The sequence below is a fragment of the Parambassis ranga genome, chromosome 3, assembly GCF_900634625.1.
Source record: "Parambassis ranga chromosome 3, fParRan2.1, whole genome shotgun sequence".
Taxonomy (NCBI): domain Eukaryota; kingdom Metazoa; phylum Chordata; class Actinopteri; family Ambassidae; genus Parambassis; species Parambassis ranga.
This window is the reverse complement of record NC_041024.1, coordinates 12004627-12268294: the sequence shown is the minus strand read 5'-3', so window position 1 is coordinate 12268294 and position 263668 is coordinate 12004627. Positions and strand designations below refer to the sequence as shown.

Sequence of the window (263668 nt, the reverse complement as noted above, 5' to 3'; positions counted from 1 at the left end):
CTATCAAAAGCGTGGAACGTATTATCATTTTAATCATATTTTTTTAGCACTAAAGATATAAAACATATGGCAACAAATTATTTTCTGGTGTTGGATAAATACAGCTATTTTATAATGTAGAGACCAACATTATACATTATACAAATAACCCATAGGTTTGATGGTCCAAAACTTTATGGTGTATCCTGTCTTTAATACCTGACTGCCTCTTTGTCTCCACTGCAAATAAAACAGAAAACATTACTGCAACATTAAGACCTGTGCAAATTACTGCTAAACCTGAAAAAAGTTATAAAAGTTGGCAGGTCTCTGTCATCATGCTGTAAGACAGTAAAGTTACAAATTAACTTCCTTAAAAATAAAAAAACTCAAAAAAAGTTCATTTGCTTTCAGTTTCTTTGATAAGTTACAAAAAGTGAGGTTGTACAAATATGTATGTAATACATGGCCTTGGCCATTTCTTCACAGGCTAATTAAATGTTACATTCTGGCTCAGAATTGTGGGAGAGAGGTTAAGTATCTTAAAGTATGAGCAGACTGAATGAGTGGTATGAAGTCAAACCAGGTGAGGAGAAGTTTATACTACTGCAACAAGGTATATGTCAAATTAAACTGCTTAAAATACACACAATTCAATTCAATTTTATGTATTTTACCGCACATTTTATGATCATAATTGTCACACTACACACACAATATGTAATAAACTGAAGCTCTAAAATGAGCCCTCAATCACCATAAAATATAAATATTCACATTTGTCTTGGTTAGGAAACCTACTAAACAAAGCATACTTAATGAAGAATGTAGTGTGTGGAAGTCAGATGGGAAAAAACAGGAGAAACCCTATAGCTTTGGGTTGAATCCAGACCTCTTCCACCACATACAAGTGTGTGCCCAAAGGTCAGGCAGGAGAGGAGAGAAACACACAGTTTGCAGCATAGGAAGAAAGGCTACATCCAAACAGAAAATAACACAACACACATAAGAACTGGACATGTCTCTGCTCTTCTTAATACTGTTGTATGACCAGTTCACAGCTCAGTACACAAAACCGATAACAGCACTAGGCAGCTTTCATCAAAGTCTCCTTTATGTCCTCACTGAAAGCATAGCTGGACACACTGTCTCTTTTATCAGTTGGTTCCTGTTGATTGTGCAGAGAAATGTTTATTACGTGACGTCATCCATGTGTGCGTCAGACCTTTGATTCTGAGTAACACACAGTGAATAACAATGAGCCCACTGAGTGAAAATTCTGCCTGAAAATCCTGTCTGATAATGGGTTTCTCTTCCTGCAGCTGTACTTCCCTCCTGAAAATGCAGACTTTATTAGAACACAACATTCAACATGTATACGACATCGTGCTTTTAACAGCCCTCACACAGCTATCTGCATGCTGCATGTGTTCGAAATGACATATAATTCTGGTGCAGTGATGTTTAAATTCCAGCTTATGGAAAAATCACACAGTTAAGCAGTTACTAAATGGCAGATAACATCAAGGTTAACATCACATTTGGTATTTGAATGGGCTGAATATCACTATACATTTATATCATAAAAATATGATTACAAAACTTCTGGTAAACTAGCTTTTGTGTTGCGTCTCACCCTTAACTCTCCTGTCAGCCACAGCCTTTCATTGATTACATTTTCTTTTTTTAAGACAGAGGGCAACCAAAACCAAGGTACCCTCCTCTCACCTAGGACCACCACATAACATCAGCTATTTCATGTTGGTGTGCACAAAACAAAGGGTTACACTACATGGCTATTTCTCATAACAGGATGAAACTGTGCTCCTATGACAGATGTTAGAATACCACACAGACTGCTAGCAAGTGTGTCCAGATGGACAGCATAAAGCTGTTCATCTGGCCAAGCTGTTAGTACATTAGAAAGCCAGACTAGTTCTATGATATATGATATGATATATGAATATATATATATATATATATATATATATATATATATATATATACCGTGCTAACAGAAAGTCAGATTGTAGCTACAGCCACAGAGGGAAAACAAGAAGACGTTTAAATGACCACTGAGTGGACAGAAAAGTCCTTGTCACAACAAGCCTTCAGTGGCAGACTGAGATGAGAATCATCATCTGCAGGCTCAGATGTCATTTGCTTTATTACCTTATGTCTTATGGTCATGCTTGATGTCAAAACTCAATAACAGTGTTTGTCTGACAATGCAGTTTTTATTGCACATAAAATAAAACGTCGTTGTCCATGCTGCAATCAGAGATAATATACTGTCAGTAGAGCAGGATGATGGATGGTGGAAGATTTCATTGCTACATCTATGAAACAGATTTGCAGAAAATTACAGTCTAGAGTTAACTGAGACTACAGTCAACTCATATGTTCTCGATTACAGCCAATCTGACCACATTCAAAATATTCAGGGATGTCACATTAAACTCTTTTACTGGCCCTTTTACAACAGACATCTACAAACTGTAATTTCTCAAATAATAATGCAGCACTACACTTGGAGGGCACACATCTCTTCCTATTCCTGCTACCCTCCCCCTCAGTCTACATCCCCTCCTGTTCTGAATTCACTGCTGTTTATCTAAGTAGGGGCAGCTGCTTGAAGAAGAATCCCCCAGGATTTCATCTTCATATGAAGCCTGTTTACCATTCACATATTGGTGTCCTGTTCACTATCAGTGTGTAACTAACTGGAGACGGATTTCCTCTATACTAACATTAAAGAACATGGCATATTCTACCGCTGAGAATAAAAGGAAAGCTGACACAACACATACTGTATATTCTATAAAACGTCTTGTCAGGGCCACAGCTCTTGCTGCCCTTTATTTATTGTGTTACTTGATAAATGACACTGGGTTCTCCACCATCCCTTTATAAACACTATTGTTTATACAGGTACAAGATGTCTGTGTCTGACCTGTTCAGAGAACAGACTGCCCTGAGTGTGTTAAAGAACTCGGGTGAGTCATAAAACATGTTCCATCCAAAAGCCATAACAAGATCATTTTTCATGCACAAAGGTGACATTAATTCCTATAGGTTGTTGCATGAGTATTCGCTGTATGAGTATGCTGTTGCTGCAACTATTTGAGCTGTCCTTGTATCTATTCTACAGAAGAATACAATGGAGAACACAGACAAGAGAAGCATTCAGAACCAATGATTGTTGATGTGGTAAATGTGATTCTTTTTTAAACCTCAGAGCGACAGAAAGTTTTTATCCAACAGTATGGCTGCATGGGGAGTTTATTTTGTGTTAGAAAATTAACATTACCTCATTTGATTTAAAACCCATGTAACACATACAATGTGTTTTAGAAGGCGAGAAAGTTGTTTAATATTAAACAGCCAATGTGTCAGAAGTAGAGTCTCATTAATTTGAAGATGGGGAAAAAACATGAATGCATGTCCTTTCAAGCATTTCTATGATTTCATTTTCTTGGAAATTACTGAGTAATAATTCAGAAGTCAAGGACCGAGGCGGGCCAAGAGTGTTACCCCTGTGACGGGTGGATCATGAATAAACTGACAGGTCCAGCATACACATTACTTATACTGGCATGTTGACAGAGGGGTAGTAGTGTACACCAGTTCAGACAAAATTACACCAGAACCTCAGCTGTAGACAATGATCCACTGTAGTTTTATGTATTACATTGAAAATTATATCATAAACAATGCATCATTGATGCAGGCTGTTGTCAGATTCCATATTTCTACACATGACCTGAGGAGCTCCGTCACTGAGTTATTGTATAGACTTTACTATGTTGCATCACTGTGATCTCAACTCTAAAGTGACAAACATAAAGGTGACAAATGACCCTCAATACACAAACATATTAGTCCTGACTGAACTAAAGTGTTGGTACAGCTAATGTTAACAAATTACAGACAAAAACAATGATCCATGTTTGTATGCTGTTTTAAATTGATGTCTGACAGGCAATGAAAGACTGAACTGTCTACAAATTTATGCAAATTCATTCATTTCTCTATTTACTTTTATTTTTAGCCACATATGATTTTGTGTTGTTTTGTTGCTGTAGTCATTTAGTATGTATATGTAGTATATTTATTTTATTATGTCCATCCATCCATCTTCTGAACCCACTTTTGTCCTGTAGTGCAGGGTCACCGGGGGGCTGGAGCCTATCCCAGCTCTCTACGGGTGAGAGTTGGAGTACACCAGGTCACCAGTCCATCACAGGGCTTATTTTATTATGTTAAATAAATATAGAGGGACTTAAAATAGGAGGATCTATGTGAGGACTAAGATGAAGCTCACACTGAATTTGTTTGTGGTATATAAAATGTATGAAGCCACTGAATAAATACAGGCTAGTTTGAGGTGTGTGTAAGCAAGTAAGTAAAATTTTGTGCTTGGTTGAGTGAAAACAGGATCTTTGCAGCCCAGATAAACATCATTTCACACCTGCAGAACCAACATGAGAATGGACTGATGGTCTTCTGTTTCTGCTGCAGCTCTCTGATTCTTTTGTACATCTTTATAATGTGTACTAGTAACTCTATACTGCTCTTATATGGGCTGATAACCTGACAGTGAGTTCATCAATGAATCATTAACATGGCAGCAATATTGAAAATGAAAATGAATATGGATGTTGGCAGCACTGCTTGTTTTAAATGAGGCTTCAGTATGGGCACACTGACACACAGGGAGAGAAAGAAATGTGTTTTTTGGCTGCTGTCGATGCATCCCGTGTGTCATAGATGTGACAACTCTCTTTCATCCCCTCCATTTACTGTCATCTCCTCTCTTAAAAGCACCTGGGCTTTATCAGAGCTGCAATCCAATTCAAAAAAGAATATGAGATTAAAAAATGTTTCCTTTTCTTGGATATATGAAGACTAAGATGTTTCTTCAAGCAAAATAGCCACTTGAGCTGATTACTGTTTCAACAGCCAACAAATCAAATTAGATGTCCCCACTTACAGCAGCACTCACTGCAAATATTTTGCTCATCTAACAAATTGTTTTGGTATCTTTGTGTTTGTCTTGCTAAAAGAAATGATTTACCCAACCTTCCATCTGATCAACATGTGGACACACTGATGTATTTTCCATCATTGTAATTAGTCATGATGCAACTTCAACTAGCTTCAGAAAGATTCCACATGTCCAGCTGTCTAAAGAGAGACAACGAGCAAAGCAAGTGATTGCATTTCTTCTTCTCTGCATGGAACAACAAAAAGATTAAGTGTTCTAAATGAATGATCACTGCACCAAAATGGAAAATAAATCATGTTCTATTAAACGCTGAAATAAATCTACCTAAAATAAATATAATAAATGACTCTGAGGGTGAACACTGAAGGAGACTTGAATAGGAATGAGAGAGAAACATGAGCGACGGAGCTGTCTGCCTGTCTGACCAATGACTGCACAGTGATGTAGTAACCCTAATTATCAGACAACTCATTTAGCCTGACAGAATGATTCACAGCTATGGAAAAAATATCTGCTGTATCCATGGTGAAACACAATATCTCTGTCTCACACACACACACACACACACACACACACAAACAGTCAGACACTGCAACTATGCCTCTATATTGATCGATGTTGTGCTGGTGTATAAAAAGTGGAAAGGTAAAAACAATTGACTCAAGACTGGAAGCCAGGTCTGATTTTTATGAAATAAACTGAAACTGAATTTTAATCCTTGTAAAACTGCACACACACACAAACACACACTTTTATTTAATACAAATAAATAATACAATAACTCAATAATGCAGCAGTGTCTACTGTTAATGAAGCCATAACACTCAGGAGTCCATCACTGCTCCATTGATGTTTACATTATACATATTCCTCTTTTAATCAATACTTCAATGTGCATTTTTGGCTCATGATACAATTTTACATGTCCCTGGGTCCATTAAAATGTGCATGTCTTCAATACTTTAAATAAGGAAAGTCAAGTATACAAAGAAATTTGGCCTTAAGAGAGTTTATGTAAAATGTATATTCAAGATCCTGCCAAGTTCCAATCACTGCCAAGATGGCTGTGCTGTCATCCTTCAGATGTCTGACCTGGACAGGGATGCTGTCCTCGCTGCTGTCAGCATTGGCCATCTGAAGCATGAGTGCCTGTACTTTCTGAGAGGTCATAACCTCTGACAAAAAAGGCACATAATAATTAATAATGCCTGTGAGTATGTATTTTTTTTATTTATTTTTTGTTGTTGATGCCTTTACAAAGTCATCTATCAATCAAAAGCTTTCATTTCTGTATCACTCTTTGGGGGATTTTTCTCCTTTTTTATATGCATACATCTACAAAAATACATTTTAAACACATATTTCTGCGTAAAGATGATAAGGTATCGTATTATTCTTCTGCAGTAAATTAATGTAGTTTTTTTTAATCAGTATTTATTCAGCCTCCCAGTCAGTGTCCTCCTATCTCAGCGTCCTGAAACAATATGGGAAATTGGAACAATTTTGACGTGATCCCTTCAGATAAAATCTGTGGCAACGATAAAGCATCAGTCAAACATTGCAAAATGTCAGGCACATTGATATGAGGCAGAGCGTAGGTGGAGGTCTGTTTGTGCCAGAAGGAGTATAATAGACAGAACTTCAGGGATAGATTTTTCAACTGCTGAAGACACATCACTGCCTTTTAACACCACGCCTTGACAAAAATATCTAAAGAGGAAGAAAAGCAAAGGAACAGATAGAGACCTTGGTTACTTTAGGTCTTCTCACTTCATCTGTTACTGCCCAGGCTGTTAGTAAGTATGCATGCAATCGTACAGATGATTTATGATAAATTACAAAAGCACCTCATGTGTATTCTGTCATGTACTGAATGATTCAAAATCTATCAAATCCCTGCTTTTAATTTGAAAAGAAAAACACCAACCAGTGCATAAAATGTATGCATATAATCATAAATCAAGAAGTGTATATATGTTTTTAATTAAAAAACACTGCATGCAGTGATTAAAAATGGTAACAGCACCGGTGCAGACAGGATAAAACGCCTATACTGGTGTAAACATGTGGCACTATAAGGTCACTGAGATTAAATTCATATCAGACCCATCATCTAAGATACTCATTTCCCAAAATGTCACAGTGACACTTATAAGCTTTACAGTGGGTAAACTGTCATCTAATCATATAAACAACTGATGCTATGATACTGTGTACCTAGTTTTTCTTCCATTCAACAAGGTCCATTCATTTTTCTGCATTAGATTAAACAGATAATCACTACTGTGGATTGAAATGTTTCTTTCCACTGACACATCCATGACTTAAATCATTTTTTGATGGCAGGATAGTAAAGATAGTAAAGTTCCCTGCAAGCCACACAAGACGATAAAGATTCATTTCAAGGCATCGCTTTATCACTGACAGAAATGACATTTTTTCGGATTTAGACATCTCTGTTTTGATGATTGAGAAGGAGGATTTTATAAGAAGAATATTCTCCAGGAAACTAAAAGGATATATATTAAAAATAAATCCATATATGGACTCTAAAAGTTTAATTTAGAATAAGAAAACACAGAGCTCACTCTGATGCTTCTTAGTAATGAATGCATATCAACAGACATCAACTTTGGTCTTACAGGAAAACTTTGCACAGGGAAGCTTTATTATTCACAGCAGGCTGCAGAGCGTTGATGCTGGTGATCTTTCTGACTGAGGGTCACCCTTGTCCCAGCTGGCTCCTGCATAGTCACTGTGACTCTCTGACCTATGCAACCTGCCTGTCAAATAATATTAAATTATATATATTAAATAAATAAAAGCATCACAGGAGAGTTGAAACACATTCACTGACGGCTCTCTAGTAAACTTTGTTTAGGAAGCATGTCTACTAGATAGACATTATAATACAATATAAGGAATAGTTTTTTTCAAAATAGTTTTCTTCATCCATCTACCAAATACTAATAACAAATGTACGCTGGGAAGTTTCATAAATTGTTAAAATGACATAGAGACTAAAATGAAGTCTTTATATTTTGATTAACCAAAAATGGACAAAACTTTTTTATCCAACATGGAAAATACTCACATTTTTGTGGTCAGAATTAAATATATTTTATTTTTAATTGTGTGATACTTACAGTACATAGAGATTTCTATGTATTTTTACACAATCCCGGTCCAGCCAATCAACAAAAAGACACACATCACAATATCACTGTATATTGGCTAAAGTGGGTTCTTTCAAGGCAGCTAAAACTCAGCTAGTTTCTAAGCTGAACACACATATCTGTGTTTGCATTTTATTTATACTTGTTATGTTTTTGGCAGGACCCAGACGCACACAGGAACACACATTTTATGCACATAAAGCCAGAAGTCCAAAGTCTAAAAATCCAAAACTCTAACAAACTTAACATACAAAGGCTGACTGAACAAATTACAATCAAAAGTAACTGAAAAACTCAGGAAAGACACTCGAGTGGCAACACAGTATGATGAAGGCAAAGCCAAGCACATGACCAAAATACATGAGGGGGAACAAGACACAGGTGACAACAGAGCGGGCCGGTAATTAAAATGGAGGGAACACAAGACTTTCAGAATATACCAGGAACCTTATAGAGAGTCCAAGAAACAAATCTCAAAGAGGAAGAAACAAAAAGCAGCAGAGGAACCATACAGTACAGAACACCAACAACACAACAAAATCAGACCAGGCATGTTGACAGTATGTGTGTTGTGTATTTTATTTTGAAGATATTGTAAAAACAGAAGTCATTGACAGCTTAGACTCATAAATACATCTGCTCTGCATGAGTGTGTAAAACTCTTTCACATTGTGAAGGTTGATATTGACAAAGTCTGGCACATTTTAGTGTGTCTTCAGTGTAGCTGTTACATCACTGTTCAGATGTAGTGCGGCTCTGTCAGTCACAGTCCGTGTTTTATCCCGGTTTTTAGGTCGGACTTCAGCTGTTTACTCACACTCAGTGTGCTTGTGTCCTGGCAAACAGCTCAATACAAACAACAAGAACAAATATGTGTAGTTGTATCAGGCAGTCTGTTCTGACAGCATGGCATAAATGTGGCGTCACACCCTCAGAGTTGCAAAGAATTGCCTGTCTGTCCACTCAAAGTGACACTTAATCTGCTAAGCCGTCAATGACAGGAAAAGGCTTATTGAACTCACCCACATCTGATCTTCACCATGCAGAAGACCTTTTGGTGAATCAATGTCATTGATCACAGCATTGCTGTACAGACTGGGAAGTAAAGAACAAACAACTGGACGCACACACACAGCTTGACGCCCCAGCAGCAGACGGAATATTTACTTGTAAAAATGTTTTTTAAAGAGTGAGTGTGGAGGAGGCAGCTTCTCGTTAATCAAGTGCTCTGCAGACAAAGTGGAGCATTTACTTGTAAGAATATTAAGTGCGTCATGTGCTCTTTTACATTTTTATTCCCACCGTTAAGTATTTTGTGCCTGATGTACAATTACCTTGAAAAAAAACTCTTTTTGATGCTGTCTGTTATACGGGATAGTGTTTCATCACTTTAGATAAGTAGGCTGAGTCCGTGAAAGAGAGTGTGAGCGCTTAGAAAATTAAAATCAAATAACAGGGGGGGTGATGGGGGGGGTGAAGGTAGTCATCATTCACCCATGCAGTGGGTCAGGGGGCGCACACCACAGGCACACAGCTTAATCCAGGAGGTGTTCAACTGCAGAAATCTCACACCTACTCCATCAGCAGTTCAGCGGTCTGACTGGTTTATTATTTCTTCTCTCCATTCCTGTCTCTATTCTCTATTCCTTCCCTTTTACTGAGATAAGAAGGAATCTCTATGGCCAAGTGCTACAGACTGCTTGTTCAGAGTAAGCAGAAATTTGATCTGTAAGAGGTCCCAGATGAAACAGCCCAGTGGCAGTCGAGGCTGATAAAATGGTGTAGCCTACCAAGCACAACCCACAAGGGAAACTCTGTTTACACACCATGCTGCAATAGTGAGAATAAAGGGCATGGATGGTGCAGGACTTGTCGCCATGGTAGCCAATTTGGCGTAAAGGCTCAGGCTATTTTAACCCATGATTTGCCAAGAAGTTAGAACTTAGCCAAACAATGGCTGAAAATCATCCAAAAAGGGAAGCATTTGTCAACAACTTCTTATCCCGGGTCTGCTTTCCTCTAGCTTAGTCCCATCTGGACTTTGTTGTTCTTTGTGCTACCTCATGGGGAATCATTGGCAGTCAGTGTAGTTTGATGTGTATTAATTAGGAGTGTTCAAAGATCAATGAAACTGCTGTGATGTCACTCAGTGAGACCTTGAGTGAATGTTTAGTGTTGTTGGTCCAGCTGTCACTATCTTGGCCCTGCCATGACTGATCTAAAAAATATTTACTGTCTATACAGTTGTCATGAGTGTGAACATGTATTATTATCTATTAACAGAGGAGATATTGGGCCTTGAGCCAGCTTCAAGTAGCCATTCAAGGATCTGCAGTCTTGGCACTTTCATGCTGTCAGACGTTTTCAGCCATCCTTACCATCCATGCAGAAAGGCTAAGTGAAAAGTTTGGCTTAAAAAGTTTAGTTAAATCCTGTTAGCTGGCACATTTAAATGGCTGTAGGCGGAAAAGTCAGCTGAGTATACGATGTGCTGATGACTGGTGAAAAGAAATCTCTTGTGGAGACTGATTAACTAAACCAATATCAGCACCGTCCAGGTGTATATAAACAGAATTACAGAGAATGACCACTGCCAGGAGCACTGGGCAGCCGTCCTTTGTCTTGCACCTCTTTTACACCTAAATATTATTATGTGTCATTTTGTGTGCAGGGAATCTTGCATAGCCAATAACATATTGTGTATTATCCCTCTTGTATGGTGTATTTAAAACAGTAGGAGCATATTAACATCTACATCATTCAATGCATCATTGAGTAAAGAGAAATTAAGCCTTGTTTGTTGACAGGAAGCATTTTTGTTGTCTTACTGGCCTTCGGATTAATCTATAATTAAAACAGGGGCTTGACTGGATCTTTTCACACAGGCTGTCTTAACAATAAAGTGGAAATGAGTGCTAATGTTGGACAGTAGGAACAGAGGCATTGGATATCTCTTGGTCTCAGATGGAGCTTTTACTTTGTACGTACATACACATTTAATGGACCAATAGAGACATTATCAGGCTCACAGGTTCTATGTATCATCCACAGTCTCCCCTGATAGCTGTTAGCACTGTTAATCTATATTAGCGCTCATGCTACAAAGATGGGGGTTTAATTAAAGGGACGCTGTGAGGATTATTTGAACAAATGGTAATACCAGAAATCTCATCTCTATACAGCATCTTACAGCTCATTTACATTGCCAACATGAGATTTATAGAGATACATGAAAAGTAAAACTCGTCCGCTATCCTGCCTCCACTTCACCTCATATAAAATAAACATTAATACATAATTAGCACGTTTCACTTCAGACAAATCTATTCGTCTGCATTTCCTGCACTTGGCTGGTCTCCTTCAAAAAAATCGAAAGGACATGAGTCACATAGTACACGTTGCATGCTGGAAGACGTTGCCTCTATAGTTTCAGTCAATGATACCACAAGATACTGTCTGCAGTTGTAGATGCCAGGCTCACATACAACTGAAACTCAACCCCGGTCACACATATGCACAGGATGTGGTGGTGGGTCTGAGTAAGGAGCTTTACTTGAGTCCATCTCAGTTTTCATGAACACTCACAATAGAAATGATAAAACACAACATTTTAATAGCAAGTGTCAATATCAATCATGTTGCCAAGGATTTATGTCATTTGATCAATAGGTGTGATACTGGTCTAACAAATGGAAGTATGGTAATATAATGATATCTTATTTGTTTTATAATTTCCATGATTTGCAGACCATTGTGCATTTCTTAGACCTAAAACTTAGACACAGCATTGTTATCAAAAGTGAGAAGTCGATGCATGATATGGTGGGCAGATTACAAAGAAGTAAGTCATGAACATAAAGCTGAGAAAAATTCAAAATATGTTGCACAATGAAACAAAGGAAACAATGTGACAACAAAGAATTGAAATATGAAACAAGTCTTGTGGCTAGAGAGCAATAAATAAAACAGGAAATAAAAATAATAATTAAGTGAAACTGGATAATTTCCCACGGCACACCTGATTATCTCTAACGGCACCCTATTGCTGCAGCACACTGGTTTGGAAACACTTGTGTAGTGTTTGTAATATGTTTGCTTCAGTCCAATGACGTTGCTGCTCATGTGAATGAGTTTGTGCAGAGGATTAAGGTGGATATTACTTAAAGCATCAAACCTGGCTGAGCACATGTAGGACAGCAGAACCACTGGAGGAGGTCGAGTTCAATAGTGCACCACAGCATTCTGGTTTTCAGCCACTGTCCACTATCAATGTCTGGACTCCATCAGGTGCATATTCCTGAGGAGATTATGGAATATCTACCCATCTTAAAATGACCACATCACAGTGAGGTCTTTTCTTTTTTTATCAGCCTTTTTGTTCTCACCATGTCAAATTAATTTAATGACCCTTTCAGCCATCCTCTCGTGAGTCTGTCCTGATTATAATGAGGACGATTTCAGGCTTCCGTTTTTTCAAATGTCCTTTTGCAGTAGCAATAAAACTGTGTTGTAGTGAAGTGGAGGAAATGTGATTAATGGAGACACTTTCATGACAAATAGCCACAGATGTGTTTATCCTTTTCCTCCACAGTCAGTGGCCATTAAAACAAAATGTCCTGCATTGAAGTTTCTTCACACATTGCTCAGAGACATTAACAGGAAACCTCCATGGTGAATGTGCTTGTTGAGGACAGACTGCTCTGTCTTAAGCACAGCACCAGCTGTTACTAGCTGATCTGGATTGGACCATTTGTTATCACAAATGTTCCACTGATGTCCTTCTGATTGTTTGCAATGACAGCACCTGTCCACCACTCATTAATAACAGACAGAAAGAAAGGGACCTCAGGAAACATTATACATGTAAATGCATACAAATTATGTATTTTATTTACACATTTAAGTGTTCATGTTACAACCTGGTGTGGGTCCGAAACATACCTTATATTGAGCACATTAACTATGCTTTAAAAAGGACTGTATAATGTAGCAGGAAGACAAAGTAATCTCTATGGCACTCTTTGACCTTATGTCACAGCTTATACAGCAGCTTGCTTAGGAGAACTACACTCACATTACACACATTACACATTACACATTCTGACATTGCTGTACTTTGTATTGAACACAATGTTTAGCCTCTGACACCACAGGACAAAAGGTTGATTACACCTATACAAAAGCTGCCAGTAAAAGAGAATTGCAGGATCATTTTAATCAAAAGAAGGTCAGCAGAACAATGAGGAGCCTCTACCTGCACTCATAATAATGTTCAATTACAATTTCATCATTACCACCAAGAGCAGGTGCCTGTCTTTAATGGACCCTTTATGTACTTAGCTGCTCAGTTTTAACAAGATCTTTAAAAAGTAATTTCAATCTTGTCAATGTCAATCCATGTACCCGATTCAATGATCAAATTAGGAAATTACAACTTGCTTTATGTAGGCTGTGATCATTTAACCAGTAGGACATGTTCATGAACAATAGAGGTCTGAGTGCAGGTCACATGATGACTCCCTGGCTATTTGACTGTGAAATGTGTGTGAAGCCTGTTTCTGACAGAAAAATCACTTAATCGTCTAAGTGCAGTTTCACCAAACCAACCGTTTCTGTTCCTGAGTGAGAAAAGCAGCTTTTTCTGTTTCCTGTAATTCAATCTGTGTAATAATGAAAGTCCTTTTCTGTCTAATAAGCTTTCTTGGATTAAGTGTGGCTCGATAATAATGAATGGTGTATAAATAATAATGATAAAGATTTGTTTTGAAGTTGGACATCAGTGATTTCTAACAAAGTTAATAATAAAGGATGTTTAAGTATTTATGGCTGGATTATTCACAGTGCTCATTACTCATCTGAAGCTACCCTGAAGCTCTGTATGTTGATACACTTTGAGTCAACACAGCATTCCTTCCTGTTCCTTTAATCAGAGAATGAAACTACAAGTAGGCCCTCTTTGCTGTACACTGGAGTTAACATGAAGCTCTTAGCGCAAGTTCAATCAGGAAGACTCTGATCTCTTCATCATTGATTAAAGCACGCCATTCACCAATCTTCTCTCTATCTGCATCACCGATGTCTCACTCTCCACCTTTCTCTCTCTCTCTCGCCCCCTTGCTCTCCCAGTCCTTAACCTCCCACTCTGACCAGGTGATAAACAGTCAATCAGCTGCCGGTCTGTCCCTCACCTACCCAATCACAGCTTAGCAAAGAATTTTAAAGTCTTTCGCCTCTCCTCCAACTGCCTTTCAGATCGACTCTGGCAACCTTCCTCCACCCCAGGCACCACCAGATTCATGCTAGTTCAAGACCTCCTCCCTCCTGCTCTCCAGCCTTCTCCACCGGCACCAGGTCTAGACCCACTCAGACATCAGATTCAAAGAGCATCTCCTCCTGCTCTTTCCCCCTTTTGATGTGGTCATTGTGTCGGGGTCTAAAACGCCAAAGCATATTCTAGTTCTTCCAAGTTACACATGGTAACACCAAATATCAATCTGTAGTGCTCAGGCATTATTAGAAATAGAGTTATCAGTGCTTTTATCCTTCATCATCATCATCCATGTTTTTCTTTATTGGAGCCTGCATTAGAGCCATGCAGGCTGAGCACTGGGCAAAATGAAGCTCATTTATCTCCTACAGTAACCAGTGAGCCACTGGAGGCTGTACACTGTTCCCTTAGGCAGAAGCAGAGAGAATGGTTACATATAAGGATTTTTAGATATATGTTAATTTCCCTCACTGTTGTGCAACAGTAGAATGAAGCCCACACACACACACACACTCATTACTAAATCGTCGAGTCGAGTGCAACCATTCAAATGTAAATAGCAGGGCTAGAAACAAGTGTTTAATTATGCAATTTTGAATTTGCCTAATATATTGAGCAGGATAATTGGCCAGCTATAGGGAGGTGTCTACAGAACATCTATTAAAAGCACTTGTTAAAAAAATAATATTCCATTTATTCATTCCATATTGTACTTCAGATTCGATGAATTAAATCTATGTAGCTAAAGCCCTGTGTCTCAAGTTGTGAAACTGTTTGATTGGCAGGATGAAGCAGCTATACGTGTAAGTGCCAACTCATCAGCAGCCTATGGCTGTGCCCTTTTGATGATTTATTTACTCTGACCCACAGTCAGACCTCATACCAAAGAACTTTCAAAACATATTCATTCACCTGATCACGTATATTTCTGTAGACACAGTGATATCCTGCTGGATTGTTATTGACCTTTGGAGTACACACATTCTTAAAGTTTAGACTTGTGTGATTTTCTAAACTCACATTTTTTGTCATTATTTTTTTAAGGAAGCAAATGTTGACTGAAAAAAACTAAATTATAATTTATACATCCATGTCATGACTACTGATTGTAACATCCAACATAGTTGAAATATAAACTATAAAACCTTACCAGCAAGGCAATGAGGTCATCTCCAATCAATAGGGATCAACTAAGTGGAAGAGGCTTTAGTAACTAAAAGGACACTCATCAGCCACCACATGTGGAGACTAGCTTGAGATTACAATCAAAAGATTTTAATTAAGATTACAATCAAGGATCATGAAAGGGGGTTAAGGGTATTTAAAGATATCGACAATGAATGGAAAACAAACTAAGAGGTTAGAAGTCTTCTTCTGATGCAACATCAGGGTAGAGACCAGTCTTAAATGACATCATTAATCAATACAAAGTGTCTCCTGTGTCCGCCGAGATAACCAGCAATCAACCACAACATTCAGCAAACCTGATAACACACTCGTAAATGTAAAATCCTAATGAATCCAATTTAAACTAGTGTTGTTTCCCCTCATTACAATTCACTGTCATGAATAGAACTTACAATGTGAACTCAGGGTCAGTGCTTCACGAGAAGGAAGGGAAGAAATCACATAGTGCAGGATGAAACTGACAAATAAATTGTGCATAAAATATATCGAATGAGTAACTCGTGTAACCTTCAAATATTTTTTAAGGTTAGCTCGTCTGGCACTGGTTGGTGCTGAATCACAGACACACTCTGCCCTGTGCTGCAGGCATTTTGGAGTTGACTGATTACTGTTGAGGCAGACACGAATCTTTATCGCTCCTCAAAAAATAGATGCACAAGACAGACAAACATGTTATTATTTACTCAGGTTGTAACTGCCTAATATGACCGTCTGTATATTGCGCTGCATTGTCATCATTGTCATCAGTAAAATGTGCGTTTTTCTTTTGCTTTTCTACAGCAGATCTTTCCCTGAGACTTTTAGGTGGCACAGCAAGATAGTGAATGTAGCTAAAATGAATTATCTCTTCTTCACAGGACTGACACTGGTGGCATTTTATGTGGCCGAAAGATTTCCTAATCTTTTAGCTGGAAATGGCATTACAGCTTCTGTCCTTATCTGGGAAAATGAGACAAATTAATAACCAGAGAAGAGATAAAATAATAACACCACTGTTTTGTTTTGTTTTTTTTTTTACAAATGTGCTAAATATGTTATTACAACACAACTGAACCAAATTTCCAAGCCTATCGGGCCAAATTTAGTCCAATATGAGGTCATACACAAATATACATGTCAGATCGCCTGTGGCAGTTCACTCCATGAAGGCCAAACCCTTCCCTTCACCTTTTTCATTTCATGCATCATAATTACTGTGAAACTGTGTGCACATGTGCAGCCCATCACCGACTCCCACTATTAGCACAATCACGTGTACACAAGCTCATTTAACCTGGTTAACACATAATTGGCAATCATCATCAGGGAGCAGAAAATCAGCAAGGACTCTAAAGACTCATTGTTGCCTTCACAATGTCCTCACGCAACCCTGAAGCAGCTGTTATTACTCACCGATATTGCAGCATGCCTTACAGTTTTTATTTAGTGTCTAAATTATTTTGCCGGGGGGGGGGGGGGGGGGGGGGGTCTCATGAGAAGATTCAGAGGGGGAAACACTTGCCCACTCTGCTCCTCATGGTTTATGTCATACATGTGTTGTTTTGCTTCACCGACTCACACACTACATCCTTACAGCTCCTGTGTGGCTGCCTATATGTTGTGGATGACCTCATTATCTGTAAAAAAAAAAAAAATTTGTTTCATCATGTCCATGTTCCTTTTCCTGATTATCACATTAAACTAATAACTTAATCCCAGGGTTTGAGAAAGCGGGTGAATATTGGATCCACATTGACAGGTGACTACAAAGACCACTGCAATTAGGCAGCTTGGCTCCTTTAATCTTAATAATAGAATAAGATGTGTGCTGTAAGTGTAAAACTGAAAACTCCTTGAGTCCACTCACCTCGATCCAATTACACCACTATACTGCAGTGTTGGTACAGCAAAAGTTAAGTGTCTCCACTGTTTAATTTAGTATTAGCAAAGAGGAACAAGGTGAGTGAGAGAAAGGTGAGAGGTTGTGTCAGTGGGGACTGTCACAGTTGAAGATGTATAGTTATGGGGTAGGGTTCATGAAGCAGCAACTGAGCACAGCTGAGTCAAGCCAAGATTCGTTCAGCTGGTCAATAAGGCGCTCTGGAGCCTAATTAAATTATATCTGTGGGTGTCAGAAGTGTAGACAGAGGAGCGTGGGGCTGAGGCACAGAGTCAGTGAGACATTTCTACAAGTTAACCAAGAAAAGTACAAACCTCCTCATCTAGTAACAGCTTAATTTGAAATTTAAAAATTAATGTAGAAAGTTGATGCTAAAAGCTGCTGCCTCCAGGTTCAGCCGTACTTCTTGTTCAGTGAAAATTAACATTTAGTTTACTAGTAACTAAGAAGTGAAATAAACATTTGTCTCTAAGATATTGGTATTGTCATTGGGACCATGTTGGCATTCCAGCATTTATCTCAAGCCCACAGCCTCACCTTTTGCTAAGGACTCGTACTTAAGTACTCATGTTATGAGAAAACTTATACTGAATGGTAATAATGGAGTTTTATTGTTTCCTTATGACAATGGCTGTTCATGCAAAATAAATGTAAGAACTGAAATGAAAAGAGAGAGTGAATGGAAGCAGGAGAGTGAGACAGCAAGTGAGACACAATACAATATGATGATACAATGTTTGACTGCATAACGTTTTCCTCGGGGTTACTTTATCTTTATAAGTAGCTGATTCCTTCTGTGTGTCTTCCTCTTCCTTATTTACGAGTGTGAATCTTGATTCCAGATGACTCATCTACCGACACATTTCAAGACCCGCTTCAATCAAGCTTTCTGCAGGCACAATCTACCAAGAATGCTGAGAAAGCTGTTGGTGACTGGGAACACTGCAGCACTAGAAATAATATCATTTCCACTGACCTGCCTAGATGTTTGTCACAAAAAAAGCAGCATGATTTATGCGAGATGCTTTCTACTCAAGTTCATTCTTCAAAGTGTGTTTGTGTGTGAATACACAAAGTACATGTATGTGACGTACATTGTGCACAATATAAAAGGGGAATGGAAAACATGTGAGAGACAACATCAGAGGAGCAAGCTGGAAGCATTTCAAAGGTGTGTACTGTTCCCTCGGGGGAGGGAGGAGATGGCTAATTACTGCTGAGATTTCCCATTCTCCATCTCTTATTAGTCATTTCCTTATTACTGGCAGGCGGCAACCAGCCACTGAGACAAAAACCAATGAGTCTTCTGTCCTTTCTGTTTACTTCAGAACCTGAAGCTACACCCCTGAGCTATACCAGTGCTATAGGGAACCCCAGCAGGAGTTTAAAGGCATTAAAAGTAATCTGATAACATGGGGGCAATGAGCGGCTTCCACTTAACAGCAGCACCTCATCCCAGGGTGCAAACCTTCCCTTTGATTTTATTGCTAGTGAATGTTAAGCGGTGGTGAGCAACCTTTAATTGCGGGCATAAATCAGCCGACCAGACACAAAAAGAGTTCAGGAGGGAGAGAGAGAGAGAGAGAGAGAGAGAAAGACAAACTGTCTTTATTATAAGGAAAGCTCACCTGCAGGCTCACAGCCCTGCTGGACACTCAACAGCTTTGCTAAAGACAGCAGTCATCACATTCAAAACCTCCTCTGTTCAAAGTAGTGTGCAGATGACCTCCTCCCTGAGTCGTCACCACATCCTTCATCTTTGTCCCTGAATCTAACAAAAAAAGGAAGGTCTACGTCTCCCCACAAGTAGGTGTCACCATGGAAACAACCGTTATTCAGTGCTCTCAACAATAGCCGTTAAATGAAAGAAGCTGTCTGATGGAATTAAAGAGTAGACTCAGTCCCCCCTTTCCATGAAAAGTACTCGCAACATCAGCAAAGTAACCATGGCAAAAATGTGACATGATAACATAACCTACATTTCATCAAGCACGTCAGTATGACAACAACATCTTTCTTTCTTCTTCCTGTGTGCGGCGAGGGAGCCCGATCAGAAGCAACATGAACATCCAAAACTTGATCATAATAAACAATCACAGAGACAGTTTCCATTAAATGATGAGATTTATTTACTGCAAGACAGAGAGCGTAAACTACGGGAACAGAGGTTTGTGCAAATGCAGGCTTGCATATTAGCATATCATAAAATCCAAAGGAATGACTGCACAGCACAGCTTAACAATAAAATTAAGCATGCAATAAATCCCTTTTTGAAGAAGTTTGAAGAATTTAAATATTTACTAATGATGAATGGGTTACTCTTTACCCACACAGCCTGCAGTTACACCAGTTGCATATTAGGGACTGTAAACTTTATTCTGGGTGAAGAATGGAGAAAGAGAGAGAGGGAGAGGCTGTGAGAGAGTCCAAATGCACGCATATGGTGAGAAACTTATGACTTGTTAATTTTGTCTGCAGAACAGATAAGGGTGAATAAGTAGCTCAGTGGCTTTTTTTAATCTGCAGTGAAAGCCAGACACATGAACTCTGGTCTTACTGTCTCCAGTGTTTCAGCTCACTGTGCACAAAAAAAAATCTCTAGGTTTATATTACAACATGAATGTAGCATTTTTAGATGACAGCACATAGCTGCAGTCCTGCACATACCATATTCATCGAACACATTAGCTTGATTGTACAGTCACTTAATGAGATAATTTACACGTTAAATGATTTTCAAAACAGCTTTGAAACTGTATTTGTTTGGGATAAATCTGGCAAGGCTTTAAACACCCATGCATCACTATTTCATACACCATAAGACATAAAATACATTTTGTAATTCAAATTGAAAACAACACTGTTGTGAGGATCAATATTTGGGAGGTTCTGTGGTCGATAATCTGCCAATTGTAAAAACGTTAAGAGTACAGGGTAATGAACCATCTGAGCTGGTGCAGCTCGTAACCTGAGGCAATGAATTGAGGTGGTACAGACAACAAGGGACCGAATGTGTATTGCCATGTAAGGCACAAATCACAGAAGGAGTGCTGATACCTTTTAGATAATAATAATACAGGCCAGTTTGCCCTCAAGGAAGAGAGATATTGGTTAATATTGGCACGTCCTGCCCTTTATTTAATCAGAATAAGAGGCCATTAAGATTTCTGGGAAAGCAACAAAGCTGGTTTCTTATGAAGGTGGTTTCTTTGTGCTTGTAATTGTCTAATTTTTGTGCATGACAATAAATTATCAAGACACACAGAACACACAGAATAAAACAATAAAAAATCCATAATGCTAAGTGTTTTATTTGCATTTTTTCCTACCCAAATGTAAACTAGTCATATGGAACTGAGCTTCAGTTGAACAAACTCCCTCCAGGATTATTTATACATTCTCGTGTGGTTCCCAATCTAGGCCTGCTGAATCGATAGGTCTCATCCTATGATCCACGGTGACAGAAGAATCCTCAATAGTTGATCTTCAATGAGTTTAGAGAGCAGCCGACAGCAGAGGTAGCTGTGTTTATGTGCATTCAGGGCAAGTCAATACTGAGCATCAGGGGAGGGCTGGTTAGCCTCTAGAGGTAAAATCAAAGTCAGATTAACATGTGTGGTTTGGGGTGGATATACTGTAGGTATCTACGGAGGCAATGTGTTCATCCTTTGCATTTAAAGGGACAGTTGTGTGATTAGTCCTCAATAAAACTACACATGGGTCCTAGTTTAAGCAGATTTTTGACTTATAGACTTTGAATGTAAAACATTTTGAACAGTTTTAAATGTACATTGTGCGGGAGAAGCGAGAAATAACAGCAAAGTATACTACTGCGTATTTAGTACAGGGTTTTTGTATTTTATTTAAACTGTTTTAATTTAATTAATAAAAAGAATCAATTTGTATTTTAGATATATTTTCTTGCTGAATCATTTGCTGTTGAGGTGTCAAGGCTCCTCACATAAATTCCAAGAAGATATCTTTTAATATTTTTTAAAATTGAAGGTTAAAGATTTGTGAATAAGATGAATATTGTAAAACTCTATAGAACATATATTTAATTTAAATAAATAGTTACTTTTAGGAAGCTGTCCTTTAGTTCGATTGATGCTGAGGAAACTCTGTAAAATGATTTTATAGAATGTGTTATGGAGCTGTAAACATAATGGGTATGACTGTGGTTAGCACTAACCATGATAGGCTTTGTGATTTAATTTAATCAAAAATTCTCACTAGTAAAATTTCATATAAAAGATCGAGTAGATTTATAGTGCATATAAAAGGCAGCAAAAAGAAAATGACAAAATGAGATTTTACTGCAAAAACACGAAGAGCACGACCTGCATGATGACCAGGATGACAACAATACGATTCAGAGAGAAACGATTCGCCTGACATGAAGTGTGATTTTTCCACAGCGTACACCATAGCCACTTGACAAAAGACCAAAAATAGGAAGCAATCAGTGCTCATCACTTTTGAGAAAGTGTTATCCCAGCTTTGTTCATATTTGCCCTTAAAAAGGTAGCCCTTTTCTTAGAGCAACCAAAACACATCTTCCACTTTAACCTGTTCGCCGTCTGTTGGCCTGACCATATTGTCTGACTTGCTGCTACGTTTTAGCTCTCTGCTATAAATGAAAAAGCACACAAAGAGCTGAAGCTACAGCAAATATCGCAAACTGTTGAAGTTAGTATGTCACTCAGCATTTCACAAACATATTTCCAGTGCTGTCCTGATTTGCAGTGCCTGGAAATTGGTTAAATAGTGTTATTAAGACATTTTGTTTCACACAGTATACACAAATCAGGCAACCTGCCAACCACACGCCGCACTGTGCTGAAATTTACTCATGAAGAGCGGTGTCCTTCGCATTCTTGCAATCAGGGCAACGTTTGATCTGTTGACAACAGCTGGTGCACTTTTACCAATAGATCAGATAACATCAAAGTATATACTACAATAAAAATTGGACATGGGGTGTTGATTAAATTTAAAATAAAGCCAATTTTGCCACCAGATGGACTTTAATTTACAAGGGAAGGTCATAGAAATGCAGAATCCCTGTGACTCCTTTGATCTAATTTAGTATTGGCTAATTAAAGCAACTGCTTTTGTCTGTACAGTAACAAAATGATTAGAACATACAAAAAGGTGGTAGAGCTGAGAAGCTGAATTTTATGGGCAATAAGGACTAAAAGGCCTGCATCCGATCAATGGTTCAGCACTGAGGGATTGGCCTGCATGCATAAAAGAGAGAGAACATAAAACCTCCATGATCGCTCCAGGACCCATGATGCTGTAACAGCTGGATGGCAAATTTGCACAGCCAGGCTGAAGTGCTCAATCCACACTGAGCAAAGAAAAGTAACCCACTGATCCCTGTAGTACTGTCCTTATGTAAACACTTTGTTTAGTGATAGAATGAAATAAATGAGTAACAACACGTTTAGAAGGTTTTTCTCTTCAGTTCTTTTCCATAGCAGTGAGGCATGCATCCTCATTCCCTCTCTCAGTCTGTCGCAGCGCTCATAGCTCGGTCACAGGAACACAGGATGGGTGGTTATTCTGTCGGGGTGGTAGCGACTGGGCTGAGGATGGGGGTGTGTAAGTCCCGCATAGGACACATAGGGCAGATGGCCTTATGGCTGTAGTACTCTACTACTTGCTTGGGCACCTCTGCCAGAACACATTTGGCCAGGGCTGCAGGTGAAGCCTGCAAACAGAGACAGAGAACAGGGCTGTCAAGAAAATGTTTAAATATTGTTTTTTTTAAGCAAAACTTTTCATGTTCAGGGTGAATACTTTACGTCTTTTAGGCAAATTAAAAAAGGTATGTCAGTGTCGGACATCTATGCCTTAATCCCAAGAGATCCATGAAAATTAATAACACGTCTCACAGTGAATGCATTACAGAATCGGAATTATGTTTATTGCCATGTAAGCGAAGAGGTTTCACATTACGGAATTTGTCTTAGTGATTTAGTGTATGCATAAAACAAGTAACAGAAGCATGCATGGGGTACGTTGTTCACAGACGTTCCTAACTGCTCAGTAAATATCAGAGACTGGATGGATAAATTGACTTTAAGAGTCTGATCCAAATTTATGAAAATGAACATGAACATTTTGAAACTATGTAAAAGTATTAAGGCAGTAAATCAAGTGACTCATATACGTGAGTGTGCAACATCAATATGTCTCGGTTCGCTGTCATTTATGAGCAGTGTGGACACGCTGCTTTGCTTTTCAATCTTGTTTCTCAAAAATGCAGGTGACTGTTTCAGTTGATAGTCAGGTTAACTGTAGTAAATTTGGGACAAATTAAAGATCAAAAAGTGTATGAGGCCTCCTTGTTCTGTCCTCGGAGGAATGTGCATTTTTTACGTTTCTCTACTCCTGCATCTGTATAAATATTTACACACTGGAGAATGTCATTCTGTAGCATATGGGACCTATAATCCACACCAGATTGTGTAATTGTACAACCAAAATGTAGCTGACTGCATGTGGAAACATTAAAAGTCCAATCTTGTGTGAGCAAATTTCTGGATCTCCTCCAGTCCATGGTGCCCATCTGCAGCACTGGCAAAACCAGCGAAAGCTGCCTGTTTACTCTTTCAAATGAAAAGAGTCAGGCACATTATAGAGAAAGAACGCCTTAATGTTCATGAGCATCCTTGACACAGCAGTCAGATGCAGTGGGGTTGAAAGGCAAGCTTAAAGTCAACAAGTGAAGATTGACAGATGGAGAGAAAATAACTGACCGTTTTGAAGTCTCTGAAGGGCACAAATTGCACAATGTCTCTGAGGACCGGCTCGCCCTTTGGTGAGCGGAGGACTCCATCATCTCCATCCAAAATCTGCATGTCTGTGAAGTCTGCGTTGCCCACACCGACAATAATAATGGAGAGAGGCTGATAAGAGGCTCTCACAATGGCTTCACGCGTGTCCGCCATGTCTGTCACCACACCATCCGTCAGGATGAGCAGGATGTGGTACCGCTGCAACAAGACCAGGGCTTTCAGTGTGAATTCCTATGTAAATAACACATTTCAACACCAATATGTAGCTATAGCAAGCAACACCTGTTAGTGTAAGTGCTGTCATCTGGAGGATTACCTTTATACTTTTTGGATGATTTAACAGCCTTGACTGAGCAGACAAAAGCCAATAAACCATATGGCAGCAGCACAGAGCTCATTTGTATCCATGCGTGACATTCATTTCAAATGTGATTATGTAAGTAGAAAGTAACACAAATATAAACATGGCACAATATGAGCATTTTAATTTGGCCCCATGAGTGGGTTGTTTGTAGTACCCTGACTCTGCTACGGATCAAAAGATGGCCAGCTACTATCGAGAAAAATAAAATGAAGGTCAGTGCAATTACAGTGATGTAATACCTTAGTGCAGAATGCCAGTGATATCAGATAACACAGATAAAAACGTGTATCCAGAAAGAATAAGCAAAACTCTACTACTAACTTACTTTCAAGTACAGTATATGAAGTTATTCCTGACACACAATGTCTGTGATACAAAAATATGTTGAAAATCTGTGGCATCAATGCAGCCGTCAATCCATAAATTAAAATGTTGGTAATTCACTGTATAACAAGGCGCTCCTATTTTTTGCCGTAGGGCATCATTACTATAAGGAGTGAGGTGAAGCAGAGGCTGTTCACTCAGGGAACACGTGGGAGGCAACAATGAAGGCTATATTACGTCCATACATTTCCTAAAGAGAATAAAGGAGAACTCACAGATGCATCCTTAATGTTGCCATCGCCTGCTGCCAGTTTGGCTATTCTGTTAATGATGGGAGAAACATTGGTGGGACCGTACAACTGGATCTTAGGAAGGCAATTCTGGTACGCCTCAACGACTCCTTGGATCCCTGATCAAACAGAGCACAAGTTAAAATGAATCAAACATGAACAGAGTTATCAACACTTGTCAGCAAGTGACAGCGAAGTAAAAGGTACACTCAGATCATTTGATCACTACAGTCTAGCAAAGAATTGTATGTAGTCTGATCATGTTGTTTCACACAATTAAAAGACTCACTACTTCAAATACAGTTAAACTAAATCAAGTACACACTATGAATCTTGAGTTGAAAACCAGTGAGACAGTTACACATGTTTAAACTCACTCAGAGGAGAGCATTTCCTATCTTTGTGCTGGATTTTATAAAGACAATCTGAGATAATCTGAGATTTTAGATGTTAATTGTGGCATCATCAGCATAGAGATACACCCCTCTGGTAATCTTATGTCCAAAACCTGCTCGTACCTTCACATTCATCATCTTCAGGGTTGAAATTAATGGCAAAGTCATGGGACACCTGTGAATGAAGGTAGAGGAAATTATAAAACACTGTTGATGTGGGGTTTTCAAGATAAACCTTCCCCACCAACAAACGTCTTTATGCATCCTTTTTCATAACTTCCATGTTGTATTAAAATGGCATGTTTAGAATTGCTAACCTTTTTTTTTTAAAATGTTCACCGTTTCTACATTCTTGAAGGGAGATTGTTCATTTCATTGCAAAAGGAAGAAAGACTTATTTATGAGGACATGGTGACAACTCTAATGGAAGATGTTCCTCCTACAGCATAGTGAAATAATGATCAGCTGAACGAGAAGCTTATGGGGTGTCAAAACCTCTTTGGCTTGATGAGAAGAAAATTCAACAGCGCATGTCAGGGGTATATCTTTCCCGCTTTTTTTGCTGAATAATAAGATACCTAAAAACAGATAGAGTTTGAGTTCAACTCTTTCAAAGAAACACCCAGAGCACCTGGAACAGAGGGACATAATATGCTAATCTCTGGAGACAGCTACTAAAGAAAATCAACAAGATTTTACTGGGCAGTGCTTCAGGCTACAAGTCCACAGTGGTGATGGCTGTCAACCAGAAATCCAGATGGGAACTACTGAGGATTAGGAAACTACAGTAAAAAATACACTTTTCAAACATCAGATAAAACTGTCTTATTTATCTCATCTGTTCTTTACTTCACAGTAAAGAAACACCGGCTAAATGCTCCAACCCCTCTCCTTTTATCCGGTCCATTCTGGCCACCCAAATGTCAGATAGATTTCTTTTTCTCAAAGCTGTTTCATTGGCATAAATAAAATCCCCTTCTTCATTCCTCCTCCCATACAAAACATGTATTTTTTTCTTGCGAGCACCAACTGTCAGCCAGATCACTGACAACTGACTCTTCTCCAGCTGGCAATTATTTTTTTAAGTCATAATTTTTGTTAATGTGATTAACAACCTGCATTCTGTCTTCTCATAGGAAGATGTAATAAGCTGTATAAAATTTGAAAACATGGATAACCACAGCAAAAGATCTGCAGGCTTGTTCTACAGCAAACCTTTTGACATAATGAAGCAGGAAACACACAGGTGTAACTGATAATATTAATAATGGCACATCCGCCACTTAGATGATGCAGATGTCTTACTCCGGTACTGTACAAGCTGGTTCACAGAGACACATCAAGCATTGGTAATGTTATTAGACTCACCCATGCTTTTCCTGCTGCTGTATTCAATTTTGTATTCTAATCTACTCAGCATAAACAACATAGGAAACAAACACCACACAATGACAGAGGCTGAGCATTATTGCCTTAAAAAAACATTTTTAAAACTTAGCCTTGGATCCCAGAAATCATAACTCTGTTCCAAGAAAACCTACAGAGCTTAAAGTGACCACTTTTGCTTTTCAAATGTAGTTTGGGGGAAAATAGTTCCTCATTAAATTGTTCTTTCCTAAAGCACCATGAATCTGAGCAGTCATTATAGTGGAGAGAAGCCACAATATCTACAGCCAGTACATGCAAACCAGAGCACTGCAGATGGATAAATAGCACTGCAGGTCAAAGACAAAATTTGATGTGAGCTTAATACAACCTGTCCTTTTCAATTACACACTTTGAATGATCACATTAGAATACTGCATAATTAAGGATACAAGAGCCATGAGGCATCAAACTTGTACACCTTGTGCAATAAAGCCCATGACCTGTGAGTTCACAGGTGTAATGACTACATTAACATTCGTCTGCACCTCCTACCACTACAGTATAGAAACAGCACACAGCAAAGTAAATGTGACTCCTGCATGGCAGCCATTGTCATGGTAAATTCAAAAATTACTAGTTTGTATTTAGTAAGTCACATATACTTGCGTGATTGAAATGCTAATTATTAGAGTTTCACACTGACACATTATGTGGTGTGTGTTGTGTCTCGTCACATGTCATATGTCTCCCCAGGGCGCTATTCAGACTCACTGAAGGCTTTTGGTTCTCAAAGTCCAATTTGCTTAAACAAATGCTCTAACACTCACAAATCCCTATGTAAATTCAGCATCAACACTCTGGGGCTTCTGAACATGATATTTTCTCAAGACAAGTTGATATTTTAGGACAAGGGGCTTATGAATAAAAATACACCCAGTAATTAGTTTTAAATGTGAAATTTTGACAGAATGACAAATTGTGTTATAAAATAGGTCATGGAAGCCGGATGGCTTAACGCAAAGGGTAGTGGATAATACCAGGCTTCAGTAATATACAGCATGCGTTACACTGTCCACAAGAGGGAAAGGTTAGTGTCTGGAATAGTAAAAAGAGCAGTTCAGGCTAAAAAACAAAACATGGAGAGCAGAGCAGAACACTTACCTCATAATTTGGAGGGATTCTGGCACCAAACCCCAAAGCTGAAAAACGTTTGTCACTGAAATGACAAGCAAATGAATCAGAGGTAAATTAGAGTGACTGCAGTTTAATCTGGGGTAGCTTCTGACAGCGATCTAAAAAATATTGATGGCTTGTTTGCATTTCATAACGTGTTAAAAGCTTGAATTACAGTTTGATATCTGTCCCTGCAGCCAGTGGCTGCACCTGTTCAAAGAGCCCCTCTCAGTCTTTAATCTTTCCAGTTTTCATTGTACCATTGAGGTAAGGGCAGATATTACACTGGGAGACTCTAAAATGCTGGGTTGTGTGCTCAGACAGTCAAAGGCCACAGTGCTCAGTTTGGTATAAATTACAAAATGAATTTTGTGTCTGAAATCCCATTTTATTTGCCAGATACTACTGATTTAGGCACAAAACAAGTACCCTTACAAATTCCTATAACAAAAACGGGCTGCCCTTTTGTTCACTGCTTTCTGACACGAGTCCCACAATAAAACACTTCATAGAGCTCAAAACTCACGCATTATTTGTCCTCTTGAGAGAAGCTGCTGTTTGTCTCTGGCATCAAAATAATACCTAACCCTGTACTCCACACCTTCTCGGCTGCTGACAACAACACATGTTGGAGTGCTCGCAGTACTGTATGAGTAAATACACTGGGCAGCGATGTTCAAACGTAGCCCACGTGATTATTTCGATGAAACACGGTGTGGAACATTTACCTCTAGCATTCAATCAATAAAATGCAACACAAAATGTAGCCTACTGAAAGTCAAACAGTTTTACCTTTGTTTTTATATCCTTGGTACCCATTTCACCCATTGTTCCAGGCAGTATCAAAGGACGCAGCAGGTTACACTGTGGAATGTGGATTGTTTTGACTTTAACCTGCAAGTTTACGTTTTTTTTGTTTTTTTTACAGTAAATCCCTACATGCTGTATAAACAGATAACCCAATGTGTTTGCTGTAATATATTAGAATTTACTGCATTCGGGATAATCAGCAGAGCTGTCTTGTTTTCAGTCGCATCAGTGATTGTTTTTTCTACAGTTAGCTTTCTCTAATTGCTACTTCTGTTATCTGGACTTTTCATGCCTTTGTGACGAAATGGCTCCAAATTCTGCAGCACGGGTGTCGATCAGAATCTTTTTTTGGGCACAAATATGTTCAGATGATTATCTTTAATCAATTTATTCTGCACTTACATGGTGTGGGTGACTCAAAGGGTACACACACAGAGCATCATTTCCAGTCTCAGGGAGTGTTGAATTATTTGGTGTGAAGACAAGCGTTGATTGGAGAGCCACTTGTGGTGAATAATTTGGCTTTGAGGCACAGTTATCAGAAATGTTTATTAATTCTGATGGCTGTGGACGAGATGATGTAACTCTCCACTGTGGATTTTTGACCAAAGCAACTTGAGTTTGTCAAGAAGTAGTTGTTTTATAAATTAATTATCCCAATTCATTTTTAGTTTGGTTGATTGAGAAAGATTTAAGTGCACCTCCGACAAAATATATCTCATATTTTTTTAGGTTTCTATTATGAAACTATTACATTTGTAGCTGTGGCAAACATAGCTATAGCACATTTTTCTGTGAGACTGCTCCTCAAGGACTTTGAAGGAGGAAAAAAAAGAGTATGTCTCTCTTTTCTCAGAAGCTTTCAGCGCAACACATTCAGCTCCTTCAAACAGCGCAGTTAGAAAGACTGAATATGGTACATGGAACATTTTGAGCACATTTGGTTGCCACCATTATTCAATGTTCCAGGCACACAATAATAAATAAATAAAACATATGAATGAGTCCAACCTCTCCACATGCTCTAGCTAATGTGCTGTACTCCGTCCAGATATGAACACGCTCCAGTAACAATGTTCCACTAAAATGAATGGCTTTTCCTTTTTTCAATATGTGTTGCAACTGATACAACAGGATGAAAAGCTCAAAACTCACCTTCAACATTTGCATATTTTCAACAGAAGTTTTATCCATTTTTATCAAAATAACGCCAATGCACTGAATACAGGCCTTTACTCCCACCATTGTGACCTTTCAACACACCGAGGCGTGCTGTATCAATGCAAAATAATAGGGAAAAAAAACAAATTATGTTTTTGGTATTATATTGGTTTCACATCAAGCGATGTGCAGAAATGAAAATATTTTAATACGAAGGGAGTTATTCAAGCTTTGCCAATTTTAATATGTATGATATTATATTCTTGTTATTGTTAACAACACGAACATGCAGAACTCATTATCATGACCCCTAGAGCAATGCTTTTGTAAATTTGCCCTTGGTGCCTTAATGAATAGATATCTATAGTGCAATTTGCAAACATTAACAAAAGAGATCAAACATAATAGATGCATGAGATATGGCATGGCACCAGCCAAGACAGGAGGACATTGAAGACTACTGACAAATCATTTTCATCACATGAATTATGCTGTGAAGCGCATGGTGGTCCTTGTTTTCTCACTCTGTCAGCACATGTAAGGAGCCACAGGGAAATGTGCCCAGTGTAACAGCCCTCTCAGCGAGGTAAACGAGCCTCAACCCACACAGACAAAAGCTAGTCACTCCATCTCCTGCAATGCACTCCTCTGCAAGGACTCTAAAATCCCACATCACCTATATTCACTAAAGGCTAAAAGGTTTGCTTGCCCACATTTTACACCTCAAAAACAATTCCAGCTTGAGAGGGAAGGACCGCCCACACTCGCAGTCAGTGTTCGCCCTGAGGTATGTTTCCATGTATGATGCTGTTGTGTGTATGTCAACATGAAAATGATGAAGCCATAAGGATGAACTGAACTAGCGTTCAGGCAGTGTTTTCAGTTTCTCCACTGCTATCTCTAGGATACTATAATTAGCCACAGACAGTGCTCCCCTGATATTCAATAGGAGGATCAGCATAAATCAGGAGTCAGAGTGTTAATCCTCATCTGGCTTAGTTTCGACAGATGAGAGGGTCTCCGAAACAGATCATATTATAAATAGTGTTCATTAATTAGAAAGTTCTGTACCTGCATAACTTCCTACAATATGTTTTTAGACGCCATTTGTTTTTTAAGCAGATTAAACATTTATTTTAAAAACATGAAAATCAATTCAACCATTATGTACTTTTACAGTAACACGATTTCTCACAGGAAACATCTACAGGCTCTTCTGTCGATTCCAAACAGCACTGTTATTTCTCCAGCCATAATGCCTCCCACTTCTTTTTGAAGTGTCTGCTATCCTGGTGTCAGCCCCTATCTCTGCATGTGTTCGAGTGTAGTTCAGGGTAATGAGCCTCTGCAAGCTAAGAAGGAGGACCGGTAGCTGCAACAGATGCAGAGAGGAAACTGTATCATTGAGTTATCCACGGGAGGAAGCACATGCAGCCGCCACTGTGAACGAGGAAAATGATCACATATACATGCTGCACACAGCACAGCAGCAGATTCCTTGCTGTGCATGCTCGTCCTCTACCTGTAGTCTCACCAGACCAAATTTTAACCAAATGCCCTCATTCATTGGTGTATTGTGACATAAATAAAATAACAGGCACTCTTCCTGGCCACACCCATGACCATGGACACGTTTACCCTTTAAACTCTCTCCTTCTCAACGCCAGAAGTCCTCCACTTCCACTTGAAATCTGTTTTTCATCTGTTTGCTTAGATATAACGTGAACAGCCACATATAGAGTCACAAGAATGTACAATAACATGATTGACTTGAAAGTGTTGGAGCTTGTGTAGGTAAGCCACTGTAGATCAATAAAATCCATGCATTTTTAAAAGAAATAAATCCTTATTACATGCGGTGCAGTTCTTAATATTAATGCACTGGAGTATTTATTATTTCCCAAATGTGCTATGCTACAATAGTTTGGAGATAAACTACCATGTTTCTAAGAAATCAGTCACTGATGAGTTATCCTGATTTAATGTCTGTGGCTGATAATTTAGACAGATAGAAGCATGGATAGAACTAAAACATAAAGACATGCACACATTTTTCATGTCAGTGTCCGTGGCAGCTGTAACCAAGTTCCAGCTTCAGCCCCAGATTAGTCTCATGCATTAATAATGCCAGTAGAGGCCAAATTTGCTTGCTCTAATTTTACCAGGTACAAACAGTTTTCTCATCCATTACTGAAGAGGAGGTTTAACACAGATCAGAGTGGATTACCAGCTGCAAATGAGGCCTGTAACTGAACTATTACCGGGAGCTGGAAACTCAAAGTATTTGTCAATGTGAAGAAAAAAGAGCTTAGGGTCAGCTGGTGGTCAGAAACTTAATAACCAGCAGGGTTCCCCTCCACTCAGTGCCATTACAGTCTTTTCACTGTGGTTCAGATGGAGTTGCTTGTTTCCATGTGAAAGCTTCCACTCAAATGACATGCATGCAGCTCTAGTTCACAACAGGAGACTTTGACAATCCCTGTAGGCAGAAAACTGCCTTGTTGCAAGGAGCAAAAAAAAATTGACAAACCTATCATAGTCTTGACAGATCTCCCCCACTGCTATCAGAGCCTTCAGGTATTCGTTGGGCTGGTATGGGTTGATGTAGTGCAATGAGCAGCTGTTTCTCGGGTCTCCATTGGAGGCCGTGAAGTCAATGGCAACCTGGCAGAAGAGTGTGCAACATGAACAATATATTAGAATCAATCTTTTTGCACAAGACTTTTTAAACCATTATCAGTGCAGGAGCCTAAAATATGCCTCATAGTGGTTGAAAATGTAGGATCGGAGGTAAGAGCTTGCATATTATTACACCCACATAGACTGAAGCTGCTGCAGCTCCTTATCACTGTAGATCTAAGCAGCTAGCTGTTATAACAAAGATGAACTGAATCTACCACAGCCGTGCTCATGATTAATATTCATTGCTTCAGTAATTCAGCCAGAGAGTGAGAATGAGCCCTGCAGAGGGCAGACCAACGGGCAATGATGGAATAAGTTTGGATGTTATTCTATGAAGATACCCATAACAAGAAAACAAAGTGTGAACACAGACAGAAAACACCATCAAGGTATCAAGAAAACATAACGAAATGGTTTGATCACTGTGTTGCTTGGAATATGTAGATTATGTGGGAGGTAATTCAATAAATTAGGTGTAGTAATTAAGGCTCAATGATAGTGAAGCATCACTAAACAAAGACTGCTCAATTTACCGTGAAGTGAATTTGGCATCCACCCATGATGTAATCTAAGAAGGAGTACACTCTGTGGAGCTGCAAGAAAAAAAAGAACATTCAGGCAAAACCTCAGAAGTGATGTCTGGGTGGGATGTTCAGTGCTGGGCTATGCTGACAGAAGCATCTGGTCATTAAAACAGAATTAAGTCAAACAAATCTGTTGACTGTAAAGGATGAAAAAATGCTGTGATGTACCATGTTAAGCAGCAGAAGATAAAAATGTCATTAGTATAAACAGATCTCAGTTTGTCTGTTCTGATAAATGCGACGTGTTTCTGCAGTACAATCTTTACCTTAAGGTCAGAGAGAATGACAACTCCTGAATTTTTATAGTTTCTCTTCTTCTGTTTGTACTTGGGGTTCACACAATCCCACGACACCTTAAACAAAAGCAAGTTACAGACACAAAAAAACAGAAGCAACAAGTTATTGCATTTTGGAGATTATAAAAGCGCCCTGACGTTTGTTTCATCTGTGATGGATTTCAGCAGAGTCAAATGAGAAGCACATTGGAAACAGATGAAACAGTCTGTCTCTCCCCCGCTCTGCTCCACCTCTCCATTTACTGACCTTATTTCCACTGGAAATTTTCTGCATTTCCCTGAAAGTGGCGTAGAACTCGCCGATAAAGTCGTGCTTTCCCCTGGAGTCATAATCCCACACGAGGCACTGTGACACACACAAAAAAAACGCTGTTTATACGTGTGCCTGCATGTGTATAGTATAGTGATATTTACCTCTCAAATTTTCAGTTCACATGTTTGATTCTGAGTCATCGCCTCTTACCTTAAGCTTCCGGTCTTCATCACAGCTGCACAGGGAAATGAGTGACACTTTGAAGGGCTCCCACACTGGATTCAGGTTGTTTTTAATCACCTGTTGGAGTAGGAACGCATTACATGTGAAGCAAAGTGCTACTAATGCACTAACAGCTTCTGGTGAAACTGGAGAGGGAACATGGCGAGGTCACCTCAGTTCTGTGCACAAGCTGTTCGGTTTCATCATCATTGATTCGGTATATTTCCAAAAAGGGGTCTGACTTGCTGAAGAGATCCTGCAGAAAGAGAGAAAATGAAACCACTACCTGCTGTCTCTGAAAGAGAATGGTCCCTCAAAGAAAGCTGTGAATATGACATGTTTCTTCTAACTCCTGTAAGCTACAAAATACTGTGATGAAATGTGGACATACGCACAATACATCTTATGTCCAATAGTTTAAGTCGAGTCAAGTGGACTCATTGCTTCTTCTGAGGATGTTTCCCCCCTGAGTGGCTTCATCATTTCTGCCGATGAACATCTTCAGAGAGTCCAGTTGGAGATATATTGTGTGTGTATATATATATATATATATATATATATATACATATATATACACGCACAATATATCTCAATATTTGATTTATTTCAGTACATGCAAGCTTGTCTGACTGACTCATATGAGGAAACAAAGATTTGACCAAATAGGTAAAGACGCAGATTTACCATTGCTGATTGCAGGAGGAGGTAATTATCTCTGTGATTAAAGGTCAAGGAGACACGCACTGTTACAGCACGACTTGGGGGAATTTTGGGACAAGATTTAAGAATATTTTACAAGCTTTGAACTCCATTCCTTCGTTATTAGTGTGCAGAGCAATCACACTCTAGATATTTAAATTTTTTTCACTTAATTACTGACCTTATTCTGAACAAATAGCCATATTGACTCACTATTTCCTTCCATACAGACTTGTGTGCAGCTCTGAAATATCTTTATTGGTTTTTTTCAAACAATATTTAAAGTTCACTGGCAGAGAATTTAAGCTTTTATTCGCACTCCGTGACTTTCACTGTGCAAAATGCATCTGAAATCCTTCCAGCAATGGGTTTTTATTAACATCATCCATTCAACAAATGTACATCATCACTGTCAGTAAATACCATAATGCCTCCTTTATGATTATTTGTGGTAGCCTCAAATTATCTGCTGAGTCTCAAGTATAGGTGTCTGGGAGCACAAGCAACATTGATTACTTGGGTCAATTGATTCTTCAGGGAGAAAAACAAATAATTACTGTGTGCATGTTGTGTGTGCCTGGCTCTGTGTCGTGGGTGACTGTGTCAGTTGGGTGGGTGAGAAGGATGTGGTGGGGGAAGTGTGTGTACACTGAAAGAGACAGTTAAGGATGCATTTCCCGCCACATTAGCCAGATACATCTCCTGAGGGATAGGAGCAAAAGGGAGCTGTTAGCATCCTATCTTTGTTGCCATGGCAACCACTAGCCAGCACCATGGACTGGTGAGACACGCATGTCAAAATTCAATCTGAGGCCAACAATAACAGTAATGTTAATCATTAGGACTTACTGCAATCCATCACATCTAATGATTAATCTTTCCGTTCGCCAATGTCTGTGTTCTGATGACCTTTCAATGTTTCGGCAGGTTGAGGGAGATCTGGCTGACAAGCAGCTAATTAGAAACAGTTTGCTGCTTCAGTCATCATCTGTTGCTCTCATTATATAAATTGGTACATGCAAAGGGGGTCTGTCATAGCGAATTTGCATGGTTAAAATATGTATTCAACTTCACGAAACATTCAATCAGAATCTGATTTCTTAGTTATTTTAGAAACATTAAACCCTCTCATTCTCCTCTGTATCCTACTGTAATATGCATTAATAAGAATTACTATATGTCTAACCAGACTTAAAGTGCATGTAATCAAATTCACTATCCTCTACATGAGTGTAAAATACAGTGTGTGGTATTCATAAATTCACATAAATATTTGGAATGGCCCAGATTTTTTGATGCATAGACATCTTAAGTACCAATTAAACATAGCTAGTAGGTGGATCCACCAAAATTTAACAGAAACTCAGTACTCCCTGCTGGATATACAGACCACGTATCAGGAGCAAAATATGTACTCTATAACAAGGATTTTTCCCTATAGATGCTCCTGTGTACTTAATAGCCTGGTTCAATTTTACTGTCTGAGCAGCTGTAAAATTTCAAACTGCCGTTTCAAAAATAAATATTGGACATATGGGTTTTTTTCCTTGGAATTTAACTCAGAAATCAAGAACAACCTATGAGTTTCCAATCAAAGATTTGTTCCTGAGAGCATGGTATGACGTCTGAGTTGTAACTGGATGTAAGCTCCCGCTGTCTTTTTGATTGAAATATGCCTTCAGCAGAGTCTGACAGTGAGAGACCAGGAGCTGCTAAGGTCAGTAATATCCAGCCTCCAAGTGGAACTATACAAATTCGACACACATCTCACGTTCAGCCCATATGCTGTATATGCATACAGCATCCAGGATCATGACCTCAGGAGATCCACATCAAATACAACATCTATATTGGTGTTTCCATGGAAAGCGTCTGCTCCTCTCACCTTATCATCGAGCTTCTTGGCACAGAATGAAAGCTCCACATATCCATTGTTGCCAGAAATTTCCTCAGCATGCACCTGAAAGAAAATTGGATTTATCTGTAACACTTTGGTGTTGGGTTTTCTGTGATTAATGTTAAGAAGTATTGGCTTTTAATATGTATATTTAACTGGTGTTGTGCCTTTGAACTAAATGGTTGTTAGGACAAAGGCAACACAGAAAGGAAATGAGGAGATTGGAGGGTTTAGTCACACAGGGTTTCCTTTTCAGAGCACAACTACCTGGTTAGGTGCAAGAAAAGATCAGAATTTGGACTAAAGCCCTGATTGAAAAGCTGAATTTTTGTAAGGTTGCCCTGCTCGAAGATGGTAATCATTTAAATCACAAACCTGACTCTAAGTCCTCTCTAAATAAACACATTTTGTAATATTTCAGTTTTCCTACACACTACACAGAGAGTGGAGAGACCCATTAGCCGTTAACTGGTGGTCCCCACTGTCAAAGGCTATTGTCTCAACTTGTGAAGTTAACCTTTTATGGGTATAAAGATACCACATGCAGGATTAAAGTTTCAGAACAGCTGTTTATCTGACTGGCTGCTGTTTTCTTTCTTTCAACTTGTGTGTTACTTGAAATGAAAAAAGTTTAAAATGCTGTTTTTTAAGAATTGCAGAGGAACCTCTGCAGCTCCCTCTGTGCCATTTGGCCCACTCACAGAGCACCAGAACAGAGAGGTTCGCTATCTGCTCTGCAGAAACCTTACATCAAACTCCCAGCACAGCAGATGTACAGCAAGGATGGCCAGAGCTAGACAGCGCTCCACAGTGATGACCGGCACTGCAGGTAATCAGACAGCCTGTCCTGACAAGTACCGAGAGCTTGTAAGGAATCTTTGTAAAAAGGTGCAGACAGAAGGCGTCTCTGTGTGTGCTCTTACATTTCTATCCTTATTACAGCTGAGGTTTACTTCCTAAAACTCGGGGCATTTACGGTTGGAGGATCACAGTTAGAATAAAGATTTTTAATGATTAGGACAAGGATCAGGCATTGTCATGGTTAAATGTATGTTTTCCCCGTGAGGCACAGAAGCCTCGTGTATAACTGTCATCGCTTCTCGCAATTAAGTAGAAAGTTTGAAATGAATAACTTTTTTTTTGGTATTTCTCTTTCAGGTAAAAATTACAAGTCTAAGAAAATAAATCCACTGTCTCCATCTCAAGGGCCCACAAGAACATGGGGCCAGCAGAAGAGGAGGGAGAGTTAAAACATGACCTGCCTGGAAGAAGATCCCCACCCTGGATGGCTGGTCACCATCACAGGAGACCATTGAGCGCCATGACATGACCTATATAGAACAACGAATAACAGATCTGGGTATCTCCAATGAATGTAAATTATCTTGTGTGAAGTGTTGCCATTATCTCAAAGACCTTGGAAAGGTCTTCACTGTTAGCCCTGGTCTATATAAATTCTGGCAAGAGATTAAACAATATAGATTTATAATGGATGAGTTTGTCTTTAGCTTTTCTAGCTCCATGCAGGGAGCCTGGGTTCAAATATCGCAGCAGGTCATTTCTGTATGCAGAGTGAGGAGAAATGAAGAACTTTATGCTCTTTGTGCACATAAAGGGAGGTGCAGATACAACAATAACAGTGCTGACAGTCAACAAGAGGCCATGCAGCATTGTGTTTGCCATAAATTCATTAGAGGAGGAGGCGGCTTTCCAAAACACTAAAGAGTGCATGATTAAGCTTGTCTTTAATATGCTACGAGCACTGGCTTGTTAACTGTAAGATGGTGGTTAATGAACCAACAGCCCTTCACTTGCTCATCAGAAATGATTTCTTATCCATGCATCATTTCTTATAGGTTCCTTGTTATTGTTTCTTTGTGTGTCTATTAGTGTGCTTAGCAAGTGTCACTCCCAAACAAGGTTTAACTTTTACGATTTCTATTCCATTCTATTCTATTCTATTCTATTCAGTCTATATAGTCAGGCTGGTCAAAACAAAGAGCAAAACAAAAAAAACCTGAAAATATTTAGAATAGCACAGAATAACAGAATGTAAGTCTATTATAGCTGCACAACTGCTATGCTTAATGCAACTACCCATTGAGTTGCCCTCCATTATTTCTCTCAGCTCTTCCATTTTCTTGATGTCCAGCAATCCAGACAATTTCATTCAGCAAAGGCAGTAAGGTCATGAGCATAAAGTAAAAAAAAACCTACTGTAATGGTGGATTTGCCAGCATATTTCCCGTACTTCAGCAACAAAGGCTTCACCATCTTCTTCTGGGCCACAATCTGAACAAAGAGCAAGATAAACACAAAGATGGCCTTCAGCACTACAGCAGTAAAGGCTAGCATGCAGGGCTCTGAGTCATACACTCCACTCCACCACTGAACACAGCAAACATACAGCACCTGGTATATTTACTACCAATATCATATTTGTTTCAGTTCTTTTATGCTGATTAATCTGTTTTTAGGGCACAAATATGTGAGTACAGTATATTTTGACAGTAGCATCTGCCTACCTGGCCAAGAGTGCACTCCACCCCTCCCAGAAAATCATCGTCACGGGTTCCAATGCTGTGAGTGCCATGGATGTCATAGACTTCAAATCGCAGCTTCTGGACCTCCTCAAAGTAATAATCTAGCGAGAAGACCTTTCCAAATACTGGGTGCAGGTTGCTCTTGATGACTTCTGTCCTGTCCAGCTAAAAATAGACACAACAAGACATGTTATTAAAAACATATTTGTTTTCATCTATCATAATATTCTATGTCATTTTACAGGGAATATAAGTTGCAGCATATTTGAGAAACACCAGCATATATGTATATATAGAGAAGGTCAAATGTCATTATGACCCATCAAGAGGATAATTTAATCTCAGTGTTGAGAAAACATCCATGCTACATGTTACATGAAAGAAACACTTTATTTTTAGGTGATGCCTGAGATCCCAGAGGGAGTCACACAGGAGTGTTTTCCTGGTGGAAGAGCATTCCTTTCGTCAGCTTCCACCTCTTCCACATCCAAAGAGGCACCTTCCAGTGTGTCTCTCCCACATTTGATTTCTTTTCCACCATGCTGTGAGGAGGTGTGGACTTGTCTATTGTTTCCACCACGTCTCCGTGGACCTTCTAGGGTGTTAAGCCATTGATTCTAAACTAGTGGATAACTGCAGGAACTGGATGTGCATGTAACAAGAGCTGTATAATGAATCTCCTTAGTCCACACTTTTCAATCACTCTGTGCTGAACAATGATACTGTCAAGATATCTGTAGGAGTAATATCTTATATAAGGCTTCCTTTAAATACTGCGATTGTAAATCATAATGTTGGACACAATGAATGATGAGTTAACTTTATCACAGTTAGGTGCAGGCAAGAAGATGTGCCCTCCTACAATGCGAGTATGATGAGAAGTCATTATTAAAATTCAATCCATTACAGCATTTCAGCTTTTTACAAAGACGTTTTTACTCGTACACTTTGTCAAAGTTTATGGCCATTCTTCCTCTAGCTAGCACATCTCTTTTTCACACACAGTGACCTTTCTGACTTATAAAACATAACTGATTATTTTTAATACCATTCACTGGCTCCTTTTTCCCTACAAATGGGGACATTACTATGCTAGAAGCAACACTGGAATAGAAATGTGATGACTCAGAATACTGTAACAGTGTGCTTGTTTGCACTGATTGCTCCCTCTAAAGCAACCAAAACACACACAAAAAACCACCTGCATGGAAGCATCTGCATTTTCAGTAAAACAGTCTGTGCACTGTAAAACCACAAAGAGCCAAATTTGCAGCCTTGTATTTTCTTCCCATTGTTTTGTAATTCAGCTTTGTATGTAATGTTCAATTTGCTTGAGCAAAAAGACGAGATCACACTTGGAAAAAACAAACTTTGGTCTTTGTCACGTCTCTTGATAAATAACTAGACTTATCTGGCTAGCAGTATCAATAATCACAATAATCCATAGAGCCTGTTGCTCTATTGTTTCCATTATAGGCAGGCAAACATTGACACAAGGGAAAAGAACTACCAGCTTACTGTCCTTCTCAGCCTCATTTACCCCTGTTTCTCTTTACTCTTCTGTCTTTCCTCCTCTTTCTCTCTTCATGCCATCTGGATGGACAGATTTGGGATGAGTCTGTTTGTTGATGAAAGCTAATTTACGTAGGATACGTTGTGCTGAAGTCTGTGACGCCTGTTTGTTGTTGATCTTGGGCCAGGGCTATAAAGAGAACTCATGGGAGATTAATTCCTGTAATTAGGTAGGTCGACCATGTAGCTTTATTATAACAAGCCCATGTAGCTCCGTTTAGATAACAAACAACAGAAGGATCGTGTTGGGAAATTAGTTCACTGTCACAAAAGCATGTAGAGTCCAGTTTACCTGATAAAGGAGACAAATCTGAAAATGGACTTGTCATCTCAACCCTGCTTCTGAACAGCTGGTGAAATAAGGTAATAATGAAACAAGAGCAGTTCAACTAGTCACTGGGACCACACAGCATGAGCTCAACAAAAAGAGACAGGGGACTGTGAGTGGGCTCTGCTTCTTACTCAGATGTTGACGTAAGTAAACAATTTGCAAAAGCAATGGCTCCTCCTAGAACTGAAGGGTTTGACAGTAGAGGATGTACACTGTCATGCCTGTCAAGACTCAGATAGACAGACAATCAGACAGATAGATAGATAGATAGATAGATAGATAGATAGATAGATAGATAGATAGATAGATAGATAGATAGATAGATAGATAGATAGATAGATAGATAGATATACTGTAGTGTGTGCCAGTTAACATGTGGTGCTAAAAATAGCCCTTCATACATTCATGCTTTGTTGAACCCAGGTCAGTCGTTTCATATAATAAAAAAAAACAAGAAAGCTGTCAGCCAAGGAATGTTAATCATTCCTGACTAAAAATAGTTTCCAGAGGTTCCACGTGCATACAACTCAAACATTACAGTGAGCATCTTCAACAAATGGCTCCCATGTGGCAGGAGTCTGGCAGAGTTACAGTTAATTATGATCTCCCTGAAACAAGAGCTTTTTCATAGACGAGTTGCAGGGGGGAAAAAATCTATATAATTAGTTATCCACAACCACACTTTAACACGTCCTCTACTTAATGGAGACCTGTGTTTTGGCTTTACCTCGTGAGCTAAATGACTTAATTAACAGGGAAATGAGAGACATGCTGTCTCCATTCCAAATCAGCTCTGGGAACAATCCAAGAAAGTAAACATTTTTCAGCTGGAACACAATTCAACACAGATTATTACCAACCTTCAGGGCAATTTGTTCATAAATTTGTGAATTGTGGGCGACAGACAGAGCTGACGGCAAATGTACACTCTATTTGACATGTTTAATTTTGAACCAGACAGCTGTTGTGTAAGCCATGATCCAAAATGGTCAAAAAATGTGTGTTGCAAGCCTGATTTCTCACATATCACACATCGCTGGTGTTATATTTGAAACCTCGGCCACAGACACTTGAAACCTTTCTGTGCAATCATTTAACAACATCACCTCAGGGTCCTTTTTGAACAACTCTTCTTCATGTGTGAGTCAAGGCACGATTCTTTTCCATATTAAATAATGTGGTTAATGACATGGAATTTCAAAAGTAACACACCGCTGTCTGTAACAGTGCTGACTGGGGAGATGTTGCAAAAGACTCAAATGCACATGTCAGGTTGTAACAAAAAAAAAGAAAAAAGATGGCCTCACCTCTGTCCACTGTCCATTGGTCTGTACCATAAGTATGACACAGGGGTCCGACTTATTCAGCGTGTCTCGGTCCAGCAGAGCTTTGCAGGACACGCGCAGCTCTACTTTGGAGACACAGGTAGCAGGACCGCTGAGGCTGGTCGCAGGGGAGGTGGCTTCCTGCACATCATTCATCCTGGCTCAGTGTGAGAGGAGCTGCCAATCAGCGAAGCAATATGTGGTGGTGGTGTAAAAACCTCAGTTGATGGATCTCAGTAAAGCCTCAGCACACTCAGGAGACAGGCCCTTTGGACTTGGTGCAGATGTCACAGAAACAGAGATTCTTGTTGAGTCCCACGAGGGGCCAAAGGGAACCTGAGCTGTTATGGCTGCCTGTCAGAGCTATCCCCTTGTAAAGAATATCATCTCACCTCGGTAATGACAAGAGACAGGACATGAAGGTGGCAGCAAGGCTGTGCTTTTAGGGAGTCTAGATTCCTGCAAAGATTAATTTAAGATGATCACATTCACTTAAACTCCAATGTTAAGGACAAAATTCTATGTAAAATCACACATAAATGTGTACGTTTGCAATGTAAGAAAGCAAACAGGCTAAGGTTTGGCATATATTCCTCCTTTTCTTTTAATCAGTAATGGTTAACCATCAGCAATAAAAAAGGGGATCCTTGCTGAGCTCATTTATTGGCCAGATTAAGGACATAAAGCCAAGTAAGGACTTTGATTTGTCAGAGCATCCGCCCTGCTGAAGTGTCCTTGAGCAATGTGAATTTGCATAATTGTTGTCCCTGCTTTAAATAAAAGAAGAGGTGAAAGTATACAGGGCGGAGGCTGAATTTCTTCCACAGCAATCATTTACTGTCACATCACAGGGAGACAAACGAACAAGCGCATCCGCTGCGCCTTTGGCTTTCAGCACCAGGGACAGCGCCCGCCGCTTGTCTGTTTGTTTTGTTGAAGCACATGTCAGCTTAAAAAGCCTCAAACTTAACTCCACACAGCTGCTAAAGCTGTCAAATACCAGGCAGTGCAGCTTATGAATCAAAACTTCTATGTACAAAAGCAACACGTACGCCCAGGCTGTCAATTTAACCCAACAACTTGCATGAAGGCGATGTAAGAAACGTTGCTAAACGGGTAGTTAATAATTCATCACAGTAAATGAACTGAAATCTGTAATCTGTGCAAACCCAGCGCTATAGTTCCGGTGGCAAAATGAGCTCTGGCTGTTCTAATTATAAGACACAAAGCATCGTAATTAAAATGAATAGTTGATAACATCGTTATTTTACATTACAGGCTCATCTTAACTCTGCAGCTGATTTTAAAAAGAACAGAAACATCCAAAAACAATCCACTCACAGCCAAGACAAGAAACAACAAGAGAAGCAACTCACTTCCTACCTGTCCTTGTTCTTTACTCTCACTTGTTTAATCCGCTCCCATAAACGCGCTGCTTGATTTTTTTTTCTCAGCCGAAACTCATTGGTTGCCTGAAGAGGAGGGAGTGGGCTCGGCTTGTACAGAGGAAGAGGAGGGAGGGGGGAGTCCAGCTGCTGGTGTGTGAGGATGGGCTTTGCGCTGGGATTTAGAATTCAAAACCGAGTCTATAAAACGGTGGAAACCGAGAAAACGCAGAAACAGAGAGCTCATGAAAAACCTGCAACACTGTGATCCAAGAATAAATCAATTAACTAAAACTTCAACCCTCACACTTCATTTGAGCTGAAGTGAATCTCTGCTGCTGGACAGCTTGGAAATAAAGCAGGTTTTCTTCTTTATCTTTAACATTTATGCCTGAATGTGAATGAGGATTGCCACTGATATAAATCTTAATGTGAAGCAACAGTACACACACATAGATCTGCATTTGATAGATAAACACTATTGATTTAGGAGTTGTTGTTCAGATTACTCCTGTTGTCTTTCAGCTGTATCCACATGTGGGAACACAAAGTGGAGGATAATCCTCCATATTGTCTGTTTGCACAAATCTTGTGAGACGTTTCACTGACGCTCAAAAAGGACAGCTCTTCCAACATTAAATCACCATCATGTGGGAGTTCCAGGCCACTGAGGGACCTGTGACTCTCTCTCTCTCACTTCTATTAAACACACTTATGTTCACTGCACACATGCAATGACTTTAACCAAGTCAGAAACCATCTGATTCATGGACTAGATTCTCAGTCACTTGACAGCTATGTATGTTACATAATGTATTGTTTCTACCATTTCGCAGTCCTCCCACAAATGTATTATTTTCATGAATGTATTTCCAGTCGTTGCATAACGTTTATAGATTGCAGTGACAAAACAGCAGCTTCTGAGATTGCCAAAAAAGAGATGTAAAAGCAGGAAAAGACAAAGAATCACAAAAAACAAAGCAACACAACTGAAAGAACATAAAGTAAAAACTGTATAAATGAGTCTTGTTTGGTTGGTCTGTGGTTACAGCATGCTTTATATTGATAAAAAAAAATCAGTAGGCGTGAGCTGCTGTAACATTTTGTAAGGTTTTTACATGTCATAATTCTAAAATGTCCTTCAGACACACTGAACATTTTTCGTTTCTTTAGAGTTCTGCAGCATTACGGCTTTGGTTCCTGTCTATGGGAGGCTTTCAATACACACAGATGGGCAGGTCATTGAAATCGAATCAAACCATTAAACAGTATGCGAAATAAAACATTTGGCCTGCTGCTCTGCTGAGCTGATAAACATAAGACCACATGAACATCTCTCAAAGGCTTAGTGTTCTTGTCCAAAGACCCATGCCTGAGTCTGCACACACTGTGTTTTAAGTTGCTGCTTTCTGACATCACCTAAGGCCAGCGTTTCACCCTCACTGCCTCTTCTTCCATGGATATTCAGAGTTGGTAGGAAGCTCTTGGGCACACACCTGAGCCCTGTTATGCCACGGATCCAAACAACAGCCATCTGCTGCGGCATCCACTGTGTGTCAGTCCAGCACCTCACAGGACGTTCCCTGCGTTTACACATGGATTATCTATTCAGAGTCCACCCCCCCCCCTTCTCCCTAGTCACACTTAGTGCTGTTCACCTTGCTGCTGCTGACCTCACTGCATGTAGAATAACCCAAATAAAGAGAATCTCTTAACATGGACTGATGCACTCCCATTTTTAGCCAGTCCCTGGTGCATTTCATCGACTGTTTGGATCCCATGAGTAGAGGTATTTCTGTGTGTTTTTTGGAAACGATCGGTCCTAAAGTCTTTCTTGGTGATGCTGTAGTTAATCAATGACTAAGCTTGGGTTTCAGCAAGCTCTGGTTTAAGTATCTCCAGCATTATCCTCTGTCATCATTACACCTGCCTTACTGACCTACAAATATTGTGGCCAGAGAGGTCTCAGAGTGAACATAATACACACAGTGCATCACAGGTGCTGACAACGCAAGAAGCTCACGAGCATTGATTGCATTGGGATAGTAAAATACAGTGAAGCGACGTGTTTAAGACATTTTAGTAATTGCAGCAAAAAGAGCAAAGGAAAAAAAAACAGCAGGTCAAAAAAAATCCACAGACCTTGTTGTAAGGCATTTCATGTGCCAGAACACAGTCTGCAGATTTTCTTGAGTAATCGGGTCACTATTTCTGGAAGGAGACTTTTGGCACGTTGAGCTCTACGAAGTAAGTGCTTTCAGTTCTGGTATGAGAGAGACTAGGGAGTGTGTTTCTCCCAATCACTAAAAATCTAAAATAATTATAAAAAACAATATTACATTACATACAAGCTAAACCTTTGGTCCACAAGCCAGCATCTCCAGCAGTGATACATATGTTAGGAGTTGTTTTTGACTCTGTACTTTCATAAGTTATGTGGCGACCATCCAAAACTTGGTTTAAGAGAAAGCTGGAACTGTTCTGTCCCATTAAATTTGTATTTCTGGGATTTTTTTTGTTTTTGCTTTTTTTGCAACACCCTATCTCCCCATCTTAAGGATAAGGAGTCCATTTGCTTTCCTGATCCAGCCATATCAATCACACACTTGTCCAAAACAACTGTCCACTCAGCTTCATTAACTGAATTATTTATGGATATTCAGACTGCTGAAGCACAGAGAGACACTCAAGGAGACAAACACAAGGACATTCAAGTCCCACCTCGTAAACACATTGACATGCTGTAGTCGGGATCATTCTTGAAATTGGCCATCCAACACAGCCATGCATTTAAAATGGGCCATCACCCTCCACAGAGGAGTTCCTCTGCTCCTGTCTTGTTTATTTACAGTTTGTTTTATTCATTCCTATCAGAACACCCCCTAACACGGTTTATAAATGTCTCCGAACCTCTGCTGTTTTAGCAATGCTTCATATTTGCAGTCAGCTTTGGTTCATGTCTGCCGGCACATTACCATCTGTATGAAAATTAAAATTCAGCTTTGCCTCCCACCAGGGGCTGAGTAAGACCGTCCCACTGGGATGGTATTTTTTTTCTGCTCACCTCTCCTGACCTTCCTCTGCCTTGGGGGTTATTGTTGACCTCCACTTCACACTTCACTACCTGAAGCATGAAGTCAACCATGGGTATTTTGTTAAAATTGTGTCAAGTTCATTCAAAGTTTAGACTTTTTCTGGGTTTGTTATTGCTGACTAGACTAAAAAATATATTTAAAGTTTTCCCCTAAAAGATGCTGAGTAACTGACATCATTAAGTACAGTTGAATAGTATGCCAATTAGGCTGCAATGTCAAGCTTAAGGCCTTGACATTGCAGCCTAATAAACGATTTGTGTCTTCATTACTGAGCTAATCTTTGTGCCGCAAGTGACACCTAGTGGTGTCTACATGAGGTTACAAAGAAAAATGCACAGGTGAAAAATATTACTCCAGCTGCCACTTTAAGGTTCAGCTTTTTGGTTACTATTTTATATATATATATTTCAGTAGCTGTGATTTCACCTCTATGATTGCATAAATACAGCCCTACCAAGGGGCTGGGATCTGATTGTGCAGCAGTGGCTCAGTGGTAGAGCAGGGTTGTTGTGTGTCCTTGGGCAAGGCACTTTACCCACATTGCCTCCAGTGCACTCACTAGTGTATGAATGTGTATGAATGGATCGGCGGTGGTCGGAGAGGCCGTAGGCGCACCTTGGCAACCACGTCTCCGTCAGTCCCCCCCTGGGGAGCTGCGGCTACCACTGGTAGCTTACCACTGCCACTGTGTGAATGTGGTGTGAAAGAATAATGCATCTCAATGTAAGCGCTTTGAGTGCCTGCCCAACAGAGCAGAAAAGCACATAAGACCAATGCATTATTATTATTATTATCTGAACCCAGAAGTCATTCTGGCACATGCAAACTTTCTCTAAAAAAACACTACCTCTCTACTTCCCTAAGCAGCCTTCTAGCCTCACAGGACATAGCCTGCATTTACACATGGATCATCTATCCAAGTCCCCCTGCTGCGTCTTTCCAGTTACTGTGCTCACCTTGCTCACATTTGTGTCAAATAGACTGTACTCCACCAGCAGCTTCCTAGAATAAAAGTTTTTTGTGAACTTTTCAGTCACTTTTGAACCCAAGTATTTCCTATTGATGATTAATCACTGAGCTTAGGTTTCAGTGGGCTCTACTATGGTCATCATATTTACCTTTTTGACCTAAACAAGGCTGTAATCATGACATTCTCACGCTACTCTTTTTAAACACTTTATTTTGCAGAGTTCCATAGTGACTACTTTCACTTTTTCTTTTCCACGTCCTGCTCGGCAGCCTCCTTGGCTCTCTTGGCACGAATGCCGAAAAGACGAGCATTGGCGCGGGCCATGCGCAGGCTGGCGAAAGCCTTGAAGTTCTTCTCATCCTCAGAGATAACACGGGCCTTCTCCTTCTTGTGCACCTGAAGAAACAAATGTGACCCTATGAGACACTTAATATATAACTTAACAAATACAAACATGTGTCCAGTTTTGGTGGTTTTAGGTATTATTGATTTTAAAGAGCAGTCATCAGAAAAAGGGTTCAAAGATTTCATCAAAGAAGTACAGAGATTCCGGAGATTTGTCATCAACTGACTGCTTCAATACCAAATGATCAGATAGTTGTTATATTTTGGCCTTACACTGGGCATCACTGACAACATTTTAACTTAAGATTTCACCGTTTCTATTTGATGACATGACAGCAAGTAAACAACTCCAAAGCAATTTGTTTTTTTTTCGTTTTTTTTTTTTCCAATAACATAAGATACTGACGGAGGAATAACACTTACAGTTTTGATGGGCATGACTGGACCACTGAGCTGTGTGGCCATCTTCAGTTCCTCCTCCTGAAACAAACAGTTCATATTTATCAATAACTGACACCAGCAGATATTAATACACATTTTTTTTTTTCAAAGAATCAGAAATTGTGCGAGTTAAATATGTTGGGCTGCACAGTGCAAGAATCCACAACAATCTCAGAATAACAAAAAAAATCCACAGAACACGAGTGAATTTTAGCATTTGATTACATTCAAAAAGTTTACTTGGATAACATATGGTTCATTAGATAAAGATCAATACCCAGGCACTCCAATATAGAAATTGTGATGTGAACAAATCTTGACTGAATATGTGAAGGTGTCAGACCAATGTAAGAAATCAGCCCAATCCCCCAAATCTGGAGTCCTGAACTCCAGATCTCTCCCTGATTTTTGAATGCTTATGGAGCCAATACTTGTTTTGAAGTTTGATGATCTAAAATGGTTTTCATGCAAAGAAACTTACAGTGCTGTCTCCCTTCTTGGGGCAGAAGCCTTCCTGGGGAACAGGATGAGCTTGGAGCGGTATTCCTTCAGGCGCTGCACATTGGCCTGAAGAGACTCTGTGGATCTGTTGCGACGACGGGGATCAACTGCGATGCCAATAGTGCGGGCTGTCTTTTTGTGGATGCCAGCCGCCTGCAGGAGAAGAACAATAGGAGTTAATCAGTAAAACTTATCATTTAGATGACAGGTCATCTACATAGTAAAATACTGAAGTCCCAAATACAACAGTAAAATTGGTTTATGCTTTTGACAACACACAGCAGTCATCAGATAAAGGGTTCAAAGTATTCATCAAGTAAATACAGAGATTCCGGAGATTTGTCATCATCTGACTGCTATGATGTATACACACATTAAGATAGTCCTTGTACCCGTTATCACAGGTCAGCGTTTATTTGCCAAAAGGGGATATAATTCTATTTACATACACAGGTACTTAAAATCTGTCTAAAGTGTACATGTATGAATGGTAATTTCTGCCTGTTATAGTCTGACAGTCTCATATCGATGGCCAAAATGTGAACTCCAAGCTGTGCTTTGTGTTCATCTTACATTCTTCCTTCTTGAAGGAAGCAATTTTAATTTTGTAATGAGATGTAGCATTTACATTAATGGCAAGGCCTAAAGAAATTGGAATAGAAATGCAATTAACAGTACATGGCCTAAAAACCACCAACGAACCCACATTCTGTGAGGTGATGCACATCATTTAGTTGTCTCCCAAAAAAGGGGGAAAAGTAAGGTACACACTGGCAAGAACATCAAGTCTTCACATAGTGTTCTTCTACAGTGCTAAAGTTTTTTTTGGCTATGATTCCTTACTTTAGTGGAGCCTGTTATGCTTTCCAGTCAGTAATACTTGATGTTGTACTGTGGACATCGTGAGACAATGTTTTCAAAACACAGACTTAAAGCAAATATCCAGCCTCAAAACATTTACAGACACCTAGGAAATATTACCTTGAGCTCCTCCAGGGTGAAACCACGTCCACCACGAACCTTGGTATGGTACCTGACAGTGGGACACCTAACCTGTGGCCTCAGTGGTCCAGCAACAGGGCGAGGAGCAATGCGCCGGGCCTTGGCTTGACGAGCCTTTCGCCTTGGGAAATAGCAAAAGGTTAGATATCAAACAACAGTAACCAAGTGCTTCAGTCAAATTAAAAAGGCATGAGAACAACAGTTCTGTATCAATTTTAAGTGCCATTGACCAAATTAAGTGAATAGACAGACAGAAAATGCCCATGTCTATATATATAATAAAGTATATTCTATGTCTCTACAATCATGTCAAAGACATCATATAACAAATAGTTAAGACTTGATATTTACACAGCATAAAGTGTAAATATCTAAAAAAAATCTAGTGCATGTTAATCCTGGCCATAATCAATATCAGGTCTCTAACATATTTCCACTCTCAATACACCAAAGGATACATGGATCTGCCTACACCACATTTTGGCAGATCCAAGAATCACTAGGGCAGACACCTTAAAGTATTTACTTTATATACACAGACATCACCTGAATGAAAATAGTACACACAAGCTCTTACACTCATTGCTTCTACTACACATTTAAACTTGCTCAAGAATGGCTTTCTGTTGCCAGAAGCCCATGTTAACAAAATATTATTCCAGTTCCACAGCAGAAAAACCTAAACTGAACTTGTTCTCAGTGTAGATTTCAAAATGTCCTTTCGTGTATGCTCTAATCTAAACATTTATCTGTAGATCATAAATGTTGGCTCTGCTACTCCTTCATTAGCATCTGGCAGATACGCTAGCCAAACTTAGCGTCTCTCGCTAGCATTCTAGGCATGCCTTACCTGCGGATCTTCCTGGCTGGCTGGTTGAACCAGGTACGCACTCTTTTCTGCCAGTCTTTGTGGAAGTGAGGGTTCAGGATCATTCCATTCCGGCTGGGGGCCATGGCTGCCTGCTTCCCTGCAACACAGCGTGGCAAACAGACATGAGTCGACTGTCATGCCGGCACACTATCCACAGCTACATATGTGATGCTAAGCTAGCCTTTTAACAAGACTAACTGCTAATTAAACACGCCATTCGTGCTACAGACATGTACACAATAGGACTAGTGTTTGTGACAACATACAAATACTTCTTTCTTATTTTATTTTAAATTAACCTGTTAAAACACTGAGCTGCAAAGGCTAATTTGTAACAGCGATGCTAACAGTCACCACTTGACCGGGCATCACCACTAAAACATACGCTAGTAAGCAATTTAACGAGGAAATTTTTGGCAATAATCACATAGTTTAAAAGATGACAAAACGTACTTTTTCTGGATATATATAAAACTGTTCAGTGCCACTAAATTACACAGGATTGATGCAGATAAGTTTGGATTTTTTAGAGATTAATTTCTCATACCTACTAGGGAGGAAAATGGCCGAAAGGAAAAAGGAAGTTGTGAAGTGGTGGATTGTGGGATATGAAACAGCCAGCCAATAGTCGATCAGACACACATTATGAAAGAGTACTGTATACAAGGAAGCATTCCCTCCCACAAAAACGAGTCAATAAATCTTAAATTTAGATAAAATAACCGCGATCATTCAGTTTACGAATTATTTTTACTTTTATAAACTTGGCTATATTTGTATGCAGACGTAGGAAAATCATGAACTCTAGTACACCGAGCAAAGACGGAAATGTAACCAAACCGGAAGTGTCTGGATTATGATTTTTCATCTCTGTCTGGCTAGAACCAAACACGTTTCCTTTTATTTTATTTCATTATATTGTCATATCTTTACAATGTCGTTTATAATGATTGATGATCTTTTCAGCAGCTTTTAGTGTGTAGAAATGAGGTTTGTCCCTTAGAAAATGGAAAGATTTATTAGTATTTTCAATGAATGGTTTCAGTGATTTGTGAACATAGGATACTTTGAACTGTCAAAGTGTCCATGCAATAAAACCGTAGTGCCTCACTATCGTACTTAATTGGATATTATGTTAGTTTCAGAAGTTATTTGCTATTCTTAAAATGGATTTTGCATGGTGGTCCTAATAATGCGAATCATTTCATGTTTATGGGTTCACAAACCTGATCCTTTAAAAACAGCAATGAAATTTGTGCATTGACCACTAGATGTAGATCTACCACTTCTCAGTACCAGTAGGACTCTAGCATTGTAAAGTGTCTGTGGGTGTATTGACAGGAGCTCATTTATTTCAGCCGCTACAAAGGAAAACAAGGTTGAGTGTACTGTACACAGGACTTGACACAACACCATATTGTAATCAGAGATGTGCTGCTCAGTATATTAATGTATTTTATTCACTCAGTGCATGTTGAAAACAAGCCTGTGTTGTTGTTCATGTGTTTAGAGAATAAATGTGATTGAATACAAACATTAGTCTCCCTGAATCATCAATAACCTTATTACAAACTCTGTATCATCTGTTCACACATGGATAAAATTCATGTGCACCTTTACACCTCTCAATCTCAATCTTGATCTCAATCCTGCCTGAACTTGTCTTCTCCCCTGAGTAACTATGTCTCATACAAACACACTGCTCATTCTGAAATACTAGAAATCTAAGTACACACCTCTCATAAAGCTTTCAAGGGGGGTTAACAGCATCATGTTTTATCTTGGAGCAGGACACTTGTAAAGAATATGTACAATAACCCAACAATATATATATACTATACATGTGTTTAAATTAATAGAATGGTTGTTTTAGCCAGAATTACAAGTTATAGCTTCTCAGCCCAGGAGTGCAGTTTTTTTGTTCACTGAGTTTCCAAGCACTGCTGCATTAATCATTGATCAGCTCACTTCTGCTATCTCAGCCTATCATCACCTGAGGGCAAAGGTCAAGGTGCGCAGAACAAGCAAAAAGAAGCAGCATGCCCTGTCAGCACATGTACACCAACATGATATGAACATATCTGTCCAATCATAAACCTTTTGAAGTACAATACACTGCTCTATATTTACTAGAGAGAATGTGAGATTACTTCTAAAAATGGCATTGTAAAATAAGGATCAAAAAAGAATCATCACAAGTGTTTCAACTTAGACCAGATTTTATTAAAAGAATTTCCAGTCTTGTAGCACATCTGTGCACATTTAAAAAGTGGAGCAAAGCACCAGAAACAAGACCCAATAAAACCAAAAGATCTTGAGATTAACAGCCCTTTAGATTTGCTAGAGGCTAAACACACCCTAACCTTCTAAGTGGAAGTTGTTACAGAACATTTAAAAAATTATTTTGATAGCACAATTCCAGTATCAAAATAAATACCACAGATAAAGATTGCTCAAGTTGTTAGTACTGCCTACTAATCTTTGATTCCAGTTACATGACAGAGCAGCACAGTGAGTTCATTCTTCAAGTGACTTAATAAATTTATCATATGCAGCCTGGTCCATGAGGCCATCAAGTTCTTCAGGCTTTTCGATGGTCATCTTGAGTATCCATCCTGAAAGAATGCGTTTTATATGAACCGGTTGCAACATTATTCTGGTTTGGCAACTTTTACATCATCTGCCTTGGCAACAAATCTATGGGAGAATTTCCAAGTAATGGTTGGGAAGGACTCTGTGACGCCTACCTGCTGCATAGCAATCTTTATTTACCAATCCAGGATTTTCTGCCAGCTCTGTGTTGATTTCAGTCACTTCTCCTGTTAATGGTGAGTACAGCTCACTGGCAGCCTTCACACTTTCCAAGGCACCAAACTCCTCTACAACACACAAACACAACATTGTTTTCTTCACACTGATTGAACCTATTATTTATTAAGTGTGCATTGCCTTTCAGGCTCTTACCCATTTGTTCCAGTCTTTGGCCAACTTCAGGAAGTCCACAGTAAACCACATCACCTAGGGCTTCCTGAAACGATGCATCAACACATTAGTCTTCAAAAATCATTCTGTGGAATGCTGGTTATTAAATAGCTGTACTTTTTATAGTAGTTTTAATTAAAGGTCATACGAACAGGAAACATAAGAAGTGATACATATTCCCCTACAACTTTCACAGTCCTGCAGGGGTGGTAGGTTTAAATCCCAGAACGTAATTGATCTTCTTTCATATAAGGCCACAGACTTATCAATCACAATTTACTGTGCATAAGTGGAGCCTTATGTCACATTTAGTACTGTAGTGGAAATATGCAGCAGCAACATGGTGTAAAAAAGAGCCCCAATCGTTACAACCACTAACATTAACCAAATATCACATCTGAGATTTTTATTTTTAAAAGATAGTACACGTCCTGTTCTGTAGGTGCCACCAAGTTATTGCTAATTCCTAAAATATCTAGCTGATACTAATCAGTTAAAGTAATTGACAATAGATAAAAAGAAATATAATTATCAAATACATTTAAAATCACGTTCTTAGTCACACACAACACCTTAGTGAGCAAGAAGAACACAATGTTATGGTTGTTTTAAAACAAAGAGCTATCAGTCAGAAGAAAATGTACTAATTAAAGCAATCATCCCTCAGGATCATGAGCCTACTTTACAATGCTGTTGAATCGGGCAGGTGAAGCTACAGGAATAACAAAGCCACATGGAGTACTGACATTACTAAACCACGATGCACTGCATATCTCATTGACACACTCCTACAACGATCTGTTACCTCCTAAAGAAACAGTTACAAGATGTTTTACTACTTTTTTTCTGGCTTTAATGAGAAGCTGTCCAAGATAACAAAACTATTTTTAGATGCCTGTTACACAGTAGGCAGCTGGTGACCTGGTCTATGACGATTATTTGCAACATTATTTAAACAAATGTACACTAAAACACAGACATGGGGTTGTACTACCACCCATTTAATAAAGTCTAAACGAACATAAAGTATGTTAAAATATAATGCTCTGAGATAACCTAATGGCAGTAAAAGACGGTTGCTAAAAGCTTATTTAGTTTACAGCATAAGCTTCCTCTGCAGAGAAACAAATGCAGCACATAAAAAGGCTAAGTTCACAATCTGGCATGACAAAACACAATTCTATTGGTAGCACAAGAAAACAAAACTTTGAATTTCACTACGGAGGCAAATCTCAGCTATCATTCAAAGCTTTCTATGGTGCAGCTTCGGTCGTGGAAATTTCCTGCAAACCTCTGCAGTGTGCCAGTGATCAATTGTCTCAAACAATAGCCATAAAGCAGTAAATTAGTCTGTTTTTATAGTGGATCCGCTGAGGGCAAAGAGCAGAGCTGAACTGTACAGACATTAGCATATCACTATTTTTTGTTTTGCCATCTGTAAACCTCTGAACCAAGTGTGTCATAATTCATTGATTAGTACAAAGACAAAAACCTGCAACCTACCTGAGCATAACTGCTGATACCGACGGTGCCAATTCCACCTTCCACCTGCACCCATTCATGCTTATCTGTGAACTTCAGGGCTACAGGGGGGACAAGGGAAGGAGTTCAAAAATATGAATCAGAACAAAACTTTAACAGCAACATTAGTGTGATGGTAGAATGCTGCACTATAGACCAGGGTAAAGTGTGTTATTACTGACGGTTTGCCAATCAAAATTCAGGTGGAGAACCATCATTGTGTAAAAAGGTGCAAATAGATTTTAAAAAGCAGAGTCACAGCTTTCTGATCGCTCAGCTCCCGCTGTCATCTTTGAAATACCCTGAAAGAAGCACTGTAATGCCTCAACAATCTCCACTGCTGGCATCAGACCATGCAGAAAAATACAGGTTTGAACCAGATTGTGAACTGTGCAAGATGCTGATGCATGAGCCATGTCAGTGCTGACAGCCGAATGTTAAAGGCTGTTGTAGACATTATATTTTTTATGCATTTTATTTCAACAGGCATATTTGTTCTTCACAAAAAATAAACTATATTTTGTACAAAAGAATTCATTTTTGTTAACACATGACAGTCACAGCCCCTCAGCTATTTAATGACAAATGTCCACCAGTATGATCTGGTTCAATAAGCTGCTGCTTCCTTTGCACGAGACCTAATTATCATCTCAATTTGGAGCTCGTGCTCTGACTGCCGGTCACTCACATGAAAATGCCCACTTTAGCCAAGGTAACATGTGGCAGCTAATTATCTGGAGGCTCCTTAAGTTTCTGAGCGCAGTCACCCAACTTAAAAACAATCTGTGAGGTGCCCCCTCTCTGCATTCCTCTGAGGGCAAAGTGACACAAACTGAGTTTTTTTTCTGCCATTACAGTCACACAGGAATGTGTGACCACTAGTCCGCATGTACCACTTACACCACCAGCCAGCCAGCCAGCCATTATTATTATTATGGTATGTTTTTAATTTTACCTGTGGACAAGGCCGAGGTCGAGCTCAGTGTTCGCGGTGAGCCGCTCCTCCACAGCAGCCGAGTGGCGGAAACCTGCGCTGCTGACGGGAGCTGAGGCAGCCTCGGCGAAAAGTTTGCAGAGAGGCACCGCAGCGCTGCTCTCATCGCCATCTTCACTCACTGTGGACCGACTGTCTAATCGAGTGCACATACACTTGACCGCGGGAGCGCGCACCATCCCACTGGTTGCGAGTTCCCGTAGGGGTGGAGGAGGAGGAAGGGGGGTTGACCCAAGTTCAAAAGCAAACACAGAAAAAAATCGAAACTATTTATAATAGTTGGCTGAAATTAACTTGATAACAACAACTATTATTATTATTATCATTATCAACAGGCTACGGATATTTAAACACATAATATTCCCAGAAATAAAGGGACGATCAGAATTCACCCGCATCAGAGGTGTGTTTTTTTTCCTTTAGTGCTGTTGTGTCTCCTTCCTGTGCTGATTTCTTGTATCTTGTCCTTGGCAGACAGAACAGATGGGTGATGCAGGAAGTAAAATAAATTGGAGTGAATTTTTTTTATTGCAGGATTATAAAGCTAAAGTCCTACACCACATGCTCTTCCAAGTGGAAGAATCTAGTTTCTTTACTTCAAATACCCTAAAAACAGCTCCAGATATTTGATCAAATTGTGTCACAGTATTTGGTTTGAGTTTTCAGAATTGTTTTTTCTGCTTGTTGAAGTTTCATTTTCATATCTTTATCTGCTCCTAACAAACCTTAAAATAATGCACTCTTCACAGTTCAGTTTTAAAAACAACTCTTCTGATGACCCACTTAACTTTGTAAGGTTTGTAAACAGACCACAGACAGAACACACATAGATTCTTATGTACTTTATTCAGACACAGCCATGTTTAGACTTCTTGGCAGAGGAACATTGAAATTGTGGAGTTCACCTTGAAAAGAGGCATAGAAAACAAACAGACCAGGTAAAAACATGAATATACTCAGACCACTTAAAACATTACAGGGGCTTGAGCTTTGTCATTACATGGTGTGTATATGGCTGTCAGTATCACACACACCCCCTCCTGTGGATCAAAGTGTATTCAGAAGCATTACATCCAAGTCATAAAGCAGCAGAACAAATGACTTCCTGATCGAGTACCATCCAAAGAGGATTAAAATGTCTCCTTACAGCCAAAGCAAGTATAAGAAATACAAAAGAAGAAAAGAGTATTCATCACTGTTCATCAGTAAATCAGGAATTTGAGACAAGATGACTTTCCTTAATGATCTGACATGTCAACATTGATAAAACACAAAACCAGCAGATTCCTCTGAAGCCCACAGTGAGGTAAATGCTCCTGCAGAGATGTGACAGCAGGAGGTCCTGTCATTAAACAGAGGTTCCCTCTGAGGGCTCTGAAGTCTTATTGTCATCAGGCTTCATGGCTGGGAACAGCAGCACCTCCTGTTGAAGAGCAAAACTATTAGACCAGGTCATTCTCTCTTACATAAACATAAATGGAGAGAGCTTGTTGTAACTGACTGACTTTGCACAAGATTTAGCTTTTCAGAATTGCACACACAGGTTTCAACCACACCTCTTCCAAAGTCAAATGTAAAGCATGTTAAAGGACTATTTTTCTAGCATTTCAAGCACCAAACAGTAATGGACACAAAATTATTTTTCATTAAGAGATGGTATAATGCCATTGTTTGTTTTTATTGTGTTGGTACTTTTGAGTAAAAGTATAGATATTCTACCAGAAATGACTAGTACGCAATTTAATGCCACAAATCCCACCATGAATAAAGAGGATAGAGGGATGGATTCTCAGTCTCTTTACTTATGCAGATAGAGGGAGTGGTGTAGAACAACAGAACAAACATTAGTTTAACTTGAAGTAATAACCATAACTACAGTCGAATGGCCACCAGGCTCTGTGTATTCAAAATAAGTAATTCTCCTTTTAGCACAAAGCTCAAACATTTATAAAAGAACAAAAAACATATATGTAACAAACTGTTTCCTGTCCATACTGGAAATGTGTAACAACATTCACCATTATGTACAGCGCATAGAGCGCTCAGGGAGGGTGATGATGCTTCCGGGTATTAGTCAAATTCCCCAAATACAAATAGTGAAGAATTGAGAAGGGTTGTGGATTGCAAAAAAAAAATGTGACAACTTTGCTATTGTAAAGTCAATACTTAACCACACACTGCCTTGTTATTCATTGGGCTATCATTTGGTGAATGTTTTATTCATGGTTCTATGATATAGATAGCATGTTGTTATGAAACTAATACCATTGCTCTTTCAAGCATTTTCAAGCACTTGGTGCAAAATTTAAGCATTTCTAAGGATTTTAAGCATTTTCAAACCCTGTGTTCTATTTTATTCTATGCCATCTGTAACATCAGGTTTAAAATGAATAACTTTTCCAGCACAAGCCCTATTTACTGGTTGCGACACCCTCAAAGTAGTACCTTTTTTCCAGACACGCTAAAATGTGCTCATACGTTAAGACTTTACCTTGATGTTGTTGGAGTCGGTGAGGAACATGGTGAGGCGGTCGATACCCATTCCCCAGCCAGCAGTTGGTGGCAGACCGTATTCCAGTGCTTTGCAGAAGGTGTCATCAATGAACATGGCTTCATCATCACCCTCAGCTTTGGCCTAAAAAAGATCCAGATCAGATGATTAACTTGCAGTATACACTTGGTATAATGTACTGATAATGTACAGCATCCAGGTAGGAGTGAGCCGTTTTTATACACACCTTAGCTTGCTGCTCAAAAAGCTCCCTCTGTCTAATGGGATCATTTAACTCAGTGTAAGCATTGCAGATTTCTTTCTTCATCACAAACAGCTCAAAACGCTCCGTCAGGCCTTTCTGTGATCTGTGCCTGTAACAATCGCTGGATTGTCAGTATGAACTTCAAAACTACAATTTTAAAAAATTATGACAAAACAAAGCTTCTCTCACCATTTCGCAAGGGGGCTCATGATTTGAGGGTGATCACAGATAAACGTTGGGTTGATACATGTGACCTCCAGGAAATCTCCAACCAACTACAGGAACATAAAAGCCAGAGTTAACAGCAACAACAACTAAATGTAAAGAGGGGCAGACTGATGTCCATCAATAAGGCACCTTGTCGAGGAGGCGAGCTGTGGTCCTGGGAGGAGGACATTCAACTCCTCTCTGTGCACACAAGTCATCGAAGAATTTACGTGTCTCTGGAAACAAAAATGTGGAAGACAAACAGTTCATTTAATGTAACTCATGGAAGCAGTAACGGCAGTTCCTAAAGAAAGAGTTAACATAAAAAAAATATTTTTCCTGTATCTTTGCAAATCTTACCATCAGTGTCATAGCTGTCAGTGGGAGGGAATTTGACACCCATAATTTTCTCCAGATCGTGCGTCATGCTCACTCTTTTGAAAGGCGGAGTGAAGTCAATCTCGTAGGCCTGTCCCTCTGGACCATCAGGATGATAAGTCACCTTGTAGCCTCCAGTGACATGCTTCACCATTCCTGATAGAACAGGGAACTAGTGAGCTCAGGGAAATTAGACTGTACTCGATAAGGGAAAGTTATATTTTAATATATACAATATGTTTTCTACCGACACCTTTTTTGCAGCAAGATTTAGTTGTATTGTGAGGTGAGGTTGTGTTTTTACATACCTGAGAGCAGTTTCTCTGTGATGTCCATCAAGTCATGGTAATCAGCATATGCCATATAGAATTCACAGGTTGTGAACTCTGGATTATGAGTAAGATCAATGCCTTCATTTCTGAACTGACGGCCAACTTCATACACTCTGTCTATTCCACCAACCACAAGCATCTGTGAGAGAGACATTAGGTATAACAAACTGTTTTTTTTAACAATATTTATAGTCAATAATTTAGAAGGGGCTCAGCAGTAAAATACTCTCCTACAGAAAAGCATCACATTTACCTTGTGGTAGAGCTCAGGGGCGATCCTCATGTACAGGTTCATATCCAGCTCATTGTGGTAAGTAACAAATGGGCGGGCTACTGCTCCACCAGGAATAATATTCATCATTGGTGTTTCAATCTAAAGCAATCAAACATGAGTCAGCAAAGATGCACGTCCTGACTAACTTTAACTGTCTCAAGAGGAACCAGCAATTACCGGGAGGTCAATTTTAATCTCTCAATACATTACACCACATCTTACCTCCAAAAAGCCCATCTGGTCAAGGAAGCTGCGGAGGTATGAGATGATTTTCGAGCGATTTATGAACTTCTGTCGCACATAGTCATTGAGAATCAGATCCAAGTAGCGCTGACGGAATCGTGTTTCCTTTAAGAGAGAAAATTACTAGGTGTGAAAAAAATGCTCATGGTAAGCTTGGTTTGTAACACAATTTAAGACCAGTAATAATGTAACATGATGCATCTGACATCTGTGAGTAGCAGACTGCAGGTCAACTCTCTAGCTGTAAAAACTAAAAATTGTATGGATGAATGCTCTAGCTGTCTGTCTGCCATTAATGTTCTATAAGTGGTGCTTTCAGATGCAAGTCATTCATCACAAAAACGAGCTGCCACCTTATCTTTGAGGCCAAAGTGGAGGTGGGGCAACATGTGCAGACATGGTGACAGAAGAGTCATCTCAATTGGAATGATGCTCAGTTCTCCCTTTTTTGTTTTCCCTGGGTTACCACGGACACCAATGATGTCACCACGGCGCAGTTTGTTGTTGATGGCCACAAAGTCCTCCTCTGACTTGTAGTTCCTGACAGAGAAACACATAAATCACTGCTGTATGAAGTGCCCACAGTAACAGATTACAGTACAAGTGCTACTTCAATCAAACATATAACTAAAGTCTGACTGCTTTGCAGTAATCAAACTAATTATATTGATAATCTAGCTCACTGTAGCAGTGATGAGTGCTTATGGCCATGTACTGCCATACTGCCCCTGATACAGTGTACACAAAACAGTCAGTTATGACTTCATACCTTGAGTTTGCCATAACTTGCAACTTGACACCTTCACCTCGCAAGTCATAGAAAAGCAACTTGGCACCAGATTCCCTCTTGGCGTGGATGCGGCCTGCAAAAATATTTTACATTTCACAGAGGAACCACAGCTGGACTACATGGGCAGCAAACAAAAATGATAAAGAACTATTTCTGGTACCTGCAATACTGAGAACAACATCTGTCAGCTGGTCTCCAGGCTGTAGATGATTGTACGTCTCAATGAACTCTGTGAGTGACAGGTCCACATGATACTTGTGGGGGTATGGGTCCTCTTTGGTGCCTTTCAGGTCCTGGATGGCCTGAGAGCGGATCTTGAAGTATTGCTAGGTTAAAAACGACAGTGATTGTTTTAATACAAAAATAAGGGTTAGTTAGTAAACATGTATAATGATCATTAAAGAAATCTCACATTTGGGTCAAGAGTCTCCTCATCCAACCCACAAGCATTTTGTACTTCCTGGTTGTTGGACTCTTTCTTTTGCTGAACCTGCTCTTTGGACTTTGCTTCTTTCTCAGCTGCCTTCTTCTCAGCTTTCATTCGCCTCTTCTGCTCACTGATATAAACAAAGGAGGGATCAAACATGAGTTAGATTTGGCTGTTTATGACTTCCCAGAATATATACCCTGAAAGGTGCACAAGGAAATTAGTGCATTTTTCTGTGTTCTGGTCTCTCGATTCTACACAATAACACACCACAATCTACAAATAACAGATGAACAACAAACTCTCATGCATAAAGAGGAAGGAGGACAAAACGATGACAAAAGGTTGGTTGTTTTTCTCGCTGGAATGGAAAAGCCACCAACCTTTTGTCACCTCTCCAACGGTTCCCGTAAATTTGAGCAGGGCCTGTGGCAGCACATGGGGGTGCATATCTTAACCACTGTCCCCTGACCGCAAAGGCTTGGCAAAGCTGCTGCCTGGCTGCCCTGACCAGACACAGCATACTGCACTACCAGTCAGCAGACAGACCTAAGAAAAAGACATATTTACAAAGGTAGGGTACAGCAGGTACACTTCCCTACATTTACTCTGAGCACTGCTGGGAAGGGTAAGTAAACCAATTAAACATGAACTGCCCTTAACAATAATAATCAGCAAACAGATTAAACAACTGTTTGTGTTTCCAGTGGTTAGCAAGGCGGATGTGACAACTTTCCACCATGGTTTCCACAGTGTCTCTGTTAGCTTGCAAAGAAAGTCCGGACGTGAGAACAAAAACGCAGTTAGCCTTGTTTGGGATTTTTATCCACACTTTTGTACGCTTAAAGCACATAATGACTTTACGGTCTACACCTAAAATGCCACAGTAGCGTTTGAACCAGCTGCTTTAAAACCATAACTTGATGATTGAAATGAAGCCGGGGAATTGCATGAGCTAAACGTAAAGGATGTTGGAACTTGTAGTTTATTGTGATTTGCAACACACGCAAACGTAAGTGATTTCATTATGTTTAGGACTACAACTACCAGCGTCACAAACGAACTGAATTCTGGGATAGGTAGGTCTATAACGTGCCTCCATATGGGACCTTCACTATGCTTTAATTTAACGACCTGGTCATCACAGTAAAAATACTAGTAACTGTCAAACAAACAGCATATTTATGAAAAGCACAGCACAAGAGGACCAGAATGGTTAAAATGCGACTGAAGAAATTAATATCCTCACTTTTTGCTGAGTTTCCCTTCGTCCGCCGCTGTCACGTCGGCCATGTTCTTGATGTTGCGTTCGGAAAGAAATTGCTGGTGCGTTTGGGGACCGTGGGAAATAATTTGATCCCACAAGACTCCGCCGACGACGTTTGTCAGTCGGTTGTACTGCAGCGTCTACAAAATCAAGATCAGATAGGGACATTTAAATCAACATCTACCTTATTAAGGCACATTCCTTTTAGTTTGTGTTAGGTGAAATGTTAGAAACTGTCAGAGTAGTTGCTATAGCTGCACTACAACTGCGCATGCTCCGCAGTTGCGCCATTCATCTATACATCTAACAGTCATGAACAACTATTACAGTACAGACACATAACACGGTACCTTAAACTTCCCACACTCACATCAGGAAATAAAGTTTTGTACTGCAAAATCATACACCTCCCACTTGGCTTACTGATCCTGAGATCCAAGTAGGCCACCATTGCATGTCCGCTGGATGAAATACCCACGTCCAATCAGTTCCTGTGGCTGCTGCCTTCTGAATCTGATCCCTGTTAACGTCCGTTAGAAACTCATACAGTTCCTGTAACATCGGTCTGGCACCCACAAAGTTGGTGCCTTGATCTGACCAGGGCTTCCGTGGGTGGCCCCTGAGGACTGTGAAGCGCTGATACGTTTTTAGGAATCCTTCTGTGGACAGATCTTCCACTATGTCCGCATGCATAGCCCTGGAAGCCATACAGCTGAACACCACCCCCCCACACTTTCATCTTTGTTCTCCATTTTACAGCACCTCTGATGACATATGGGCCGACAGTGTCGTGAACTCGAAAGGTGCAGCAGGCTTAGTCCGTTCGAGTAGAAGCTCACTCATTACCTGTTTGCACATCTTTGCTTTGGTTTTCTGACAGTGCATGCAAGAGTCAATGATGTTCCTTGGCCCCTGTACCACCCATGCTTTAGATCTTACCCGAAGAACTGTACCCGCGACGCCTTCGTGGTTAGTTTCATGGGCTTCCCGTGTGAGAAGGGTGCTGACCCAGGCAATGTAGGAAAGCAGGGGTACTCCAACCCCCTCATGGGTAAAGGCTTGAAACCTGCCATAGCATCTAAGGAGCCCTGAAGCTTCATCCCTGCTAACAACGAGCCTATCCAGTGTCATCACAGGAAATGTTACTTCCTAGGCTGCCAGGCACAATTCTTGGAACGCAGACTCGAGATCTTCCACTGTCGGTACTACCTCCCACTTTGACAGTATGGAGGCTCTCCCAATACAAGCCAACCACTTCTTCACAGCTCTGTGGACATAACTTGATCTTGATCTACAAGACCAGCTCCTGCGCAATGCATCCCGCCGGTTTGTCACCCATGTTCACCCTCACAATAGCATAGACCTCAGTCTCATCCTCTGGTGAGTCCCTCCACAAGAATCGATGCACATGGGCCTTTTGCTACTGGTGTAGTCACTGAGTGTGGATTAGGTGCAATTAGATGGCTCACCCACCACACAGGTCCTTTCCAACTATCCATCATGTCCTTGGTGAGCTTAATGGCAGCTCCTCTTGCCACCATCTCGTGGACTTGTCTCTTGTAGGCCTCTTTCCACAGGGGGTCTTTCGTCAGCCATTTCTCTGTCCTCAGAAACGTTGCTTCTACAGCCTTCCGGTTGTTGGGAAGAGAAGCTGGGTCTTCCTTCCAAGGATACTTAGCATCTCAGTGAGGCTGGTTGCTGTGGGTGTCACTCTCTTTGAAGGTCAGGGCCGTCCTTATTATCTCCAACTCCATCTCGACGGCTAGGGACATCTCCTTTCCTCCTGGTGGGCATTTTCCACAACGACATCCTCCGCAGATGGGAACACAGGCAGCTCCGATGGTGTCCCATTTTAACCACTCAAGGACCTCCTTATTGCACGTCGCTGTTCTACCGACCACCACCTATTTTCCTTGCTCCAAGCGGTTTCCCATTTTTTCCACACAGTGTTCCTCCACTTTAACAGCGACTGCCCTCATGGAGTGTGCGAAGTGCATCTTCGAGTGTTGTGTGGTCACCTCCACTCCTTCCTTGCACTGATTAGTAGATCAATCTTCTCTGGGCGAGCCAGTTCTCCTGGCTTAACTTCAGAGAAAAACTGCTCCAGTTGTCCAGAGGTCACCACGTGATCCACTTTAGCAATGTCTTCCAACCCGTAGCAGGTCGTCTCGTGGAACTTTAAGGTTCTTCGTGGGGTCCACACCTTTATTGTCACAAGATACCTTTTTGTTTTAACCCGCACCTTCATTTTGCCCACACCATACATAACAAGTGAGATTGTCTCGCCAACCAGTCCGAGCCTTTCTGCAGCATGATGTGCAATATAATTGGTATCAGAGGCAAGATTAACCAAGGCTCCAAGGCTGTCCCCTCTCTTTGCCGTGACAGGTACGAGCATCATAAGGACTGGATGCTCCCTTAAACCACTCCGTTCTATCCGGCCTTTGCCAGAACATGTCTTTGACGTTTCCTTGTTTGTACAGGCTCTTCGGACAGCTTGTCCTTCTTTGGATTGGTCACTCTCAGACCTGGTCCCGCCTTCACGGACATCAGTTTTTCCCTTCAGTAGAATTTCCGGTCACAGACCGAAAGATTAAAGCAGGCCGATACCATTGTGTAATATTTTCTTGTAAGTTGTTATAATTGTACACTTCGTTGGAATAATGTATTGCAATCATTGTGCAAATTATTCAGCTTCCTGAATAATTCCTGAATTCAGCTTCATTTAATCTAATACAGTAACACTGACTATATGGAGTTATTGGATTGAATTATATATTTTAATAATTAATCACACAAGTACAGCTTTGAAAACAACCTAACTACAGTCATCGGTTATCATCTGTCTCCAACTCTTACAGACTTGCTTCTATCTATCTTGTGCAATTTCCCCATTGTGGGACTAATAAAGGTATGCTTAATCTTAATCACAGCTTCCTTAATACAAGCTGAACTTTATAGCTAACTGTAGTTTCAGCAGGCAGTTTAATACCGTTTATATCTATATTTGATATAACAGACACGATGACCATCCTTTAATGCTTTTGTCGCTTTGATGACAGCTCCTATTTCTTCACACTTTAGATTTTCCTAAAACTACAGACTGCTGCATCACACACTGTCCAGTATTTATCAAGTATTATTGTTCCTCCAGTGCACCATTTCTTCTGTATAATTATTATTAGCAGTTATTACTGAAGATGCCCCCTACAAATATTCAAACTTAGCTTACTGTAAATTCAGTTGTAGGCTGATTCATCACTCTTTCATATCTCCAGTGTTGTTGATGGATAACCAACTTTATATATATTATTTAGTTTTTTAATGAACAATAAATGCCCTGAAGCTCTGAAGTGTATTGTTTTTACACTGCACATCTGGTTTGAATCTTCATCAACTGTAACCTAAACATCACAGGGACTATACAAGAACAACCTCATGGAGGCTTCAGTGGTGTTTGTAATAATAATATTACTTCAGTTCTGCTGAAGAAGCCAGTTCAACAGAATTGAAGAAGCCACTTGGGGGAGTGGCGAAACGTCTTCAAAAACAATCCTTGAGTCCAGTTGCCTCGATTTAAACTCTTGGAAATTACTATGACCTGGATGAATGAGAGCATCCACAGATATAACTATTAAAGTCAAACACATAACATAGTACTTTAAACTTCCCACACCCACATTAGGAAATAAAGTTTTCTACTGGAAAATCCTACACTGAACTCTATGTACACCTGAACGCTGCATCCTCACTATAGCTGTTGGATGTGTGTTTGTGCTTTAGGACAACATACAACAAACATGCACAGGGAAGCCTAAATATGTGAACTACCACCACAATTGCAGGTAGCAACTGCAACTAATATGTTAGAACCATGGTGTATCATTATACCATAAACGAAAATAAAACATGACATAAAACTCAAATGTAAAGTATAGGTTTAATACAGATAGCAGCAAGTTGACAGAAACTTAGTTGCAAGATAAAAAGAATATCCCAACAAAAGCCAAATATATAGAAGGTTATTTTTCTTTTCTTGGATGATTATTATTTGACAGTTGTTCACATGGTTAGAAACAAAAAAGAAACAAATTTTCTCCCTTCAGCTCTTTCCAAGTAAAGTGGTTCATTTGTTAGCAGATGTTAAATAAAATAAAATAAAATAATATTAAAGAATTTCCCCTAGGGGATAAATAAAGGAATTCTGATTTTGATTCTGATAAACATTTGTGATTTGCCATGCCATCCCAAATTAAAGGCTGTGAAACCTATTATAATTACTTTTAATAACCTGAATAGAGGGAGTAAGATGAGGAATCACTGTAACATTAAACAGTAACCATAGATCTATTGCAAGTCTCCACATAAAGACTAAAGACAAAATGAGTGAACCAAATAAAATAAATAATCTCAAATCCATGTCTTCAATGATTGTTGGAAAATAATTTGCTTTTTGAACTATTCATTTAAATTTAAGGAGGCACTTAAAGCATCTGAAAGTATTTTAACAAGCGACATAAATAATAAAAAGAACATCTATTTTGGTTTCTCCGTTTATAAATGGGACAGGCTAAATAGAAAAAATATATATGTTCAAAAACTAATCTACATTTAAGGTATATTAGCTGCATAGCAGTTTCAGAGAAAATCTGTTTGCATCTACGTTTGATAACATAAATGCAATGGACACTTCGGTACAGACAAGGCAGGACAGACATTGCACAACACATTTATCCACCACAGCCACAATAATCTGGTCACTGTTGTTGAGTACTTAAAGCACACTTTGAAAAGTGTTATGGCTTAAAAATTTCTACGACTAATAAATCACTGGCAGGGCCAGTGGGGTTAAACAGGCAACAATGATAAAACATTAAAATAGTTGCTACTTCAATGATATCTCCTCTAGGCACATGTACTTATCTCCCTAAGAGTCTTTTAGAAAAATATTGATGTAGATGTTAATGTTCAAAAGAAAAATGCATCTTGTTCTAATGCAAGAAACAAAAGAAGAAGAAGAAGTGAGAACTTTTATACACAATCTCTCTCTTTTCCATACAGGAAACTCACAGTTATATACACTCTGTGATTGATAAGTGTGTGGCCTGAAGCAGAAAGCTCTTGTTGTGTGCATGTACAGGTTAAAAAAACTGTTAGCATTGTTGGGAGTCAAGATGTTAACAGTAGCAATGGCTACCAAGCCATCCATCCACATTTGGACCCCTCAGATTACTTCTTCTTCTCCAAGGTGAGAGGCCACACATTTACCAATCACCCCTCTGATATTAGGATACATTGTAGATACACAAATGAGGAAACTGTAATTTCAAAAAAGTAATTACTTCCCCAAGTATGTGTATCCTAAAACATTCTGAGCGGGACATGTACACCTACACAGTATAATGACATTCAGTACTACATTCACTATGAAAATACTGAAATTTGTTGGTCCGATAGTTCGGTGCTATTCTGATAGGCCAGCAGTCCAACTACGAGACATGTCTAATATGTGATATGTACATAAAGGTGTGTATTTGTATCTGTAGTCATGGGAGGAACTGCGCACAGAATCTAAAATTTAAAGGCATCACCACCAAGATGACAAGGGGGCCAAATCGCATTAATGTCATCGAAACAGTTAGAAACACAACCATGATTATGGGAATCAATCTCGATAACAACCGACACAAATAAATTAGTGATGCTTCTCTGAAAAGAGGCACAGGCACTACACTATTACAAAACAAAAAAAAAGATAAAAGTATTTCTACAAATCATAAATACTCAACAATGGAAACATTAGTTCTTCTATTTCACAAGTCAAAGAAAGCCAATCTCAAATAGCTCTTTTCTCCAAAGTCAGGTTTCCTTCAAGAGTAGGGTCCCTTTAAAAACACCACTCTGCGCAACTGACACATTGTGCTGTATCCTCACAGACACATCATCCCCATCATAAAACGACAGCTGATTTTAAAGAGTATAAAATGTAACAGTGTCATTGTACAAACTGTACACTGAAAAAGGGACAACAATGAGGCATAAAACGGAGTTAATTCCATCATCATCATCATCATCAGAGACCAGCCCCTTGTTCGTGCATACACATACACTTACACTACATGACACAAACGCATTTTTTTTGTTTTTGTTTTTTTGCCAGAACAAAACAAACACAAAGAAATGGTGTGGCAGCAAGACCCCATTCATAAAGATACAATCTGTATAATCAGGAGGAAAAAAAAATCCCTCGATTCTTATTTCAAAGACAGTGAAAAGAAAAGCCATAAAACTGGCCTGCCATCAGGATTTCATGCAAAGCAAGATTTGAGTCAAACTTTGGTCCTGAGGCCATTGGTCAACTGCAGACGACAACAGTCACTGCATTTACAGGAAGGGTGTAAAATGAGATCTAAAGCTGCATGTTAATACAAAGACCTGGATGAGATGTAACTTTTTTTCTCCTCCTGAACATTCACTAAATCCATCACATTTATAAAACAGATGAAAAAACTCTTATTTAGCTGGTTTCAGAATACTATTCCAGTTCATGCGTGCCTGACGCAGAATGATGCCATCAAAGTGACACACAAGAACACACAACAATAATGCACTGTGTCACACTCTACTCTACTAGGTGCATATTTTTAAATAGAAGTATCTGAATATGTTGGAAATTAAATGATTTGAATATATCTTTATCCACATTTATTCTCCATTGTCCTGCTATCAGGAATAAATAGAATTTGGGGGAAGAGTAGCAACAACAGGCTTGCATGTAGTGTTATTTGATAGAATATAAACCACATGATTTGTACACAAAACTGACTGTAATAAAATTAGTTGCACTTGCTTGAAGTGGATATATTTGCTATTGATCCATGTTCATATATTGTCTTCACTGTAAACAAAGCAGCTGCAAAAAAAGCACTGCTGCCTATTGTGAGATCGTGAGGAGGAAGTGGTCACCACATAGCACAATCATACATTAAAGCAACTCTCAGCCAGTATTTGTTACATCTATCTACTACACTCCTGCCTTTCACAGCTGGAGGTGACCATCTACTGCAGCTGTTGGCCAAACTACATATTATATATTTATTTATTATAAGTGCTTCTGTACCAAAAACAACAACTTTAGCCAGGCTTACTGAGACAGCAAAACAATACTAGTCATGTAAATGACTAAACCAATGTACAATACCCCTTTTTTAGCATCAATGTTTCCAGATTATACAATTACTAAATCACTGTAGTCTATCACAGCCAGCTTATTTTAGTTATATTAGCAGATTAAAACTGGCTGCTGCAACACTGAAACAATGAGCACCTAGATACTTGTTGTGTGATAGAGAACCTTTCCTTTCTACAGCTCTCCTCCTTCTGAATTCACTTTCTGCACTGCCGGATCATGGTGTAACAGTAATTCAAACAACATCACAAGCAGTTACCTTCGAAGTCTTTGACCATACATACCACATTCTGCCATGCCACACACTGCCCTACATTCAAAAAATACAAAAAGTATTGAAAACTATTCAAACTATTCATGGAAACCACCAAACATTTTAGAGAACACTTAAAAAAACACCACAAGAACAAAAAGATAATACAAATAACTTCACTGACAATGTACATACAGATGGAAACAAAACTTCAAAAGTTAAATGATATCCATGTCTGGTAACTTTCAAGAGGTGAAGAAAAGAAACATTTTCTTTCATCGTAGAGTAATTCTTCCTCACAGTGTTCACATCTGAAGTCCACCTCTTTTTTAACAATGGGGAATCAGTATCAGTAAGAGACAGTCACTGTTCCTGGCCATCCCGCTCAGCCAAGAAATTCCAAACATATCTTTTGCTTGATGTAACTTTGCTGTCTGTTCTTCTTCTTTTTTTTGGAGAATGGCAACTTTAAAATGTTCTCTTTCATAGTAACAAAAGCTACCGGTAGTTCACAAATGTTTACCTGTATTATTTGGACTTTTTTAGTTTATAATTTACAATAATTTCAGATATAAACATAGGTATTCACGATTTTAGACATCTATTAACCTGTAAATTGTTAGTATGTACGAGTTAAGTTGTTGCCTGACTCCTGCATGGTAACCAGCAGGTCATCAAGCTTCTCCATGTTCTGAGGGGCAGACATGCTGTTCTGCACAGTTCCAGGCTGAGAGAGAGACTGGTTGAGCAAAGACTGGATGCGTGCTTCACTCTCTCTTTGGTTCTGACCAGACTGACTGATTGCTATTATCTGATCTGACACAGTGTTTCCAGGACTGTTCATCAACTGGCCACAATCTGCAAGGAAGCAACAGAACAGGTCAAAGTGAGGGAACAAGCAAGAGACATGGCCTGACCAGTTAGTTAATAACCTTATTTTGTTGAAAAAAAAACATTTGCATCTGGAAACAGGTGAGTGAACCAAAACAGTACAACTTTGTATATGTGAGTAGCTTTAAACGCTTGTTGCTTTTGCTGGCATTTCATTATTTCATGGGTGGCACTAATTACTTACCATTCTGGATACCAAAAAGGAACAGACTGGGTTGTTGAGGCTGACTGGGCTGGTTGATGTTCCCACTCACTGCTGTCTGAAATAGAGTTCCTGGCTGCTGAACAGGGGAGGAGGTGGTTGTCTGAAGGTTAGTCACGCCATTCTGCGAGGCAAACATGGCTGACTGCGCAAGCTCTTGAGGTGTTAGCCCCCCCATGTTAGAGCCCATGTTAGACTGTGGCATGAAGAGTCCCACGGGCTGCTCCTGCCTGTTGTTGTTGCTGCTGCCCAGCTGCATCAGTTGTTGCTCCTGAAACATGACCTGCTGCCGTGGATCAGTAGGATTTCCTAAGGCCATAGGCTCTGAACGATCCTGCTGGTTTACTGTCACCATACTGGCTTGGGAAAAGAGTAGAGAGGGGTTTGGGGGCTCTTGGGAACCTAGACTGCTGCTGGTCAGGGGAGGCATTTGGCCCTGGGTGCTGAACAGTAGGCTGGAGGCCTGGTCTGGTGTGGACAGAGCATTGCCGCAAAAGAGTAGGCCCGCCTGTTGTTGCTGTTGTTGTCCTGGAGAAAGTGTGTTTGCAGATGGATGTGGGGAGATGGTCTGAAACATAGAAGCCTGCTGGGCTGGCTGTGTGTGGGGCTGAGGCTGGGAGGACTGCTGCTGCTCCATGGGGCTTCTTTGCTGAATGGGGGGGATCTGGGCCTGTGTCTGAAATACTGATTGTGGTTCTGGGGAAGAGGACTGCAGAGCACTAAGGAACACCAGCTGCTGCTGCTGTTGTTGAGAACTACTGGTTGAAAGCTGAGTGGGCAAGGAGGTCTGTGGGAGGAACAGTCCGGGGGTTGAGGGTTGTTGCTCTGGAGACTGTAGCACTGTCATGGTGTTTTGGAAGAGCGCAGCCTGGACCTGCTCCTGAGAGGCTTTTTGAAACAGACCCCCCTGTGGATCTTGTGTTTCAGCCAGAGAGGTGGGATTGTGAAACATGGGTGGTGAAGGGTGGGATGGTGTCTGCTGGAGGAAGTTGGTCTGAATAGAAAGAATGTTGTTTGCCTGCTGAAAAAGAGCTGCTTGCTGTTGCTGCTGTGGCTGTTGTGGCTGTTGCTGCTGCTGCTGGGCTGGCTGGAAAAGAGACCCCTGGCTTGGCACCACCCCTTGTGATGACCCCTGATGCTCTGCATTCTTAGTCTGAGAAGCATCCTGGAACATGCCACACTGCATCTGAATCTGTGACTGAAACAGCCGCTGCTGTAAATTCTCCAAAACCTGCTGCTGTTGAAGCTGTTGTTGCTGGATTTGTTGCTGTTGTTGCTGCTGTATTTGCTGTTTTTGGATCTGTTGTTGGTGCTGGATGTGTTGCTGCTGCTGTTTGGCTATAGCGTTATCAGGCTGAAGTGGTAAATTGCAGAATGTTTTGGCCTTAAGTTGTCTAACTGCCTCCTCCAGCTGTGCCACCTCATCAGTAGGAAACAGAGGGAGCTGCTGTTGTTGAGATGCAGGCTCACCACACAGCCTCCCACCAGCTCCAGAACCGCTGCCTGCCCTCTCCTGCCTGAGGCCATCTCTGGGCTCCAGAAGAAACTGCTGCGTGCCTTGCTGGAGCAGAGAATCTGCAGGCACAGAGAATGAGCTGCCAGGAGCAATGTCCTGCTTCTGAATCGTGCTTAACGGCTCAGTGTTGGTAAAAACAGGAGCTGGGCCTTTGTCAGGATCACCTGCTGCCTGGGACAAGTTGTTGGAGAATGGTCTGCTCTTATTTAGATGTCCAGCTGTCATATCTGAGTTCTGCTGGGCTGGGCACAGGTCATCAGTCTGCTGGAAACACAGAACAAAGGACATTATTCATTTTGCTTTTAGGCTTCACATCATTACTGTATGATTTCTAAACCTATATCCTCAGGTACCAACTGGTTTTGCCAGTATAAGCAATTTTTACTATGTAAAACATACTGCGCAGGAGTTTATCGAGCTTTTACCTTGAATACTCCAGAAGACTGGAGGTTACTTGTCACCTCCATTGGAGTAACATCTTCTCTCTTTACTAAAGGCAACATTGAAGTCATCAACGCACCATCTAGAATTGTGGGAGCAAGAACATTGACAAGTCTTTTTTCAGCTCTTCTGGGAGCTAAAATGAAAAGTATTGCAGCTATTTAATTCTATGTAGAGGACAAGAGAAATAAAAAGCTCTACACATTTTATCTCTCATGAAATATCAATAAATAAAACATTAATATTCATGTACAGTTGTTAATATAAAAATAACCTTTAATTTGTTCATCAAAAGAACACGTCTTCACTGGAGAAGTCATCTCTGTCTTCACTGGAACATCATTTTTTGCTGCATAAAAAGAAATAAATGCAAATCTTGTGTAAACATCCCTAAGCTACTACACTCAACAAAAATATAAACGCAACACTTTTGTTTTTGCTCCCATGTTTCATGAGATGGACTTGAAGATCTAAACTTCATTCCAGATACACAATATTACCATTCCTCTCAAACATTGTTCACAAATCTGTCTAAATGTGTGATAGTGAGCACTTCTGCTTTGCTGAGATAATCCATCCCACCTCACAGGTGTGCCACATCAAGATGCTGATCTGACATCATGATTAGTGCACAGGTGTACCTCAAACTGCCCACAATAAAAGGCCACCCTGAAATGTGCATTTTGTTTCTGCTTTATTGGCGGTCTGGGGACTCAGAACCAGTCAGTATCTGGTGTGACCACCATTTGCCTCATGCAGTGCAACACATCTTCTTCGCATAGAGTTTATCAGATTGTCTATTGTGGCCTGTGGAATGTTGGTCCACTCCTCTTCAATGGCTGTGCGAAGTTGCTGGATATTAGTGGGAACTGGTGCACGCTGTCGTATACGCCGGTCAAGCACATCCCAAACATGTTCAATGGGTGACATGTCCGGTGAGTATGCTGGCCATGCAAGAACTGGGACATTTTCAGCTTCCAAGAATTGTGTACAGATCCTTGCAACATGGGGCCGTGCATTATCTTGCTGAAACATGAGGTGATGTTCATGGATGTATGGCACAACAATGGGCCTCAGGATCTCATCACGGTATCTCTGTGCATTCAAAATGCCATCAATAAAATGCACCTGTGTTCTTCGTCCATAACAGATGCCTGCCCATACCATGACCCCACCACCACCATGGGCCACTCGATCCACAACATTGATATCAGCAAAGCGCTCACCCACACGACGCCACACGCTGTCTGCCATCTGCCCTGAACAATGTAAACCGAGATTCATCCGTGAAGAGAACACCTCTCCAACGTGCTAGACGCCATCGAATGTGAGCATTTGCCCACTCAAGTCTGTTACGGCGACGATCTGGAGTCAGGTTAAGACCCCGATGAGGACGAGGAGCATGCAGTTGAGCTTCCCTGAGACGGTTTCTGATCGTTTGTGCAGAAATTGTTTGGTTATGCAAACCAATTGTTTCAGCAGCTGTCTGAGTGGCTGGTCTCAGACGATCTCGGAGGTGAACCTGCTGGATGTGGAGGTCCTGGGCTGGTGTGGTTACTCATGGTCTGCGGTTGTGAGGCCGGTTGGATGTACTGCCATATTCTCTGAAACGCCTTTGGAGACGGCTTATGGTGGAGAAATGAACATTCAATGCACGAGCAACAGATCTGGTTGACATTCCTGCTGTCAGCATGCCAATTGCACGCTCCCTCAATGCTTGTGGCATCTGTGGCATTTTGCTGTGAGACAAAACTGCACATTTCAGGGTGGCCTTTTATTGTGGGCAGTTTGAGGTACACCTGTGCACTAATCATGATGTCAGATCAGCATCTTGATGTGGCACACCTGTGAGGTGGGATGGATTATCTCAGCGAAGCAGAAGTGCTCACTATCACACATTTAGACAGATTTGTGAACAATGTTTGAGAGGAATGGTAATATTGTGTATCTGGAATGAAGTTTAGATCTTCAAGTCCATCTCATGAAACATGGGAGCAAAAACAAAAGTGTTGCGTTTATATTTTTGTTGAGTGTAGTTACATGCAGGACTAGGATTTACATAAACTTTAAATGTTGGATCAAAAGTGCTTTGGAATTTACTAATGAATGATAGATAAGATTATAACTATGAAAATGGAGATTAAAACACTTGTACAGTAGGTGGTGGTGTTGCATACCAGTGACAACAAGCTTGTAAACTCAACAAAGCTGTAATGCATATTTACTTGACTATCTGAAGGTTAGAGGTTATCCAATAAAGGTCCTGATAACAGTTTCATCATCACTTCATTATCCATTGTTGACAGTAAAATGAGAAAAATCAAAGAGACTCATAACTGATCAGGTAGATTAACTAAAGCTTACTCAAACAAACCTGGGTCTGGAGTGTAGCTGAATGGCTGAACATCATGGGATCTCCCAGCATTTGTCACCACATAGATTCCCACACACACTGCAGATGTGATAGACTGGTTCTGGTATGGAGGAACCTTCACGATCAGGTGATTCTAAAAGAAAACGGGATGAAAAGAATGTCAACAAACTACAACAGACACAACAAATTGTACGAATCTGAGAACAGCAGGCTGACAGGAGAGCGAAACAGAAAACATAATAGAAAGATAAAAAGAGACAAAACAAGTATAAATTTCTGGTACTGCAAATGGAGGTAATTTAAATAATACTGAACTGCAGTATTATGAACATAACAAATCATTATATTAAATCAAAGCTTTCTATGCTTCCCTTTCATGCACTTCCACCTTCCAACAGCTGGTGGCAGTAAAATGTAGTGCTGCCCGTATTACAGAGAGAAAAAGAAGACATGCCTAAAAACAAGTCTGGAAATGTAATGTAATGTAATTTAAGTTAAGCGGGAAAGGTGTGTCATTTTGTTAAACCTTTAAGACACATGAGTCTGAGATAATAGAATATAAACCAAACTGCCAAAAAACCTTGATTAAATTCAAAATTGTGATAACCTTTTTTTTAGCTACAGATTCAGTTAATCTACTTGACCATTTTGTTTACAAGGACACTGGGGACACACTACATGAATTTTTGCCCAATTTTACCCATGATTTTCTGTGGGGCAAAGTCTTCACCAGTCTGCACCATTTTGTCAGTCATCACGAGTAGTCAGCACCAAAATCTGTTAGTGTGTGAGGAGGTGAAGACGCAAATCTGCAAGTGTGTGAGGAGAACAGACCCGACCCGACCTCAGTCTTACTCATACAAACATGTCTTTATTTTGGGCTGAGTCTGGACGAAGTCGGGTAGTGTGAACTGATCACCTCTGTTGTCTGTTAGTGTGTCCTCCTAGTCTTTTTAAAAGTCTGTTAAGACCGGGAAAGTCGTGTAGTGTGTCCCCAGCTGAAGGTGGACTGTTGAGACACACTCAGCACAACCTCTCAATGTAATTAGGTCAGCACACAATGAGACTACTCAAACCTTTGAACCAGCAGCCATTTAAGATGATTACATCTAAAGCCCCATACAAATCTGAAATGGCTCTGTGTATCTAATCAGCTCATTAGTAACCACAATTAATCATTTAGCACAAAAATAACACAACAATGACACACCTGGTGAAACAGCTCCATGTCAATTTCAGCCTCTGCCTTCCACGATTGTTCATCTGGAACAAAGATTTTGCATGTTGACTGGTAAAAGTGATTTAAAATTAAAAATGGCTCAACAAAATTGAAAAGGGGGATTTCTTACCAGAAACATTCTCATGAAATATGACTTTAGTGTCTTTAAGAAAGTTTTTGCCAATGATGAAGACATCTTCTCCACCCCTCACTGAACAACTGTGCAGTGACTTCTTCAGTATTTCAGGCAGACCTGCAGGCTGAGCTGTAAACAAAGCAAATAAAAACAATATTAGTCACTCACTGATGCTGCGTGTGTGTGTGATCTGAAATGGAATTTTGTTGCCGCTAAAATTGTTTCTATTGTTTTTCTACAACTAGCTGTATATAAGAATATATACTAAAATATTTCTTCCAGGTCTTAAAAATGATTTGGAACATGTTGAAGCACAAAACCACCCCTTCTCTCACATCCCACACCGTTCACAAAAACCTCTTATTACTTTGCACAACATACACACACAAAAGTCAGAGATGCCAAGAGGGATTACAATCGTTTCTTGTTTTGAGGAAAGATATTTCCCTGGATTGCATGCTGGCTCTGAATAAACAATAGAAGTTCACACACCTCTATTGTTTCGTCCTATTCCTCTCTTTCTCCCCTGTCTCTCTCAAAGGAGTTCTCCCAAATCCACTTGCATGGACATTTTCTTATGGCCCTAAGCGTCTTTCCTGCCACACCCTCTTATTGTACACATTATTAAATAACTAAATCTTTAAACATTGTCTTTAAATACTACATCAAAAGACAAAAATCTTCTGACCCAAGGGTAGATTAAACTGCAGAAATACAATCTGCCTTGTTGAAGAGAAAAGAAGAAAAAGTTCAGTTTACAGTATGATGGCATTTATCAGCTTAGTAGGTTAGAGGTCAGCTTTCTGTTCCTCAGAGCCTAGCACAACAGCTTTAATATAATCAATAATACACATAACAGAGACAAACAAGAGAAGACTGACTTACTACACAGGATTGGAGAGGAGGGTGTCTGTAGTGTCAGCACTGATCCATCTGCACGGGGTATATTGACTCGAAACACCAGCCGAGCACGTGTGCTCTTCTTCTTTGACCCAGCCACACCAATACGAGCCTCCACATCTGCATTACGGAGCTTTAAGATACCAACACAATCCACCCTGAAAAGACAGACAAAATAAACAAAGTTTCAATCAACTAATAAAACGTCCCAGTTTAAATCTTATGCAGAATACATACGCTAGTGTCATGTTGGTGCTTGGATCAAGTGACACTTCAATGACAGTTGTGCCGTCAATGTCAACCTCCTTGCAGGCTGTGGTGTTGCGACCAGTTACCTTGCAAGCTTGGTAAAACCCATGAGGCTTCACACGCCCCGTGTCATTGCCTACAAACACCTGCAAAACCACCGGCTCATTCGCACCCTCCAGCTGTGCAAGAGAGAAGAAATCAGATACTAGTGAGAGTAGAAAAATACAGACCACACCAAGTCAAAGTAGAAAGATACAGACTGTAACATCTCTAACATATTTAATATGACTCCATTAGCTGTTTATCAGCCTTTTTTATTTTCCATGTCAGCCAATTGTGCAATCTAGTCAGCTTCTTCTGCTTATCCTCTGCTGTTACCTTCCATTTCTGGCAGTAACTAATACAGCATAATTCAGACTGCTTTGTGCCCAGATAATGTCTGGGGTCTGCATTAGGCAACCAACTGACCAAATTGATAAAATAAATACAAAGCAATGTCTCTTTTTGCTCTTCAGTTGCTCAACTGCTTTTAACTCACAGCTCCAGATGCAGTTATTGTGTAAATTATGCAATAGCTCTATACATAAGATCTATGTCTGCTTTGACCCATATCAAAAGTAAGGAAGTAAGGCAAGGATGTTAGCCAAATCAAAATGTAATGGTAGTCTAAGTTAAGGAGAAACTGTTACAACTCAGCATAACATTGGAAAATATTACATATTGAAGTAGACTCGGCATTAGTAGGCAATCCGTATTAACTCCATGGAGACATCAGCAAAAGCCTCTGGACGCAAACCATTACACTTTTTTATGCACAATGACCTTTACTCTTCTACCTCAATATTTACACTTTTGCCCGACTGCTCTCATGGCACTAAAAATAGTAAATCTTATGCACAAACATGTGCAAAGCCTCTGGCTATACCGAAATCATTAACTTAACCTTAAACAAAGGCAAACTATAGCATTTCAAAACATTGACTACAAAGTTACAGTTGAACTGTAATACAGTTACAGTACCTTTACAGTAGGGAAGCCCTGCTGAGTGCGGTCCTTCACTGATCCTCTGCTGCCTTCAGTCAGATAACGGGCTCGGTGTTGTGTCTCAGGCTGGACAAGAATCTTCAGCTCTTTGCCCTCACCCTTTTGTGGGAATTGCATCAAAAGAGTTCCTCCTTTCTGATTAGTTGTCTGAGGATCATCAGAGCTGAAAAAAAACACCAAATACATCTTATAGTAATTTTACTGATGCTTGCTTGCTGGCATTTTCTGATACTGTGGATAATTAAAAGTAAATAAAAAAGTCATCACATACTGAATAAATTTAGGTTCAGCACTAATGGAAAAATAGCAATATTAAATATCTGACTGTATATCTTGGGAGTTAGTTTCAATAAATTGCTCTATCAGCCCACAACAGTGGAAATTCTCTGAAGTTGCCATGGTGCTGTGAGCAATGCAGAGTTAAGAGGCCCTCCATCAACCGAGCATATTCTATCCCCAGCTCTTAAAACGTTCAGAGTTATCTGTTTATTTAATCTGCTCTGCTTATCCTAGGTCTTTGAAAGAGGCTCTATGATTCACTGTGGCTGACCATTGTTTGTACTTCAGTATCCTGCCCCTCCCTCCACTCTGATCTAACCGCTCTCCTTCAGTCAAAATGTGGTGGGACATTTAGAGTCATTTGGAGAATTTTCTTCTGTTGCTGTGTCACTTCATGATAATACCTACTCTGACAATCAGGATGAATGATGAGTGAGATTATTCTAAAGGGCCTATAAAATAATATAGAAATAAATAAACGAAAGCACGATTAAAAAAAATGGTGCAACTACCAAAACAAGAGACACATGGACATATGCATTGTTTCTGTTGGCAACATCAGTAGAAGTGGCATTTGTAATTTTAGTATTAAAAAATATTACAAACCTTCCTTTAGATCCTGTTTTGTTGTCTGGGCCTAACTGCTGGAGGACAAAGTGTGGACCTTTAGCACTGTCTGCATCAAACATGTCCATGCTAGCTTCTTGGGCAGGCACAGTCTTAGGGCCGGGCCTCTGGCGAGGGGTGCGTTTACGGGACTTGCGTGGCACTTCTGTGTTGTCATTGTAGGAGGCGCTGCTCATGATACTGAAGTTGGAGAGAGAATCATCCATCCAGATGCTATTGCTCTGCTCGGAGTCCAGGGATGTTTCATCTTGACAGGACATGTGGCTATTATCAAACAGGTCTTGTGGAGGTGGAGAGATGTTTAATATGGTTCGGCGCTTAGATGGGGTCATCTGGTGGTGTGGTTGGGCCTCCTGGGACGTTGCACCCCTTCCTCCTGCTAGTTCATTGCTGCTGTTACCGTTCCCACTTTCCGCCCCAACAACTTCGGGTACCAATCTGCTGCTTCTTGCGTCCTCTGGATCAACATTGCTGCCATGGTTCTGGTCACTGGCTAAAGTACTGGAATGCACGGTGGAGCTGGAAGAGGTGGGAAAAGCACTGCGGGGGCCTTCCATGGTCATAGAAGAGGACATGGCATCTACAGTGCAAATAATTTGACAGTGAATAAAGGCATCTCAGCCAGGGTTGGCTAGCAGTCCCTTTTAAGCAGCAAATGTTTTTGTTTCTTTTTTTCCCCAGTGTTTTTTATATTTTTTTATTTCTTTTTCTTGATTGAAATAGAAATTTTCCCCTTTTCACTGGATTTTATATATGTGTATGTCCATAGCACTGATGATATCTGAGAATTTGTATTTTAGAATTGTCATTAAAAAAGGAACTAAAGCCAAAAAGAGAGCGGTGAAAAGCTCACCTTATTTGCCAAAAAAATTTCTGAATGAATTTAGCATTATTGCTATCATTTTCTCAATGTCCAAGTAACTAAAAAATTAGCCAAAATGAAGAAATAGTGAGGGAAATTTAATACAGTTATACATACATTATGATGCATGCCAATTATTGGAGCTTTTTGTCTTTTTTTCTCACTTTTTTTTGCTACAAAAGTGCATTTTTGGGACTGAACGTAGCCACAGAGACAAAATAAACAAGCTTCTGACCTATGAAGCAGAGAACTGCAGACCATTTTATATGCAGACACTCCCTGCTTCAGAGGGAACTTCCTGGAATATAAAAATGAGACAGCGAATGAGTAATAAAAGCTGAACAGCAAAAAATGTATTCAGGTTGGAAAAAAAATAATGAATAACATAATGTATTTTGATTGGCAAAAAGTTGCTCCAGCATGCTGACATACACTGTAACTTTAAAAGCAGTGAAATAGTAGATGAAGAGTGGGGAAAAGTGGTGGTTAAGTTGCAGATTGTAAAAGAGTTAGACTGCTGTTGACATTCTGGGTTGTTTGGTGACTCATTAGTTTGCAAAATAAACAGTCGGAAAGAAAAAGAGGCACATAAAAAAAGATTGGAGTGTCATTTTACAACAAACATCAAAACAAGGACATAGATGATAACAAGCCAACAACCCGTCAGTGCAACCCAAAACTGTGGACAAATAATTAAAGAGGTCCATCATGGCTGAATGACTGTTTGGCATACATGCATTAACCTTAAGCACTTAAGGTAAAACTCACCATGGTATCTTTTAGATGGCATGTCATTTGCAAAATACCCTAAACAAGTTGTTGAACCAAATGAACATGACTGAGCCTAAAACATTGAGTCACCACACTTTCAGGCCTCTGGAGTTTCTCAGCCAAGAGCCAGTTTCCTGCTTTGCTTAGTTGATAAATCAGCATTGGCTGCATCACCAAACCCTATTATCCACAGTTGTTTTTAAGTAGTCACTTCTCAGAAGAAGCATTTGGACAGCACTGTGTATCCAACAAACCTAAATATAAGTAGGATATACGGAGATTTCTTAAGGTGTGTCTCTAACTTGTATGTCTTTTGTTTTGCATTCATAGCATGCCAAAATGAAACCAGATGATCCAACTGCTGACATTATTGACACATTTGCAAAACAACTGGTTGAAATTCTTTAAAACTAGATCACAATCACGATCTTGTTCATTATTTATGCTCCACAATGCTAGCAGTGGAGCAGTCCACAAGTTTACAGACCGCAAAGAAATGGCCACAGCTAAGTTTTCTCTTGCTTCACCTCAGTGGTTGCAACCAACCAAAACTTCCTAATTCTCCAAAAAGTGAAAGTAGGATTCGGCTACATGCTGTGCATAACCTACATTTCAAATATTTTCTTGCTACCAAAGATGATAGTGAATCACAACATGTTGGTACATGCTGAAGGCATGTTCTGATGTTTTGCCTACAAATGAGAAGAACTTCCTTTTTTTGTATGAGCCTCACAGAGTAGCAGGCTTTCCTGCTATATGCAGGTGTTACTCCACCTGCAGATACAGACTGTTGTGAATTTCGGGCTGGAGCATGATTAGTTCTGCCCGCAGAGGAAATATAAGAATAAGAGAAGCAGGATCCTACCTGATGCTAGAGACGCTGAAGAGAGAGGCCCTGCCTCTCCGCCGCTCTTTTGACTCATGACCTTCGGGCTCTGAGTGGATGAAGGTAACTGCAGCTCTTTAGGAAGAAGGTCATACACCGACTCTGTTGAGACGAGAAAGGGCAATAAAAGGAAACATAAGGTGACACATTAACAGGTACCTATAAGCTTTGGTCAGTTAGGAGAATTGTGACAAAACTGTCGACAGGAATATGAGAACACAGATTTTGAATCATATTCTTCTGAAATCCCACTTTGTAATCACAGTGTTACACCGAATTGCTCAGGAATGGTAAATTTCCACACATTTACATTGTTGTAAGATGTCAGCAATGAATTTCATAAAGTGACCAGTAAACACCCACATCACAGAGCATTGTCTTTGTGACAATTCTAACAGTAGCTCTAGTGCCAAATGAGTTTGCACCTTTTTACTAATGTCCAACTCTACCACAGGCTGCACTCATGCAATATATAGCCACACCTTTGTGTGTTGTCTCCATAATGGCAGCATTCATTAAAGACACAAAATCCCAATGCATGATTAGCTTGAACAGATTACGGTCCTCAGTAATCTTACAAATTGTAACTTCAAATGTCATTACTTGGGGATATTTACAAAACTTCATGCAGCCTTTTCTGCCATCATCAATAGAATAAAGGTGCTTGGACTAATGACAATGATAATGATCATTTTTGAAGACTAGCCAAAAAATAATGTGCAGATTCCCAATAATCTTCAATGCACCCATTTAACAGTTTTTATTACCTTAGTAAACACTTTGTGATGTCTTTCATTTCTTCAGTTACATTTGTTTATTTGTGAATTTAAACAGAAGATGATTCATTGTCTATTAGTTACATTTTCTTTTGTAGCCCTTTATACACAGAGGATAAAGTATAATAAAGGTTTAGTAAAATTAGAATCAAAGTGCACACAGCCCTTTCTGTTGGGGTCATCTTACAAAATCGTAATATTTTACCAATCTAAGGTTAACCTTTTAATCAGAATGAGATTGACACATTAAAAAATGCACTCAAAACAATGGAGGTCAAAGCAAAGTGCGTTGCATACTAAATAAACAGATCTCATTACAAACAGTGTCATACAAAGGCTTTTTCGCTCCTCTCTGTGCCCCCCTCAGGGCCAACAGGACATGGGGAGAAGAGGAAAGCTTTGGGTCAACAGCATGACAACACTTTTACTAGCAGCCCGATTCATCATCCAAATATTATGGTATGAACTTAGAGCGGCCATTACAGTCGCCTGACTCTCTTCTCTGCCAACTGCCAGCTTTAATTACTTGCAGCTGAGTCCCAGGGTTTGGTGTGTATATCAGATACTTAACCCTCCCATTGTTACCACTCACTGTGTACAATAGACAAACCTGGGACATATTGAAACTAGTCCATGCCTCTTCATTCCCAAAGCCCTCCAGTCTCTTATAGCTCGCTTTAGAAGAGCAGGGAATGCTGGTTCCCAGAAAGGGAGCTTAAAACTGGACTCAGCAAACTCATATAACTCTCGCTCAACCACACAATACACACAGGATTCTAGTGTGGTTTTGCTAGTTATTTGCTAAGTTCTCCAAACAAAATCACATGCACACGCATACAAACACCCCCCACCATGGCCACAAAAACACTTTCTCTGCCCCTGCATTAACACTTTAACTCTACAGTCATCTTGGGGCTCACAGACTGACTGCACATGCAGCAACATGTGCTCTGAGTAAGCAGCCCTTCCAGTAAACACACTGCCAACCACACAGACAGAAAATATGTACTCTTCTCTCAGAGCAGTGGTCTCGAATCACTGGCTGGCCTGTTCAAAGTGTTTCCACAGTCCCTTTGACGTTTTCAAAGACTGAGAAAAAAATCTTATTTTGCTGCATATATGTGTTTCCTTGCAAGCAGACAGAGTGCTATTCTTTATTTACATGTGAGAAAACACAGTAACTTTCATGCAAGAGAAAAATAAAAAAAAACAAAATAAGAGTCTTGTTAGCTGGGAAATGTACTATAGTGACTCATACACATACCACGTGATGTTTTGATTTTACCTTAAGACTACAGTCATGTTGCACAGACCACTGACCGCACAGGAAAATCTTTCGTTTTCTGTCCGTGTGTTATAATCACAATAACAACTTAAAGCCTGACCAAAGATATTCACAGTGACACCAAGTGGTTAGCTTTGATCATGTCTGCTCATACTAATAATACATTAGAAAAAAAAAATCTAACTAAAAACTGGACCTCTTTATGAACCGTTTCATTAATTTCAGATAAATGTCAAACCACACACACATATCCTACATACAGTCAAACATTTTTGGAGCTAACAGCCTAATAATTTTCCTTTTCATTCACTCACAAAGCCTTGTGATATGTTTATATGGTAAGTAGTGCAGGCTAAAGGTGAAAAAAGAGAGCACTCACCATGTGAATGGCAGGACTTACACTCCCATTCATTTCCCTCACATTCCTGCTGCTTGCTCTTACTAGCCCTGGCACCTGGGGCGTGGCACTGGTTTTTTGGCTGAGTGACTGATTTAACTCCCTTCTATCCCCTCCTTCACTCCACCTACCTCTTTCCCTGGCTTGTTTACAGTGCTCTAGACCCTTTTCTGTACTGCATCTTGCTCAACTGGTTACTGGTATTTTCATGAGGAATCCTGTCAAGCAGAAACAAAGCAGCACTTTAACCTACCGGCTGAAACATATACACTACAAAAACACAGGTTGATTGACTGTGGAATTACAGAAACATGATGAGGAAGACAAGCTTAAATTCCCCTCGTCAATACATTTGGAGATTTTTGCAAGCAGTGAAGAAAAAAAAACAGAGAAAGGGCTGGCACCTGCAGCAAACCATGTACAACAACCCTGAAATGTTTACAGCCAAGCCTACATGAAGGCTGCCAAGGACTCCATAGCAACACAGATCAGGGGGCAAGTCTTTTGAGCATTTGTGTCTCTCGTGAGCTAACACGAAAAAACAGAATAAAACTCATATGAAAAACTAAGAATTAAAAAATTGGATAGTGCATTAATAACATTACACTTTGACATGAATCAGTGATAAATATTTCTATTATATGATATACTGTAACAAAATTAACTACAAACTATAGGTTTAGAAAATGATCAAATAGTTGAATCAACACTTCAAATTATCCAAACTATTGGATAACATCACATTTCTAAACATGTCAAAGAAGCATGCATAATTTAAGAAAGGTGTGTCAATGTATGTTTGTAAAAACATCAACAAACCAAAACCACAGAACTGTTAGCTTTGGCTTATGTGATAAACAGTAAAAGAAAGGTTTGACAATTGACAAATTAAAGCTATGAACCCAAGCAAACAAACTTCCTAACAAGCCTGGGCTTATTATTATTGGATGATTTACAAAACCACACAGTAACTTTCATTTCCATAAATCAAAAATAATAATCATTTCATCATTTTTTCTCCAGCTTCCAGTGACTTTTATATACATTTTTTTCTCCATATATCTGCAGCTTACGGAATGCATATCACATAACTTTCATTTTGACAGTAGAGTCTGTCACTAACACGTCAAAAGATTGCATCAGACATGACTCAAACGCTATTATATGCTATTATATTATATAAGTGTAACGTATAAAGATTGCGTCTATTCAATGATCAGGGCACCATTGTTGTAATAAAATAAGAATGAAACACCAAAATTGTTATTTAGAGTGCAACGTGCCTGCATCCTTTATAGAATCTATTGACAGGTTTGTTAGGAAGTCTTACTTTGTTTTCTTTCTACACAGTAATATAAAAAACTTACACTGGTTTTGGAACAGACTAAGTCATGTGTGTTGATCCGGGAGCAGAGTTTGTGGCATGTAGCTCTTTCAACTCAACTAATCCTGACGCGACCAAGAACGACCTCCAGGCATCAGTTTACATGACTCGCTTTCAACAAACATCCACAATTAAACTGACTTTACAAAATAGCCCACCGACACTGCTGTGGCAGCCAAACCACTCTGCTGTAAGTTATGTTTGCAAACATTTGTTGTATGTTATCCTACACAGTGCATGTCACTGTGTGTTTTTGGGAGTGGACACTTTTTGCAAAATTGTAGTTATGTTTTAGCTGTACAGTACATGATGCACTACAACACACCTACAGCTCTACATCTATTGCTGTGTTAATTTTACACAAACTCATAACATAAAACACAATGATGAACAGAACAGTAAAGTATATCTTCAGAAAGCAAATGAATTCAAACTATTTGTAGACCACAATTAACACACAAGCTTATATACCATACATGCACACCCACTAAATAAATGCCATGTAACACACAAATGCAAATGCTGGAAGGAACTAAAAAGCCACACAACACTTCCAGTGAAATCAGTTCTAAGTGATGATGAGAAGAACTGATGCCTTTCCTCTGAAAAAAAGAGATCACACACACACACACACACACAAACTATATTGGAATTGCTAAAACAATGTCTAGTGTCCCAATACAGGCATTTCTGTCTACTTCACTGAGGCAACAGGAAGCAGCTTTAGCAATGCTCCACACACGCACTTCAAGTGTGTGACATCACACAGTGGTCAGAAATCATAGCGAAACTGATTTAATAACTTTACAACTTTATTTAGGCTCACAGTTTACAGTAAATGGACTGCACATTTTGGCATGCATACTAAATATTGCAGCCAGTTAGTTTAGCTTAGCACACTGGTAATCAGAGTCTATCACTCTGAAAGTGTTAGATGCACCAACTTACACTTCACAAAATCAAGTACAAAAAACTAAATTTGCTAAATTTGCTTACCATACAGGCCCAGTCAAGGTAAAAAATACTAAAGATTATCGAAGGAAATAGATTCCTTTTGGATCTGCATTAGTGTCATGCGTGTAATACACAGTCTGTTCTGCCTCAGCAGCACTGTACAACATACTGTTATAACTTGGTGTAGATACTTAAGATAAACACTCAAAAAGATTACTGTAAATATTTACATATACTGCTCAGTCATAAGCAATCTCAGAGAACAGAAAAAGCATGTGATATCACACAGGTCTAATTTTGGAAACCTTGTGGACTGGTTTTGGATGGAGGCTGTTAACTCTATTGATAAGCAAGAAGGAATACACAGATAAAAAAGCTGGCAGTGGGACAACATCAGGCACACACTGTAAAGGTCTGTTTGAGTCTTGAGGCATTCTGAAATTCACAATAGAACTGTAGAGAATAAGAATGTAAGGATGGAAATCGAACACCAACATTTTGTAAACTGAGAAGTCATTTCAAAACAGTCACTGCTTTAAACAAAAACAACCTGCAGGCCTGCTCAGGCCTTACAAAACCCTAACCTGCTCCTTTAGAGATTGTATGTACTGTATAGTCTTTGTGTCCTAGTTTTATTTCTTCAGACCTGTCATTTTATAAATGTTTGTTCTACTGAATTCTACAGTTAGACTAAGCCTACAGCTTCAGCTATTAATTACTTAAGAAGATTTGGTGTGAAGTCTAATTAAGGATTTGGAATGTCTGCTGGTTGGTCAGGCAGAACCAAAGCAGACTAGGGGAAAAAATCAGCTAACACCACTGTCACAGAACAACACAGCTGCTCTGGTCTTTGAGGAGAATAGCAACTAAAAAGGGATTACCTTTCCTTACCTGAATTCCAATTTTTCTCTGTTCTCTGGAAACCACATTTATGGATATGGATGATTATATTATCAAAATGTTTCAGCCAAGAGCATGCTCACCTCTCTGTCCAATGTGCTAAAACAGGATTTGTGTCAGAATGCAAAGTAAGTATAACAGCATGAAGAGAAAAATGTTGTCTCATCATATTTGGATTGCTCAGTGATTGATCATGTTGTGGCCTTTTAAGAAGGAGATAAACATTGTCAAAAACAAATACTATGACAAATAATACTTTCATTGGATTTTAACATAAAACAACTTTTAATTAACTTTCACAATTTCTTGTTGTATGTATGCAATATACATTTACATGCCCTCGTTTAGCTTACATATTCAGATCTACTGTAGTATCAAAAACTTTTGGTTTATGATGAAGTCTTTAAAACATTTCACCAACATATTACTAATAAATGCACAATGAGGGAACTTCACTCAGACAGGCCTTTTCTCACCCTTTCCTAATAAATTCAAGTGGACGTGCACTTCGTTTATAACCTAATGACAAAGAAAATAAAATGCTGTCATTATGTTTTTCATACTACTACTGGGGGTGCTCACATTCAAGAAGCAAAATGAATACAATGACAGGATGCAAAGGAAAATCAGATGGACCAAAGCTGCAGTTCATTCCAGCTCTGCCAATCTGCCAAGGAAGCAGCAGATGACTCAGAAAAAAGAAATGAAAACACAGGATACTGAGATACCAAGAACGCTTGGCTATAAAATGGATTATTGTCTATGCCAGAGGTATTCAGTACCTCTGAAGGTCATGAAATACCTTTCTGTAAGATTACCTGTATGGAAGCTTTGTCATGTGAAAAACTGTGTCAAAGGCTGAAAAAGTCAGTGGAGGCATATAAGTACATCCCCTTAAGGCAACACCAACCTGAACCATGTTTTTTAAGTAACTGTAGCTATACAGTGTCTCAAAACATTCATGGCAGGAGGGAAGAAACTGAGAGCACATTATGGTCATAACCCTGCAACATTTTACCTCTTTAAAGAGAGTACTGGGACACAAATGAACACTGAACAGACATGTAGAACTACAGGAGAAGCTAAATTTACTGCTTTCCTAATAGTTAGCATAATCACAGTCTCAGCTGCACCTGCTTTGGTACAAATTATGTTTATTTAGTGCCAGGCCACCAAAAGGCAGAGATAAAAAAACAAACATACTTATCCAGGAGGAACATGGAGTCAACTCAATGGATCCAAATAGACTGCAAACACCAACACTGAGAAAAACATGATTCATCACCTGTCAACATGCATCCTATATCAATTACATGGGGCAAGTTATGTCCATATTTTAAGCACAACTCAAAGTCTATGCTGCTATTACCAAAACCTTTTGGCAAACATTATTCATATTTCAGGAGCACTGAATTAAGTGCATCACTGCCAATTGTAAAAGGAAGAGAAACTACAAGATAAGAAGACAACATGGCAAGATGATAGATAGATGATGATAGATAAGGTAATTACGGCTGGCCATTACAACAGCAGAATTCACATTACCTACAACATGTAGTGGCTGCCAGCTATGATATTAGACAGGACAACAGTAAAGACAACTGCAAGGGAATCATGACAGACAGGACGGTCAGTGTACCTGTGTTAAAAGTCACAATATTAAGTTTTCAAAAAGACTAAACCATCTCTAAGAGATGTTGAAAACCATGTGAATCAACAGCTTTCTGGCACAGTCTCAACAAAAACTGAAAACAATAATCCTAACAAAGGGGAGTTTATTGTAAGGCTGGTATATTGGATTACATGAAGGAGGTGATCTGGTTTCTGGGGTTTCACTGTACATTAAAAAAACACTGTGCCATACAACATTCATCTAGCTTAAGTTGGTAATAGTCCAACATTTGACTAAAGAACATTCATTGTATTTTGGGCTCTTTAGAAAGGACCTTTGCACATACCAAAAAAATAAAAAATATGTTGTTTAGGTACTGTCAGTCTCTCATTGTGAGCCTGGCAGTGTGCGTCACATTCTGGACACCTAGTTATGAGCTTCTGACACCTTAACGGCTGCACCACATCTGCCAGTGGAAAGACACAAGCCAGCCAAGATTCACAACGCTTAATATTTAATGTCTTATTTCAGAATCATCTTGCTCAAGGGAGAGAAACCCAAAGGATGGCTGTTAGAACTCACAGGTGCTTTGGGCTTTTCGCAAAAGTGTGCGAGGAACTGATGAGATGAGTGCAAGCAATAGCAAAGAACATGATGTCCCCTGGCCCAGGACTATGTCAACAGTTAGCCAGCCAGTTTAAAAAATCCATGTCTTTCTTTGCATTGTGGTCTGTAAAGACAACATCTTCTTCTTCTTCTACTTTGAGCTGTTCCCGTCAGGGGCCACCACAGTGAATCATCTGTTTCCACCTAACTATCCATCCATCCATAAATCTCCTCTTTGAAGACAACATCATCTACAGTTGAATGAATTAAGATTCTATGCTGAACTGTAAAACAGTATTGTGCCAGGGACACCACATCATGCAGTCACTGAAACATCTGGTTTTATGCAAAGAATGAGTATAAAAAAGCTGCTGCAATGCCTGTAAGTATTAAATAAAAATAAAACATGCAGATATTGTTCCTCTTTCTATTTGTCTACTTTGCTCCACAAAACACAAGAAAATGATCTTGACAACTGTGTGAGAAAAGCTTATTACTTTAGGATAACCAAAACACCAAAAATTGGATGCTAATGTTGTATCTGAAAATCAGAAAAAATTAAAAGGTGTATTTTTTAGAGGCATCAACTACTACATTATAGGACAGGTATTAGCTTCAGGAGAGTCATAAGGTTAAACCGTTCATGCAATTTCCTATAGCCAAAAAAGTCACAGCAGTAAATACCAGAGGAGGTGATATTTTGACCTGACCCTGATTAGACTTTATACTGAAGTTTGTTTAGCGTTAATGATTAATAAAAAAAAGAAGGTATATGACACTGAACCCACACCACATTCATAGGTGTGAGTAATTTGCATTTTGGCATCAAGCCCATCAACAATTAGAACCTGAAATTATCCAGCAATGTCATTTGGGCCATCTATACCACTAATTGTTTATTAATAATACATTAACACAAGTAAATGAAAATATTTGTATGTCACCATAGTTCAAACATTACGTATTCAAATGTAACATAAATCAATGTAGATTAGTGTTAATAACGGGCCATTCCCTGACATTATGTTACTATGCCCAGGATCCACACAACTACTGTATATTAGTTAAGTCAGAAAAGTACAAGGTCTTAAAGTTTGGCTGCAGTATAAACAGGGGGTAGGACACTACACTGGGGTACTGAAGCCTTAAGACCAGTTTTTTTTTTTTAATTTGGACATTGTTAAATAGTTAAAGTGACAGTCCATACAACAGGTATGCATGTATACTGTATGTAGCACAGGTTGTGTTTTAACAGTTGTTGAACATATAAAGACATTACAAAGAATTTTCTGTAGTTTAAGCACATGCCGCCAAGTTTGCTTAACACAGCAAAGTCAATATTAATAGAGTGCTATTTAAGCTCAGCTTTATACACGGCGCAGTCAGGGAGTTAATAATTGACCAGGCTGTGGGGGGTGTCAATAATAAAAGAAAAACTATGTCAAAATCTGAACTGACAGAACACTGTTCACACTGAATGTAAAACTGTGGGGAGAAAATTTTAGTAACACCATTAACCCAGAGCTCTTTACCGGCAAGAAAATGTAGTATGACCAGCATTTCCATCCTGACTGCTATTGTTACAGGCTGTTGTGTTTCCTTGGTATTCCCTGGACTACTGGCATGCTAAAAATATTTGTTCCTCATTACAATTTACCTATTAAAAATATAACAAAAAGACAAAAACCTCCAGGTAAATATGCAAATTTTCAAAATAAACAAATCTGCAAAATGCTATTTATATCCACATTGGCTGTTTGTAATAGAGGTTGGGCCTGATTGTCATCACTGAGGATTGGCAAATATATGAACAGCTATGTACTATGGGTTCACCATTAGGTGTTTAGCACAGCATCACTGATGATGGAATACAATTCAGAAGATTTGAGTAACAGTTGTAAGGCTTATTACACACCAAACCATTGCACAGCTTTTTGTAATATGGTGAGGAAGGATTTCACAACCAGCAAGATATTACTTATATTGTCTTATACACAGTGCAAAGCATTTTATGGCAGTTCAATAAAATCAGAGAATAATCAGAACACAGGCACGTTGTATTTCATACTAACACTTGGTGTTATGGGTTCAAGTTTACTATCTGCATGTTGCCTGAGGCTGCCTTTGCTGGTGATTACACTGTTCATAGAGCAGGACCCAGCAGCGACACTCTCGGGGCATTGTAGTGCATGTGAAGCGCCTCTTGGTGGCTTGGGACACTGGTGGCCTCTTCAAAGAAGCCACGGCAGATATATAGCACTGTTTTAAAGCTGGAAGAGGAGGTAAGGGGAAACTGGTCTGACCGGTGTGCATGCAGCTGCTGAGGTTTTCAGAAATAAACACTGCTTCACCTTGCTGCAGGAAACTAAACCAAGTCTGAAGGACACAATACGTTTCAAACCTGAAGCTATTATCAGCAGACATGTGACAGGGGGCTAGTTTATAGATGAATGACACTCGAGGGGGGCTGACTGTTAAAACTCACACGCACGCACCCGTACGTCCCAGCAGTTACACAGATATGTGGAAATCTAAAAACACGTTTACAGCCAAGACATGTCAAACAAGAGTGACAGACACGACAACATAGCAGAACTGTGTTTACCTTTAGAATACAAGGATCTGGGAGAATTCAGGTCGAGGTCCCCGCTGAAAAGGGAAATAAAGTCAGAGGGCATCGCAATCCCTCAAACCGAGGAAACCGGACACCCTCAGTCAACACAGTGTCACGTTTCTCAACACTATTATTATCGCTCCGACACTTAGAAAACCCCCCAAAAACTTCAGTTTAAACTACTGTAGTTCTTAACTATTCCGTTAAAGCTGGTTGACTGCCTTCTGTCAGTCCGCTGGCGGTAACGAGTCCCCCTCGGTCCGCCTACGACGCATGTTTGTTGTCAGCACACGAGCCGAGCTACGCCCACACCGGTGACGCAATACGTACAACAGACGTCGGGAGAACGTTCTTAAACTGTCACCGGTATACACTTACTTTGTATTTAATAATATTTTATTGTCAACAAACTAGTTTTAAGCGTTTAGTTTATATTTAAGGTGTCTAATTGCAATTGCATAAATACTGATAAATATAAATGCAGACTCCTAAAAATAGCCTAAATATGGACTTCTAATATTTAATAGTTCATTGTACAACAATATGTTGATATAACAGGAAAATAGTTGAGTGTAGTTGATATTCTCAGGTGTTTTTTTCCCAATAGACAAAAAGAGACCATATTGTATGAGATTTGCTCACAGAAACACATATTTATACACATTTATTTGTTCATTGAAATATATTGCACTCTAAATACAATTCTTTAGTGCTTACACACAAGAGCTGACCACAGTTTACTACAGATGTTGCAGATTCTCTTACAATGGTGATATATCTGCAGCAGTAGAGAGAAATGCTAACAATCGTAGACCTCCTAGAGGGCTAATATTCACTCACAAAGACAACATGGCCACAAAATGAAGCTTATATGATGGCAAGAAGTAAGAATATAAGACTCTGTCATTTAACATCTCATCCCTCGTGAATAATACCAGAAGAAATAAGGGAGAGTTTGTCATTCTGTGCAGATGACACAGCTGGCCTCTCATTTAGGACATCGTCCCCTTGTTTCTTACATTTAAGTCCAAACAGGCTGCAGAGTTTCATCAGCATCAGGTCCACAATCTCGTCCTCTTCTGAAGGCTGTAAGAGCAGGTAAAACTCAAATTAATTATCAAATTATGTGAGGCTGTTTCATTAAAGGGCTGATTTAATTTCTTCTGCATCTTGTGCTAAAAAACCTATAAAATTCAACATGGGTGATGTACCTTATGATGTATCTGCTCTTGACTGAATGCCACGAGAATGACGGAGATGAAAAGGTTCAGCACCACAAAGGTCATGAAAATAATGCAGGAGCCAATGAGAAAAGCACCAAGCACGGGATTGTAATTCAGGACCTGAGGGATGACAAGGTAATAGTACAGTTTAGAAATATCATAATCTACTGCAGTTTCATTGTAAAAGTTTCATACTGACCTCTTCATAGTTAAAAATGCCAAGCTGCAAGCTGACCATAGTCTGTGCAGCGTCAAGCAGAGTGCGATAGGAGTACAGCTTCCATCCATACATCAGGTTGGACTGCAAAATAGAATGAGTGTTAATAACCCTCCCTTTCACAACATATCACTAAAACAGGAACATATGCAGGGACTCCATGAAAGTGTGGGAAACTCCTCACAGCAATGGAGTAGGCCAGGAACATGATGGTCATAACCACCAGGAAGCCTGAAATATCAGTCCAAGCTCGCTGCAGGGTGGCTGTGATCATGTGCAGCTTGGGGTTCAGTCTCAGCAGGTGCCACAGCTTGACTGTAGCCAGCAGGACCAGGAAGGCAATCAGATACCCGAGCACTGCATCCGCTTTGGCTGTCTCATGGAAACTGGCAAATCTGGACAAAGAGCATGAGGGGGAACAGAACATTAACTTAGCAACCTTCTAAAAATAGATATTGCCACAGTTAATGAGAACAATTATGCATTTTTCCCACACACACACCATGTATAATTTTGTGTTGAGCATATCTACAAAGCAAGAATATGGAGGAAATGAACACTGTGATAAGATCCTTAATCTTGCTCTTATATGGGAGGTTGTGTTTTCTTTGTGCTTACTGGTCTTTGTTGTTCTGGTAATAGATCATGTCTCTCTTTCCCAGTAGAGTCCTCTTGATGAAGACAGACAGCGCACTCCAACTGAGAATGATAATCGCCAACTCAAGCAGGTTCCACTTACTTTTGAAATAAGCCCATTTTAGTTTCTTCATCAGCTTTCCCTGTCAAAACACAAGAGATGTCTTTGTGGTGTTTTCAGAAGATTAACTATATTGTTAACCAGTGTTTTAATAGCTGTGTACCTGAACAAACATATAATGGATAATAAAGAGAAAGTAGATGGCCTCTGAGGCCATGACAAAGATGTGAAGGCCACCGGTCGACTGGTAAAGACGGACACTTTGGAGCTCACTTCGGAACTGGAAAGCTCCTGCAGGAAAAAACATTGAGAAAGATAACATGGTGTGATTATACTGTGCAACTCTCACACACTGCCTGTACTTGGACTACATAGCCCACCTGTGGCTGTGGTCTCCAGCATGAGAGTGACAATGCAAAAGAGGTTGACGTTTGCATTGTACACAGTGAACTCGGCAAAGATTGCTTGGGTGTACACATCAAACCAGGTGTTATCATAGAGGTACTGCAGGATCCTGCATAGAGATGAATAAATAATTTAAATATAGAATATACACATTATAAGTCTTCAGCTTTTTACTATACTTTTGAAAAGACACAAGTTTATGCAATTTTTAATAAATAGTAAATGAATAACTTATGTCAATTTATCAGATCTTTCTATTGTTCAGATGAGTTAAAATACCTGCTTGAGTTTTGTAAATCTGGCCCAAGATCTGTCACAAACCCTCCTCCTCTGTAAAGCATCACACTGCCCCAGATCGGGTAGGCCCTCAGTTTACCCTGAGACTTGTACGTCCATGGGCCGTTGAGGTACAATGAAGCATTATCGCCCACAGAGCGACTCCAGCCCAGGCCATAGGAGCCCATGTCCTCCAGCTCCCATGAGTATGGAGCATGACAGTCTGGGACAGACAGCTGCATAGAGGGAGCGATGTGGCAGGTGCTTTTCTGCACCCTTACCTGACGGAGACGAGCATTACCCACCAGCTTTGAGTTTCCATCTGTGATAAACCCTGTGATAGACACAAAAGAGCAGCTAATTATTTTTCTGTCATAAAAAAAGGAATTTTATTTATTTTCTTATTTGTATTTTTTTAATCTTACTTTATTCAACAACAGCTACAAATAATATTAGCTTTAACAAACCAATGTGCAGACTGTGGAGCCATCTAATGGGGAGGTTCAAAGCAGTTAAGTGCAGCAACAGTGTGGGATGCTTACCTGGGTGCTCTCCAAACAAGTTGCTCAGCAGAGTTGTGTTTGCCCAGTTGAACACATCCTGAATACTCATGCTGTCTGAGATGCCCTTGCTGAAGCTCTGGCGAATGTGTTGTGTTAGAAAGTAGGCATTGGGGTCTCTCTGGCCATATGCCACCAAGAGCAGCATCCACATAAATCCCATGTAGGCTGCAAAATAAGCAAATAACTTATATGAACATCTTAACGTTGCCTCCTAATTTTGCAGTGGATCAAAGTGCTTTTCCTACCGAGGATCTCCCGTATGAGTGCGAAGACCTTCTGCTCTTTAATCATGTTGTTTCGCATCCTCTCAATGTCAGTAGGAGGTGGTGGCTGATAGAAACTGCACGTGCTGTCTCTTCTTGCTGCTGTTACAGCATCAGGATTGTCTATGGTAGATATTGTTTGTTGAGGATTTATTTTATTTTTTTTACAGAAAGCAATATAAAACATGGAAAAAAGAAATGGAAAAACATGCCTGGATCTCTGAGACTCTCATCCATCTGAGGCTCTCCGTACTCCTCCTGATCCACTTTTTTCAGGACGAGAGCAAAGAAAGCAGCAAAACCAAGAACCTGTGAAAGATAATTCATTTTAATTTATTATGGATTTCATAGTAATATTGACTGGACATAGGAACACGCAGAATTTCTTGTTAAGAGTAAGGATCCTTACCTTTACAGGCTGGGTAATGAAGAGACTCTCAAAGAAGGAGACTACCATGGAGATGAGCCAGCTTATAGATCTGTCTTTCCCATATGTGAGCCCGTACATCATTGTGAAGTATCCTGACACACCACTCGTCGCGATTACCAGTATCCAGCCGACAAACACGAACCACCACGGCAGCCCTCCTTGACAGCATTTCTTGTTTGTGGGTTCGTTAGTGCTCTCCTCTGGACTGGGGCTTCGATCAAGCTTGTCTTCATCCAGGCTTTGAGAGGGCAGGTGATACTGCAGAAGACCCTTCATTCCCTGAACTTGTTGCATAGCTTGGTTGTAGCTGTTTGGGTTTGGAAAACGAGACGGCCCCAACAGATCAAGCTCTTTCTCAACGTGACGTAGCTGTCTGTACAGGTAACGGCTGTTGTTACTCTTCTTCTGAATTTCATCTGAGGTCTTCTCAGGACTTCCCCATACACTTTTATCTGCCCACATGCACAAACAGAAAATATCATGTACATAGTTTTACATAATGTATATTAAAAATCTGAAAGAGAGAATGATGTAGTTTACCTTGGAGATTTACAGCACCTAACCTGAGGATCATAGAACGATCTTTCTTGGAGGCCTCTGTATAGAAGTCTCCAGCCGCTTGGTTCTGCTGTCGTATGATGTCCTCCACCAGAGAAAGCAGAGTGTTGATGTCAGCAGGCTGACCAGGACGGAGCTCCAGGTGTGGCAGTGGACTCTTCATGGTCTTTGAAAGTGACTGAGCAATTCTCTTTATGTCCTAATGTAAAAACCACAGCAAACTCATTAGAAACAAAGAACAGAGTTAATGTATGGCTTATGAGCTTTAACATCGAGACCTATGGCTTGACCTTGATGACAGTGTCTGGAGTGATGTCCTTTAGCTCTTTTTGAGGGGATGAAGTCTGTGATGGAGAAACTCGAACAGTCTTCCCCTGTTTTGATGGATCTGTTTTGGGGGTTTTCTCTCGTGGACAAGTATTTCTGAAGATGCTCACAATAAGGAGATTGATCGGAAACATGATGATTGAACTTTGAACTCCTATCATGACCTGTTGCCAGGTGAACTCGATGTGACCTGTAAAGTAAAGCCTCACTCTTTACTGTCCTGAAATGCATGTGGTAGAAGGATGGGCACACAGTGCCACAGTGTTTGACATCTTATTGTTTGTTACCCACCTAGGTCCATTGTCTGCTCAGAGGGGTCTGTGGGGATGCCCCAAAACATAATGCTGGTCAGCATGGTGCATAGCAGCAAAGAAAAACAGCAGGACACTCTCTGCACACGTGTAAAAGTGCTGCAGGGAGGCCGACTGACAACAGAAAACCAGATGTGGCCATCACGGAAATCCTTCGCTGTTTTCATGAAGAACAGATTACTACAAAAAAAGATAGCCTATCATTAGATTCAGGAAAATGATTAATAATGATCAGTCAAATGCCTTGTAATGTGTATCAGCGTCTCACCTAAATCTCTTCAAATCTGTCTCTGTTGCTACTGGGAAGATCTTGTCCAGAGTGCACTCTGCCACATCTACAGCCAGCCAGGAGTTACACAGAAAGTGCCATTTCTGACCAGTCTCTAGGTCCTGCACCATCACTTTGCCAACATACCTGCACATTACATACATAACTGTGTTGATTATAATTATATGTGTAAAAAATTAACCTCTCTCTCTTGTCCTTTAACCTTTACCATGCGGGGTGTTCTCCTGAATTGTCATGCCACAGACGGATGTTCTGCAGATCTCCAAGAGAAAAGTGTGTGGTCAGCAGAAACATGTCCACCCCACCCCTCTCAAACACAGGCTTCTCAGAGTCTGTCAGGTGGTGTGGTTCACTTTCTCCTTCTGTACCTAGCAGTGTTATGGTCACCTAAAGTAAAGAAAGGTCAGTCCAGATTACCAAGGATGCAGAGAGTATCATCGAATCCTTCAGTAATGTCACTGACCTGAGAGGAAGTTGATGCACCATGCCGGTGTCCTGTGCTAATATGCAGCATGTACCGATACTCAGCCAAGGGGTCATTGTCCTCTAGAACTGTTATCTTGACCTGCAAGTTAATGATTTTTTTCATGTTAAAAACATGACTGTAGACAATTAAAAAATGCAATGTTAAATAGCAATGTTACTATTTTGTAGCCCATCAAAGTGGATACTAACTGTGGTACTCATACTTGGTGGATTTTAAATGACACAAGCAGAAAAGTCTGGATCAGTCTGTGAAAAACAAATATTATGAGGTGAAAGACTTAACTGAGAATTACCTTGGCTGAGTCCTGCATGTCTTTCCTGTGTGCCCAAACAACCACCATCAAATAAGCAGCAAAAATGGCCCCCACAAAACACACCACCACAGGATTGTTAGTGAATGTAGCAAAAAGTTCAGCTGTGCGAGACACATCCACCAAGTTTGGCATGACAAAGAATGAGCTGCCAAAAAACGTTAAGTGGTTACAGAGGCACTGAGTGACCAGAGGTGTGGTGAGCGGTCCAACCTGTGGAAAAAAGGAAATACAATCAATCTCCATAGCGCAATAATATATTAACTTTGGTGTGTGTTATTATGTACCCACCCTGCAGCCATCTTCACTCCAAGAAGACCCACTTTCATTCCAGTATTTGCATTGAGCAGCAATGGAGGTGACAGTAACAGTGGCGTTGATGGATTTGACACCTGCCTCTACAATTGGCTTCAAAACAAGGTAGTGCACTCCAACATCTCCTGTTCGGTCTCTAGGACTCAGCACCCAGGTAAATCTTTCCTCTGCATTGGAATGACACGTGTGTTTACTTATTAACACACACACACATACACAAATTCTATAAGATTAAGACTAAGAAACCTTTATTAGTCCCACAATGGGGAAATTGCATAATTTGTGATACCAGTGTTGGTGTCCAGTTATAAACCACGGCTCCAAAGTAAATTACATAACCAATACATACCTTCTTTTACATCCTCTAGGGGCATCTGAGTCTTGGCAACATAGTTCTCATTATCTGGATAATCTTTATATCCCAGGAATAGCATGAAAGAAATGTCGTCTGATGGCTCCATTTTCAGCACAAGCGTTACATCCGGTGAAGGAACGTCAATTATTAATGTGCTGAAATTGGCAAGGTCCAGGACTGTGCTGTTTTCCTGCCCAACGTCAAGCCGTGGCAGGAGAATCTGAAAAAGCCAGAAAAAAGACATTATTCTACAAATGGCATCCATGTTGACTTAATGTTTCTATAAATATGAGGCATTACCTCTATCTCTTCGGGTAAGTTCTCAACAGGAATGACAGTACCATTCACTTTGGTGAGAGAAACAGATCCAACAGTTCCTGTGATATTTTCCTCCTTCCATGAATATGGATTCTTCTCAAAACTCATCATCTACAAAGTGTGCATATAGTGACATATGACAGCTATAAAGTCATACAAACAGTGACCCAGAGGTGTTGCATTTCAGCTTCATACTCTACTAAACATTTTTTAGTGAAGTTAACGTGGCTGTGTTTACTGTCTGTTTATTCTTTGCTTTTAACTCCAATGTGCACACACTCACTCTGACATCTACTGGCTCCTCTGGAGAGATAACATCAGGAGGCAGTTTAGGGAAGGAAAACCTGGAGGAGCTCTTTTTCTGGACATTTATGGCCTGCATTTGCATGGTTTCTGGAGATATTCTGCAAGATGCAAAGTGAAAATAAAGTTAGTATTTTCAGAAGTGGTTCTGTATGTTCTAGTCAGTGTCTCATTTCTTACCTGTTGACATACACACTGATCTGATCAGAGTCGATGATGGCAGGCTCTCCATTCAGCTGTCTATTATTCAGCAAAGCACTCTGAATATTGTTTATCCCAGTGAGAAGAAATTCTGAGACTTTTTTCTATGGAGATTGACATGTTGATTATTAATAAACCACTAACCTGAGGAATAAAATAACAGTTTGTTATGGCAACATTTTATCCTTACATTTGATGAAGCAATCAAAATACTGCTGGCTGCATCAACTATTGGTGTTGCAGCTTTCACAACTTCTGCGTCATCCTCGCTGTGCTGATTGACACTGATAGTGTTGAGGGAGGAGCTGAGGTCAACCAACAAGGAACCTGCTTCTTCCTGAGAGGAAACGCAGCAACAAGAGAAAATTAGAGTTTATCTGTGTCCAAATATCAAGACCTGATGAACACACTTGCTAAAAAAAAAGAAAAAAAGATTTGACTTGAATGCTGTACTTGAGCAGCAGGACTGAGCTCATCGGTGTGCTTTGTAAGTCCTGCCACTGCTCTGGCAGTCACTTGCACTGCTTGTGTTGTGTTGCTGGGGGACACCTGCAGTACTGCAGTCATTTTGGTCAACATTTGTTGTCTGAGCTGAAAGACAAGGAAGTGCTGTTAAACATCATATCTGGTCTCACAGTGACATGTGTTTATCTGCGTTCTGTCACCTTGGACCTCGCATCCTTCTGATCTTGGCCAGCTTCGGTATTCAGCATATCAGTAACTGAGGTGAATATTTGTCCGAGAGCCTCGCCGGTGAGCAGACCTTGCTGCTCTAAGTGACTCACAGTGTCCTCCACTGCAGATTGGAGAGTCTCAACGGAGGCACTAGAGCTACTTTGCCGTATCTTGAGGGAGATAAATGATTAATCAGATTATTACTTAACCAAGTGATTACTTTTGCTAATGTATACAAAATGTCAAACCTGAGTGGTGATGGTTGTGGTGACTAGTTCATGTGCATTTCTTACGGTCACGATAATAGACAAATTGTAATTTTTGTTGACATCTCCGAGAGGCAAGAAGACTTTTGATTTAACCTCATTAGCATTACTGCACCACAGCTGTTTGCCTTGAAAACAAAGAAACAATTTGGCACATTTGTACCTAATCTTCTACAGCTTATCTATCGACATGTTGCTAAGACATTAATAATAATCACACACAGTAATAAGTAGGTATTGAGTTCACTGTCACCTGTGTTGGTCTTGAAGCAGTAAAGACAACCTTTTGAGCAGAAAGAGGTTGCTTTGCATGAAATGTCAAAAGCATCCAGCACAGTTCCTGATGGTGGAGAGATGCCACATGAGGGAACTGTGGGGTCCGTGGGTGTGGGTCTTGTTGCTGCTGAGGTTGTAGCTGCTTGGGTTGGCTCAGGATCTGGTATCGGAAGAGTATACTTGACAAAACCAGACAGATTCTTGCCTGTAAAAACAAACATGCATTTTGAAGTCAGCGTTTTGGTTTCCAGTGGATTCAATTTTAAGAAAAGAATATAAAACAGACCATAAACAACCACAGTGATGTTGTGCAGTAGGTTCCTTGAAACTTTTAGATATTGGCTGTGCACGGTATATTCTGTCTTGCCATCCTGTTTTTTAATGGGTGGTCTCCTTCCTGCTGTGGAGTAACAACTCAATTTTCCCTGAAAAAAAGATCTTCCATTAATACCTATTTGATACATGGATCTCTTATTCATATATATTATTATTACTATATATATTAATATATTCACTGAAGTGACTTACTCTCAAAGGCTGGGGATCCTCAATAAACCAAACTACATCTGGGCAAGTTGTCACACAGTTCAATCTTAGCTTTACATCATCGTTCACATTTATGGAAGCACAATTATCACAACTGAAAGAACAAAGCAGAATAACAGACTAACAATACTATCTGAATTATTCAACATGACATTTAAATAATTCTCAGTGAGAGAGTGGCCGTGGTTCTTGTTTATTGTAATTTTCTTTACAGGTTTTTTTTCATATTCTTTTTAAATGAATTGTTTACCTGATGGAGACATCTGTGAATTCTTTTGAAGGAGCAACAGTGACACACTTGGAGGCTGAAGCGAGGTCAACCCATTTCCTGAACCAACTTTTTTTCCTCACAGTTAATTTGTATTTGAAAAATTCAAATGGATCTGGAAGACAGTCTTTTTGAATGACAGGAGTTTCATTTCCTGTTTTGTTTGTGCATTTGCAGTCCTTCTCTGTTTGGATAAAAGCAGAAACATCATGTTACAGCATCACTACAGTATTGTATCACAATGAAAGCTAATTGAGATGTGTTAATAATTCACTAATTACATGACTCCATGACTGATATAAATTATTGATTGCCAGGGCAATCCTATTCTCTTATGTAACACTTAATTTTAACAATCACAATTTATTAACAGTTGTAACTGGCACTTACTACATGTCCATTCGAATAAGAGTGATTGTCTGGGTAGTGATTCCATTCCAGTCACTGTCAGTGTGATGTTCTGACTGTAGTCATCCAAACTTTCAGGAGTAGCCTTTATCTTCAAGTCCATAGACTCTTCAACAGTCATATCATCTGTCTATATATGTAAAACAAGTCATTTTGCTATAAAAGATTTTAAAACATGACAAAAATACTTCAAATGTGAACAGAATATTTATACTCCACATACTGTGTTTCCATGCTGGACTGCTGAAAAGTCAGAAAGATTCTGGCAAGCCTCTAGTATCGCCTCCAAGTCCACATCCACATCAGAGGTCGAAAAGGTATTCATGGTTTGTACTTTGACATTCAAAAGTCCTTTACAATAATAAATAAAAAAACAGCACAAATGTTATTTGCTGTGGACATTGGTTTGTCTTTATTTCTTCAGACCTTTGGGGTAATTACCTTCAAGTGGGCTGGAGAATGTAAAAGCCTGTAAGCTGTCATTGAGCATGGCTCTGGTCTCAGACAGCGTGTCCGAGGCTCCAGTCAGAGTGAAGAGCAGCTCCACTGGAGCGCCTTGCTCCAATGTGACACCAATGATGAGATCAAGGGAGTCTGGACATGTGCCTTCCTCTGCTATCACAGAGGCCTGCAGGCCTTCAACAGGCTCCATCAGACACAGCTCCAGAGCAGAGGACACTGTGTTGGACGCGACCTTGTTAGATGCAGCCAGTGTCAGATTGTGGCAGCCATGTCCAAGTTTCTCCAACACACTTGTACTCAATGTAATGTTGTGAGGAGTGATCCCTCTAGCCACTGATGAGTTTGCAATCAAGCTGTCTTCACAATGAATTGTGTAGGAAACATTAGTCCCTAATTTGACAAAAATAAAAAAATTAAAAATTAAACAGTGAAGTCATTTTTGAGGACCAGTTTATTTTGAAGCTCTATCGTTGACGGTGACTTGCCTGCCTCCAACACAACCTGGATTTGAACAGACCTCCCATAAAGAGCGTTGCATTTAGTGCCATCTGTTGACACATTTGTGTTATAGCAGCTGATCTCTCCAAAGTCTCCAACAGGCTCTTGAATGATTATAGCTTTCTGAGCTGTAACATGCCAGTCACTGGTAGTGCACTCCACACCAACCATGAAAACACCAGGATGGCTGAATCTGTGTATAACTGTGCTCTCCATTCTGTGAGAAATGATAAGTTAGTCATGTAAATACAATTCTAAATCGGATGTATCTGGTTAAAATTCACAGTTTTCCTCACTCCTCTGGGCTGTATGGATCAATTGTGTGTCCATCTCCAGTATTCAGTGTGCATGTCAAGTTTCCCTGAAATGGATGAAGGAGCCACCTCACCGTGATGGTGACGTTATCAAATACAGCTGCCAGTTTACTCATCAATAAGTGAAGTCCTGTGAAATCACATCACTGAATTAGGATCATGGAAACATCAAAATACTCATCAAACATTTTCAGATTGTTATCAATCAAAAATGTATTCAATCAGATACAGCAAAGTGCTGTAAATATCGTAATTCAGTAAATGTGATCATAACATGAGGAACACAAAACACACAGTCTGAGGATTCCAAGCACAGCTTTGGTCAACTCAAAACTGGCTGTGGACTAGTTAAGCCATAACCACTGTAGAGCATTAAAATTATAAATACCTATAGACATGACTAAAGAAGAAAAAGTACAAATTGTGCATCTGACCATCTTTGCAGTGGTAATCCACAGACAGGTAGCTTCCCAGCACAGGACAAGGTTCACCAAAAGAGCTCAGATCCGCTGGAGCCTGGCAAGCCTGCAGCCCATGACAATGAGCTGAAACGAATCATAAGCCAATGAGTGATGACAATGCTTTTTGGTAATGTTCAAGTGTGGAATAATTTGAACACAATGTGGATAAACTATAACCTGCAATCTTAATAGGGTGCACAGATAAGTAGACCAAATATTTGCTTAAAAACAGCACAAACTCCTCCATCCTCACTGATATTAATGTGAATGTGTATTTACCTTGGCTCATCCATTCAGCCTAAATTCTAGGATTTCTCTAATGTCTTCTCTGGCAATGCAAGCCATTTGTCTGCTGTCACAGGTCAGGTTTATTGTGTTTGACACAAAGCACAAAGCTTAGCTAGTGGTGAGTTTAGTATGTCTTTTATTTGCCCTTTTAGTTTACAAAGCAAAGTAGGTTCCCATATACTGTACTGTAAATACACTTACTGGCGTGCATTTAAATAGAGTGTTTCTTCATTCATACAGTGTAGGGTTACAAGTAAATTAGTACATTTTTAAAAGATCCACAATACCTGTTACTGAATCTACAACATCAATCCAGCTGCACTCCTCCTGGGACGATGTAGGAGCAGTTGTTAGTCTGGATCGGCAGTAGTGAATAGTTTTTCGACCATAGAAGCTGTCATCAATGTCTATAACCTGCCCAGAACCACATTGCAATGTGGCATTCTGGCCGTCACAAGCGATAGATCTTCCAGAATCTGAGGGGGTAAAACATTTGAAATAAACATAAAACAATACGAGTTGTAATTTAGTGACTACTTACCAAATTGGCAAATGAAGTTGAGTTCTTGGGTACAGTTGTCTGTGGCCTCCCACTGAAAGCCTGAATGTCTCAGGACATATCCACAGGCTACCTGTGCATCTGGCAGGTTAACCCAGTTACTGTAGCTGACATCTGAGCCATCCAACCAAGAAAGAGACCCTGAGGAAAGACAACAAAATTACACCTAATATTAAAATTTGGAATTATTCTTGAAATAAAACACATAGTCATTCTTCATATAATTTCCTGTCTAAATCAATTCTGAAGTTCCAATCTGAGGATCATAAAACAAGCCAGATTGTGCCAGTGACAGGGTGAATGAATCGTAAAGCCTGCATCTGTGAATTGACATAAAGACATACTTGTAAATCAGGCCATTTGACAACCAAGCCTATTAAAAGGTTCAAAAGAATGAGGATTATCTCTCATTGCACCTGCTGCTTCGGGAGATTGTCAAACGTACCCCTGCAAACGTCAGTTAATACATCACAGTTCTTTACAATGCACTGCCTAATGAGACTGAGGCCCCACAGTTTCATTAGACTGAGGTGAAAAGTCTTAATTTCTGATTTTATTCAGTTTTCTTGACATGCAATCATTGATCAGATATCTTAAACATTTCTAATAATAACTGCAGCAAATGTCTTTTATAAATAACACTTGTGACACAACTTTTACTTTAGTTGATGTATATCAGCACTAAAAAAATCTCTAAAATGTCATAAAAGTTCAAACATGCCCTCTCACCCTCTGTGGCTGCAGAATCAAGCGTGAGATTTGGAGAAGCAGGTGCCAACCCAAGCCACCAGTCCTTCTCTGGGTCCAGGTGTTTCTGAAGGAACTGCTGCATTTCATCATTCAAGATGAAGGCCAGGTGTCCTCCTCCTCGCTCACACCATCCTTGTGCACTAAGAAAAGGTCGCTGCAGACCCACAAACTCAAAGCAAGAACCATCAAAACCCTCCTGGTACTCTGGGCAGGATAGCATATCAGTATCCTCCTCTGCATGACAACTCCAGCTGAGGAAGAACAGTGTGAAAGTTAAAGCAGCTAAGCTTCTATCCATCTCTGAAACTGAGCACTGTCCAGATGCTCTGGTAGCTCCTGTCTTTAAAGGGTACAGACGTCAGCAGCTGTAACAGGAATGGCTTCCTTGATGGCTGCCCGGCTTTGTGCTGCACCCATAATTCTTGTGCACAAACAAAGCTCAGGCGTGCAGTGAAAAGAGTTAAGAGCCCACTGTCAACAGCCACTGATTGCTTCTCTGCCTCCATTAGAGTTCCACAACCTGCACAGTGAGATAAGCGTCTCATTCAGACCTGTTCCTGCCAAAAACACGTCAATGTCAACTTTAAAAAGGAGCAGAGGCTTTAACTATTCCATAGGGGGCTGATCTTCTAAGGCTATCTTTTTTTCTTTTTTCATTTCTGCCTAACAAATATCACCAAATTTAGACATGACTGTCTGACGGGCCAAAAAGACTACCTAAGGATCTAAACACATGGGTGAATTGTTTCTCTTTTTCAACACTACAACAACATAAGACCCTTAAAATTCTAATGAAAACTGACAGGTAACTTGATTTATACAGCTGAAACTGAACATGTAACAAACAGGGCTTAAAGGAATAATACACCTCAAACTGTTTCAAAGCTTTGTCTTACATTATTACATTTCTTTAAAATCCTCACATCGTTTTAGCACAGCATATAGTTGATATAAAATGTCCAATAACCATAGACCGTATAGGCCTAAAAGATTAATGACCTCTGAGTTTTTGCTTTTGGGGGTCAAAATTGAATAATGTGTTATTAAAAATAAAAACATGAAGAAATGTGGGCACTTTCTGTAAACACAAAGTACGTCATCTTGCAACATTTTAAACAAATTTAAAAATCCTTAGTGATTGTTATACACACATTTACTCGTAGATTTTTTTTGATCGCCTCGTTCAGGACCCGGATGTGTGACGTCATATTTGTGGGACATGACTCTCTGAGCGACCGGTGTGTGTGTTGTGTAAATGTCCCACGGTGAAACTGACAGTCCGTGTTCACAATGTTAGCTTGTAAACTGAGTGTGACCAGCACCATGACTTCTGCTCTCCGGGTTCTTCGCTCTAATCCAGTAAATACACCTTTTGTGCAGTTTGTGCGCTGCAGGGTCTGGCTGTAGCCTGATGCTAACAGTAGTTCGCTAAACTTGACACAACTCCTCACCGTCGTCTCTGGTCTCTGCCTCCTCCTCAGGTTGTTGTGATGCCCGGACATGTGCAGAGATGCTTGTCCACGCAAACTGACGGGGAGGACCGCATCACAAAGGTGCTGAAGGACAAGTTCCCGTTAGCTTCGTCACTCAAAGTTGTCGACATATCAGGTGAGCATCTACTGTAGGCTACATATTCAAACACTAGTGTGTTTCTGGGGGGGCCGTTGCATCGGAATTACTGTATGTTCCATATAATCAATACATCTGAACGTGAGATCTAATGTAGGCATGTTCAATCGGATTTGTTGTGTTGAAAATTGCAGTCTATGTTGTCCTGTGCTGTGTTCAGGTGGCTGTGGGGCCATGTACGAGATCCATATAGAGTCCAGTGAATTCAAAGGGAAAAGGACTGTTCAGCAACACCAATTAGTCAATCAGGTAAATCCATCCCCGTGTAACACCTGTGACAGTATTAAAACCTGTACTATACTAACAATAGGATCATTGTTTGTAGTGTTTTAAAGAATTCTTTACATACATTTGTATATATCTATATGTGTATTACATGATTTTTATTCATTTGGTATTATGTTTTGTCTTCCGCAGGCGCTCAAGGATGAGATCCAAGGAATGCATGGACTGCGAATATTCACTGAAGTCCCAAAACAATAGAAAGGGTCCCCCTGCACCACCACCACTGTTCCTGTACCTTTTTCCGTTTTCACACTATGTATTATGAATGTACAGTTGTAAAAAAGGAGGAGATTGTGTTGTAAATTTATTCTGAAATAATTGTGGCAGTAGCAGAAATATCCCAAGATGTTCTCTGATTGACACTGTGAAATGTGTAATACAGGTAAGATTACACCAAGAAGATAATCTTCTTCTCTGAGATAATATGTAAAACCAGTAAACGCTATGATACGCACAAAAGTTTGAGGGGTCTTCTCAGGTTTGACATATTGTTTGTGTAGTAAGCAGCGCAGGATGAGCTCTCATCATAAATAGAGAACAGCTACACAACCTTGTTTTAAGCTAAAAATAAACATTAGTTGCCATTGATTGATTTTAAACTGGTCACAAGCTTTGGATTGTACACAAACCTTACTGTCTATGCATTGATAATCTAAAGTTGCAATAAAAAGCAGCTGCTTTACTTGATTGACTGTGGTAGTGATATTATTTTGCATCTCCACCACAATATTTGTGACCATCATGTCTTTATATATATCATCATATATCAGCTCTTTTTTTCAGTATACCTGAATGCACCACACCAGTAGGATTTAAACAGCAAGACCATTTGAATGTATCAGTGCGTTCACATCACAATGTGCGTTTTAATACGGTAGATTTGTTGTGCACACCTTTCACCAGCAGATGGAGCACTTTATACTTGCAGGCAAGGGTAGCCTAATACACAAGGATGAAATCTCGCATATTTAAATGGCAAACATTTGTTCAACACATTTAGATTTATGTAGCTTTAAAAGAAAAAAAACATTATTTGGAACTTTAATGATGATGTTGATGACAAAGCTGCAGAGTAAGGCTCCACTGTGTTAATAACCATCCACACAGCGCATGGCTGCGTACAACCTGCACGCCACATCACTGTCGACAAGGAGCGGGGAGGCAGAGCAGCAGGTCTCCGATATGGCTAAAGAAGGAGCAGATATGACAGAGGAAACCCAGTTCATGATCGATAAAAATGTTGGAAAAGAAGTAGAAAACGTGGAATCGCCTGGCAGTGCCAAAGAAATGCGAGCGGTGATGCTGGCAGGTTTTGGAGGTCTAAACAAACTCAGGGTAATCAGGAAGGCAATGCCCGAGCCTCTGGATGGTGAAGTGAAGATCCGCGTCAAAGCATGGTAAATATATATAAAACAATCATTTATACCTATGTATTTTTTAGTTCGATGTGCTGATGATGATGTGATGATGTGTTTGTGTGTTTGATAAATGATGATGAACGCTGAACGACACATTGTATGTAGAAATTCGCATGTATGAAGCCACAGGTCTTTTCTAGTCCATGAGGTTGGCTGGCCAAAACAAGCCAAACTGATGCCAGCATTTTTATATAGTCCGATTGGAAATAACACTTTGTATTCTATTCACATATTGATTAGGTTGTTTTGTTGTTTTAAAACTCACAATTTGAGCCAAGTCCATTTTATCTGATAGAGGATATTCATTTAAAAAAGGAAAAATCTGTCCTTGTATGCACAGAGAAACAGCCTGTGACTCACTGCTGATAATAATGAAACAAACTGTGCTGGGTAATCCCTAAATCTCTTAGCAGCTTATACTAAATGTTTTATATTAAGTAGCTGTCAGTGGTCAGAGACCATCCAGGTCCACTGTTTTTATTCAAACACTGAATCAGATGGATTTAATGTCAACAAACATTAAGGTCCTACTTATTCTTTGTTGCAGTGGCTTGAATTTCCTGGACCTGATGGTACGTCAGGGGACTATCGATAATCCTCCCAAACCCCCCCTCGTCCCTGGATTTGAATGCTCTGGGATAGTAGAGTCAGTGGGTGAAAACACAAAGGGATTTGAGGTTAGTGAATGTACAGATTGGTAACATGGTGATCTGAGAACTAAGTTTGAATGAATCCATAATCGATGATACAATTCCACATCAGCTGTCCTGCTGCCCTTACGTGTTTCTTTCAGATAGGCGACAGAGTTATGGCTTTTGTCAATTACAATGCCTGGGCAGAGGTGGTTTGCACACCGGTGGATTTTGTGTACAAGATGCCGGAAGAAATGACTTTTGCTGAGGCTGCAGGGTTCCTCCTGAACTTTGTGGCTGCATATATGATGCTCTTTGAGGTTGCCAATCTGCGTGAGGGGATGTCAGTGCTGGTCCACTCAGCAGGAGGTGGTGTAGTAAGTCTATTTTATTTATTTATATTTTTTTTTGCACAGTTTCATTTTGTAATCATAATTTTTGAAACAGTTTATCCCATGTTTGTAGCTGAACTTTCCTATTCTCATGTTATTCTCTGATAGTTCACAGTTATTCTCTGTGCTCTCAGATGTTGCTAAATTGTTGTAACTGTTATTATTTTCAGGGTCAAGCTGTAGCTCAGCTCTGCTCCATTGTACCCAATGTCACAGTGTTTGGGATCGCCTCATGTTTCAAACATGCAGCCATCAGAGATTCTGTGACTCACCTCTTTGACAGAAATATTGACTATATACAAGAAGTCAAAAAGTAAGTGTGCAACATTTACCTGTTCTATAACTGACTGAAGGCCATAGTCTGTCACACATGCCAGCTAAAGTGATAACGTGGACTTTGCTGAGGGTAGAGGGCTGTGCCGTGATGCAGATGTTACCGGTTGCCTTATTTGGTCTTGTGTGTGGCAGTGGTCCCCATGGCAACCTTCGCAGATTGTCTCAGAGAGCAGCAGCAGCATTGTGTAGGGTGGAGGTCTGCGCTGGCAATGTGGAACAACTGAGCCAATTAGGGCTGAGCGGCGATACCCTACACATTCCACTGACAACACAGCACTCTGGCAGCCACTTTACACCACAGAGAAAACACTTGCAACAAACTGTGCTTCAGCAGCCAAATATGTGTGTCAATTATATTGTAAAGTTGTATTTTTGTGCACCAAAGATGTTCCAAAGCTTGTAGTGATGTTATAGCTGTATTAAAACCAGAGTAAATGCACTACAAGACACATACATTTAGTAAGAGGCTGTCAGATTATAAAACAAAAATATTCAGATAGCTTCTTTAGCAATGTTTCATGCTTCCTTCCTTTATATCAGGAAGTGGATTAATATGCCTTTCATCTCTCTGGCCCACACATTCTTCCCAGGATCAAGCACAAAGTACAATTAAATTAGTCTTTTTACAAAAGGCAAAAACCATGGGAATCATAAGACCACCAAACAGTTCAGCCAAGCAGGTGTTCAGAGCCACAAGGCAGGAAGTAAGAACTTACAGTCCCCCCCTATAATAACATGCCTTTCATTCCTTTAATGAGCCTGGTTAGGACTAACTTTTTTGTTTTGTCTAAGTTATTTTGTAAGAGACCACAGACTTTTTGCTTTGTAAAAATGTGTTACTGATGAGGTTCCATGTGGGCACTGCAAAACATCAATAATTCCTATATAAGAAATCTGTAGGCAGAGTCGATAAAAGAACGTGGGCTGGGTACTGCAACTTTTTCCTGGACTAATGCTCCAGAGAGAAGTCTAATGCGCATAGTTTATGAATGCATGATTAGACAAATCTGTAACAGCTCGCGTTAGAATCACAGGAGGATGTGACAATATGAGTTGCATTTACATACTTGGGGCTTTCTCTCACAGTATATACAGGTCAGTACAGCCATATCATATCTCAGCTGTTCAGTGTTTTGTGTCCATACAAAGTTCAGCAGAGCTCAATCAAATGCTCAAGTAACTAATACGTTTATAGACAGAAATAGCTGCTTTTGGGCTGCAGGTTTTATTATAGATATGGATGATCATTAATTACATTATTTTTATCTGAAATAAAGCAAAATCAAGTTTATAAATGTATAAATTAACCATTATTTTTAAGATTTAACATGAAAAATATATCTATATCTGACTAAAGTTTTTAATTGTATACAAATATTTCTTGAAACACACTTTTACCCATGGTTCTTAACCTGTGGATTCTAAAAATGGTTATTATTTGAACCTCTGCTGCACTTGCTTTGAATATTTTACTTTCAGTTTTCTTCACCTTTGCTTCGCTCTTCTTGTTTTAGGATTGCTCCAGAGGGAGTGGACATCGTGCTGGACTGCCTGTGTGGGGAAAATACAGGGAAAGGCTTAAGTCTACTGAAGCCACTAGGGACTTACATTCTCTACGGTAGGAGCAGAACAGTGATGCTTTAACTTTGAGCTTATTTTATTCATACTTACACAATATTTTTTACTAATTCTTGTCTTATGAATCAATGCATTAGATGGAGATTCATTCATTAGTCATCCTGAATATGTTCAAAGAAAAAAGATTGCACAGATCTAAGAGTGTGAAGCTGCCAACCGACCCTCCCCACCCTTCACCCTTCATCCCTCACGGCTTCCTGGTGTTGATGAGTTCACTTCTGTCCAGCAATTCGTTTGTTTTTGTTTTTTCAGGCGCATCAAACATGGTAACTGGGGAAACAAAGAGTTTCTTCAGCTTTGCAAAATCTGTGAGTCAGGCACACAGTCTGTCATCAATATTTGAAGGGAACAGTACCTGTCTGCATGCATCTTATTGGAACACGAGTCACTTGAGATGGATGTGTCTGTCTGGTCTGTTTACTTCTGCAGTGGTGGCAGGTGGAGAAGGTCAACCCTATTAAACTGTATGAAGAGAACAAAGTCATAGCTGGATTCTCGCTCCTCAACCTCCTCTTCAAACAGGGAAGGTGTTGTCTGGTGAAATCAGTCATGGACAAACTCCTGCGTCTGTATGACCAAAAGAAGATCAGGCCTGTAGTGGACTCCCTGTGGGCACTTGAGGAGGTAAGAGCCTGGAGTGTAAAATGATTCGATCATATTTGTTCCATCATCTGAGCATATAAGCTGTTGTTTACCACTTGCTGTATGACATTGTCAGCTGTTAGTGGTCATAGTACCACAGATGGTTGGTGGCAGTCCTGTTCTACTGTTTTTTCTTTCACACCCACACAAACCATACGTTAGTCACTGCATTCCTGAGTTCCACTACATACGACTTCAACTCTCATGTTCCATTTTTGGGAAGTCTAACAATAGGTGTATCCACCTCTCCTGCTTCAGTCTCAGTACACACCAGACAACAAATCACTCTCCATACCAGTAGGGGGCAGTAGTGTTTACTGGTCGTTCCAAAAACTGTAAATAACGCAGGGCTTGCTTACCATTTCTACTCCCAGTCAACACAGACTGATCGGTTATTTGCTAAGCTAACCGGCTAATCAGATTGATCTCTCACACAGAATCCATCAAAAAGCCAACAATAGAAGTCCAACTAATATGAATGATGGAAGACAGTCGCAGAAAACAACACTGACTGACATCAGGCAGCACACTGAAGCATCAACATGTGTTGTTATACACCTGTGCTTTCACTTTACTTTCACTATACTGTCACCAGTCAAATGACTGCAGGGCAGCACACAGCAGATAGCGTAGGATCTCCTACACAAGCGTTTACCCTTAACTGCCTAATTCCTACTGTGACCCACAGCTTAACCTCCAAACTCACAGACTTTGAGGTGCATTCATGCTTGTTTTTTATTGCCAATGCATTGTTTCCAAGCAACACATACTGTCATGATAGTGTGTCTTATTCTTCCTTAATACAAACACTTGTGAAGAATCATGATTAACTACCCAAGCGTTGCACCCAGGTGAGATGGGGATAGTGCCAGACTTGATTGTTCTAAAGTTTGGTTACATTCTAAGATTGTTCTGCTTAAAACCAAAAGTAAAAGCAGAGTAAGTGGAAAAGAAAAGAGATTTAACCTTGGCCTTTTTTCCACACAAAAAATGAATATGAATTTAGATAAAAGCAGAGGCAGTGCACGGTGCTCCCTAGAAATCATTCTAAATGTTGTATCTGCAGTCAGATGTGTACGAAATGATTGCTGTCTGCAGATTTTCATTTCTCATGGGAAACTTCCCATGTACCGTTGTTATTAAACTTTGGCAGATTGTTCAGGCTATTCACTGAAACCATTGCCCATGAAGAATCTCATTAGAGGGGAGGATGGCGTGGGATGTGGTGTCAGGGGCACAGCCTGTCTCACTTGATGTTTATATGCCTGGACTGGAGAATTCATTGGCTGTTAGTTTACACGTTGACCATGGCAACCCTGTGGAGAGAAATGCAGAAGAATATGCATGACTGGGACTGAATAATGGGAGGTTTTCTGACCACCGGTACTTTCAGAGAGAAGAGCATCTGCCTCTGTCACTCAGTGTTCGGAGCCGAATGCTATCTGGACTACTAAAGAATAAACTGGAGCTCACACTAATATCTGAGAGTTATTACTGGTCATTATACACAAAGACATAATTGACCCAAAATGTGAGTGGAACTTATCCCCTCTCTTCTGAAAATGCTGCGACCTAGCAGCAAAGTGCTTGGACATGTTTCTGACCTAATTTTGCTCTTGGCTCTATTTCTACTGTTTCTTTGAACAATTGAATGCTTGTGACACTGTGGTTTCCAGACAAAGAGGCATACATTCAGCTGTGACTGGACTGTATTAAAAAAAAAAATCAAGATATGGCATTATGATTATGAGTCAGAGAACCTTTAAAGACTGATGGTTGCATGAGTTTGATTCATAGTTGCAGTAAAACAAGCAGAGGTCAGCCATTGTTGTAATAGTTAACCACACTACCCAATAATACAACACCATTGTGAGTTAAATCTAGGTTATTGCTGGATGTTTTTCCACATCTAGTACCAGACCCTGTTGATTTTAGCAGGCTCTGTGAAAGAATTATGATATCAATAGTGCATTTTAAAATATGTGAAATACAAACAGATAACTCTCGGTGCCACTCTGAGCTGCCAACATGAGCAGCTGCCAAATTGTGGTTTACAGTATTCATTATTTTCATGCAAATGCCAACCGTGTAGAGTCCACAATGCAGTCATCCGGTGTGCTGTTGGCAGATTGATGGTTGAATTCTGGTGTGTGAGTGATTTCACTCACCCTGCTTCTCCCAGTTAACCACCACTGCTCTGCTTGTAGTAATCAAGCTGCAGCTGATTGGAGGAAAAATGGCAACCTAACAGTTAATTCATGCTTCATTCATAGTTAATGTGGATATAATGCTGCAAGTTATTCAAAGAACTTTGTGAAAATAAAAGTGCCCACCAGGAAGCAGCACGTTTTTTACCATTCTCAATGTAAAGCCTATAATGTTCCTGCTATATGTAAAGGACCTTCCTGCTTCATTACTGCAGGCGGTGAGGTGTTTAGTGTAATTTCAGGGTGAGTCAGCATCATTTGGTCAACATTAAGTTGTTTTCTCTGTAATGAGAGGGAAATTACCTGAGTGGGTGTGATTTCAGGGGTTTCTCTTGCAGCAGGTTTTATTATTAGGCTTTCTGCACCATTGACCAATTTTATGCAAGGAAGTGAAAAATCTTTTAAAAAGTAGATTAGCTTTGCTTATTTTTTTTTAGTGCCAGTCAGAAAACTGCTCAAAGGAAATGTTTATTTTCTGATAAACTTTAGCAGAATATTCAACCAGAGTATCTTACAGAATTAACTGCATGTGTGTCCCTTTGCTATCTCACAATTTTTTGCATGTTGAAAAATGATTTTAAACAGGAGATAATGGCATCTTTTATTATCAGGTAAAAGAGGCCATGCAGAGAATTCATGACAGAGGCAACATAGGAAAACTCATACTGGATGTTGAGAAGTCTCCTACTCCTCTGGTAACCACAGTTTTTATACCTTTTGTCTCAAACAAGAGAAGTGTGAACACACCCTTAGAAAGTATGTATGTAATCTGGATCAGAGACTAGACATATGATAAGATCATTAAATTAATGCAAGTATTGTTTTAATAGAAAGAAAGCACCCATGTAGTAAAATATAAGCTCATCTTTATAAACCATCTGTATTAAAATGTATTGTGACTCACCTGACATTTGTGATGGGTTTTGTTCACTGGCTTAATTAGACCCTGTACAAAGTTTTTTAGGAGCATATTAGCAGCTGCCACTTCACGTCAGCTGACATGTATTTTACCACTCTATTTTTTTTAACCACTAGATGGCCAGCGACAGCACAGAAACCAGTGAAGCAGGAGAGGAAGAAGAGGAGCCTGAGGGGGACAACGACAGCAAGGAGCGGATGCCTTTCATTCATTAGACCCAACACACCCCCAACCTACAGTAGAGATTGGACAGGCTGCACAGATTCACCACAGAGGAACACAACCACAAACACAAATGTGTATATATATGTCTGAATGTGCTGTGTGAGCGAATGTATGAATGTATAGTATATGTCTGTGCCTTTTTTTGTCATTGGTTAAAAGAAGAACCAGTTTGTCACCCAGTCATTAAGCGTAAGAGAAACAGTGTTACAGTCTTTGCTGTGTGATGAAGTGATGTTGCTTGTTGCTTGCCAATAATGTGATTAGGTTTCTTGAATTATTAACAGACTGAAAAAAAAACATTTAAATCTGCTATACACTATTGCTTAAAAACAAATAACACATCTGATGCTTCTGACCAGGAGAGTGAATCACTTTCTGAGACAGGTAGAAAGTCTGTATGTAGATACTCTGATGTGCCAACAGTGTATTATTATTGGATCACCAGTGCCTTTGAGCTACAAATGAATGTTGGATACTTGAAATACGTTCCTCGTGTAAAGTTCACATTGAACAAACAAAAAGGTATTTTGAACTAAAACACGAAACAGCCATGCTTGTTGTTATTTTTCTTAAAAGCTTCATATCGTACCTTGGCTATTATATAAAACAGTATGGGCTGTTCCAATTCAATTTAACTGTAAACTAAACTAACACTAGAAAAGGGCATTTCCTGAAGAGCTTTGTATGCCTCTGTGTGTCAGCATGTCACCACGGTAACAGCACCACTCCAAAAACCAAAAAAAAAAAATTAGTAGGAGGAGATACATTTGGCAGATGACCCTCGTTGAAGGGCTCTCTCATAGACTCCCATGTTAAAAATGATGCAGAAATTGCTTAATATTTGAAAAAAACTTGAAGTTGACCCGGAATGTCCTGAGATGAACATTTTGATAGTTGAATGGCTGAAATCGGTCCATGTATGCTGAAGATACGCTGCACCAAAAAACGTACGGAAGAAGAAGAAAAATAGAAGAAATGGTGAAGAACAATAGTTTGATTGCTTGCAGCAATCAAACTAATTACTTACTGTTCAGTGATGACCCATGCAATGACTGTCACCCTGACAACTGAAGTCAGAGAAAAAGCAGTTTTCTTCCTATAAATGTACTTGTTCCCTTGAAAAATGCAAGCACGGCTGTTTTTTTTATGATAAACTATTATAAATTCTTGTTTGCCTGAAAAGGAGAATATAAGAGGAATCTGTTTACATAGTGAGTCAGTGGACTGAAGACTTATTGTTCCTCTGATCTGTATAATTAAAGCTCAACATGTCCAACAACACAGTGTTACATCCATTGTTCAGTTTCATAAACACTAGTGCGGACAGTTTGAGTTTGCCTCAAATTCTTGCAGAATATAAATGCAAGAAAAACAAAAGATAAATCCTGGATTTTCTTGAGTATTAAGGAGTCAGTCAGATTGCAGTCCAAGGCTTCTGCTTTGCCTGTCTGACCAAAAGTGTTTACTTGCTGGTGCCTCACAACAAAAGTGCCGTAAAACTTCAAGATATTTTTTTCAGTGAGCTGATATATGTTTGAGCAACACTATAGTTTAATATTGAGCTGCCGGTTGTTAATAAAATACACACTTGGCCTTGCTGAGTGTTTTTTGTTTGCTGAAGTCTTAATAATACATTATTTGCTCAATGATACCAATAACACAAAATCTGCCATTATAAACAATGAAAAAACACTCCATCTCCTCAGCAACAACAGCGCATGCTTTGAAGGAGAGTCTTAGTATTACTGGGTGTACTAATGTGATAAACACTTATGATGATGATGTGTAGACAGTTTGGAAATACATCTCATACATTGTGATGCCTTTAATGTCGAATCTGTGCACGAGTGAGTGAGTGAGTGAGAGAGAGAGAGAGAGAGAGAGAGAAAGTGCACGAATGTTTGTTCATGTTGCCTGTGTGCAAAGAGATGTTCAGCACTGTAGTGAGTCCACAAAGCTCCTTAAACGGTTTACCTGTGGTCGTATATATATTTTTTGTGTACTTTCTTGAGTACAGATCTGTTTACTTGAATAAATTTATCTGCAAAGGAACCTTTTGTTGGTTTTGTCTCGGTCACATATTCCACAAACTTATTTGTAATGCAGTATTATTTAGAAATGTACCATTTGCAGTGTTGGAAAGAATACTTTTAAAAAGTATTCAGTTACTGAATACAGATTACATGGCCTAAAATGTAATTTGTAATGTATTCTGTTACATTACTCAGTCTGAGTGACGTATTCTGAATATTGGAATTACTTACACATTGAATTGCACTTGAAGTGATTGAATGCTGATCCGTCCCTGCTTACTACACTGTAATCCACTGATTTCAACAATGTAATATATATATATAAACACTTCAGTGCAGTAATACAGCAGGTTAAAATCTTTGTCATGTGAAAAAATATCAAAGCTTGCACATTGGTACATTGCTCACATCCCTCTATTTACTCTTCCTGCAGGCATTGAAACACAGCCCTTCTTAACATTATATTCAACATCCCGGTACATGAGCTATAATCCTTTATCCTTATCGTTTATACTAATGTGATAGTAATGAGACTTCTTTCTTGTTAACAATGTTTTTATGACTCAGCTTTGAGATGTTGAACTATAACTGTAATGCTCGTTCTAGTCTTCAAAGCAAAAGATGCCCAGATTTAACTGTATTTGTCAAACTCGGCTTATGTTGCTGCTGAGAACTGTATGCGTGCACTCAAGATCATTAATTAAACGCAAAACTTTTCCAGTTTCCAGTATACTTAAAAAAATATAATATAATATAAGTATAATAAAAAAAGTGTGCACGTATAATGTGATCTAAAAAACATGCCTGAACTGGTTTTTAGACTTGTATGGCTATATTGAGCCCATATGCCCAAGGGGTCTTTCTTATTTAGCACCCCCCCCCCCATTCTGTGTACAACATCTCACTCTAAAAATAACTTGTACCAGAGCTGGAGCTGGACTTCCATGCCACTAATAGTAGCTTTATTTGTGTAAAGATTACAGATTAAACTCATGGAAGGTATCTATATATAGCAGCAATGTTTATTTTTTCGCACACTGAAGCTGTGTGTGTTGATAGCACGCAACATGAACCTCACAGCCAGGTTTGGATTATTTGACCAAAATAGCCGTGTTAGCACTTTTTTTCCCCTTGAGCTGTGTTTCACTTGGTAACTTGGTAAACTGACATGTGACAGGAAAGAGGATGAAGAACATTCTGTGAAAGTGAAGCAGTCAGTAAATGTCCAGCTTGTTTGTGAAGTGAAAGGGAGCGCTGCTCATTGCACCTTGTCCCGAGTAAATATTTATCAGAAAATAACTAGACACAAGGAAATCACTATTTGCCTCCACCCTTTCACCTCCCTCACCTCCTCCTGATGTTTGGACAAAACAAATAGAGTTGGAGCCAATGCAGGGAAAGAACCCAGAAAGGCAGACAGAGGGCCAGTATATATATACTGAGCTGCCCACAGTCTTATTTGGTTCCTTTTCCCAGCACAGTACGAGGTGTGTTACTGTGTCCTGTGCTACAGGGATCCACTGGTCTCCAGACATGGCGCGTCTGGCCCTCCCTGTCCTCCTCATCCTCTGCTTCTCCGTGCTCAACATCTGCCAGAGCCGTCCACCTCGCACCAGGAAGGCTGTTACACCCGCTCAGTCTGGAGGTAGCTGCTCACATCACAGCAGAACATACAGTACACACTGCGTACCGACGCTTGTCTGACCTATTTTTCTTGCCTTCTCATGGATGTGTGGCTGCAGAAAAAGATGATGTGAAGTTCCAGATTGAGAGGTTGTGGCAGGAGGTGAATTCACTGAAAGAGATGCAGGCACTGCAGACAGGTACTGTGCTGAATAAATACGAAATAAGAATATGAATGAGAAAACAGATGACAGTGAATGAATGGATCAGATTCATGGTGATTTCTGCATATTTTACTGTATTACTTTGTTGTTATAACATCAATAATCATGAAAAGTGTGAAGCGCTTACAAGATATTAAGATTGTAATTTCCTAAGTAACCAGCAGAGAGCAGCAGTACTTATTCCAACCATTAGGTCTATGAGTAAAACTGCCCAATAGATGACATTAACTATTTTTTATAGAAATACTGTTGCACTGAGTAAATAATACATTCCCATGCACTCATGTATTTAGGTGCTGTATGTTTTCAGTGTGTCTCCGGGGAATCAAAGCACACAGGAAGTGTTATCTTACCATTGAGGAACCCAAACATTATCATGAAGCAAACGAAGACTGCATTGCACAGGGAGGAACTCTTGCAACACCCCGGGACGCCACGGAAAACAACGAACTGAGGGACTACGCAAAGAGGAGCGCTCCAGGTTCCAAAGACTTCTGGATCGGTGTGGCAGACATAGTGAAAGAAGGCCAGTATGTAGATGTCAACAGCCTGCCAGTCAGCTTCTTCAACTGGGATCAGTCCAAGAAGCAGCCCACAGGAAACAAGAGGGAGAGCTGTGTGGCTCTGTCAGTGGCTGCACAGGGAAAGTGGTATGACGAGGTGTGCCGCAGCCTGAAGAAGTACATCTGTGAGTTTGTCATTCCCTGAAGGAGGCAGAGGGGTCGCTAAGGCAGAGGGGTCACTAAGGCAGAGGGGTCACTAAGGCAGAACCAGGCGGGGTTAAAATGGATTCAAGCTGTACTTAATATGCATCATGTAAAAAAAATCTCATTAATCATCAGATTTCTAATAAGCTTTAATGTACACAGACTGTTATCAGGCGGCATTATGTGATGTCCCTGTTGTGTCTACTATCATGTTCACTTCATGAGGCCACAGCAAGAGGAGGGAGAAACAATGAAGGAAATAAACAAACATGTAAACAAACCTTTGTTATGTTGTCTTTTGAAAAATCATCATACCTTTCAATGTTTACTGCAGCTTGTTGGTACCAGTATGTGCTGACTCGGCGCATCACTTTGAAAAACTGGAGTAATAAAAGTAAGAGAAGTGAGAGGCCCTTTCTATATTTACAACTTTAACTGATTTATTGACGAAAACACACATCAAATTTGTTTGGTTATGCACAAAATTATTATAGTTGTAATGAGAATTCCACTGTATCCATCCATCATCCAAACCCGCTTTGTCCTGCAGAGCAGGGTCACGGGGGGCTGGAGCCTATCCCAGCTATCAACAGGTTAGAGGCAGGGTACACCCTGGACAAGTCACCAGTCCATCACACATTCAGAGTCACCAATTAACTTAACAAGCACGTCTTTAGAACATGGGAGGAAACTGGCGCACCCGGAGAGAACCCCTGCAGGCACAGGGAGAACGTGGTGCATGCCACTGTATCACTGGCAAGTGTGATGTGTGATATATCTATCAATATCTAAATCCCTCCTTCTGCGTATCATGTCTGTGTCTCCAGACTAAACTGTGATCTTGGTTAATCTGACCTTTTCTGGAATGTGTGAAGAAACATGGATTACAAACTAAACTCAAACAGGCACAGAGAGAACATGCAGACATGCAGAAATAAGCTCTTATCAAATGTTGACCCTTCATGCACTGAGGTGACGATGTGAAATATGCAGCACTGTTTGCTCTGAGTTGCTACTGTAGTGCAAAAATAGTGATACACAAAAAATGGCCTGTGCTGAACTAGGTTATGGTTTTATGTTTTCATTATGGCCAATTAAAAACAGGAAGGACTTTGAATACTGTTCAGCCGTTTAATGGTTAACACCGTGACCACAAACCACACAACAATGTTGACTAAGCAGGGATCCTCCTGTAAAGTCTCTGTTGGATTGCATTCATATTAGATTTACAAATATATAAATGAAGTCATTCATGTGTTAAATCAGTCAGCTATGCTGTGCCGCTCTTCCATCCATACTGATTGGGGGGGCATTGTTAAAGCATGAATGAGCTGCATCTCTCTCTCTCTTTCTCTCTCTCTCTCTGAATCTAAAGCGTTAACGTCGTGTTCTTGTGTGTTTCTGTCATCTCTGCCCTTTTAAAAACAATTAAAATTAAAGCTGCAAGCAGCATTGCGGGCCCTCGCAGACCTTGCGATCCACGGGGCTATTGCTGTCTTCTCTCCTATGCTCTTGTCTCCTATACTCTCCTGTCCTATGCTCTGTTTTCCTCCCATTTGCAGAGATGTACAACAAACACATGTTTACAACCAAACTTTCCTGCTACCAGTAGGTGGCGCTATGACCGTATCATCCTATTAGCATATATATCTGTTCAGACTCGGGTCCATAGCAGTAGTGTAAGATTTTGTCCACATTGCATGAAGTATATGGGTAGTACTGCATAAAACACAGCGAGTTCCTTTGTAATGGCGAATGGTCAATTTTGAGGCCACGCCCCCACCGCACGGTAATACTTTTGAAAGAGTTTTGGAATGCGTCTATTCCCTATGGTGTCTTGAGTGGACACAGTGAATTTCAGCTCAATTGCATGAAGTATGTGAGGCATGAAAAGTTTTGAAGCAGGGTCAAAAATAGGCAAAAAATGGCCACAAAAGTCAAAATGGCGGACTTCCTGTTGGGTTTGGAGGGGGGGTCCAAGAGACTTTTTTGTGCGTCTTGGGGTGATACACATGTGTGCCAATTTTCATGATCCTGTGTCAAACTGGCCAGAGGGGCTACGCGTTAGGGCAAAAAATACAGGGAGTTCTTTTGTAATGGCGAATGGTCAACTTTGAGGCCACGCCCCCACCACACCGTAAGACTTTTGTAAGAGTTTTGGAATGCGTCTATTCCCTATGGTGTCCTGAGTGGACACAGTGATTTTCAGCTTGATTGGATGAAGTATGCGAGGCGTGAAAAGTTTTGTAGCAGGGTCACAAATCGCCAAAAATTAACAGAAATTTCAAAATGGCGGACTTCCTGTTGGGTTTGGAGGGGGGGTCCAAGAGACTTTTTTGTGCATCTTGGGGTGATACACATGTGTGCCAATTTTCATGACCCTACTCAAAACAGGCCAGGGGGGCAGGCAGAAAAACCTATGAAAACACCACATTTTGTGTAGCCAGTAGGAGGCGCTCTGTCAAAGCCTCAATATTGTTGTACAGATGTGTTTAGGGTCAGACTCTGATCATACATGTGACATTTCGTACAGATCGGACAGAAAACGAAGAAGTTATAGAGACTTTCTGTGTCCTCAGAAATGGTCAAACTTTGAGGCCACGCCCCGGCCACACCGTCAGACTTTTGTAAGAGTTTTGGAATGCGTCTATTCCCTATGGTGTCCTGAGTGGACACGGCGAATTTCAGCTCAATCCGTTGAAGTATGCGAGGCGTGAAAAGTTTGGCAGCAGGGTCACACATCGCCAAAAATGGCCACAAACCTTCAAATGGCGGACTTCCTGTTGGGTTTGGAGGGGGGGTCCAAGAGACTTTTTTGTGCGTCTTGAGGTGATACATATGTGTGCCAATTTTCATAATCCTGTGTCAAACCGGCCAGAGGGGCTACGCGTTGGGGGCGCTATAGAGCCATTTTTATATGTGCATTTCAAAAGTCAGCAAATTTCAAAATTTTTCGGGCGAATGAATTTTTCTACCAAGTTTGGTGAGTTTTTGGGCATGTTAAGGCCTCCAAAAATGCGATCTCGGAGGGGGAAAAAAAAAAAAAAAAAAAAAAAAAAAAAAAAAAAAAAAAAAAAAAAAAAAAAATAATAATCCTAAGGGTTTCAATAGGGCTCTTGCACCATTCGGTGCTCGGGCCCTAAAAACGCACACACGCTCACCAACGTCACTCTGTCCGCACACATCACGCACGCCTGTCTGGATGGAATGTGACGCCAAAGCCTCCCTGAGTGAAGTCTCGCGGAGTAAAACACCGGCCATTTTTCTCCATTTATAGCAGGACACTTTGTGCTTGGGTAGTGTAACCGAGTGTGTTGCGATCACTTTGATAAGCCTACAAGTTTTGGCAACTTTAATTTTGTTATCCAAGCCTCTAAACTTATAACAAACCGAACACAAACCATGTTTGTGTGCACAGCTGCAAAGTTTTTTCGCTGACATCCTTGTCCGGATAGATGCTTGTCTAAACTGTCGCACAAATGGAAATGGTGCCTAGCGAGGAGAACCAGTTCGTTCCCAAAGAGGTGAGGTTATCACGGACCCACTACAGGTCGGAGAGGCAGCTTTGGAGCGTTAGCTGTCATCTTTAAAGTCCACACACATTTAGAAGAAACAAACTTTTCCTGGACTTTAGGAGTTTGCGATCTTGGTACATCGTTTTAGGCTAACTCTCAGTTGCTAACAGTTAGCTAAACATGACTTGGTCGGCCTTATCATGACATGGCTAACTAACGTAACTGCTAACATCCTTTAGCAGCTAGTAGTTTCGCTGCATCTCAACCGTGAGTGAATTTGTGTAGATACTTAGAGTGTCTGCATAATTACGATTTTTACTAAGGCTTTAAAAAGCTTCCCGACCCTTTCAAATAAACGAGCTGACACCATGTTATCCCATCAGACATAGATGACGTTTGTCAACATTAGTTAGCTAACTTGCATAACATTAGCTTGTAGAATTTAGCTGGCTAATGTCGTTAGCCTGTTAAATCTGGTCTATGGCAGCAACTCTAGCTAATCTACATGTTGTTTAAGTTGCTAAACCAAATGTAAACAGTTACATCTGCTGACCTAGCGGTTGGTGTTGATGCGACGATTACACCTGATGCTAGTTTTACAAGTGTCCATACTTAAAATCCGTATTACGTTCAATTGCAGATTGTTTCGAGCAGAGCCTGTTCTACTGTAAATATAAATGCTAGCGATTCGCAAGCTAATGCTAGTGTTAGCAGTGTTGACCAGCATCTCTACTGGTACAAAACGATGTTACATATATATCACAACATTAGCGTTGATGTTTTTACATTGTCCTACTTCGATCTTAGATGAACCCACTTGTCAAGATGATCAAGTCACTTGAACATTTTGATTGTTAATCAAATAATTGATTTTGTTTGAATGGGAGGTTAGCTAACGCTTACGTGAAATGTGCTATCTTTAACATTAATCGTTTAATCTTGGATGGTACCGTTCTCGATATAGTACCATGAATTTGACCAAGCTATAATATTAATCGACTTTAACCTTAGTCAAAGATGCTGATGCTCGTCAGATGGTAATGTTTGGTCAGTGTGTTTTAAGGTAAACGTCCTAGAAAGCAGTATTTACATCACACCCACGTTTATGGCTGTATTTTATATATACACACCACCACAGGATTACTATTATTATTATTAGTTATTTGGGCTACCAGTGTGACTCAATTTACCTCCGCTGCGTCACGTACAGCACGTATGGGACGTCATACCTGGTGGGATAATTAGATTTATGTGAAAAATATCAACAAAATATCAACAATGACATTTTTATAATCTAATTGAGGTAACCATCCTGTTATAAACACAAGCTAGACTGCCCTCCATTTACTTTTTTGTTAAAACTCTAAACCAACCTTTGTACATAACGTAAATTGTATTTTTGAAAGAAGCATGCAATAACAAGTACCAGATGTCGGGTATCTTAGATTTTGAGCTGTCTTTACTTTCAGTTTGCCTGTTTGTTATGCTACATTTGAGAGTGAGAGAGAAACAGTGTTTCAGATCATCCCCTCACTATTGTTCATCATGATACATTATCAAAAGTTGGAGATGTTTATTACATTAAAGTTGTTGAATATTTATCTGCTTAGTTTAAATAAGTCACATGATGCCAGAAAGGAGATTTATTGGTATATATATATATATGTATGTATGGTGATTGTGATATCCACTATTGTTATTTGTTTAAACCGTTTTTGGACAGGGTAGGTCATCAAAATAGATGTTTGACTTTTTAAAATATCAGGTTTTGTTGACAAATTCTCTAATAACTTGCATTGGAATTAGAAAACTGTATTTGCTTTTGTAAGCAACATTTCTGTTACATGTGTGTTGTACAGTATGTGGTCAGAGTTAACAACAAGTAGCAGCGTTTTTGTTTGTAATTATTTTTGTTCCAGTCAGATAAATAAGCGATTTGTGTGTCTTTATCAGTCTTGTCAGTCACATTTTGCCAAGATCACAAACCTCACAAAGACGATGGAAAAATCAGACTTGAATGCATTGCTATAAATGGCATTTTTTCAATGAGCCGAAAAGTGAATTCTCCACTAGCCCACGGCCTGTAAATGTAGTTTTTACACAGGCATGCTTTACAACTATGTTACTTGTGTCTTAAAGTTGTTCTTCAATCCATGTATTTCCACATATTATTAGGGCGTGTTTTGGAGTTGCAGACAGAGTATATTTGATGAGATGAAGAGAATTACCCAGGTGTGTGTGTATGATGAAGGAGAATGTGCTCTCCGCAAAGCATGGGGTTAAATATACCCGGTACGCATGAAGCAACAATGACCATCATGCATAACGATAATTAAGACGGCAGAAATAAATGGCATTGGCTTGAAGTGTTTTAATGAAGCTGTGAACACATTGAAGGCTCATGGTGGCACAAAGTCATTTAAATGCCTTACATTGGTTAGCCATTGAACTTTTTCTCTATAAAGTAAAGAGTTGGTTAATTTTGTGTTGACAGAACTCGGCAAATGAACTGCACTAAAATCGTAGCTCTAATTTTGAGAATGTTTTTCATTGTTATTTATAGTAAAGAGGCTAATCTGCAGATACACACTAGTTCTATAATGCCATGCTGTGTGTTATTTTGGCTGAGCCTGTCTTGAGTTAGGTTAAAATGAGGAAACAGGCGTGGTGTTGCTTTTGCATGCTTGCAGGGTGACGGTTCCTGTCAGGTTTTTCTACTTACATTTTTGATGATGGCTTTGACTGCAAATCACTTGAGCCTGACAAGCTTCACTAGAGCAATCAGAAAAAAAACTGCAGGGTGTGTGTTTTTGTCTGAGTACTGGTGCATTTTTGATTGTGTTTTGTTTGCTGCACATTTGTACTAATATTATTCTACAGTTTAGCTTTAGTGTTAGACACTAAATCATGCTCATTTGTATCCTGTTTTTTTTTTGCAGATCCAGAACGCAGCTGAGGAGCCCAGAGTTTTATGTATAATTCAGGACATCACCAGTGCAAAGACGGTCAATGAGAGGCTGACCCTCAACCTGCCTGCTTCCACTACCGTTTCCAAACTTTATGAAGACATTGCTCAGAAAGCAGGATACGTAAATGGCACTTTTGACCTGGCCTGGGGAAATACGTCAGACATGGTGAGAAAATCCATTGATGTAGAGAGTGATTTTTGGTTTGTGCCATAGTATGATTACGTTTTAAATCTGCACTGCTGGAGTTTTATGATTACACAAGATATGATGAAGGCACACGTTGAATTGCAGTGACTTACTGAGTGGCATCTAACTGATGTTACAGGCATTTCAGTTACAGGCAGGTGGGTGTTTCCTGGTTGGGTGTTGAGCTTTGCAGGAATATTTTCCGTCCAAATGTGTTTAGATTTTTCTTCAGTGATGACTAATTATGCACAAGTTATAAGTTATTTATAATAACAGCTAGTTGGATAGATAGTTACTCATAGTAATGACACCTGACCCTCTCAACCTCTGTTCTATGGAGCTCTCTCTGTGCTGTGCTGGGTCTCTATCTTGTGTTTACAATGGCCCTTTAACACCTGGAAGGCTGTATCATACTATGACCTCAACCAAGACAGTGGCAGCAACTTTTTTATTTTGAGTATAATACAATGGATTTATTGTATTCTCCATTCTATTGGAGGCAGAATGTTTAGGATTAGCACACTCATATTCAGCTCGAGTTATCAGTAGTGAGTTTGTTATGTTGTGCCTTTGTGTACATATTATTCCCTTTTCTTAAATGAGCCAAGGCTAATCCTGCTGCTGACCCAGGCCAAAGCCCAGGTGCTGTGTCTGTTGTTATCTCACTGAGTAGGTCAGTGGATTAAGCTAGTGCGTGTTTCCACTGCGGCGCTTTGCTTGCTCGTCCTCAGCTCGGCCAGGAGAAAAGAAGGATAGGTAGCCTTCCTCACATGGTGACCGCACACTGCGTGTCTCGCTCACAACAATGCAGGGAATTTGCTGAAAATGAGTTCATTAGGAGTCTAAGTCTTCTTGTAAGTCCAATTTGTACTTGCTGAAGTGCTTGTTTTGAATTGCTTGCTTGTTGTGAACTCTCTCTTCATGTGATGTTTTTATTTCTGCATCCCTCCAGGCACCACTGGACCATAGCAGTGAGATGTCACTCTCAGAATCTGGATTTGAGCCCGGTGGCAAGAGGAATTTCCTCCAGCTGACGGACAAAGATGGAGAACAACCTCAGATCGCATCGGTGAGCAGTATAGAATAAACATAACACGTTTCTTCTTTTCATTTCTTAGACATAAACTAAAGTTATTTTACTACATGGTGTGTGTGTCTGTGTTTGTGTGCAGGATGAGTCAGGAACGGCAGATAGCAGTGGACTGGATGACAGTTCCCAGGAGCGATTCATTGGGCCCCTACCCAGAGACGGCACTCCAGGCTGCAGTGACTACAGCAGCCCGTCTTACTCCTACTCATCCATCCTCAGCAAATCTGAAACGGGTACGATCTGGACACCTGTTGAATAAGAGAAATAAGAGACCATTCCTGATATTCGTGGATTTCCAATTGTAACCTTCGTGTTTTTGCTTCTGCTGTAGGTTATGTGGGTTTGGTCAACCAAGCAATGACCTGCTATTTGAACAGCCTTCTTCAGACGCTGTTCATGACCCCAGAGTTCAGAAATGCACTCTACAAGTAAGAAACTCTGTACATGCTTGGTGTTTTTTTTACTTTTAAAGTTTATTTTTGAAATAACTTTATAACTTATGTCCAACTTCAGCTGGGAGTTTGAAGAGTCAGAGGAAGATCCAGTCACTAGTATCCCCTACCAGCTGCAGAGGCTGTTTGTTCTACTGCAAACTAGTAAGAAACGCGCGATCGAGACCACGGATGTGACGCGAAGCTTTGGCTGGGACAGCAGTGAGGGTAAATATTTGTACTCTTGTGACAAGGCTCACATGGCTTGAAGATACCATGTGCCTCTGCATCGATATACTTAATCATGCTTTTTTGGTCTTCATTTGTCTTCAGCTTGGCAACAGCATGACGTGCAGGAGCTGTGCAGGGTCATGTTTGATGCCCTGGAGCAGAAGTGGAAGCAGACAGAGCAGGTATGAGAATACAAGATGCATTCTGAGACTTCTAACGACAAAAAAATCAGAAGCCAGACTGGGGACTCCCTCCCCCCTGATGAGAAACAAAAGGTCTACTGTGGAAAAAAGTGTGTAATGGGCCACTAAGCCCCAGGGTTAGCTGTTTCTTATCTCAAGTGAGTTAGAAACTGCAAACACTTAGTCCAGTGTGCGTATGTACCCCCGTGCGGTCTTTATATGCGAGAGAGCCCCATTAAGAACAACTCAAGTTACGTACTTTTACAATGAATTATTATTTTTGTAAACTGATTTGGCTTTGTTTTGTAAACATTTGTGGCTATTTTCTGCATAGGACATGACACTATCTAATTGTTTTCACAAGATGTGTAGCACTGTGAGACAAACAACAAATCAAATCAATAGAGATTGGCTATAATGTTGCCCAGACACACCAAACCAAAAGCAGGCTGTGTTTTGATCCCTATCTATTATGTCAGGTGGTTCCATACAGCAATAATTGGGCATGTTTTTTTCTTAGTACAGAACTGCAACATCTCAAACAAATGTGGATTTGTTGCAAGCAAAATATAGCTGAGAAGACCTGACTGTCATGCTTCCATATCCTCAGGCTGACCTCATCAACCAGCTGTACCAGGGGAAGCTGAAGGATTATGTTCGTTGTCTGGAGTGTGGCTATGAGAGCTGGAGAATTGATACTTACCTGGACATCCCACTTGTGATCAGACCCTTTGGAGCCAGCCAGGCCTATGGCAGCGTGGTGTGTTTCTCTCTGCACATTTAATTCTATCAAATATTTAACATGTTGGTAGCAAAGACTCCAGTGAGACTTAACATCTATTCACAATTTGCATCCACTTTAAGGCAGCTTTAAATTGAGTAAATGACTATTTTAACAGTTAAATGGGTCTAACTCTGTGTGTTGTTGCTGCTACAGGAAGAGGCTTTGCAGGCATTTATCCAGCCAGAGACTCTGGATGGACCCAATCAGTATTTCTGTGAACGATGCAAAAAGAAATGTGACGCCCGCAAGGTGAGCATGCTGAAAGTGTGACATAGGAGTTGTGTTTACAGAATACAGTGTTCTCCTATTGACCTGTCTGACTCTGATAAATACTGCTCCACACAGGGTCTGAGGTTTCTGCACTTTCCCTACCTGCTGACATTACAGCTGAAAAGGTTTGACTTCGACTATACCACTATGCATCGCATCAAGCTTAACGACCGCATGACTTTCCCAGAAGAGCTTGATATGAGTCCATTCATTGATGTGGAGGATGAGGTGAGAACAGCACTCATCACTCTTTGATGTGCTGTAGCTCCACAATCTTTTACTATAATCTTTATACTGTATGCCTGTTTTCTCTAAGTTTATCCCATTGATTTGTTATATTACAGAAATGTTTCTGTGCATTGCCAACAGTTTGTATAGTAGGTGCATAAACGGGTATCAGCCTGCTCCTGAGCATTTTGTGCCATGTTAGCTGGGCTATCTATAAAATATGGTTGACCACTGTGTCTTACCTATTTTGTGTAACCGCTCTCTATTATTGGTTTTTTGAAATGGCCTCCCTCTATAGAAATCGCCTCAGACAGAGAGCTGCACGGACAGTGGGGCAGAAAATGAAGGCAGTTGCCACAGCGACCAGATGAGCAATGATTTTTCCACAGATGATTGTGTGGATGAGGGCATCTGCTTGGACAGCACTGGCAGCACAGAGAGGGTGTTGAAGCCAAAGGTAATCATCTTGGCCAATCACTTAATAGATATTTAGACTTATTTCATCAACTGTGAAAATGCATCTACAGAGAAAGGAAGTGGCTGAATAAATGAGTGTAATCACTCTCCCGGCAGGCTTTTCCCTTAATATTGCATCCCATTTGGGCTTTCGCTGCCAGTACTTCAGTAGTGAGAGAGACTCCTGGATATGTTATCGAGCAACTGTCAGCTGGCAGACAACACTGAAAAATGATGTTTTACTTTCCTGTTATTGTTTCCTGAGATGTTCTCTGCACTGCATGTCCCAGATTCTAAGTGCTTTTATCAGGCATCTGAATGGAAGATACAGAGACATTTGATGTCTGTAGCTCTGCCAATATAACAAATCAACAATGGAAATGTACAATGTGATTGATTATTTTTTTTATGTTTTTATGTTTTATTAATTTTTTAGAGTTTGCTTACCTTTGAGCTGTTTTCTGTCATGGTCCATTCTGGGAGCGCTGCAGGCGGCCACTACTATGCCTGCATCAAATCCTTCAGTGATGGCCAGTGGTACAGCTTCAATGATCAGCATGTTAGCAAGGTCAGCCTCAGACATTCAGTGACCTGTCCTGTAAATGCCACACAGGGTGACTCGCACGACAATGTCAATGCTAGCATTAATATACCTGTCTTTAAACTAGGCCACACACACACAGTAATTTAAACTGCTGATCTTTGTCATACCACTATATGTTGAATGGATTCTCTATGTGTCTGTCTGTTGAACAGATCACCCAGGATGATATCAGAAAGACATATGGAGGGTCCTCAGGGAGCAGAGGCTATTACTCCGGTGCCTTTGCGAGGTCAGTTGTGTCTCAAAACTCCAATCAGCACTCAGTGGGTTTACACCCATCTCACACTTCTCTGAATGAGCTTGGTTCAAAAATAGATAGAATCTTGTTTATTTATTCTTTTTATTAAAAATATTGTTTTTCCCTTTCTAAACAGCTCTACAAATGCATATATGCTGATTTATAGACTCAAAGATCCCTCAAGGAATGCAAGTAAGTAAATCTGAAGTGTATAATGCTCAAATTACTGGAATAGAAAAAATAAACATTCCACTCCTCTTCCGTCATATTCAGTTTTCTGAAATAAATTAACATTAATCCAGTGTCGTTTTGGTTAGGGCACATAATCGTTGGAGAGTATTGATCATTGTACGTTTGAATTCCCGATGAAAGACATAAATGAATCAGTTCAGTGTGTTCACTTGTTTCCCCATATGAAGTGAGGTTTCTATATGACTAAGCCTGCATGGTCTGTTACATTTGGTTGTGTCAGGTTACATATAAACACATCATAGTTTTAGTGTCTCATGTTACATCAATCAGTGGCATGTTATTTATTTCTGTGCTCATGTACTGAATGATACCCAGTCCTGTAAATGGCCCCCTCTCAAATAGATTTCATGTGTACTTTATTTGTTCTGTCTGCAGAATATTTAGCTGTGGAAGACTTCCCGGAGCACATAAAGAGTTTAGTTCAGAAGGAGAAAGAATCTGAAGAGCAAGAAAAACGACAGAGGGAGATTGAACGCAACACCTGCAAGGTTATTTGGTTTGGTTAAAATTCACTGGCCTGCTTCTGAATAAGAATCAGTTAATGCCTGTGTCTTTTCTTATATAAAGGAGTTAACCTTTCAGTAATCGTATGTGTTCTTACCTTCAGATCAAGCTCTTCTGCATGCATCCTGTGAAGATGATGATGGAGAGCAAATTAGAAGTCCACAAGGACAAAACTCTCAAAGAGGCAACAGAAATGGCCTACAAGGTTTGGGTGCATCACATCACAGTAGATTTGTCTGTTCTTGAAAGTCATTTATGTTCCACTATTCCAGCTGTTGCACCACAGTGGCCCCCACAATATAAAGTATAGATTTGTCTCAGCACTTATATGCACTTCCTTTCTTTTGTGACATTTTGTGTGTTGTGTATCCAGCTGATGGAGCTGGAGGGAGTTGTCCCTCTGGACTGCTGTCGCTTAGTGAAGTATGATGAGTTCCATGAGTACCTGGAGCGTTCCTATGAAGGTGAGGAGGACACACCAATGGGCCTCCTGCTTGGGGGAGTCAAGTCATCATACATGTTCGATTTGCTGCTAGAGACCCGCAGGCCCGAGCAAGTGTTTCAGCCTTACAAGCCGGGAGGTCAGTACTGTTCAGCCACTGTTCAGCAAAAGCAAGTCAGCAGTAAACAAAGGATGAATGCGAAAATATTGGGCAAAGTCCTAAGGAGAGTAGTTAATCTTCTCTATATCTGGGTGTGTTTCTGATTGTCTACAGAGGTGATGGTAAAAGTTCATGTGGTTGATCTGAAGACTGAAACCATCGCTTCACCAATCAGTGTTCGGGCGTACCTGAACCAAACCATCACGGAATTCAAGCAGCTTATTGCACAGGTTTTTTTTACTTCACACTGTCTTTATGATTGACAAAGAGTGTAGTGTATAAAAAAGTGTTTTGTTTATCAACAGTAAGAGCATGAGATCGTTGTGTTTGCTTCCTCTCAGGCTACAGGGCTATCTGCAGAAACCATGCGTGTTGTCCTGGAGCGCTGCTATAATGACCTCCGCCTTCTCTATGTTCCAAACAAGACACTGAAAGCTGAAGGATTCTTCAGGAGCAACAAGGTCTCCATTTTCTTTCCGACTGTGTGGTTTGCATGTATTTGGATTGTGCTACTGGATTCATGTCTAGCGTTCTGTCTTCCATCAGGTTTTTGTGGAGAGCTCTGAGTTGACAGATCATCAGGTTGCTTTCACCGACTCACTCCTGTGGAAACTGTTGGATCGCCATGGAAATACAATCCGGCTGTTGGTCTTACTCCCTGAACAGTCTCCTGGCACCTTGGCCAACAGAACTCTTTGCCAAAAAGTAGGTGATGATTCTGATGCACCCTTTGATGGGTCAAAGGGTAACAGGAAATCTGTAGAGGCTATCCTGGAGGAGAGTACAGAAAAATTAAAGAATCTGTCTCTGCAGCAGCAGCAGGGCTCCAGCACCAGCGACAGCCAGAAAAGCTCTGACGCCAGCGACTTTGAACATATCGAATCACCAACCCAAGAGGCTGACTCAAACTCTTCTCTCTGCGTGGCTGCAGACAACAGAGACTTGGAGAACCGGATCAGGGCCACACCTGGGGGCAGTGGCGGCGCCTCCTCTGACCCTGAGAACCAATTTGCCTGTGAGGAGCGGTCGGACTCTGAGGTGAACAATGACCGCAGTACCAGCTCAGTGGACAGTGACATCCTGAGCTCCAGTCACAGCAGTGACACACTGTGTAATGCAGACAGTGGTCCCATCCAGCTGGCCAATGGCCTGGACTCGCACAGCATCACAAGTAGCCGACGATCCAAAGCCCATGAGGGCAAAAAAGAAACCTGGGACACTGCTGAAGAAGATTCTGGAACGGACAGCGAGTATGACGACAATGGAAAAAGCAAAGCGGAGGCTCAGTACCTGTACTTCAGGGCAGAGCCTTGTCATCAGGATGATGCCTCGTGGGATGCACAAAAATGTACAAACCCTTATGATGTTTTAAAGGATTTACCAGCATAATTTTGTTCTAATTACATTTTCAACTTTTCCAGATATGAACATAAAGACTCAGAGTTGATGCATTCTTCTCTAATCAACTTAAAATTGAGCACTCAGCATCAAATTATTAGAGGAAAGAAGAGAAGGGCCAGCATGTTCTTTTAAAGAATATAAACATTTGTTCTCTTTCCCTCTACTGCAGGTTTAGTGGTTCATGTGGACAAGAGAATAACATTAGCAGCATTTAAGCAGAACCTGGAGCCCTATGTAGGAGTCCCTTCCACCCAGTTCAAGGTGTTTCGGGTCTATGCCAACAACCAGGAGTTTGAGAGTGTACGGTTGAATGAAACGCTTTCATCTTTCTCCGATGATAACAAGGTCAGGACAGATTTTTCAGGATTCACAGCTTTAATTCTACTAGTGTGGGTGTGTGTGAGAGAGAGAGCTAATTGTTTTTATTACTCTGCATAGATAACCATTCGACTGGGAAGAGCCTTGAAAAAGGGTGAATACAGAGTTAAGGTGTATCAACTGCTAGTGAATGAGCCAGAGGTAAGATTTGACTGCTGAAACTAAAACTCCTGTTAGGAACCTACAAGGTTGTGGTTAAAATAATTGAACTATGGTTTTGAGTATTCTGAAGTAAAGTCTAGTAATCTAGTTATGTTCTATGTTTTTTTTAGCCATGCAAGTTCCTTGTAGACACGGTGTTTGCCAAAGGAATGACTGTCAGACAGTCCAAAGAGGAACTACTTCCTCAGTTGAAAGAGCAGTGCAAGCTTGACCTCAGCGTTGACAGGTAAGATCAGTAACCGATTAGGATTTGATGCTAATCACAGGTGTGTACAAAAGTATTGTATGTGTAAATTATGTGCTCTTAGGGTTCGTCTCAGGAAAAAGACATGGAAGAATCCAGGCACTGTGTTTCTGGATTACCATGTCTATGAGGAAGACATCAGCATTTCTTCCAACTGGGAGGTTTTTCTGGAAGTCCTTAATGGTATGCTGCGTGTTTCGGTTCCAAACACATTTACACATTTTGTAATATTTTGTTGTACTTTGCAAATTAATACCAAAGTTTTGAACAGACAAAGAATTATTTGTTACTCACAACAACTCAAAAACAGCTGTAAGTTGATTGACAATTGGTTTTCTGTCTGACAGAACCAGAGAAGATGAAGTCCATGTCACAGCTGGCTGTTCTGACGCGGAGATGGAGTCCTTCTACAATGAAGCTAGGACCTTTCCAGGAAGTCATTCTGGAGAGCAGCAGTGTAGAGGAACTCAAAGAAAAGGTGTGTCTGTCACCTGATGAATGTCCACTGAACTCTCATCACTCCAGAATCAATAACTAACTCTTTATTCTGTTCACAGCTTAGTGAAATAAGTGGTATTCCTCTGGAAAACCTAGAGTTTGCAAAGGTATGTGGATTCCATTACCTCAAAACACCATGTATTTCTTTATATATTGTTACTTTACAGATGTGCCTTCTTTCTTTTCTGTGCAGGGGAGAGGAACATTTCCTTGTGATATTTCTGTGTTGGAAATCCATCAGGATTTGGACTGGAACCCCAAGGTTTCAACTCTTAATGTGTGGCCTCTGTACATCTGTGATGACGGAGCTGTCGTCTTCTATAGGTACAAGAGTCAAAATGAGTTGATTTTTGTGACATTTTATAGAACAGAATTTCTATAGAACAGAATTGTAAGGAACACAGAGTATATGGTACAAAAAGAACAGACGATTTCTGACAAGTATTTATATTCCGGGTTAAATATTTGTGAGATGAACATTCCTGTGCTGTTTGCCTGTGTAGGGACAGCACCGAGGAGCCTCTGGAGCTGTCAGAGGACGAGCGCAATGAGCTGATGAAGAAGGAGAGCAGTCGTCTGCTCAAGACCGGACACCGCGTCAGCTACTCGCCACGCAAAGAGAAGGCCCTCAAGATCTACTTGGACGGTGGCCCTGCAAAGGACCCGGGACAGGACTGAGGCACAGAGAACCACTCCTGGTCTTTTGGATCGTCTGGTGGGCTGCGGGACTCTGAATGTTGGGCCCGGTAGTGACTTGAAACCAAGCAGCATCATGAGGCTGATGTGCTCTCACTTTCCACTCTGAGCCCATGGACTGGCTCAGAAACCCTATTGTGCACTATTGTGTATTGTACTGTAAAGTTAAAAGGGAAGTACAAAAGCTGTTGATGAAGAAAAAAAGAATCGAATACTGTATAGACGTGAAGTCCTCAGAGATGGATGCAGAGATGTATGGACTGTGAAGCTGGTCAGGAAGGCATCCATCATGTTTGTTTCGGTCTTCTTTCACATCACTGTCCTCCTATCACTGCGTGTTTATCTTCCTGTTTTTGACTTCATCTGTGGCTGTCCACATCTTGACACCTTTTGAAAACAGATTTGTTCCAGAAATTGTAACTGCTTTACGTTGATCACTTTCCTTTAAATTTGTTCAAACCAACAGTACATAATATCAAGAACTACTTATCCAGCCTTCCTCAGTCTCACCTCTAGTGAGACCAACCTCACTCTCTCAGTGACAAGTTGAAACATCCTTCACTCACATGATCTGATAAATCAAAAAAAGCAACAATACAGAATTTGTAAACCAAAAGTCTTTTTCATCCTAGAATGCTCCTATAATGCCAGAGTAATGTGTGATGTTATGGGTAGTTTTTACTACTGCTCTTTGTGCTTTATAGGAGCTCTGTCTCTGTTACATCATTTCCGCTAGATGTATTAATAATAAATAGGCTACTGGTCCTTTGCTACAAAGTACAATGAAACAAAACCAAGTAGACTATGTGAAGAATCTCCTTGTTTTGTTTTGTGAATTGTTTTCCTCCGGACTTGATCATTCATCAGGTCTCATGAGGCATCAGGCATACACCCATGGTCTGTATTAACCTTTAAGTTAGAAAGTGGATATCTTTGTTCTTTTTTGCACCATGTGAACTGGGTGTAGATGTCTAGTGTCATCCACATGTGTGTGTGTTGTTGTACTGAGAGGAGGGAACTCTCTGTGTTTTTAGCAGAGAGAGTGAGGTTGTTTTTGGCGCTTCTACCTGCTGCTGCTTTATAGACTGACACACCTGAGGTGGTAGAGAACCTGCTGGACTCTTCAGTCTGCCGGGGCAACTGCTCTGATGACTGAAGCTCAGCATCCTGGCCCCCTCTCCTGTGGGCTTCTGATGCTGCCACCAGCGTATTCACTGTAGAAATGCCAATATCTGAAAAGAAAATGTTTTTGTTGTTGTTGTTTATTTCTTTGAGATTCAGATCCTGTGTGAAAATAGTTTTAAGATAATTTTAGAAATGAATTAAATTGCTTTTTTTTCATAACTGCGGTTTTCTGTCGCTGTTAAACTTCACTCTGGGTACAAAGGGATATTGTGAAGTTTATTTTTCTAAACGCAATAATCATACAAGCTGCATGGTGGGTTTCAAATGCTTGAAAAAAAAAAACTTGTAACTTCAGGTTAACATCCAGCACAGCAATACAGCTACATTCAAACACATGTTGCATTAATATTGTGCCTTGTGTTAAAATGTCAAGTTACAATGACCTTTGGAGACTGATGTCCGTGAAAGCAGAAGCATATAACAGTGGAGATCATCACCATTTATAGACATTGAAAATCCATAATACTTGCAACAATCTTTTTCTGCAATAGTATTTCTCTTCCACAGATGTTTTCATGTTGCCTGAATAGATCCTGTCTTTTGGCTCTATGTGGAAACAAGGAATAATTAGCCAGGGTCAGTGCAAACACCTGTGTGAGTGTGCATGGCCATGAATAAACATATGTCCCCCTTAAGTCCAAATAGTGATGCTTAGTTAGTGAACAAACTACAATGTATTAATTACAGTAGTAATTACAGTGTTATCAGATGTGTGTGAGGATGTAATGCTGCTTTTTGATGTCTTCCTACATATGACTGAATGGAAGGGAGAGTCCAGTCTGTTTGGTTTAGACTTTATTAAGGAAATACAGTGCTGCTGTTAAACAGTAATATGTAATGTGTGTCCTGGTAAGACAACTTCAGACGAATCAATCCCAGTGAGTGGAGTGAGCAGTGTGTGGTTTTGCCTGTGGTAAATGACAAATGAATATAGAAATGCATCAAATAGTTTCATATAGCGCTGCAAATATAGAGTTTCAACTTTTGTTAGTTCATTTACAATATATCTACATTTTCAGAAAGCTTTAGTGTAAATTGCTAAAATATGATGTTCATTCCCTAACCATGCTCTAAAGCTTCTACATTTTGGATTAAGCTGGCAAACAGAAAGTGCTGTGTTTTTGCTCAGGAGTCAGCAGAGTCTCCTGTTCACAAGGCAATGTGAATAGTATCAAGCCTTATCTAAATAATGTAGTCTATGTCTGAGTACAGAGAGTCTGTCAGGTCCTCTTCACTCGAGTCCTCTCCTTTAAGGCACATGGACCCTCGTCTGTCAAAAAGTAGAGCAGCATAAACAGTGGTGAGAGACATTGACATTGTAGATTCTTAATAAATTCAAAAGTCAGCATGTCAAAACATTTATAAGCTTATATAGTGTTGGGGAGATGTCTACTAGAGGTAGCATGCTGACCAGTCGCAGCAGCCGAGGGCTGCTAGCTGAGGTCAGTCAGCTTGTCCAGCATCATAATGCAGCTTTGTTTTGGATGGTTTTTGAGCTGTACAAGTGGTTCGTGGTAAATACTGATGTATCCAAGTTCAAATGTGGTAAAAAAAAATCAGTCCAAGAGGAGAAAGGTACCCTGCAGCGCTAATGTTCTGTACTCACCCCAGGTGCTGGCAGTGAAGATCTCCTGCACAGGGGCAATGTTTTGTGGGTCCATCATCCTGGGTGTCCCAAGACAACAGCGCCATCAGGTGGTTGGAGGCACCAAGGCAGCGTTCACGCTCTATGGGCTTGGCCGAACAGACAGGGAACAGCAGGGCTATATGCACATAAGGACACACAGATTGACTTTCTGTGATGATGCAGAGAAAGACTGACTGATTGTGCTGTGGTGTACCTCTATGAAAAGCACAGCAGAGGTCTGGGTTGCAGTCACTCTGGGATTGACAGGTGCTGCCTGCTTCTCCCTTTGTTGCATTTTGGCTGCACTGACCCCAGACACACAGCTGTTCACCACAGCACTCCCCATCCTTAGTACAGGGCTGAAAGAACAGAACAAGTGTGCACGGTTAGTAATCTACCGAGCTGTCCAGAACAGTTGGATTGTCGATGCACTGGATGATGGTGCGTGGCGTGTGTGTGTGGTACAATGTTCAGAAATGAGAACAAAACATTCTTCAGTTTAATGGAGATAAGCCTTACCAGAGCTTTAATGAAATTAATGATTCTCTAAGCACAGCTGCTGCTTAAATATGAATGAGATCAGCAGGTCAACTGCTCTCTGATGGCAGTGAGAAGAGTCCCTGTTATCACTGGATGGTTGTTTCCATGCTGAGTTTTTCTGTGCAGCAATTTTAACAGGACACAGATCTCTGTGTATTTATTATTCCTGCTTGGCAGGCTGCCACTGTCTTCATCGTTTTGCAGCTCCACCACCTGTGCAGTGAAATCATTACAGAATCAGCAGCACACCAAACACTGAGAGCTAAATAAAAACCAATCAGATGAGTAGACTCACTTTGATCTAGATGTTCTGTGAGAGAGAAAGAGAGAGAGAGCAGAGGAAAGAGAGGAGCTCTTATTTAACCTTGATTCATGTTGTGCTTTCATGTAAAGCTCATTGGACAGATACAGCATACTCCAATTACACTGCAATGCAGTGGATGTGAAACCGGAGTAGCCTCTGTGTATGTGGTCAAGCATGGCAGTAAACGTGGTTTGCCATCAGCATCCACTGGCCTTTGATGATGTCATGTGAAGGATTGCTCTGAATTGTTGGAGAATCAGAGCAATTCAGAGCTTTGTATGCCTCTGTGTGTCAGCCTGTCACCATGGTAACAGCAAAGGAGACCTCAAAAACCACTCCAAATTTGAGAGCCTGGCGTGCGGAAACGATTCGGAATTCGAAAATTCTGAATACAAGTTTGATAGAGCAGCATCTAATGAGCGTTTCAAGACTAAAATGGAGTCTGTAGCTTGAAATTTTTAGGAGGAGATACATTTGGCAGATGACACCAAAATATTTGAAAAACTATAATTTGATTGCCTAGCAACGGCAATGCGTCATCAAAGGACCTATGTTGTCATGCAGGGTATATATATATATGTATATATATGCATCTACACCCTTACAGAGAACCCTTTTGCACAGCAGGAGCTTTCAGTCTACGCACATTCAACAGAGAATCTTCACTTACTAACACAAGGACATCAGCAGGACATGAAATCTTCAATCAACTGAGAATCTTTGTGGACTACACTACCCTTGGACAACACTATTTTGCAAAGAAGAGCAAAATGTCTATGAGAAAACGCTTCCCTGTTGGGGCTACCCTTGGTGCTTCTCACAGGATTGAGGAGTTTCTCGGTGAGGGAGCATTTGGTTGTGCGATCAAATGTTTCAACACAGAAACCAACACGTCGGAAGCTGTTAAAGTTACTACAGGACAAGGAGCTGTACAACAAGCAACAGCTGAAATGAACATACTGAGGAGTCTCAGCCACCTGGACGCAGACAGCTGCCACATTGTAAAGTTCAATGGACATTTCCTTCATAAGAAGAACATCTGCCTAAGATTTGAACTTTTGGACCAGAGTCTGCATGAATACCTGTGTGACCGACACTTCCAGGGTCTTCCACTCTCACAGGTCAGGACAGTGTTGCATCAGCTGGCCACAGCTCTGCTCCACCTGCAGTCGGCTGAAATCATACATGCGGATCTCAAACCACAAAATATAATGGTTGTGGACCGTCATGTTGATCCCATCGAGGTAAAGATTATTGACTTTGGCCTCGCTCAGCCCACCTCTGAGACCAACTCTGAGACCTATGTTCAGAGTCTTCCTTACATGGCACCAGAGGTGCTTCTGGATGCTCCGTTCAACAAGGCCATTGACATGTGGACTCTGGGATTGATAGCCGTAGAACTGGCTGTTGGCCGTCCTCTGTACCCTGCATCGGATCCCTATAATATGCTTAAATATATCATACGCACTCAGGGTCAGATACCAGACCACATCCTTGACCGTGGGGCTCTTACTGAGGAGTATTTCCAGCCTCAGAATAACAGCCAACAACGCTGGGCTCTCAGAAATGCAGAGGAGGTCTTCTTTTCAGAGAACAATTCTTCCCACAACCGATACTACGTCCTCCGCAGCCTTGACAACCTTGAGACTCTGATGGCATACCTGGCAGGCAGCCATCCTGATCAGCCTCATTTCGTCGATCTAATTAAACGGATGCTGCACTTGGATGCTGATCAACGCATCAAACCTATGGAGGTGCTGAACCATCCATTTTTCACTGCCATCCACCCTGGTTCCCACCCAGAGACCAGCCATGGTGTGATGAGTGTCAATATGGAGGACCTTCAGGCCAGTGAGCAGCCACCCTGCAGCCTGGCAGCAGCATCACCAATCAGTGAACAAGCTTCTGTTACCTCGCTGGTTGCGCTGTTCAATGATGAAGGAGAAGATATCTCCACAGAGGTGTCAAATCCTCTGTCATCCACATCTTCAGAAGATGTCTCCATAAACATACCAACAGGCACACTAGAACAAGAGGACTCCATAGAAACATCCGAAGGCACCAAAGAACATGGTACCTCTATAAGTGTACTAAAGGACACTCCAGACCACGAGGTCTCTATAGCAATGACAGAGGACATGAAAGAAGAAGCTGTTCTGGAGCAAAGCAACAAACATGTCTCCACAGAAACACCAGAAGACAGTGACACTTCAGATGAAGAGCAGGTTGAGAATGGTGGATGCTTTTGGCACATCATGAGAAAAATCATAGATGCCTTCTGCTGTTGCTCTTGCTGAACAACTCTACCTCCACATTTTGAGCAACATGCAAACTAAAGCAAAAATAAAAAAAATATTTTTTTTTAAATTAAGATGACATCTTCTATTTATATTTGGTGTGAAAACAACCACAAATTTAGAACATACACACAAAACAAAAAAGAAACCACACATAACAAAACACACACAAAACAACAAAAAGAACTAGAAAAACACACATAATAAATAAACAACAAAAACACACAAAATAAAACACATAACTGCCTTCGTGAGTGCTGTTACCATTGAAGTGTTATAACTGTTATCATTTTTTTATTTAGAGCAGTTCAATTGGCTATTTGAAGGTTTAGACTCCACACAATTTGGTGCCATTAATATTCAGTTCAATTGAATATTAACTGCACCAAATGTCCTCATAAATATAGGGATACAAAGGCAAACACCAATGTGTGTGTTTGTGTGTCTGAAGGTATCCATTCCGTTCACTCACCACATCAATTGCTTTACACGGTAGACACTTGGAATTGTGTGCATCATTCAGACAATATTTTCCCTTCCCACAGTCGTCATCAGTGATGCATCCCTGAAGACGAGACAGAGGAGGAATGACATTAGGAGATTCAAATCCCAAAGTAGACACTTTGTGATCAACGTTTTTTATTCAGAGAAAGACAGTTTCTGAGATAATAAATAAATAAAAATGATATTTAAGTGTACTGTGGATAGGCATATCTATCTAAGAAACTGCTGTTTCTAAAAGGGGAATCAAACAATATCCTGTCATTACCTTGATAAGTGCACTTAACATTCAGTGTTCTTCCACTTTTACACATGCAGCTGAGTGGAGGCATGAGTGCATTGTGTGAATTTGTCTTTCATTCATTTGCAGACATAATGCAAAGTCACTGTGATGCTGCTACAGCAGACATTATGCAGCCATCTACAGGGTGGAGGAATTCAAACGGCAGCGAAGGTCACATGAGCTCTTTACAGAATGAACTTACATGGTCGATACTGTTCTCCAGGTCACTGGGCTGGACGGCTGTGCTGATGTTGTTTGTCTCCTGTGTGAGACATCAGTTGTCTTTCATTCAGGAAAAGCACACAAACACTGCTTTGATTATTGTTTATAGGGCGTTACCTGGTCTGCTGAAGGCTGGACAGTTACTTCATTGGAAGCAGTTTCATTATTTACTACTGGAGGAAGGTTATTAAGATGAGGGGTAACACTTTGGTTGTTTTTCTAGAAAAACATAAAGAATCAGTCTTCCTCACCCTGCTGCATCATGCCACATAAAAAGTTAATACATTCAGACTTTTTGTGGGATGCTGCCATGTCGTGTAAAAACCTGAGAGCTGCAGACCAGCCTACCTGGTGAGGCACATCCTCCTCAAGCTTTTGCTGCGGATCCTCTGCTAGTTCCTCCACTTCCACAAACACACGGTCCAACCCAGAGTTGTCCTGCAGGATGTGACTGATGCCCGAGTCCACTATCTCAGGAAGGATGCCATTACAGACCGCCGTGAGGGCACAAACTAACAGTGCGGCTGTCTTCATGCTGCCCCTCCTGCGGCTGCTGCTGCTGCTGCACTCTGCTGCTGAGGGTGTGGCGATGATGCCGAAGAGCACAAACAGCGTCACTCTCCACCACAGCTGATGCACGCGTCACTGCGGCGTCATCACACGCCGCCACACCTTCCACATCGCCACCTGTCAGCGGTGCTCCGGCGCCATTTTTGACGAGATCACAACAAACAGTTTAAAGTAACTCGACAGACTTCTTACTTAGGGACCGTCAATAAATTACCGACTTAAGCTAAACTAAGCCAAACTCGCAGAAAAGTGGTGCTCAAGATGCGCCTTGCTGTGATTGTTGCATCTGACCTCTGTGCCTCTGTGTCTACTCCATTACTTTTTAGCTCTTTCTGTCTCTCAGTATTGCCTGCAATAAAAAGAAAACAGGACATGTTAAGCTTGAAAACCATTTGTGCATCTTCACCTCACTCAACCAACAAATCACAGTCAGTATCATTAATTACATCACAATCTGATTGGAGGAGTATTATGCAGATACTTTTGCACAAGGCTTCATATAGGCTACAAACCAATTAGCTTCCTGAAAAAGGGTGAAATATTCTGTATATCAACATTTATAAACCAAAACAACAGCTGAAAATAATGCTGCACAGCAAAAATCATCTGACAACATGCACAGCTGCCAAATGTACCAACAACACAGAGCATGTTTAAATTAGCATGACATTAAAACTAATAAACTGTACATATCATTAACAGCAGGAGTTAACACACATTAAATCTGTACAATAAACTGTAGAGGCTCACAAATGTGAAGACTGTAGGCTACATAAAAAAGTGGCAGCAAGAACTACAAAAGCTACAAAACCTGATCAGGAAAAACAGCAGCCACGAAAAACTAACATGTCAGAGTCACACTGTAGCTGAAAAGTGCTCTTCCGAAGCTGAGCTCTTTAAACACATTCAAAAACCATTATTATTCAATAACTGATCAATATTTATAAATGTACAGAAGTGGGTTTAATTAGCTTTTAGTTAGAAAACTAATCATTTTAACTATGTGCAACAAACAGCAAGTAACACATGAAACAAATCAAAGAAAAGAAAAGCCACAACAAAAACACACAGTTTTATGCAAAATATCCACATTTTGAGTGTATATTGAGGGAAATACTCTAAGCATTGTTTTTGGTTGTGATGATTATAGCTCACATTTAAAGAAAAGCATCGTAAACTAATGGTGTCACAGTCTAATCAGCCAATTAACTCAAAACACATGCCCAGTCTCCTGAGCCTATAAATGGTCTCTGGGTCTGTCATCATGGGGAAGACTGTGGGATGCTGACTTGACAGATTCAGTCAGCTTCGCCGGAGGGTCATTTCTAAAGAGGCTCGCTGTTCACACTGTGTTGAGTGAAAGGGGGAATGTGTGGTAAAAACACAGACATCAGGGACTGCCAAGCAAAACCCACTTAAGAATCCACTTCACAATTGGAGGCTGGAGTCAGAGTGGAGATATAACAGCTTCTGGACTTTCACGTCAGAACCTGCGATTCCAAAAACCGACCACAAGGTGTCAGTAGTCGCTCCCTCGTTGATTATGTCCGGGTCCTGGTCTTCGCTGTGCGCACACGTCTTTCACAGTTTATTCAGTGGACCCCAGAGGAAAGAGGAGTGGCTGTCTACTATAAATATGCATGTATGAAAAGGTTTGATTAAAAATATTTGTATCAATAAAATCGTAGGGGGTCTCGTAACTCCAGCCTGCAGTGTATCAGGCAGGTGGGGGAGCCTTTGGCACGGCAGTGTGGATCCTCTGGATTTGAACAGCAGCCACGGTAGCTGTGCTGGGATGTGTCCCACTTAAGAGCGCCGCCCTCATACAGTGGACGGAGAAACTGCAGCTGCCTGTCAGACTGACTGAAGACACACATCACACAGCAGCTTAGGAAGCTCGTTTGGCCGGAGACGGAAGGAGAGTTCACACAGCGAGACAGGAGGTGAGTCCTTTATTGTGTCTTTTCACTGATCGTGGATGGCGCAGCCTGGACGCACCTGAAAAGTTTGGAGCTGTTGTCAAACTTTTTGAATGAAAAAGCCGCTCGTAGCCCACTGTGTGATGATGACAGTGTCCTCACTGCCCATTAGGCTGTTTTTATTAGACATTATATCTGTAAGCATCATTTTTGATGGTGTGTTCTTTGAACACGTGCTAAATCCCAGGTGTTATCATGAGCTCCTGATTGAACGCTGTGTGAGAGAGGAGGCAGACCTCTGGGCACGTCTCCACTCCCTGATAACAACACAAAGGTTATCTCCTGTTTGCGCAAACTACATTTTTGTTGTGCTGATGTGTGACGACACAAATCACTAACATGCCTCACAGCAAATCCACTCTGAACTGGAAGCACAGCTTCCCCATACATGTGTTAAGTTCACAGGTAAAACTGTGACTTTGATCTCTGACTCTTTCCAGACTGCCCTCACCTGTTCTTCAGCTTGCTGCCTGGAAATAGCCCTCGGTTTGCCTTTTGGATTGCAGTAGTTGCACAGCATAATGAAGAAAGGTGTGGTGCTGACAGGCAGGTTACTGTGTTGAGTGACAGAAAGTATGTTAATGGTTTCTACTGACTACTGTTACTGAAATACACAGTTGGCCCTTTTAGGAAGAAGCTCCTCGTTTCTTTCAACATCCTAGTCTGGTGTGATTCATACGTCTTCCAAGATGAAGCGTGACGCGTCCGGTGCATGTTTTTTTTTTTTTTATGGAGGGTCAGAGGAGTCATCCAAACAGTGGTATTTCTTCTTCCTAGTGCTGCATGAGCAATCATTTCCTGTGTGTTTTACAACAGCTTCATGAAGTGGCGGTGTCATAGGACTAAACTGTGTATTTGCTCCAGATGCTGATGGACCATGTCATTTATACAGAAACAGATTAACAACCTCAACATTCAGCTGCAACCACATTATCCTCCTCCTGCTGAAACTTCCCTCTCGGTCACTCTGTGCTATAAAACATATGGAAAATCACAGTAAACAGGAGTATTGCTCAATAAGATGAGAAGCCCATCTCCAAAAATAAGTCCAGACTCCAGGTTTAACACTGATTCATGTTCTCCCCCTTTCAACAGTAAAGTTGCTATGAAGCTGACAGAATATACAAACATGTATGATCTAAGTTGTATGTTGGGCCTCACTGTAACACAGAGAGAAACCAGACTTGGCAAATCACACTAATTCAGTCCATGTTTACGTACAAACATCCACATCTCTGTGCCTGGGCGCTGCTTCAGTGGCTCCGAATTCCTGCCTCAGCCTTTCATTTTTAGTTTGTAATTACCAGCTTTAACTTAACAGCAGTGTGCGGAGATACACAGAAAGCTGCGCCGCCAAATGAAGGTTAACATTAGAGTGATCCAAGGAATCCTAAAAAAGATGTTAATGACCTCGCCTGTTAGAGATCTCACTGTCTGCGTAGCGAGATAATTTCATAAGATCTCCAGGCTGCGATGTTTGCTTCAGCTCTGCTGCTATTAGTCAATGGTACCATCTTCTTGCATACAGGTAATTAGCAGTAGTAATAAGACATAAAAGAGTGTCATGGCCTAAATAAAAAGTGTGTAGATGTGTTTCTCACAGCCCAATAAACTGACTGTGGAAGTTTGAACTCATTATTCACAGGGAGGTGTTGTAAACTTTCTCCTTCCTCTCTGCAGTATGTTTCCTTCCTTGTTCCACAGCAAAAAAAAAATGGTCACATGCGTCCAGAGATAGGAACTCTCAGAGATAGGTGGGGCATGTTGTCCCTGCAGAATATCAGTACCACACTTAGCGTTCCCATGTAAAAGATATTTGCACACATCTACACATCATTCACATCTAAACCAGCTAAGGTTGCACAAAGGAGGCAACGCTTTTAGTAAATTCAGCCTGAAACCTCATTAACAGGCTCCCTCTGGCACATGTCTCAGCCCAAGGTGTGATTTTACAGAAGCAGCTCTCCTCTAAGCTTTGATCTGGGCAGGAAGCCATACGTTCTCCACAGGAAGAGTCTGCATGTGCTGTGTGTAACGCACCTCGTAAGACGCAGGGCATCACCTGAAGTCTGTGCTGCTACCAGGAGGTCACTGCAGATGAACTCAAAACATCTGACTGCTATTGAATTGTACTTTGTACGCTGTGTCTCTCGCTGCGTGTTTTTGTTTTAGTTGTGGCAATCTTGTTTACATGTTCCCGTACTGGTGATATCTTTTTCAGGTCATGTGCTGTTTTCTTCTGCAACATGACACTTGTTCATCTATTCTGAGCCTGGCTTTACTGATTGTTGGCTTACAGAATCTGCTATTCTTGCCAGGCGGTAATACGGCTGTCTAAACCTTTTCAGTGCCCCTCTGTCATGGAGATTTATGAAAGACACCCACTGATCTCTGACCCTCTGTCAGGTTGGCTTCACCTTCTGGTTAGTGTTTTCTATATATTTTAGACTTTGTTGTGCTTTGTTTATATATATATATATATTTTGTTAAACTCTTTGTAGTGATTCAAAAAATGTTGTGATTAACTTTTCGTAGTTTTGGTGTTGGTAGCTGCAGGTGAAACTCTGTGTCTAGATTATCAAAGGGCCCCATGTGGTGAGCACGCTCTGTGGGTCAGCTTTTACTACTGATGCTGACCGACATTCACTCAGTCCTGTCTGTGTTTCTACCTTTCTCGTGACAAATCTTCCTTTTGTTTTTTGGCACTGCTGCCTGAACACGCAGCCAGATTTCAGAGAGCTGAGATAATACTGTGCAGCTCAGGGGCCTGGCAAAGGGCAGAGCCCACAGGCTGAAGTCCATATGAGCGCAATGTTTTCTGAGGCACGCTGCCTGCTTATCAGGCCCGCAGAGAGGGTTCCTTCCTGGTTTTCTTCAGTCCAGTCTGTAATTACTGTTGCTGGCTGGCTACACTACAGTATGTGCATTTCCCAGCACTCCCAATGTTTTCCTTGTGTTGTCAGCTTCCTATTGTATTCTGAAGGCCTGAAGCTACAGTATATACAGAAACAAATGGAGACACTGTTCAGTTCAGTGTCTTTACAGTGTTGTCAGTGTATGTTTTTAAACAGGACTGTCTTAGAAGCTGCTTCTGACTAAGCCACAGTCACCTTTGTGCAGTTTACTGTACAGTAGCAATATTCTGTAGTCAGCGAGCAATGTAGGAGGACATGTGTGCAGAAATGGATGCATGCTTGTTTGTGGTCCAGGTGAAACAGGTACATTTTTCACATTCCTGACATTCCTCATACTGGAAACTGATAGCTTACACTGTCTGTCAAACACACAGCTTTTATCTATATGCAGCTGCCTATGGATCTGCATTGCATGTAGTGTAGACTCTTTTGGGTGCACAGAAAATGTTGAGAATGTCTATGAAGTGTCTGCAGTTATCTGTATAGCTGTCTGCCATGCTCAATTTTTGTGAAATAATATCACATATAAATGAATAAGAACCCATCAATAAGCTACAGCCAGCAGGGAAAGTTAAAGCTTTTGATCCTTTAATCATTATCTGCTTCAGCTGTGATGTATGATGTGTGTGTGTGTTTGTGTGTGTAAGTGTGTATTCTTTCCGCTTCGTCTGTCATTAGTTATATTTTCACAGCCGCTCTGTGGGCTGTTTCTGTCTGCCCACAAGTGACTTTTCCATTCTGTCAGCCTGAGATGGTGAAGTCATAGAACTCTGTCAGAGACAATGCAGTTAGAGTGTCAAGCATTGACTTTGGCTGTGAGGACAGTAAAATGCACCTTTTATTTTTTTAATAGTCCTCATAGACTTAGAAGGTTCCACTAATTGTGCCTGGTTTACCACTTTGCCTGGATGGATAACATAAGTGCAGTTAACATGACTTTTTTTTAACTCTCCTCTGGAAAGCACAGACCTTATAACACTGACAAAGCGTTGAATAAAGGTTTTCTCAATGTAAATGTTGAGAAACCTGTCATAATTATAATGAAGAAATGTATTCATCACTATGTTGAACTGCACTGTGGTGTTATGGAAGGTATTATGTAGACCTTCTAGATTGCACAGCAATTTTCCAATCATAGTTTCCTGCCATGCATGAAAGATTAAAGCGCCAGCATCATATATCATGCCTATCGGCCATCGTTTATCACTTGTTGACAAGCTGAGTAAATTCTCCTAATAATAATAATCTGTAGCTGTGGTCCTGTGGCTGAGGAACCCTGATGGAGTGGTTCAGAGTTCCTATAGCCACGTGGCAAAGGAATGTGAGGCTGGATGGATGTTGGCTGTGAAAGACCTCAGGGGTCCACAGGATCCACAGACAGCACAGGTTGTAGCTTTTTGAAGGTGTATATAAAGCAGGTTGAGGATCAGGTTTCAAAGGCCTGGCTTAGGGTTCCTTTATTTGCTTAAAATCTTTCTGTGAAATGTAACAACAACAACAGCATCAAAACAGGATGCAAACACAAGCCAAACAGGATCTTGTGCAAATGAATATGCTAATTTTAGCCTGGGGACAAATGTTGCTTTTTGGCAGCAAGATTACAAATCTCACGAGTGCAGTCACACAGACCCAGCTCTGAATAGTCATTGATTGTAGGGAGAACAGTTTCGCATTGGTTCTTCTTATCCTTGTCTACAGTTGTACACGAAGAGTTTCATGTAGCCACCTGGGGCCCTGGGTGTGACAGTGGATTCCTGTAGAGGGGTGTGGGGGTGGGTCAGCTCTTACACAGTTACTCTGACCTCCCCTCTAACCGTGCCCATCCCACTCCATGGGACATTAAAATATCAAAGGCAGAATTCTCCCAAAACTCACGGAAGCTGTGGTCTCCACCCAAGTGAGAGCACACACACACACACACACACACACACACACACACACACACACACACACACACACACACACTCAGGTTTAATGCAGAAAATTTCCACATTTTGCTTTGATGTGGAACTCTGGCACAGATTTTCTGGCATGATTTTGAAAATGCTTGATGGTTGATTGGATGAATGAGGGAGCTGCAGTGTATTTTATTCTGTCAGCTCAGCTCCATTCTGACAAGAGCATGTGTTTAAGTACAGATGTAGACACACATGTAGCGCACATACCTCACTACAAGGCCTACTGTTAAGCATGCATAGCTAATCACACCTATCAGTGTGTGTTAGGCTGAGTCTGCTTTACAGTTTAGTCTCAAAGGCCTCTCACTGCTGCTCTGCTGCTGAAAACATTGTCTGGAATGACAAATACTTTTCCTGTCCACTCTTCCATGGTCTGTGCTGCACACCAGGAATGAAAGGTGCTTAGCAGAAACAAACAGTGGCTCACTAGACTGCACCATAATAGAAAAAGAAAACGCACGTTGGTGCAGAGAAATGAATGAGGGCTGTGTTGGTTTTAGGGGCAGTTGTACCCAAAACTACACGGTGCTTCCTCCTACTATGTGTACAACAGACTGACAAACACCATATGGATAGATGGTCATAACCTCAATGCTGCTGAGATTATGTGCAACCACAAACAGCTCAATTTGCAGGCTCCCACGGTTTTGTCCCCATAAAGCGTATGTAGTAAATATGTTCAGCAGCTGCTTGACGTTGACAGATCATTTTTTTTCCTATTCTTGTATGCATCCCACAGCTTAGTCTGCATTTGAAATGTTATCTTGTTGATGTGGGTGTAGGTTTACTTTGTTTCCAAATGCTGGTTGACTTACATATTGAGTCTTGGTGATTAGTGGTTCTGAGTGTCCTGTAATGTAAAGCAATTCAATATGGCATAAGCTGGAGTCATACTGTAGATAAAGTGCAGCCGGTTTGTCAGCTTTAATAGAATTACCTCAGCGTTCAAATCCGTAAACCTTTTCATCAATTTTACTAATTCAATGAAACATGTTCAGTTTTTTTTCAGGCTAATAATAGGACATGAAAAAAAAACATCAGCTGCTTGAAACCATCTGTGAAAAATTCTTTGCCATGAGATGACATCAGACTCTTATATGTCTTGCCTCCTCAGACCGGGCATGACTGCGCGAGCCAAATCGAGGGTGTAGCCACATCTGGCAGAGAGCGCTGAAGTAAGCAGGAGCCTCAGTACAGCAGACCATCTACTGCAGCAGGGAAGATGGGAGAGACAGAGGAGGAGAAGGACAATGTGGGGAAGCTGTTTGAGAGCTTCATCCAGGCCTCGACCTGTAAAGGAACCCTTCAGGCCTTCAACGTCCTCTGCAGATGCCTGGACCTGGACCCTGCAGACCACAGCACCTTCTACAGCAGTCTGAAGGCGAAGGTCACATCCTGGAAGGCCAAAGCGCTGTGGAGCAAGCTAGACAAGAGGACGACCCATAAAGAGTACAAAAAAGGCCAAGCCTGCATGGACACTAAGGTAAGATTAATAATATCTCTGCACAGCTGAGCTTGACACTTTTAAAACACACCAGCAGGTAAACCTACAAAGATCAGAGCATTACATGTATTTGAACACATACGGTGTTCAAATACATGTATATTCTGTATATTTTTTTTGTTACTGTGGCAAAAGAATAGTGCACATTTGTGACTGATAGCCGGGTGGTCAGGGAGAAAACCACAAGGACGGAAAATGCCATCAGCGGCTCGGTCTCTAGTCTGGACTCCTTAGCAGTTCCTCTGTTTTTCTCCACACATTTCCTGTCCATTCCTCAACTGTACCCATCTAAAAGAGGCAAGATAAATAAATAAATAAGTAGGTTAAAAATCAATTTAAATAGATTTATGTCCTTCTCTGCAGGCAGGCATTGTTTTCTGTCCAGCAGTTTGGTATGAAAGTGAGTCATTTTTAGCGTAGGTGGTGTCCATGTGCATGATGACTTTTTGTGTGGTCTCCTTGTTAGTGCAGTGAACTGCTGCACATGATGTCAGTGCTTTTAATAAGAGAAGCATCTTTCCTCATCATCTTTATAATCAACTCTCCGGTCTTAAATATTGGATTATCTTTAAGTGTGGATTAGGATCTCTGTGTTGTCTGTCAAGTTTAATTTCATGAGACACTTTAAAATGTGTTTGAAGCCATGGCTGGAACATCACTGGTGTTCTATGATTTAGGAAGTGTGAGTATGACTTCACGTCACATGGTTCCTTTTTTATACTAAACAACTGATACTGTGTGTTAGTGCAGCACAGTGATGTAGCTCAGGCAGTGTCACTTACATCACTTTAACCCCCACCTGCCCAGACAGAAGAACTTCTGTTAGAACGTGCTTTGAGCTGCTATTGACTGCTGAAGTGGATGAAATGCAGACAGTCCTGAATATAGTACCTCATAACTCTTTTCTCATAATAATACCAAGCAGTACAGAACATAGGAAAGCAGCAGGTGTTCACATAATCAAATGAAACACAGAGAGAAAATGAACCGCACATGTAAGGAGAGAGTGGTTATGAAGTGATGCTTGCAGTCAGGACAGGGTGGCTGTATGTTGTGTGTGAGCAGGGCGTGATGGCAGCAAAGGTGATGAGGGCAAGCAGGAAAACCTGGAGAAGTGTGATTACCTTTCAGCCATCAGCTGCACCCAGCCTGATCGAGTGTTTTTATTGCAGAGAGAAACAGACAGCATCACTCGGCAGCTATGATTATTTGGCTCCGGTTATACTGAACGTGTGCTCTGCTCTTTACAGGCTTTTCCTAAAAGGCTGGAGGCAGGCTAGGCATATTATTAAAATGCTACACCGTGAGCCCAGTTTTACAAGTTTTGTCTGATTCAATCCAACATCTAAATATGTAATAAGAAAAGTAAAAAACTGCAACACTGCCTGTAGGTTTTGACAGTCCACAGGGTTCTGTTGTAAAATAAAAAGTGGTCCTGCATACTAAAAAAAGTAAACCATTGCGTTTGCTTTTTTCATCTAAAAGCCTAAGATTTAATGAGCCGCTTGTATAGTCAGAGTGTTTTAATTACTCTCAGAGCAGGCAGTCTGCTTCTGTTTTAATGCCTCCTCTCCCCCTCTCGGGGGAATCGTTGTGTGACGGCTTGTTTTTATGAGGACTCAGCTTTTCAACAGTGACAGATGTGCTATCACTCAGCACCTTCTTGTCATATTGCTGCTGTAGCAGAAACTTTTTAAAGGATGTGACGTCACCCCTGCTTTGTGGCCTGACACAGCTGGCTGAAGCTACATGTAACCATAACGTCTGTCTGCCTCGTAAAGTTTTACAGTGCACAACTAACTTTTTTTTTTAATGAGCCAGATTGTGAGATGATTCTACTCTGATGTCGCTGCCACAGTTTAATCCTAATAGTCATATGTGTATCTTTGAGATCTTCTTCATTGTCGTCTTTCATGGAAAATTGCTTCATTTCATGGCAACAGTGCATCATCCATCAGTGCATAAATGGGAAGAAGCAAAAGCAGGAGAGCCACATAGATATGAGGTTGATGAGGTCAAGTACTCTTTAATGTCTAAAGGAGATGATTATGAATACATGTTTTAGTATTTTCTGAGACTGTTCACTGGTGATGTGTAAAGCAGATGAAATATTTAAGTTGACTGTGCTCCACAGGCGACATACGAGATAATAAGGCGAGAGTCAGGGTGAGGTAGAGCTGGGATGATAATGAGGTCACAGGTGGGAAGCTGAAAGGAAGTGTGTGTGTCCTGACTCAGCAGATGTGGAGCTGGCCCTCAGGAAAAAGCCCTGTGTGAGTGGAAAAGTGCAAAACAAACAGCACATCTCTGCTAGTGGTTGATAGAGAAATCAAAACAGTGACAGTAGTCGGGGGGAAAAAAGCCAGCATACATCTGAATAAACTTTGTTTATGTACTGTGGTCGCCATCTATTCATCTCCGTCTCTTTGCTGTCTTACTCTTCCTTTTGTTGAGCAAAACAAACATGGGCAGCAGACAGGCCTGTCCAGGCAGCGCTTCCACCACCTGTGTGTGTGTGTGTGTGTTTCACACCTGAGAATACATCATCCTGATAACCTCAGGCAGTTTATGATGAAACATTGTGTTTCTCATCATCACCCACATGCCAGAAGAAACAAGCCTGATGTTTAGTTTCCTGCTGAGAGGCTGAAAAAGTGTGACTAAAGCCCATCTTGTTTTTGGTGAAGAAGAACATTTGTTCATTATTATTATTGTCACAGTCTTTTTTTCCCTCACCAAAAGATGCATATGTACACCAACTCATCCCTGTTAGTGTCTGCACAGGACGACAGGAAGTGAGTCCCTCTGATAAAACCCTGTCCGATAGGTCTTTGTGTTGGATAAAACGGACAGAACACTGATGTGGTGAGGTTACTGAAACGGGACTGGTGTTGAGCACAGCATGGGTGGCCTGCAGGACAAGGTGGATTTCTCCTTGATTAAATGTCAAAAGAATCAAGACACACACATCATCTCTACACAATTCTGTGTAATAATGCCTCTTTATGTGTTCAGAGGGAAAGAGGACAGCTTGCCAGCACACATGCGTTACTTCTTTCATCTATCATTCAAGAGGATGATGTCATGTTTCAGCCACATTCTCAGACAACCTCAGTGAAGTGACTTCATGCATTTTTGTGTGATGCTGGTGCGTGAATCACACCGCAGATATGTAAAGGTTGTGGTAATGCTTTAGTTGAGGCCGTTCAGTGATACATGCACCACTTCAGACAAGTTTTAAAGCATTGTACTAACATTATCCACACACACCAGGTGGCTTAATGAAGTCTTGAGACTGGGTGGATTCTCAGATTTACTGGCTGTCCGGCTAAAGTGTCCTTCGAGTGAGACACTCAGCCTCTAAATGTTTCAGTGGTGGAGTAAAGTGCTGCTTCCTCTCATGATCTATGGAGATGTGATGATGTTCCTGGGCACGTTATAAACGAGCAGGATGCGAACAATTTGTCATCTCAAAATCTTCTGCAGGAAAACTCTCAGCCGTCTGTTTATTAATACGACAAAGATGTTACTATGACAAGGCTCACATCTCTGTGCCATGTGTGGTTAATGAGGTTGTTTTGTCATTTTGTCTTTATTTAGTGCCTGATCATCGGAGGAGGTCCCTGCGGCCTGCGGACTGCCATCGAGCTCGCCTTGCTGGGTGCCAAAGTGGTGGTGATTGAAAAAAGGGACTCGTTTTCCAGGAACAACGTGCTCCATCTTTGGCCCTTCACCATTCATGACCTGAGGGGCCTCGGGGCCAAAAAGTTCTACGGAAAATTCTGTGCCGGTGCCATAGACCACATCAGTGAGTGTCCAGGCTTCCACTGGACACTGAATTATTGTATTCTTATCTTTATTGTCTGGGAATTAAAGGACTTTACTCCCATACTCTCATACACAATGATAACCTAGTTTTATGTATAAATAGCTGTGTTCACCATGGACACCTTACTTGAGGTCTAAAGACTCACAGTTATCTGACCACAGGTTCAAAAAGCATTATTGGCTGCCAGCACCTAGATTTAGCATGTGCCATTTATTGCTTGGCATTTAGTGTTTTTTTAAACTGGCTGTGATGCTTTATTGTCTCTTTAAAATGAATAAGGTGTTCATCCATCTGTTATCTCTATATAAACATTAATCTGTGCGATTCTGTGTCCTACAGGCATTCAGCAGCTGCAACTGATCCTACTGAAGGTCGCCCTGATAGTTGCTGTGGAGTTCCACATCAATGTGGAGTTTGTCAATCTGTTGGAGCCTCCAGAGGATCAGGAAAATGAAGGTATGTGTGCTATTGATCCACACTATTGCTACAGTTAAACAACCAAACAATAGATGATCAGTGCCTTTATATTCACTACTGACCTGCAAGATTTGGGAAGATTCCAACAGCTGGAAACTATGAAGCTACGAATAGGAATTTAACAATGACTTCCTTTTGTTCAACAGAAATATTCTGTATTTACTCTCCCCTGTAACTTTGGCTCTATTTCAAGGCTGTTTAGGCAGCAAGGGACTTCTCATCCTGCAGTATTCAATTTCCTGGACAGTCCCCAATAAACAGGAGACAAACACTGGCACTGGTCTATTTTTTATCATATTTAGATGAGGTTAGCAGAGGTCATATATTTGCTTGGCTGTGCTGCTGGTGCTCTAATGTATACTTTTTTATATGTCTATATATGTATAATAATCCCTATGAATAAACTCGAAGCTTAGCTTACATTTGAGTGCATACACTTTAACCTCAGGTGACAGCTTGACCTTCTCGTCTCACGTACGTGCTCTAAGGAAGAAAATGACTGTGTTCCCCCTCTAGCTTCGATATCAATACACTGATAACAAGGAGAGCCTCAACTAAATTTAGGCACAGACTTATCCCTTCCATTCTGCTGCGATGGACTTAGCCGTGCCCTTGACATCATGGAATGCATTTTCCACATGGTGTTATTACACAAAGAATTGCCAAGCAGTTCCTGTGCTGGTCTCACACTTCTGCAGCTCACGCACAGCATACTGAACATGCATACTGTTAAATTTGCAGCACTGACACTCTGCAGCCAGGATGCATTGTGATGCATTTACTTTTCCTGCATCAGAAATGTTGATAATGTGAATGCTAAATGCTTATATGGGCTAAAGTGCTGCTGATTCTTTACCTCACTGGTTTTAAAGTTATCGTATTGGTTTTCAAGTGTAGAATTGCACAATGAGAATATTCCTAGGATGTATCTTATAGGGTTCCCCGCCCCCCATCTTAGTATGTCATCTGTCTTTCAGGGCTTGGGTGGAGGGCTGCAATCCGACCTGCTGATCACCCCGTGGCTAACTTTGAGTTTGACGTCGTGGTGGGTGCTGACGGGCGCAGGAATACTCTGGAAGGTGAGAAGACTGCAAACAAAAGGAGTGAACAGTATAGACGCCTCAAGGATGTACTGTGCTTTTAGATGAGGCAACAAAGCGTGATAAAAAAAGAAGGGTCTGATTTAGTTTGTCATTACACAAGGTTGGAACCCGCTGCTGCTCCCAAAGCGTTGGGTGTGTTTTACTAATATGCAGATAAAACCCAGCACACTTTTTCTTCGGTCTAAGACGTCTCACTCTTGTCTTACTTTATCTCAGATTTAAAGCCATAAAAGAACACGACTTTTGATAACTCCTTGTATGAAGTCATTGATCTCTCCCAGTGGGAAAGGGTACACATGAAGCCGCCCGAACAGTGCACATAAATAGAGCAGGGCTGGGGTTCAGTGCGGCAGCTGATGCATTCATGTTGGACCTGCGCCATCTCTCTAACTGTTCCAGTCTCTCTTTAAAAATGCTGTCATCTAACAACCAATTCACATCAAATGCTTATTCCTAAAAAGGCCATTTTGGGGCACAACAAGACATTTAGCTCATTCTTCAATTATGAAGAAGCCTGGGGGGAATGATTTTCCCCTGCAGTCAGCCTGCCTTTGTGCTACTTTTAAAGCTCTGACTACGGTAACAGAGTTAGATCTGGAGCAGGCCAGTAGAAGGGTATTGACAGTAGAAGGGCATTAAGGCACAGGTTCTTTACTGTCGCAATCTCATACAGCTCTTTGTTGTAAGCAAACAATCCATTCATTCTTTTAACCTTTGTGCAGTCGCATATATGTTTAGTGAATCCTTCATTTGCTGGTGTGCATAGATAAACTATGTCTGGCCTTTGAACCCTTAAACAATAGTTATCTGTGTCCATAGCTTCTGATGAAAGGGGTATATTTATTTTAAAGTTTAAAATCCCTAATGCTTGTTAGAATACATGGCTTTTGTTCTCATGGCTGTATAAAGGCTCACCTTGGTAAGCTGTCTCTCAACCTAAAATAAGTGCCTTGTAATTATGGTTTAAGGCTAGATTTCCTTCGGTTTTAACAGACAAGTCAATGGAGCTTGGGTTCCTTCGGAAGATCAACATCCTCATTTTATTCTCTCTGTGTGTATTCTTGTCTTTTCTTACAGGTTTTAAAAGGAAGGAGTTCAGGGGTAAACTGGCAATTGCCATCACAGCTAACTTCATTAACCGGAACACCACTGCAGAGGCCAAAGTTGAGGAGATCAGCGGAGTGGCCTTCATCTTCAACCAGAAGTTTTTTCTGGACCTCAAAGAGGAGACGGGTAAGAAAAGGACAAATTTACCACTTTTAATGACTAGAGGCCATATTAAAACTGGATTTTGATTTTTTTGCAGGTGTTGATCTGGAGAACATTGTGTACTACAGAGACAACACACACTACTTTGTCATGACTGCCAAGAAACAAAGCCTGCTGGACAAGGGAGTTGTCATTAATGTAAGCAGAACATATGAAGTCCAGGGTTCTATTTGTGTCTGTTTTGTCTGTTTATCTCGTCATAGATAAGACTGCCGTGCGTGTACTTTTTTATTCCACTTTGAGAGCAGAAGTTTTACAGATGATGCAGAAATGTAACATTTTTTAACAGTGCTAAACTCTGTCATGTGATCCTCTGTTCCACAGGATTACATAGACACGCAGATGCTGCTGAGCAGTGAAAATGTCAATCAGGAAGCTCTTCTGTGCTACGCCCGAGAGGCTGCTGACTTTGGCACCAACTACCAGCTTCCTACACTGGATTTTGCCATGAACCACTGCGGCCAGCCAGATGTAGCAATGTTCGACTTCACCAACATGTACGCCTCAGAAAACGCTGCTCTGGTCAGAGAGCGATTCGGACGCCAGCTGCTTGTAGCACTGGTTGGCGACAGTCTGCTAGAGGTAAGGAAGGCCAAAGCTGGTGCATTAAAAGTCAAGTGAGCGCACTTTAGACACTGAAAGAAAGCTGTTAGAGTCTGGCAGTCATTGGATTGGTTCTGAACTTCTTCTAGCCTGTAGTGTGAGCATGAGCTGCTGCACTTTTGTCTGCACAGGGATGTTGGTAGTGGTCCTGATCACACACATGGACAAGATGTACATTTAGAAAGATGTTACAGGAGGATGTGTAGACAAGTGGGACCTGATCTGTGCAGCTGAACACAAACATTTTTAGGAATGTTTGAAATATTAAAAGTCTGACTGTCAGCACATTGGTATGTGACATTATAAAAACAAAACTGAGCACAAAAAAAACACATTCTAAATGCCAGACAAGACTAAAAACATCTGTTTTTTATTTTTATTTCAGGAAAACAATTTATCAACATTTTTATACCTTTTTGAATCTTTTCCTTCTTTGAGGGTTGTAACATCCCCCTTTTATTTCTGTTTAATATGATTTACTTTGTAGTACTGTGTCTTTATATACAGAACTCTGATGGTTAACATACAAGCGTTCACATTTTTGTTTTGTGTTTCTGTGTAGCCGTTCTGGCCGATGGGAACAGGGTGTGCTAGAGGCTTCCTGGCCGCCTTTGATACAGCCTGGATGGTAAAGAGCTGGGCTCAAGGTCGGACGGTGCTGGAAGTGCTGGCAGAGAGGTATACACACATTATATCTAACTACTGTATGTGTTGACGTATTTTCAACTGCAGTTGTGATCTTTTGTGTCTCTGTAGGGAGAGTATTTACCGATTGCTACCTCAGACAACACCTGAAAATATTGGCAAAAACTTTGAACAGTACACCATAGACCCTGGGACACGATACCCCAACCTCAACTCCTCCTGTGTCAGGCCTCACCAGGTCAGAGAAAGAGGAAGGAGCACAGCTGCTAAATTCCTTAATGCCTTCGATTATAATTATTTTCCACTTCCTTTCCTGTTTCAGGTGCGCCACTTGTACATCAGTCGAGAGCTTAATTCCTGCTCTCTGGAGCGTGCCGCTACCATACGGCGGCCTGTCAATCTCAGCAGGCGAGGTAAGTGTTACAGAAACTGACTCAAATTATGACTGCTCCTGACTCATCTCTTAGACATTCAGAGTAGTGATCTGACTGATATGGCCCTTCCGTTGTTCCATTGTAAGTTTAGCTCAGGAAATAAGTCACAATCTGAGGTTTGTTTTCACATGTGCGATCAGTGAGAGGAGTAAAAGCTTTAAAAGAAGAGCCGCTGGCTGTCGGACACATACATATCACTCCCCAAGATCAACCTTACTTTATGCTTCTGTCTTTGAAATGACCCCGTAAGAAACAAAACAAAAGCAATAATATGCACAGTTTTAAATTGCAAAGCAAATCCTAATCTCTACATGCTGAACTGAGCTGTATGTTTGACTAAAGTAAATGATGTCATCCAGGGTAGCGAGTATGAGCATGTCTAAACAGAGACATACACATACCTTAGCACCCACTCCCATGTTAGTTCTGACCTCATATCTTGTAACTTTCCAACACATCATACATACATTATCTGAGGAATCATAATATTTTTAAATGTTTGTGCAGAGAACACTGTACCCACCAGGACAGTGCAGTGTGTCTCTAACAATAAACCACGGGTGACTCCTGAGCTCAAAGCCCTACTGAACAAGAAGAAGGCTACAGGAGGAAGGTGGAAGGAACAAGTACAACCAAGGAATGTAAAATAACAGTGGATCAGGTGAGAAGAGAGATCTGAAGGATTAAGACAAGGAAAGCTACAGGTCCAGACGGCACCTGCTCCATACTGCTCAGGGTCTGTGCAGACCAGCTCTGTCAAGTCATACTGTACATGTTTAACCTAAGCTTCTGCCTGGAGAAGGATCTTGTTCTGTGGAATACTTCCTGTGTGGTCCCAGTTCCAAAGACTGCACAGGTCAGGGAGCCCGACCACTTCAGACATGTGGCTGTAACTTCTCACCTAATGAAGGCCATAGAGGGGCTGATTCTGAACCACCCCTGCAGTTTGTGTACTGGCTGGGCATCGTAGTGGATGCTGCTGTCATCTACTTAATGCACAGATCCTTGCTGCACCTTGAGGAAGGGCTGTGATGGGTTTTGACTTCTCCAACCATCAGTGCTCAGGGAAAAACTGGAAGAGCAGGAGTTGACAGCCAGCTGACTGCATGGACTATACTACGACATATACTACCTCACCAGCACACCACACTATGGGAGGCTCCAAGACTGTGTGTCTGATCAGGTTGTCTGCAGCACAGGGGCTCCACAAGGGACTTCCACTACGACTCAAACAGATGCCACATCCAAAGGTTCTCGTATGATACAGTCATTGTTGGACATGTATCTGAAGGGAATGATCTGGAATATAGGAAGGTAGAGGACTTTGCTGACTGGTGTGAACTAAATTACCTTCACATCAGTGCCACCAAGATGAAGGAGAACCTTGAGTAGCTCCTTCAGCCGCAGATTGCTGCACCCTCAGTGCAAAAGCTAACTCTACCAGAGGTCCTTTGTCCCTGTATTTTAAATTTCTATGTAATCTCTAGCTTATTTGTTTGTGGTGGTTTTTATGCTACTCCAGTAGCACATTGTGCTGTCTTGTTTTTGTTTTGTTTAACTACCGGTACTTAAATTCCCCCTTATCTTATTTTAAACAAGAGTTTTTGTGTCTTCCATAGAGTCAGAGATCAGACCAGCAAGGCTTCTCACCTGGTGCCAGAAACAGACAGAGGGCTACAGGAATGTAACCATCACAGACCTGACATCTTCTTGGAGAAGTGGCATGGCCCTCTGTGCCCTCATACACAGGTTCAAACCCCAGCTGATGTAAGTAACACACAGATAAAGCGGCTCCCTTCCAAAACCACAGTCTAAACGCATTCACATTATCATACCAGCTTCTTGTGAAGTGAACTCTCCACCCGTGTGAGGAAAACTATTTCTTTTGGGAGTGTTAAATATGTTCGGCATGAAAGCAATGCTTTGTGTGTGCTTTTTGCTGTGCCCTGTTGATAGATAGCGAAAAGACTTCATACATAGCTGCCCCCTATGTAAAGCTAGCAGGTAGTAAAGGGTACAAACAGCACACAGCACAGATATTTACATATCACACAGTTTTATCAAGCATTCTGTCAATGGGTTTGTTACTTTAACTCAACTGAAAAAATCCTGGCTGATGTGGTATTTCCATCTAAATAATGGCCCTTTCATTCTATTAATCTGGAACTGTGGAGGAAAAAAAAGTAGTTTCCACTTTCAGGGTCTCACTGCCTGCCACAGCACTGCAACTGTAGATTAGTACATTTACAAATCTAATTATATCCTCTCACCCTTTAATTATTGCCTTAGTACCTCGGCACATGCCACTACAATTTCATGTGTTAGTTTCCAGGAACCGCTGGCATTTTTCCCCCTTCGCCCTTCCATATGCATGCCTGTCAGCAGAGCAGACGGCTGAGGGGGAAGCAGGTTCAACAGAAAAGAATGAAAGAAAATGACTTACTGAATAACACCAAAGTTTGTGTGTGCCGCTGCTAGGTTACTGCTCTTTTCTTTACATTGCTTCTGACCACGTCTGCTCACTGTCAAAGTAGGTAGAGACGTTAGAGCTATTTTTTTTTTCTCTGCCATTTTCTGCTGCAATATGTGAAAGAAGTTCTTCTGCAGTTTTGGAAGTTGAGTCAGTAAGATAAGATTCTGTGTAAAGTCTTTCCATCCTGTCAACATGTAATCTTAAACTTGCTCACCGCCAGTCACCTGTTCTGTAGAAATGACAGTGTGAGCGATGTTCTTTCTCTTTCATGCTAAGTCAAGTAAAGTAAATACAAAGTCAAAAGTCAAAGCTGTAATAGTTCATGATAAAAGCCTGAAACCCTTGTACAGGCTGACAGAACAACTATATATTTTCCTAACTGCCTCTTTTATTGCCTGTCTCCATCAGAGATTTTGACTCCTTAAATGAGGAGGACCACGCTGCAAACCTCCAGCTGGCTTTTGATATCAGTGAGCAGGAATTTGGGATTCGGCCTTTCACATCTGCAAAGGAGCTGACTGCCGGCGAGGAGCTGGATAAGACTAGGATGATCAACTACTTATCCAAGTTCTATGAGCTCCTCCGTGGAACACCGCTCCCTGCATCAGGTACTCTACTGTAAACCCTGAAGCCTGGTGTTTATTAGTTGGTTGCGTTTGGCTACGAAATGTGCAAAAATTCCAGTGAAATTCCTTTATCGCACATACAGCGACTTTTATTTCCAGTCTACTCATATAATAAACTCATAAATGAATATCACGTTAATATTATGTGACATTCACAGCTGTGGAAAATGTGAAAACTCTAATAGGTTTTTGCTGCAGGTTCCAGAGGAGTGGATGAAAACAATGAAGATTATCCTTCTAAGGAAGTCAGAAGTAATAATAATGTGCTCAACCTTGCGCTGCCAAGGAAACGAGTGCCAAAGGTAAAATCACCATAAAACCAATACACAGAGCAAACATTGGTGTGGTTCTGTCCTTTATCATCTTTGGCTTTATATAAACTTTATTGTCAGAATAAATGTGAACAATTAAACTCTTTTTGTACTTTTCAGGATGAGAAAAAGTCAGACGGTACAGACCCTATTTACAAACGGAGGCGAAAGTTCTGTTATTTGGAGGAGGTTCGTTAATATGCTGTTAGCATGAGGTCAATAACTCTGGTTGATTTGTTATATTACTCAACATTCGTCTGCTGTCTCTCTTCAGGCCACCAATCTGTCCAGTAATGGCTCTATAGCACGAGAGGGACGGGATCCCAAAGAAAATAAAGTGCGCTCAATTTCTACTCAGCTGCTGGCCAAGTTTCAGAGCACACCCAGCCACACTGTCCGCAGAACACAGGTATAAACACAACAGCAGTGTTTGATGTGACTGTTTATTTTATTGCCATTTATGGCTGCTGTCTGTTGTCGTCACGTTTTAAGCACAGGCATTGCTCCTTGGCCTTTCTTTCATGGATCATAAATATGTTTGAAATCCCCCCTCTTGTGAGCTGACATGAGTTCAGACTGTGGTTTGTGGTTTTAATCGGACAAAACTTTCCGTGTGCTGATGCTACAAAGTCCTCGCCTGTCTGCTTCTTCTTGCATTTAATCGTTTCTGTCCTTTTCTATTTCTGTCCCTTTTTAATAACTTCTGCAACATCTGCAAATTCTTAGTTGGACTTTGAGACATCCTTGCTTCTTCATTCTTGCGTCTTGACTGAGAGCCTGCCTGTTAACCTCGGGCCTCCGGTCCCACCTAAACCTCCTCCTGCGACACAGGTAGTGTTGAACTGCAGAAACAGAAGCCAAAAGTATCTGGAAAAAATATCTGAAAGACATATTTGCTTTAGCTATATTGGTGGTTTTTCTTTGTGATTTCAGCCCTAATTTTCCTCCATAATCTGACAGGTTGTGAGAACTGTTTATTTGCCCGATGAAACTTACAAACGTGATAAAAACACCCCTTCCTCATGCTAATCAAATTATCATGTGAATTCAAGTTTAGCTGTTGGTTGTTAGCTCATAGGTCTCAGGTGTCAGGCTGCCTCGCCTCTATTTTAATGCCTTAAGAAGAAAGTTTTAAAAGCGACTGCATGATTACATAACTTTGAAAAAACATCAGGCAGACAGCCTGGGCAATGGATTACCTATACAGGTTGATTTTCATGCTGTTCTAGCATGACTAATGCCCACCAAGAGCATAGGAAATCAGTCTTGTGCTGTTCTTTGAAAATGGCTGGCAACATAATGAAGTATTTGTGATTTGTGGTCAATGGGCTGAGACATTTAAAACCACCTGTATGGCTCTTTAAATCATCTACAGCCTCTTACAGTTGCTTCATTGTTTGGATGCTTGTATGAGGAGTTCAGAGCTCACATGTTTATTATCCCTTTCAGTTTGAAGTCAGTCTCAGAAAAGCAGCAGAACAGTTAGTCTGCCCGCCTCCAAAGACTCTGCCCAAACCTCAGCTCCAGCCTCAATCCCAGCATCCATTTTCTGTAGTGAAGCTCAGACATGTTGATCAAACACATGCTGAGACGAAGGCCCAGCCTCAGCCTGAGAGCACAGACCCCCCTGGTTCTCCTCCCTCCTGCCGCTCAGCCATCCATTTCATGACAAGAATCCTGCATCGCCTCAGGGAGGTGGATGAACACGTCTCTGAGGTGAACAGTGTCTCCTTCTTCTGTCTGTTCTCTTTTCTTGTCTCTTTGTGTGATTGCTGCATGTTCTGATCCCCAGGAAGGCCCCAGAGTGAATGTTGATTATATATTACATCCTGATTATACATTTAGGCTTGTGTAATGTGTAGTCAGATGGTGAAGTCAGCCCCTAATTATCCAGTCTGACAGAAATGGCAAGAGCAGAGCTACAGTGCTGGCACAACCTGAGAGACGTACACACAGGCAGATTATCGGGCAGTCGGAGTGCTCGTGGGGCGGGCTGGCCACAGCCAGGCTGCATGCACAGGCTTACATCTGCAAATAAGCTGTTTTGATTATGCAGATTTGCCAAAGGCCTGTAGCCTGCACAGCCTTATCTCAACACTGAGCTAAGCCTGTGCAAAAATGAAGTTTGTAACTGATGTTTTTTCTTTTTTTTTTCTTTTCATATTTGTGGGGCCAGGAGGTGATCATAAAGATCAGAAGCAGGAAAATACAGATAGTTTTCTGTGAGCATGAAATAAAATCAAACATTATCACAGTGTGTCAAAAAAACATGATGTCGACAGCCAAAACACTAAACCGTGACTTCACAAAGGTTGACCACAAACCAAATCCCTTTATCTATGCTAAGCTAGGCGAACCACCTTCTGCCACTGACCCTGTGTCAGCATGCAGACATAATGGTCATAGGTCCCCTCCTATATTATCAGTGTTCAGAGAACCTTTGTGCAGCATCATTTTAAACTTTTTTACCTTGTCTGTGATTTCTCTGCCTCGTCTGTGTGGCTGTCTCTGTTTTCTGTTCCAGCACAGTATGCGTAACCACATCAAGTGGGGTGTGAAATTAATGTAATAAGGCAGCTTTCGTTCCCTCACAGCGACGCCATTGTTCTCCTCTCGACAATACACACTTGGCTGTCAAATCCTGCTTCTTATGAGAAGGTGGAACAGAAAGGTCTTTCATCATTTAACCGTGCAGGGCTTATTAAGTGGTTATTAGACTGCCTAATTATGTCTGCACCCAGAAAGCACCACATCTGCTGGTGGGGTGGATGTGTCTCGCTGCGCTGAAGAGGCGACACTGATGACTTTTGCTTTTGTTCCTGTGCTCCGTGTCATCCTGCAGAGAAAAGCTCAGACACAACAGGTTAGAGAGTTTCATACAAAGAGTATAAAGGAAAAAGGCGCTCATCTTAGCGGGTTGTTCTCTGGAGACAGCTCTGCTGAAATCAAGGTGACTATCTCAGGCTTGATTAAGCTTGACCCCTGGCTTTGTGTTTTTGCGCTGCCTGCCTCTCACAGTGTGTTTATTTGCATGTGAGAGCACTTCACGCTGCATGCCGTCAGCTTCTCCCTCATCCTTTTGTTTTTTTTAATCTGTACCTACCTTTAATGATGATTGATGATTAGTTTACTTAATTGATAGATGTATGTAATTGCTGTGCTTTAGATGAGAGCTTTGATTTAACTACAGTTTCTGCCCCTTGTGCTTTTAATTATCAATTATCCAGCAGTGCTCACAGCAGAGTGTGTGTTCTTGTGGTGGGTTTCCCTGCTCCACCCATCAACAGCCTACTCCAGCTCAGCAGGCAGCCAGATGTTATAGCAGGACTTATCCTGGTTTAATATAAATTAATAATAATGTTGAATATATGTTTGGATCTAATTTGAATCCTTATGAAATCTCCTTCAGATATACAAACAAATGTTGTTCAAAATGTGCATTTGCTCTCCGGACCTCACAGATTTATCTCCTGTTTCCAGGGTGGCTCAGTACGAAGGGCGTTTTCCCAGTCGGGTGACAAGTGTCACTCATGCGAGAAGCGTGTTTATATGGTGGAGCGAGTTTGTGCTGAGGGCCTCTACTTCCACAGGGAGTGTTTCCGCTGTTCGACCTGCGGCTCTGCTCTTCCACAGGGAGCGCATGCTTTCCACTCTGAAGAGGGTGTGTATATATCCATACAGTGGTACTTGGACATTCTCAGTTCAAAGATCAGAGTTGACAGTTTGTTGTAATTTTTCAGGGAAGCTGTACTGCAAACTTCATTTTGATCAGCGCAATAGTGGGACAAACCTACGGAGAAATTTCTCTCCACGCACAGTGAGTACTGTGCATGATCATCACCCCGATTCTAACAATGATCATTCTAAAATGTGTCATTTTTCTGTGCGTCTCCTGCCTTAGAATTGTTATGGAGTTCAGAATCGTGCTGCTGAGGAAGAGAACTCCCAGTCCAGCGGTACAGCAGACCTACAGAGTGGACCCGCAACAGGTACCTTCAGCTCGTTCATCAAGAAACAGCTGAGCTGGCCTCTGAGTGTGACTCGTGCTGTGTGTAACGCCCCACGGTATCTGTCGCAGCACGTGCGTAGTGCAGCACAGGCCTTTGCCGGCCACCTGAGGGACAATGCGCAGGACTATACATTACTGTATGAGCTACTGAGTGTCAGCCTGCCGCTGCTGTTTGTTTTACAAGAGGTACTGCTGCAGATGTACTCGGAGGCCGTGCCTGATGGGTCAGGCTCCTTACAGCCTATACTGCTTTGGCTGCAGGAGCATGTGGGGCACAGGCTACTCTAGACTCTCAGAGTCCACCTGTTAATATTCTACTCCAGATGCCAGTCTGTGGCTACGGAGCGATCGCTTCAAGTGCACACGCGCTTTCATTATGGTAACCTTTCTATGATGACACTGTAGGTAGACCTGCTGGTGTAGTTGCCTTTGCAACCTTTTGCAGTTTACTCTGGATAATTTGTGAGATGATATAAAAGCTGCACCTAATAATGTTTGCAGTGGGTTTGATGTGCAGATTGTACAGTACTTGATAAATACAACTGGCCACAGTCAGTGCATTAAAGGCTTCAGACTGCTGAAATGTCCTATCGTCATTGCTGTAGAGTTTAACTCTTCACCAACAGTCCTGCAGTTAAATTTCTTTACTCGGGTTATGACTGACAAACTTGATGCACTTTATCCTTGAGAACAGTTGTGCTGACGATGCAGTAAACTGCTACAAAAGCCTAGTCTCTCATTAACAGTGGCCAGACAGCAGGTTTACTTATGTCCACCTGCCATGTAATCTTTTTTTTCTTTTTTAAACATGGCTGTTTGTTTTAGAATGTCAATCACTCGGTTTACCATCATCTAATGTTTAATATATATATATATATATATATATATATATATATATTAACAACACCAAAGAGCTCTGATATTGTGATGTATGAAATTCTACTTTGCTGCCATCTACTGTTGACTCAGAGAACAACATCCCATGCCTTCATTTTTTAACCTCTCCCTACATACAAACAATTGCAGTTTAAATAATGGAAAGATTTACTGTACACTGATGGAGTGGTGTGCGTGCTGGAATTCATTTGAGTGTGTTTGCCACAATTTTGGAAGATCAACTGCAAACCTCTTTGACTAGAAGCCACAGAGTCGCTTCTTATTCAGATTCATTACCTAATGATGCTCATGAGGCACTTTAGAGAGTATTAACTTTAAAAACTGATATTTTCAGAAATGTCATTATTACATGTTTATGCTGTGTTTGTGTTTTCAGCTCCCTAATATTTGTTTTGTGTGTTCAGTGTTTTAAACATACCAAAGAACTGTTTTCATAGACAGTAACTGGACTTGTGTAACATTTAAGTTATACATTTATGCAGCACTTCGTGCAGACTCTACCAAAACTGTAACAGTGGTGCCAGCAGCAGCATTGGCCTCTCTTTTCTTTTTTATGAATGTCAGTATTTTGTTTTCATAAACATTTTCTACATTTGTGCATTAAGCTGTTTTTATTTATGTGTGTATATTCTCAGTGTTTTAGGTCACATTTCTCATTTCCTCTCATTCAGCCTTTCTCGTGAATCGTGTGAGACAGCCGGATGGTTAGGAGAAATGACATCAGGTGATCACCTGCATGGTCACATTGTTGTTGTGTCATGATTGTGACTTGGCTGCAGAGTTTTGGCTAAACTGGACTCATGACTAATGAACAGCTACAGTGTTCACCTTGATCTTTGAGCTGTTTTGGGAATGAACTAATACTAATGTAGCATGGTTTGAGACGTGGGAAAGAAGCAGGGATAAATGGCAGTGCAGATAAATACTGGTAAATATTTAACTCACTTCCATTATTTATTGCCTTCAAATTCAGCTAAAAAAAATAGACTGACTGATCAGTTTTATGATCGACATTATTTCGTTCGATGCTATTTGTTTATTGTCATAATTTCATAAATTCCTAAACGGCTACTTTATAGAAAACTGAGATGAACATGTCATCTTCCAAGGTGTTAAGATTTCAGAGTTTGACCTTATTTAATCGATTATTCTGAGTTTACATAAAAAGTCTGTTTACAGGTGTTGCAGAAATCATCTTTTGTGGCTCCAGAGGGATTAAATACTTCCAAGTGAAACTGGCTGGGCTTCAGCACAATCTGAAGACTAACAAATAAAAAAAACATGTAAACTCAACAGACACAGTGTGTTCCACCTCCCATACAGTTACTGCTAAAAGGCGATATCTAGTAGTGTCAGCAGTTGAAGCTATGATGGAGTCCTGTTGCATTGTGGGTAATGGAGGCAGCAAGAAGAAAATTGCCTAGAATAAAGACATTTTCCTGTTCCGGCTGCTTTGGTTTTGATATCTCTGTTTTTTGTCCTATCCTGTGTGCATTTGCAGTTTTGCAGTGCAATGCTGATTTTAAATAAAACATTGAGAGGACTGAAATTTACTTGTAGAAATTTGTCCATCTTACATGAGTTTACCTCACAACACACCTTCACTAAAGGTTGCTGAAAAGGTTGTACTCTTGCTATTGTTATAATAACAATGAATGTCGCCAAAGCACATTCACTCATCAGCATAGCATGAGGACACACAGTGAACGTATTCCTGCATCAGATTTTGTGCCGCTATATTTTATTTAATGTTTTTGAAAACTGATGTATTTGTATAAATAATTGTTGTTAATGTTTATGACCTCAAACTCTTTCACTTGTCAGGTTGACCAGTCAGGGTCTGTTTCAGTGAGCAGGTGTTGTTTGAATATAAACAACAATACAACAATAAAGTCTTTGAATCAAATGTTATCACTACATAGAAACTAAACTTTCAGGATTTCAAGTATTAAACTGACCAAAACTAGATTTTGACTTAACAAAGGAGACAATCAGACCTCAGTCCTGTTAACCTTTACAGAGAAGTCTTTAAGTGCAGGTTTCTTGGTTGGACTGAGGGGGGTGCTGTGTTGTAGGATTGAAGATACAGTGTAAGAATAATTAACATTATAATTAAAAAAAAGGAATAAAAAATGCTGAGCCAAATATATATAGTATAATGTATGACCAGTGATTTAAAAAAGATGCATAATATTTTACCTTATTTAACATTAAATTTGTAAGAAATATGAAATGATTCATTAACTCAATAATCATTCAATTCATAAAATGCAAATATAAGTTTCATGAACACAACAGAAACACAGATAATTAAAGGAAATTCTGTGAAAATTAGACGTGTTTATCAGTTAGAAACAAACAAGATCCCAACGGAACCATGATGCTGCTCCGTAACTGTGTAAATAATACATTTAATTTCTGCTGCCCCCAAGTGGCCAGAAATATCAGTAACTGCGGGTTTAAACTACAGTTTAAACTGCGCACTAAACACACACACACACACACAAAAACAAGGATTAAAGTGTTTAACCATACAAATACTTCATTAAATGGCATAAAAGACAATAACACAGATGGTACTGAGCCAGGTCAAAAAAAGGCTTTATGAGTTTTATAATTAACAGGAATATGTGATCATTTGATCAACCTCTGAGGGAGATATTTGGACGAGTTCACATCGAGGCTCCATAAAACAAAGTGTATAATAACTCACATTTATTAAATAATTCAACTATATTTCATAAAAAAATCTACTAACTTGTAACATCAGGATTATGTAAAACAAGAGGCTGTTTACTGGCCTCTCATTTCTTTTTTTTTTTAGTTTTTCTTTTTTTTTAAATTAAATTACATAAGGAGCCAAAAAGAAAACAAGTTATAGCTACAGTCACAATGATTAGCATTCAAGCAACAGAGCAATCAGAGCCTGAAATTGCATTGAAATTACAGAAGCTGTGCAAGTTGATGAAAAGCCAGAATGAGTTGAATCTAAAAATATAATGTCATTATTTTTGCACTTTCACACAAATCATCCTTTTAAACAGTCAAACACAGTCCTCAGAGTGGACACACACACACACACACACACACATCCCCAGACTAAATAAACTATTTGTCCATTTACATTTCCTCTCACAAGAAAATCATCCTCTTAAAAACATAAAGTAGGATGAACAGTTGTTATTCTAATTTCCCTAAAGTAATATTCCAACATAATCAATGATTATAGATTAATGTGATGAAACATAGAAGCAGATAGGTAAAAAAAATACCACAAAATAGAAATAATAAACAACCTCTAGCTTGATATAGGGACACATGAGTGAAGCGGTGCCGGCTGTCAGCTTCAGTGGCCACAGAGGCTCCTCTCTGTCTGTATGGAGCTCCTGTTTCTGTCTGTTTGAGGAGACAGGAGCAACACAGGAAATGTCTCTTTCTTAAATGTCTTTATTACAGTGCAGGAGCAGCCACATGGCATGCATTGTATATAGTTACAGCAGTCACATGGTGTACACAGCGATCTGCAGACAAACAGATAAATCTCATTATAATGTAAGACTCAAATATAAAGACATCAGATGTAAGTCATGGGTTTGGGGTCTTATCTTCTTAGTATTAGTAGTATATCATTTAGTTTTTAAATGTCACTTAAAACCACAGGCAGATGTCTAAACTAAGCTAAAGAAGACTAAACATATGATCTGATAACATACGCCCACAAGGCTCAAGGATCCATAAATTATATAGTTAAAATAGATTATTAGTTCTCCACGATTCAGTAAAATGTTTCCACTAAAAGAAGAACAAATGACCGACATGTATTCCACATTTTGATCAACTTTATCAGACCATTAGCCGAAAATGATTGAAAGTTTGAAGAAATGTGCTACTTGTGTTTACTGTCTTTTTGTATGTGGGTGGTTTTTGCAGCCTAGCTACACTATTTGGAATTTGTCCTTATTCTTTTTTTTTACCCCATTGCCATACAGTATTTCAAATTTCATGCAATTCTGCATCATTGCAAAGTATTCAGTAATCATCTCTTAAAACATCAATGTACATTTTATTAACCGAAAAAATGTCGCCAGAGAACCTTGAATAAATCACGCACCATCTCCCCTGAATTTAACTGGTGCTCATAACACAAACATTTGTAATTGCATTTTAAAATCCAAATCAGGAGGTACAAACATGACAGCCTTCAACGCCACAGCCCAAATCCTTGAAATTGTTGCTTTTATCTGAAAAAATTCCATCAACCTGCTCCAATCAAGCCTCAGAGGCTTGTCCACTAATGTGAAATATGCTGCTAAGATAGACAGACACACACACACACATTCTGGAAATGACTTCTTTAGCACCAACTAATTGCAGCATAGTTCATAGTTAACATGATGACAGATTTTGTACACTGCCCTATAAACACTTAAAAGGTGCAGTCAGTATTTTGTAATTATGATATAAAAACATATCTAAGAGTTTAAACAGGCACACACACACATAGTTTTTTAAACCCTTCGATATAACACAACCTGAATGCCTGAGAGTTTATACAGATAAACATATAAAGTGTACTGTTGTCCACTTTAATAATGAGAAGTAGGGACAAAGGTGATATTTCCTCTAACGCCTGCAGAGTGCATGTCTCTGTGTAAACACACATGGATCGCTCTTTTGTCTCTGCACCAAAGCTCAACAACACACAGCTGATCCACCTGTGGAAGGGGATTAACCCCTTGTGTTGTCATAAAGGGCTACAAAGGTGGATGGTAGAAAGCGAAAATAAGACTTTGCATGAATTGCTTCCTTTAAATGATGTTGGGCAAAACATCTGGGGATGATGAAAACACATTGTCTCTCTAATATCTGTCTGAGCCTCCTTGTTTATGTCTGGCCTCCCCCAGCTGATAAAAGTGTCATTATTTTTGTTTCGTTTTTCTATTCAGGGTTCCCATGTCACCCTAAAAACCGTCTTATTTGGCTTGCACTAAATGCTGTCCACCAAGAAGAAAATGACAAATGAGTTGATGCTTACAAAAGTAGTGAATACAAACTGTAAAGGACAGACGCAACTAAATAATCAGAAGAAAGGAGAACTAGTTTCATTCATATTCTGAGTTATATTAGTTCTTTGTGATCCCTATTCCAATAATGAATCCCGGATTATATAACAAACATGTAATGCATTTTTTGGAAGAACCTTGAGAAGAATAAGCAGTAAATGTGAGTAAACTTTTAAATGTTGACTCATAACACCAGCCGTTTTGTATTTACTCCCTACTTACTTATCATGGCTCAGTAGTTTATGTAAACCAATAATTCCCTCACTGCCTTCATTTGGCAAGTTCCCTCGTCACCAGCGTCATTTTCCCTTCTGGTTTCCTGCCTGTTAATCCTGTTACCTGCCTGTTAGTGATGTGCCAGTATCCCGCTTCAGCCCACCGGTTTGCTGCTGACACTCATCAGCCTCCTGCCAGGCCTCTCCTGTGGACTTCTCACAAGTTTTCAGCCACATCAGGTACGTTTGACTCTTCAGACTGTCGACCTTCTCCTGCTGATAGTTCAGTTGTGCTTCAGGTTTGTATGGACAATTTAGAATTATTGTAAGGGTCATTGTCCATAACATCACACACACAGGTACCATGTGGAAGGCATTGCTAGTTTCACACAAACAGCAGCTTCTAGGGCTGAGAAATGCAGCCCTTGCAGAAGTGTTAAAAATGGCTGCTTCTCCCCCGATGCCCTGCAGGTTTTCCAAAGTTTAGTCAAAGTAGGTTCAGGAGGATCCTGCTGACTTGTTTAAGATCATTTAAGCAGCTCATGTTCCTGTCTCTGTGTTGTCATGTCCCCTGCTCAAATAAAGATGTGGTTTGTCAAGTGTCCCCCTCATCATGCAGAAGATGGAAACACTGATGAAGCTCAAAAATGATCATCACACACAGCACATTGCCACAAAGTGCATGCAGGAACATGTCTACAGAGGTGTTCACAACAACCTCCCAATGGACAAGGTGTCAGTGCTTTAGGTCTCAAAACTCTTAACCAACATCTATATGTACATTTCATATAAAAACATATTAAAACAGATTTTTTGGACACATTTTGTTTTAAGTTAGTCTACATAGGAGGCACAAAGCAAGCTTCTAATCATTGTGTGTCGAAATATATCATTCTCAATTCTTCTCAGCATCAACAAACACAATGGAAGAATACAACAAACCTCAGTTCAGACAGTCAGTGAGGATGTGAAGCCTTCTTCCCTCGGGAATTACAGACACAAATGTACTGACTGTGGAGACTAGGAGACGCTAGGAGAAAGCTATTAAAAGCTTGATCACTGTGTTCTGGTTCACCACTGTTCTGATTGACAAACCACATCAGAATTGTAGTTTTACATTAAAATGTCACTAAAATGAACTGCAGTGCGGTCGAAATGTATTCTAAATGTATTGTGCACGAGAAGTTGTTAAGCATGTCTTGCTATCAATCAACAATGTATTCATTAACCCTTCATTTACAGACCCACCAGTTACCCACCACCCACCAATATTATTATTGGTCTATAACAACAAAGACAACCACCGCCATACCAAAGCAGTGGACCACCCCGACAATACCATCTGTGCCAATACCAAACCAATGGACTCTTTATAACACCAGCGTCACGATAAGAGGAGGATTCTCAATGCTGTAACAATCACAGCTGTACTAGTAAAACAAGTTACATACTTAGAAACCTACAGTACTCCTGTGGAACCTAAGAGAACACACATGCACAGTCCTGTGTGCCATGTACACTGCCTCCTTTATATATGAAAATGACCTAATATGAATTATGTGAATCTTCACAATACTCCTATTTTTAACATCATTGGAATCTGTTACAGTGTGTAACAGAATTAGAGTCCTGACTTTAATGTATGGCTTCATATATGGAACAACATAAATTATAAGTTTAGCCCATACATAATGTGCTTCCTTACCAGTATGTTTAGGTGCTGTTAAGGTGAACCTAAGTGAAACATGATATTGAAGTCGTTTAAGGGCATTTTCTGCATGGATAACATACGTAGGAGGAGTTAAAGACACAAGAAACAACAGCAAGACACCTTCTAATGACTGAGAGGAGACCACCATAGACTACATCCTCTGGAGGATGAACCCCTTAATGACCAAGCTTATTGAAGAAAGACACACCAAACTAACATTTCAAAGAAGGCACATGTATGTGGTGTGTGTTTTTTTTTTATGGTGGTTGAAACAAACCTTGACATTTTGTTTTTCATTGTAACTCTCCCTTTAATCATTACAGGATCCTTTCAGTGTGGCCGCTCTACTTTAAAATGTCAATAGCATTTAGGCTTATAATTAGGAGACTGGTGACAAGAAGAAATCGATTTATCTGCATGTGAAACTCACACATTTCTAATTACAGTGTGCACATACAGAATGGTATGGTTCAGTATATTATAGACATTGTTAAAATGTTTTTCTGAGGAGTCATTTCAGTTTATAGTGTCATAGCAGCTGCTCTTAGTTTTGGTTAAGGATGCTACTATAAATTGAGCCCTGGATTTTTTTCTTTCTTTCCCAGCCTCATCCTCTGACATTTAAGCAGGGATAGTGACAATGCATTTCAATAGTCCATTGTTCTGAAGCACTATCATCAGTGAAGCCCAGGACATGGATGCTGTGCTTTTTCACCAAAAAGCAGAAAATGATCACCTATAATCAGACATCATACGCCAAGATGTCTTGAACAGGAGCATTTCCAGCCATTAGATGCAATTACACTGCTGTATCTGCTTTAATATACCACTGTATTCATATCAAATAAGCTTTTCCACACATACTAAGACCATAGTCCTGCCTGGCTTTTATGTAGGACAACAGCAGTTCATGCAGCAGTTAAGAAAAACACCCCCAGAAAGGTACGCTTGGCAAGGCTGACACTAGGGAAGAGTGCTTTATGTCTATTAAAGGTTTGAGAACTTGTGTTTGTTATTGATTTTTGCTAAGGGCATAGAGCAGGAGAATCTATAAAATGTTATCCATCCTTCACTATGAACACTGCTCTTTCTGCATTAGAACATGTAATGCTTTTTTGTAAATACATCCATTCTAACACACTAACATACATCCACACTAATGAGATTGCATGTAAAGAATGTTAAAGCATTATAGAGAAGTGGTTTCTACAGTACTCCTGTTTGCATGAAACTCTATGTCCAACTACTTTCTTTGCCAGATGGCAGAAATCTGATGGCGCACTGATTGTTTTTTGAGAGGACATAAAGCCCTGCTCTCAAAACATGCATCTGTGCGATATCCCAAAATCCTCAGTCTCAGATACAATCTAGAGCTCACATCTGGTCATAATCACATTTTAAACATTGGTTATGCAATAATCTGTCTTTAATGTGTGTGTCCTACTGGCAGAACTTGAAATTTGCTGCCACTGAGATAAAGAGATTTATAGACAACAAGCAGGTATGCAAACTGTTTAATGGAGATAAAAAAATGGCTGCAGCAGCAGCAGCATATCAGACATGGAGAGCTTTTGTGAGGATTTTGTGAGAACATAATTCCGTCAAGTGACACATTTCTCAATTACTCTCTGTTACAATCCTCCTATTGCTGTAGATACTTGTACATATATGTTTTGTTTGTTTTCCAGTGAGGCTTTTTCCCCCTCTGAATAACATTTGTCTGTATTTAGAATCTGTCTGAAAGCAACTTGAATGCGCTGTTAACAAGTTCGCATTTGAATAGTCCAGAAAGGGAAAAGCTGTGATTGAGGTCTCACAAGCAGTTTGTAGAAGAGCTGTGCAGCAGCATTTCACACTTAGTTATAAGCATGCATAAAGTTGATTTAATCATTGATTTGAAGGCACTGGCTTGCTCTTTCAACGCAAGCATGGAAACCTTCAATCGCCGTTAACGGAGTGGAGAGATAGTCTTGAGACGATAGAGAACAGCCTGTCCAGTTAGGAAGCAACACTTATTGTGAATCACTTTCAGCTGCTGTTGTGCAAATGGAACAGACAACAGGTGGAAATGAGAGGCAATAATCAAGACAACCCCTATAAAGAAGAGGTTCTGCAGGTGCTGACCACAGCCCAATTCTCTGTTCTCATCTTTTCTGCCTGATGTTTTGCTCACTCTTGCATTTTGTCAGCCCTAGAGGTAGCATCTACAACCCACAACCCACACAAGTTGCTCAGGTAGTGCATCCAGGATGATGAAGAACTACCATAACTACATTTTTACCTATAGGTAAAAAATTGAGGCACACACAAAACAGTAAAAACACAATTTTCCTGTAAAAAGAAAAATACTGAAAAATCATTTAAAAACATTTAAAAGACCCACCAATAAAACAAATCACAGCAATTTGGATTCTGGCTTCATACAGGCCCACTTACTCAGTTTATATACTGTAGATATGTAAAACACATAAATACTCAGGAGCTATGCTGGTTAAGATGTTGGCTCCTCCACTTCTATTCATTTGACCAGTAAGTGGCCCTCACTAGTCCTTCTCTTATCTCTAAATAGTGAATGTGTGCTGGCAGAACAGTCAACGTGGAGAGACATGAAAGCACCTGGTCTTACACAGCTATCTGATTAGAGGAGGTTGCAGGCCATGGCTGAACCAGTCCAGGCAGGCCAGTGACCGTGGTCAGGCAGATCTGGAGTGAAATGAACTAAACCAGGCTAATTCTATTGTGCTGTGGCCTCCCTTAGAGGGAGTAGGTTTAAATCAAAGCAATGCCATAGCACAGAAGAACCTTATCAAGCCAGCAGACATGAATGAAGACTGTGGCGGAGAAATAAAGCTTCACTGGTTCAGAACAGCTGATTGGTGTTCTGTGAAGCATGCATTTAATGATTAAGCTGTTATTATCTATGATGGCCCCAAACTCCCAAATTGGCTTACGAATAAGAGCCCTCTGACATATTTTACCTCAGCTGAAAATAGCGTGAATGTTGAGAGTGACACAGAAGAGTGAAGGCATTAGTGATGCAGTTCTGCGCACAAACAAAGAAAGCAGTAAGGTTGGAGTAATTTCTGCTTTTATCTGTTTGGACATGACCTTTCACAAATAGGTGACAATAGGTATGTATGCATAGATATTGTATGGCATGCTGGAAAATAATTGCTTTGGACTGTATTGAAAATGCACAAAAAGGATAAAAAGAAGCTTTGTTGGTAAGGACGACTGTCATTACAAGTTACAGTGTGTACAGTAAGGTTTGTTTCCTACATTAATTTGGAGTGACTGGGTTACCACAGCTGAATGGGGGTCAGCCATAGTGATGGATGTGAAGCAGGCTGCAGAAGAAACCTGATAAGCATCCGGGGAAAGTCTGAAACACTCTGTTTAAAGGAAGGAAAATAGCCTGAAGCTTTTATTCTACAGAAAATACTGGAGTCACATTACAGGAAGCAGCATGCGTCACACACTTGTTTTTGTAACTTCTCTCTCTGCCAGAAGGGGGAGTAAGATTCAGCAGTGTGGCTTTAACACACAGTCTTTGTTAAGTCCATGTTAACACACTTTAACCCTGACATTCAGTCATTAGTGACTAAAAATCGAATTTTTTAGAGTTAACGTAACACAGGTGGAGCGGTAAGCATTTCAGACTTCCTCCTCTACTAATGAAATACACACTGAACATGTGTCTCATTTACTCACTTATTCCCTGTGGACACATTCATCTTTGTCTTTTTATGTGCCACCTGTACAGAGTGCTTATGTGGCCACACCCTGTTACACAACAGCCCATTTGCAGTGCAAGAATAATGCCTGTGCCTGGTAGGCATTGGTAGATGAGCTGGTTGTAAAGGAATCAACAAATGTTTCCTTCACCACATGCAGGGATGATAAAACACAGAAACAGGAACATCAGGAATTGGTATCCATAATTTAGTTGTAATCATTTGGCTCAGTAATCTATGAAATCCCATCTCCACTGGGTGCACAGACACATAGTGTTTTAACATGACAGAATGCGACAAAAGTTTGAAGAAGACTATGTTAAAATGTTGCTTTATCTGAGCTTCATACTGCAGCATTCATCTTTGATAAATAAAGGAGGGATGTCTTACTTAAGGAAAGATTGTACAATAAAAAAGACACATTTTTACTGAAAGATGATGGTGTGTAAGGGCCTCTTCAAATCCTGCGCTTCCCTTGTGTGTGTGTGTGGCTCTCTCACCTAAACGTGCACAGACAGATGTTAAAAGGTGTTGATGGATGTCCTAAGAGGAGCAATCGTTCATCTTCATAGATCCCTTTCTTTTGAAGGATTGGTGTCAAAACACCGGCTCCTAATGGATGACTTGTTCAGACAGGACTGCAGTTGTGTCTTTGACTCTGTGTTCTGTCTGTAACTGTCCCACTTGTAAATCTGGCCACCTATACCTTTATGAAAATGTCTTATGACTAGACTGAAACAGGTCTGGAAATACAAAAGGAACATATTCATGTATCCTGATTCAATTGCTGTTGTCGATCTATCAAGTGTAAATAATGCATTTTAATCAGTTTAATTTGCCTCAAAACTTGCAGCAGTCATATTGAACTGAAGGCCACAGTTTGTGTGTATAACTTCACAAAAGTTTCTCCACGCCCAATCTGCATGAAGGCCTGTTTCAACAATCCCTCCCCTCTCTCCTGTTTGAATTTAGTCAGTACTGTGCATTCATATGCTGCTTTTAAGTCCTGCAGGAAATACTGCCATCCTGCACTGAGGGGTGAGGATAGATTTAAATCAGACAGGATAGTCTTTACTTGCTTCCTGTGTATTTGTTTGCTTTTCTTGAAAAGAGATTAAACACTATTTTATCAATCTAGGTATTGTCTTATATCTAAGGTCATTTATACAATAATCCTCTTTTATCGATTTGTTTATATATTATGTATTTGCATTTTTAATTAATTCGTGTTATTTGTTTCTGAATGGGCTGTTGATATACTGCCTTTTGATGGGCTACATATGGGATATGTTTAAGCTTGACATTTGCTATGTAAATCTCATGTAAACATGTCCTATTTCTATTGAAGTGCATTCTTTTCTTATAGTGCAGTAGTGCTGCTTAAATGCACTCTTATTAACTTGTGATTCAAATGTATAGTAGTATTCAAAGAAGACAATAAATCTAAATTATCAATATTTTTATGAAATCGTCAACAATGTTTCACAATTTTGTGTTATTATTACAAAACAACCACTATTCTAGGTTATATGGATTTTCTTAAGAACATAAAAAGCACTGTATGTTAAATTTTATGTGTCTTAATCAGCCTACATTGAGATTTGAAAGTGGAATCATATTTGGTGAAATGTTAGATCCAGCTGTAGCAGATCTTTAAGGCTGCACACACTCTTTTACACTCAAATTTCTTCTGAGAGTTTTGTACAGTAATTTCACACCTATTATGTCGCCAACTCAGTGACAAGCCAGAATATAATAAGCAAAACAGTCGGGAAAGTTTATTTTCTCTGAGTCTACAGCCTCCAGAGCGAACGTCTCTGAAAGCTGCGCGCATTTACGCATGGAGCTGAAAAAAAAAAAACACATTTGTGAATCGTGGAGCTGTAAAATCTGAGTCTCGCCGCGTCCCTGAAGGCGTCACCTCCCGGGATGTTCTGCGCCCTCCTCCTCCTCCCTGTCCCCCCGCTGCTGCCTGCTGCCCAGGCTGGCTGATGGCTGCTGGCTGCTGGGCTCGGGATGACGCCACCTCTCGCTCCGCCCCGGCGCAAACTCGCTCCCTGCGTTCATTTCATTCCTCTTCTCATTCCGAGCATTCTTCGCATCTCTGTCAGTGCGCGAAGCGATTCACCTACACCTTCCTGGCTGGCCCATAAACACCAGAATAACTTGACATAGTATTCAAAATACCCAGTAACATCACACTACCAAAAGAAAGGGGCATTTTTAAATGAGATATCAATAACGAGGTAAGTTTCACTGGTAGTTGCAGGTATTCAAACTGGTTGTAGACTTCTGTTTACGGGGCTTAGTGTTTTTTTTTGGCGCACATTTGTCATTAAAATGTTGGTTTATTTTTAGCTGTTTAGTGTTTATCCAACATGGTGAAGTAGGTCGTTTGTTTCCTTCGCGGAGATAGATGGCCGCTGTTGCAACAGGGTGCTCACTTTGAACACTCACTGTTGTAGCCTATGGCTTTGACACAGGCAGCGAAAAATCTTTGACATTTTTCACATTTTTTGAAAAGAAGCCTGATCATACGCCCCTATAAAAGAGGCTCAGCCGCCGTTTGCCCCGTGTCAGATGGTCAGAAACTCGCAGGGGGATTCGGGGCGAAGTAAAAACACTCTGAGCTGAATAACAGCTTTTTGGACAAGATGACGGGTGAAAACGCTGCTGCTCTTTCCCTCTCCATAGTTGGCTCAGCCGGGAGTTGGAGATTTCACTGGAGCATTTTCGGACCTGCTCGAAGGTGGGGGAGAAAAAAGGCAACAAGGGCTGGAGACTTGTTGCTTCAACTGCGTTTGACGGCGCTTCCCCCCTCTCCACCCGAACCTACATCGAAGTTTTGTGTAAGTATTCGTGTATTTTTTAAAATGTTTGTGAGCAGTCCGTGTTTGCCTCCTGCTCTCCATGTTGTTACTGTATAGACTGAATCGGAGGGAAAGGTTAGCACAAACTCCTTTTATTGTTTTATGACGAAAGCTGGATTAAAAGCTTCTCTGTGTCACTCCACGAAGAACTTACAGCACTTTGACAGTAAACATTGCAGTTTTTGTGTGTTTATAAGTCAATTTGTGGGTTTAAACGGCACAAATTATGACAGTGTTCATGAGGAAAATTAGCGCCCTCGTTTTTAAAAGCACTATAAATACTTAAAAAGAGCTGTGTGTAGATTTATATTGATGTGCAGCTCTTTTCATGGAGCTTTTATTTGGAGGCTCCTTCATTGTTGTCCTTTTCCTTCCTCCACTTTGGGAAATGCCTGCTCAGCTAAAACTAAACTCTCCCCAGCTTCAGACCAGCTGTGTGTGTTTATGTGTGTGTGTGTGTGTGTGTGTCACAAACTTTTACTCCTTACAACAATTTCATCCACATAACCTGTTGTGTTAAATATGCATGTCAATTATGCAAAAGCAGGTGTGAGAGTAGCTGCAGTAAACGTAGCTTTAAATCTAATTTGTGACAGACTTCTAAATATTTGCAGCTTTTTTGGTCATATTTGACACACCTCTGGCATGGCGATGTGTTTCTTTACTTTAGGATTCTATCTTAAATCTGTGAGTATTCTCATTCATGCTCCTGTGAGCTCTACACTCGTTCGTCTTAGCATGCCAGTCATCTGTCTGTAATCATACTGATCTTGACATCTCCTGTCTTCAGCTGTGTTTCAAGGCTCAGCTTGAGGAAAATGACTAACTGCTTCTCATTTTGTGTTTGTGCACATACACCAGAAGAAATAACACAGCTGAGAAAAAGTTGGAATTAAAAATCCCAAATCTTTAAAAATAGCTTCTAGAACCAACCCATCACTAGTAGTACAAGTTGTTGGCTGCAGCACCTGCAGCCTCCCACTTCTTTTTGTGTTTCAGAAAGCTGCTCACTAAAGCGAGTGCGCATGTTTGCTTTTATAATGTAAAAAATGCATTTTCCCCACTGTTTGGGAGGTGAAACAACGTGGGGGAAAACATCACATTTTTACTGAATTAATGTGAAAGTGTTGATAATTTTCCAGAAACAGTGCAGCCAGGCGTGACCTCAGACATGTCACAGTAAATCTGCTTGCTTGGAAGAAAAAAAAAAACAAGGGTAGAAATAGATGCTTTGTTTTCAGCTTATGCAACCAGTGGACCTGTTGGACAGAAGCCTGCATAACATTTGTGCAAGAGTAGGATGTTGTCTTTGTCTGACCGAACAAGGCTTTACCTCCTAAAGTAGGAGTTTTCCGGCTCCCTCTGCTTTGCAGAAAGAATTAAAAAAATAAAAAACACAACACACATTTGGTTTGTTTAAGAGACTAGAACACAGATCGTTCGCTATGATGACAGTGAGCAAGAAGAAGAACTCTGTATAAACAGAAACATGTACTTTAAAAAATATTTTGCAGGTCATATTTTGTTCTGAAAAGTAAGATTTAAGCAATCGCAGATCAATACCTGAATGGGAGAGGGTTGTGCTCTTGTGGGTGTATTGCCTCATTGTTCTGGTTTTGTTCCTTGACGCGGTCTTGTTAAGGTCAGAGGGCAGGACTGTAGAGAGCGTAGTCGATCTGTTTTGAAGTGTGGACAGAATAATGTGCTTTTGTGAAGCACAGAGTGGATTGCGTTACTTGTTGGAGCAAAGTCAGACTCTTCTTCTTTTTTCCTTCAGTGAACTGGCATTTTTTTGGCCAAACATTTGTCGTCTTTTTGTGTTTTATGAAGGAATAAGACACCTTTTTGCTGTCAGTGCTGCAGGACGTACACATCTTAAGTTTACCATACCTTGTGAATTAAATTGAAGATGTAACAGCTTATTGATTTACAGTACAGCAGCTTTGTTTTTCACATAATTTCATATTTTTAGTAATACATATCAGTGTCAATCAGATATCAGTTAAGGCCTTTATGTAACCCATTAATGATGCAGAGAACCCTTTCTAATTCTAAAGTCTTTTATTATTCAGTTTGCTGAGAAGAAATTGCAATATTGTGGTTGATTTTGTAAACCAGTGTTTTTATTTTCAGTGTATCCGCCTGCAATTAGGATTTGTTGCCAAAGTAGCCAAGAATATAGGGGAGATGCTTGTTGTAGGAGACCAATGTTTGCCTTATAACATTTAGTTTTAATCCAAACTTTGATGTTTTTCCAAGTAGTGTTGTTGACTAAAAATGAAATTAAACCAAAAAATTAAACGTCATATGTCACAGGACTTGTTGTAAGGGAAATATAAGACCATATTTCTTCACTACAAAATGATGGCAGATAGATGTTGTTAAGCTGCCTAGTGCACGAACATGTTTTGTGCTTCCCTTTGTGTTTCTGATGACCCTAATTCATTGTATTCTTTACAGAAAGAGTTTCATTCTGTGCGTCTGAAGGAATCGGCTGATAAGATACCGTTTTCAATGACAGTGTGTTTGTCTTAGTGGTCTAACATCTCTCCTAAAGGCTTTTGATGAATGTGAAAACTCAGAGAATTGATGACACAAAAGTCGACCTGTTCTGTAGGAAAGGTAACCTTAAACGACTTCTGCTGAGATCTGGTGTTATATAGAAAATGAAATTAAATAAAAATAACTTGACCTTCAATCCAGATAGTTATAGAAAAATATCAGAAAAAAAATGTAATAGAAAGCTGCAGCTCATGGAGAGGAAGAAAAGAGGACGATAACAGTGTGCAACCTGTGGGCGTGTCATATACAGCCACAGGTAGAATCCAGTTGTGTGTGAAGCTCTGAGCTGACAGTGTGTGATATGTATTTAATCGGTGACAGTTTCATATAGAAAAGGTCTTTTTGTGGGAGGTTAGTGTGGATTCAAGTGGAAACAGTTTCAGTTTATTTTTGGTTTGTTAACACTCAGATCAGTTGTGATGTCTTAATTTTTTTTCCCAGGTTGTGTTTGTTTTTGTCAACAGCTGAATGCTTTGCTAGTTCTCAGTTGCTGCAGTGTTTTTGGACAGTAATCCAACCACACATGTATGAACAGGAAATTAATGTACAAGTGTAAGTGCAACAAGGCATGTTTTCAGTTTTTTTATTGGGACCTGTGTAATTACTCATGGGAATGTGAGCACATTATGTGTGCCACATTTTTAATTGAAATGATAATGCACAATGTTATTACTTTTGGTTATGAAATTTTTGGGCTAGAAAAAGATATGTGATCTGTAATTGAATTTAGATACAGATTAATTAATTGTGTAATTAGCTGTGACGTGTGGCAGGGGCTGAATCACATCAAAACATCAATGCCCTCCACAGTCAAAGCGTGCTTTAAATAGAGGACACTCCTGCAGGCTTCCAGACTGTGTGTGCCCCGAGGTAAACCCTGGTCTAGAAAGGGAATTTTAGAGTATGTGCCGCTGCTCAGCAGTTTGTGCAGGGCCCACTGAGGCCAACGGAGAGTGCCACCAAAAAGGAAAAGCTGGCTCAAAGCCACTGACGTCATCTAAGTAAATCTGCTTCAGTACTGCAGCCATAAAACGACTGCCAGCTACCGAATGCACTTTGGCCCTGTCAACCACCTTAGTGCAGCACAGATTTTTTTCCTTGCTCTGCATACTTATAGAAGGCTGTGTTTAAATCTAGTTCCAGTTTGCTGTAGTAGTTGCAGATATTCAGGCAAAAGCAACATGTTTGATTCTGGTTTTAAATAAAGCACCAAATAATGAAGCCTCCCCAAACCTTTGAAGTCATACCGCTTTAATATTACAGCCTTATAATGTTAAGCATATGGCATTTATTTGTCCTGGAAAAAGGCATTTAGACTGCATAATGTCTCAACCACTCATTATTGATGTGTAGTGCCTCAGACCTTTCATTCTGCTCTTATTTGGGGGGAAAAGACAAATAAATGAACTGCCTCATGGTCACACAAAGACAAAATGAAATATATACTCCATGAATCATTTGATGAATCAGACACTAAAACCACTATAAACATTTTCAGCTCTTAACCGCAATGGAAGCAGGAAACCTCTGCTTCAACAACTTCCTGTCTCAGTGCTGACCATAGTAGTAGTGTTAAGCTTCTCACTAGTGAAAGGAGCAAAAAGGCACACAGTTACTTCATTTACGGAAACTGTGTGCGAGTTGTGGATTGTATTCAAATGTGGGTTATATAGTCTCTTTGGCACTGTATACTCCCCAGTCACTGCTTGTAATAAATTCCCACAAGACCTTTCATCAATGGGCGCTGTATTGTTGTTATGGCTGACACAGATCAGCCAGGCTCTCTCTGCCCCGAAGGTGCCCCGGATTCAGTGGAGGCACAGATAGGCAGGAGGGTGAGCTCCCCACATTAATATGCAGGCTGTGCCCAGTAAATTAGTTTGGAATCAGAGCCAGGATGCTGCAGCGGGGAGCTTTGTTGTCCAACTTCTTCCCCCTCTCTGTTTAGTCTGTTGATGGGCCCAAATAGCGGACATTTTCAACAAGGAGCTGTTGGTTTACAATTACATCATCAACACAGGTTAGCTATTATAATTCTGTCACTATTCCTTTAAGACCATATGTAATCTTTAAGGGACAAAGATTGCACTAGTTTTATTTGTTGAGTAGAAAGCCTGAAAAGTAAAAAAAAAAAAAAAACACACACCCTTGCTCTCAGCCTCAAGCTCATTGATTCCTGTTGAAGATGCAATCACATGGAAATAAAGGTGCATGCCTGGAGCAAGGCAGACTTGTGCCTTAGAAAATAAATAAATATCTTTACATGTCCACATCACATCTATTCCACAAATAAAGTTATTAGTAAGTTTTGCTTATTTTTATGTTTGTGAGTTTGTGAGAGGAAAAGATGGCAACAGACAAAAAAAAGATAAGTGTATAAACAGTAGCTAAATGATGGCCAGAAAAGCAGAAGAAAAGAGATGAAAGTCGGTGTGATTTGGCGGTGCCAAATGCAAATGGTGGCCTTCATGCTCATCACTGTGATTTGTTTTTTCATGCCCGTCCGCACGCGTCCTGGATGAGCCAGCAGCCAGCCCTCGGCCTGCTCTGCTCTCATAACTGTCAGGAGATCCTTTATCTGACGGACCTTTTATTTACAGCTTTAATTTCCTGAGCTTTATGTGTTCCGCTCGCACTCCTCACCGCTGTGACATGGGTGCATGCTGTCTGGAATGCACTGCAAATTTTTGATAGGCAAATAGCCTTTGAGCTTTCATTACATTTCATGTCTGGTGAATTGTATTTTTTTTTTCATATATTTTGGTATTACCGGCAGAACAAGGATGCATCCTTACTGGGAGATTTTGTCTCTCACTGCCTCTGTTGTTCAGAGTAGCTACATCTGTTTTCTGCCTGCCGACGTATCTGATGTTGTCCAGATCATGTTGTTGTTGTTATACCTGTTTCTCAGTCTGAGGCAGGTAGAGACAGCTGCTTGACAGAACCTGTAAATCAATCTCAAACAAAGATTGATCCCATAGTGGCCTGATGGTTGCTGGGTACTGGGATATAGGCCTCAGATTTGAGAGAAATGATATCAGACAGATTCACGGCACTTAAGCTTGCCAGTTCAAAGAGGCATGAAATAAACTCGGCCACTGGCAATATGAGAAGCAACATAAGTAAGCATTGTAACCTCCTCAGGCCCCTCATTGGCATTGCAAGCCTTATTCATTCATTTACTGCACTTTAAATCTGCAGGTTTATTCATGACACTTAAGAAATATTTAGCACAGGACAGACTTGCTTCACTTGCTTCACTTCACTGCTCTTGAAACGCTTTCTTTTAATTCGAGGTCTTAGACTTGTGTTAATTACTGCATCTGTTTAATTAATGTTATGTACTTTACCTCAGCTTTACTTCTAGTGATGAAACCTTCTAAATAAATTAAATGCCACAGATTTGGTTAGTTTTTTTTATGTGTTGTATCTCTGAAGGTCCTCAAAAATTTGGTCTTCATTCCACAAACATGGCTGTTTCAAGGTAATTAATTTGTCTTTACAGAAAGTGGAATTTTAGTAATGTCTGTCATTCTAAATATTCAGTTTGTTACACATTGCTTAAAAGGGAATATTTTTGACATTGCTGTTATAAATCATGCAAAGGCCAGGATAGTTCTTAACACGCTAAAAATGTTGAGTTTTGAAATCACATGGTAATTATAGTTTTACACACAATGGCCTTAGTGACTGTGGGCCATTATGGGGTGCACAAAAGTCATTCACAGAATCATTATTGCACCCTCTGAGATAACGCCACAAAAGAACTCCACATGGAAAATTACATTTGAGGCCTCTCATCTGCTATTTCATTACCTTGCTCTGTCTGATGGGTGAAATGGGTTCTCTTAATTTAAGGAGCTGGATTCCAGCTTGGTTGAGTGGTTTATGTAATCTCATGGTAAGTGTAATTTCCCATAATTCCATGTCACACCTACTACTCTGCTTAGCTACCACATTCACTTATTGCATGGAGGGCCATCTTTGACCCACGCCTCACAAACAAGACCATTTCTATGGTGTAGACCCTGCAAAGACAGAAGTATGTGATTATCTGTGAGCCACAAGTGTTTCTATGGGTGACATTCATACCTTCCTTTTGACAGACATAATTAGTCTGCAGATTCTAAGGCACTAAGAGACTGTCTTCATTGACAACTGCTAGTTATTCGCATAGCAAAAGCATGTAGTGGTGCAGTGTATCTAGTGGATGCGAAGAAACCCATCTGCCAGGGAGGGGATGGCTTTTACTTCAAATTATTTCAGTGTTCAGAGAACAAGTCAACAAATCCCATCCTACATAGGAAAGGAAGGTTTATTAATTGGTATTTAATTGTATACACTGAGAGCTGCTGTACACACATAACAAAATAACTCTGTGTCCTTGTCTTCTTTCAGTGCACCCATTTTCCCCTTTATTATAAGAACTGCAGGAATGAAATGAATGCTACACTTAGTTTAACAGTACGATTTTTGGGTACTTCAAGGTCATATGGAACTACAAAATGTACTTAGACATTTTAAAGGTAAAGTACGTACCTTAGACCACATGTATTAAGGAGGCTTGCAGATACTGAATATTCTGTACTGGTATTTATTTTATCAGGTAGTACCTGTAGTGTAGCTTGCAAGACAAAAAAAACACAACAAAAAAAACAATCTTGCACATCCTTATTGGCATTGCTTTAAACTGCAGTGTTGGATGACATTTACCATAAATATTATTTACATTTCCGCACATAACTTTATAGGAACTGTACATCATCGTATTGCAAATAATTTATAATTATACATAATGTTTGTTAATTGTTAACAAGAAATGCTTAAGTCCTTTAATTAATTATGGATGAATGCTAAATTGTTGCATTAGCTTTCCCTCATGTTTTATTCATGTTCATATAAATTATTAGTCCACAGTGGTACGCTCTGTAAACATTTGTTATTTGTAGCCACCAAATGTTGGAAAAAAGATAGACGAAGCGACAGTGCAATGACTCTTTAAGTTCAAAGCAAGTAATTACACACAAAAGACACAAAACATACTAATACTGATACTCTGTTGCAGGAACGTCATCATTTCAGAACCTCTGATTGGCCCTTACAGTAGGTGTATGTAGTAACAATGTGTCATTTCTTAAAAGAGTGGGTTGAAAGTAGGGCTGTGCGATTTGACGATAAATGATCGTGAAGGATTTGAACGTATCGGCGATCTACCAGAACGGACAGATCGTTTTATCGTCCATAGAGCACCTTCTATTAATTGCAGTTCTATGTTCGCGCAGACGCATGAGTTTTTTCACTCGTCAAACTCTCAGTGCGCTTAATGTGAACACGACCAACCAGTGACAGCCTCCCTGTTAGGAAGCTACGGCTGAAAACGAAAAGAGAACGGAGGAACTGGTCCCTAAAACGAACTCCACCTTTATATTCGGTGCTGTTTCTGCGCAGCGGCGTGTCTTCTAGGCCCGTGTCTGTGTGTGTGTTCGCGCGACGTGTGTCGCAGTGGGCCGCGTGTAAACGAATGTATTCTAATGCTACGAGCACGTACGCGCCCACCTCTCTGAACATTACCAGCTCGTTATATTCAGGTTCGCTGCTGTTTCTGTCCTCAGCAGCTCTTCTACACCTGTGTGTGTGTGTGTGTGTGTGTGTGTGTGTGTGTGTGCGCAGTGGGAGGGCCGCGTGTGTACATCAGATGCAGACAGAGGCAGCAGCTAATGACGTCACCAAAACAATAATGCAGGCATTTGATGAAGAGGCTCCATATGAGGACTCTAGTAAACGGTGGACAGAGGAGACAACGGCAGCTCCGTTTGTCCTTAGATATGATTCCCATCAAAGTTTGATCATTTGTTCTAAATCACATTGAACTTTAAGAGTTACTTAAGTCTCAATACTGTATTTATTGTTTAACCTTAGGAGGCACACTTCAGTCTGTTTAAATGACTGTTGAATAATACTTTACAGAACTACATTAGTCCTCTTTTTAACCTATTTGAAATAAAACTTCATTTTGTTCTGTAATTGTTATTTCATGTTTATTGAAAACTAATACTGAGTGCACATTATCAGAGTTGTTGTTTGCCTTTAAAATCTACTGATAGTTTTTTTTGAGTAGGCTACCTGAAGTCATTTACACAGAAACATGCAAATTAGCGTCAATGTAAAAACAAATCGTGATAAAATCGAGATCGTGATTTTATCATTAAAGAATCGTGATATAAAATTTTTGCCATATCGCCCACCCCTAGTTGAAAGTTGTTACTATTTCTGTTGATTTTACTTTATCTCTGATCTCTGCAGTCGACATCCAGAAGACATTGATCTGATGTTAGACTAATGCCCTTCTCAAAGACTTTGTAGCCACCTGGGGCAGCATCACTGATACTGGATTCATTTTTGCCATGTGTCTTTTTGTCTGTTGGATTCTAGTTTATGGAAAGACCGTGTTTGTCATAAGATTGCCTTGGCAATTACAAGATTGTGAAAAATTAGTTCAACTTTGCTACCTTGAATTTGTGTGATACAAATGTGTTGTTTACTCAACACATTTTAACCCTGACATGTTATGCACCCCTGCCTCTTGTTCAGACTATATTGTAGAAATAGGACACTGGAAAACATTTTTAAAGTACATTTTCTTCTTCAATTCTTTGAATGAAGAGGAGAGGTACTGCAATAGCATTATACACCGTCAAAGGTATTTCAGTTGAAGTATTAAAGCTTTAGTGCTGGAATAGAGAGGATTCTGAGAAATGCAGTGCAGCTCTAGCAAATGGAAACGCTCAAGTAACTCATGTTTTTAAAACTGTACAATACTAAAATTAATAAATAAAGTATTCTTTATTTATCTGGTTATGTACAGAGAGTAAAAACAGAAGTGACAACAATGTTTTTTGTATTAGTTTGGGTTCACATAAAGTATAGATATATACATCAGATTATAGTAACAAAACTATTCACACCTGATGCCAGTACTTAAATTTCCTCGAGTTTGAATTGTTATTGCTCCCACTGACAGTTTGGCTGTGACAAAATGATGATATTGTAAAACAGATTCCTTGACTAAACAGAATAATTTTTCCTTGAGCATTACATTTAATAGAAGGTTAGGGTTGCCATCTTGATGAGAGAAGATTAGAGTTAGCTGTAGTTATCTCCAACAAATGGGTGACTTTGTGCATTTAAAAAAGTTTGTTTAAATAAACTAGACATTAGAAATTTGTTTGGACAGAAACTGATACCTTCTTTAAAGGCATATTTTGCTGTGAAAATGGAAGCTGGATGTGATGATGAGCCCAGTTCATCATTTGGTTGGGATGAGAGGAGCACATCTAGAAAGAGTCCCAGCATTTTAGTGGTTGAAATGGGAATGTTTCCCCTCCCTCATCAGTTTGTGAGTTAGTTCTGCAGTGTCAGCATTCAGCACACAAAAACGGAATTCAGTAAAAGCTCTCTCGGCTCTCTGGGAGTTTTTTTTTCCCCCAACAGCTTGGTCCCATCCCCCCCTTTCCCCCTCATGAACTGACATGTTGGAAGAAACATATGCTACTATTCCCACTTCCTGACAGCTTGTGCTGCTTGAATAGGATCTTGCTCAGGGAGGAAGCAGTTGTCTGGAAAATGTGGCGAGATCAGTGCAAAGGGGAATCACAGTGAGATGTTAGTAAATGAAGCTATGTATGTTTGATTGTGAATTAAAAGGAAGGGGCAGCAACACTTTGCCAGTTGATGCACATTGTGTATGTTTCTATCTTTGTGGGTCTAAAAAAAGTATGAAGGCACTTGGTACTGACTTTGAGAATGAGGCAGAAATGGAGAACAGGACAGACTAATTGTATACCAAATGAGTGTGTGACTGAGGCAGAAGAGGTGCAGTATAGACACCTACATTCATTTAAAACTTAATACAGCCTGTCAGAGTAACTCCTCTTCACCTATTGGTCTAATGGGAACTGCCTCAGAAGTTGCCATTCTGAAAGTTGTGAATTCGAAAGCATAGGTTTGTGCACAGGTGCCTTGGCAGAAGTCTTATTTACCGTACTCTTAATTAAGGCAGAGGAATCTTGTGTGCATGAGCTGTTTGATTTTTGATTTGTTTACTGTGACACTTTCAAAGCAGACATACATAAAGAACTGAGAGAAATCCTTGACATCTGTCTATTTTTTAATATAGTGTAGTAAGATTTGACCATGAAAAACACTTAATTTATTACACTTTTTCATAGTCTTTTGAAGTCCAGGGTCAAAAGCTAGAATCTCACTTTAATGGTCATTTACTCTAATGTGTGGACTTGTAGGTGTTCAGGTCTTAAGTTATTTAAAGCTGTCTATTTAGATACAGTCTTCAGTTTATTTTCTCCAGCAGCTTGTTGCCCTTGCCAGGACCTGAGTGTGAGATGAGACTTTCTCCAGCTGTGTGAGCAGCTTGGTTGATTTGAGAGTGTGATGTCTTTTTTATTGAGAGAGGGCTGTGGCAGTGCTGTATGTACTCATAGCCACAATGCATATATCCTATATTTTGTAACAATATCTCTTTTTATTTTAACATAAATGTGACCAACTACAACTATGGTGCTCTTGTTGGTTTTTGAAACCGTGGCAGTACTATTGAGGGATGTGAATATTTTTTATATACAACTTATACAACACCCTTCACAGACCGAAGTATTTATCTGATCTGTAAACTTGTTTCAACCATTTACTCTGTGTTACATTATTTAATAATAAGGAAGTCCTGGAAGGTAGATGTTCAGTTGCTTAAACTCATAACATCCATTATAAATCAAGTCAACAACATTCTTGGCGATGTTTGAGCTTGTTTGGCTGCTTCGGCACCATATTGTCCTCTCAGCTAACAGTGGTACTGTGTTGTATTTTTGGAAGCTACTGTTCTGTTGTGGTAGTGATGATTGTGTTTGTTTGTTTGGGAATTCCAGGTCTCTCCCTAGTCTGCTCCAGGCTTCAGCTTGGAGAGCCCAACCGCCAAGATTGATCCCAGCAGCTGGAGCGGCAGCGAGAGCCCTGCCGAGGACATGGAGAGGATGAGCGACTCGGCAGACAAGCCTGTAGACAATGATGCAGAGGGGGTGTGGAGCCCTGACATTGAACAGAGCTTCCAGGAGGCCCTGGCCATCTATCCTCCTTGTGGGCGCAGGAAGATCATCCTGTCTGATGAGGGAAAGATGTATGGTGAGTACAGATGTGTCTGTGTGTTTTAACCCAAGCATTGTCTGTGTAGATGATCTGATATAGATTTAGGATCTCAAAGGAACAGTTTGACATTTTAGAGAATACATTAATATTATTCCTGGTTTTACCAGATTTACTTTTGTCTGTCATATAATACAAAGCTGTCCAGAGATGAAAGAATAACTACTAGCTTCTGCAGGCTCATTGATTAATATGTTAATTCTCTTTTGGTCAGGAAGTCAGTGCTCTTGCTGAAGAAATCTCGGGCACATCACCCTTCAAAAGGCCACAATCTGGGTGCTTGTATAGATTTTCTCTCAGTTAAGTTTCTTGTTTAGCAACGACAACAATAAGCTAGTAGAAGTATTTACTAAAATGTTGAGCTGCTCCTTTTGAACAAAAAAAAAACGTCTGGGCTGAGAAGTTCAATATTATAAGACTGTGATGGTCATCGTGCAGGCTGCATTGTAGTTGACAAAGTGCAAGTTTATAAGTAAAGCAGCAATAACTATTAGTCAGTAGCAGATGGTACTGCGGCTGCCACCAGCTGTGCCCCCTCCCCTCCCTCCTCTCCCCCGATTCCTGGCTGGGTGATGTCATGGAAAGAGGGAATATTTTCTCTCTGTGGTGTTGGACTGTCTCACAGCCTGTCAGTGTCAAGTGAAAGCAAAAAGCCCCTTAGAGCATTCGCTTGCAGCTGTCATGTGACCCCCTTCGGCCAAGCAAAATGTAAATTCTGGGACTTGCAGTGAAACCCCTCAGTTGCCACTACAAAGATATGGGCTCAGACAACAGGGCCCTCCCCACTGTGTCCTCCTCCAATTCCCCTGTCCCCGTACAGAGTGAGGCAGCCAGAGAAGCGGCCTCTTTGCTGTGGATTAAAGCATGAAAATTCATTTTTTCTAGAGTAATAAATAAGCAGTGCTAAGTGCATGCCTCTCTCTACTCAGCAAACATTCACAATATGATACAAATGCTTTCTGGTAGTCTGTCTGTTAAAGATTTCTTTCAACTTAGAGAGCAAAGATTTACATCAATACTGAACTGCAGACCATAATGTAAGCTGTATCCATCTGCTCAAAATCAAATTAGATAAACATATGAACAGAAAAATGATTGTGGCTGGCATGGATTTAACATTACCTTAGGCAAAAGGTAACATGCTAATATCTACCCCATGAAAATAGCTTACAGAATAAAAGCTCAAACTCACAATCTAAAAACCATGATCTGGTGTTCTTACTCTGTGGACTCTAAAATGATTACTGCCTCAAAGATTTGAGAGGAAATGTTTTTTGTGGTGTTGAATCTACCATAAAATCTGCTGAAGAGACAACTGTAGGGTTGAATAGTGGTTCGTCCTGCCAGATGTGCTCTGTATCTGGTTACAGATGTCAGTGCAGTAGCAGAGTACTTGGGCTCTGTCCTAGTCTCACTGAGTGAGAACTGTTCATAACAACAGTAATACATCTGTGTGTATAGAAATGCTTTTCTTACATTGAAGGCAATGTTTTAGATGCAGTATTCATGTAATGTTTTATACTTAGGTGGGCGTTACAGATTTATACCATTTGGATGTAGGGTGCTTTAACTTCTTTTACCTGAGTCACACTACATTTCAGTGTGATTCCATTTACTCTGAAGTTTTACATCCATATGAGCCTTGAGGAGTGCCTATTTTAATTTCATCTCATTTTTGATGTTATAGCGAGACAACAAATAAAAAATAATAAGTAATAAGTACTGCAGTAAATCTAAATCTATAGGTTATAACTAAAAAAGTGCTTTATAAAATCTGGATCCATCAGGAATATCTGAGTGTACTGTCTGAATAAATCGGAAGCTCCCAGCTGGCGTTCTAACAGTTTTTAATGTAATAGTGTATGTAATATGTCATGCATTGCCGCTCTGACAAAGTTTGTATCCACATCAGTGTGCTTACAGTTTTTATCTGTTCAACAAAAAAAAACATTCTTAACATTTTCTCCATGCCCACTTTCGAATGACTGGCTTTTAGATGAAGGGGAAAAAATGTATGCTAAGTGTGTTAAAGATTTCAATATTTTACTTTATCTGAACTGCTGTGTGTGGTAAACCCAAGGGCGTCATTTTTTTCACTTTATAATAATTTATTTTATTAACAAAAAGAAATCAGTGCATTTGTAAGTGTACCGACACATTACAGACTCTTGGAAATATTTTTCTTCAGTGGGCATTTACTTATAAAACAGATCTTGATGTGTTTTATAACTTTAAGGTCATAACTTTTCTTAAAACTTTTTTGAACAAATAAATATACACTTTACAAATTATGTTCTAAAATATTGTCAATGTATAAAATCTTTTAAATGTAGTACTTTACACTCACATTAAGTTACTACTGCTGGTGAAGTTTGCCAGGTTTGGTATCCTAATAGTTCTCAATGGTAGCATCATAAAAACATCATCATAACTTGGCAGAAAATCATCCTTTGTGGTGGAAGATATGTATAAAGACAGCTTATCTATTTAAATTTCTGTTGGACATTCAAACCCTGGCTATGTGCTCCTTTACAAATGTCATTGTGTGATTATTGTGCTGAATGCTGCAGTTTTCGATTTTCTTGTTATCGGTGAACCCCTTTGGAATGCCATTAGAGATGGCAGGTGACCAATAAAATGGTCCACTGCATTGCTTAGGGATTGATTTGCCTTAACCATCTGGTTATTTGTATTTCTACAGCAGAAGTGTTTATCTAACCATCATCGGGCTGATATAGTGCTGCTACATCCACTATATCCATAGGATTTACAACACAGACAGGTACCACACAAAACCCACTCATGGCATCTAAGATGAAAGCTGGCTACAAGGAGACAGGTATTTTGTTGTTGAGAGACCCTGGGGATGGCATAGTGTTCCACACACAGAGCTCATCACAAGAGGAGCCGCCCTGAGTGCCCTTAAGCCCTTTGTTATCCTGGGGTAGAGTGCAGTTAATTAGCAACAGTCTCTATAGCAACTGTGTTGCAGTACAAAACAATTTCTAATTTCTGCTTCTTAGCTTATTGTGGTGTTTACCTGAAGTGTTTCGGATGTGCGGAGACCAGTGTTGTCTGGTGTAGTGCCCATCCTGAGGCTAATTGTGGCTGCAGTGGAAGACGCTATATCTGTATAGATGCACTTCCCGTGGCCCCAGAGTTTACTTAGCAGAATATTTTAAAAAGTAAAGGGAAATGAAATGAGGGGGGCACTGGCCCCTAGCCAGAGGCCTAGCACTATACACTTGCATATTTCACCTGCTGTGCTAGGCTGCATTCATTTAGCCCAGAAATAGAGTTGATAAATGAAACAACACGCTTCACTCAAATTGTATGTTTATTCATTGAGTTATGTATTTGCACTACCCAGCAAGCTAAATGACACTGGTGAATTTCTCTGTTAGTGTGAAAAACGGAAAAAAATAGATTTTATTCTTTCAAGTCACATCTAAACATGCAAATGTGTGATCTACTCATAGGCCATACAGCATCTACATTGTGTGTTTTTTGTTTTGTTTGTTTAATTCATGAATTTGTTTTTTATGGGGACTAACCAACTATTGCGGAAAGTTGAACTACTTGTCTACATTACTGCATCTAAATGGTTCTGATTAACAGTAGCAGTAGAAAAATATTATTCATTCATGTCTTTATTCTAAAAACAAATGTTGAATACAAGACGTGACTCCATAAATGTTGGAATATTCATTGTAGCTGGACATCAGACCTCCATGTGCACGTGTCTTTTGATGTAAAGCTTTTCCTATTACCATTCTGCTGTTTGCTCTGCCATCTCGTCAGTGATCCAGCCCAGACCCCTCCTGTGGGAACTAAGTGGCACTTGGTTTGCAGAGATGCCAAGGATGAGTTAGATATAATGAGCAGACCTGGCTTGCCCCCGATGGCCCAGCACTGTGCTCCTCTGGGGCTCGTCTCATCGGGCCGAGCATGCTCTGAGATAGAGCGAGCGGACCTGATCCTCCCTGCTGGGCGGATAATGAGGAATTCTGGGATCAGCTCAGGCTCCCTGAGTCACCTGCATTCACTAAGAATGGAGTGTGAGGAACTTCATTGCAGGAGAGGCATCACACACCTCCAGAATAATCCCTCATTTGTTCCCCTGCCATTGTCAGTGTAAGACTACCGTGTTTTCACACACATGCTTGTGAAAAAGTCCAATTACTTTATGTCTTTCTCAAAAGAAGAAACTTTTGAACGTGTAAATAGCATAGATGCAGGTATAATGAGGAAAAGAAGTCATTTTGAGTTTCCATGATTCAAACTGGTTATTTATACATCATGGGTCACTGTGAAGTCATATAACCTGTCAGCCTGACAGTGACAGGACGCAAACATGTACAAAGCCTGAAGCTGCCTGATTTTATGACTCAAAGGGGGAGACAAAAAACACGCAAGTCCGCTCAACAGGTTATTCTATTACAGATGGTTATTGGTGTTAAATTATTATTGATTGTACTGAATATATGACTAATCTAAAAGGAGAACAGAGGGAAGGAATAATGCTCTTTTAACACAGCATTTCATTGTAGGACTGTTGCGCCCTTAATGCACCTTGTTCTGTGTGAAAGGCACATCGGCAGAACGGCGGGATATGTTGCTGCGCAGGTCGTCAGAGTATAAAATCAGCCAGTGTGTGAAAGCTGGCATGGTTGAAACTATTGACACGGCATCCTACCTCCTATTACCCAACACTGGCATGCCCTTTAAAAGTGCTCACTGTTCATAAATGAGCAGAGGTGAGCAAAAGGTGGCATAATACTGGGGTCTAAGCAGCTTTCTGGAGCACTCTGAGAGAGAGAGAGAGAGAGAGAGAGAGAGAGAGAGAGAGGTGCTGAAACCAAAACTCAGTTTTGTCTAATATAAATCATATCCAGTTTTCTACTGGACTACTATAATCAAGGCATTAAAGTGAACATCGTTTCTCTCAAACAATGTAACATAGTCTTCAGTTTGGATTTTTAGTAGCTTAATTCATTTCTACATGCATCTGGACCTCCAGCACATGATGATTTACACCATGTATGCGGTCGGTAAACTGCAGTCAGCCGACAGGCGCATTCACAGGGCAGGTTATTAACTGTATATGCCTTGTTTTCCTACATATCTTTAACTTATCACCCATTTGTTTTTCTGTTGCTCTGAACGTGCAGTTAATGAGACTCGGCCCCAAAATGCATCCACATTTAGAGCTCCCCTGTTGCTGAGCAGCAGAATTGATTTTGAAGTGCATATTATTTCATGGGTCCAGTGTGTGTGTGTGTGTGTGTGCGTGTCTGTGTTCATGTTGTGGTGACCAAGCATAACATGTTGTGACTCGTGTGAGATTCCAGTCTCCTGCCCACCGCCTCATGTTGTCAAGGCTTTATGCCTCACATGACTGCTTAGCAGGGGCAGTGGAGATAGAGGTGTAAGCAGCACTGATGCTGACCAGACTGTGAGGAGATGTCACTGGGAAAGAGTTTGCATTTGTCTGGCATAATGAATGGAGGATACACACTATGTGGGTAGTACTTTCACCCGAGGTGTACAGTCCAATCAATTTTATTATATTTCAGTACTGTAGAAATGTAATCCGAGTTAGATTTTTAAAAATATATTTTCTCTGTGTCTTTCCATGTGGAAAAAAATAAACATACTCATCTGTGAGCCATTGTTTGAGATTTTCTGACTGTGTGGAAGTGTTGGCACTGAATGGTTAGATAGGAGTCTGTGGCTCTGTGCCTGCCTGAATCGGGAGTACATGGGGTGTGTCTCTGCTCTGAGGTCTGTGTGAGGCCCTTTGAGCCAGGCTTCTGGTTTCAGGTTGCATGTTCCCAATTGGCTGCTTTTGTTTGAGTAAAACACAGTGAGACTCCAGTCTTCTTAAAGATGCAGTGTCACTTTTTTGTGTTCTCTTCAAGGGGAAAAAAATCATCTATTTCATGCTGATTACATCATATCTCATTGATGAAACACTTTTATTCTGATGAGATCATCTCATACTGATGGGACCATTTTGTGTAATCAACATATGAATGGAATCTGAATGCCACTGTTATGCTCTCATCCAGAGCACAGGGACTACTCCAGTGCTAATACAGACTGTCATGTCTTTCTATGCTGTGTGTAGAAAGGTCTCTCAGCACTGAAAAGCATCCCTGGAAATAAAGGACCATAGCCAGGACCATAACATGATCATACTTGTTGTGTTGTGATCCGAGCCTTATAATGTAGCAGCAAGTGTTTATGATGTCTTGGATATGTGTGGTGTTATCATTTACTTGTGTCGCTGTGCCCCTCTCTCCAAACTTGGATTTTGTTATAACTTTCAGTTCAACCTCCCTGTGCTTTGACTCTGATTATAAAAGACCACGAAGGCATAAGAGCCCATCATGACCACTAAGTTTGACTTTTCATTTATACATATTGGTCACAGCCAACATGTCTTCCTTTGTGCTCAGATGCTGAATTGATCCCAAGAGATTGAAAATATTGATTTGACTCAGTGTCTTACTTTGTTGTGTAGAAAGGGGGGCAGAGCACCTTCCTGACTGTAAGCGCCATGTTCACACATTGGACTTGCCACACAGCCAGTTCCTCGGGAGACTCATAATTACAGCCGTCCTTTCAGATTAGTCCAGCAGCCTGTCCAACTGTGGCTGCGCTCCCTGGTCATTTATTTCATCCCTTTCCCTCTCCTGAGAGGCAGACCTCAACACAATGACCAGGCCGGCCTCTACAATAATGTATGTGATGATAAACACAGTGGCTCCTAATTGATAGAGTGATTCAGACAAGGGCTGGCTGTGCAAATTGGTCCCCCGTGAGTATATTGCACATAGTGGGACTAGCAGGCTTCAGCTCAGGCCTTGTTTGAGAGGCGTAGAGCAGGGAGAGAGGAAATAGAATGGGTTGGACCTGCTGAGTGATAAAGAGGCTGTCTTTACGTCTGAATACAGGCACAGTTCAGCAGAGGTTGGCTGCTGTAATCCCCTCAGTGTCTCCAGGAAGGCTCAGGTTAGTGACCTGCTGCTTTGTGATGTCTTGTAAGATTTTGAGAGAACACCTCACCTTTAATCCCCCACTGCTCAGCTAACACATTAGCTCAACCGCTCCTGACCCAGCCCCTGCAATAAAGCCTTTTATCTAGCTCAATAAGGTCATTTGAAGTTAAGTATTGATTTCTTTTGGTGTCAGGAGAAAAATGGATTTTTAAAGAGCTGTTAATTACAGTTGCACACTGCATTATATAGAGAGCTTAATTTTCGTGACTGGATTTTTAAATTCTGGGTGATACTTGGAACCACCAATGCACTTAATTTTCTAAACATCTGTTGGCTTTAATTGGTACATGAAAACATGACGCAGACACTAAAACACTAGGATTCCGACTTTGCTACTTAATAATGACATACAGGACACTTTACATACAGACTAGAGCTCTTTCATTACATCTAACCTTCACTCTATTCTTCGGCAGTGCTATATTGCACAAACTAGAGGAAGGGCACTAGTAACAGTTTATGCAACTCCAGTATTTATTACACATAGAAGTGTAACTGAAAATTCATTATAAAAAGCACAAATGAGTAGAACTTTGGTTAGTGAAACAGAAGGCTGTGGTGAGTGTATTTTTGCGTGCAGATATGGATGACATACAAGCTGATTTGTGTGTCACTATGTAAAACAGAGTTGTACTTCCCTGTCTCGTTCTGTTTATTAAAAAAAAAAACACTGGGTGTCCGGGTGAAAAATCTTGAATAAATCTGAAAATAAATTCACCGGTCCTAATTTGTAGGTCTTCTTGTTTTCATGTCTATGATTTACTCGTCTAAAGAAGGACTGAATTCAAACATTCCCTGTGGACAGGAGAAACACCCATGAGTATGTGAGAGCTTTATGAGACACCATTAGACGGCTATATGTGAATTAGAGTATGTCAAAAATATTACCATAATAATGACCTATTCAAGAAACTGCGAAATTCCAACAGCTAGCAATAAAATGCACCACACGTTCTACAACAATAACAAGTTCTATTTATGTTTTTACAGTACACAGAATCTGGTTATTATGTTTACATAATTAGCATCTAGTTGATGAGAAGATAAAACTTTGAAAACTCCCATTTTAGCCCTCAAGCATTGGAGGACTTTGTGTGTGAGAATTTGTATGAGAAGAAGGAGGAAGGGTTTCTATTGTGTGTCAAAGAATAGTTCTAGTGCTAATGGTTATTGTGGCATCACACATGCAATGTCTGTCCTTGAAGTCTGTCTTATGGACCAAAGCTTCCAGTGTGATCGCCTAACAATGGGGGAAGTTGAAGCACTTTGTGTACTGGCTACAGATGTTATGTTAAGCAGAAATTGGCGGACTTTTATGACTTCAGTGTCCTGAATACGCTGAACTGGACTTTTATCAAACAGACTAAAAGGACTCTTCCCCTGGAAACACCTGCAGGTTCTGACCAGCTGCACATGTTTTATATTTAGTTGTATTTGTTTTGGATTAAGAGAATGATAAATTGCGTTGCCATGTTATCAGATGTCCGTGATTTATTCCTGTGAAATTATTCATCATACAGGTTGCCAACATAGTATTTGACCTCTCAGCCGGGGCTAACAAAATGCTAAACTGATAGCATGCTGTTCTCCCTCCAAAAAGGACAATGTCAATTTTTCTTTGAAGTCACAAGTCACAGGTTCTCCTTCACTTGGCAGGCGTTGGTTTCCCATTGATATTTCCAGTTAAAAAAAAAAAAAAAAAAAACCTACCCTCCTACCCCTGCCTGCTATTCCCAAAACCTGGGCTGAATGCCTTCATATTGTTGGTTTAGTCTATTGTGATGCTAATGTCTGCCTGAGACCCTTGAGTCATCTATCACGGATGACAGGAAAGCTGGAGCCTTTGTGCTGGCCCTCGCATACACACACACAAACACACACAAACACACAACACAACAGGGCAGTGGTCTACACAACTACATAAGAAATCCAGTTCTATGGTAAAATATATATATATAGGAAATTCTCACATACAAGAAGCAGAGAAATGTGCTTACTGTTAATAACAAATGCATTTTTTTCACAATATCTGTGTAGCAGCTATAATATGACATGCATACACTTTAAAATACAAAAAGGCATCCTGTCTTATGCTGTATCTTATGAAGCAATAACTTAGAATTAATGTTAGTAGTTGTTATAGTAAGTGGTTGATTAAAAGATGATAAAATCATAACGATATATCTTCTGTCTCATCATTTTGTTGCTCGGTTCTTTGAGGCTGCCCTTTCAGGCCCTGCACAGAGAAAGTCGAGTGGTAGAAGCCACACACATGTAGGCAATCTGCCGACTGACTCTCGGCCAGGCCCGGCGCTGTCTCATGGCAGTGAGTGCTGGGCCAGATGTGACTGTGGTTGTGCCCGCATTAGAGAAAGAAAAAAAAAACTGTGCTGTTACAGGAAATGGATGCTTTTAAAAAGAGAAAAAGAAAAAAAGAGCTGAAGCTGAGCAGTAAACTATTGTTCTCTCCCCTCAAATGATGTAACCAAGCCAGTTAAATCGTTTAATATGCCATTACTTAAATTACCTCCAGTGTTGCACATGTCGCACAGGTTCATAAAATCTTTGGTGCTGAATTCAATGATTAGCCTGTGTGTTTGAATGTCTTGCTCAGTGCTGTTTTCTGATTGCACACTGGGATAATATATGAGAAACTCCATATACTATATATGGATATGATTATTTATTTTGTACTATATTCATTTTGATAACACCGTACAAATGTACAGTAACATAATATTTTCATTGTTGATTTATATAAATAAAACTCTTAAGTAAAATAACCAAATTAGCGTGAGGTTTGTCTACATTGCTACTAACAAACTAATAGTGATGACTTTGTTTCGGGGCCTTTTAAATATTTCATTGCTGCTACACAATTGAGTTTGATAATCATCATCCATAAAGGTCAGGTTTGGTGGCTGTCTGAACAAAGGTTTCTGTCCAGAGTCACCATTTTAGATTGATGTTAAACAATCATACAGGATGTATTCCACTGTAGGAATGTCTGTAAGAATAATAAAACAGAATGCAGTTTACATCCTGGAAGATGTATATAAACGGTGTTGCTCACATTTGCTTTACTCGAAAATCTCAGTCTCTGTTGCACATTTCTGTTTACCGTGATGCTCTTATAACAACAGGGTGAAGGAGACAGTGTAACAAGAAGCTCTGTAATGGCTCTAATAGCTCTTACAGCTGAACTGACTAATGCTTGAACACGGTTGTTCCAAAATCTGAGGGAATAAATGTGCTTTACACATAACTACACTGAAGCACACATTTGTCAGTAGAGAAGATAATCTGTTTTTCTCTGTATCTGTTTTTTTCCTGATGTGTTGCTTTATTTGTTAGTCTTTTGGAGACAAAGGTAGTTAAACATGTGTATTATGTTTGTGTATATCAGCAGATCAAGTCTTTGTGTTTATTCCGGTTCATTAAGAAAGGGCTTGTTTTGGGATGTTTTTGGGAAGTTATTTCTGGGGTGGGGGTATCGAGGAGGTTGCCCCACAGTGGACTATAACAATACACTCCATTGTTCACAACAGAGGGAGCCTGTCCCAGGTTTCTTGGAGAAAGGATACTAGGGGCCAAATTGGATTTTTGACTGAATGAGGAATCAGCTACTTGGGGATGGCCTAGAGAAAGTTGAGCCACCATTTCCTTTGTGGGGTTGCCACTGGAGTGCCATTCATGTGTCGCAGATCCTCCAGAGTCATTGAGATTCAGAGAGAGAGAGAGAGAGAGAGTGTTCACCATGGCCAGGTGGAAGGCTCCTCCAGCTGCTGAACAGAACAAATCTGCTCAGGGGTAACACTATAAATATTTAATCCTTTTCCCACTGCTTTGAGTGACAGGAACACCCCATAAAGAGTTAATTTTCTAAGCCCTCCCCTGGCTGAGCTACACTTCACTTAACCCTCTGGGACGAACATCCAAAGCTAATAACACTAATACATTTTGAAGAGAGGAAGCAAAAAGTAGGTCTTCAGCTCTGCCCTGATAACTGTGAGAAATGTCATGATATACTGCATTTCAGCTGTTTGTAGCTGTTCTAAAATACTAAAAATACTATAAAACTATGTTAATGCTCATTCACATTTATCTAAGGTTTACTGCAGTATTTAATTAGCACTCTGAATATCAGCACTCCGAAGGTTTTTAAATGACTTATTATCTGTTCAGCATTTATATTATAATTTTATACAGTTTATTTTCCAAACTGACCTTAAATAAATTAATCAAAAGTGACTAAAACTGTCATTTTAAGGCTTTGGATGTACAGCTTGATGGTAGTTTTGTAAAGCATATTTAGATATTAATTGTATATTCAGCTGTGGAAACTCGGAGCTATGTCTAAAACATTTTTTAGTCCTTAATGTGGACAGGCACTTTATTTTTCAACAATTGTTGTTTTGCAGCACAAACACGGACAAGAAAAAAAGAATACAAGGCTAGCCAGGACTCACTGAGCTTTTTTTCCAGCCTGGTGAAAAGAATGAATTATTCAACAGTAAGCAAGCTTTCAGCTGGCCATTTGTGTGCTTTGATCTAGGAATCAGGAGTTTGCATGAATGCCTGTATTGTCATGTTGTGTTTCCACTGTGTGTGAATGATTGAAAATGGTGCAGATCCCTGCCACATCTGGTGAAGTTTACACTGCAGGCACACTGGACAGGCATCTTGGAACTGTAAATCCACAGATGTTGTTTATTTGTTGTTGTGAGGTCACATGACTGGGTTCGGTGTTACAGGTGATTCAGGGTCAGCAGCTTCCCCTCTCTGCTGCATCACACAATGTGTAGGAAAGGAGGCAGACAGCCAGATGGTACCAAAGATCTCATGTTACTGAAAAGTGTGAACAGAATTTCTGTTTGAACTCACAGAGCAAAGACTTGACCTTTTTACCGTGACGGTGAAGAGGCTATAAAATGCCTAAAAGCTTTACAAGCCAATTTTAATATTTCTTTACTATGAATAAAATCAGCACATTTTGTAATTTGTAAGGTTTCTTACTCCCATCGACCTTTTATTTAAAAAGGGTAAGATCGGAATGTCTACCAGAAACTAAACGATTCATGTTCAGATTCCAAACTCAAACAACTTGTGAGGAAATCTCTATTTTGTTCCTGAAATGTTTCATTTTTAACCTGAATTTTGCTGGTGGCTGATTTCCTTGTATGAGGGACATCTCATCCATACATACTTAATACTAAATAAGTCGGATATTTCATGATGTTAAAAAGTAACAAGAGGCAGTTGCAGTGACTTTTTATTATCTTTTGAAGAATGGTGTCTAAATTCAGCGTTATACTTATGAGATTATAAAAAATATAATAAAATTACTGTTCACTTACATTTCTGTAAGGTTCACAGCAGCATTTATATCCACTCTGTTATGAGGGACATCTAATCATTGAATTTTCTTGATTTCTGCTTTGATCGTAAATGTCTCGGGGATTACATGTCCTTACATTTCATGGCTTAAATAATTAAATGATTGATCAAGTGAATATTGGTATATTAATTAATGGTTGCAGCCCTTCTATATGCATATAATGGGTTGTAATTCAACCTCCTATACCCTCACCAGCCATGTCTTTCATTTAGCACACTTAAGCATTCAGCTACTTTATATTTCCATTACCAAACAAGCATCTTTCACTGTTCTCCACATTTATGCCTCTGAGATTTACTGTTGTGCACTATTACTCTCTGCCATCCCCGGTGTGTTGCCGTTGATCGGAAATGCCTTTCCTTCCGATTCCCTGAGATATGGCTTATTAGCACATGTGCGGTACTTTGTGGCTCCATTGTGTCTTAACAAAAGTAAGGCCTTTAATTGATAATGAAGGAAAGGTAGAAAAATGTTTCATTCTATTGAGGGTTTGGTGAATTTCACAGAGCAGATCCATGGCATTGGTTGGCTACAGCTGGACACATAATTAGAGTGCCTCCTTACCTATAATTTGTGTAATAGTTTTGGTTGGCGGCATGTTATTACCATATGAAAGGGCTAAGCAGGGGTCATGTGCATTGCTGCAGCAATTAGAGCAGAGCTGAGGGCAGAAGAATGTTTGGGGCTGTTGTTAATTGGAAATCTCTACAAAGCTATGCTTTAATTATAATTTAGTCAGAGCTGCACTGTTTTAAACCCAATATATTCAGTTGCCATTATTTTTTTTTGTATTACTATGAACAGCCTGGTCTGTTTCTTTTCAAAGCATTGGGCTTTGAAGAGAATGAGATAGAATTAGATTAATTTTAAGGCTGCGCTGTTTTTTCATGCTAATGTTGCATGTTGTTGTCACAGGAAAACTGGATCTGGTTAGTTTAGGAGATGTACACATGTATTGATTTGCATGCAGTTAGATTAGTTTCTATTTATTTAAAAGTATTATGTAAGATTTGTTATCCACTTTGATTAAAGTCATACATTTAAATCTGTGTTCACATCGTCTGTGTTGTGCAATAACATCAAACTGGTTTTTCAGATTTCTTTTTTGTTTTTTTAAATAATAAACACATTTTCTTCCTTTTTTTTAGGTCGAAATGAGCTGATAGCCAGATACATCAAACTTCGGACCGGGAAGACAAGAACCCGGAAGCAGGTAAGACTGGAGAAGCGACGTCTCTTTTTCACAAGTGTCACAGGGCTGTCACATATGAATGTGTGCAGACCGTTGGCTTTGTACCTGCAGGAGACAAACAAAGCAAGACAGAGAATAGGGACAATGCTAAGCTGCCGAGGGACGTCTGAGGCTGACAAGTCTCCTGTCACTGCAGTGCTGCATGAACAGATGTCCCTCGATTATGACATTCCCAGAATTGTCAGTCTTCTTTTCACTTTTGAGTACACATAGAACTGCAGTAAGCATTCATTTTAACTTGAAAGAAGTCACATATTATAACATAGAAAAGCATTTGTGACATTTGGAGAGAGCCGCTGATGCTTAGCACAGAAACACGCTTCTTCATGACTAAATTGTTAAGCCTGTGCACATAGACAGTGTAAAGAGTAATAGGTGCCAGTTAAAAAATAATTGTTCTCAGCTCAGGGGAATTATAGCAACAAATTAAAAACACAGTTGATTCTTGCAGTTCCATTACCTGATGCTGAGTAACGCTGGTGGTGCTCCGGTAACACTGTGAGGCCCACGGAGCCTTCCCCTAAACAGGAAATTCCCTGTATGACCACCGACTTGAATGACAGTGATAAACAAGCTGATGTCTACAGCGACATTCAATCACTGTGTGTGAATTGATCAGTCTTAACCAGAGAGGCTGTGTGGTTTGTCTCTCCTCCACAGAGTCAGACTGAGAGAGCTGCTTGTCTGCAGCTATACCAAGAAACTCATTGTTCATTTAAATGTATGTCATGTACTGTCCTGCTGTATGCAGCTGATTGATATGTTTGTCAGTTCAGATAAACACAGCAGATATATTATTAATAAGTAACTATTTCCATGACCTTGTTATTCCTCTGTGATACTAGACTGAATATCTTTGGAGAGAACAAGCTGAACAGAGCTGCACCAATTATTCATATCACAGAAAATGAAATTAAATAAATTGAAGACAGCTAAGATTTGAGAAAATGTTTCGAATTCTTGCCTTGAAAACTATAAAAATAGTTAAAATATTGTTTTGATTGTTTCAGCTTAGTTGATCTTGTTCATCCCAAACAGCAAGATTTTAAATAATGTAAATATTATTATATCTGCAGAGAAAGCACTTGATGTTTTTAGGTTGAATCACTCATTCCTGCTTCGTTGTAATTTGTGTGAATAGTGCCCGAGGAGAATGTAAATCTACCTCTCAAAGCTGTCATCAACACACATTACTTCTCTTTCAAAGTGCCGCTTGTACTGCTGAATGTTTTATCAGAGAATATCAAATAATTTTGAACTGTCTGAGGTAAACTTGGCCAGTGAAATGCCTTGCCCAACTCCCGTAAGGATACTAGACTAGCAAATTTTCATTCAGCACACAGCAGATCACATCTGTGTGCTCTTAATGTGTGCTAAAGGGGCCTGCATCCTCCTTAATCAGTTCACTTAAGTGACGACAACACACAGCATAACGCTTTATTGGCTGTTAGCTTGGTGTGTGGTTTGGAGATGCTTCTGTTATGCACCTTATCTCCTTAAAGTGATTTTAAACAAAGAAATGTGTAATCCACTTTTTTTTGGGTTTTTCTTGTTCTTTATTATCCCCTTTTCTCTTTTTAATGGAGGTGTCTAGTCACATACAGGTCTTAGCAAGAAAGAAAGTTCGAGAAATCCAAGCTGCCATTAAGGTACGTCTGGCTTTGCCCAGTTGCAGGGGGCTTTTCATTGCCATGGTTACAGGCTCTTCCTTTGTTTTCCTCCCCTCCCCTACCCTGCAGGTGTCTAGTCACATTCAGGTTCTTGCCAGAAGGAAATCTCGTGAGTTTCATTCCAAGCTAAAGGTATGCGCTTTTCTGCTTTTGGGCTTGTTGGTTGCTGTGCGTCTTAACTTCCTGTTTCATGTAGTGACAGAGTGAATGCACGGTGCTCTGATTCCTCTCTAACCCAAATCTTCTACTGACTGTCATCTTGTTCAGGCTGTCTAACCACCTCAGTCCCCTCTAACCTGCACTCAGATGTGCTTTGCTGTCACTGTCCTGTCTATTCATTCACTCTTCATTACAAGCCTTTGCTTTGAGAGCGGATGCACATCATATTCATGACTTTGTTTATGTGTTGTACAAGAACCTGACCAGTAATGAAATAAAATAACTGATACTGATATAAAATAGGAAAATGATACTGGCCAATACATTATGTTTAAAACCACAAACATATTGGCAGCAATCCTATAAATGTGCTTTTTTTTAAAAAAAATTGTGAACACATGTGTCATGAGTTGACATAAGTATGCTAAGATGCTCATGATGAAGGGTAGCTTGTTGATGTTTACCAGTTAGAGTGATTTGCTACTTAGCATTAAAAGCAAGTACAAGTACTGAGTGGAACAATATTTTGGTTTTAGACATTATCAACCACAAACGTGTCAATTGTATTGCTAAAGGTAAAGGAGGGGATTCAAATTCTTCATGACTATGAAATTCTGAACTAAATTTTCTAGCATATTCTAAGAATATGTTGAGATTAGTGTATTAAACTTGTAGTGATGATGAAATAGGAATGTGGAACAAACGGCTAATAACTCAATCTAATCGACCAATCATCAATATTTCATTTTTAAGGCAGATATATGCTGATACCGATGTCTTACATCTGCCCTAGCTGTTACAATAATATTCTATGCATGAGTCCACTATCATTTACTGGTCAGGCTGTTTTTTTTTTTTTTTTTTTTTTTTTACAGTAGTCCTATTTGTAGTAAAACCACAATGAAAGTGTGCACATGTATGGGAGCATGCTGGCATTGGCTGTTGGTGAGTGGCTGAGAGCTGAAGTTCTGAGGAAATATGTCTGCATACACCTCTTACTAAGCAGACTTTACAAAAAAAGGAAGGGGGCATGGTGGGGGAGGGGGTCTGTGTTTAAAAAAAAAATGAAGAGGAGATTACACCTCTACCTCCTTTGACAATGTAACTCAACTTTTCCACGCTGTCAAAGGCTCAGTGGTGTGCATTCAAAGTGGAGAATGGCCATGAAGCTGGCTGTTTCTAAAATGCCCTCTCTGCTTTCTTGTTCTTCCTTCAATCCGTTGATAACTCCAGGCTCTCACAATGCCATGGCTGTCAGTCGCTTTCCTTCCTCCCAGTTCAGATGTCGTCATTTCAGAGCGTTCCTGTCAGTTATTTCAGAAATAGTGAAATCTGTTAAAATCACTGAAGAAAGCTTTTCAGAATGGCAGATTAAAATGGGAGAAGAGCATTGTGAAGAAGTAATCTTGAATAATACTGACCTGTAATTTAAGGTATTTTATGAAGTAATGCTTGTGTATCAAAGGACACTCCACCCATGTGCCATTTTCTTCTTTTCTTGTGGAGCCGACTATACGTTTTGACTTTCACACTTTGCTCCTCTCCCAGTATTCAGCAAGAATTAATGACCCCTCATTAATCTGTGTGTGTGTGCATGTGTGCTGAGAGACATAGTCAGACAGGCAGCTAGCCACATGAATGCCTGGTCTTTCAGGGGCACAGGCGGCTGTCTGAAGAAAAACAGACAGCTTTTGTATGACTCCCTGTCTTTTCTCATTTAAAGCAAATTAGAGTTCAGTGGCAAAGAGAAATACAAGTGTGCTCTTCATTTTTGGGGGCATCCAAACCTGCTGTTTCTGGTCTTATCTGTGGTATTTTATTAAAATTACAGTCATTACATTACTATTCCGTTGTTTTGTCTCAAATGACTGCTGATCAGATTGTGAAAAATTACGGTGCAAGACTTTCGCCACAGAGACCAAAGACAATTTGTAAATAGAAATTTTCGAAACCTTTGTTGATTAAGTCTTCCATACGTGTCTTTGTATGCTATACTGTATGAAGGCTGCATATTCTCAGGTTATAATTTTATCATGCATAGTTCAGGCTTTAATCGCAAAAAGTCGAATTGTACATTTACAATAGAACCCTGTTTTTTGCATTTAGGTTACAAGTCTGGTAAGTATTGATTTTTTTCTTTCTTCTTTGTAAAGCTGGTTCTGCTTGTTTAGGACCTGCCTCACTCTTCAGATGCTAGCATTACATTTACACTACTGCCATAGTGACACAGTAGTTGCTGCCCAGTGTGTGTGTGTGTTATCATACTATAAGCACTTTGTAGCTTGACTCTGCTCCACCAACATCTGCTGCCAGCATGTTTACCTGTAGCTTCTGCCACCAGTGAGGCTGAGTCTTGCATGGGCTTGCTAGTGTGTATGGGTTGCCCATGAATGTATACTGCTGCAACATTTCTGACTTTAAATATCTTAAAATAACATTTAAAGAGAACTCCAATAGAACATTGCATATTTTAACTTCCAGATTAATTCAATTAGAACCTTTACAGTATAGCAGCTGTATGCTGTTGAGGATTAAACAAAAGGAACTAACTGAAGTTGTGTAACCAAGTGGACTTTGTGTCCTTGAGAAATTCTGTTGTGATGTTTAGATGCGATTTGTTTTGACATGCAGACAAATGCTGCCTTGATAGATTCTGAATGAGTTTTCTAAAAGTATTTTACTGGTAGATTAGTCAACAAGCAAACTTTCATTTTAGTGCATACCACAGCTATCTACAGTATATTGGAATTCATTTGTAATTGTTTAGTCAATGCCTTTAAAAAACAGCCCACACACGGCACAGCAATGCCGATGCTGCTTCTTTTAACCTGCTTACTGTTTACTGTTGTGAGAGAGGTCAGTGGTGCTTTCAGTGTGTTGTTTAGAGTCTGGTTGTTGTTACCTCTGCAACATGCCCCTCCTCTCCCTTCTGTGTGAGTGTTAAGCCTTTTGTGACTGCTGTTAAAGGACCAAGCCGTGAAGGACAAAGCCCTCCAGAGTATGGCCTCCATGTCCTCGGCTCAGATCGTCTCTGCCACGGCTATTCACAACAAGCTCGGCCTGCCAGGCATCCCTCGTCCAGCCTTCCCTGGAGCAGAGGTAAAAGCCTCCTCGGCACCCCGCTATTGATCCATCCTGTCCAGCTTCACCCAGGGCAGCAATAGGGCCAACCACACCAACACCACCCGGGCCAAATCACATTACACACCACAGCTTTGCACAACTGCCCCTATCAGATAAGCACATGATCAAAAGGAATGGTAGTCAAGATAACTTCGTTCACTGAACACGGAGCTAAGAGCCATTTTGATCTTGTTGCTAACAGCTGCTCACAATTGGATGTTCTCTGGGGTTTGTTTTATGTTGTGTATTTATAAATCTGATTCTCTAGTTATGGCAGGGAGTGATATCAACTGGTCAGCCAGGATCCTCACAAGAGTAAGTCTTATGTTTTATTTTCCTAAAATTAAGTAAAATAAAAATATTTAAACAATAATCTGTGGATCCCCTAAATCATTTTTTTGACATTTTCTCTGTTGCAGTATTAAGCCTTTCAACCAGCAACCCTATCCCATCCAGCCAGCAGTCACAACAGCCATTTCAAGTGAGAATTCACCCAATTACAACTTCTCCTTGACATCACCACCCTGATGTTTTCCCCAGATCAAACACCTTGTCTGCTCCAGGAGTAGGGGTTTGACTGACATGAGAGGGAGGACAGGATCTGGTTTTAAGCAACGTCATAATTTTTTAATTCTACGATTTGTATTTAATCAAGCTGCAGGTAGTCCTGTTGTGCTACAATCAGGATGAGGATTTTCTTTCTTTATAGTAACATCTAAATGACCTGAGGTGCTATCTATACATATATATATATTTATATATTTATATATTTATTTATTTATAGATATTATGATTTCTTTTTAAAAGATGATTTTTACTACATTCACATCTCACTTCCACATTACATGTGTATTATGACATAATTGAACTATTAATGTAGGGAGAATGAGGCTTTTATTCTTGTGTTGTGGCAGGTTATGGGCCCACAGCAGCTCCAGCACCTCCAGCACCAGCATGGCAAGGCCGCTCCATCGGTACGTCTAAACTCCGACTGGTGGAGTTCTCTGCCTTCCTAGAGCAACAAAGAGACCCAGACTCGGTGAGCAGCATATTATCCTGAAGCATGAAATGTCACTATCTCACAGTGCTCATTCCCACCTCTTATCATCCAATCCTTCCCTCTATGAATACACTGGGACATTTTCCCAGGCAGAGAGTCAGCTGAGAGGAGGCCAAAACAAGCTGAGAGGGGTGAAGCCTGGCCTGTCGAGACACACAGCTTGAACGACTGTATATAAATCAATTCCTTAAAAGGCATGCAAATCTATTTTTACACTGAACCTCAGCAAGACAATACACAGACTCACTAAATGTGAGCTGACTCACTCGTATTTGCTTTAGCATTTTAACATTTGTCTGCATTTTCCGGTGCACTTCCAGCGATAATATCACAGTGACAAGTGCCATTAATCTTACACACGGCTTAAAGCTTTAAAATCTTTGCATTTCCCTAAAGGCTACATGCCGGATACATACCAGCTGCTCTGTGAGCTTGTAAACTGACGTTCTCTACCACATGACAGCGTTTCATATGGTCACAACGAGGGCAGTGAACCTCAGAAAATATAATGTTATGCTACGATCTATCTGCTTTTGGGGATTAAGGTTTTGCAGACTCCTTTTTTATGCCCTATGCAAAACCATTTAAAACTATATATAGGAAACCTAAATGATGTTTAAGAACACTCTTACACTCACATGTTTTTGCTGTTCGTGTGAGCAGTGACTGAATAAAGCTTATTCACAAATAGCTAATGAGAAATTATTTTCTTTACTGTGTGATTTCTGTTTAATTTAAGGCGTCTTGGTCTGGATTTGTGGCATGACAACTTGAGTTTCTAGAACTCAAAAGAATCAGCCTCGATTGTGATTGTTTGTTTTTGGCTTTAGTGGAGCAGAATGTTATCAACTAATTTGTACAACATAAAATAGAAAAGTTACTTAGAAGCATTCATACAAACACAGACACAAAAAGCAATGTTGCAGAGGGTTATTTCATCATCACAGTGTATTGTTACCCATCTAATCCTGCCTACTGTACCGCCGGCTTATTATGGTGGTTATTTGTCAGAACTGGCTTATTTTGCTTCACTAAACCTTTCTTTGCTGATGACTTTCTGGATATTGATATGCAGTTTTGTGAAAGATCCTTTTTTGATTCATTTTGTCTGTCTTTTGTTAGAATCAGACTGGGTGGACTTGTGTGTTGCCTCTGAAACTAAAAGATACAACCTAAAATAGTTTAATCACCTTATTTTAAAATGTTTGTAAGGCTGTATATGTTCTCTTCTTTCAGTACAACAAGCACCTATTTGTACACATCGGACAGACAAATCATTCCTACAGTGACACATTGGAGTCAGTGGACATCCGTCAGATTTATGATAAATTTCCAGAAAAAAAAGGAGGGTTGAAGGAGCTGTATGGAAAAGGCCCCCAGAATTCCTTCTTCCTTATAAAATTCTGGGTGAGTAATATTGGTCTTACACACAACAGTCATTGTTACCGTTTCCATATTGTGAGATGTCTGATGGCAGAACCCTGCTCTCTAACAGTGTACTCAGGTTTGTGCTTAGTGATTGGGTGTAATCAGTCTACATAGAGAAGATTGCTCTCTTAATGTTTGCAGAATGCACTCTGCTATATTTGGACTTGCATAGCAGGAGAGCTTTTGATCAAAGCACTCACTAATTCAGTGTAATATCTCCAAACAATGGAGTGACCTGGTTCCACTCCTAATGGCTGTTTAAACATTGCATGTATTTCCTCCCTGATGCAAAATGCTAACTAGCGGCAGCCAACAAAGTAGGACCGCATGCACTTGGACCAAGTCCCCTCAAATTCCTTTTGAAGTGACCGACAAATCTAAATTTCAAATGAAAGGCAGAATCTGCACAATAATGAATGTATAACTGCTTTGCTTAATGAAGGAGGAGAGTGTTGTAGGAGGATGTCTCCTTTTTTGTGTCCATAATGAACAGGATGTTCAGGGCATAGAGAGGCTGCCCTCCAAGAGCAGACCCGTTCAACCTTGTAAATCAGTCTTTTAACGTAACTTCATTTAATTCTCTTTAGAGTCTTGTTTTCAATACGAACACATTAACATGCTTATTCAGATGTGGCTGAGATTTTCTAATTTATTATGCGATGTAGCATCTCTGTCATCTTATGTGCCAAGTTTCAGATTTATGCAAACAGACAGTATATGGCAAATGACTAATGTTTACACTGTGCTTTTATCATGGAACGTGTGTGGATTTGTGGAATCCTAACAGAAAGATATACCTGTGCAACGCTGCCAGCTACATTTAAAAAGCCTGGAATCTCTATTTTTTCCATCGCTGTGTATCAAATTGGTCCGAAAACAATGTGACGGTGTAAAATGGGTTGCTTTTGGGAAGAGGTGTGCAGAGAGTAATGGCACATATCTGCAGCTTCCTGGAACTTTGAGTTACTAGTCAAGATAGCGGATCATTTTCGAAGAGAAATGTAGTAATAGAGGATATAGTTTGGAAATTTTCATGTATGAATTCAAAGGCCTGTTTAGAATTCATATTATCTTTTCACACAGGTTAAATAAAAACTAAATATTGGTATCATTATGTAAAGTTTTTGTTACAAATGTTGAAATTTATAATCATCTTGTTTTTCAAGTCATCTACCAGTTTCTCTCTTATCTGACTGACAGATTTAGACTCTGGGTTTCTTTGCATTTATTGGCAGATATTAATCAAATTATAAATAAATAAATTGAACGTTTAAACATATGAATGTTCAGTTACAGTGGGAGTTCTCTTCTTTCTCTCCTTTAGGCTGACTTGAACTGCAACATTCAAGATGATACTGGATCTTTCTATGGAGTCACCAGTCAGTATGAAAGTTCAGAAAACATGACCATTACATGTTCAACAAAGGTTTGCTCCTTTGGCAAGCAGGTGGTTGAGAAAGTAGAGGTATTGACTCATTATTGCTTCTTATGACCTGAGATCAGAATTACAGTGTGTGTGGGCTTGCATCATTACACCTTTCATTTCTTTCTTCCCCAGACGGAATATGCGCGCTTTGAGAACGGACGATTTGTGTACCGGATAAGTCGATCTCCGATGTGTGAATACATGATCAACTTCATCCATAAGCTAAAACACCTGCCAGAGAAATATATGATGAACAGCGTGCTGGAGAACTTTACTATATTACTGGTAATCACCTCTCTGACCTGAGTGGGTGACGTCCCTCTGCAGGACTCTTCTTCTTTTAACAGGATGTGTTGGTGGCTCCAGCTGGCTTTAAAAAAAAGGGGGGGGGGTTGACTGGGTCTTGAGATGAGTTCCTCTGGCTGGTCTCACATTCCTTTCATTCCACAGGGGATGAAACGCAGTGTGAGGAGCCTCATTATCTGCAAGGGAAAGGGAGGATAAGAGAGGGCAGGAACCCCTGTTATTAACCATCACATGGGGTCTAAAAGTGTCTTTCACCGCTACTGAGAAAGCTCACAACAAACAAAAAGACAAACGCAGATCTGTATGTGGAGGTGTGCATGCAAAATCCCAACAGGGGTCCCTTTTATTCCAAAAGCATCCCAAGCCTAAGAAATTTTACATGTTTTTTTTAAGACATTTAAGACATTTTCAAAAATCCATCGTCTAATATTTCTACACCCACTTGAGTATGTCGGTGCTTATAAGAAACATGAAACCTGAGTGGGCTGTCATTATTGTCCTCTCCCACTTACCTTTCCTCGCTTATTGTTTCAGTTTTAATGTTTTTCTTTTTACTTATAGTGAGCATGCACACAGGAAACCAATAAAATGATCTGGCACACTGACATTTTTGTTTGCAGCAGCTAGTCAATTAACTTTTTCAAGTAAATTTTGAAGACATTTCCACTAGTTTTCTGCGCTCTTGCTCAGATTGTGCCATACATGAGGATACAGCCTTTGACCACTACATTCTAGTGATTCATTCCCACCATTTATTAAAAAATATGTCAGTGCGGTCATGACATTACTAAAACATTGTGTTTGCAAACATAATATCTCTGACAATGGCTGTTGCAAAGGAATAAAATGATGAATTATGAGGCTCTGAGTTTAGCCTATACACACATTTCTGACACCACATCCTACTATTGAGAGGTTACTACACTGCTAATCTCTGCCAGAAAGTGAGTATGTGTTTTCTCTTACAGGTGGTGACGAATAGGGACACCCAGGAGACATTGCTATGTATGGCGTGTGTGTTTGAAGTTTCGAACGGCGAGCACGGCGCCCAGCATCATATCTACAGACTGGTAAAGGAATGAACCCCTGCCTCTGCACTCTCCTCCTTTTCATAGACTTTCTAACCTCAAAACAAGTGGCAGTGCCTCTACATGAAAGTCATACCTGCAATGCTCTTTGGTCGAGGTATCGGGTGAAGTTGGTCGTTAAGAATCTGTTTTAATATAAGTGTTTGTTATTTGACTGCAGCTGTGAATTGCGGTACAGTTGTTTTATGTTTATATATGAGAAATCTCATTTGAACTTTGATGAGTTGGTCTCTGTTTGGTATAAATGTGGCTGTTCTTAAAGAATTTACTAGATTCATTTGGTTAAATGAAAATATATATGTTGTCTTCTTCTGCTTTGTTATATAGACTAAGAAAAAAAAGGATGCAGGCCTTTTTTAATCAGCTGCCTGGTGTGGTCTGTGTTTTGAGGGTGTTTTGTGTGTCTGTACAATTATATTTTGTGAGCATACATACTGTAGATATACAGACATGCACCCACAGCCAATAGATTTTCCAAAGAAATGAAACTAACAACACTATATACACAATAGCTTAAAGCAAGTAGTTGTGAATATTGCAAAATGACTGTTTGTTTAAACATACTGCTTGCGGTGGTATATTTATCCCTGGTGAAGCACTCCAAGTCTTAGACGGACCAACAGCAGAATGAATGCACTGTGAAAATACAACAAACCATTTGCCTGCATCTTCTCCATAAATGCAGTTAGTCTTACCGCCAGCATTTCTGTGTTGTAAACAAGCCTCTCCTCAGTGACAAACGATAAGAGAATTTTTAGGTTTTAGACAGGCGGGAGTACGGCTAAAATTACTCTAATCAGACACTCATCTGCTCCAAAAGCACTTTGTTCCCGCTCCTGTGCTCGCCTGTGCTTACTTCTCTTCTGTTAGGTCTTTGGTGATAGAACAACAATTTCAAATTAACGTGACACTAAAACTCACATGGAAACAGCATGCCGTGTTCAGTGTGCTGCCCCCCTCCCCTCTCTGCGAGAATATCTTTCCCCCCTCTGGGATCGTGGTGTTTTAACTCCAAGCCAGAGTGTTGCTGCCTTTGCACTCACACTGTGTTCACATGTTTCACACAAATCCAGAGCCTTAAATATGTTAAAGCTGTATGTGAGCTCCAAAAGATGACACAAAAACTGTGATCTCTACATGGGAAGACTCTTCATGTTTTCATTGTGTTTAAAAAAAAAAATCACAATCTGCCAAAGCGTGAGTGTACAGTGCCTTAGAGTTTACTCATAACCCTTTATTTTAATCCTAAAATCTGTTTTGTGGCTTAAACAGGAAAACATATTGATTATATTGACACATCTAAGAAATCATGTTTCTTAAATTTGGTACATGTCTTTAAGAGGCAGCAAATGTGTTAAATTAAGTTGAATCTCCTAAAGTCTCCGCCTTTTTTCAAAGGGTGTATGAAACTCACAGACTGACTGCCTTTCCATCGCTTTAGACCAAAAATACAGATACAGTCTTTTTTCCATGCCCTGCATCTTTGCAAGGAAGTGCCTTCGGTTCAAAATTTCCAGCTTCAGAAACATCAAAACAGAAATTTAATGTTGCTAGACCAAAATAAAAAGTCAGATGTAAGTGATACCAATCACCACATTGCCTTTTAAAGGACTGGAATGACAGCAGGGGGAAGAGTTTCTGGTAAAATCAATAAAAAGTTTCTATTCAGTTTTATTATATTGCAAACTGATTTCAAAAATTATGAAAAAAGTGATTGAGGTCAAAGACCTGAAAGACTGTAGCTGTTGACTGCATGTAGGATGCCAGCCCAGAAACACTGAAGCTGTCTGCTTTGTGCACACTTGCAGGTTCAAGTGTTTTAAAAAAGGTTTTTGAAATGGTTTCCTCTTTCCCGCGACCACCAGCTCACACATAGTGAAAACATCAGACCTTGGCTGATGAGGACAAGGTGAGGACCATCGTGAGCTTTTTTACCCTTTATTAAAACATTCAGAATGAAACGTGAGTTTATTCAGAGTTTAATCCCACAGTATGAACTTTAAAAATCAGTTCGAATGTGGATTCTTTTTCTGTTTTACAAACTAAAATTTTTCTTCTAGAGTGGACAAGGGAATCAAGGTGAATACTTCCACTGTAAGGACCATAATTATTCACATTTACTGTTTATTACAAAAAGAAATAAATCATCAGGTATTTTAATCAAAGATGCTCTAAATAATTGCAGACAATGTCTCTGGTGGATGCAGATAAATTCAAATCATTCAGTATTTTGCCACAGTCCTGTGGACATTGTGGATGTTTATTACCCCCCCCCCCCTTATGTTTACCTAGTGTATCTGTTCACATTTATTGATTACATTATGTAGTGAGATGTTCCTGTTTTCTTGTTGTACTTTGTATACTTGGTTTTGTGATGACATTGTCTGTATATTGCAAGCCCAATGAGATGGTAATGATGTTACACTGCTGGTACATTTTGACATTTTCACACTAAAACAGCAGGACTGATGCCTTTTGATGGCACGAATGTCTGGTGGGCCATTTGAGTGGAAAATGGACACACATATAAACAAACAGCTAAGATGAGGAATCATGCTACGGACATATCAGCAGTTTAGCTTGTTATTTGTATTCTTTGGTTATGTTTTTTTTTAAAGAGTAGGTACTGGTATACCTTTCTGTTATACAACCATTGCAGATGGCTTTAAAAGATATTCTGGACATAGCTCACATATAGCTGTCACACACATTTGGGTTTTGTGTGTTTTTTTCTTCTTTTGTAAAAAGGTGCTTTGTATAAAATGATATCTTAGCTTTTCTTGGTACAGATGTGTGATATCTTTTCATATCCATGACAGTAAATTGTTGGAGCAAAAGAGGAGAAAAGCAGCTCTGCTATGTTTCCGTGTTCTTCGTATGGTCTTGTCTTTGCTCCGTAACATTATGATGCCTTCTTGAAAATAGTAGATATTTTGTAGCTTTCTAGATACTTTGTATGTATGCAATATTGAAGTTAAATAAATCATAAAAACATCACCTCCTCTCTGTAGTTACATTTTCACATGTTTTTTTTATAGATCTGTGCAGCTAATGCAAAAACCTCACATCAACAGCAGATGGAGCCAGTAAGATGCTTTAACCTAATGTGTAAGGCAGCATGATTTAATGTATACCACTGCAGTAACAGAAAGTCTCACCAGGGGGAGATGTTGTTCAAAGAAGAATATGCGTCATGACTTTATTCAATGTCTGTGGAGGCATAGCTAAATCATATTATGTCATTCTTTTATTTATTTTACATTTAGATGGAAGGTTTGTCTAACTACCTTGAACTGTAGGAATCAGAGGATGTTGTTGGTTGACTACTAACTTTGAGTCCTGAGGTGACTAATATTTGACTTTAAAGGTGGAAGCAGCACATTCCTCTGGTTTTGATTTTACGGAAAGCCATTTGGAATTTATAGTCAGAAAAGGATGATTGGAGAATGCTCACAAAACACATGGAGTGCAGAGCACCACCATGTGTTCATTTGTGGTGCATTTCTTTCTTTCTTTTTTTATTAACTGACTCAATAGCTTCTATGAACAGTTAACCTTGTTACACATCATATGTGTGGGCATATATGCCAAATAATAATGCTCCTGTAGCTGATAGATTGGAAGTCTTTGAAAAAGTTTTAACCCTGAATCCAACATCAGCAGTCGTACAGTCCCAATGCATGTTCAAAAACTGGCTCATACTGCTTTGATGAAAGTATTAATAGATGTTCATTATACAGTGTTTGGATTAACACATTCCCATGAGTTTATTCATTTAAAATAACCGACAAACCCATCAGTGAAAAGCAGTTTTCCTTCCTTTTGCTTTGCAATCAAAGCCCAAGTTCAAGGTTGAACTCTGAAAGCAGTCAGTGAGAAGAAAATGCATAGTAAAGACTAAGAGGGTCACACTAGTGAAGTACAGCAGAGCACCTTAAAGTGTCTAATGTATTTGCTCTCTCACTCATATCATCAAAAGCAAGCTGACCCTGTCTATTGAGATCAGTAGCTCCACTCAGACTATTCATAAATCCAAAGGACGGCGTCAGACTCTCCTCTTAGTGCCGAGGAAGGAAAAAGACTCACATTTAAAAAGGAAATCCTAAAACTCTGCGGCTTGACTATGAGTGAGTTTGCAGGTGTAAATTTGTCCCCCTGATAAAATCATAAATAAATGAACTTCTTAAAAACAGTATATACGTTTTTATTGTGCAGTGTCCCCCCTCCCACCTGCACAGAGAACAGCTGGTGAGAACATTGCTCATAAAATTACTATAGTTCAGACATTGTAGTGGTCATGTGACCACAGGAGAGGCAGTCAGGACGCAACGCAGACGCGCACAAAAGGGTTTCCTTGACTGGGCCCCAGGACACATGGAGCTTCCAGTCCCATCTGAGACTCTTCAATGGGACGCAGCGCGCATGGACGCACAAGAAATGAGCTCCTCTTTTTCTCCAGACATGAGGATTTAAAATCTATTTTTGGAATGACATTTTTCTGATTTTGTTGTTAAGAAGTGCAGTTTATAAGAATTCAGGATGGAGTCGGAGGAGAGTAAAATCTCTGTGTGGGTATGCAGGGAAGAAAAACTCGTCCTCGGCTTGTCAAAGCGGACAACCTGCGCAGATGTTGTCAAAGTGCTTCTGGATGATCAAAACTCACAGCACGGCCTTTCAGCGGGACAGTCCTACTGCATCGTGGAGAAGTGGAGAGGGTTCGAGAGGATTTTGCCGAATAAAACAAAACTTTTGCGACTGTGGTTCGCGTGGGGAGAGGAGCAGAGGAACGTGAAGTTTGTGTTGGTGAAAAGCGAGGCGTCTATGGCGACCCACGGGGCCCGGAGCGCAGAGGCGCGTGTGGTGCGAAGCAAACAGAACCCCTGCGTCAGCAAAGGGACTCCACAGACCTCCATGAGGTGCATCTCACCTGAGAAACAGCGTCGGATTGTCAGGAAAGCTTTCAGAAAGTTGGACAAGATCAATAAAAAGAGGGCAAAGGCGGCACACAGAGACGCGTCATGCGCAGAGAGGATGGAGACTTTGGTTCATCTTGTGGTTTCTCAGGATCATACAATCCGGCAGCAGATTCAGAGGATTACAGAGCTGGACGCAGAGATCGAGAGATGCGAGGCGAAGGTGCATTTTGACAGAATTCAAAGACACGGAATTAACTACGTGCAGAACACGTATCTGGTGGATGTTGCTGCAGCTTCGAGCCGAGAGGGAGACGAGCTGTGTTCAGCTGAGACTTTTGCAAAGTTTGAAGAGTATGCCCGGCAGTGCGAGGAAGTGGTCAGATTGCAAGAGGAACTGTGGGAGCAGGAGGCATTTATAGACATCATCACAGCGCAGATCCAGCAAGAGCTGAACCACCGCTGGATGCTGCGCAGGAAAGACAAGCTGCAGAGCACAGACTCTGAGCCCGGCCAGGACTCACCATCCCTCCCCATCCCCGAGGCGGACGCAGCATCAGAAAACGAGCAGCTTTTGGAAGAAGAGAGGATCAAAACGCAGCTAGATGCAAGTTTATACATCGGTCTGCGCCTCAACACGGATTTAGAAGCTATTAGGAGCGATTTAGAGCTGACCCAGCAGATTTGTGGGGCGAGGGAGAAGGAGATGAGGGATTTACAGGAGAAAGTGAACACTCTGGACACCGAGGAAGGGGCGGACAGCGAGGAGAGACGCTGTCACAGGACAGACGATGAGGTGGGGGTGATGAGCACTTTGGAGAGGAAAAGTGGGTGGGTGGAGCAAGCCAGGGGTCTGTCAAAGGCCCACAGTCTGAATGACGACGACTCAGACACTGGTTTAAGTTCTCTGCACAGTCAGGATTCAGACAGCCTCCCTGTATGGGAGTCACTGGTTTAGGACCTCACCTGAAAGATGGCTTATCTGACCTACTATTCAACCAGAAGTCTCAGGGTTCAGAGGAACTGTGTATCAACCAACCAGCTCTCCACAGCATCATCATAATGTCTCCATGAACTTTGTTATGATATATTTTAAGCATCAACCTCACTGCTGTTTTGACATAAAAATAAACTGTTTATGAAGCATACATCTGTCTCACTTTCATAATTTCCACCAACCTGTTAAACATACAGAGAGAGAGAGAGAGAGAGAGAGGGAGAGCATGGCAACCGAGCCAAAACACAGGTCAACATCTGCAGCTCACACACCAGGAGGTAGAAACTCTCTGGTGATTCATGCAGTCGTGATAATATCTGAAGTCAAAACAGAGGCACAAAGCTCAAACGGGAGGTCTGCTCCACATCCTGACGCCTCACCGAGCAGAATGACCTTCTCTAACAGATGATAAGTTCTGACATTTTGCATACTGACATGAACAGTGTGAGTGCTTTGTTTTCCCACACACATCTTAATTCACAGCAGTTACTGAGTCTCAAACATGTCACGGCTGAACCTTCCCTGTCCTGTTCAAATCTATCTGTCTATTTGCTCAAATGAGAACAGATTAGGCCCATAAATGTCTTGAACGCAGCCTGCAGTCACTATGTGCACAAACAAGCTTTGCTGTTGGTGGAATTAAATCTTTAAGAACCAACGACTGTTATGTAAAAAGACAATTTTTCGGACTCTTTGGCAGTTTGAAGTTGTTGGTCAGATCACATTATTACTCCATAACCAGCGATATGTTTGCTTGTCCCATTTTTAGCTGCACCTCTTTTCTGCTTAACTCTAAGAACAGACACCACTTTCCATGTACAGCAGGCCTGTCAGGAAATGTCACAGAGATTAATCCAAGTTGTTATCTTTTCTTAGCAACATGCCAAACATGAGTGTTTTGGAGCTACAGATTTATAATCAATGTTGGAAATGATCACTGAGCACTTGTCTAATGTGGATGATTTTGTGTTGTGTTGAATTTTCCAGATTTACTCCATGGAAGGACAGAAAAGTTTCAAACAAACAAATGATGCCACAGTAACAAAGATCTGTGATATTTCATGATGCAGATTAATCAAGTTTTGTGCTTGCTAATTTTCTATAATCTATGCTGTCAGCTTTCAGTTTTCAGTTAATTTTATGCAATATTAAGTTCAATCATTCTGCATAATAGGTCATAGAAGTTAACCTGCACATGCCCAGAGATGGGTGCAGTGCTGCAGGGTCAGGTCAGTGCAGTGCAGTGCTGCAGGGTCAGCACAGTGCTGTCCTCTGCAGACACTAAGCATCACCTCCCACCTGACTCTGCTGCACCCCTCCCAGTTTACTGTCAGAGAATGTTTCCTCGGTTTAAGCACCGGATATTAATAATAAAAACATTAGACCCTATATCAAGTTTCCAGCCTTATTAAATCCACCCATGTGCTGCTTTATAACTTAATACACAATGATACATAAGGCAACACAAAAGTATACATTACTTACCATGTCCCCAGAGTCGTACACCTCCTTAATAGGTGTATTCAAATCTTCAAAGCCACAGGGAGATTAAACATGTTTTCTCAGCATATACAGTGACTGAGTGACGGCGGCAGGGAAATGTTACAAAATATCCCACATGAATATTGAAGGATCATTTGGGATAAATCTTCTGTTCCCAGTGTTACACTTACATAACGATGTGGCTTCAGCCTCTAATCTGGATCTCTGTAGAGACTTTCACTCTAAAAATTTTAATTACTGACACAAATGTTATCTGCAAGATGTTTTTTTTTTGTATTATGTTCATTTTTTCAAAAGCAAAATCCAGACAGAAACAGAGCAAATAAACGTGTTTTTGCTCATTTAATACACTAATACAATGTAATCTGTTAAACAGTGTCAGGAACAGCTAGGCTGCTTAAATAACGTGTTGACATTTGGTCTGTCTTGCTTGTGGACACTTCCACAGTGACTCAATTCAGGAGCCTCACAGATGGATTGGTAATCTGACTCTGTCCAAAATCAGAACTCCAACATATTTTCATTCCTAAAGCAAACGTGAATGCCATGTCACACACAGTATCATGTAAAATTACTGTTTATGATATGGTTTTTTTTCAAAGCAGTGGGGAGTGCACTTATCATCATGGTGATGTCATAATGCACACCTGGTAGATTTGACAGTATCAGTATGGAAAACAGGACTTTGTGGCATTAAAGAAAATAATAATAATTGAACTCAAACCAAATAACAAATTCTGCTTCCCAGAATGTCCTGACTGTCAAGGTCTGAAACTGAAATTGGTTCTCACAAAGATAGAAATACAAGAACACACATGCACAAGCCACCTTAAGTGTCTTTGTTGTTTGAATTTAGGGCAACATCATTGTCAAACAACGGGAAGTACTGTATTACATGCTGAGTGAATGGCAGCCTTCCTGCCTCCTGACACTCTCAGCAGCAGTCTCCTCTGGTTCTCCTTTCATTTTCCTCTGAGGAACATAAATTAGTCTGACCTGATAGAAAAAAAAGGCTTTATCTCACATGCGAGGGTATAATACAGGATCGTCAGGGGAGAAATAATGGCACATTCCTGGTCCTTTGTTTCAGAGGTGAGGTCTGTGTGGAGTGTTTCCCACATCGCTGAATGGAATTGCGTAAATGTTAAGTTTTAATTTTGTGGAATGTCTCCAAAACTCTTGGAGCCAATTGAGAGGAAATCCAGGAATCTGAAGTGTCCTTCTCTAAAGCTTTCTGCTGAGCTGGTCTGATTAAACAGACAAAGGAGAGCGAGGAATGTTGTCCACAAGATTTAATATTTCTCTGGCCGCCAGAGCGCCGGCGTATTTTTTTTTGTCTTTGTTATCCCGTGTTTGCCGTCTATCAAAGATTCAGTGCTTTATCGCAACTTCCTGACATATACAAAACACAACTAGCATCTCTGTGCATGTTAAAACACCATGTCAGACCCTGAGAAAGTCTTTGTTTAGGGGTCATCACAGGGTTCACAGGTCATATTATCAGAGGTTAAAGTTAGTGAAGCATCGCTGCCATCTGACTCTTGCTGCTGGGTGTCATGAAGGTGAACAGTGGGGAAGTGTAGAAGCTTGTAGAGAAAACACACTTAAAGCACTTGGACTCCTCTCCGTAGTTTGAGCAGAGGGCCTCCTGTGATAGGACGTGAGCTGCAGGGAACACAGCTACTACATCATTATGTCACTTTAGTAAAGTCCATAGAGAGACATGGGACCCTTTCCATGCATCAACTCTGTCTAAATGAGAAAGTGACAAGCTGCGGTGCAGCGCTCACAAGTGCTAAGAGGCAACGCAGATGCCTGAAAGGATCCACAGATCTAACAGTCATGTGATCAGAACAGATTCATGTGATTCATTATGAGAGCTGATAATGCTTTATAGAATAACAGGAGAACAAGAGCAAGGCATCTGATGCTGCAAAGAATACATACAAAAATGCATGCTAATTTTTTAATAAATGGAGGATGAGGGTTGCTATTACTGATAGACTTTTACCTTTTGTGTGTAAGACAAAAATAATTGGTTGTCTCTTGTTACAAAGTCATGTTATTGTGACTCTTTGTGTACCTCTAACTGTAAAATGCCAAAAACACCCAGTAAATAAAATGTGTGAAACAACATTAACTCTCAACATCAGAAATGATTAATTACATCATAGGAGAGAAGAAAGTGGGCAAAACATCGATTTCAACATAAAAACAAATCATTTCTTCACCATGGTGTGAGATAAAGGCTGATGTGACCATTTGTTTTCAATCAAATCTATTGATTCTCTGAATAACAAACACAAACAGCCACAGACACCACCCTGATGCACACACTCAGACACACACACACACACAGCTTTTAAGGAACAAAAATCCCTCTAATATGGTAAAATGTGTCGGAGCTACTTTAAACCACATCAAAATCACCTTGTCAGATTAATTAATTACATTTTTTGGTTGTCAAGCAAATTCCTTGCATTCAAGTAAAAAAAAATTGAACTTCTGTTAATGGCAAACCTGCCTGTGTTCCCTAATCCCTGGAATGTGTCACTTTGTGTTCCTGGGAGCCTTTGTTCGGCCTCAGAGAGTGATCTGCCATGAAGTCACTAATGAAGGTATTGACTCGAGAGCCCAGACTTCAATACCAGTTCTGAGGTATGAGCCCCTCCAAGAGCACTTGGCCTGCTGCTAACAGACTGGGGCTGCCAGTGTGCGCTCATTAGACCTCATTGTGCTGGTGGCAGGTGTGTTAATCCTGTAAGGCTGAGTGGTGACCCCAGGACCTCCCCTGTGGGATACTGTACAGTCTCTTTCCGAACCACTCAAAGCCTGTCACCTCCTGTAAGAGGAGACGTAACCCATATCTGTCACCAACGGGCTCATTACCTTCCAATAAGTGCAGGAACAGAGAGTGTATGACCACGGCAGGAAATCAAAGAGACACAACTGCTACCTTAATCATACAAAGTCACAGGAGTCACACTGCATGGAAATCACTTTGTTTCTCACACAAAATAATTAGTAATTCTATGAATATTGGATATTTTGGCAGACTGAACTGCAAATCAGTTTGGTCCTATAGCCAACATGTGTTATGAATGTGATGCTTTATGCACTGCTATGATTTCTATTTGGAAACTAATTGAACATATAGAGTGCAGCTGGAGAACGTGGCAGCCTGATGCCAGAAACACATCATCCATCAACACTTCTTCCACTTGGTTCAAATGCATTTGACTACATTGAATTGAATGTGTGTTGATTAAAGAAGTTCCAGACCGTTGACCTTGGACAAAAAAACACATCAACAGCAAGTCTTTGAGAGCTCTAAGCTTTGTCCAGCCCTGATAGACTGGATGTGGATGTAGTGAGGCCAACATGGATTTCTGATTTTCACAAAATGTCATTTCAAAAATGTCTAGTTTACAGTATTGCTTCACTTAAAAACATTGTTGGGCTTTCAAAAACAACATTTACAACTCAGCAGAGCTGTTAATAATACTTTTATTTAAATGGTAATGTCCACTCTGTTTACACAGTGTTGAAGTTCTGATCTGTAGCAAGTACAGTGAAAATGTGACACATCATAGTTCAGTATGTTGGCTGGCAAATTCATATCATTAGTAGGAGATTGGAGTAATGCTCGCCAAAGCTGCTGGTAATAGTAAATTAAATTCATTAATTGAAATTAATTCTTGTCTGTCTTTTCTGTCTCTAGTCTAGAGTCGACCTGGAGTCTATCAGCTGTGGGTGTTGTGGTGCTAAACGACGCCACACCCATTTGCTGTGTAAGAAAATGTCTTTCAGTATTTTACAACCATGGCACAGTTATCTCTTCCAGCACACACTCGCCCTTTTATGATGCACAACAGAGGAGTTCGTGGGTGTGCTTGGTGTATCGGTTACACAAGAACTTAAAGACGTCTGAATTTTACTACACCGTCTCCCTCCCTATAAAAGTGAATGGATTTCTGCTTCAGGCAAAAATCACAAGATCTTTTCTGCAGAACAATTGTTGCCCCCCCCCCCCCCACCACCCCCACCCCCGCCCCCACGCCCCTCCTCCATATCGCCTAATGAGAAAGTTTGCTTTCACATACAATGGGAATGGGTTGTGTTGCAGTACTTTTGTAGGGTCAAACCATTTTCTCCTTTAAAACACACATACAGTTACTGAAATAGGATCCATACAGTAAGGATGTGGTAAGGTTAATTACAACTGTACACAACTGTAAAGGATATTTACAACAGTACCTTAGAGGTGCTATTACATGTTTGACAGATTTCCCCTTTAATTGACTGGTGCTGTTATTCAATTTAAATCTAGTCCTGAAAACACTTGTATCCTGCAATATTTGGCTGAAATAATTTGTCACCATGCCGATGAACAAAGGTCTAAAACTGGCCATTAAAGAACACTGGTGAACAGATATTTGAACATTTATTTATGAAGATAAACAGTGAAGCAAAAACATGCAGCATTTTACTGTCAGACATTGGGAAACACAAATGATGTATTTGGATGCTTTCAATCACACCTATGTGGGAAATAAGAGCTCACACGTTAGTATTCTAGTATTACAGTGAGAAAGGAAATAAAACAAATTTCCAGCAAATCACACAAACAACTAGACCGAAAGTATTTTCACTTCATTCAAAGATGCCACAAATTACTTTTCACACTCAAGAAGATTATCTTAAAAAGAAAAAAGGCAGTGGTTGTTGCATGATGTGATTATCCTGTGGTCCACAGATGGTTTGGTACAACAGGCACACTGATCAACACTACTGCAGAGCTCAGACACACACACAAAAACACACTCTGACTTTAGAGAGCGCAGCTGAAAGCTCCTTATCTACAGCGGGGTCACATTTAAAATGTCTACTGCATGACTGGCAGGCCCAGGGCCTCTCGTCCCTTATTAGTGAGCCTAATGAACACATGTGCACTTCCTTAGAATCTCTTCACAATCATGGGGCGCAGCTGCTCTCGGATGAACTGGCTGGGAACACGGGGCTATTAGTAGCCAATTGAAAAGATGCAGACTTGTTGATCAGATTTAATTCTGTCACTTGGCAGCGAGTGCAGTCTTGCATATTTGGTTTTGTCCTATCAGTCCTATTGGTCCTTAATTTAAATTACAATTTTAAGTTACAACATATCTGCACATATTTTAACGTATTTCTGCTCATTATAAGCAGACTTTTTATGGTTTTATGGTTGTCATGATCCAGTGCTCTGTTATTTTAGTGTATTTGTATTTGTTTGTTTTCATGTTCATGTGTCTAACTTCTGCTTTTAGTGATTACCTGCTCCGCCCTGATTGTGTTCACCTGTGTCTTGTTACCCTTGTCTATTTAAGTCTTGTGCGCCCCTTTGTCCCTGTCATGGTGTCTGTCTTACCTGTGATGCTACCCCTGTGTTTCCAGTGTTTCTGTTTGGTTTGCATTTATGTTCTCATTTTTATTCTTTTCTTTATGTTCTTGATAGTTCTCTTGAGACAGGCAACACAGTTTGTCAGGGTTGGTGAAGTTTTTCCAGAAATTAGCTGCCAAAACAGGAAATTTCATTACCCAAATATACATGCTTCTTTTTTTTAATTTTAATTTGTCTTATTTTAACTGCATGGAGGAAGGGAGAGATGCTACAGGACTTATCAGTAAAATAAAAAAGAGCAGACCCACTCACTACTATTACAACAACACACATTAAGGTCTATGCCTCATATTGTTGAATGACCTTACAACAAAAAACATTTAATGTTATAATCAGAGTTTTTGCTGACTGGGTAGATGGGCTGTCTGGATTAATGAACTGTGATTGGTTTTCCTGCTTGTTTTGGAACATTGTGTTAAATCCTTTAAAACTGAACGTGGCGAGACAAGCGCCATGTTTGCGGATAATTGTAATGAATATAATTAGCAAATTGTGATCTTGTGTTCCTCCTATGTGAAACATCTCAGCCTCCAAATTTCTGTAGTCTGTGGTTCAGCAAAACCTACAGCATGAAGCCAAAGAGGCCAAAAACGTGTGTTGGATTTGAAGGAGAAATTTCAAAGAGACCTTTTCCTTCCCCATGCTTCCCCTGGTGAGTTTCATGCTGTTAGATACCTCTCAGAAGATAGAGACCCCACAAAATAAGAGCTGCAGCTACACTTTTACAGCAGTTTGGCTTTTGGCCACTTGGCAAATAACCTCAGAAATGATCAAAGACGTATCATCAAAGATCACATTTGAGGGCTCTACGTGTACTGTGGTCTCACTCAACAGTCAAAATATAGCCGTGAAGGCCAGAGAGTGGCCTTATTTTCCCTCTTCTTATTGTTTTTGAGGTCTTTGTCTTTGACGTTTGCTTCAAGGACAAAAGCTGAAGAAACGCTGTGAGGCCTCCTCATTCAGAGCAAAGACATACATCTACTCAAATAAGGAATTTTCTGCCAAATCATTGTGTGCAGGCAGGAGAGCCACTCCAGTGCAAACCTCCTCTAACACGATAAAAGGTGGGGCCAATATAAGGCGAAAAGGAGTGTTGTCGTGGAAACCATTCCTCTGGGACCAGTCATGTGTGGGAACCCTAAAACTACAAGGAATCTAGACCCCGAAAAGCTCCGACAGGGATATTTCATTCATTTCTTGTGTTTTAAAATTGTATTCTTCATGCTGCAATGTTTTCATGCTGTTCAATTGATATTTACTCAGAATTAATGTAATCTGACAGCAGCAGCACCCTTGCCAAAAATAGTTTTATGAAACAGCTGATTGACTAAAAATATAAAGTTTAAGTTACTGTGAGGTCAAGACATCATCATCTGCTGCCCCCCTTGTGATACCTGTTTACATTTATTCCTCCTTTAGAGGGCGCTGTTTCACCTTGAAAGAGAAGGGTGATAGAAGAGAATACCGTAGTTTATTATTTCTTAAGTGAAAATGTAGGCTTTGCAGTCTGTCATGTTTGAAATACAAGATTCTTTTTACATTATTATATGCAAAAGTCTTTTTTGTTGCCCATTTATAAAGGTAGGAGTTTAAAATACAGGGACTATAAGGGTGTGCATGTTAACAGTGATGAATGATGGTGAAGCAAATTTATGCTGTGTTCACAAGGAAAATGTATTATTGAAATAGAAGAGTAGAAGTGCAGTGAACAAATATGACACGGTATTCATTCAGACGTGTGAAATCACACATTATGTGGGTACTACAGTTGTCATAAGGTTTTGTTTTGACTGCTTTTTCATCAGATAAACCGACTCTTTGATTCAAGAGAGTTTAGTCATTGCTAGGAAAATCTTACTGAGCTCAATTTTACCATGAAACCAAAACATTACAGCCCTTGAAAGCCTTGCTGTGAGCCGAAATTCATCATCAGTACATTTCTCTGTGAATCACTGCTGACAGATTTTTTTAGGCTCTAAAGCTGAGCAGATGAGACAATGATATAACAATATACAATGTATATAACACGAGCTGGTGAATTAAATTTCTTCCACCTCGTATTCATGATTAGAGAGCCTTTATTCGGATGGGTGGTGTCCTGTGGCAGACAGAGAGATGATATTAGCACATTATGTCTCAAATTGCTTTTGTTACACACTTGACCTTTTGTGCTGTTGCCTCTTCTCTGGTTTCACATTGTAGTGCCACACTGTCTTCTTCTTCTTCTTCTCCTCCTCCTCCTCCTTCTCAGAAATACATTGCTTCAGAAATTGCTTCTCACCATGTTTTGGTTACAGACAGGAAAGCTCAATAAGATACTGTTACATCACAGACATCTGAGGTGGTCCTCAAGATACTCAATAAAACTGGATCAGATTCAGCTGCACAGATGGGCCTTAGAACTCAGTCATCCATGGAATGTTGCGTTGCATTTCTTGAACTATATATTGCAGTATTGTTGCTGGTAAATGCATCAGAGTCAGACTGAACCAAGGCTACTGATTTAACATCATTTGTGTACATTTTATAAACTCTACAAAAATGGATACACCCCTCTCATTTAATTCCAGATGTCAGTATGTTCACGGACACTCACACCCTAAGAAAGGAGCAGATGGTTGGAATAGAATCAAGTATAATGTTGCATGTTCACATCTTTCTGTCTGAGTTAAATTAAATTAGAAGACACCAGACACTGCCACCACCCAGCTGTTAAACATGGTAAAATAAAAAAAAGCTTGCTACCACAACACATTTTTAATCTATTTCTTACATGTACCATAATGCCTCAGTGGTGTAATGTAGACTAATACTAATTCTCCTCATTTCAGGCTGCAGTTTGCACAGAAGTGGCTGAAACCCTGATGTGTTATTACTTATCAATTGTGAAGCAGATCTGCTATTTCAAGCATCTCACCAGAACATGTTGTAATGTAACACTACAAAGTGGCATCTGCTTAATTCAACAACACACACACTGTCTCTGGTGGCAGAGATGGGCTCCTAGACTTGTGACTGACCCAGCCTTAAAGCGGATGAACTCGATGACCTGAGAACTCAAAAGGGATGCTGGACATGCTAAAGTCTGAGAGCCAGGTGACAGACCCCAGTCCTCAGACCTTGTTTGAAGAAGCTTTATGTGTGTTAGATAATGTACTTTAATGTTCCTGGCTTTAATATACGATTTTTTTTATAACCTGCTCTCTTGCAGGTCTGCATTTACAATACTTTGATTGTAACTCACATTTCACACTTGAAAGTAAAGTGTTGTGGATCTTTGTTGTGCTCTGCTGCCAGCATGTGGTGAGAACAGGTAACTCCAAAGGTCTTTTACTCTGACTGTATTGATTTGAGTTTATTTGATTTTTGCCTTAATTAATGTGACAAATACCAGGTCCAAGACATGATGCAGGATTCTGCCTCCTGCCAGAGGGCAGGGTTGCATTAAAGGCTGTTCAGTGGTTATTGGTGCATGTTTTTTTTGGACTTCTTAAGACATATTTTAGTATGTTATAGAATTCTACTGAAAGCAAGAACATCTTCATTTTTTCATTTTACGTGATGACATCAGAGATGCCATTGCATAATGAATGATGATAATAGTGATATTAAAACAGCAGGGGTTATCTATGTAGAAATAGGAGGATGCTGTGTTGGGAACTGAAAGAAGAAAAAAAGATGCTTTAATCCCTTGAGCCAACACTAAGCTCATATTACTGACTAATCATTTCAAAATAGGCATGTGATTACATCTACCATCTGTCCCATTTTCTTCAATGTTTATTTTGAGCCTGACTTTGTTCCATTTCTCTGTGTTTGAATCATCTTTTTGATAGATCCAAACAGGTTCTGATGTTTTATTTGCTCATCGGTGGGACAGATACTTCAATGGTTCACTGTATGTGTAAAACTTCATTACATGAGCTTCAAAATAGCCTTTTATGTGTTTACGTTCAACAGATTGCAGAAGTTTCTGCAGGTTATTTAAAGAGCTGGTCCTTGACTGAGGTGAAGCTGGAGAAATAATGAGCCAGACAATGACAGATGCTTTCTGGTGGCTGCTGTTTCTCTCTTGGCATTGTTTCTCAGCCAGGGCAGAATCCCACATAGAGGTCAATGGATTTTTTGTGTTTTATGTTATTGATGAGAGGGTTGTCTTTATTTATCAAAGGTCAAAACAAACTGGTGTACATGTTGTCATTTAACTCTCACACTATGAGTCTTACATTTCATTTCTGTGCTGATCAGATTCTATTTTTCAAGTGAAGATTTTTTTCTTTCTGTGCCATTGTGGGCTATCTCGCTCTCTCTCAGGAGCTTCTTTTAGCACCATTTTATGAATAATTTCACGAAGATGGTGTTATTCGTTTAGCAGATTGTGACCAGCAAGGTATTGATTCTACCAAATGATTGTTGCATTGATCTGCAGAAGACAAAGATGCACGCACATGAATGTCTGGTCTGTTGGAATTACACTCGTTTGATTCCAGAATGGAACAGTCAGTCAGGACAGCACTGCAGTTCATTTTAAATACGGACAGTTCATCTGCTATCTGTCCTGTCCCAGTCTGCTGCTGTCTGCTCTAAAGGCGGCAGATGATTGAGAAGATCAATACAAACTGCTACAAGTTAAAAATAAAAGCGTTCATCTCTCGCCAAGAAGCTGCTGGTTAAGTTTCATGAATCCTTGAAGAGAGGTAGACTTCATCATTTCAGACCATTCCAGTTTAAAATGTAATACCATACAGGCAGACATTTCTGTTATATTGTATAGTTACATACAAAAATGTGCTTCAGGTGGCTTTAGGCTGCATAAAATTGGACACTTTCCCTGACAATTTCTTTAGCAAAGCAGTCCACCAAATGACAGAACTGAGAGCAGTTATCATCCCTACTGCCTCCCTTAGAGACAATGGTCAATTTAATACCAGGTGACGTAGACCCAGTCCTCTCCTATTTGTGGTATATCACATCAACCAGAGTACAGTGACACAGAAGTATCTCACAGCCTTGTCTTGTTGCAGGAGAAAAGGAAGCTACTTCCAGTGTCTGAAAAAGGTGCAGGGGATACAAGAACTAGGAGGGTTGGGTAAACATTGCCTGCTTATTTTTGTAAAGCTGTAAAAAATATTAGATCAGGTTGAGCATAATGAATGGCAAATAGGTTAGTTTAATCACAATGTTGTTCATGTTGAATTTCACAAAGGATACAATAAAGTATCTATCTATCTGGTCAAAGGATGGATCTCTAATGTGATCTCAGAGGGCCTGTGTTTCAGGAGGTGGTTTCATTTGTGGTGCCTGCAGCTATAAAGACCTGCTAGCGGAGGACAGAGCTAATCACGAACAGGGTTTAAATGATAGAAGAAGTCACGTTAGTTTAGATAAAAGCACAGGAAGCAGCTAGAGACTTGTGCTACTGGCTTAGAGCCTCTGTCTTCACGAAAGATGATCCCTGCTTAATATGACTTACAAAAGCCCTTATTTTAAAATGTGAATGTCAACGTCTCCATGAAAGCAAGAGGTGGGAGCCTGACATTCTCAATTCACACACTCAGTGCTAGGTTTCCCAAGGGACATTATACACAAGCGCAAACCGAAACATCCCTGGATGTAGGCTGGTAGACCAAGAACAAACCAGTACATCAAACCCTTGTTTCTGAAAGCAATAAATATCCAGATTAGTACTCGTAAAGCAAATAAAACATGATATATATAGACAAAATGTGTTTTATTTTTTAATCTTTATTTCACGATTTTATGTTGTATCTTTTTTTTTTTTAAAACAACAATTTCAAGCTTTGCACAAAAAGATTCTGACCACAACAGCCTGTGCTCTGCGTAATATCTTGGCTGTGGGAGGAGCATAACATCACATCTGATCCAGCCAATGACTACATATCCCATCACAAAATTCAATGATGTCTGGGAGGAGTTCAACCGGATATCATGACAATAACTGGTGAAAACTGATTTTCTTCCATGACCGGAAAGCTGTATTTTCTCCATGTCTTGAATTCTTCCCACCAAAGCACATTTAGTAGATAGGCCACCCAAGAGAATCATATTCAAAATGATCAGTAAAATAAAAACTTTGAGAAAACAGTGACACCACATGAGTGCTCAGCCAAACCCATCAAATTAAAGTACAGTAACATTGTAAATAATAATGTTAATACTATGTTTTTTCTGATTTTTTTTTCCCCAAACAAAAATAAATTCCTTTGGTCAAGTAAAAAACAAAATGAAAACAATAGTGAAGTCTTGCTTTCACCAGTCTTTTGTTCCTCATGTCTTTTTTTTTTCTACAGTCATCCAGGTTCTTGAGGCTCTAAGGCTGCAAAGGAGGTGTCAAGGCAATATGGTTATGGTGCCCCTGGCGCTCCATGCTGCAGCATGCTGGGAGTAGGATTAGAAGAGTAGGAGAGGGGCAGAGGCATTGAAAGAGGACAGCATGTCCTCAGACAGCAGGTGAAGGTGCATCAGGATCAGGCTCATTGCTGTAGTTGTTGCTGTAATGATTCCCACTAGGTGGGTGATTCGGTAGGATGTCCAGTTCATCCACTTGGGGGCCAGGGTGCATCACCACCAGCTGGTCTTGGGGGATGTCAGCTGCGGCTGCCGCCAGGTTGGTGATAGACTTGGATTTTACACACTGGAAGTCCACGTGGCGGCTTTTGCCTTCTTCCTTCTCCCAGGACATGCGGATGAAGGGCCTCTGGACGTAGTTGTAAATGACCTCGGGGCGACCTCCTGGTCGTTTCTTTACTTTTTCTTTGTAAGTAGGGTAACCTGTTGACACAGAACAAAAACATTAAATGAGATCACAGCGAAAATCAAAATCTTTGACTTCTGATAATGTTTTTGCATCTTTGAAGTCCTTCCTTGCTCAATCTATAAGATTTCATCAACCTAATATAGGTCTTAAGGTTCAGCTTACCTTCAATGCCCAGTCTTATCTTCTTCAATCCTCTCTCCTTTAAAACTGATTTGGCAACATCTCGGTTCTCAATATACTTGAAAAATCTGTACAGTTTTGTGCTGTAAATGACTGCGAATGGAACAGAAACAAAATTTTTTAAATCACCTATTGGTGCTCTTCTTAGACATGTCTGAGTTCTGTATTACAGACTACTCACTCTGTGAATACTCTTCTCCCATTTGTGGTGGATATTCTTCATCCCAGTCAACCACATCATCATCAGTGAGGACAACGATGTGACATTCCCTCTCTCCACTCTGAGCACTGGCCACCATCAATGGCAGAACCATTTCTTCGAGGTAAAACTCAAACTGACGCCGAGCGCCATCGTTGGACAGCTCATGCATCAGGGCACCTGGGTAGTAAAATGGAGAGGAAGATGACAATGACAACCATGCAAATGTCAACAATGAACCTCACATTTTCTTTCTTCTTTAAATTGCTCTGCTTCATTTTTTGCTTTTTTGTTCTCTAGTTCACTGGAGAATGGTCAGTGTATAACACCAACAGCCTCTGCACCCTAGAGAAAATACTCACTAAGGTCTCTGCATTTGATGGTGCTGTAGTCGAAGGAGATGCATAGATAGTCACACGCCTCCCGCAATTCCGGTATGGAAATTCCATCAGGACAACGGATTATCCCAGATTTATAGTAATCCTGTCAATTAGACATAAGTCACAAAGATTGTAGTCATTTCAGGCAATGTGCTAATCCTTTAACATTACATTAAACACACATTAGGTTTGGAACTAAATACTTCAAATACTGTAAATCATTAACATAACTTTGTATCAGTAACTTTAGTATTGTATGCCATCTAATAGAAGATTTAGTGTTACTCTGTTACTATTACTCTGTTACGATTACGAGGTGGGCTCCCAGTAGGGAAAAGGTAACACACAAGTGAATAAGGTGCAAGGTTTTAAGAGATGAACTGACCAGAATTGCACGGAAAACAGTTGAGCTAATGCCCTCTGCCACTTCGTACTCCCCCTTCTCATTCGGTCTTGTGAAATTATGTTCTCTTCCAGATCCAAACATTCTGTAAGAAAGCAGCTTTGGTTTATTTTCTCAATGACAGAAACATACAATTCCAAATCCTGTTTTATATTGATATCGATTGATATTTTATATCAATGTTTTTTTTTTTTTAAAAAATAAACATTACAGATTAGTGAAATGTAATCAATTGTATATTTAAAGTGTACTGTACCTGCCCAACATGGTATTAGGTTGTGCAGTGAAGATGGAAGGATCAACCACAAAGCGCGTGTTGTCAACAATCAAAGTGACTCTCTCTGAGGTTCTAATGTTTCGGTTTCCAGCTGTGGCGCTGGCGCCTCCTTCCTTAGGATTCTCATAGACAAAGACCATCTCTCCAACTGCCAAGCTCTTAAAGGTGCCTTCGGTACTGGACAAGCTACTGTTGCGACTGCTCACCACCCCGCTGCTGCTGGAACCGCTGGGTGAGACTCTCTGAGGCCGGGGACTACTGGACCTTGAAGATGTGCCACCATCTCGTTCACGGTCTAGACAGGCAGAACAGATAACAAGATACCAATGACACACAAAGGACGCTTTACTCAAATAACCATTTTGGATTTGTATTGGAAAAGATACATTATAGACCCAAACAAATCTGGTGCCAAATAGTTATCTTTTAAGGTGACAACCAGAATAAAAAGGGTCCTAAATGTGTCTTAGTAGACACAATCCATTCAGAGCCAGTAAAAGCAGATAAATAGACCATGTCTCTAGGACAGCTGTTCTGAACAGCAGTTGCCAAAAGCGGCAGAACTCAAACATGACATCGCTATAAGCGCTCTAATATTTTCTTGCACACTCACCACTGTTGTGTTGTCGTGTTGGAGAGGTGACGTTGCGGATGCAGGGGGTAAGCTGGCCTTCCCTCTCATGTGAAGAGTCCCTGGAACGATCGCTGGATCGGCGGCGGTCACGTGATCGGTCACACCCCCCGCTGGCACCATGCATGCTCATCTTCCTCTGTTCTGCCTCCACTCGAGATCCTCGGGCCTGACTGCTGCTTTTCCAGATAAAAAAACATATGTGATAAATATTTTATGATATAGTAGCCTAGAACGAAATGACGTTTATACAATTCAGCCTTTTTTGCTAAAACTATTTTTCACAGCTATTTAAATAACCTTCCACTATAATGTCAACTAGTGCTACAATGTAAAGAACACTTGCTTCAACAAGCCTGAAAAAGAGGTCTTAAAAATGCATGTGCTACCAGATCGACAAGACCTGCAACATTCTGGAAGCTACTAATAGCAGTATGACACACATACTAAAATGTAACCAGGTCCTGTTGCCTTCACACTGGGCTCAACACAAGATGTACATTTTTTTAATGTAATGTAATTCTTTCTTCTGCGATATATAGTTGTAATCAACAGAGGTGGAAAAGAACTACATGGTTACAGGGGAGAAAGACATGATAGAGCACTGTGTAACTCCTGATACAGCAAATTTGCACACAAAGTTCAACATTTCCCATGAGACCCTGAACCAATAACAAAACACATACAAAGATATAGTTCTTGTTACATATGTGAACGATGAGCAATATTACACATGTAATATACATAAGCCTCTTCTTTAATGACAGCTCTGTTAGTGTCAGTGTGGGACATTCAAATGCTGGTATGATCTTTCCCATGAGGTCTCAGATTTTCATGAAGCTCACCTCGAATGCTTGCAGAGTTTGCGGGGTCGACTTGTAGGATTTCGTTCCCAGTTTTCGGTGTCACTGGAGTTACTGTCATATGACTGCAGACGTGCTGCCATCACCCATGTAGGGGGGAATCCGGTCTGGATCTTTCACCGTTCATAATCTGGTCAACAGTTTGTGGCGAAATCAACAAGTCAGCTCGGTCCTCTGGTCAGCGTTAGCTGTTCTATTTTAAAAGGTTTCAACGTCAATTAGAATAGAGAGGAAGCCCAGCGCTGAGCATCTCTGATCATAACGCTGTCAACGTTACTGCCTGAGTCACCCTACGATTAGGCTAGACACTTTGCTATGTTAGCACACCTAGCTAGCTAACATAGCTGGCTTTGCTAGCGGTAAGTTCCAGCCGTTTTACTGTGGTATCCAGCGACGGCAAATGGGCCAAAAAGCTTTCCCCAAAAGTACTGGCATACATGCGTTGATATTCTAGGAATATATGGGGAAAATAATCTAAAACAGCTACCTAGCGGGCTACAGTTTCCGCTGTACGGTAATCCCAAACGCTTACCAGTTTGCCAGCCATCTCCTTTCAAAACACTCACCCATCTGACGTAAAACGTGACAACCGTCAGCGGCTTGACGTGCTGACGCACTACAAGCTCCAAATTACAGCTGGTGCTACACGTGATAATTGCATTAGATTTGAGGAGTGAATTATTTAAAAAATACAATATAGTGAAGGTGATGGACTTGTTGTAAATAGTATTTTTGCTTTTTCTAAATATGGGTATAGAACGGAGGTCAAGTCTCGCGATATGTGGCGAGAACGATATTTTTTCCCCCTGGGTTCATAAAAGGGGCGGTGCTAAACAAAGGCAAAACGTCAAAACAACGTCCAAGAGGCGGTGTTAAGGGGTATATATATATTTAAAAATAAGGAAAAAAAATAATAAATGGGGTAATGTAAATACACCTAAAATATTGTTTGATTTTTATTTTAGAGAGGGGAAATTTGTATTTTTGCAGAAAACGTAGTAAATGTAGTTTTACTATAAAGTGAGATTGTTTTCATATTTTCAGATGCTGTTTACCTCATGGCTTATTAAGATCACAGAAAGAAAACAGAAAATTGACTGATGAAATTCACAGTCAGTGTTACAGTATTGATGTGCTCAACAGCCCCATATATCTCTAATAAAATAAGCAAGTTCCCTCAGAAGCATGCAAAGGAGCCACACATGGGGAATAACAGGGCTAAACCTACAGTATTGCCGGTAACAGACTCACAGTTATTTAATGACCTGTTGAATAGTTTGCAGCTTGTTGATGAAGTGGGCTCAAACCTCTAAGACACACTCAGATAGCAGATATAAGCACAGAAGTCACAGGATGCTGAAGGGCAACAAACAATGATATATTTCATTTAACTCAAAATTCAAGCTATTGTACCTATCATAGCTGACTTGGCATTAGACTTTTCTTCTCTTGAGTCAGTGTAAATACAAGAGGAGCCTCATGTTATTTCAGAGAGAGACAGCGACAATATGCTATCTCAGAATATTGTCAAAGGACAAAAGAAAGATGTTTTATGTATTGAATCCTTCAGTCAAGCGTATTATCAAAGTACTAAAAGTATTGCACTACAATATAATTTAGCCACAATTTATAAAACAAACAGAAGCATTTACAATGGAATACAAATATTATAGACAACAACATCTATATGAGCCAAACTTGGAAAAACAAATAGTAGGGCTTATGATAGGAAAGGGACAGAAAACAGGTGTTTGTCAAATTATTTTCAATTGATACCAATATCAACGGGATCCTTGTTAGCTAGATGTGACAAGAATGAATTACACTGAAAACTATGGTTAAGACACAATATTCAAGGTTAAACAAAGGTGACATTTGTTTAACCTTCAATATGTAGTGACCTTTTTAGGAGAAGGGTATGGTAGTAGTAAAAATCTGACAGATAACCCAAGACGGAGGAAGGAGTAAATCAGATTAACAAATCACTGCAATGGACAGGACACCTGTTATGTGCACTAACACTTACAGAACACGTAAGACTAACTATTTTGTTGGTCCATATTTATATAGGCTACATTACAAGACACAGTAAACAACATTAAACTGTGAATAAAGAGCAATGATTGCTAAGATCATATTTATCTTATACTTCTATGGCCTGAGATGTTGACTTGAAACAGGGATTTAAATACTATACCTAAAATAATGTAAACAAACAAGAAATAAATAAAAAGAAATTAGCTTTATCAAAAATAAAAACAAATAAATAAAATAAATAAAATAAATAAACAATAAATAAAAAAATAAAGGATAGAAAATCTTCTTTTTTTTCCCCCACTGGGCTGTTTGTTAAGTAATGCTCGACAGCAGATGACTTTTATTCAACTTTTCTATATGTGTGATCCAAACACACCATTTGAGAAAAGGTTTTTAATGTTTCCTGATTGTCCGTGTTGTGGTTTGGAGCTGGAGACAATGATATCCTTTAACTTTTCCTGAAGCCAGTCCTGTCTTTCTCCCACTTGTTTGTGTTCCTGGACGTTGTGCATAAGCTGTACCTCACTGATAGTTCTCTTTCTGCAGATACAGAAGACACTACTGTTAACTCAAGGTAGGATTGCATTAGGTATTCATTATGAGTTCACTTTCTCAAATTCACTTTCTCAAACATTATATCTCACAAAATAGCTAAAAAAAAACAGAATTTACCTCAGTGGTTTGGCCTCTGCGTGATAACAGGTGAGGAAGATTATCAGAACCAACATTTTCAAGTGCCTCAATGAAAACATGCTGAGTAACTGAAAAAATAAACCACTGGTTAGAAAAGCTGCTTTTTAAACATACTTTTTCATGATATCAAATAAAAAAACTTGCCTTTCTTACCAGATTTTCTGTCGATATTTCCAGGAGGAATTATGTCAGGTTTGGTTGTGATCAGACCCTATCGGTCTGGGAAAGAAGTTGAACTTGTTGATCAGTCTTTCGTGTGAGAAAGGCTCTCTCCTTTTATATACAGCACGGCCCTCCCCTGGTCATCAATGAGCCATTTTCACTGTTGATGTTGATGTCACTTTTCCAATGCATCAATGGGAACAGGCATCTGCATGACACCACCTCCACCACAATTCACTACTAACTCATCTTTCAACACCTCTGCAAAGGGCCCTGTTTGTCCCACTGTTTTTGAGCTTGTTCCGTTTTTTTCACCCTTTATGCCAAATAATGAGACTTTTGTTATAATACATTGCATGACTCACTTTATAAAACTTTCCAAACAAACGTCCTTATTGGTTGGGATATCTCTAAATTGGACATGCCTCATGCAGTAAGACTGCAGTGAAAACATATACTCTTTCAAATGGCAATGACTGTCAAGCTAAATTTATTGGAAATGCAATTTATTTTATGGTTCATCTCATGCAAGCATCTAAAGGTCACAGAGAGGTGCAGCTGGACCAGCCCAAAGGGGGATGATGGGACTAATCCAGTCTTAGTTAATAATTACTCTCAACCAGAGAATGCCTGACGAAAGATAGCCTCAAGTTATCTTGACTGACTAAATTTCTACTGCGTGTACTGAAGTTACACATTGGTCTTTATATCAAAAGTAATTATTGCATGTAAGAAAAACTTAATTTCTTTGGCTGTGTGCAGATCCCCGGTGTTCTCATATGTACTTTCAATCATGATGCCAGGAAACTTCCAAAGCTTACAGTTAGATTTTTTTTGTTTAAATGTGTAACATCACAGTTGTGTGATGTATGGCTTGTGGATAACCTTGTCGTAGTGTCACAAGGTGCATTAGGTAACCATGAAAGACGTTTTCTAAATGTGGCAAAGGAATGGCTATGCCATGACTGAAGGAATAAGTGCCACAGAAGGACTTATATCTTCCTGTCATTTAACTTTCCTGCATGATGTCATCTATTTAAAGTGTCCTTAAGCGATTATGCGCACTCTGAGGTTGTATTATGTATTATTTCAGCAACTTTGGCTGTATTATTTTATTTTTTACATTATTAATGATTATCTACATCCTAAATCACTTTTATAATGTGGCAGCATTACCATAAAAGGTAAAGAGTAGGTTTACCTCTTTACTAGTATATATAAAAATCAATTACATATAAGTCAGCGGAACTGCCAAGTGTCCTTTGTATTGGGAATATGACAGAAATCCATTATAACAGACCAGTGTAACTGTCTCAGGCTGGGTACCACATATAGGCCCATATAGAGCAGATGACCTGTGTCTCTATCAGCTCTCTGCAGCATGCGCGTAAACAGCACTCGCCACCTGTGGTTTCAACTAGGCTAGATTTTTTGTACACGTGTAGTATACTCAACTAAGTCGCTCTCATTACCTCATGAGGTCACAATGTGAGCTATCCATGTAATGGTATGCTGCTGGTGTGCAAGAGGACCTGACAGGGATTGATGGGAAGAATCGCATGTAAATCATTAACTTGGGTGACCCCTATGTGACAAAGAAAGTAACACACATAAAGTGACGCTTCTCTTTGAACTATATTTAAGTGCAATGGCTGTAAATAGGCTCCTCTGTACATATTTGGATTCTCAAAAAAATCTCTGTGGTCATGTCATACATACTCTTACACTTGTACATTAATACAACTAATTTAGAATGAAGACATAAAGCCCTCTGGATCTACAGAGGACAGGTACATGTCTTTGGCCTCTGTATTGTATGTGTAAAGGTATGGAAGGACACCAGGGCATATGATGCATTCCCTGAAACCTATAAATGGAGTTACTTTTTTCATGAAATGAGGTCACCTCACTTGAAGCTATCATGTAATAAAACAGGATATTTTTAGAGTTGACATCATCTCACTTTTACTTGAGAAAGCAAACAAACACATTGAACACATGTTCATATAAGACTGATTGGATGATGATTTAGGGTCCAGTGAAGCAATAAATCTTTCAGATGTATCTCCATCCAAGTCTGCTTGCAGCTGCTCAACAGTCTGTTTGCCAAACCAAATGTTTGATTCCTTCATGAAACAGGTTTGCAGGGAGATGCCAGTCTAGTCTCACACTCACATCAATCTATCACATATTTTTTTTGCAATGTCCAACTGACTACCCAGCACAGGTGGCAGTGGTGTCAAGTTAGTAGTCTGTATCTGTTCACTGTCTGCATACAGAGCATTGCTGTAGACTACAAAGACAGAGCCCAGCAGGACAGGGCCAGCCAACAGCAAACTGGTCAGTTTCTTCTTTATTATTATCATAATTCTTACTTTAATTCTTATAGATAAACAATCAATCACTTAGAACGATGAATGACCAAAGCAGCAGCCTGTGTCTGCCCACAGCACTATTTGTAGGGGAATTCATTTTTTCATTAAGCATGCTCTGCTGATCACCCACACTGTAATACTCTCACACTTGTGAGCTCTTTCAGTACTTAATCTACACCACCTCTACAGCACCTACATCGGAGTCACCTTGTGAACAATGGCAGAACATTGATAAATGTCTGCTGTGTAAATGTCAGGCATTGAATATACAATTCAACCTACAGTTAAATAACAATAAACATCACAGCAGTAATGTACTAAAACTAAAAAATTCAACTAAAAAACAAACATGACAAAAAAAGTCAATTATGGATGTTTGCTAAAAAAAACACAGGCTACTGCTTTCCTACCTGATCATTGTGCTGTCATTTTAGATTGTGTCCACAAGAGGTCACTGTGGTCTAACAGTACAGGTAGGTCTCTTTAAAAGGTTTTGCTTAACATCAAAATAGGCTGAAAAGTTTTGTCTTTTCAAAATTAACTTAACTTGTAGCCTGTGCTTATATACTAAAGAAATGCTATTATAAATGTTTCAATATTTCAATGTAAGTTTAGTTTTGATCATGGAAGGAGTAATAGGCCATCTACTGACTCTAACCTTAAGATTCGTTAGCTTGTCAGAAATAAATAAGATGACAAGAAACCCTGCTACAGTCTACTATCATTACATGGAAACAGCCTGCATGTCATTTGTGATTGAAAACCTCTGGTTAACAGTGGCTGACATGCCATCCTTCATGAGTCATGCACTTGACACTTATGATCTTTTTACCATTTTCTTTGTCCATTTTAATATGCACCAATGTGTGCATAAAGACATTTTTCACATTTTAATCAGAGAAAAAAGCTTCAAAAATATGTCTTCATACAAATAGGCAGATTTACATATGTTGTGGTTTGTGTTCTTGCTCACTTTAAAACCAATTTACTAATACCAAGCACCTTTACAGATGATGAATGGGTGGGACAGAATAAACAATAGCTTCAGTAGAGTGTGTCATGTGGGTTATAAGATGAATCTGCTTTGAGAGGAAATTAAAATATCAGAGCAGCATCGTCTGGGGATGACAACAGAAAACAGAACGCACCACTCATCCATTTTTAGATGAAAAGAAAACACCTCCTGCTGGGCTTCTCCAGCAGTTCCAGGTACTCAGTAGAAAGTTTACATGGTGCTCCCATGTGGCTTGATATGAATTTCAGGGCAAACAGAATTTAAAGTAGGCTACATGAAGGGTATCCAGGTATGTAGATGTGTGATTTCAACAAGTCTCAATGCATTTAAGCTATCACTGCAGAAACATGTATATGATAATTCACTGTTTATCCTTACAATTCTTTTTCAGTCTTAAAAATTCAATGAGGCACATGCTGTATGAGATGAACCTGGGATACAATATGGTGAATCACTTACATAAAGGAAAGGGATGCAAATGCATTCAGAGAGCTGATTCATATTTTTGTTTGGATTTCTGCCACCTGGACGTTACCTTGATAATGATAATGTAGACTGACTCAAACTGAGTCACTGCTGTGCAAGCGAAACGCCAGAGTTGGCTCACTGACCCACTTTCCTGCTGTGAGAGAAGGAGTTTCTTCAGTGGTAGGGAAAAGTACCTGTGGAGGCTGCAGCCATTCAAAAGAGAGGGACAATTAGTCACATGGATGCATGGTGTTTCATGAATTTCTGTGAGATGAGCACGCTCATCCAATTATCTGTCTGAGCAGCAGGGTGCATAACTAGTGTCACTAAGAGAAGATAAAGCACAGGAACCAGGCCATGAACATTTGACTGATTCACCTTCAGGCCTTCCTCAAACAGATATTCAGTTTATTAAGTACAGTATTGCTGGTATTATTCCAATTAAAATCAGATTTTTATGGTAATCAGAATGTGTTGACTTTAAATGAATAGTTAGTAGGTATACGTGTACACAGTGGGAAAGAAGAGACACAGTAAACATGTTCTACTGTGGAGCAGTTTGTCTCATTGGAGAGTCACAGAGGAGCCACAGCAGCAGGTGACATTTACAGGTACATTCACAGGCGGCTCAGCAGCACATCAGCTATCTACCCTGCAAACTGTTCACTTTAAATATACAGTACAGCACCACTGTTAGCAATTCAGTAAATGCCCCGCTGTATACACATACTAGCTGACGTCTTACCATTTACAGGTGAATGCACACATACATCAATCATTACCGATGCGAAGCCTGTCATGATCATCATCAGGTGGTTTTGTTTTCTTTTAGATCCTTGGGTTCTATTGTGTTTCTGAAATTTTGATATGTTTGGGTGTTGCCCTGTTTTTGTTGACTTATTTTGAAAACCTAGCCACCTGATTTACGTCCTCTTGTGTTTCCTTCCTTGCTAATTACCTGGCCTGCCCTGATTGTTGGCACCTGTGTCTTGTTAACCCCTCTGCACTCCTGTGCTGTGTGTGTTTTCACTCCAGTGTCTCCAGCCTGTGCTTCCAGTGTTTCAGGTTAGTTCATGTGTTTTTGTTCACTAAAGCCTCCAATACACTGTGCGATTATGGGGAAGTTTGTGTTTAACACCAACTCGCACAATACGAATAAAACGCATGCGATGTCAAGTCAAAGCTCACGATGTATGTGCTCACACTGTACGGTGCAATGGTCGGCTGCGACGTCACTGCTCACACTACACGCAAATTCAGGTGCTCAGGTGATCACATTGAACCGGAAATTAAACATGTCTAACCCGGAGCTGTTGCTGTTTCAAAGGAAAAATCTAAGTCAGTCACAATCTGTGCTGCGTGTTGCTGCCTCAGCTCATTAAATATAGCCTCCATCAATTCCGTGTGTGCGCCGCCATGTTTGTTATCATCTGAAACAATTTCGTGTAGGCGCAGTGACGGGTTAAACTGTGCCATACTCTCAGGAGGGCCGACAAAAATATCAAACATGTCAGAAATTCAACCGATCAGCCGATCGCCGTTCGTGCGACGTTAATCGCCTCTCGTGACCTCCAGTACACTGCCCGATTAAAGACGCATGACAAAGCTGAAATTCGGCCCGACCCAAAAAAATCGTACGATTCAAAATTCGGGTCAAAATCGGACCAAAAAAAGCACAGTGTATGTCCGGCTTTACCCTTTGTTTGGCACTGTGGTTTATTGCTCACATGACATTTGTTTGTTTAGCCTTTTTTTGTTTGTTTACCCTTTTTGGACTTCTGGCTTTATGTTAAAACTCACCTTTTGTTTGGACTTTGGTTGGTTTTTGTTGCATTTGGTCTGCATTTGGGTCCTTTAAATGGACTCATAAACAGATACAGTGTGTCTAACATGTAGGTGGAGTGTTGTGTAGTGTTGTAGTGTCCTGTATTACGTCTGTATTGATTTTTTCTCATGAAAAAACACCGGTAGTTCCAAAGTGTTGGTTGTGATCAGTATGTTTAATATTGTGAAATGGTTTCGTGTGTGACTGATTTTTCTAATCACTTATATGCATGACTTTTTTTAATCATTAGCAACAGCACAGCGACACCTCTGCTAAAGCAGTCTGTACAATGTTTGGATGTGTTTAAATTGGGATAATTCATAAGTAATTCCCCTGTAGAAATATTTGACTTTGCAAGTTCACATGTAGTACAGTTGTTTGGCGATGTTTGGCTGGCTCTCATTCTGTTTACACTCCTAAACTGAACAAAGCTGAAAGCAGATGCAGGCAGTGTGTGATTTATCATTTTGAAGCCCTGAGCTTTTGATCATTTCAACATTTATGAATTTATAAGTGCACACATTTTTTTTGTACTCTCACTGTGTCTCCAGCTTAAGTAAACAGAGTTTGACTCACAAATGTATTGTGGAGTGAACACCTCACTTGTAAATATTTGTGTCACTCCTCTAAAACACAACATCTTTTTTTTTCTGAGCATAATTTCCTTGTGTGAAGCTTTTGGAGTAAGGTTGCAGAATAAAAATCCTGACACATTCTTTTCTGTGGGAAAGGAAACTTCTTGTGAATATTTAATGCAGAGAAAGGTTGCTTTAATAAAATAGTGTGCAGGCCGGTCAAAGACATGTTGGACCAAGAGTTGTCTGGGATGTGAATGTCCTGTGAATACTAAAAGGGACGATAACAAGGCAGGAGTGGAGAAAGAGAGCGACAAGGAGATCTGCAGGTGAGAAGTTGGATAATCAGTTCTTAAGCCGTTTGTTTTCTTAATGAAGGTCTTATAGATGTGTCCTTTTCCTCAGCTGTCATGTCAAATAATACATTTAATTGTGGTCAGCGCTGTTTGAGCCGTGTTCTGTGGTGGATGCAGTGTTTTCAAAGTCTGAAGCCGAACCCAGCTGAGATGAGACCAAACACACAGACGCACAAACAGAATTGTTAAAGCGCTTTTTTTTTCCTGGGGCTTACAGTTCAGCAGCAGTTTGGCAGGCAGACTCACACACTCAATGGAGGTATGACAGGATGCCACAGAGGGGGAAACAACAAACCTGGCACAGCCCACTGTGACTCAAAAAACACAAATGTCACCTTGGGGGCAACAACCTAGACACAACCAATTATCCATGTTTTGGTTCTCAAATGTTATTGTAGTTTTTTTGCACAACTATATAAAATAATCTCATCCTAACATTCATGGGAACATGAGAAATGACTAATGAAACTCACACAGCTTTGCTGCACAGCAGTATTGTGGCAGCAGTAAACAAAAACTGCCCAACTGGAGCTGACTATGTAAATTACATGCTCCACCTGCCTGCAAGCTGTCACAGGCCTGACAGGAGGTGAGAACAGGGGTAAAAGGTAACAGACTGCCTGATGCCCCAGTGCCACAACACTTAAACGTGTTTGTATTTATTATATAACCTGATCCTGAATAATACTATTATATAGAATGGGTGCTGTGGATAAACACAACGCATGCATTTGGTTTAAAAGTGTTGGCAGTGCTGTGTGAGTTTTCCACTGTTGCACTTTAAGCACTAAACCTGTGCACTACGTTATGTGCTGCATTCATTTATTTCACTGCACTAATAGCATTGGATGCTGACAGAGCGAGTTCAAGGTTAATGGTGAATCACCAATGATTGCTCTATTCAATGTATTTCATTTAATGGTGTGACACTAATGGCTTTCACCTCTTAGCATCTTACTAAAATAAAACGTCTTTATATGCTTTCTAAAAGCTCTGTCAAAGTCTTAAAGTACTTTCCAAAGTTAATAAAACTCTTTCACATCATAATGAGTAGACAAAACAGCATTAAACACAAAAAGCCGAGCCACTTAAAGCGCAACTCGAGCAATTAACTCAAGAAATGAATTGCTGTTTCTGAATGAAAGCATTTAAGACGACAAGGAGACATGAGGGAGAGGGCAATCTGGAATCAAGGATAACAGATTTAATGTACGAGGTAACAAAAATTGAAAATTACACTAATAAAACAGGGAACAATCCAAAAGGCTGTTAAATCCAGCTCTAAAGCTAACAGGCTGCAATTACTGTAGTTTATTTATTTTTTCTGAGTAACCTTTAAGAGGTCTGTGAAGGACAGGGAGCAATTTATCCGAAGGTATCGGTGAAGCACGCCGTTTCTTTGATAAGAAATGTAGGAGAAAATACAAATCTGTCTTATTCCATCCATGATATTTACATGCAACAATTTGTTCTGGAGACTGCCTGTAGTTTACCTGCGTGGGTTTTCTCTGGGTACTCCGGCTTCTTCCCACATACCAAAGGCATGCAGGTTAACTGGAGACTCTAGTGAGTAAATGTGAGTGCGATTGCGACTGGCTGTTTGGCTCGTTAGTCCTGTGATAGATACCCTGCTTCTCACTCATTGACAGCTGTCAAAATATCTTAAATAAAACCTAATTCAAACATTTTATGAGTAATTTTAGTTGAAAAGGAGATTTTCCCCCCTTAAATAGTTTTATATAATATTATATTATCAAAATAGCTTTACTCGGTCACTTGGAAACAGGGGGACAGCTTCCCAGGCTAAGCTCAGGGTTTAAATCAAATCTTCCAGCAGGCTCATTAACTGCCTGGCAACCTCACAGTGACAGCATCACTGTGAGGATGTTACTGCACATGACCAAACAACAGCTAGCCCTAACCGCCCTGTAAAACCACAGCCACATTTACATTTCGTTTGCTTGTACAGAATAAAGTGGAATTAGTGGATTTTATGACACTTTCCTGTCTCATAAAAATAAAGTTCATGTGACATTTCATTTTGGGTTTGTAAGCATGATAATTCTGTTAAGACAGTGTTAACACTCTGTGTGGTTACTTTGCCAGAGTGGGTGATATCTGGGAATCAGGAAACTTGACCAAGAACGATCTCCATGGTTACCATAGATCTCTGTACCCATGATTTGTAATTATCTGAGTTATGAGCAAGTTTAAACATTGACATTTTCTACTTTTTTTTTTAAGTATAAAGAAATCAAATAGCTTCTCTGACGGCCGTCGGCCTCTGGCTGAGCTGGTCAGTCCAGCTGCAGGGCTTTCAGTTGCATCTTTTTCAGCTGAAATCAGGGGTGATTAGAGGTTATTTGCAGCTTATGTTTCAGAGCCTTGCGGAAGACAAAGGCCGGTAGTGCTGTGCTGCTCTAACAAGTAGTGATTTTCAACCTGCAGACTTGAGCAGGTGACAGAGATGAGTGCTGTGCTGAAATAAATTGCAGAGCTGTCAAGTAGAATAAACCACAGAGTTTACTGGCAAACTGTCCTCAACTGTTTGGGCACAGAAGCCTCTCTGTGCAAGAGAATTACATCAGCATGGATAAAAATAAAAAAAAACATGTTCTTCCTACTTTTATTTGATGCACAGCAATTTTTCAGTATTATGTTTTCAGCAGTGGCTTTTCTCATAAATCACAGCTGAGAGTTTTCAGTTTTTAAAGAAGACTAATGGTGTTTGTAGTTCAAATATAAAGCCTGGCACTCAGTTACTGTAGGAAGGTATCCTGTTTTTATCCATCAAAGGAACATGTAGGAGTTTGGTGTGGAAGTGAAATGGCCACTCACATCTCACACATTTCAGTAATCCACCTGTAAATCACCACCAAATGGCAGTCTGCACTGAGGTCTGAAAGTGTTCTGCTTTGTTGGAGACAGAATAAATAAGTCTTGTTTGTCATAAATTGTCATGGCAGACTGACGTCTGAACAATGTGTGAGCCGGGTAAACAACAGACAAAAAGATAAACGCAGACAGAGAAAAGAAAGGAGCTTTACTCTAAAGAATCAAAGTTTTGGCAGATTTATTTTTTGCTATTGTTTGGAGCACAGGGTACAGTGTTTTTATTATGATAAAGGTGGAATAAATTGGCAAATACATTTTTTTTTTATTAATTTGAAGTGTGACTCAACTGAAGTCTCTTTATAGTTCTCTATAAAAACGTATAGAGAAATATCACAGCGATGGCTTTGACCCACTGAGGTACCTGCAAATTCAAATTTGTCACAGGCTATAATATGACAACCACACACATAGACTATAATATGTCATTTATTATGCACATCCGTAAACAGCTTTTTAATCTTTGAAGAGAGTAAGTGAATAATTTTCTTTGGAGAGAATCCTGGCTTTTGAGATTAGGCTCCCTACAGCTCCAAATGAATTTTAAATTTTAGAAACCTTCATGCACTAATCCTCCTATACACACTGCTCTCAGGGAACACCTTTGTCCTCAAAGATAGAGGAAGGCAGGCTTAAACTTTACACCAGGAACCTGAAGTCAAAGAAAGGATTCAAGGTTACGAGTACACGATGCACACAGTACTGGCATACATACAATACAAACACAAATAATAGTGATTCACTCTAAATATAAAACATACAAACTACAGCTCAAACCTCTGAAAATGATCGATGTGCACACTGCAACTTGCTGGAACTATTTTACAGTCTTGCCACATGAAAATCATTATTTCTTCCTCTGAGCAGGACAATAATGCACAGCGATGACAGATATCGATCTGAGGGTATAGAGCACCGTTACAACAAAAAGACTAAGAGGTGTATTAGAGCAGAGCCATTCAATAAAAATGACTGTAACATAATGGAAGAGTGCCGCTAACTTCTACTCTTGGGGGAAAGTTAAAAAATTACACGGTGCACAGCAGATGTTCAGCTGAAGATAAAAGAGCCAGGAGAGTCACATTTAATGACAACATAACGACATTTGATTTGTCATTTATTTGAATATGTGTCTCGGTGTGTAGGAATTCACCTGTTTGTCATTAAACTATCATTTAGACATTCATTTAAATGGATTAGCAGGGCTGATCTAACATTAATAACAATATCCTGGCCTACATACACACCTGTAAAAACTGCCACTCTCTAGAATGTTGTGCTCCTTTTGTTCTTGTATGCTTTGAGACACTGTATATAGCAACAGGTTGTGCAGTTTTCAGCATGTTATGAGACTCAGACCAGTTCAAGCAGGTATGAGCAAGAAGGTGAAAAAACCCTATAATTCTTGCCAACATTGGTTAAGCATGACTTGCAACATTATTTTGAAGGGTATACATGTAAGACCCTGGAGGATTTAATAACTCCATTTACTGAACTGGAACCTTTACAAATATAATCACCACTTGCTCTCATCACATTTGCTCTGTTCAGATGTTTCTGTTCAGCAGGTTAAATGGAGGAAAGTTTGCCTTCTAAAAGGATGTTGCTCATGGCCTAAGGAATATAACTGGAATATAACTGAAATGAAAATAGCAAACATTTGTGAAAACTGGAGGCCACTTTAAAGCACATCTGCATTCACTCATAAAAAATGGAACTACACTGAAGCATTCAGCCTTTAAATATTAGCCTAGAAACAGCAACAAAACCATTGGGGATTTTATACTGTGTCCTTTGGTGCCAATAAAGAGAATACATGGAAATTGTTGCTCTGTCTCTCTCTATGAAATTTCACTTTTATGACAATAATAGCCATTTATCATCTTTATTAGTCAGACTGTGTCTGTGTTTCCATCCTGCTGAGGTTGTAATGAGTGTCTCTGATGGGGAACAGGTTAACATTAGCTGCGCCTATTTTTCATGGAATATCTGTGTATCTATTGTTTTTACAGCCCAGTGTACATTTAGTCGCTTGGAACAGTAAGAGTAGAAGCTGAGTGGAACAGATAAAACAACAACAACTGTATGGAGTGACACATTGGAGACAATTGGACTGTTGTCTGTCTGTCATGCAGAGCAACATGCTTGCCGGTGATGTCTACATCCGTGTAAAATAGAATAAAGATGGAAGATGAGTGTAAATCAGTGCAAACAAAGGGAGTGATTGGGATTTTCCTTTGGCTTCAGTAATTGCTTTTTGTGCAGTGTGTGCAATGTGCATGAGATGCTCTTGTCTGACAGAACACAGTACAATAGCACTGAGTAAATAGTATCTCTGTGAAGCTTTTTTTTTTGACTGCCAGAGCAATTGATTAATATTTGTATTATATTATGCAGGTGCACGTCACACTGTCCACCCCCACCTGAGTGGAAACAAGTCATGTACAAACAAAATAAAATATGAAATCACAGCTAATTTTGATTTTATTTTCCCCAAATCACAGCTTGGTTTAATGACCTCTGTTTTCTGCTTGGATGTGAGGCTGCTCTGTGTGAAACACTGAGCCACAGGCACAAACAGAAGACAAAACACACACACTTGCTTTCATCTTACCATGTGCCTCAGAGACACTAAAACTGGGGTCAAAAAAGAGAGTTTTCATCTGTCCCCTGGCCTATACTGCACCATCTGAAAAAGAAGCAAACAGACTCTGCAGGACTAGAGGCCTGGCTGCACAGCCAGATGAGTTCTTCTAGATTCTTAAATATACCATACTGTACTGTAGCATAGATGAAGAATGACAACATCCTTTTCTTCTTGAAATGTCAGATTTTAACAAAAACCATTTCAAACCTTTGTTCAGGATAGTTATTCACTTGTCATTTCATGACACATGCAGGTGGGCTGTCATAGATAACTTCTATGCCTGCTTTTAAATGACAGTTGAACCAACATTTGCAAATGTGAAAAAGACTGAGAAAAACTAGAGGATTGTGTACTGAGAGCAATTTTGTCATAAAGTTAAGTGTGAACTTGGAAAGGTGTCATTTAGTTGCAAACAAATATCCTCAGCACAAGACAGAGCTGCTTGTTGTGTGTAGATTCAGCCTCTTGTTTTAAACAGTGCCTGAGGATGTGATGTTATAACAAGGATGCAATACAAAAAAACACTGGGGTGAATACAGAAAGGAGAAAATAAGCATAACTCCAGACAAACAGTGTTATTGTGTAGTGTGGAAGATGCCATGGTGGAGATCTCATTTGGGAAACAAATAAGCGATGCCTCAGGGTGGAGGTGCTGCCTGCAAACGAGAGATCCGCTGGGAAGAAGAACATAGTGCAGAATATGCTGGAGCAAAACTATCAGGGTGACTGAAGGAGGAAGTTAAGACAAGACATGCTCTTATTTACTGGAGGTAAAGCCCAGGGGACAGCACCAGACCCATCATCAGAGCAGCAGCAGCAGAAAAGTAATTAGACCATCCCCCGAGAGTATTTGCATTAATTGGAATTATTCAGGGGTGTCATTGGAGGTCAAAGGGAAGGTGAGAAAGAGGCAATTAAAAGAAAAAAAAAGACACTGAATGTTTCTCATGAGCAAAGCCCAGACATCACAGACAAATAAAAAACACACTCATTTCTGTCCTTCAGGGTGACACATGCACACTGAAGCTTTGCCTGCTGCCAATCAAGATCAGTCATTTAGTTCTAGAAAATATGTCTGAAATATGAAAGAGAGAAGGTGACTGCTAATGTGAATCATCTGCAATGTGCTGTAGACAAAATACATCAATACATTCACAGTGAGTTAACCTGAAAAACCTAAACCCTTTTTTGGTTGTAATCTCTCCATCCCTGTTTGTTACAGTCTTTGTGTTTCTCCAGCTCCTGCTCATGAGGGCACGAGTCCTGATTTTTTTAATGCATATTTTTGGTAAACTGAGGGTGTGTCCAACTTTTCTGTATCATCTTTTATGTTGAACTCTATTTCAAATAGAGTGCTATCACACTCACGGTGCCCCTGAGCCACAACCCAGCTTCTAATTCACACACTAATACTTTCAAATAACTTATGCGTGCCCTGCACAGGATCGAACGGCCTCATCGCTCATTCTCGGTCCCAGATCAGACCTTCCTCTCCTGCATCACTTCCACAGTATAAAACCTAATCAGAGACGGTCATTTATCCTGCCGGAGGAATATGACTGCCATTACTGGAGTGAAAGTGCTGTGTGTGCAGGTACACCTCACACTCATATATAATGCCTATCAAACTACTCATTAATATTGTGAAGCTATTTCCAGCCATCCTCAAGGGTTGTTATGCAAACGCACTCGGCAGAGCTCCACATGCTTTGTCTGGTGGACGGGGCTGATGAGACGATGACCTGAGAAAGTAAACGCATCATACTGAATGAAGTTTTGGAGCATGATTGTAAAACAAAAATACAGGGCTCTCGTTTTCTTGCTCCTATTTTATGTTTTATTGCATATGGTTTATTTTAAACCACTTGAATTTCTTTCCTGTATTCAGTTGTACCTGAAGGTTAAATCGAAGGCACACAATTACATTGAAAAAATATCTAGTTTGACAATTTACTTTTTTTATTGGCTTGCTTTATGCACTGATGTTTGGATCAGGGCAATGGTATCTGATATTTAATTTGTTGGATTAGATGGCAGACATATCAACAAACATGGAGCATCCCCATTGAAGGGTAACAATGCTGTCGCTTGGACTCTATCTTTAACTAAGTTACTTATGCCAGCTTGGTAGCAGAAACATGAGTAAAGTAGCCCAGATGTCTTTAACCAAACCCACATGCTCTAGTGTCCTGAGGGATCCTCGTATATACCCGAAACAGAATCTCTGCTGTGTGTTCTGCATCTGCATCAGAAGCCTTATGTAAGCAACACACACGGTCATACAGACAGACAGGGACTGTAATGATGTAGCAGTGGCTGGGTTCCCTGTAGTCATAAGTCATAGGTAAGGATAGAAACTGGAATGACTGTCAGTCCTGAGCGAGGCCGGGGTATATGATAGTGAAACGGATTCCTTTTGAGTTTGGAGTTTGAAGAATGGCTCAAAAGTCACTGAGCCAGGAAAGTATCAGGGTTTCAGCCTGAGCCAAGGCTTTTATTTTGGAGTTTTGTTGTGTTTGCTTTAGTTCTAGTTTGATTCTCTGGTTTTTATATTATTTCCTGTTTTATTTTTAAAATCACTGCCTCTCGTTTCAGGTGTCTTCCTGACACCTGCCCCTTGCTCTCGTGCTCCCTCTCCTGCTGATTACCTGCTCCTTCCCCAATGTGTCTCACCTGAGCCTCGTTGTCTCTCCCTTCCCTCATCATGTGTGTTCCCCTTGCTAGTTTTTCTTGTGACATGCTCCAAGCCTTACCAGCTATAGCTTTTGGAATTCTTGTTTGACCATAATGTATTTTTGATTACTCTCTTGTCTATATGGCCTTGTGAATTTTTGGTAACTTCTTTATCGACCTTGGACCGTTTCACCAACCTTTTGCTCTACCCCTTTGTCCTTTTGCTTGCCTGTGTTTAAAAGACTGTAAAGACTGTTTTTGCCTACAACTCTGCTCGCTGTCTTCTGCCACTGTCTGCCGTCTTACTGCAGTTCCTGACAAAAAGTGCTCTGCTGCGTGCCGTGCTTTATTTTTTTCTTGACAGCGGGAAGAAAATGTGATGTCTGAGGTCAGGAATGAGCAGAAATAACTGATAAATATGAAGGTGAACAATATGGTGTGAGGATGGTCAGAGCCTGTATGAGCACATTATGTAACAAGAAAGAATTCTCATTCTGAACTTTGTTTACTGATTGAATGTGTAGTTTGCTTTGGATTTCCCCTTCCCATGTGACAGAACACACAGGGCTCACACAGAAACAGGGAGAGCTGTAGTAACAATCCTGATGAACTGTGGCGCTTGCCGAGCAATTAACCTGACAGACAATGTTTGAATAGCATCATTTCACACAGAACTCAACAGAGTCTGAGCAGGCTAAAGAGAGCAATCCCATAATCAGTCTTTAAAAGCTGATGATGCCACATTTTGTCTTGATTGACCTGTTTATTCAGCAAGGAGGGGAATAATTCACTGAATCCAAATGCTTATAAAATCTGCTTTTGTCTGCTTCTGTCAGGAGCAACAGAAGCTGTGGACACTGTGTTCACAACAATGGAGGCAGAAATTAACCACTTGCTATCACAAAGCATTAAGAGAGTCCTTCAGTCATTTAGCATCACACAGCTATACTGTCATCACAATGGACAGCACAACAAGCAGAAATGGCAACCAGGCAACATCCGTAAGCAGTAAAATGGATTTAACAGGTACGAATCAAAGTCATGTACAAATACCCCCTACAATAAATGAAATGTCAAATGTAAGTGAATGTTGAAGCAGCATCAGTAGAAATATTCAATATTCCAGTGTAAAAAACATAGACTTACTAAGTGCAGCAGTATGAGTTGCTTTCCTTTTTGTTCGTCACTTGGGTCAATGTCACTGAGACGAGGAAAAGGCAAAACTGCAACAGTATAATCTGTAAATGATATGCAGGTATTAGTGCAGGTCATAAAGATGGGGGGGGGGGGGGGTAAAAGTAACTCTGTGTTTCAAATAAGGATCAAATAATTAAAAACAAGTAACATAACAAAACAGTAACAGAAAAACAGTGGCTGCAGCCAAGCTTCAAACGGGTGACTGGAGGAAAACTGCATGTGTAAGTAAATAAGCTTATCAGCTGCCAGGTCATTAAAGCACTGCCCGGATTTTCATCCCAATAATTCAGTATGATGCCTTCACACTGAGCCAGTGGAGGGTTTTCAATTCACAAAGTTTGCTTTGCTCTGCGTCCCCTAAAGTCTGATCTCAAGTGAATTTTAGCGTAATCTATTGCTTCAGTCACTCTCAAGACTCCAGCAAAGAATATCAGCACTCTCAATATGCAAGAGTAAACTTCAGTCTGGAAGTATACTCAACATTGATGAATGTTTTGAAGCTGATAAAAAGACACTCATTATTGTTATCACCTTCGTCTCCTGGCAACACTGATGCTGTGTTTTTCTACACAGCCTTTTATGTTTTGAGCCGCACAGCCTGAGCAGGTTAGCTTAGCTTCAAACTTTGTCATTGTGGTGAGACAGAGAAGCCAGGGCTTAGCCTAACTTTAGCTTGGTAACCCACTAATCCTGCTTTGTGAGAAAGGCCCTTGAAAACAAAATCTTAATGTCACATCTAATCCTGGAAGCCCCAATCCCCCAAAGTTCTTTTCAGCTAAGCTTCCTCTATACTGAAAGCTGAACTCTTTCTCATGTTTAATAGCCTTCACTTTTTTTCTGCATGTCACAAGGTAAAGGAAAAACAGCTGAAGGACGAGATACGGTGCAAAAAAATAAAATAAAAGTGATTGTTAAATTAGCTTTGAAATGATGAACAATGGCATTCTATAAATTATACAAATTATAATTCAGTCAATAAATCACTTGTACATGAAGCCACAGTCCAGGCTCTGCTGATGTGGATTATATGACTGATTAGCTGTCCAGCACATGTCATATTAAATGTTATTGAAATAGTGTCACCCTGACTATTGACTATTCTTAATCTGGCTGTTGTGGGTCAGATTAAATAATATTCCCTACCAGTGATTGGGAAACCACCTCTGCAGCTGTCACAATAAACAATGGCTCCTGGAGGAACCAACCCACTGACCTCAAACTCAACTTTTTCTGTGCACAAAGTCTTCTCTGTTACTTTATCAGTCCACACAGACTCATACTCTGTCCTAATTTACATACCGAAATACCTGAGACACGTGAGATGCATCTGCTCCGCTGCAGCCTCACTGAGGCGTTGTAACATGATGCAGGTTTGATTAGTCCTGTGTGCACAGAAGAATTTCAAAGAAACAGAACAAAACTTACAATAAAGGAAACTTATTGGGGGCAAACAAAATGTCCTTTTAGGAGCTGATTGGAGATGGAATTTGTGAATTTAGTCCTCTGATAAATCAAGTTGGGAGTACTTAACACCTTATTTCTTTGTACAGACAACCAGTAAAGGTTTCCATTTTAAAATGATGCCACTATATGCAGTGTTGGTCCAATGTGTATTTTCAAAACACTAATTCCACCAAACATGATCGTGTAAATCTGCACATGACTGGAAGAGCATTAGCATGGAATTGTTAGTGTTTCACTTTTAAAGCACTGCAGGCCTCTTGGAGCAGGCACAGCGGCTGAAGAGGCCATTTGGGGAGCGACAGTTTTTGTCACATTGGCTTCAGATGCCTTATTAGCATGATGTTGGCAGTATCATTGTAATGTAATTCAACAGTGACCAGTCAGTCCATCATGTCTCGGGAATGCATTGCGTTTTGCTGCACATGCAATGACACTGCAAGCTCACTGAAATCCAAACATGAGAAACAGAACTTCTAGACAGTTTAATTCTACATTAACACTTCAAAGCAGAAGGACGGTTTCTTCTTCATGTGTCACTGCTGGGATTTACTGTTTCTTTCTATTCAAGTGGTGCATCAGTGAGGGTTTGTGCTTAAAGCCCAGCTGCTCTTATCTCCACCCTGAGCTCAGG

The 263668-nt window shown here is 40.2% G+C and overlaps 15 protein-coding genes and 2 non-coding genes across 42 annotated transcripts; 7 read left to right on the top strand and 10 right to left on the bottom strand.

The window, feature by feature from the left end:
* Positions 1-23061: 23061 nt before the first annotated feature.
* On the bottom strand, positions 23062-43993 carry cpne7 (copine VII). Of its 3 annotated transcripts, none has more exons than XM_028401414.1 (17): positions 43977-43993; positions 42986-43052; positions 42576-42867; positions 39348-39530; positions 39040-39114; positions 36811-36885; positions 34399-34482; positions 34215-34304; positions 33999-34097; positions 33722-33808; positions 33405-33464; positions 32720-32853; positions 28207-28261; positions 25801-25852; positions 25268-25401; positions 24266-24502; positions 23062-23214 (listed from the first exon to the last, which is right to left on the bottom strand). In XM_028401414.1, exons 3-17 carry the CDS (start codon positions 42747-42749, stop codon positions 23062-23064), a joined length of 1692 nt encoding a protein of 563 aa, XP_028257215.1. In that variant the 5' UTR covers positions 42750-42867; positions 42986-43052; positions 43977-43993. The 3 variants fall into 3 exon arrangements, with proteins under 3 accessions (XP_028257215.1, XP_028257218.1, XP_028257217.1); XM_028401417.1 differs by having other exon boundaries at positions 43970-43987; XM_028401416.1 differs by having other exon boundaries at positions 42576-43052; positions 43970-43982.
* Positions 43994-48236: 4243 nt separating this feature from the next.
* On the bottom strand, positions 48237-51777 carry rpl13 (ribosomal protein L13). Its single transcript, XM_028401782.1, is given in 7 exon segments — positions 48237-48439; positions 48812-48868; positions 49311-49333; positions 49336-49483; positions 50312-50453; positions 51183-51300; positions 51755-51777. Coding segments are annotated over 6 exon segments (633 nt in total). The 5' UTR covers positions 51287-51300; positions 51755-51777; the 3' UTR covers positions 48237-48280.
* Positions 48528-48609, bottom strand: LOC114434013 (small nucleolar RNA MBII-202). The gene has a single exon (XR_003670450.1). It is a non-coding gene; the product is annotated as a small nucleolar RNA MBII-202 (small nucleolar RNA).
* On the bottom strand, positions 49600-49678 carry LOC114434014 (small nucleolar RNA MBII-202). Its single transcript, XR_003670451.1, has one exon. It is a non-coding gene; the product is annotated as a small nucleolar RNA MBII-202 (small nucleolar RNA).
* Positions 51778-53404: 1627 nt separating the features above from the next.
* gcshb (glycine cleavage system protein H (aminomethyl carrier), b) lies at positions 53405-56853 on the bottom strand. Its single transcript, XM_028402051.1, has 5 exons — positions 56662-56853; positions 55689-55768; positions 54168-54231; positions 53951-54082; positions 53405-53818 (listed from the first exon to the last, which is right to left on the bottom strand). Exons 1-5 carry the CDS (start codon positions 56810-56812, stop codon positions 53721-53723), a joined length of 525 nt encoding a protein of 174 aa, XP_028257852.1. The 5' UTR covers positions 56813-56853; the 3' UTR covers positions 53405-53720.
* Positions 56854-57527: 674 nt separating this feature from the next.
* Positions 57528-63490, bottom strand: kars1 (lysyl-tRNA synthetase 1). 2 transcript variants are annotated; one of them, XM_028402598.1, is made up of 15 exons: positions 63357-63445; positions 62491-62656; positions 62093-62237; positions 61841-62006; positions 61660-61753; positions 61244-61430; positions 60870-60995; positions 60627-60746; positions 60350-60512; positions 60024-60197; positions 59814-59899; positions 59646-59731; positions 59439-59565; positions 59192-59335; positions 57528-58123 (listed from the first exon to the last, which is right to left on the bottom strand). In XM_028402598.1, exons 2-15 carry the CDS (start codon positions 62628-62630, stop codon positions 58049-58051), a joined length of 1833 nt encoding a protein of 610 aa, XP_028258399.1. In that variant the 5' UTR covers positions 62631-62656; positions 63357-63445; the 3' UTR covers positions 57528-58048. The 2 variants fall into 2 exon arrangements, with proteins under 2 accessions (XP_028258399.1, XP_028258400.1); XM_028402599.1 differs by lacking the exon at positions 62491-62656 and having other exon boundaries at positions 63357-63490.
* A 3805-nt stretch (positions 63491-67295) lies between these two features.
* Positions 67296-94004, bottom strand: nfat5b (nuclear factor of activated T cells 5b). Of its 6 annotated transcripts, XM_028401277.1 has the most exons (15): positions 93733-94004; positions 85803-85889; positions 83193-83315; positions 81792-81854; positions 80674-81274; positions 79765-79951; positions 78733-78923; positions 78481-78653; positions 77590-77724; positions 77451-77503; positions 76241-76373; positions 74141-74215; positions 73851-73948; positions 71892-73689; positions 67296-71674 (listed from the first exon to the last, which is right to left on the bottom strand). In XM_028401277.1, the coding sequence occupies exons 5-15, from the start codon at positions 81267-81269 to the stop codon at positions 71436-71438; spliced, it is 3678 nt and encodes a 1225-aa protein (XP_028257078.1). In that variant the 5' UTR covers positions 81270-81274; positions 81792-81854; positions 83193-83315; positions 85803-85889; positions 93733-94004; the 3' UTR covers positions 67296-71435. The 6 variants fall into 6 exon arrangements, with proteins under 6 accessions (XP_028257078.1, XP_028257077.1, XP_028257075.1 ...); XM_028401276.1 differs by lacking the exon at positions 81792-81854; XM_028401274.1 differs by lacking the exons at positions 81792-81854; positions 85803-85889 and having other exon boundaries at positions 71892-73484; positions 73590-73689.
* Positions 94005-94620: 616 nt separating this feature from the next.
* On the bottom strand, positions 94621-107658 carry LOC114433616 (polycystic kidney disease protein 1-like 2). Its single transcript, XM_028402260.1, has 41 exons — positions 107340-107658; positions 106593-106751; positions 106339-106527; positions 105737-105847; positions 105285-105432; positions 104976-105205; positions 104470-104880; positions 104252-104379; positions 104011-104158; positions 103603-103804; positions 103335-103446; positions 103093-103231; positions 102784-103011; positions 102513-102658; positions 102255-102434; positions 102043-102180; positions 101780-101926; positions 101569-101693; positions 101369-101489; positions 101068-101196; positions 100762-100987; positions 100389-100579; positions 100080-100310; positions 99764-99865; positions 99509-99687; positions 99280-99426; positions 98992-99191; positions 98664-98890; positions 98356-98572; positions 97795-98267; positions 97598-97694; positions 97368-97508; positions 97102-97287; positions 96563-96893; positions 96259-96392; positions 96042-96169; positions 95800-95960; positions 95366-95576; positions 95164-95265; positions 94953-95084; positions 94621-94827 (listed from the first exon to the last, which is right to left on the bottom strand). The coding sequence occupies exons 1-41, from the start codon at positions 107656-107658 to the stop codon at positions 94657-94659; spliced, it is 7497 nt and encodes a 2498-aa protein (XP_028258061.1). The 3' UTR covers positions 94621-94656.
* A 919-nt stretch (positions 107659-108577) lies between these two features.
* On the top strand, positions 108578-109961 carry bola3 (bolA family member 3). The gene is made up of 4 exons (XM_028401741.1): positions 108578-108719; positions 108842-108968; positions 109150-109238; positions 109407-109961. Exons 1-4 carry the CDS (start codon positions 108651-108653, stop codon positions 109470-109472), a joined length of 351 nt encoding a protein of 116 aa, XP_028257542.1. The 5' UTR covers positions 108578-108650; the 3' UTR covers positions 109473-109961.
* A 495-nt stretch (positions 109962-110456) lies between these two features.
* On the top strand, positions 110457-117680 carry vat1l (vesicle amine transport 1-like). The gene is made up of 9 exons (XM_028402365.1): positions 110457-110671; positions 111240-111369; positions 111486-111701; positions 111887-112029; positions 113567-113670; positions 113943-113998; positions 114120-114314; positions 117151-117234; positions 117575-117680. The coding sequence occupies exons 1-9, from the start codon at positions 110457-110459 to the stop codon at positions 117671-117673; spliced, it is 1242 nt and encodes a 413-aa protein (XP_028258166.1). The 3' UTR covers positions 117674-117680.
* Positions 117681-120868: 3188 nt separating this feature from the next.
* clec3a (C-type lectin domain family 3, member A) lies at positions 120869-122509 on the top strand. 2 transcript variants are annotated; one of them, XM_028401343.1, is made up of 4 exons: positions 120869-121361; positions 121459-121539; positions 121874-122276; positions 122311-122509. In XM_028401343.1, exons 1-3 carry the CDS (start codon positions 121106-121108, stop codon positions 122269-122271), a joined length of 735 nt encoding a protein of 244 aa, XP_028257144.1. In that variant the 5' UTR covers positions 120869-121105; the 3' UTR covers positions 122272-122276; positions 122311-122509. The 2 variants fall into 2 exon arrangements, with proteins under 2 accessions (XP_028257144.1, XP_028257143.1); XM_028401342.1 differs by having other exon boundaries at positions 121874-122509.
* A 2966-nt stretch (positions 122510-125475) lies between these two features.
* Positions 125476-139535, top strand: usp47 (ubiquitin specific peptidase 47). 3 transcript variants are annotated; one of them, XM_028401340.1, is made up of 30 exons: positions 125476-125794; positions 127961-128017; positions 128725-128919; positions 129893-130009; positions 130113-130263; positions 130362-130458; positions 130544-130689; positions 130795-130874; positions 131485-131634; positions 131812-131907; positions 132004-132156; positions 132455-132613; positions 133049-133180; positions 133369-133445; positions 133591-133646; positions 134082-134194; positions 134314-134415; positions 134584-134791; positions 134927-135042; positions 135154-135273; positions 135359-135517; positions 135626-136160; positions 136383-136558; positions 136652-136732; positions 136864-136979; positions 137062-137180; positions 137345-137475; positions 137555-137602; positions 137689-137819; positions 137999-139535. In XM_028401340.1, exons 1-30 carry the CDS (start codon positions 125750-125752, stop codon positions 138171-138173), a joined length of 4041 nt encoding a protein of 1346 aa, XP_028257141.1. In that variant the 5' UTR covers positions 125476-125749; the 3' UTR covers positions 138174-139535. The 3 variants fall into 3 exon arrangements, with proteins under 3 accessions (XP_028257141.1, XP_028257139.1, XP_028257140.1); XM_028401338.1 differs by having other exon boundaries at positions 135359-136160; XM_028401339.1 differs by lacking the exon at positions 127961-128017 and having other exon boundaries at positions 135359-136160; positions 137999-138173.
* Positions 139536-139635: 100 nt separating this feature from the next.
* On the bottom strand, positions 139636-145764 carry dkk3a (dickkopf WNT signaling pathway inhibitor 3a). Its single transcript, XM_028401341.1, has 7 exons — positions 145499-145764; positions 145268-145369; positions 145131-145190; positions 144617-144709; positions 141218-141362; positions 140983-141139; positions 139636-140646 (listed from the first exon to the last, which is right to left on the bottom strand). Exons 1-7 carry the CDS (start codon positions 145682-145684, stop codon positions 140559-140561), a joined length of 831 nt encoding a protein of 276 aa, XP_028257142.1. The 5' UTR covers positions 145685-145764; the 3' UTR covers positions 139636-140558.
* Positions 145765-147384: 1620 nt separating this feature from the next.
* mical2a (microtubule associated monooxygenase, calponin and LIM domain containing 2a) lies at positions 147385-172301 on the top strand. 6 transcript variants are annotated; one of them, XM_028401290.1, is made up of 24 exons: positions 147392-147663; positions 153687-154055; positions 157677-157884; positions 158245-158361; positions 159360-159461; positions 160563-160718; positions 160792-160892; positions 161079-161336; positions 161920-162035; positions 162114-162240; positions 162325-162415; positions 164056-164203; positions 165318-165517; positions 165734-165837; positions 165967-166035; positions 166121-166255; positions 166573-166677; positions 167296-167562; positions 168689-168796; positions 169327-169507; positions 169587-169663; positions 169748-169835; positions 171424-171471; positions 171930-172301. In XM_028401290.1, exons 2-23 carry the CDS (start codon positions 153795-153797, stop codon positions 171459-171461), a joined length of 3057 nt encoding a protein of 1018 aa, XP_028257091.1. In that variant the 5' UTR covers positions 147392-147663; positions 153687-153794; the 3' UTR covers positions 171462-171471; positions 171930-172301. The 6 variants fall into 6 exon arrangements, with proteins under 6 accessions (XP_028257089.1, XP_028257094.1, XP_028257091.1 ...); XM_028401291.1 differs by having other exon boundaries at positions 171424-171476; positions 171932-172301; XM_028401292.1 differs by lacking the exon at positions 168689-168796 and having other exon boundaries at positions 147393-147663.
* An 11227-nt stretch (positions 172302-183528) lies between these two features.
* tead1b (TEA domain family member 1b) lies at positions 183529-223091 on the top strand. 7 transcript variants are annotated; one of them, XM_028401147.1, is made up of 15 exons: positions 183529-183721; positions 184170-184324; positions 195847-196099; positions 209731-209795; positions 211421-211483; positions 211574-211636; positions 213770-213781; positions 214631-214762; positions 215055-215101; positions 215206-215267; positions 215701-215825; positions 217083-217253; positions 218599-218739; positions 218833-218985; positions 219975-223091. In XM_028401147.1, the coding sequence occupies exons 3-15, from the start codon at positions 195943-195945 to the stop codon at positions 220086-220088; spliced, it is 1305 nt and encodes a 434-aa protein (XP_028256948.1). In that variant the 5' UTR covers positions 183529-183721; positions 184170-184324; positions 195847-195942; the 3' UTR covers positions 220089-223091. The 7 variants fall into 7 exon arrangements, with proteins under 7 accessions (XP_028256948.1, XP_028256949.1, XP_028256946.1 ...); XM_028401148.1 differs by lacking the exon at positions 213770-213781; XM_028401145.1 differs by having other exon boundaries at positions 211421-211636.
* A 1535-nt stretch (positions 223092-224626) lies between these two features.
* On the top strand, positions 224627-225965 carry rassf10b (Ras association domain family member 10b). Its single transcript, XM_028402424.1, has one exon. The coding sequence runs from the start codon at positions 224634-224636 to the stop codon at positions 225963-225965; it is 1332 nt and encodes a 443-aa protein (XP_028258225.1). The 5' UTR covers positions 224627-224633.
* A 12730-nt stretch (positions 225966-238695) lies between these two features.
* On the bottom strand, positions 238696-243350 carry btbd10b (BTB (POZ) domain containing 10b). 4 transcript variants are annotated; one of them, XM_028402548.1, is made up of 9 exons: positions 243225-243350; positions 242641-242788; positions 241778-241974; positions 241144-241459; positions 240870-240972; positions 240467-240587; positions 240087-240284; positions 239888-239998; positions 238696-239739 (listed from the first exon to the last, which is right to left on the bottom strand). In XM_028402548.1, exons 2-9 carry the CDS (start codon positions 242739-242741, stop codon positions 239408-239410), a joined length of 1479 nt encoding a protein of 492 aa, XP_028258349.1. In that variant the 5' UTR covers positions 242742-242788; positions 243225-243350; the 3' UTR covers positions 238696-239407. The 4 variants fall into 4 exon arrangements, with proteins under 4 accessions (XP_028258349.1, XP_028258347.1, XP_028258351.1 ...); XM_028402546.1 differs by having other exon boundaries at positions 243191-243347; XM_028402550.1 differs by having other exon boundaries at positions 241778-241971; positions 243191-243347.
* Between the last annotated feature and the right edge of the window lie 20318 nt (positions 243351-263668).

What these genes read in the sequence shown, in the direction of transcription:
- cpne7 (XM_028401414.1), bottom strand. Translation starts at nt 42,749, where the DNA reads ATGAATGATGTGCAGGAAGCCACCTCCCCTGCGACCAGCCTCAGCGGT. An exon ending in TGGAGTGCACTCTTGGCCAG is followed by an intron (nt 39,115 to 39,347) that starts GTAGGCAGATGC and finishes CTCTTTGTTCAG; the next exon opens with ATTGTGGCCCAGAAGAAGAT. An exon ending in TGAAGATGATGAATGTGAAG is followed by an intron (nt 25,402 to 25,800) that starts GTACGAGCAGGT and finishes CTGTTTGATCAG; the next exon opens with GGATCCAAGGAGTCGTTGAG.
- gcshb (XM_028402051.1), bottom strand. Translation starts at nt 56,812, where the DNA reads ATGGCGATGAGAGCAGCGCTGCGGTGCCTCTCTGCAAACTTTTCGCCG. An exon ending in GACCTCGGCCTTGTCCACAG is followed by an intron (nt 55,769 to 56,661) that starts GTAAAATTAAAA and finishes TCCCCCCTGTAG; the next exon opens with CCCTGAAGTTCACAGATAAG. An exon ending in TAAAGATTGCTATGCAGCAG is followed by an intron (nt 53,819 to 53,950) that starts GTAGGCGTCACA and finishes GCATTCTTTCAG; the next exon opens with GATGGATACTCAAGATGACC.
- kars1 (XM_028402598.1), bottom strand. Translation starts at nt 62,630, where the DNA reads ATGCTGTGTCTGGTCAGGGCAGCCAGGCAGCAGCTTTGCCAAGCCTTT. An exon ending in CCCCTGAGCTCTACCACAAG is followed by an intron (nt 60,513 to 60,626) that starts GTAAATGTGATG and finishes TCTCTCTCACAG; the next exon opens with ATGCTTGTGGTTGGTGGAAT. An exon ending in CCGACTCCAACAACATCAAG is followed by an intron (nt 58,124 to 59,191) that starts GTAAAGTCTTAA and finishes GCTCTTCAACAG; the next exon opens with GAGGTGCTGCTGTTCCCAGC.
- nfat5b (XM_028401271.1), bottom strand. Translation starts at nt 93,805, where the DNA reads ATGCCCTCTGACTTTATTTCCCTTTTCAGCGGGGACCTCGACCTGAAT. An exon ending in AGCACCAACATGACACTAGC is followed by an intron (nt 78,654 to 78,732) that starts GTATGTATTCTG and finishes CTGTCTTTTCAG; the next exon opens with GGTGGATTGTGTTGGTATCT. An exon ending in ATTTCATGAGAATGTTTCTG is followed by an intron (nt 77,504 to 77,589) that starts GTAAGAAATCCC and finishes TCTTTGTTCCAG; the next exon opens with ATGAACAATCGTGGAAGGCA.
- LOC114433616 (XM_028402260.1), bottom strand. Translation starts at nt 107,658, where the DNA reads ATGGATAGAAGCTTAGCTGCTTTAACTTTCACACTGTTCTTCCTCAGC. An exon ending in TTTTGATTGCTTCATCAAAT is followed by an intron (nt 101,694 to 101,779) that starts GTAAGGATAAAA and finishes CAATCTCCATAG; the next exon opens with AAAAAAGTCTCAGAATTTCT. An exon ending in TGAGCAGACAATGGACCTAG is followed by an intron (nt 98,891 to 98,991) that starts GTGGGTAACAAA and finishes TTTACTTTACAG; the next exon opens with GTCACATCGAGTTCACCTGG.
- bola3 (XM_028401741.1), top strand. Translation starts at nt 108,651, where the DNA reads ATGTTAGCTTGTAAACTGAGTGTGACCAGCACCATGACTTCTGCTCTC. An exon ending in GGGTTCTTCGCTCTAATCCA is followed by an intron (nt 108,720 to 108,841) that starts GTAAATACACCT and finishes CCTCCTCCTCAG; the next exon opens with GTTGTTGTGATGCCCGGACA. An exon ending in AACACCAATTAGTCAATCAG is followed by an intron (nt 109,239 to 109,406) that starts GTAAATCCATCC and finishes TGTCTTCCGCAG; the next exon opens with GCGCTCAAGGATGAGATCCA.
- vat1l (XM_028402365.1), top strand. Translation starts at nt 110,457, where the DNA reads ATGGCTAAAGAAGGAGCAGATATGACAGAGGAAACCCAGTTCATGATC. An exon ending in CCCTGTGGGCACTTGAGGAG is followed by an intron (nt 114,315 to 117,150) that starts GTAAGAGCCTGG and finishes TTTTATTATCAG; the next exon opens with GTAAAAGAGGCCATGCAGAG. An exon ending in AGAAGTCTCCTACTCCTCTG is followed by an intron (nt 117,235 to 117,574) that starts GTAACCACAGTT and finishes TTTAACCACTAG; the next exon opens with ATGGCCAGCGACAGCACAGA.
- clec3a (XM_028401343.1), top strand. Translation starts at nt 121,106, where the DNA reads ATGCAGGGAAAGAACCCAGAAAGGCAGACAGAGGGCCAGTATATATAT. An exon ending in TACACCCGCTCAGTCTGGAG is followed by an intron (nt 121,362 to 121,458) that starts GTAGCTGCTCAC and finishes GTGTGGCTGCAG; the next exon opens with AAAAAGATGATGTGAAGTTC. An exon ending in GATGCAGGCACTGCAGACAG is followed by an intron (nt 121,540 to 121,873) that starts GTACTGTGCTGA and finishes GTATGTTTTCAG; the next exon opens with TGTGTCTCCGGGGAATCAAA.
- usp47 (XM_028401338.1), top strand. Translation starts at nt 125,750, where the DNA reads ATGGAAATGGTGCCTAGCGAGGAGAACCAGTTCGTTCCCAAAGAG. An exon ending in GGGGAAATACGTCAGACATG is followed by an intron (nt 128,920 to 129,892) that starts GTGAGAAAATCC and finishes GCATCCCTCCAG; the next exon opens with GCACCACTGGACCATAGCAG. An exon ending in AGAAATGTGACGCCCGCAAG is followed by an intron (nt 131,908 to 132,003) that starts GTGAGCATGCTG and finishes TGCTCCACACAG; the next exon opens with GGTCTGAGGTTTCTGCACTT.
- dkk3a (XM_028401341.1), bottom strand. Translation starts at nt 145,684, where the DNA reads ATGAAGACAGCCGCACTGTTAGTTTGTGCCCTCACGGCGGTCTGTAAT. An exon ending in TGGAGAACAGTATCGACCAT is followed by an intron (nt 144,710 to 145,130) that starts GTAAGTTCATTC and finishes TCTCGTCTTCAG; the next exon opens with GGATGCATCACTGATGACGA. An exon ending in CTTCACTGCCAGCACCTGGG is followed by an intron (nt 140,647 to 140,982) that starts GTGAGTACAGAA and finishes ACTTTTTGACAG; the next exon opens with ACGAGGGTCCATGTGCCTTA.
- mical2a (XM_028401288.1), top strand. Translation starts at nt 153,795, where the DNA reads ATGGGAGAGACAGAGGAGGAGAAGGACAATGTGGGGAAGCTGTTTGAG. An exon ending in CTGGAAGTGCTGGCAGAGAG is followed by an intron (nt 162,036 to 162,113) that starts GTATACACACAT and finishes GTGTCTCTGTAG; the next exon opens with GGAGAGTATTTACCGATTGC. An exon ending in AGTTCTGTTATTTGGAGGAG is followed by an intron (nt 166,036 to 166,120) that starts GTTCGTTAATAT and finishes GTCTCTCTTCAG; the next exon opens with GCCACCAATCTGTCCAGTAA.
- tead1b (XM_028401145.1), top strand. Translation starts at nt 195,943, where the DNA reads ATGGAGAGGATGAGCGACTCGGCAGACAAGCCTGTAGACAATGATGCA. An exon ending in AGACAAGAACCCGGAAGCAG is followed by an intron (nt 209,796 to 211,420) that starts GTAAGACTGGAG and finishes TTTTTAATGGAG; the next exon opens with GTGTCTAGTCACATACAGGT. An exon ending in AGTCACAACAGCCATTTCAA is followed by an intron (nt 215,268 to 215,700) that starts GTGAGAATTCAC and finishes GTGTTGTGGCAG; the next exon opens with GTTATGGGCCCACAGCAGCT.
- rassf10b (XM_028402424.1), top strand. Translation starts at nt 224,634, where the DNA reads ATGGAGTCGGAGGAGAGTAAAATCTCTGTGTGGGTATGCAGGGAAGAA.
- btbd10b (XM_028402548.1), bottom strand. Translation starts at nt 242,741, where the DNA reads ATGGCAGCACGTCTGCAGTCATATGACAGTAACTCCAGTGACACCGAA. An exon ending in CCTAATACCATGTTGGGCAG is followed by an intron (nt 240,973 to 241,143) that starts GTACAGTACACT and finishes GCTTTCTTACAG; the next exon opens with AATGTTTGGATCTGGAAGAG. An exon ending in CTGTTTTCCGTGCAATTCTG is followed by an intron (nt 240,588 to 240,869) that starts GTCAGTTCATCT and finishes TCTAATTGACAG; the next exon opens with GATTACTATAAATCTGGGAT.